The 287,518-nt window shown below is 41.5% G+C and overlaps 10 protein-coding genes and 1 long non-coding RNA gene across 18 annotated transcripts; 4 read left to right on the top strand and 7 right to left on the bottom strand.

Annotated features, from left to right (window-relative positions):
* Positions 1 to 32,218: 32,218 nt before the first annotated feature.
* On the bottom strand, positions 32,219 to 43,919 carry LOC141765649 (uncharacterized). The gene is made up of 2 exons (XR_012593540.1): positions 43,633 to 43,919; positions 32,219 to 32,693 (listed from the first exon to the last, which is right to left on the bottom strand). It is a non-coding gene; the product is annotated as an uncharacterized LOC141765649 (long non-coding RNA).
* Positions 43,920 to 68,926: 25,007 nt separating this feature from the next.
* On the bottom strand, positions 68,927 to 70,305 carry LOC141765668 (uncharacterized). The gene is made up of 3 exons (XM_074631816.1): positions 70,166 to 70,305; positions 69,382 to 70,038; positions 68,927 to 69,093 (listed from the first exon to the last, which is right to left on the bottom strand). Exons 1-3 carry the CDS (start codon positions 70,286 to 70,288, stop codon positions 68,971 to 68,973), a joined length of 903 nt encoding a protein of 300 aa, XP_074487917.1. The 5' UTR covers positions 70,289 to 70,305; the 3' UTR covers positions 68,927 to 68,970.
* Positions 70,306 to 70,726: 421 nt separating this feature from the next.
* On the bottom strand, positions 70,727 to 74,743 carry LOC141765663 (microtubule-associated serine/threonine-protein kinase 3-like). The gene is made up of 8 exons (XM_074631805.1): positions 74,555 to 74,743; positions 73,950 to 74,035; positions 73,560 to 73,759; positions 73,293 to 73,431; positions 71,874 to 72,006; positions 71,601 to 71,766; positions 71,189 to 71,290; positions 70,727 to 70,932 (listed from the first exon to the last, which is right to left on the bottom strand). The coding sequence occupies exons 1-8, from the start codon at positions 74,732 to 74,734 to the stop codon at positions 70,727 to 70,729; spliced, it is 1,212 nt and encodes a 403-aa protein (XP_074487906.1). The 5' UTR covers positions 74,735 to 74,743.
* A 3,397-nt stretch (positions 74,744 to 78,140) lies between these two features.
* parp12a (poly (ADP-ribose) polymerase family, member 12a) lies at positions 78,141 to 88,474 on the bottom strand. Its single transcript, XM_074631796.1, has 11 exons — positions 88,036 to 88,474; positions 84,568 to 84,703; positions 84,169 to 84,433; positions 83,922 to 84,071; positions 82,896 to 83,085; positions 82,559 to 82,733; positions 81,369 to 81,604; positions 81,175 to 81,262; positions 79,723 to 79,853; positions 79,137 to 79,288; positions 78,141 to 78,907 (listed from the first exon to the last, which is right to left on the bottom strand). The coding sequence occupies exons 1-11, from the start codon at positions 88,353 to 88,355 to the stop codon at positions 78,651 to 78,653; spliced, it is 2,100 nt and encodes a 699-aa protein (XP_074487897.1). The 5' UTR covers positions 88,356 to 88,474; the 3' UTR covers positions 78,141 to 78,650.
* Positions 88,475 to 88,970: 496 nt separating this feature from the next.
* Positions 88,971 to 96,256, top strand: cfap263 (cilia and flagella associated protein 263). The gene is made up of 9 exons (XM_074631808.1): positions 88,971 to 89,116; positions 91,338 to 91,476; positions 92,055 to 92,216; positions 92,305 to 92,433; positions 92,911 to 93,021; positions 93,224 to 93,322; positions 93,463 to 93,570; positions 94,800 to 94,955; positions 95,165 to 96,256. Exons 1-9 carry the CDS (start codon positions 89,019 to 89,021, stop codon positions 95,303 to 95,305), a joined length of 1,143 nt encoding a protein of 380 aa, XP_074487909.1. The 5' UTR covers positions 88,971 to 89,018; the 3' UTR covers positions 95,306 to 96,256.
* A 1,224-nt stretch (positions 96,257 to 97,480) lies between these two features.
* On the bottom strand, positions 97,481 to 200,313 carry srgap1a (SLIT-ROBO Rho GTPase activating protein 1a). Of its 6 annotated transcripts, none has more exons than XM_074631789.1 (22): positions 199,639 to 200,313; positions 164,892 to 165,087; positions 154,755 to 154,917; positions 147,278 to 147,340; positions 142,377 to 142,556; positions 140,849 to 140,977; positions 138,821 to 139,042; positions 138,172 to 138,273; positions 130,819 to 131,016; positions 130,173 to 130,257; positions 128,026 to 128,053; positions 126,491 to 126,596; positions 123,466 to 123,526; positions 122,622 to 122,699; positions 122,351 to 122,485; positions 119,496 to 119,601; positions 118,639 to 118,863; positions 116,969 to 117,048; positions 110,586 to 110,766; positions 108,413 to 108,550; positions 101,613 to 101,985; positions 97,481 to 100,158 (listed from the first exon to the last, which is right to left on the bottom strand). In XM_074631789.1, exons 1-22 carry the CDS (start codon positions 199,700 to 199,702, stop codon positions 99,739 to 99,741), a joined length of 3,333 nt encoding a protein of 1,110 aa, XP_074487890.1. In that variant the 5' UTR covers positions 199,703 to 200,313; the 3' UTR covers positions 97,481 to 99,738. The 6 variants fall into 6 exon arrangements, with proteins under 6 accessions (XP_074487890.1, XP_074487892.1, XP_074487888.1 ...); XM_074631791.1 differs by lacking the exon at positions 126,491 to 126,596 and adding an exon at positions 125,823 to 125,856 and having other exon boundaries at positions 199,639 to 200,312; XM_074631787.1 differs by having other exon boundaries at positions 101,613 to 101,988; positions 199,639 to 200,311.
* A 1,216-nt stretch (positions 200,314 to 201,529) lies between these two features.
* rxylt1 (ribitol xylosyltransferase 1) lies at positions 201,530 to 207,536 on the bottom strand. The gene is made up of 6 exons (XM_074631766.1): positions 207,293 to 207,536; positions 206,941 to 207,129; positions 205,465 to 205,567; positions 205,015 to 205,329; positions 204,704 to 204,874; positions 201,530 to 202,816 (listed from the first exon to the last, which is right to left on the bottom strand). The coding sequence occupies exons 1-6, from the start codon at positions 207,438 to 207,440 to the stop codon at positions 202,414 to 202,416; spliced, it is 1,329 nt and encodes a 442-aa protein (XP_074487867.1). The 5' UTR covers positions 207,441 to 207,536; the 3' UTR covers positions 201,530 to 202,413.
* Positions 207,537 to 208,382: 846 nt separating this feature from the next.
* LOC141765647 (cytochrome b-c1 complex subunit Rieske, mitochondrial-like) lies at positions 208,383 to 210,780 on the top strand. The gene is made up of 2 exons (XM_074631767.1): positions 208,383 to 208,606; positions 210,053 to 210,780. The coding sequence occupies exons 1-2, from the start codon at positions 208,495 to 208,497 to the stop codon at positions 210,661 to 210,663; spliced, it is 723 nt and encodes a 240-aa protein (XP_074487868.1). The 5' UTR covers positions 208,383 to 208,494; the 3' UTR covers positions 210,664 to 210,780.
* Positions 210,781 to 212,259: 1,479 nt separating this feature from the next.
* LOC141765648 (protein C19orf12 homolog) lies at positions 212,260 to 214,212 on the bottom strand. Its single transcript, XM_074631768.1, has 3 exons — positions 214,055 to 214,212; positions 213,479 to 213,639; positions 212,260 to 213,380 (listed from the first exon to the last, which is right to left on the bottom strand). Exons 2-3 carry the CDS (start codon positions 213,636 to 213,638, stop codon positions 213,115 to 213,117), a joined length of 426 nt encoding a protein of 141 aa, XP_074487869.1. The 5' UTR covers position 213,639; positions 214,055 to 214,212; the 3' UTR covers positions 212,260 to 213,114.
* Positions 214,213 to 217,617: 3,405 nt separating this feature from the next.
* uri1 (URI1 prefoldin like chaperone) lies at positions 217,618 to 229,108 on the top strand. The gene is made up of 11 exons (XM_074631802.1): positions 217,618 to 218,034; positions 219,476 to 219,510; positions 223,307 to 223,385; positions 224,911 to 225,046; positions 226,228 to 226,316; positions 226,410 to 226,473; positions 226,625 to 226,814; positions 226,906 to 227,143; positions 227,269 to 227,420; positions 227,517 to 227,757; positions 228,344 to 229,108. The coding sequence occupies exons 1-11, from the start codon at positions 217,963 to 217,965 to the stop codon at positions 228,530 to 228,532; spliced, it is 1,485 nt and encodes a 494-aa protein (XP_074487903.1). The 5' UTR covers positions 217,618 to 217,962; the 3' UTR covers positions 228,533 to 229,108.
* A 7,090-nt stretch (positions 229,109 to 236,198) lies between these two features.
* LOC141765645 (zinc finger protein 536-like) lies at positions 236,199 to 265,007 on the top strand. Of its 3 annotated transcripts, XR_012593539.1 has the most exons (6): positions 236,199 to 236,615; positions 247,629 to 249,464; positions 256,104 to 257,012; positions 257,456 to 257,496; positions 261,619 to 261,656; positions 264,546 to 264,624. XR_012593539.1 is itself a non-coding variant. In XM_074631764.1 (5 exons), the coding sequence occupies exons 2-5, from the start codon at positions 247,838 to 247,840 to the stop codon at positions 264,603 to 264,605; spliced, it is 2,634 nt and encodes an 877-aa protein (XP_074487865.1). In that variant the 5' UTR covers positions 236,201 to 236,615; positions 247,629 to 247,837; the 3' UTR covers positions 264,606 to 265,007. The 3 variants fall into 3 exon arrangements, 2 of the variants coding, with proteins under 2 accessions (XP_074487864.1, XP_074487865.1); XM_074631764.1 differs by lacking the exon at positions 257,456 to 257,496 and having other exon boundaries at positions 236,201 to 236,615; positions 264,546 to 265,007; XM_074631763.1 differs by lacking the exons at positions 257,456 to 257,496; positions 261,619 to 261,656 and having other exon boundaries at positions 236,200 to 236,615; positions 264,546 to 265,007.
* Positions 265,008 to 287,518: the final 22,511 nt, after the last annotated feature.

Raw genomic sequence — 287,518 nt, 5'->3', positions numbered from 1 at the left:
GAAAATAACACAAAACACTACGTTTCTCAAATTCCAACAGTTTTTAATTGAACATTCCTTTAGTAGAGTTTCCCTGCATGCCAACAAAAGTAGGCTATTAAACCGTTTGTTTAAGGTTCACATAAAATTCATGGTTAAATAATAAAAATGAGACTGGATGGGCCTGCATTGCCAAAGGCAAGCAACCTTCACAGTAGCTTCTGCATTGGCACTGAAAGTTGCTATTTAACATAAGTCGCTAATGCAGAGCAGTAAATGTAGGAGACAGGGCTGCTGCCTGTTTTTATGAGTACAGACAGGCTTCATACAATCAACTGGCTCATAATCAAAGAATCATTTTAGAATAATAGGGAAACCTTGAGTACTTCCTCTAATAATGGTTCCCTTTACTTTGCATTTGCGGTATTGTTTTCAGGCGCAGCTAATAGGAGACGGGAAGAGACTTACACGTGTTTACATGTTACTCATTCTCAGCTTATGGCATCATAGCATCTATTTTTATCTTGTTTCAAAACACATCTGAAAATTAAACAAGATAATATTCGTCCGTCCACTTTATCTATCGTCTATAATAATACCTTGGCTCCTGCATACACGTGAGTTCATCTGTTTGTTCAGTAAACGTGCTAAAGAGGAGGAGCTGCTGGTCTTTACAGCCTCCGTTATTATCAGGATCTCTCTTTGCTCACAAAGGGTGAAGCCCTGACAAGGGAGTCAGCAGCTTCTGCTAAGGTGTCAAAAGACTGTGTGCATCATAAAGCAACCCACTGCTTCCACCCTACACATACACATTCTCGCACACACAAAGACACGCGTGTGGATCACGGAGATAGTGGACATTAGACAGCTCTGCTGACTCGGCAGCCCCATTGACCTTCCACTCTCTACGTGCAGTTTGACTTGTGTTGTCATTGGCCGACGCCTTGAGTGCTTACTGTTTAACCAGGGCTCGTTGGATGGCTCCCATCTATCAGTGTCTAATCATGTCACCGCACACAACTCCTTCACAATTAGCCATTTCCTTGATGAGCAAATAAAGGACTAAATGTGATCAGGAAATTGAGAATCAACCATCGAAGAAGTAGGTCCTCTTCCAACTAGATGCTTTTCTAGTATCGTCAAGGTAGAAGCACATTCACTGTTTTCTTTTGACAACCTCATGGTGCACATAAATGCCGATAGCACTGATGATGTTGATCCCATTGATGCCACAGCGTGGGAGTTTCATAGATAATATCTCACTCCACAACTGCCTGATAAACCACTGGAACTATGCAACTAAAGGGTGAGGTGTTAGATTACGGCCTGCAACGTATACAGCGTACAATGTACCAGTACAGTACATTCAGATACATATACCTGTATACTGTAGGTACAAGAGAACAAGATGTTAAATAGAGCAACGGCCATGAACTAGCAAGTGGGGCGCGCTCACATGCACAAACATGCACTAAAAGGCACGCTTGGCCAGTCCGGCTTTGTAAACAAAGAGTGAGAGTGACTTCATTCTTTACTCAGGTAGACATTACTCCTCTATATCTTTACATGGCAAATAGTTGTTTGTTGATATATTACTGCTCTGGATATTGTATAGAACAGTGTTTCCCAAACTTTTTTTGGGGGGGGACCACTTTTTTAAAATGAATAGCCATCGTGACCTAATTCATAATAGGCCTTATCTATAAATTGTGAGATAAGCGAATTTGAATGTTCCATTTTTACTGCCATTTTCCGCATCAACTTATATCATCTTGAACAGGTAAACCAGCCATTTTGAAGAGATATATGTTTGATAAATCACAAAGTTGTTTTATGCATGCGTTATTGAAAACATGTACACATGTTAAATGCTTTATAAATGAGACCAAACTAACGCATTTAGGCGGAGCTAACAGGCTCTTGTTTTTTTCCTCTCATCAGTAAAACAAACAGAATGTAGGCCATCCTTTCATATCAGATTCAGTGTTATAAGTAGGCAACAATTATCAGAACAATACGAATATTCAGGCTCCCTCATGTGGCTCAAAGATATACTAGACTAGACGATGGAAGAAATTCAGCAAATTTATTTGGTGACCTTAATAAAATCTCCTGCAACCCAGCTGCAGGTCCTTGATCCAGTTGTTGGGAAAGACTGGTATAGAGCACCTTTAAAGAGAACTTACATTGTAAATATTCTAACATTTTAAAATAGGTAATTTACACTGTAAATTGGGAAGAATTATACTGTATACGTTGCTGGCTGTAATCTAAAGCGCTACCCATTTTTAGCAGTAAATACATCAAATGTTATGGGCCATACCGGTGTAGATAGATTACTTGCATCCACAGTCACACCTGATATGTTAGAATGAACAATGGGTCCTGTTAAAGTGGACCGATAAAGAACAATCTGACCTGACACAGAACAGCCCATTATCAGTTCACTCTATTTCCGTCCTTCTCTACCCCTCCCCTCTAAATATTTATCTCTTTTAAAGACATTCAGCCGTCAAAAAGATGAGACACTCAGCGCCTCCTAGCAACAGGAAGAGGGTCTGCCCCCCCTCAGAGAGCTCCTGTTAATCTCTCCCCTCGTCTCTGCCTTTACGACCACACTGACGTCAAAGGCCAGCCCGCTGTCATTGTTTCTCGAGGACTGAAGCGCCTCAGACGCGGGATTCACACCAGCGTCGTGCTTCCTGTCAGAGTCTAGAATAGCTGTCCTCTCTCTCGGATTGGCAGCGATCGTTGAAGTCACCTACAGCACTGTATGTGCCGGCTTCGTGACAAGAAACCCGGCCTCCCTGGGGGGGGGGGCCTGGCTGTAAATATCGCTGTTGTTGTTGAGGTGGATGATGCGCTCTGTGGGGAGGGAAAGCACAGTGCTGTGTGTGCATGTGTGTGTGTGTTTGTGTGTGCTTGTGGGCAAGAGCATTAGAGATGGCACAGGTAGGGGGTATGTGACTCACAGCTAGTGGAAAGGCTATGGATTAAGGGTCACATGCATCATTTGTGTTGCTATAGGAAGGTAGAAAGGCAGGCATGGCATATCCTTCTGTTCGCTCACTCAGTAGACACCTGGCTGATGACGCATTTGGTGCTTCTGTCTAACATATGACTTCATAAATCATAATCGTTCTCTTTTTCTCAAATTTGTTCCTCTCCATTCTCTCTTCTATTGTCTCTTTCTCTGTCCGCTCCTCCCTCTCTTCAATGCTTTGTCATCCGTCTTCTCTCTGTTAGAGGAAAAACATTCCCCCTCTCCTCCTGCCTCAGTGGTTCATTTCTGTCTTGTGTTGTTTGTGGAGGCTCAATGGAGCGTCACTTACTGGCCCCTCGACAGATTCCAGACTACACACTGCAGCTGCGGCTATAGAATAGACGTTGGAGCTGGCACTGCGTCGCTCCAAATTACTCTGCTCTGCTTTCAGTGTTTAAATAATGGTCTTAGCACAGAGTTAATGGCAGTGGTGGGAGGCCAAGTGATGAACACACTGTTTTCGGTGCAAAGTGTTCCAGCTAGTGCAAGCTCAGGATGGCCCGGGTCCCCGGGTTAATAGGGAGCGGGGAGCGATATGTTGTTTTAATGGAAATGAAGGCTGCTTGAGGGAGGACATTACTGCGATTCTTCCATGTGTGATGTTTTGAAGGAGTGAATGTGGCCATTATTTCCTCCCGTTGCTTTCTCTTGTTGCATCTTTGGGGGATGGGTATTAGAGTGAATGGGTTACAGTCAGCTAGTGGCCTTTTGTTAGCGGCATTAACTTACATGCAAAAGGACAAAAAGCACCGCATCGGTCAATGTGCGCATGTGTTCCTTTGTTTCTTTCACATTTTCTTTCTCCTCATTGTACATATTTGAGAGACAGAATACAGACATTCCTGTCGCTGTGCAGCCTCTTTCATTTTTTTTCCCTCTGACTTCCAGGCCTGTGTTGCGGTAAGAGATTGTTTCATTAGGGGAATATTCATGTGTGGGGAGCGCAGGCTCAGTTATTGATGCAGCTCATTGGCTTTTTGTGGGGCACAATGGGCTCTCTTGATTGATTGCGCTAGACGGCCGATGATGTGACACAGAGGAACGGCAGACATGTAGAACTATGAGCTATAGTCGGAGATAAACCCCCAACGAGGGCACACACACACACACACACACACACACACACACACACACTGGTGCACATAAGCATACTGTAAGAACATCTCTCTGTAATGAAGACAGCTCTGTGACGGTAATGAACAACATCTAGTCCTTTATGGCGAGGAGATTGGCCCTTCCTTAGACAAAACAATTAATATTAATGCTTGGCTGGCGATTGAATAATAGCTGAGATTCTCTTGCCGGTAGGTTTCGATAATAAACGGATTGGGAGCAGTGGAGGAGGTTTTTCTGGGTGAGCTGATTTTGGAACACAACTTTTACAGACAGGATAGGCCAAACTAGGCCGGTCTGTTCTGGTCCCAGTTTCCCAAAAGCTTATCAGGACTTAAATAATCTTCAATTTCTGAAGAGCGAGATCAATGTTCTGTTTAGTTTTTTGTTCATTTTTGGGAAGGATTGCAGCCTGGAGCTAACCAGATTTGGTTAGAGCGGATTCTTTTGGCTTGTGACTCTGCAGTGCCATAGCTTATTAATCAGAGGAGTGTTCTGCTCTCTCTGATAAGCCTGCGTATTGTGTATGTGTGTGTGTGTGTGTGTGTGTGTGTGTGGTGGTGTAACTGTGTGACCACCAGCCAGGATGTGGGAACCGGGCCTGAGCTAATACAGACAATGCTCCACAGTACAAACACCGACACACACACACACTCGTTCACTTGTGACAAGAAGAAGCTACGTTTCAAAGTGAGCACCAGCAGCACGGGGGCTTGTCCCTCAGCTCTCTCCCTCCTTCTCTCTTGCCCATCTGGACACATCCATTTATTCAGTGGGCCAGTGTGGGGATCTGATGCTGGCATCCTCTTGCAACTGCCTCTGCTCACTCTTCTTCCTCTGTGTGCTTGTGGATCATGTATGTTCACCATCTGGGGTGCTTTACCCGACCGCGCACAAATCAATGGTCACGTATCGATGCCGTTTTTACGAGGCACTTAACAATAAAAAAGCAATAAGCTATGACATGGATAATGCGGTGGGGCATCGCAGAAATTGCAAAGCAATTATAACAGCTCTCCTCCTCTCTGTATGATTTACAGACATGCCTGCAGTCTTAAAAAGCTCTTTGATACCAACAACATTTCCAGGAAGTGAAAGGAGGATTTATAGAACTTTTTTTTTTCCTCGCTCATCGCACGTTACCTCGTATCCATTTTCAGGGTTTTAACTGATACGGAGCTGAAGTGATATCATTAATAAATGGAGTGACTTTGCTTCTCCCTGGAGCCTGAAGTGCATTACACTCTGCCGGTGGGTGCGTAGGTGTTTTTAAATTGTCACATATCACTCTTCACAGTCCATCAAAGCAGATATACTGCATGTTCACCACTAATATTTTAAAACCCGCTGATTGCATGATTGCGTGTGGGTTGATAATATTGTTTGTGGATTTGCCCACAGCTTGCCCACCCGCCGATCATAATGCCGGATTATTCATGAAGTGAAACGGCAGAGAATTACTGTGAACTGCGTGTAATTATACAGCACCTCAAATCAGCCTTATGTGGGCGACTGAGATGCAAAACTCACATGACAGCAACAAAACTCCATTTGATTAAAACTTTTGTTTGCACAATGTTTGCTAGATCATCCGTTTTGATCACGGCATGTTGTCAATCTTCACTTTGTTTTTTTTATTGTCTCATGTATATCGTTTTTGAGTGTACTGTAGGTGTGTTTTTCATAAATTTGCAATTTATTTTATTTTAGAATGAACAAACTGAATTGATTTTTAGATTTATCCTCTGAACTGATTCATAAATCTATTTGTTGTAAATATATAGCCATTATGGATGTGGTGAGATATTTCACAATATGCCCAACTAAAGCTGGTTTTACAATAAGGTGCACTGCCACTATTGTTTTGTATGTCAAGTTCATCAATGCAAATTAATTCCGTTCCACACAGACAGTTGAACATAATTCGTTATGGCAGTATAAAGAAATATTATAAGGCTTTCACAATGTTATAAAATAAGTCAAATATTTAGCGACTCCTTTACACGAGCATTGGCTTTGAGGTTAAACACCCAAACAGTATCTGTTTAGAAGCACATACATAACTTGGCTGTATATAAGGGCTGGGCGATATGGCTAAAATCAAAACAAAAACAAAAGTTCTAACAAAAATTATATATCTCGATATAAAGGTAATTTCATATATAAATATCAATATATATATGTATTATATTTTCTGGTAATGCAAATGAATAAATAGTCTACATGAATTAACCACATGGTAAAGCCTATTTTGTATGAATTAAATACTTGACAAATGAAAAGTACTTTCTCATCTAATTAAGATCTTTAATGCAAAATGAACATGACAGTTTCATGTCAAATTATATAGAAAAAAAATAATTGGGGCCGATAACGTGTTAATGCAAATTTGTTTTAACGCCACTAATTTCTTTAACACATTAACACAATTGAGGAGGTTGTAGCAGGCTCAGTTTTAATGCTAGAGGGAAGATACTGGTATCATTTGAAACCAAAGGAATCCATTTGTACCAACCCTGTCATACTAGCATGTCTTTAAGGACGTTAAATAATGCTCAGAACCTGTGCTAAATTTTGGAAAAACTGTCATGGCCATTTTCCCTTGACCTCTGACCTCAAGATATGTGAATGAAAATGGGTTCTATGTGTACCCACGAGTCTCCCCTTTACAGACATGCCCACTTTTTAGGGCAATTCATAGTCAAGTCAGCACACTGGCACACTGACAGCTGTTGTTGCCTGTTGGGATGCAGTTTGCCATGTTATGATTTGAGCATATTTCTTTAAGCTAATGCACCTGTTAGGGTTTCTGGACAATATTTATCATTGTTTTGTGGTGTTAATTGATTTCCAATAATAAATATATGCATACATTTGCATAAAGCAAGCATATTTGCCCACTCCCATGTTGATAAGAGTATTAAATACTTGACAAATCTTCCTTTAAGAAACATTTTGAACAGATTAATAAGATTAAGATTAATTCTTAATTAATTTGCTATTGAATATTTAAATCGATTGACAGCCCTAAAAATAATAAATATTTCCAACTATACACTGACTATGTTTACATGCATGCAAACAAATACCAGTATAGTGTCAGATTAAGACAATAGTTTCATTTAACTACACTGGGGTATTTCCATAAGATGAATTTGAGTTAGTATGTGCTTGTCATTATCTATTTAGACCACAAAATTGTATATCACGATATGATTCCATTAAAAGACGATAAATTATCATATTGAATTATCGCCCAGCTTTACTGTTAATATTGTTGAAGTTTCAGTCTCTTTCTTCACATGTTCAAATGCACCGCATGAACTCTGCCAGCAGCTCAACCATCTATCACGGGAGCAAGTGAGATTTATGATCATGGCGACGCCGTGTACTCAGGGCTTGGTTAATTGGCATTAGTGATCGAAATGTGATCCTAAATTAGTGGCTGGCTTTTAGGGAGAAAATCTGGACCCATCTCCCAGCACTTCTTCCTGCAAAGATTATAGTTTCTTCCACAGGTTCTCTCACATGTCATACGCCACTGTTCAATGTTGTGCAGTACTGTGCATGCTTGTCACAGATTCGGTGTTGAAATGCATTTATCTGGGTGTGCATGCAGTCTAGTCTACTAATGTTGCATGCCCTACACAGTGTACACTATAACAGAGCCACTGACTCATTGCCTATATTTTGAGCAACGGCGTGGCTCATTTGCAACACCAGACTCCAGTGAACCGCAAAGACACATTTGGACTGCTAAACCTGAAGTGTCTGTACTAATGTTATCTTTGAATCCAAGAGCAACCAGTCGGTCACGATCTAATCTAGGAGCCCTTCACACAATCTGAGCTCCCTCATCAAGGCATGATTACTGCGATGTACAGTATATGCATAGCATCTTATATGCACGCTCTTGATTTAATTCAATTTACTGCGGTGATGATTATTGTGATTACAATTTAAAGCCATCAGACTAAAAAAACTCTCAAACTTACATGAGACTGAAGAAATAATAGTTGATTTTCATGCATTATCAAAATACTAAAATGTGGAAAGGCTTTAATTTTATGGTTCTAAAAAAGGCATCATTTTGCAATGCACATGTTCCGGGAGCTTTAGTCCAGTCTGTGGATACTCTTCATTTTTTTTATGTTTGGATAAATGTTACATCCAATCAGGCAGAAATATATTTAGAGCCCTCTTCCTATCAGACTCTATTAGACAGTATTACCAACAGCTGGCATGTCTGCATGCTTTATATAGACCCTGCATCCTGATCCCAGACTGATCAGACCTCAGCTGCAGTCTGATAAATAGAAACACTTATCAGCTATGGCTTCATCATCCAAACCCCTAAATTACCTGTGGTCAGTCCTCACACGCATCTGCCTCTGACTCAGTTGTACATGTTGTTATAACGAGCCCATTTTAAGTTGGAGTGTGTGTGTGTGTGTGTGTGTGTGTCTAAATGTGCGTATGTGGTAGATGTGACGTTTGTGGATGAACCATTGACGTCACACATTCCGTCCTCACGCATGCAACCGCGCCTCCTCATCTTTCCCTGCCTCCTCCGCTAACCTTATCTATCCTCTGTCTCCTCTATCTCTTCATTGTCAGACTTCTGCCCTCTATACTCTCTCTCTCTCCCTCTCTCCACTGTCCTCTCTGGTCCATTCTTCGCATTTGTTCTCCCTCTTTCCTTTCTTTCCGTGTGTGTATCCATAATACAGCTTCCCTGACCTTTTTATCACTTCACACACCTCCCACGTGTTATCTTATACTTCCCTTTCACTGATGTAGTATTTAAAAATAAGGAACATTGCCGTCTGATTCAGGTCAAAATTTCCCCTGTAACCTTTATGTTCTATGAGTTTTAGTCACATACAACTTTGTCTAAAGTCTTTTCTAACTAGACCTACAGGGAAGTATACTGGGGTCCAAGCGCCTGACGTAACTTTGAACTGAAGGTGCACGTCTGCATTATCTACAAACTAGAATCATGATTTGTGCAGAATGTCTTGCGATTAGGGCTGAAACGATACCTCAAGAAACTCAATTAACTTGATGACTAATAATCATCGGCTTTGTTTCAATTATTTACACAATATAATGTGTATTATTAACATGATCAATATTTCATCTCTAAATATCACAACACCCCTGGTCTAAATATGGCACAAGGATGAACTGATTCGATTTTGGTGGTCAAAGGTCAAGGTCACTGTGACCTCACAAAACATGTTTTTTGGCCATAACTCAAGAATTCATATGCTAATTATAACAATTTCACAAAAGTGTCTAATAGGATAAAATGATGAAGTGATGACATTTTGGACAGACATGAATGTAAACTGCAACTTGACCGCAAGGCGTTAATTCTAGTTATTGATTAGCTTAGATTATTAACAGGTCAGTAGGGCATGCAATAGGCCGAGCTGAATCACAAAACAAACTACATTGAATGGTCTGTTACACTTACAGACTATACATTTCTAATTCAAACAGGTCATCACAGTTCAAATATCGAAGATCTCAATACGATATTGAGAGAATTAAGATAGCATCAAACAATTAATTGTAATGAAAAGTTATATAGTGGAGTAATGTCTACCTGAGCAGAGAATGAAGTCACTCTCCTTGTGTGTTATAATCAGAGCTTTTCTGTGCTTTGTTTAAGTAACCCACTCCTGAGTAAGTACACTTCGCTCTAGGTTCGAAAGGAGCTACGTTTTGAGTGCAATAACCATAAACACGACAACACAAGTGAATTCAGTTGACTGCAACTTTAGTTTGCTTAGGTAGAGCAAAACAAATGCAACATTTACATGGATATGAAAAATAAAAACTGGGCCCTTTAAACCGAAGAAAATTGTCCTTTAAAGAAGCTTGGTTTGGTGATCATCTTTAGTCATTATGTGTATTTGTCCTTATGTGGAATTTCTCCACAGTTTCAAGTAACTTACAAGTCAGTGTCTGAGAGCCATAGGGAAAATAGGTCAAAGTCAACTGAGTTCAGATCAGATGGAGGTCTGATCTGTCACAGTGTGATGAGTCAGAGTGCACTCTCTAAGTATGTTGTATGTTTGAGTTGGTACCAGTCTAGGTGACTGGCATGATCCTACCTCAAGGCAGATCATCATCATCCGGCGGTTCCAGTGGCAAAGTAGATCCTGGTTCCTGGAAATCCGGCTGGGAGGCTCGCCATCTACTGGAGTCGTTGGATCTTCTTCACTGGATCTCCCCGCTCAATAAAGGACCGACCTGCATTAACAAACATACTGATAGTCTCCGTTCTGTTTTCCTTCATATTTCATCTTACATCATAATAAATAATAACAACATCTAAGTAAGCGATGACTAAATACAAATTCTTACCATATTGCAAATTATGTTACTCTCTGGTTCAAATTCAAAATTCTCAAATATTATAAAGGTTTTGTTCCAACAATATATGTTTAGCATATATTGACGCAATAACATTGCAAATACCAGACATAATAATAGAATCAAACTGTTTCAGCTTAGCCAATATTTGAGTAAGCAATAAAACACATATCTTACACATGAAATATTATACAAACCTTACTTTGAAGCAAAATTGTATTTTTCCAACATTCTCATCCCAACTCATAACATACCGGCGCTTTGTCACGTTGCTTGGCGATACTTTATTTTCGGCATCAAAACCACTATTGTTACCTTTGGCGTCACTTTAGCATTAGGCAACAAAACCACTATAGTTAGGTTTAGGAAAGAAATACATAGTTGGGCTTAAAACTACTACGTTTGTGCAGGGAAAATGACACTGAACATTGTGAACACCGGACACAAACAAACAGCTGATTGTAACTATTGTGAAAGTGAAACTTAACGTACGGGACACGAACAGTGGTCTCCTGGATGAAAGCCTTGTATTGGTTGGACCCTCCCGCCTCCTGTCTCTTTCACTCTTTAAACTACGTCACTACACTCCCGGCGCACTTTCTCGGATGGGTTTACATTATAGTTAACACCCGGTGCGTTTCATACCGGCGCTAAAGGGTATCGTGTGTGGCGGTACTGAATGCCGAGAAAGCTTGGTATTTGACGCCCTGGGATGAGCTGATTTTTCTGTAGAAACATTGAACCTGTTTCACCAGTTGAGTAAACACAATAATTTGGACAAATACTCTTACCAGTAACAGTAACGTTACAACTTAATTTCATAGTTCACGATCAAAACTTCTTATCAAAACTACAACTTGACAGATCACTTAATTATCTCCAGCAACATGAGGGATTAGGAACAGATTAGAAGAAATTCCTGTTTCTCTCCTTTAGTAACAACGTGAATATTACTAAGAAATTTACATTTTAAACATTCAATACATTTCCCTTTAGAAACTTGATATTCACAAACCACAGTAAAATGCTAGAATAGGCTTTACATGGAAATAACTTTGTTGCTAACAATGGTGGTGCTAGCAGTGTGAGAAACTTCACTGCAAAACCTCCTGTTAATTTTAGTAAGGGATGGGAATGGATGAAACAAAAGCTTTTAATCAACTATCACAACTGTAGTGCAATAGCTAACAGAAATCAAAGCATTAACTTAAAACTTATAGCAGTGGGTAGAATTGGAGCAAATATTATCAAAAAAAGTTATTTTTATAAAACGCTCACTATATCCTGACAGAGCCGAGCTGGAGCCTGCCGTCTCTGAGCAGCTGTCAATCACTAGCTAACTCTGATCAAACAGTCAAACTAGGCAGCGCTGATTAAATATGAATCAATATTCTGTTACTGTAATGACTATTTCTCTCCTCAAATGTTTTCAGAAACATCTTTTAGTGTACTGTTTAGCTGTAAAATGAGAAAGATTGTGACCCGGCAGCCATGCTGAGATCAGTTGAGGAAATACCAAGCACCGCCCACCAGCTGGAGCACAACCAATAGGAACGCTCTTTCTCTGAAATGACCTGTGATTGGTCAAAGTCTCCCGTCATGGGCTAGATGTCTCTAAAGTCTGAAAACAGAGCCATGAAGAGGTGCAGAGGTCTGGTTTTCTCTCAGAACACTTGAATTACAATATGCTGAAAGGTTATCATAGAGTTTTGCCCATTGATGCCAAAAACATACTGCCTACAGCAGGTTTAAGTCAATTGTTCAATTGTTTATAACTTTATTAATTTCTATTTAAACCCCTTTTGTTCAGCTGGGTTACATTTACAAAGCCACGGGCTGGCCAGCCATCGCCATGTTAAGAGCCGTGTGGAAGCCCTAAATATATACTCTGAATTTCGAATTTAGCACCTTTACATTTTTTTTCCCACATTCGAAGAAAATTTAAAATAAACACAAGACAGCCCAATTTGTGATCATGAAAACCTATGACCAGGAATTATGGCCATCCAACTGTGTCCAAACTCTATTCTAAAAAAAAAAGGTGGTTAACCTGAGTTTATGAGTTTATATGCCTGCAACCTCATCCACCCAACCCCCCCACCCCCATCCCACTCCAAGTGTATTGTATTAAAAAAGTAGATGCAGCTCCCACAGGCTTGTTCTCCATCCCTCCCTTCGTCCTTCCACCCCCACTCCTCTCCTTCTGCTTTGTGCGAGTGCAGGAGATGCATCTCCCGGAGAGGTTTGTTGTTCATCTCCCCCTCTCTCGTCTCTCTCTCCCTCCATCCCTCCCAATATTCTTCCGTCTCTCCACCCCCACCCCTGTTGCCTTGTTTTGAGGGAGAGAGAGAGAGATGCTGGCTCCCAGAGGCAGACTGCTCATCCCTCAATAACTCCAGCTGGCTCCCTGCGGTGCTGAGCCCTGTCCTCCACCACTCAATTACTCCCCTCCATAAAGACGTACAGATGGGCTGGGATGCATACGTGCACGCACACGCTCACGCGAGACTCTCACACGCACACTTAAGCAGACCAGTGCACGTAGCCATGCCAATTTACACCCATTCGCAGTGCATGCAGTCAGAAAAGCACATATCTGTCTGCACACACACACACACACACACACACACACAAACACACACATCCTGATTAACCAGCAAAGCTCCCTTCGCAGGTTGTTTGCTGCCCTTCCTCCTCTCACAGGCTCACAAATGGAGAGGAAGACAAACCTTTTCTCCTTTTCCTTATTTACAGGATTTGGAGCTAAAATCCTCCGTATTGTTTTTTTCTTTTTCTTTCCCCTGTTCTCTCTCTCTTACAGCAGCCTTCTCCTCGTCTTTTTGCCCTCCCTCACTGTGCATCCACAGGCGGTTAATGAGAACACAGCACAGATTGGCTTACCTGCCTGCCTTCCTGCCTCTTTTCAGCAGTAAACAGCTCAGAGTCGAACAATGACTCACACACAATACATCAAAATCACCAATAAAGGCTGTGAAACTTAAATACAGATGCACACACGCACATGAACACACAGGTTAATATGGGGCAGTACCACAGTTAATGGCCATTTCCACAAGTTATAATGGGACAGCAGCATAGTGTTGTTTATGCGTGACATTTCAGGAGGTATATATGAGACTTTTGTAGAGCTGCAGGTATAACGGTGTTGATGAGATGACCTGTTGCCCTCACTAGACCCTTTAATGCCACATGTAGTCTCAAAGGACTTTTTCTGTCCCTGCTTTACTTTCTTGACTTATGTTATATTTTTAAATTCCCACATTCTGCAGATAGAAAAAAAGATTAGCAGAGATTTGTCTGGTATGAATTTGAATTAGTAATGCTCATACTGAATCACAGGATTTAAAAAAATATTAAGATATTAAATTAATTAATGCAAAATTTAAATATTCACTTAAAACATGAGATGAAGGCCAATTTAGCTGGCAAATTTAAGATAATTCTGGTATCATAGTGTGCTGAAATTACATCTTTGAATGTCTCAGAAGATCGTTTTGAATTGAGAAAACAGAATATATAATGTATTTAAATAAGGCTTAAATTTAGAGGCAGTAATCAGAGAGTGCTTAACCTTAACCAACGCAGTAGTTTGTGCTGTTTGTGTGATTTTCCATGAAGAAAGTTCATGAATCCAATTCAGTTTAGTAGTCAACATAGAGTAGAGTATGTCAGAACTGCTCATAAGCACCAGTGGGCTACTTACGGGACTGAAAAGTGAAGCCAATGCTGAAGTGCCTTAAACTTGCATTCTTCTTAATAGCCAGCAGGGGGCGACTCCTCTGGTTGCAAAAAGAAGTCTGATTGTATAGAAGTCTATGAGAAAATGAGCCTACTTCTCACTTGATTTATTACCTCAGTAAACATTGTAAACATGAGTTTGTGGTCTCAATCGCTAGTTTCAAGTCTTCTTCAATACAGTATGATGTTCATTTAGTAAATTATGCTCCCATTTAGAGACTATTGGACCATAAAGCAGGGGATGCTTTAGGGCGTGACTACCTTGTGATTGACAGGTCGCTACCACAGCGTTGTCCGGTCTGGGAATTGACCGTGTTTTTGTCTTACAACTTTAGCCCTTTCACAGTGTGTTTTTAGTTCATGAAAGTTAATTGTAACATTTTGGTCGCCTAAAAATGTCTAATTCAGTGTACGGCTGTCCTTAGCTCCACCCTCTTGTGTCATTTCTAGTTGCAAAAAACCAAGATGGCGACGGCCAAAATGCCAAACTCGAGGCTTCAAAACGACAATCCACAAACCAATGGGTGACGTCACGGTGACTACGTCCACTTCTTATATACATATATAAAAGCATTAGTCATGGTTTAGAAATCGCTGAATGGTGGAATCTCGCCAAAATCGGATCAATGAATCTTTGAACCAAGGGGCCAAGGGCTCTGTCAACTGAATTTCATGCGATCCAGTTTGGAGATACTCTATCTTGCAAACACATTTGTTTGCAATTTTAAATTACCAACATCAGCCTGGAGACTCTCAAAATGCATTTCAAATACAATGTGTCTGTATACTTATCTTGACAGTTGTACAGAGTCATCGATGGTATGGATTAGTCTTAGATCTTGTCATTCAAAATCGTGCAGTGTTGGTCTTAACCACATGCTGCACACAGAGGCCTCCACTTAGACAGCCTTGACTACAACACTACCATCTGCTCTGATCAGACTGAGATACAGTCACGCACATACAAACATCCCTGCACAGGGCTCTTTTCATCACCTCGTGTCTGCTGAGTGAGCGGTGTGTGTGTGTGTGTGTGTTTGTCACAGTGCTTTGACCTATTCTGACTAGTACTTGCTGTGTGCATTAAATAATGTGTTCCAGTGTATGAGCACCGCTTGTTTCTCCACCTCTACGACTGATATTTTCATGCAAACTCAAGCTTGTTTTTTTTCCAACTGCAGCTGTTTATACGGCCTCACATTTGTTGATTTGTCTCAAATCCAAGTGAAGCGTGGCCCACGTGTACAGTTGAAATCAAGAAAACAAAGCATCTATCTCCATTTCTCTCTTTCTCTCTCTCACACACACACACACACACACACAGAGAGAGACTTCTCCACCACGGTAACAAGGGAAACAAACATCGTTTCTCACCCAGTCTGCGGCGCTTACACTCACATTAGACGCCAACCGCTGTGTCACTCAAAGCCACAGAACACAATCTATTGAACACAATAGCAGCTTAGTGTCAGACACAGAGCAACAGTAAACTGTGTTTGCAATACTATATGTGGGGCTTTACAGCTTAATAATGAGCACTCCTGCTGAGATTATTCCACACCAAATACTGTTTATATCAACACATCATTCTACAGATGTTTTTATTATACATTATTCAGGCCATTTTGTTTACTGTTTCTCACGGGGTCTGGGGTTATTTGTAGCACTCGGGTATGCCAGAGATGCCGGAAATAGAAAATACGCAGTTTTAATGTGTGTATTTTGTGATTTTGACAAATGGTAAATGGTAAAAAGGACTTGCATTTATATAGCGCCTTCCTAGTCTTCCAACTCGTCACATGCCGCCCTTGGCGTCACTTTATTTTCTGTATCAAAACCACTATAGTTACCCTTGACAGCTCTTTAGATTTAGTCAACAAAACCACTGTAGTTAGGTTTAGGAAAGAAATACATAGTTGGGCTTAAAACTACTACGCTTGTACAGCTGATTGTAAGATGACGCACGGGACACGAACAGCAAACAGCGGTCTCCTGGATGAAAGTCTTGTGTTGTTGGACCCATCCCATCCATGTTTCTCGGAGCGTTTACTGTTGCCGCGGATGGGTGTACATTACAGTCAATGGAACGTCCGGTGCGTTTCATACCGACGCTAAAGGGTGCTGTGTACGACGGTGCCGAACGCCGACGGCCGTGACAAAGCTACTGTAGTTAACGCACTGAGAATCAGAACGGGCTGAGTCTTCCCACCACTTAAAGCGCTTTACACTACATTCACACACACACTCAGACAGCGATGGCAGCAATTTGGGGTTCAGTATCTTGCCCGAGGACACTTCAACATGCGGACTGGAGGAGCCGGGGATTGAACCGCCGACCTTCCAATTGGTGGACGACCCGCTCTACCACTTGAGCTACAGCCGCTCCAAACCAAAGCCAACAAATCTTCAGGAGCACGAGAAGGAAACACTGCATCAGCATCCAACAATGTTCTGAATGGATGTAATCTGCTACCAATAGCACCTCCATCACCCTTGTCTCCATTTGCTCTCACACGCTGGCCCTTGTCTCAGTGCCAGTTAGCAGGTGAATAAGTCAATTTGTCATATTCAAGCCTATTTATAATGCAGGCAAGCTAGGCCAATGCTAGGCCAAAGCCTATATTTGACATGTGGAAGAAGAAGTAGAGGACTGTGTGTGTGTGTGTGTGTGTGTGTATGATGTATGCAGGGAGCCCTGTCTGTCAGTTCTGACACATGCAGTTATAATTATCACACTGTCATTAAAATGACTCAGTGAGAGTGCCTGGCAGGCTGCTTTATTACCGAGTTTAATCTATGACCGGTTCACATCTCATTATTAATATGGTAATGGATCTCCTTGAACAGATTAAGGGATGGAGTGGTTGGTGGTGACAGTAAAAGCTATTTTAGATTTTAGAATCAGAGAGGGCTGCTGCTGCCGCAGATGAGTACCGCGTCGTTTAATGTAGAGTGGCTTTTCTCGTTGCTGCTCCACTCTTTTTTTGTGGTTTTTAGTAAAGTCGGGATATAGTGAAAGTGCACTTGTATGTGGCTCTGTGATAAATATAATCTGATGTAACATTTCTGCTGTTGTTGCGAGTGCCTTTTTTATGTGCTTGTGTGTACACCCTTGTGTTTGTGTCTTCAGTCCAACAGCTTTATTTGCTGTCTGTAAATGCCATCAGCGCGCTGTTCCTCCCAGCCCACAGCGAGGAAACCCATCCAGTAATTGGCCTTTCATCGGTCAAGGCATCCACTGCCGCCGCCGCCACTGCTGCCCTCTTTCTTTCTCCCTCTCTGTGGAATTCCTAAGAAAGCAGCAGACACCAGACAGACGAGGCCTATTACATGACTGAATAACGTCCTGCCACATCCCATAATGCCCCTCAAACAAAGTCCTGCGCAGAAGTCCTTTGCACACGTCCAAGGACTTGCTCGTCAGCAAAAAACTGCACCGATGCACATGAATAATGCATGGCGGATGTTTTAGGAGTCTTGTGGAAGAAGGGGGGGTTACATTCCCCTGAGCAAATAAATCAGTCATGTGTCATGATGTTATGTGTTTATGTGAAGGAATGCTTATGTAGTATATCCAGGAGATTAGATGCGTTAATGGTTGGTTGGAATTTTTGCCCTTTATTGGCTTTTAGGCATCACTCGTCAGGACGCTCTTTCTTCCAGGTATTCCCTCTTTTCTTGATGTGGAATTAAAAACCGTCGCCTTTCCTTGGCAACACATCCATGTTTCGGCAGGTAGGATTAGACTAGAGGAAGGTTTGATATAATCTCTAACATCCGCTGCACATTTCCATCCAACTTTTGTCTTCTGGCTGTCTTTTCTTTTGTCTTTAGCAAAGCATTTCACCCATGTCAAAACTACTTAAGTCCTTGAGTCAAACCCACCCACACACACACACGGGCACATCACCCCCTAAGGTGAGAGAAATCTTGCTTCTAACATATTACTGCACTTCATTAGATTTGTTCATTAAAGAAGGCTCACTAGTAATGACTTTTTTGCACCATGTGACCGCCAAACAGATTACAGTATTGATAATTGCATTAGTTTTCTGATGAATATGTAAAAAGTGGGGAAAGGGGGAGTGGGCGTGTTTAATATTGCAGAATTAATAACGTTTTATTTCGTCGCAGCCTCAATTCCTCCGCGGTGGCTGCATAAAATGCCGAGATTTTTTTTTTTTTACTGGAGGGATTATCAGGAAATATGTCTCCACTGGATGAATAATAATCAATGCAGCTATGAAAGAAGACAATAACAGAGAAAGATAAACAGATGAGAAGGATGTGCACTCTTACGTCTATGCATAGATATGTTTTCATTAGAGTAAAGTGCCACGGGAATTGATGGTGTGGATGTGTCCTTGCAGAGCAAATCCTGATGTGATTCAGGGATCAATTCTTACTGGGCCAGACAAAGTGGACACGGTCCTCCTGCAGCATTTTATCCTGCTATGTCATGACACCTGAATTTTCCTTTTTGTCTCTTTCCAACAATCTATGTCCAGAAAATAAAGTAAACAGCAGTGATTATGACACAATATAAAATGATAATGTGTACCCTTTCTTTATGCCATGTTCATAAGACGTACATTCAGTCTGATGGTACAGATTCAGTCAGATCAGATTCTCCATATATGTTAATTTCATAGATATTTTATACATTACACATATTATGTCATTAAAGACAAATGTGTTATTGGTTATCTGTCTGTTTTGTCTCCTGGCAGCAGTGTACAAACTGAGCTGCCAGGGTCATAAAGCCTGTAAAAAATAAACATTAATAAATAAACTTTGATAATATTTATCTTGAGTGGACACATACTGAGAAAACCCAACCTTTTTCTTTTAAGGGAGCCCTTTTCTATCATTGAGTAAACAGACGACCCCTGACATATCTTATGGATATTTCACATTATAATCAATGCATACTAATAACAGTACAACAGCTGTACAATTAACCCAAACAGTGAATACGCAATAACTGCAGGAAGTTTGTGTAAAACGAGCGGTTTGGATGAATTCTGAGCAGATTATTTCCTGTGAATATTGCATTACAGATAAGTTTTCCCGTTATTTTGTTATTTTTAAGGACTTTTAATACAATTCTGTTTATATTATGTTTTTGTTTTGAAATGAATGAAATGTTGAGCTATAGGCCAACTGTATATTAAAAAACAGTTGTCTTACACCCCTTAAAATCAAGAAGGTCTCGCGACCCCCATGAATATTTGGCGACCCCTAGTGGGGGTTGGGACCCCCAGGTAGGGAACCAGAGGTCTAGGTGACAGTGGATACAGATATATTCCTCAGCTGGTTTCCATAATTTCATACAGTGACCTCTTTTGATCTCCAGTTTATGGGCTCTCACTCAATCTTTCAAAATTCCAGGTTCACTTAGAAGCTTTTCAATGCAAACGTGCATGCAAAATTCAGAGTTGTTTCTTATCTCTTTTCATGACATAAAATAGCCAATTGTGCACGCAGTTCATGGCCAGCGCCTTAACCCCAAGGCCACCAGGTTGCCCCATTATTTCTCTTTTGTACTGCAGCTTTAAAGGGGACTTTTTCCCATTTACTTTAGTGTGTTATATAGTTTTTTTGTGCATGTAAAAGGTCTGCAAAGTTACAAAGCCCAAAGTCCACACCAAAGGGAGTTACTCTCCCCCACAGAAACACTGCTCCTGAACTGCCTGAAACTTGACTGAAGTCCTGCCTTTTCTTCCGTAACATGGGGATGTCACCAAGTAACACATCTGGCATGCCTTCAAACAAAGCTAGTTAGAGTGGAGCTGGAGCGGAGTCTGAAGAGTTTGGTTAGGTTGACCAATCAGAGCAGACTGGTCTTTTCTGGAGGGGCGGGGCAGGAGCTCAAACAGAGCGTTTCAGACAGAGGGTGAAAAGATTTGCTGCAGTACAGCCGGTATGAGAAAAATAAAACGTTTTTTGAACATTAAAACACGTAAACGTTCTAGTAGAAACCCAAGATACAGTACAAGTATGCACCTGAAAATTAACACAATAGGTCCTCTTTAATCTTTATTCATCTTCAAATATTCTCTTGCACTTATTTTCTTTTAGTTAACAGTGTTCATACAAACACAGTCTAAATAAATCCTGTTTCTTAATATATATACTCAGGTTCTATCGGTATCTCGACCTGCGCCTGCATACACATGGAAGCTGTTTGCTTTTGTCTCTGTGACATGCCCTTGCACGGGTGCATGCAAATAGAAAAATCTAAATAAGAAGCCATGACCTGGAGTCCAGAACAAACTGGAGAAAAGGCGATGAATGGAGGAGTTGTGCTGGCAGTGGGTTTGGCAAAACACAGCAGCGGAGACCTCTCGCTGCGTGATGGCAGGGAAAGCTGCGGCTGTGACAGACTGAGGAGGTGTTACTGCTGCTCCTCTACAATTTCTAAGTCTATCACTCAGAGGGAAAAAATATATAACCCATCCGTCCGGCCTTTATGGAATGTGATTCAATTTGAGCAATCTTGGGGAAATACAGTTCAAATGCTGCTTAAAGAAGGAAGGAAAAGACCCAACTTGTAAAAATCCACTCAGACTGCCTTCCTGTGATTCATGTGACAGCGGACAACAAAACGCTCTCATTTGACTGAGGTCGGACTTGTTTCCAATGTAAATGAAGCGACGTCATCTTTATACCACAACAAGATATTGTTTCAAGGCATCAAAAACAAGCAAATTTACAAGATGTCACCCCATTTTGCAGAACAATCAGATGTTCGGACTCATTACAGGACTAAATGACTCGTTAAGATGGACTTTTTTTTTGTAGCGTGGGTTCACTCAGCCTCTTACCCGCCGCTACCACCCCCTCTGGTCCCCGAATACCCAGCAGTACATTAGCCAGAGAGCTACTATTACAGCTCCCGTTCTAGAGAGTTACAATAAGCCCCCACAGGTTGAACGGCGTGGACTTCTCTCGCCACCTCGCCAGTTCAGAGCCAGCTCTCTCCAGGAGCACCAAGGTCACATTAAAATGGAGGACACAGCAGCTTCCACGTGTGTGTTAGTGCATGTGTGTGTGTGTGTGTGTGTGTGTGCTTCTGACTACAAAGGCAGAGGAGAGTCATTAGCAGGGAAACAGCAAAAAAAAGGAGGTGAGGTTTTCTCACTCTAGCTCGCTCCCGTTTTTCTCTCCTCTCGCCCTCAATGTGGCTCAGAGCGAGGTCTCGCCATCCTCCAACAAGAATGGAAGTGTCTAATCCCCCTCGGTAAAAGAAATTCCAATAGGACAAACTTCAGATCATTCTGCGTTGCGTAGAGTCAAGAGTGCCGTATTGATCTGCTCTGTCTGTGATGAATCCACAATTAGAGCCATGGCAGGCCGCTGGGGAGTCTGTCCTCTGTTTGATTGAGCCTGCCCTCTTTGCCTTCACAGCTACAGTATGTGGATGAAACATTAAGCAGGACGGAGAGAGCTGTAAGTGCATGTGTGTGTGTGTGTGTGTGTGTGTGTGTGTGTGTGTGTGTGTGTGTGTGTGTGTGTGTGTGTGTGTGTGTGACAGCTGCGGCAGGCAGGAGCTACTTCTGGTGTGACAGCAGCAGAGAAAGAAAGAAAGGAAGGAGAAGAAATGAAGATGGAGGCGATAGATTGTCAAGATGCTCAGTGACATTACAGACAAGGAGGAGAAGGACACGGAGACATTCCTTGTGGCTGATGTAGCAGTGCTACAGTGTGAGGGGATAGTGGGGGCACACATCTCTTGGGAATCAGCAAAAGAGACCAAGGACATGGAGATAGAGAAGATTGCCAAGAGTATAGAGGGGAAACAGAGAAAGAGATTATTTTAGATAAAGTAGGTAGGGGGTACACCCCTTATGAATCATGGGTGAGGTGGTTTCAGGGTTCAGCCTGTAGGAATGCCGGTGTCAGAGCTCAACAGTGCAGAGAGAGAGAGAGAGAGAGAGAGAGAGAGTGGAGGGCGGGGGGGCATGCTGCCAACTGGGTCTGCAGCTTAATTAACTCTAAAGCAGGCGAGCTGCGGGCTGCCCCGTCGCCTTGCATATCAACGACCTGAGCGCTTTCTAAGCACCTTTAGCAGACAAGCCCTCCTTTGTGAGCCGGAGGAGTCTATTCAGCCGGGGCCGGGCAGCGGAGCCCAAGGAGCTCCTCTCTTGTCTCTCCTCCGCGTGATCGGTACTGGTTTTGCTCACATAAACATTTGAATGGAGCTGTGTGGTTCTGGGTCCGCTGAGAGTTGTTAGCTGCCTGCCCTTTTTGTGTTAAAAAACAGAGGAGAGAATCTTATTTAAAAAGCCTGTTTGTAGCCAGAAATGGAGATAAAGACATTTTGGCTTATGTGTGTGTAATAAAACAATTTTGCCTCATGTTGTCAAATCTGGGGTTATTTGATTTTTGATTGGAATCAGGACCACATCCGATTCAGTGTACGATCAGTTCTTTGGTGATCTGTTCTTATCTGTGAGAAGGTCAAACCTGTGCCTCCTCCTCCTCAGACAAAGCGTTCTGTACTGAAGCGCAGCAATTCAACACTATAGCAGCAACTCGACTAGCCGCTGACCTCTAGTGGCCTGGGATGGAATTAATCACTGGTCTAAAATTAATTAAGCCTTTTTTCTAATTAGGATGAAAATGAAGGTGATGATCAAGGGGACTCTTGATTGTCATTTATGGGGGTAGCTGTGCCCCTTTATTAAATTTACCTTTAGAAAAGCACAGAGCTCAGCATTTTCTGTTATCATTAATTTCCATGAGCAAAAGCATCGCTAAAAGAGGAGTAAGTCGTTTTATCTCCCTCTGTTAGTTGAATATATGTGTTTGTATTTCAGGGCTCCGTGCTGTTCAGTGATGGTAGATTATGTGATGCATTGTACACACACACACACACACATAATCACTTAAAAACACACACCTCTCACAGAGTAGCAGTGCAGAGGTCAGGCCTGATATATTCTGCTGAGAGCTCACCGTGATCTGTGATGAGAGCAAGTGGGATTATTAAATTTGGACCTGCTGGCTCCTTCAGGCTGGTTGGCTGGCTGACCTTGAGTCGCTGGCTGGCGGCTAGCATGATGACGGACTGGGTTTGTGGTGGTTGGCCAGTCAGCAGACTTATTGACTATACGTGCATGTCTGCAGGGAGGTCTGGCAGGCAGGCTGGCTGCCTGTTCTGCTACTTTTTCACCGACTGACATGGCTGGAAACGCTGATTGATAAGCTTCTGGTTTGTTGGTAGTTGACTGGCTGGCTGGCTGCGTAGATGGCTTTTTGCTGTATATTTCAATAGGCCATCAATTCCCTTTCAGCTCTACTGTTACACAGCTAATACTTCACACGCACACACACGCTATCGCCAACGCACCTTTAAAGGTGCCCTGCAGAGCGCCGCATGTGTCAAGTGTGCAGATGGACGGAGCAGTCTTTTGTTCAATTATATCTTATTTTGTCAAACATGTCTCACATAGAACCCTGTGGGCTCAGTGGTTCATTTACACTGAATAATATCTCAATTCTGAAGCTAAAACCGAAAAGCCTTTTAAACCTGTTAATTGCTCATTTTTTAAACTAAAAATGTTCAAAGTCTTCATTGTTTATCCAGTTTGCCAATGTGCGTTTTATATGCATATTGTCCTATCAAACAATCATAAGAAAATAATTATAATACAAATACAAATGCATTAATTAGAGACATGTGACCTGAGACATTAAACTGATTTAGTATTACATTTTTATGTAGACAAATATACTTTTTTTTTTATAAAAATACATCCACAGAGCCTTTAGAAAGGTGCTGAATAAAAGTATGGCCTTTTCCTGAAAAAATTATTATGATTGTGAATTAATCATTTTAAAAATGTTGGCGTGTCCAAAATGAATGTTTTGTTTATCTTTGTGGAAGATATCTGACGTTTGGTTCCTACTTCTAACAAGGCTTGAGAGCCAATAGTTAAATGACGTAGGTATCACGTGACATCTCTGGGTCGTCAGTTAGTGTGGCAAAAACGGATAAATGGCTGAGATTGACGGTAAGTGCCTGGCAACGACTTACGAGTTAATGCAATGGAACGGGGGAGGGAGAATGCAACATCTAGTGGCTGAATGTTATCAACAGCACCTTTAATGAATGTGTAAAAAATGAATAAGTTGTTAATTTGTTCTAGCTGAAGCTTAAAATTCCTCTGACCAGCACCTGAGATCAAAATCATTCATCATCAGTGAAGTGTTTATATTTTATCTCTATTAATTCATTAAAGCAGAAATGGAGCAAATATGATTAAAAACAGTTATTTTTATAAGACAGTCACTATATCCTAACAGTAGTGCATGAGACAGTTAACATGAAAAAAAATCATGTGCCTTTGTGTCCTCCGGTGCTCCTAATGGCATCTGCAAGATTTCACAGCCCAGCCGTCTCTGAACAGCTGTCAATCACTCGTGAACTCCGATCAAACGGTCAAACTAGGCAGCACTGATCAAATATGAATCAATATTCTGTTACTAAATGAAAATGTTTTCAGAAACATCTTGTAGTGTACTGTTAAGCTGTAAAACGAGAAAGTTTGTGGCCCGGCTGCCATGTTGAGATCTGTTGTGGAAATACCAAACACCGCCCACCATCCAGAGCACAGCCAATAGGAACGCTCTCTTTCTGAAATGACCTGTGATTGGTCAAAGTCTCCCGTCACGGGCTAGATGTTCTAAAGCCTGAAAACAGAGCCATGAGGAGGAGCAGAAGTCTAGTTTTCTCTCAGAACACTTGAATTACAATATGCTGAAAGGTTATCATGGAATTGTTGCCCAATGATGCCAAAATATTCTGCCTACTGCCACTTTAATTAATTCAGTTAGAGGGACAAATAAAAAGCATGTTTTTTAAAAATGCACTATACTCACATTTTTACATTGACAAAGCTCAAAAGACACGAGTAGGGATGTACATATAAACATACCCACAAACATAGCCGGATTAGCTTGATAAGAGTGAGGGAAAGTGAGCTGACAGTTCAGTTACAGTGCTTACAGTTGCTTCCCCTCTCCGCTCAGTATTCATACATATTGTATTATCACGTGGTGTCAAGTTTGCTGTGTGATAATATTAATAGATCACAAAATGATGTAATAAAGCCCTTATCATATCTATTGATATTGTACTTCAGTGGTTACATACTCTCAAAGTTACAACGAATCATATTACCAGAAACATGCAGTTGTGCATATCTGTGAATGTGCACAGAACACAAACAAACACTCCTCTTCATTTGTTTCTATTCCTTCTGTGGTTTCAGGTTTGGTCAGGGATCATAGTTGAGTTTCAGTGCTGCTTCTATTATTATTGTCATTATGCTGTCAGCTCCCTGTTATATGCAGCTTTTATAGAGAAACAACCTGGACCCACAAAGACATCTAATGCTGATCAATTCAGCTGCCGCCTTGTCTCATGCCTCGTATTCTACATTAAGACAATAGCCTGTGCCTAATGATGAATCTATCTCTTACAGGAAATTATTTCATATTTTTGAAACCATTCTGACACACACATCCCACTCTGTTTGATCTTGTGTTTTTATGTTGTTTTTTTCCTTTTTCAGGGTCTTGCGGTTGTTGCTCATTAACCGTATTTCCAGGGTTTATTTTCAACTCTATCGCTGAAAGACACAAGGCAGAGTGTGTGTGTGTGTGTGTGCGTAAGTAAATGAGATCTCTATACAATATCAATCTGTCGACACGCTGCCAAACACAACGTTTCATTTCTGTCACAGTCTGCGAGGTGAGAAACTGTTGCATGTCGTCAACATACAGAATCATTTAATAAACACTTTCAGTATAGAAGAAATAGCGAGACTTGTGTTCCCAATCACGTCAGGTGAGAATCTCACCTAACCTAACGAATAAGATGTGACTATATTGTATGTACATACAGCCTTGTGTTTGCTCTCAGAATACTTGTCAGGTAGCAGGATGTATCGTGAGTAGCGCCCCACCATGACAGCCTCCCAGCGGGGACACCGGTATTAAAGTGCCACACTCTCCGATGCCTCGCCTGATCAGTCTGGGTTGATAAGACGGGGCTGCTTATGAAAGGCAGATTTCTCTCTTAAGAACACATCAAAGCGACCAGGCCCGCTCACTTCCCTCCTTCCACACTCTGCCGAGGCTGAATAAAGAAAACAAGGAAGGCGGCGAGGTTGGGAGGAATAGGCGCAGCAAATTGGGTTTGCCATGGCTGGATTTGATACCAAGACCGGACGAACTAAGTCAGAATTCAGGGATATATGCCAAAAGAAATTACTACAGCTTTCAGTGAGCGTAATCCACCACTTCAGTGTGTATTTACTTTTCTTTTCACAGTGAAAGAAGCTCATGGTATCTTTATTGAACTTCTGCTGTGTAAAGTATCAGCTGTCAAAGCATGAAGCAATCAGTGATTTTGTTTTCACAACTCTTTCAAATAAAGTGTGTTTCTCTCTGAGGGATTTATAAGTGCTGAGGTGAAATTTGCTTTGATTTGAACACTATCAGTTGGTGTTGGCAGCCTCAACTATTCAACCTGTCCTCATACAACGCTTCTTATGATATCTGGTGAAAAGTTATTCCTCATTTTTTGTACATTTTCCTACAAATGTCCAGCAACACGTTTCAATTTACACTAGGGCTGTCAATCGATTAAAATATTGAATTGCGATTAATCGCAATTAAAATGAATCACATATTTTTATATGTTCAAAATGTACCTTAAAGGGAAATTTGTCAAGTATTTAATACTCTTATCAACATGGGAGTGGGCAAATACGCTTGTTTTATGCAAATGTATGTATATATTTATAACTGGAAATCAATAAACAAAACAAAATATTGTATTGTTAAATATTGTCCAGAAACCCTCACAGGTACTGCATTTAGCATAAAATGTTGCTCAGATCATAACATGGCAACAACAGCTGTCAGTGTTTCAGTGTCCTGACTTGACTATGACTTGCCCCAAACTGCATGTGATTATCATAAAGTGGGCATGTCTGTAAAGGGGAGACTCGTGGGTACCCATAAAACCCATTTTAATTCTCATATCTTGAGGTCAGAGGTCAAGGGACCCATTTGAAAATGGCCATGCCAGTTTTTCCTCGCCAAAACTTAGCAGAAGTTTGTAGCGTTATTTAGCCTCCTTTGAAGCTAGCTAGTATGACATGGTTGGTACCAATGGATTCCTTCGTTTTTCTTGTTTCACATACCAGTATCTTCAGCTTTAAAACTGAGCCCGCTACAACCTAAAAATCGCAAGTTGTGTTAATGCGTTGAAGAAATTAGTGGCATTAAAACAAATTTGTGTTAACGGGTTATTATCACGCTGTCTTTGACAGCCCTAATCCTCATACAATGCTTCGTATGATACCTTACGAAAAGTTATTCCTAATTTTTCTTGCATTTTTCTACAAATGTCCTGCAAGACTTGTCCATTTCCACTCGTTACATGCATACGTTTTCTTTTAAAATAAACTTTCACCTTCACAGGAAACAACTTGGTTAGATTAAGGCAACAGACCTACTGAGGTTTAGGAAAAGATTGTGGTTTGGGTTAAAATAATGTGAAGTACAGACGTTACGTGACAAATAAATCAACATTGACTTCTGGTTTCACACGGGGTACGAACACTGGTCTCCAGTGCGAAGGTCTGGTGTTTTTTTAATCACCCACCCATCCACCTCGTCCTTCTCCCTATGGCGTTTGTCGCTCTTTAAACTTCCTTGTTCACGTTTACGTACGACTTGATTTTGTAGGATATATATTACAGTGCATTACTTTTCGTATGTATAGCTACAAATGGTGTATGAGAACAGCCCAACTCCTCAAGCAATAAGTCAAATTTAGCCAGTCTCTGGGATAAAACAAGCTCTCCTTGAGGTTTGTCCCTGCAATTACAATATAGTATACCATTAGCTTTTGCAACATGAGCAAAAAAAGGGGGGGAATATTACTTGGAATCATAGATGGAGGCATGAAATGTTAATGACCTCATGAGGCATTTAATAAAAGGCTCAATTCCCCTTGGAAACTAATAGCTCATTATAGCCTTGCCCTTGTTCAAAAGCTGCTGACTCACAGTTAAACTCAAGGCAACTTTGTGTGCATCCGTCATGTTTTCTGTGTCCACAGGACCCGAAAGAATAACCTGTAACTGTAACATGAACGCGATGCTCAGAGAACTGTCAGTTCTCTGCAGAAGTGGAGCTTTTGATTCATAATGTGTGCGTGTGTGTGTGTGCATGTGTGTGGCCCACTAGCAGTGAGAGGGCAGCGTCTGCAGGGGGCCTGCGGATGAGCGCGGTTGTCTAAATCAGTACTGACAGCCTCGCTGCTCTTCTGTAAGTGTGAATACAAACCGCGCTCAGACAGCTGAAGATCGGCTTATAGTCTGTGAAGGATTCTTCGATGTATCCATTTCTGAGCATCTCCTCCAAACATTTTCTAAAATCTCTGGAGTAGTCACCGGGTACCGTCACACCTCGGCTATGGAAATTAAGCTTTCTTAACACCATCACGCTCAATTAATTGTTTCCCCAATTTGCCTGGAAGATTTTATATCCAATTATCACTTCTGCAATAAAAGGGTTTAAATTACAGACACATTTCATTTTTTTTTCTATTCTTACTTTCAACTCAATTTGCCATGTGAGATTGATTCTCATTTAAAAGGCCCCTGAGAGTAAAGACAGTCACGAGTTACCTTTTAACCTCCATTTTCATACTTAATACACTCTATACTCTAGGTAGATTGTTAAAATAATCATCTTTGCTGGAACAAACTGTACAATACCTTAAGATACGTAACTTTATTTTATACTCCATTGCCAAATTATATTTATTAAAAAACATAGGGAGGAATTTTCAGACTTAAGGGCTCTTTTTGTGTGTGTGCAAGTGTGTGTGTTATTTTGACAACTTTCTTCAGCTCCTCTCCCCCAGGAATCCCAGGATCCCTCATGTTCGAGCTGAGGGTGTGCCATTATCAGACCGGCTATACTAAATGAAGCACAGTGTTAGTTCATGCAGATGCTCATGTCAAAGCCATTTGCTGTCGCACCCTTTGTATTTTGTGTTGCTGATTTAACTAATATTTAAAGAGGAGCTATTATGCTTGTATTTGATGTTTTTACTCGCTAGCTACTAACTTGCTAACATGTTTCCATGCTTTAATGTTCAAAAACCACTTTACTTTTGTCATACCAGCGGTGCGGCAGCACCTCTTTTCACCCTCTGTCTGAAATGCTCTGTTTGAGCTCCAGCCCCTCCCACCCCTCCACCCGAAAAGCCCAGTCTGCTCTGATTGGTTAGCTGGCCCACTGTTGTGATTGATCAACCGAACCAAACTCTTCAGACTCTGCTCCAGCTCCACTCTAAGTAGCTTTGTTTGAGGGCGTGCCAAACTAACTGCTACGCAGGTATAGGGTGCTACTCTATTATGCAAATATGTTACTTGGTGACATCACCAAATTACTGTAGAAAAGGCGGGACTTCAAGCAAGGCATATCAGGCAGTTCAGGAGCAGTGTTTCTGTGGGGGAGAGTAACTCCCTTTGGAGTGGACTTTGGGCTTTGTAACTTTGCAGACCTTTTACTTTTTACTAACACTAAAGGAAAGGGAAAAAGCACAAAAGCATAATAGGTCCTCTTTAATGTTCATGTATGAGTTTATTAAGGGGGATTAGCTCTCTCAGCAGAATCCTTGTCGCTGCTCAGAGCCTACACAAACAGCAGAGCCTTTCCCGCCAAATCTAACCATTTGCTATAAAAAGTCAATTCCTTGACATTAGTGTCTCTGACTGAAACTACAGTACTTTTTGTGATTCATTCATGCTTGCCCTGCGTGTTTCTGTGTATGAGAACATACATAATGCACATTTATGTGTTTCTGTATGTTCCTGCAGGTCGAATCAAGACATCAGAGCTGTTTCAGAAACGTGTCACCCTGACCAGAAACAGTGAAGGCTTGAAATTCCTTGGTCATAAAATTGTCAGTTACAGAAACTGAATATCAGCAGAAAATGTCTGCTCTCAGCAGTTTCAGTATAAAAAGATTTATTCTAAAGGCAACACATAGGTCAAACCAGTGTGGGTTTCTAATGTCCTCAGATGACACTTTTTATATTTCAGGTACTATTCGGTCCAGAGACCAACAGCGTTGAGCCATGACATGCACAGACAGATACTGGTCGAGGAGTTCAGTGGTTTTCCTATCAAATTAAACGCACATACACAGCTTCTGATGTAAACAGTAGCCTTGAATAAACAAGACCAAAAGTCTACAGACAAGCTAGTGGCTCTGTGAAGCTGTATAGTGGTGTAAAACAAAAACAACAAATGAAAGTGTTTAAATGGAATGGTATCACCTCAAAAACTCTTAACTCCTCTCCTGCAATATCCGAGTAGATATTTAGTCTTTAAATGATCCATAAAGAAATATCTCATTCAACAGGATCCTAAACTAAATCCATCTGATTCAAAAACTCCTAAAAATGCATTTCTCTCAGAAATGATTTTTATTCAAAAGCCCTAAAGCCCAAAAAAAGTATAACAGCCTTATTTTCTCATATAATCCCGAATGAAACCAACTTTTTCTATCAAAGCCACACACAAGGCCGAACCCTGCCTTGTGTGTATGTGTGTGTGTGAGACCCTGTATTGTGAAAGGATGGTGTGTGTGTTTTCTGTACAAGTTCACGCTTTGTGATTTCAGAACAGTCTTTGGGGCTTTGGTGTCCTCATCCTCAGATCCCACAGCTGAACCTAATACAGGGGAGTCGCGTATGGAGGGAAGAGGGGCAGGGAACGGAGCGTGAAGGAGCAAAGCATGGCGGAGGAGAGCGGGACTGAAGAAGAGGAGAGTTTGAGTCGAGCAGAACTGAATCAATAGAGGAAAACTGAACAGAATAATATAGAATCATCTATGTGCAACATAGTGGAGAGCAGAGTAGATTACACATTAGCGAGACAGTAACAAATATATATGAAAATGCTAAAGAGGAGAGCTAGGCAGAGCAGAGGGGAGGTCAGGATGAATCTGTGTACAGCAGTATCCCAAGATGCCGCAGTCACAGCTGATGATAGGCTGAGACACGCATCAGACAGGGTTCAGAGGTCACAAGGCCATTCTGGCTTTCATCATCCTGTATATTGGCTCTGGGCTGTACAGTGTCTGTGAAATGTCAAAGGCGGATGAAGCCGGCTGGGGGAAAAATCAATGCACTTTGGAAACACTGCTTGGCTCCAGCGCTTTGTTTTCAGCGCACACACGCTCTCTCACACACACACAAACACAAAAGCATGACGCAGACTTGTTTTGACATTTTACCTGAAATAAATCGGTCTGTGTGCTTTCAGACGGTATTGTGGAAGGCATCTGCTTTAATTTGCTTTATCACTTTCCTGTAAATGAAACGCTCCCGGAGACGGGAGCTGCAGGCGTGAATTTCTTTTGAACAGTGCAGAAAATGTTGGCCATTCTTTCAATGTGTGTGGCGTGGCCATCAGAACGGAGTCTGTGTACTTGTTAAAAAAAATATTAAAGCTTCAGTAGGCAACATTTTTTCTTGGCATCATTGGGCAAACATTCCATAATAACCTTTCAGCATATTGTAATTCAAGTGTTCTGAGAAATAACTAGACTTCTGCACCTCCTCATGGCTCTGTTTTCAGGCTTTAAAAAATCTAAAAAATAGCCCATTTCAGAGAGAGAGAGCGTTCCTATTGGCTGTGCTCCAGCTGGTGGGCGTTGCTTGGTATTTGCTCAACAGATCTCAACATGGCTGCCAGGTCACAAACTTTCTCATTTTACAGTTAAACAGTACACTACAATGTAGCGCCTCTGGTACTCAGCCGATGGGAATAATGAATACGCCAACATCTACCTAGGTTCGATGAGCAGTTACCTTAAATAACTCAGGAGAGTTATAATAGATTGAACAGCTGACAATTTTATTGCACCACAACAATTCAACAACATTCAAAATGCTTCACATAGATGTCAAAGTATGGAATGAAATGTAAAAATAAATAAAAGAGAGCTCTTTCAAAGTACAAATAAAATAGAAAATTCCCCCAAAATCAGTGTCCTTCAAGATGAAATCCTCTTCCTCTAATTAAGATGATCCAAAGAGTGCAATTTCTGTCTTGGTGTGGGTGTAATGTGAATACACCACCACACTATTTCAAGTTCCAGTATTTTAGTTCCTACTACCCGGGTAGTAAAAGTGTGTTTGTGTTCTTATCTGGTATCCAAATGAATTGAGCAGTCAGATGTCCTCTGTGGAAGGTCCTACGGTTGGCCACACCGTTTCCACGACTGTCCACAGTCTCACTGGGCTTGGCTCGCCATCACTGAATCTTCCAGATTCTACTGTCGTTTAATAGAACCAAAAGAAAAACCAACCTACACGAATAGTGCAGGATAGTAAGTAATCTTGCTCATTCAGTTCTTATCTGCTTTCACAGTATCTCATCATGTATAACCAATAACTAAGGATATACTTAAAACAATCCAATGGATTACCATACAGTATCTTGTAATGCAGTTGGTATTTTAACTTACAATGAATTATTCATCCATCTTCTCCAACACTTTTAATACAGTTTTTAATATATTTAACCTTTAATTATGAACTAACTTATATTAAGCACACACATGAAATGAACTGGTGTTATCAAATGAATTACTGCTATTTAAATTAACATTTTAATAACCAAAATCTGTTGCATCACGTGCAGTTGTACTAGACCATTACTATGTGTTAGCCTCACTTAACCAGAGTGGCTTTAATGTAAACAAACCACAATACACCTTTAAACTTCACCATGCTATCCTTAAGCTACCAACCAGAGCTAGAAATTAGTTTAGCGGTTTAGTAGCCCTATATTTCATATGGGTTACAACAAGATGTTTCTGAGAACATTTAAGGCGATAAATAGGCATAACGGTAACAGAATATTGATTCATATTTGATCAGCGCTGCCTAGTTTGACCGTTTGATCGGAGTTCGCGAGTGATTGACTCGTGGCTCTCGGCAGCTGGACGGCAGACTCCAGATCAGCTCTGACTGGTTGTTTTCCTCCGGTCTGTGAAATCTGGCAGATGCCATTAGGAGCACCAGAGGACAGAGGAAAATGATTTTTTTCAGATTACCTGTCTCATGCACTACTTTCAGGATATAGTGACCGTTTTATAAAAATATGTTTTTTTAATCATATTTCCTCCATTTCTACCCACTGCAGCTTGAAATTCCCCACTGACTGACCGTGGTGTACGCAGACACTTCGAGCCAAACAACGCCGATTTAGTTAAGTCAAGTGACTGGATTCACTGTACTGTAGAAACAATATGTGCGCTTTACTTCTACAGCTGTCAAAGTCAAGTTGAGTTACACGGCCAGAGAATGTAGCTGACAGACAGCTTTATTTGATGTTGTGCTGTTGATGGCCTCTCCTGTGGATTCATTCTGTGTTTCTAAGAGAAGTTATTACAGAACCTCCTATGGTCATGTACAGTCAAGAAAAGTGTAGACATAAAGTTAGAAGTCAAACGTAATATTTCAGACTACATAGGGGTCAGTGGTTAACTCCTAGAATGTGAATTATTTACAAAAGTGTCAAAACCATAGAATTTATATAAAGATGGACGGTATGATAGCTCCCCGAGAGTAAAACCTAAATATCTCGATCGCCCCCTGTTGGCCGGTTGCAGTATAGGTCATAAATCATTATTAAGTACACATCAAATAACTTTTTCCCAAACGTGGTTTCTGTCATTTTAGGTAGTTCTTATCATGCTGATGTACTGTATGTTCAAGCGTTAATTTTTCTGATGAGTTTGGTTTTAATGAGTTATTTGATGCTATAAAAAGTGGGTGAGACGTCACGACTGCCTGCTGTGAGTCTGTCTCGCTAGCAAGCTGCAGCCGCACTCGGTCTCGTGATTGGTTTGGGCTGTGTGGGCGGGACCTTGATACTGCAGCTCTACCATCCGATCATTACTACACAGACTCTGGCTCCCTATTTTGGCTTCACTTCAGTACAGTGGGAGGAAGTGGAGACACCTCATCCATCTATACAGTCTATGGGTATATAACCAATGAATAACACAGGCCATTAAATAGAATGGGACACAACCAAACTTTGATACACTCATGTTAATTGGATTGCCATAATAACACACAAGGAGGAGTTACAAGAGAGCATGATAGCTCATTTTGCTTATACGGACCAGGGCTATTGACATGTTGATTGACAGTTAGAGAGACCAATCGGTTTGGAAACTCTCTCTTCAAAGTTATTTTCAACTTTACCTTAAGGTACTTGTCAAGGTTCTTATCAGGTTCTTATCAGTCTTGTGGCCGTATTTAGCCTTAAATGGAGTTTACCACCCGTTTTGGGCTGCATTCCTAAACAACCCGAGTGGACGGGACGCTGGCATTTCGCTGCACAAATATGTAACTGGGATACTCCAAAAAAAAAAAAAAAAAAATCATCATTATTTTACAATACAATATTTTATGGATCCATATTGAAACCAAGAGAAAACGCCAGCAGTTGCTGAAGCCTGTCAGGCAGCAGTTTAGTTTGTATTCCTCCAGAGTTCTTCTCTCCTGTTGTATTTCTGCCTTCGAGGCCCAGGGATGGAGGGATTGAGGATTTAGCAATGATCAAACTCACTGGACTGGACAGGAATAACACGACGGGACAGGCTCTCTGACTCCTCCATCTATTGTCGAGATGATTTGACCGTCTGGGGTGCTGGGGCCGTGGAATGAAATAATGACCCGGAGAATTGCCGATGGAGGATGGGGGGGGGGGAGGCAGAGGTGTGATGGGTGTGGGTGGAGGTGTCGACAGGAAGGCCGTTTTTCTATTTCTCAGGAATCTGATTCCCTTGTGTAATCTGGACGCAATTAGGAAGAGGGAGAGTGTCCCGGAGCAGCCTTATTCCGTCCTACAGGATGAAAGGGATGAGAGTGACTTCTGCCTTCCTCAGCCAGCAATGCTCCTTTTTTATTTACATCTAACCTTCACCTTTTCTCTCCACCTTTCTAACCTGCCATCCACTTTCTGTTCTTTCTTCTTACTCTCACTCAAGCCTTTTATTTCTCTCCCGTCTGAATCCTCTGTAGTCATTTCTTCCATCTGCTTCAGCTCCCCCCCTGACACCCATAAATATTCATCCATCCAGTATTTATCTTCATAATGTGATTCTTATATGCATGTCCACGTTCACATGCTCATCATATGCTCATCTTTCATGTCCATTTACATCTACAGCAGCTGTTTCTCTTCACCGTTCGTGGTTTGATTGCATCCTACTTGATGTATTGCGTCCGGATTATGAATTCAAAATTTGAGCCGTGCGGAGGTCGTCGACCCACAAGTCTCTGTCACTCTGGGTCTGGGATCTGCATTGTTGCTGCAAGACTTTAAACAATTGGAGCAATCTTGTAAACCCAGTGTTCCCAGTGGGATTTGTGTGACAATCGCATTCCCATGTTCCATCTTGGAGCATAAAACCAGAGCATACTAGATTCTTGACGTGAATCCACAAAACAGTGTCAGTGGACCAGAGCTGCAGAGTAGATTTACGGGTTGTGAATGGGCCAAAAATGGCACCTCGTCACTTCTTCATTTGTCATTTAGTTAATGCTTTTTTAAATTCCAGCCCAGGTGAACCAAAAATCACTTAATTTCTTTTGCCACTCTGTTGCGTCTCACCCTCTCTCCTCATTGCCACCGGATCACTCTCACTACCTGTCTCCTTGACCGCTGCATGTGTTGTGACACCACTGACCGAGCGCCATTTGATGAGGCTCCTTTTCAGCTGGGATAACATAACAATGAGGGTCTATTGCTTTCTGTGCCTTTTGTAGCACACGGTCTTCACCTCTTTCTTTTCTTTCTCTGCGATGGAGCGATAAGTGGCGGTGACACCACACACTTTCGCAAACTCCTTCTAACTGCTCTTTGTTTTTTTGCAGGTACAATTCACTGCACCTTTTCACTTAATATTCATGCAGCGGGAGCTCATGTTAATGTAACGTGGCGCCTAAACATGGAGCGATATTCTTTCGGCGGTCTTCCGCTGCTTGCATGAATAGGGAGGTTGTTTTCCCGACCAGTTCGCTGCACAAATGTGCGGCGCATATTGATTTTAAAGCTCATGATCACAAAGGAACATTAATGTCATGAAACAGCCTTTTAGCCTTGAAGAAGAAAAAAAAATAAAATATATATATATATATATATATATATATTTTGCCTCTATTGTTTCCAGACAGGATTATTTAGCTGTAAGATAAAAAGAGGCCAACCACAGTGCTTGGGTGAGCTGAGCTGAAGTCTATAATTACCCAAGAGATGCAGGGGAAGAGGAGAGAGAGAGAGAGAGGTGGTCATTTAGAAGGGATGTTAATTGTAATTACCGTTCTGGTGGGATGTCGCCATAGCAACCTTAGCCACCGTTGGCCTCGGCCTGACCATGAAGACTGTGTGTGCGTGTAAGTAGGAGACTCAGGTGTCCACAACACAACATCCCTTTTTTTACTCCTCCAACTCCTCCTTCCTTCATGTCATCTCTGTCCCTCATCCCGTATGTTTCATCCTCCTCTCTAGCTTTCATCTTCTCTCTTAGACCTCCTTCTCTTTCACTCATGTAGCTCCCTAACCTCCTCCTCCCATCCACTTCTTGCTTTTTTTCCTCCCGTCGTCGCTCCCCTCATCCACGCTGACCCGATGTTTTGCTTTCTGCTCCGCTGCCTCCTCCTCTCATGTCAGTCGTTAATCATACGCAAGTAGTTCGTGGACAGACTGTACTTGCCCGGTTTCTGTTTACGGCATATCAAAAGGCTCTTCTATTTTCCACATTCAGCACGTAGCGGTGTGTTTACATGTGTGTGCACCTGGGGGAGGACGGAGCTTTGGTCGGGAACTGAACTGTACCTGTGATTCATGCCGTGCAAAAAAAAACAGCTCATAAAAAGGAAACAAGGCATGCCGGGAGCTCAGCACAACACCAGGACTGTGGTCAATTCAATAAGAGTTAATCACTATTTGCATTTCTTCTTCGCACAAACATGTTTTTCTGGGGCTGCTGGTGTTGGCGGTCGGTGCATGAGTGTATGCGTTTGTGTGCAGTTGTAATGCTGCGCTGTAAGCAGGATTGTGTTATCTTTGTTCACTTTACACTCGGTCCAGCGGATTAATGAGACCACCAATTACAACTCAGTCTATGACATCAGACTCTGAGCCTGGGTCCACACACACACACACACACACACACACTTGTGCCTGCGTCTATCTGTTTTTCTCCCACGCTCACACACACACACACACACACATGATCCAAGTTTTAACATGGGAGACTGATTTCAGTGGAAATGGTCTGGTGTGTTTATAAAAAGCATCTTAAATGGACCTTACAAACCCTGGCCGAACAAACAGATTTGACTCTCACAAATGTTATCTTGTTGCCCAGCACAGTTTCCGTTTACCGTTTCATGCCTGCTTGCTGTGTTTGCGGTGCGACACGGAGCGGCCAGTGGTTGTTTGCAGCTCAAGATAGTCTGGTCTTTGAGGTTTCCATTGACACACACATTAGCTGTGTGACTCTGTGCCGGCGTATTTGTTATTATTAAACAATAAGACACAAGAGGTCAGAGTCTACAGTGGTTTTCAGACAGCTGACAAGAGGCCAAAAAGGCAAATTCAACTCAAATGTTCAAATTGCTTTGTTGTCACGGGTGTGACACCCAGTCAAATGAAATGGAGGACTACAATTATTTGTTCTATTACGTCACACAATGCCCCAAAATGCAATATTACACATTGTAAAGTTGAAAGAGGAAAGGCTATGGTGGAAGCTCAAATTACCTCCATTCGTTAGAGCAGATAAATTAAGATGACTCCCCTGGTTTACTGGATAATACGAACTGGGAAATGAACGCATCCCTGACGGACCTAACAGAGGGCCGACTGTAATCTAAATGTGTGAATGCAGGTCAGCTAACAAACAGCTACCAGGGCAGCGACCTAATACAGGCTACTAATATTTGCTAATTTTATACCTCAAGCCACATGTGATTAGTGAGTTAATCAAGTTGGGAAGTGATTAAGTAACACAGGACCAGAAAAGATCTGTTAAATGAAGGCCAAAAAGTGGTTGCTGGAAGATGAAATGCATAATAATAAATAAAAATGGGCAGTTAAAGGTAAATATATAGAATAGTAATGTCTACCTGAGCAGAGAATGAAGTCGCTCTCCCTCTGTGTTTGTTGTAATCAGAGCTTCTCCGTGTTTTGTTGACATAGCCGGGCCGGCTGGGCATGTTTTAAGTGCATGTGAGCGCGCCCCACTGGCTCATGGCCGCTGCTCCGCTCTCATATGATGTTACAACTGATGACAGCCGTCCCGACTGACGGTGCCGTTGTGGAAGTGAAACACCCACCCTCTGGTTCCCCCCGGGTTAACACCGTTAGCTCTCTCAGCAGTGTTTTGTTGTTTGCATCGTTAGCGTTGCTGGCACCTTTAGCTACGAGCATGAAAATATAAAGTAAACTGGATACAGCGTTCGAGGCGGGGTCCCATTCGTTCCTATGAAAGTTGCTCAGTGGCGCATGAAGCAAAAAAAGCTCGACATCCAATCTTCAAGGAATCTTCCGGTGATCTTCTGCATCCATTGGGCCCATAGAGCAGGCGCAGTAGCGTTTCCTTTAATCACGCCCTAGCTCCAGCCTCGGTCTGGGGCTCATTTACATGAACGGAGGAAGGAAAAGAACTCTAGATTTGGCTATTAATGCATTTTACAACTTTTAACCTAATGATTTAAATAAGGGCTATTCAATATCATACTGGACAGTTGATTTAAAAAAATTATCCACTGAGTTACAGATGTCTCTTTCCCAATGTAAGTCTATGGGAAAAAGTATTTTTGGGCCCAATGGCATCACGTGACAGGCAGCGTGCAGTACCACTGTTTGGCCACTACGGAAATTTGCTTTAAAGCCCAGCGCTCTTCCTTGGCACAAGCCGCCTGCTCAGCTGTCGCTATGTTGAGAGCCGTGCGGAGGCAATAGACATGCAATCTCGCATTCAGCACCTTTAGGGAGCAGTTTTACAATCAACACCATGCACAGTACTCCACTACCGACTTGCTTGTTACGGCTGAAGAGAATTTTGGCCACACAATATTTCAGAGGGACCAGCGGAATAAGAGAAGAGGACCAGTGTCTGGCGTCTTGAAGTCAGATGGAAGAGACTCCTTGTGTGGCCGCAGTGTTAATCCTAAATGAATGTCATTAATATTACTCAGTGGAGAGATGTTCAAGGACCAGTTTGAAACGCAGGGGAAACCAAGAACTAGTTGTAGGATGAGAGTTGGATGAGAGTGGGAAACGAGCAGAGGAAAGGCTAGCGTGAGGTCTGACCTTAAGATATTGATGCTTGGACCTGGAGGGGGCAAGACTGAGATTGGATGCAAACAGCAACTACAGAGCAACAGAAAGAAAGAAAAGAGAAGCCGTGTAGAGATCAGAATAAAACATGATTTTAATACATCTCTGGGCAGATTCAAACAGCCAGAAAAAGTCTGAAATCTAAAAGGTCAAAGACTTTTTAGTGGCCACAATATACTGCATATATAATAAAAAAATATATTAAATGTTTAATTAAACTGACTTATTCATTCTTTATTCTTTTTGTGGAGATAGAAGATGAATGCATTAGAGAGTGACACTGAGGTCGAGAGCAACAAGACATATCAGATAATCCACACTTGAAATCGGAGTGTAAAACTACCACAAAAAGAAGAATGAATCCTTCACAAAGCGAGTTTTCCTTTCACCAAAGGTTCTTCCTCACACTGCTCTTTGATTGTAGTGACACCTGTCAGCGTCATGGTTAATGAAATGATTCGTCTTTTAAAGAAAATAAGCAACATTGACTTCATTAGAAGGTCCTTGTCTGTCTTCAGAGCTGCCCATCTAAAAAAAAAGGCCACACCAATGTTCACCCACATTTTCTTCTATTTTCGTCTTTCCGTTTTAGGTCTATGTCTGGGTTTCTCGTTTTGTTTGCCAGTTGGCTATAACAATGATTGTCCATGCCAGCTCTTCTGGACACTGTGCTTTTCACCCTGAACCCAGTCTCCCAGGCAACACTGCCCCCAACAACCTCTAGTATAGGGTTACGGTCATGGTGGGATTACGGTGTATGAATCTAAGCAAAAAGATCATTGGATTTGTAAATATCCTGAGAGGAGAGTCTGTCTCAGAAACAGCAATATATGAAACAACTTAAAACTTGATGTAATGTAGCGTACATACGTAACCTACATTATATAAAAATACAGATTATTTTACTTTGACTTTTAAATTGATATATGGTTATTAAAACTTCTTAAAAAGCCACTAACTTCTTTAAATTACAGACAACGTCCTCCCAGAAAACAGACATTTTATTCCATAACGCATTGTGAAAGTCATGTAATCAGAATCTCTATCACAAAGATCCAACACAGCACCTCCAGTAAAGAACTGAACATGCACAGACTGCAACACCCAGAAGTAAATCTCACCACTAAATTCAGAATTAGATCTTATGCCAAACAAAGACCACTGATAAGGAGGAAAGCTATAAAAGCATCTGACCTGTCAGCTTGTGCCGGACCTGCTACTTTGATCTGCTGAGCTGTGCTGTCTACCGGTGAGCATCAGTGGAAAAAACAGTCGGCGAGAATGGGTTTTCAAGATATCAGTTGGACAACACAAGACAGGAAAAGGAAAAGACTCAAAAGAACAAATCCAATATTTGTTGCCTTATTTCTAGACTATTTCCTCAGGCTCATTCAAATCAAACTCAAGATGACCAAAACCCCTGAGTTACCCCAGTGATCAGCGGGCCATGAAAGTAAGATCTGAATGACAGGACAGAGCTGGGACATCAGAAAAAAAGAAAAGAGAGAAGCAGCTGGTTGGAATGGGAAGGCAGCAACTGGGAGTGGAACAAGATCCAATGAGAGACTACATGGCAGCCATGAGAAAATACTAAATGTCTGACAAGCCGGCTGAAGGCTCCAACATGGCAGATGAAATGTAAGTCAGAGTGTCAATTTAGAGGTAAGGAGGAACATCTTGCTCTTATTGGTATTTGTTTTAGGAATCATGCAATAGATTGAGGACCTTATCCAAACAAAAACAACGCGCACAAATTTCTGTTGAACAAAATACGTCTATTTGAGAGCTGAAAAAGGATCTGAGTAGCATAGGATTGTGTTTAATTGACAAAGCGAGATAAGGACACCTCTTCAGCAAAATAAAAGAGTCACTAAAGGCTGAATTGTTTACTGCTTTAACCTGCAAATTTCATCCATTTCAACAGAGATGATCAGGGATCAAGATACTGGAAATTTTAATGATGATGACTAAAATGACAGCAGCATATAAACCATATACTGTATATATAAGAAGTGGACATAGTGACCGCGACGTCACCCATTGGATTGTGGACTGGCATTTTGAAGCCTTGAGTTTGGCATTTTGCCTGTCGCCGTCTTGTTTTTTTACAACCAGAAGTGACATGAGAGGGTGAAGCTAAGTATGAACGCTGAATAAGACATTTTTAGGTGACCAAAAAGGTTATAATTAACTTTCATGAACCGGACAACGCCGAGGTAGGGACCTATCAATCACAAGATAGCCACGCCCTAAAGCATACCCTACTCTATGGTCTATTTGACTCTAAAGGGGACCATCATTTACTAAATGAACATCTGTATTGAAGAAGACTTGAAACTAGCGATTGAGACCATAAACTCATGTTTACAAAGTTTACTGAGATAATAAATCAGGTGAGAAGTAGGCTCATTTTCTCATAGACTTCTATACAATTATATATATATATTTTTGGAAACCAGGGGAGTCGCCCCCTGCTGGCTATTAGAAAGAATGCAAGTTTAACGCACTTGGCATTGGCTTCACTTTTCAGACCCACTGATTAAACAGAGGAGATATACTGCATTTAATTCTCAACCTTTGGAGATTGGTTCTCTGACCAGCTAACTTGGCTGAATTTAAGCATAAGCTTTTGTTAGCGGCTGCTGCAGGCTGAATGAAATCTTTGTATCAAGAGCTCTGGGTAAGACTTTCCACCAGCTATCTCTGTAGAGAAAAGAAAACCTGTGGGAGTTTTTTTTTTGTATATATTATGTCATTTTTTTCCTTAGTTATCAACATTTCATCAGTTCAGTATATGCCTGATTCTTTTTAGCTATGGAATTTGTGTTTATGTCCTTTGTAGCATTACTGGGAATAACTACATAAAAAAGGGATTTTTTTAGTGTGGCTGTCCAACACATTCTCATCCCAACTCGTCTTATACCGCCGCTTTGTCACACCCCTTGGTGTCACTTTAGGATTAGGCTACAAAACCACTTTAGTTAGGTTTAGTAAAGAACTACAACTACTACTTTTGTACAGTGAAAGAGACACTGAATGTTGTGAACATGGGACAGGAACAAATAGCTGATTGTAACATGACGCACAGGACACAAACAGCGGCCTCCTGGATGAAACCTTTTCACATCCATACTAATGTGCATGTGTTCAGTGTTTTCGTCTGTGTATATTTGACAATCAGCATTGCGCCGGGTAATGATTCAAGATCAAGATTCGAATTTGTAAAAAGCAAGAATTTATTATGTCATTTGTGTTTTCTTCTTTAAAAACAGCCCCTCCCTACTAGAATATAATAATGTTAATGCTATAATAATACATCCGCATGTGCATGTATACGGTCCACCAACATTTGACTGACCAGTGGCCTCTTCTAGGCCGCGAAGGTCTGCTGCCAGCTTCATGCCATATAGATTTTCATTTGGGACACTCGGCGCTGCACAGGAGGAGGACACTGCTCCTGTCACGTCCAATCAACTCGCATGTTCTTCTTCATCTAACCCCCCTTTCTGTCCGCCTCAGCCCCTGACCTGGCATCCACCCCTCCGCCCAGCTGCACTCAAGCCCCTACATCTCGGCTGATGCGGAATCAAATCCTACTTAATGTCGAGGTATTGTTTCAGATCACAGCGTTGAAAAGTCATCCTGTCGAGGACATGTCTGCGGCCTGTACGAGCTCCTAAACACCGTATCCTATCTTTCCCACCGATGTAAAGATCTCATCTTTCATTTGATCCAACATGTATTGATCGCCGGGCAGTGCGGTGTGCCAAAGTGGAGAAGAAGAGGAGATAGCGAGAGATGTTGAGGGGAGAGATGTGGATAGGTTTTAACGTTTTGTCTTCATTTCAAAAACCTACACGCAAATAGGAAAAACCACTCACCTGCAAACTTTTGGTCTCTTCTTTCTTCATCTTTCCGTCTCTCTTTTGCTTTCGAGAACCACTTATACATACACACCCGTCCTGCAGCCCAAACATCTCCAGGATGAGGAAGCAACATAGCATGTTTCTGTCATTTCCTTGGCCTCTGGTCCCCGAGCCATCTGAGAAGAGATCAATACCAAACGTTAATGTCTGCTGCTGCTCCCAATCACAGCTCCACTGGTGGGAGATGAAGCAGAGAAACACACTGTGAAGCTTCCTCTCTTGTTTTGGCCTCCTTTCCTCTGTCTTACTTGGACTCTTATTTTCACTCCTCGCCTTTCTCTGCAACCAGACTGACACCTAGTGTGTATGTGTGTGTGTGTGTGTGTGTAACCCAGCTGAAAGCAGCTGTCCTCTGTGGCGCCAGAAAAATTTTCATGTGTTTTAGTGTCCTTTGAAAAGCACTGGCAATAAGTTGCCTTTGATGTTGTGTTCACGTTTCATATTCATATTTTCCGTCTCATGTCAGTTTTGATGTTCCTGCCGAGACGCTGCACTTGATGTCTGACTCTCTCTTTCCATTTTCATTACATCGCGCTAACCACGCTTGCATGAGAGCTGCTGCGTTAATGAATAAATGAATTAATTAGATCTTGTTTGATCCACCATCATCATCAGGCGTCTCTCCCCCTTGGTAATGACCTCAATAATGGTGCTGACTTTAATGGGATTTTAATTGATTTAGCTGCTTTAGTTTTCTGCCGTGCGTGTGTGTGTGTGTGTGTGTGTGTGTCCTGCGCTCGTCAGACAGAGGTGAGCAGAGGAGCTGATCCTTAACCGCTCAAAACATTTCCTGTCGTGTCCTCTTTTTATAACATGCTTCTAAACTGTAAAACATCAAATCTAATCAAACTGACCTTTTTATATAGCACCAATCAAGCAAAACTGCACCACAAAGTAACTCTTATTTGATTGACTATATAAATGGTGGGCTGAAAAGATATTTCATCACGGTTTTATTTGAAGCTGTTGAAGCACACATCTGATGCCCTCAGGTCCTCTGGCAGGTTGACCAAAGACACTAAACCTGCCTCTCCGTAGGTCTTATTACGGGCCGGTGGAACAGTAATGGAGGGATAATCAGACACGTATTCAGGCAGCAATCCGCCAAGTGATTTGAAAACCAAGAGCATGATCTCAAAGGCTTTCAATAAAGTAAAACCTGTGCATTCATTATTTATTGTTCACTTGTGATTTTCTTCACCTCGCTCTGTGTTTCTGTGCAAAGAAATATACAATTTATGAGGCATGCAACAGGAGCACAGTCCTGAAGAAACACAACACACAATCCTGGAATGCATCCTAGAAGATAACACGCCGTACCAATCCAGTATCAAGTACTGTATGTATCCTCTCCACTTTTGTACCACCCAACAGCTAAAAATAAATATTTCTCTTGGAGAGTATGAAAGAGGTTAGTGCAAACAAGAAGTGTATTTACTCTAAATTTAACTCATGTTTTACAGAACTAACATCTTTTTACAGTAAACAAAGTCATTTAAAATGTACTACATCTCTCTGGTTGACCGACATCAGTTCCTTTTTCCAGTTAGAGTGGAAACAGTTGGCAAAACATCAGATTACTACAGTTTTCCGCCATAAAACATGAGCAACACTCAAATTTAATGTTGCGAAACTATCTGGCAAGATATAGGTCAAAGACACATTCAGTAGTTCAAATATTTGACCATTCAAAGATCCTGAATTGTGTGGATTTCTGTCGATGTGCTCCAACACTAAATAAGCTGTAAGCATGGATAAGGACTCAGAATCACCTGGAATAGAAAACTCAGTTCCTCATTATACTGGCACTCTCTCCTTTATAATTGCCTGTGACAGTTTTGTGGTTGTTGTCCACGTGTCATTAGTCCAGGCGTCTCCGCTGATAAGCTTCCGAGTGCAGATAGCTAGCAATGTTCCAGCGCCTGTCATAAATAAAGTACATACCACTGCAGCTGCACCGTAATAACCTCCTCTCTGCTGTGCTCCCCTGCTCTCATCACCCTGCTGACCACGGAGGTGAAGTGGGTTAAATGGTTGTGTGTGTAGGCGTGTGTTTGAGTGTGTGTGTGTGTGTGTGTGTGTGTGTGTGTGCCTGCATCCTCGTCTTAGAATTCAATTTGTGCAAGTAGGAAGTTAAAAGTGGAACATTACTCTATTTCTTGGTTGTGTTATCAACAAGGATTCTCATTTTCAATCAGTTTCTCTTGGCCTTTGATTTGATGTTCAGATGACTAGCTAAATGGTCATTAGATGTCATATCTGCCTCTTGAAGTACCAGAATATTTATGGTTTATCGCCAGGGTCTGAAATTAGCACCATCCACCCGCCAAATGCGGGTAAATTGTTGGCGGTGGCGGGTATTATCGACAGGCTGTCCGTCACTTTGGCAGGCAGGGAAAACGCTATGGTGGGAATAGAGAATAGCATCTCATGTCTCCATGACAATCGATTCATCTATTTTGATGCTTTCCAACAGGTACGCGTGCACAATGACGCAACAGCATATGCACGCTGTATCATGTTTCAGTTTGTTTAGGACCGGAGCCATGGCAGACATAAATAAAGCGCTCAAAAGCATGCCGCTATTACTACTTAACCTGAGGGACGAACCCTATTTTTTCCCTGATACAGCTACAGTACATTGTGAATAACAAATCTGTGTTGAAATCAGCAGGAGGAGAGTATAGGTAATGTAACCGGTTAGCAGCCGGTGGGCAGCACTGTCCTGCTTGGCAAAATAACGGAACTACTATGTTAACGGAGGTGCCATTGAGTTACATTATGATGCGTTAAAACTCTGTTCAGTAAAAAATGATTACTGGGCGAAGGTAAATTCTAACTTCATCATGATGCGTTCAAATGAAATCTCGTAAATTGTATTTTTGGCGAGAAAGTTGAATAAATCCAGTTGTTTGAGATGTTTTCAGAGCAATATAAAAAAGATATAGAGAGGGAATTATGACCTGTTTAACTTGCTAACACTAGCTCTAAGCAGCGTATAATACCTAGGCCTATAGTTAAAAAATACTGATGCCATGACTTTTTTAATCAAAGCAAATATTTAAATAATAATATCATCATTTATTTCTTAATCATTTGAATTGTGTTTTAATGCAAATAACCACTAAAGATGACAATAACAAAGTACAGTACAGTAGTGTGCACAGTACCCCACCGGAAGCAACGGTGCAATTTGAACACTGTAATTTACCGTGCATATAATGTTTCTGTGTAAAATATATCGAACATTGAATGACATCAGATCTAAAATGTTATTCCTTCATTTAGTGCATATATTTCAAAAGTGGTAGATAAAATCTCTGATAAAATACTTGCCTGTTTACATGCCTGTAATTTCATGATGTGAGTTAAACTGAAGGTGAGTTCAGCCGTCACTGTAAGGATGCAAGGAGCAGAACAGGCAGGAAGGAGCAGATTCATTGCAGATATTTTAATAGAGCAAAAGTCTCTGGGTCCAAACAGTGGGCAGGTAGAGCTGGCAGATACAGGCAAACAAAACTCCATACAACGAAAGATGAACTGACAGAGAGCTAAGGAGCTGAGTTGGTATACAGTAAATAGTGAGTGACTAACTAGGGAAGTGAGAAAAAGTGAGCAGGAGGTGAGGGGAGAGCAGGACTAATGAGGGACAGTTGAATCTGATCAGGGCAGGACAGACAATCAAAAAAAGGCGGGAAACAAACAAAGGCAGTAAGTAAAACAAGACAAGATACAAGAAGAGAGGACTTTCAAACTAAAACAGGAAACACTAAACGAATGAAATAAGGAATATAACAGAAGACCCAACAACCTAGAAACCAAAATACTCTAGACAAATCAGAGGCCACCAAAAAGATATAATGCAAGATACAGTATAAAGTCTTCACAAAAAGTCCAATGGCCTCTGGGCACAGAGCCAAACCATGACAGTCACAGAGGAGATAGCATGTTTAAAGCGATTTCCAGACACATAATCTAATCTGAAATTAGATCATATTGACGCACATCCTGTACTGCACTACTAGTGTGTCGCTGTATTTTATTGGAAAATCAAAATACTTCCAAACAGGAGAATTAAATAAACAATAGTTTTCATGAGCTCTGGTTTCATACTGATGCTATATGAGCTCGGCTAAATGGACTAGCTAACGGAGAACGACCATCACACTTTAGCTGTGTCCGAAATGACTCCCTCTTTCAAACCTTCACTACTCCTTATAATATGAAGGCCATAAATACTGTAGTTTACTCAATAGTGAGCAGTACATCAAGATTTCGTGAGTGAGTTTAAGCTCTTGATTTAGCTACATGAGCGGCTAAAGTGACTAGCATGGTTTAGCTAATAGACCGATAGTTTACTCAATAGTGAGCAGCATATCATTAATCAGTGTCATCACTGACAGGAGTGAAGTCACATAATTTGTGCATTTATAAAATGCACATTGTAGACCTATTGTGGGATTTTTAGCAAAAAGTAGTGTAGCGTACATGACATTGACACTGCGTCTTTGTTCCATTGTGGAATTTTAGAGGGCTCTATGTACAAATCGTTAAAGGGACTGTTTGTAAGAACCAGAAATGTTTGTTAACTGCGACACCTATGGCCGTTAAGTCAACGAAAGCCAGCGTCAGGCTCGCGCTTGTGCTCGCTCTAAATAGACATGAACGAGCATCGCTCAAATGGGTGAGGCGACACGCGTCAGCTAAAACCGCAATATCACTCTATATTTCACCTGCTTGGCAGTAATGTTAGCTGACCAGACGAAGGTGTCTCCGTGAATAACTGCTGATCCTAGTGTTGGCTTTTCCTGCTTCAGCCTCCCGACTGCGGTCGGAAGGAACAGGTAAGACACCGGAGCCCTGGTTGGAGACGATAATGTTTTTCGCTGCGGAGCCCCGTCACTTCACAAGACACGGGAAACCTCTTTTGGTCTGGAGGAGCTGCAGCATTTACTTCTGCTCAAACGTCCACTGTATATTTACTAGATATTCTCAGAGCTAAACTAACTTCTGCAGTGTGTAGTGTGCGCGCATGCACGTGAGGTGGAGCGAGCTGAGTGAAGGCAAGCAGGCAGGCAGAGGAGCAGAGTACAGCAGAGACTCCGTCCCTGGAGACCAAAGCTACGGTCTCAACCGCGGACTACGACCGCGGCTAACACTGTTTTGCAAGACGGGCTTCACTAGATATAACTTTGGTGCCTCCGTGTAGTTTGTGTTGGAGTCTTGTTTCAAACAGTCTCTTTAAATGGTGCCTTCAAATGGAGTCGTGTTTGACGTGTTCACGAAAAGAGTCCATATGGACGCCCCCCCCTCTTGTGGTATTCACGACCTCATAAGTGGAAAGTTTCTGAAAGTTCACGAGTTGCGACATGTTTGTTGACGTTGTCAGAAATGGCGGAGGCCATGGAAGTTAATTTTTCGGTGCATAGTAAGTTAATATATTGTAATTGTAGTTGTATATTGTTTTTCTTCGTAATATGTCTGAGGACAATGTTGATATTCCCAACGGCCTCATCTTTTTCCTCTGTCATTATGCCTTTGCAGTTACTGCATTATGTTACCCACGTGCTTGCTTGCTAAATTGTTAGCCTCTGTGGCTTCTAGACGCCAAGCATATTGTGTACACGACTTCCCATGTTGTAAACACAAGCTCACAAGTTTCATTTGAAGGCACCAACAGACACTGAAATATAATGGCAGACAGTAGGCTAAATACTAAAAGGGGTTATTTTGTGACACAGCCTTTGAAAGCTCTGGGTTAAACAGTTGAATTCATGCTTTGCATGTGTCAATTGTTCACTATAATTAGACTGTATTTGATGAAAATATTGAAATTATCTTGTTCATTGGATGTACTGAACTGAATGTCCTGTACCGACTGCTTCGGACCGAATACAAGTACTGCTGATCTTATACGTGTGTTTCTGCATGTGTGCACCTTTGGGGATATGTTCGTAGCTTATGAAAGCCATTCTGTCCTCTCCTCCATGCTAATGCCCTGACCATGGCCCTGGCTCTCTGCACTGTTCTCGGGCATCCAGCCGACCGGAGGACAGGATCAAACACAGGAGGAGGAGATCTAAGTGACTGGAGTCAGACGCTCTTTCATCTCTCCTCTGCCATGCCAGCGCGCACTCTAATGCTTAATTTTCCCCCACGCACAGGGGAGGGAGTCTCCACAAAGAGAGCTTTCCGAGTGAACTCGCTCTGTGTCGGTCTCTCTTTTTCAATTCTGCTTTAACTGATTCATCCCTGATAGAAATACAGATCAAGATAAACTTAGTTATGCGCTTCAATTTTATATGCCTCCCCTTTCCCTGATGTAGGAAAGAGTAAATATGTGTGTTTATTTCTGCTTTTCCGCTGAACAGATATTCAGAGCTCTTGCAGATTGTGTTTGCACAGTGCAAGAACCCTGGATTAGTAACATGCAAGTCAGCAAAAGAGGTGGCCCCCTTCACGGATTCGTATGATTATGCATTTACATCATATAGATTTACATCAGACTAGGTTGCAAGTAAATTCCCTGATATCAAATTGCATTGAGTAAATTCAGTCCGAGCCCACTGTTTCAGATCTGCAGACGTGCAGGACTTAATTATGCTGAATTAGCAGCCTAGAAGAAGATGTGTAAAATTTTAATAGTCTCATTAACAAAGAAATAGGAAAGGCCGCTTTCAGGAAGAGAAACTTGGCAAAGGAAATGAAAGAATAAATGATATAGTAGAGAGAAAGAGAGAGAGAACATATTTCTGGCTATGAAACAACTGCAGAGTCACCCAGCGAGCTTCATCTTACCTGTTCTGTTTAAATTATGTATTCATACCTTGTAGAGGAGAGACTGGGGACTCTCATTGATATCTCTTAAACACAAACATGACAAACTCTTTTTCCGTAATGAAACTCAATAAGCCTCCAGTGAATCTGGCGGGATGTTAAGTACCTCCCAGCACCAGTCCTTGACCTCTGACCTGTAACTGTGCTCTGGGTTTGAAAAGATGCTTCTTGTAGTTTCTTTTAGTATTCATTTCTGACATTAACTTATGAAAAGAGAGGCAACATTTACTGGAACATGTAAACTAGATGTCTGTTTGATATTATTGTGCATCCACAACAAGCCTTTGGATGAAATCTAAGAATATCTGAAAAGCGTATTAGAAAGCGTTGTTGTGACCATGGCCAGGCTGTAGATAGGTTTACTAATAATCCTTCTAAAATGGGTATTTTCTTCTGTCATTCGATAATTCATGAATAAATATTTGATTTGTTGTCCCCGTGTTTGGATGAGATGAAAGCCAGCTGGCTGACTGGTTACACTGGTGGGAGGCTGGCTACTCACAAGATGACTGATTTGTTGGCTGGCCGGCTGGTTAGTATGCTGGTATTGTCTGTTGGCTGAGTGACCGTGCATTGTGACTGTAGGCTCACAGTGCTGTATATGAAAGAGTGCAGAGGTTGGTGTAGAGGGTAGCAGAGCAGAGAACTCCCCAAGGGGTTTCCTGCAGATATCTCTGAGAAGGCGAGGCTCTTGTGATAATCTGGACAGAAGGCTGAATAAGAGCAGTACAGTGAGCCTCTAATTGTAGACCTTCAACACCGACACCCCATGACCCTGGAGCACATAATAACCTTACCCTGGTAGAGGGAAAAGACAGGCGGAAAGGGTGGAAAGCATGTTATAAAGAGGGGGACTTGGTGAGGAGACAGATGGAGGTGGAAGAGAAAAAATCCGTGGGATAAATGATCTGAGCCCTCTATTTTATAATTGGCTGAAATCTTACACATCACATTGAAAGATGACAGGATTGTGAATGGAATTATTGTAAATAGCCAGCATTGATAGAAAATGCACTTGTGTGAGTGCATTCGTGCACATGCAGACGTGACAAAAATATCCCTCCGCAGTCCCATTTCATCCCAGCGAGTGGCCTCTCCTCTCTGCTCCCCGGCGCTCACAGATGCCTGTCACGTCACCATGAAAAGACAAGGGAGAGCCTGACACAGACGCATCCCCCCTGACGGCGAGACAGGCGGATTGAGAGGTGTAGATGATCCCTGAGAAGCACTGCAGGCTTAATATCCCCTCTATATCCTGTCTTTGTGCCGGCTGGTACCATGAGGCTCGTGGGCTGACGTCAGTGTTATTTCTGTCCATCTCTTGGTCAGGGAGGGGTCATCATCTCTAATGCATTATTCACACAAGCAGCATCGACCTAGACAGATCTTATCTCGACAGGGCAAAGCAACTATCACCCCTGGCTCAGTGGATGAATAAACTGGAAAAGCATACAATAGCTGTAGCTTCACCCTTTTTGATTGACACTGCTGATCTGATTTGCATGGTTACTTGTTTGTCCTGGCATGTTATTAGTTTGAGATATCTATCTGTTCTTTGTTAAAGGTGCTAAATGCCAGATTGGGAGCATTTCTTTTGCCGCCGCACGGCTCTCAACATGGCGACAGCTGGGCCGGCGGCTCGTAGCTAAAGGCTGGCCCGCACTAAAAGATATTTCAAATCTTAACAGATTTTGAAAATGTGAGAGAGCGCACACATATCGACATGTTATGTTGAATCTAATAGTTTTCTACCTATAGTGTGTGGTGAGCAATTTGGCCAAAACAGCACATCACACACTAGCAGATTCCATTCATGAACAACAAGAGACCTGACTCAAAAAAACTGAAATCTTGCAAAATATCTCGCGATCAAACGTGACTTTGGTTTAAACAAACATGACGGAGGATGGACAGGAAGAATTAGTGATGTTAGTTTTTACACTACCTTGTACTGAAAATTCACGAAGGATGGATGGATGAAGTCATGGAGACACATTAAATAAACACTTGTGTTGTTACCACAAATCAACAAGTTGGTCCTCCATTTCTGAGGTTCATCTTACTACTACTTTATGCTTCGCATTTTGCATTAGCTCGTACATTAGCCGCGACCGCCATGACGGCGGTGATTGTCCTTCCGCTTCGGTCAGCTTGGTTCTCAATTGGCTATCGTTCTTTCCCACGTGACTGCGTCATCGGTTGTCCTCGGGGTTCCCCACACACAACAGGATATCCGATTGTAAATATGGAATATGTTTAACATTTACGATTTGTGCGGCCAGGATAGACTTCCGAGCCGATCGGGGTACATAAAAAAACACACTTCACATACCTGGAAAGATAATCTTTTGAACCACCAAAAAAATAGCTAGCCAGTGGGGCACGCTCACATGCACGAATATGCAATAAAAGCATGCATTGCCGGCCCGGCGATGCCAACAAAGCAACAGAGTACAACACAGAATGACTTCATTCTCTGCTCAGGTAGACATTGCGCCTCTATATCTTTACATAGCAAATAATTGTTTGCTGCTATATTAATGCTCTGAATATCATATAGAGCACCTTTAAAACATGTTAATGTGATCTCTCCGAGACTTTTTTTGTGGCTCCGGTGTATATATATTTTGGATTGTGTAATCTCCAATCAAATGAGGGAAAACAGAGATGAAGATGGCTCTTTCTCAAGAAGGAATTCTGCAAGAATTGAAAGAACTTGTGGGAAACACGCAGGCGCTTTAATATGCCTGTCTTGAATGGTCCTAGACATAATGGGGAGTTATTCAGAGGTGTATTTTTCGAGTGATGTTTTGAATGTCAGCAGCTGTCATGTGGCAAACATTGTTAGATAAGCCGTCTTTTCTATAGTTAACCCATGGGAAGTTGAACCACACACAAAACCCACACACACTTATTGAATACAGAATTCTCTTCCTCTCTGTTATTAAATACAATGTTCAGTTAGGGTAATAAAGGAGAGAGATCCCTAATCTCTCATTTTGTGTTTTTCCTCATGCATAGTTAATTGCGCTGAAGTTCTTGTATTATCTCTTCTCCCTGCCCCTGATGACTGCGATAGTGAGCTGCCATCCTCCACTATAAGGCTATCTGTTTTCTTCACCACAGCTATCTAACAGTTTGCACAGACAAAGACCTACTCCCGTAAAGCCTTGCGGATGAGTCAGTTATGTTGTTGATGTCTGGCATATCAGTGCTCTCAAGAAAGGAGAACAGGAATATATAGAATTAATGAAATATACCCTCATTGCTGACATAAAAACATGACATTTAGAAAAGTATGAATGCCATCATCTTTGCAAACAAAACAGGTGCTTTTATTTTGATGTCTGGATCCATGGTACGTCATTTAAAGATATCTTGGATTTATGTTTATATTGTGAGATGTTGACACAATTTGCATTCCAGCTGGAGCCTGAGATGTGGAGAGAACGAAGACCGCTCTCTTTTGTGTCAGTTTCTTGAAGCTGATGAGTTGATTTGTTCTTCCATTATGGAGGTAATAATTTTCAGCCCTACTATTATGTTTATATATTTGAATATCAGCAGGGATGGAGAACTGTGATCTACATTGGATATTTCTGGTAATCTAAATCTGCCTTTTATCCATCTATATGATCACAGTAGCAAGTTTAAGCAGTTTGTGACAAACCAGACTTTCAACTAACTCCAATGTAAACCCACCCGCGGCATTATTCGACGGTCGGAGCAAGTGATGTAGTATTAATAGCGTGAGAGTCCGTTCAGGGCGGGTGGGGGTTGTAGGTGGATGAGTCAAAAAGACTTTCAACCAGGAGACCGGCGTTTGTGTCCCGTGTCAAACTAAAAGTAACGTTGACTTATTTTGTCACATACCTTTTTAGTCAGGTGAGTCGTTGGTATCGTCAGTCCTGCGAGTCACGTTAGTTATAAGTATCGGTCACGTGAGTCGCAGTCCAGTCAGTGAAGTTAACGTCAACCACGACCGTTTCGTAACCCTACCTAAGTGGTTGTGTTGCCTAAACTTCCTGTGACACTATGCATGTAACAAGCGCATCTTGACATGACGTCCCCGGTCCGTCCAAAAGTAATGCAATAGGGGAACCCCGTGCGTCGGCCTCTGATGCCGAGGGTCACTGACTGAGTGGCGGTATTTGACGGTTTGGGAGTGAGAATGTGTTGGTTTTGTGAGATCACAATGACCTTGACCTTTGACCACAAAAATCGAATCAGTTCCTCCTTGAGTCCAAGTGGACGTTTGTGCCAAATTTGAAGACATTTCCGATATCAATATTGCGTTCACAAGAATGGGACGGACGTACGTATGGACTAACTGATGGGCAGACGGATGGACGGACGGATGGACAACCCGAAAACATAAGGTCCTGCCATGGCTGTCACCGGTGCGGAGGCATAAAAATATGACAAAAGACAACTGGGTTTTTGTTATGAATCAAGGAGCATCTTGAGGTTTGCTCAGCAGTGAATCTTTTTTCCATTCCCAGCACTGTTGTCACGCCTTGATTATTGCTCCATAAAAGCAGCTGTTCTAGCATAGTAGGACTGATATTTTGATCGTCACCTGGTCAACATCCCAGACATATTGTGATTTCATGTTGAAAAGATCAGTTAATCTTATGATAGTTCTAAATGAACTCATTTCTATCTCATGTTGGTGTCAAATATAGATTTTTTCTCTTTGAAATGATTTAGACATTAATGAGACAGCTACTCATGTGCTTCTAAAATATCTTTAAATGTCTCCGGTTCCATCTCTGTCTCCCAAAACTGATGAGAGGATCCAATTCATCTCACAAAAAAGCGTCATCATGAGCAACAGATTTGTCACTGTGTGGTGAACAGTTGGAAGACAGACACTCAAAACATGTTTGCAGACAACAGCTTACAGCCCAAGCAGTAAGGCAAAAGTCAGTGTCTTGGCAGCCTCTCCCAGCGGCTGTTGCCTGTGCACTTCTTCCCAAGTATGGCAGCCCAGATGCATCTTGTGAGCATGGACACCACCTTCTCACTGTAATGTCACCAGAACAGAATGGACAGGATATGTACAGCATGGGAATTTGTTGGAAATGAAGTCCACAGCAGCATGAACGCTCACCATATACCCCAATAGGATTATCATTATCATTACTGTTTGTATTAAACTGAGGGTGATCTCAGTCTACATTAATTGATTTTTTGGCCACTTGGCAGCAGCGCAGCACAAAACACTAACATATAAAGATCATGGGGCCAACAGTTAGCTATCTTATTTACATGTCAAGCAGAAACAGAGTTGCATTAGCATTCATTTGATGTTTGGAGTGTTTTTGGCTGATATCCACTCTCCTTTTAGCTCTGTCTTTTTTCCTCTGGCAACTCCTCTTCCTCCTAGTTGCTAACTTTGTCTGTCTGCTGTTTATGAGCTGGGTGGATAGTGTACAGTGTATTTTTAGAGTTTTTTTAGCTCAAAAGATCTTCCTGCTGTATCTAAAAATGACTCTGTTGAGAGCAGTGAAAGTGAATCCAAACAATTAAATTGTGGGCCGTAAAACAAAATAAGAAGCTAAAAAGCTAAAGATGGTGACAGATACTAAAACGATCCATAGAGCTGAGGGGAGTTGCAGAGTTGGTGATAATTATCTGTGGGTTCATCACAACGAACGACCCCGCACACATAACCTGGTCGGATATTAATATAGGTCAAAAACCATAGACTGTGACAGCTCCCCAAACGTGAAGCAAAAACATCTTGATCGCCCCCTGGTGGCTGGCTGCAGTATAAGTCATAAAGCCCGCCTCCTCCATGTTAACGGATGGGACATGGGACAAACTAAAAATAGAGTACACGTCAAATACATTTTTCCCAAAGATGGTTTCTGTCATTTCAGGTAGTTCTTATCACGCTGATGTATGTTCAAGTGTCCATTTCTCTGATAAGTTTGGTTTTAATTAGTTATTTGATGTTATAAAAACAGGGTGAGACGTCATGATTGGCAGCCTTAAGTCTTTCTCACTGACAAGCTGCGGCCGCACTCGGCTCGCGATTGGTTCGGGCGGATGACCTCAATACTGAGGCTCCAGTCCCCCGATCACTACTGCGCAGACTCTGGCTCCAAATGACGTCAAAATCTCAAGATGGCAGCTCCCGTATCCAGGATATTTTGGCTTCTCTTCTGTACAGTGGGAGGAAGTAGAGACGCGTCGTCCATCTTTATATACAGTCTGTGGTCAAAACCTAGTATATGGCTCGAGCGTGTATGTTCAATGTGCTACATTGTGGCCAAATTGTTACACGGATAATCAGCGGTAGCGTCTATAATGTGAATTCCACTGAAAGCACTGGAGAGACTTTGTTTGCTTTACTTGGGTCTTGAGGAGCTGCAGAATTTATTCAGAAACAAACTGAAACCTGCACTGTACATTCACTACCACTTGACATCTTTACTGCTAATTTCTCTTCTGCTCCAATCACCAACAGTCTGCTCTGAGCCCATCCACCGTCACAGGATTGAGCAGCAGCAACAACAACCGCATATGTATTGAGGAAGTGGATCAGATGATTAATAGCGGAGTCAAAGACTCATTCATTTTGAAAGAGTAACGGCCAATGGGGAAACTCATACACTCGACAGACCAATGGTGTAACTTCATAACTCACTCACCCTGCTTTTTTGCCTTCCAGCCAAAATTATTTATTATAGCAGCTTTAAAAAGTCCGGCTTTAGCCTCCTCTTTGCCTCTGTATAATAATAGATATGTGGCTCTACAGTACTCTCAGTATTTTTTATTCATGTACACTATAAACCACTCTTGTTTAGATGTTTGATGACCAGCTACCTGCATGTGTAGCCTACTGCTCACAACAAGACCCCCTGCTAGTCTGGCAGGGAAACCTCCCGGCTCCGGTGCTCCTACATGCTTTCATGTCACTCACAGTGGGAGTTTTTCATAGCTGTCAATAGATCAGGCCTTGTTTTTTGTTTTTTTTACATCAACTATTCCACATAATGTTTCCGTTGATATAATGAAAACAATGCTTCCCAGAGCCATCCTATGTGATATAGATATCATCCATGCCATCAGTACCATACCATCAGATACATTTATTCACACTGCTGTTGTCAGATTTTTTTGAGTAAATATATTTCTGGTTTCTGGCCCTAACATTACCATTTTGGTCCGTGTCTTGGAGCAGAACAGAAAGGACTCTTTTTTTGCCTTCAGGTAATAGTTATTCATTATCCATGTCATTTCTGCCCTCATCCTTTCCCATGATCCTCGGCTTACTGTATATAAATGTGGGGTTGAGAAGAAAGGCAGCTGGTGGATGTATACCGCAGCCATCAGCTGCCTCCGCTAACACGATAATTGAAATGGTAATTTTCTGCTACAGGATGATGACCTGCGTTCAGCCAGAAATCCCAGTCCTTGGATAATGAACAGGGAGAGAATCGTCCCATCAAACCTCATTGGTAGAATCACTCACAATTCAGTCGTAGGAGAGTTAGTTTGGTGTTTATGCAGAAGCTATGTGAAGTGTGTTTATTCTTCTGTCAGTGTGGTTTTAGCTCGCATCTTCCTCCTCTCCCCTACTCCCCATTTCTCTACTTTTTCATTCCACATCAGTAAAGACTTGGCTCTGATATGCTAATAGATTGTGAAAATTCTTTCTTTAGATACGCCTTCAAAAGCTCTTCGCTATTTTGCCATTATGAGGACAATGTGTGGGTGAGTGTGGGTGTACACATGTAGCAGTAAATGTCTATGAATGAAGTGTTCGCATAATTAATGAGTTCCACAGGAAACCTCGTCTATCCCTTTTTTATTTTTGAAATTAATTTATTTTCGCATAGCAAATCTCATCTTCTGCTCTTTGTTTCCATCTGCTTCTGTTTGGCATATGGCCTGATAGGCAAATGTGGTGTTATTTGCACTGTATGCCAGACAGGTAGCTTTGTGTTTTTGTCATTCAAATCATTATCTTAATTGCTTTGCATTGCTTTGCATTGCTTTGATAGCTTAAGGGTGGCTAGCTAGTGAACCTGAACAACCAACTCACAGTGACCGGCTCTTTTTTCAGTGTTCGTCTCTCTCTGGTCTTTTGCCAGACAGTAATACAATCACACACACACACACACACACACACACACACACACACACACACACACACACCCAAGCTCCCAACACACACATTTAGCAATTACTCAAACTAATTAACAATTTGGCCATTGAAATAATTACCTCTAGAAAGCAGAGAAGTACACTCGAGTGTTTAGTTCTATCCTTATTCTTGCTCCCGTAATTGTGACTGACTACTATTTTTCTTCAGATTGGCCAAATGTAGATTTATCCTACCTCAACACTGCAGGAGCCCTAACTCTTCATTAAACCTGCAATAACTTACTTTTGGCCACTTGGGGCAGCGGAAACAAGCTGTAAACGCAACACTGACATATTATCACCTATTGACTTGAAATGGGGAACTTATGGGAAGAAAAAGTTGCATATTTACACATCCAGCAGACACAGAGCAACATTAGAATTAACGTACTAGGCATGTTTCTGGTGATCTAGCGAATGTAAGTCAAAGATACACTCTCCTTTTAGCTCTGTTTTGGTCTCTACCAACTCCTCAGGGAAATATCTGTCTCTTTAGCTGTTAAATGTTCACCAGTAGTCAACTAACTTTGCCTGTTTGCAGTTTGGTGCTGTAAGGTAAAGTGGGTTTTTAGAGCTTTTTTGTTGTTGAAAACATATGGTGTGGCTGGTGAACAAGGTTGATGAGGGGGACAAGAGTGAACCAAAACATTAAAGCTGCAGGCTCCAAAACAATGAACTAAAAAAAAACGCTAAAATGCTTCATAGAGCTGAGGAGTAGTAACTTTGGACGGCAGCTGGATTCTCGCGATGTCACGAAATCACATGAGAATTGTGGGATCAAATGTCACACAAAAATCCATCTTGGCAGGCTTCAAGTAATGCGTTTGTGTCCGGCCAACAACGAGACCAATCAGCGTCCTGTGAGGAGCTACCGCAGCTACGGGCATGGCTTTAAGGGACTGTGTGTAACTTCTTACACGTAGAAATCAATCCGGGTCGGTGTCCCATGCGCGCTCGCGTGTGGCTACGCTGTTCAGACAAGACTCCAACACAAACTATACGGAAGCACCAAAACCGCAAAGTTGTATTTAGGGAAGCCCGTCTTGCAAAACAGTGTTTGTCGCGGTCGGAGGACGCGGGGGAGACCGTAACTTTGGTCTTCAGAGCCGGAGTCTTTGCTGTCCTCTGCTCCTCTGATTGCCTGCCTGCCTTCATTCACACACCGCGCGCATTCTCGCTCTTTCGCTCCACTCTCACGTACATGTGCACACACTACACACTGCAGAAGAGTTAGTAGCTCTGAGAATATCTATTGAATGTATAGTGGACGTTTGTGCAGAAATAACTGCTGCAGCTCCTCCAGACCAACAGAGGTTTCCCGTGTCTTGTGAAGTGACGGGGCTCCGCAGCGAGAAACGTTATCGTCTCCGACCAAAACTCAGGTGTCTCCCCTGTTCCCTCCGGCCGCGGGCGGGAGGCTGAAGCAGGAAAAGCCAACACTAGGATCAGCAGCGATTCATGGAGAGACCTTCGTCTGGTCAGCTAACATTACTGCCGAGCAGGTGAAATATAGAGTGATATTGTGGTTTTAGCTGACGTGTGTCGCCTCACTGTTTTGAGCGATGCTCGACGCTGACTTTCGTTGACTTAATGGCCGCAGGTGTCGCTGTTAACAAGCATTTCTGATTCTTACAAACAGTCCCTTTAAGGCTGGCCAACGCTAAAAGATTTTTCAAATCTTGACGAATTTTGAAAATGTGATGTTATGCCACACATAACGACATTTTATGATAAATTTAACAGATTCCATTCATGAACAAGAAGAGTCCTGACAAAAAAAACGGAAATCTCGCAAAATATCTCGCGGTCAAACGTGACTCTATTGTAAACAAACATGGCGGACAACGGACAGGAAGAATTAGTGAGTTTTTGGACTTCCGAGCCGATCGGGGGATGTAAAAAAAAAACACACCTCACACCACGCCTACAGTTAGTTCCGCATTTGTTAGTTTGATTGACAGATGGTTCATCCAATCACCTGCCAAGTATATTTTGAAAGTGCCTGCCCTGTTCCAAACAGTTTCCAATTACGGCTTCTCAGATGGTTCTGTACTGCAGAGTTGGGTGATAATTCTCAGTGGGTTTGTCACTACAAGCGACATCTTTCACATTACACACAGTCATTTTATCTAATGTTATTATAAAAACATTGATTAAAGCTGCTTTAAGCTTTTTGACATAAGCTTTTTGGCCCTATACTGTGTATTCAGGTTTGTTGTCACAGTTCTGTCTCATTGTCTAGGATCCAACATGTGACTCCATATTTCTAGGGAAAGTGGGTTTTCCCTCTGTATCTGCAATTTATTTGCATTCCAACAATTCCCCAAAGCTCTCCATTGTTTCAACATATACACACAAGTAATGGTTTCTATGGTGACCATACACGAATGCAAAGGGTGAGGAAGCTAAAGAGACCGGTGATCCTGAGAGATCCTCTGCACTGTGTGTGTCCTGCGTCTGTGTACGTCTCTACTCGTCTCTCAGAAGGCCTCATTCAAATAGGGTGTAATATAATGTAAATAAGCCGGGATGAGACTACAGCCAGCGGGAGCAGCCTGGGCCAGGAAGCCAGGCAGGCACTGACTGGAACGGGAGGCAAGACAAAGGAACACGGAGGCCCGAACACAAAGACAAATCAGGCATCAAAGGGAAGGCCACCACAACTGACATTATTTGCCCAGTAATTGGTTGGTTTTGTCTCCATCCAATGGGGCCTGTTAATGAATAGATTGGAAAATAAAATAGAAATAAGGACACTTATTTTAGGAGGCAGACCACTGATAAGAGATTGCACAGTCTGCATCACAAGCTTCTTTTTTTTTTTTAAATGCCTTCATTACTTAACCTCATTTCACAGAGGAGAGGCTAATACAAGCATGCAGAGGCTGTTTAATGTCCCGACCTGGCAACGCTGGAATGTCCCTTGAAGTTTTTTGGGATGCTCCTTTGATTACAGAAATTTTCAAGGAATTTCTGTGAATTTTTAATGCAACGTTGCATTTGAGCCGTTGAGACATTATTTGACATGTCGTACTGGTGGTTAATGTTTATTTTGAGGTAATTGCTTCTGAAGGCAGGGTAGTAGGGATTTCATTAGCTCCCTTTGCCCCTGTCTCCCAGCAAACATTTTACCTGCACTCATTAAGAATCAGACATGACACATCAGAGAGACTGTTCTGCCAGTATTCAGGCTGTTACTATGCCAAGGTCTGCCCTCTCTGAATAACCTGCTGAAAGCTGAGAGATTCTTTTCTCTTGTGTCCTAAAAAAAAATTCCTCTCCTTTTGGTGGTGCACATTTGTCTTAAACTGAGTATTTAGTGAAGGCAAAAAAACAAAAAAGTGTTTTTTCTTGCTTTGTGCAGGAATGTGCAGCAAAGTCAAAGGGCTAAAATGTATTTATCCCTCAAGAGCTTAAATTCAAACCTATTAAGAATTTCTTTTGGGCCTCTTTAATAAAGATCCAAAGGGCTGAAACTGTCTAAAATCAGATGTTCTTCTCTGTTCTGCCTGCAGGGATATTCCACCTTAAAATAGAATCCAGATGCACTACTCAAGGTCTTCAATCAGTCAGTATTTATGAACCTGAACAGCAGTGTGAGTATGCTAAAAACACACAAATAGCTCTTTCTCATGAATTATAAATTTGAGCACTCGTCGTGTTTTATATGAGCTTGGGCATACAAATTTTGTAAAAAAAAACAATCCGCTGAAGTATCAGGGTGCACAAATATTTTCTTTCATCTTTTGTAAAATGAACAATTCCATGAAATGCCTTGATTTATCATTTGTCTGTCTTGTTTAGACATTGTCTGGATTGCAAATTAACTACATTTCTATACATTTCTATACATTTCTGTTTGAGAGTGATATATAACAGCAGGCTATGATTCTATGCTGGAAGCCCTCCTGCAGGTGTTTAACCTTTTTAAAGATTGCCCTATAGACTGCGCCCTGATAGAGTCTGCAAAGATTTTGAATGGTATAAAAGGGTCTGAAGGTCTTTGAATAGGTCCACATTTCCACAGGTGGTTGGTGGCGGAGGGGTTGGGGGGGGTCACACACACAAATCAACCACCTATGTGCCTATTTGCACCACCAACTGGACATCATCTCTGCTATGTTGCTTTCAGACTGCATTCAGCCATACGTCAAAATTGACACCCAGTGGCTTTCGGCAGTCTGAGTGGTAGTATACTGAGGGGGGGAGAGGGGTTTCATTCCAGGCTCCCAGTGCCCTCTGGCGGTCCTCAGAGCAGGCGATACCCAACTCCCTATTTCTTCCTCAGCTAGTCTCTCTATTAATAGCTTAGTGCCGCTCCAGCTCCCATTGTTATTCCTGCCTGGCTGCATGCTGCGCAAAGGATGTCACATGTTTATCAGACCAGAAACATTGTGCATCTTTGCTTTGGGAGAACGAACTTTGAGAGAAAGCCTCCTCCGAATCCAGATGTCCGCCTCTTAAATTCTATAACTTTCTTTATCTTTGTGGATCTCGATGACCTTTTCTCTGGCCCTCTATAATCTCTTAGAAAAGGCCCGATCATTGAGGCCAAAGGTAAACAGCGTGCCTTTGCTTGCTCCCTTCTTGGGCCAGATCGCTGCTCAACAGATTGAACCAGTGGTGGATGAAGTACCTGATAGCCACACTCGAGTAAACGTACAGATATCTAACCATAAAATGACTTTTTTGAAAGTACAAGTAAATGCTGTTATTAAAAAAGTGAGCAAGTCAGAATTTTGAGATTTATGAATTTTAATCCTCTTAACATGTACACCACCTTAAAAATGGAGGCAACTTGAAGAAAAACAAGGTCGTCCCAACTTAAAGGATATAAAGAACAAAATCCAGTTTTCCTTTCCTCGTAGTCACAAGTAGCATTAAGCTACTGGGTGGTCTCTGCTGTTCAGCCTGGAACACTACGACCTTAATTTCATTAAATTTTACTGCATTACGTGACTACTGCAAACATTGCATTTCATTTGAAATTCAGTTTTTAATAGTTATGTTAAGACAATTGCTCTGGACAAAATGGACATCTGCAGTTACCAATCAAAACCGATAAATCACTTTTGACAAACAGGGACTTCAGGTTTTACTCGCTCATGAAAGATGTTGAGGTGTTTTTATCCCAGCGGTGCTTCATTAAAGCGGTCTGTTCTGTTGTTTAGGGGGAAGTGCTTTAACCCTGTGTTTCTATGAGACCTTTTAAAATGATAATCTTAATCTGGTAACTGTCATGTTGAGATTATCTTTATTTATTAAAAAATTGTTTTTCTTTGTTTTTTTTAAATAAAAAAAATAGTGTAAACTATCTCTCATCATCTGCTGTCTCTCCCTCTCTTCTATCTCTCCATCATCTGCTGCTGCTGTCTTTCTCTCTTCTATCTCTCCATCATCTGCTGCTGCTGTCTTTCTCTCTTCTATCTCTCCATCATCTGCTGCTGTATGTCTCCCTCTCTCCACTGTGACAGACAGAAAGTTTGTTTGCATACTTTTCATAGTAAAATGAACAAGTTGTTTACCGGTGTAGTTCGTTTGAGAGCAACATTGTAACGTAAGGTGATGTTGTGCAACGTGATGTTTGTAAAATGAAATAAAACGGCACCTACCGTCACGATGAAAAGAAATGTAGGCTACTTCTTAAAATAAAATGAACACCTGGACCTGTATGCTCTGCCATCTCTCCCCGCTGAGAGTCACTCAGCGCTGACCGTCAAACCTTGGAAACCTTGCAATAGTAACGAGTAACAAACATCCTTTGGGGGAAATGTATCGGAGTAAAAGTATTCATTTTATTTAGGAAATGTAGTGGAGTAAAGGTGTAAGTTGACAGAAATATAAAAACTCAAGTAAAGTACAGATACTCCCAAAAAATACTTAAGTGCTGTAACGTAAGTATTATGACTTTGTTACATTACACCACTGGATTGCACCAATTCAGTTACATGTGACGTGTGTATCTCTGTTGGATACTTTGGAAGCAGTTGGAAGTGTGTATTGTTAGGTGCTGAATACGAGATTGGGAGCATTTCTATTGCCTGATCTCCCAACATGGCGACACTGAGCCGCAGGGTCGTAGCTAACGCAGAATTCACAGTGAAAACAAAGTCAACGGTGCTGACAGAGCAAACAGTGTTAACCTGGTGGTGAACCGGAGGGCAGGTGCTGCGCTTCCGCAATGGCGCTGTCAGTCGGGACGCCGTTATCAGCTGTAACCGGAGTATGAGAGTAGTGTGGAGCGCCAATGGGGCACGCTCACATGCAAGAACATGCAATAAAAGCATGCGTAGCCTGCCCGGCTATGTCAACAAAGCACGGAGAAGCTCTGATTACAACACACACAGAGGGAGAGTGACTTCATTCTCTGCTCAGGTAGACATTACTCCATTATATCTTTACATAGCAAATAGTTGTTTATACAGAACCTTTAAAGAGCCGATGCGCACAAATCAGCACATAGATCTTTGCACATCCTGTACGCCGTGGCATGCCTCTCTATGCAGAAAGATGCTGATTGATTAATCACGTCACATGCACGCACCCACACACACACACAGTAAACTTTGTTTAGTCAGCTTGGTTTAACACCTCAAAGGATTTGTATAAGTTACTTTCATTGAGTCTGCATAATTAGTACACTATGTCATCTGAATTCAAATAGCCCAGTTGCCCTGGTGATCTGTAACTTTTCCTAGAAGTCAAACTCATGAGAATAGCCACTATGCACATGAGCAGTATATCACTGAAAGAGGAGCATTGCTTGTTGACTTCTTAGTCTGATATGTGGAAAAAAAACATTGTATGAAATTCACTGACTTCTTCCTCTAAGTAAAGCATTGATCTACGCTGTGGATACTTACGGAGTAGTTCACCTTTTTTCACAGTGACAATATGCCAAGTGGTTGAACAGGGAGTCATAAAGGCCACATTCACTGCAGTCAACTAAAATGATAGAATTAATAAACAGCTTGTTTAGTGCCGAGTGAACATGCTACACAGTCAATAATTAGGAAAAAAAGGGTTGTGTCATGCGCCAAATAAATATGTTTTATTACTTCTGCAGATAGGAGAAATTGAGCCATTTGTGGTCCCCACCACGGGTTGAAATCTATCAAAAACCATATAGTGTCATGTGTTAATTAGATGGTGAAAGGTTTCAACTACAGTTTTAAAAACTGTTACGATTTATATTGGAACTGGCTAGTTACTGTTATTTGAATTGATGTGTTTATATGTGGGCTCTTTTATTCTGATTGAGTGGAAACACTGTTTCTGAAGCTGTAGCCGACATTGTTACCCATGTTTGTAGACTGGTTGATCATCAGTACATAGATAATATGGTGTTTGAATGCACTCTACAGGCAATTTGAGGAACTGCAACAGGCAGCCTTTAGGTTTTATTACAGTGGCACTGAAACCCATTTGATTTCTAGAGGTCACATTTAGTTTTTTTTCCGCTGCAGGAACGACGCCTAACTTGATATGTAGCCCTTGTCATGGCTTCTTTGGACTGTTATCTTTACTTTATCCTATCTGATAGTACAGTATCACGTCCAACAACAAACAACATGCTTCAAAACCCACTTATTAAAGTTTTAATTGAACAGAAGTGCCAAACCTCTTATTTTTCAACTTTTTTAATTTTTCATCTTCATGGGCAGGCTATAAATTGACTTATAGCTACAGTGGCCACAACATCAAAGGCCAAAGCATATAGGCTACTAGGCTATTGTTTCTGATGTTTATATGTGTTTGGTAGGCTTAGCTTTGTCTAAAATCATTGTTTTATTTTGAAACTAGACTGTAATTAACTTGATTTACGGATGGATTATATATCAAATAAAGAAAAGGTTTCTTTTGCAATTATGACTCTTCGTTATTTTACCTACCTACAAACCATAAATTGCTGTGACTGAAAGTTTTTTCAGTGATTCAGTGAGTTTTTTTATTTCATTTATGAGGATTAGATCTGACAGATTATAGCCCACTCAGTCCTTTTTACCTGCTGAAATTCCTTTAAAGGACCATTACAAGCCATAAAATACTGTTTTCACCTGCCAAAAACTGATTGCAGCTCCTACCTTGTCACTGAAAGTTTTTTTCTGCCTCAGAATAGTTTGATTTCATTCATGAGGATTATATCTGACAGATCATAGCCTACTCATTCCTTTTTACCTGCTGAAATTCCTTTAAAGGGCCATTGCAGGACAGTTTTCACCTGCCAAAAACTGATTGCAGCTCCTACCTTGTGACTGAAAGTTTTTTTCTGCCTCAAAATGACTTGATCTAAATTTTAATGACAAGACCTTGTTAATGAATATTTTCAGCCATCAAACCAACTTACTTACCTCATAGCAATAATGATACTTTGTGTTCCACCTTGTTTCAGTGGACATATTTACAGTATCTCCCTACAGGTACATATAGTATAATAACAGTGTTTTCAAATCACTACATTATTAATGTAGTTCAAAATACACGATTTCTAATTCATTATATTCCGCTATTTCCCAATTGCTTTAATACTATTCCAGGAAAAGAATACAAAGTTAATTGATATGCTTTATTTCCATGTCTGCTGGTAAATAGATAATAATGAGCATATAACTTGTAACTTATAACTTGAAATTAATTTTTTTTTAAAACTCCCTGAATCATTACATTAGCTACCAATAATGGTGAGATTTGTGCCTGATCAGAAGTGTCTTCTATTAGTTATGGCCTATGGGCCCTATTTTAACCATTAAATGCTATTTTAGCATATAACTGTTAAATAATGTTTATAATAAAGTGATTTTCGATAAATTGTGAGGTAAATATTGGGGTAATTTGGCAGTGATTCCAAAGAAATTTCAGATAGGTAACTTGCTAATTATCATCTAATTACCATGAAATCTGCAGACCTGTAAAATGAAGTGTTACCTTTCATTGCAAGACCATATAAAAGCTCTAGTTATTCTTTATCCTGTATTTGGATGTCAATTAACTTACACAAAGTGGTCACTATAGTCCTCCTGGGGTCCACACAAACAAACAACAATTTTAAATCACACAGTATGAATAAAACAAGAGAGGGCACAAAGAGCAGTGAAATGACTCGAGATAGACAATCAAAGCTTACAACGAAAACAAAACAAAAAAACTAACTAACTAACTAGCCATAATCAATGTTATTAATTACACCTGTGATTATCATGCCATGACATGTCAAAATGGCTGCTGTGAAGAGGGCATATTACACCAGTATTACCATCATTGGCTACTCATCCATGTCAGATCAGACTTTAAATTGTAAATGGACACGCCCCTTCCTATCTAACTGATCTCCTTAAAAAAATAATATCATTTAAAAAATAAATAAATTAAAAAAAATAAAATCCCCAACTCTCACTGTATTTTAACAGGAAACTATGGATGGACCTAATGTTTCAAAATAAAGGTCAATTCTACCCAAATACTACTTTCTAATAACTTAAAGGTTTATTTCGGGCAAATACTTTCCGTCCACTGACTTATAGTTTAAAAGGTTTACTCTATCCAAACACTACTTTCTAGAAGTCTATTCCACATTTGCGCTTTTAGATTTCTGTATTTTCAGCAAGGCTTTGCAATTAATTTCAGCTGTCAGCACTCACACACATTTTCTGCAGAAAAAGCAGAAATAGTTTTTTAAACTATTATATTATATTGCTTCATTTAGCAGCTGTAACTGCTTATGTTCACTCAATTTGACTGTTACATTTCTAGGTTGCTTCAAGAATTCAACAATCATTGCATGATCATCATCAACACACACTAACCCTTTAATAGTTAGTCTTACTGTTATGTTCAGAAAGCTTCATTACATCCACCGTGATTTTCAATTCTGTATTTATATATTTATACATTATATATATATATATATATATATATAATTCATATACACACATATATAAACACACATTATGTTCAGAAAGCTTCATTACATCCACCGTGATTTTAAATTTAACATTTTTTATTTATATATTTATACATTATATGTATATATATATATATATACACACGTATATATATACACACACACACACACACACACACACACAAATATATATATATATCACATATATATACAGTATATCACATATATACAGTATACATGCATATGTATATTGTATATATATGTGTATATATCACATATACGTATATATATATCACATATATACGTATAGATATCACATATATACGTATATATATGGGTAAGACCCCATGAGCATTGCATAGTTGTGGTTATGCGCTGTGGCAAGGAAACACTGCCCTTTAACGGGCAGAAACCTTGAGCAGAACCGGGCTCTGGGTGGGTGGCCATCCGCCTTGACTATTTGGTTCCCTGTCCTCCTCACTGGAGACGTCCTCAACAGTGGGATTGCAGGCTTCGCCGGTCTAGATCAAACACAGGAAGGACAAAAAAGTTATGTAATAAATAAATAAATAAAATATTAAAAGTATATTAAGCTAACTAAAGGTATATCAGAAAAGCAGCCACAAGCACTGAAAAGTGAGTGCCTTGTTAATAAGATTTAAAAAGTGTGTTCAATTTTGTTAAATATTCTGTCCAATCTGATCGATGCTTGTCCAAAGTTTCCTGTTTGTTATCTGAACTTTTGACAATGTATAAACAAGTGAATCGGCTGGAAAAAAAAAAATGCCTCAAAGATGAGAAAGGCCTACCTCCTGGAGAATATCCACCAGTTGGCTGTGGAGCTCCATAAAGTAGTTGGGCCTGACCAGATCGTTCTGCAGCGTGTTGCTTAAGTCTCTGGCCAGCTCGGCCATCTGGAGCTGGATGTCCAGCAGGGACCAGGTGGCATCGAGCAGGTCCTCGCTCAGGCACTCTTCCACTGGGTCCATTTGGACTGGAGACGCGTGGTGGGGGGCAGGTGAAGGGGTGGAGTCACATTGACTTTCGTCCTGTCCACTTTGTCGGAGAGAGGCTTCACTGGAATGCTGACTGATGTCCCCCCATTCAGAATCCCTGTCAATGTATTCTAAATCCATTTGGACTGGAGCAGCGTGGTGGGGGGGAGGTGTAGGGGCGGAGTCAGATTGACTTTCGTCCCGTCCACTTTGTCGGAGACAGGGTAATCTGAAATTAAATTTGCTGTTGTCCTCTCCATCAGAATCACTGTCAAAGTAGACTGAGTCCATTTGGCCTGGAGCGGAGTGGTGGGGGGGAGGTGAAGAATTGTCAGATTTACTTTCGCCCTGTCCACTTTGTCCGAGACAGGCTTCACTGAAATCCATGTCGTCGGAGTCCTCTTCGTCAGAAAAACCTTCATCAGACGCCATCGGCGTGCAGGGGGACAGGGGCATTGGGCTGCCGTACACCTGGAGTTTTAAGAGAAAACTGCTGTCAGTTATTTACATTCAATGTGTATTCAACAGTGAGAAACAGATTTAGACAACCTCAAACAGCAGTGAGGGGTGAGGAGCTGGAGAAGAAACTGTACCCTACCTTGTTGAAGCGGAAGGCAACAGTGCAGAAGTTTGTTTGCCCCGTAGGTGGTTCGCCATAGTCATCATCAGAATCAGAGGATGTGAGGCGCAGCTTTGAAGGAGTACCTGCAACAACCAACATGCGTTAAGTCATGGGAAAGGCTGACATATTTATCCGAATTGAAATTCACACCAGACATTACTGAAAAATCAAGTCTACTCCTCATGTCAGACATGAGTCTTTGGCTGCGGTCGAAAAGTCAAAAAAGAATGTCTTTTCCTGTCCACTTTTCCTTGACCTCCATGGAAAACGTCATGAGGTCAAGGAAAGATGTGAAGGAAAATTCATGAGGACTTAGGGAAAAGACAACCGTGGTGTTAAGAGAATCCGACTGCACTTCACTCTGCGCCGTGATTATGATGCGACGGCGGCGGATGTTAGTGACGCCGGTGGTGCCGTGGTGAAACTACAATGTTCCAAAGATGGACTATAAATAGCTCCTTCAGTGAAAGAGAGATACAGCAGCTCCTTCTGCTGCTGGAACACTTTACATCAACATATAATAAAGGATTATCTGACCTAACGTGGACAACCGGTGAAAGATATCACTGCATTACCAAATTGGAATAGAAATAAAAAAGGAATATATGAGAGATAAATACATGAAAAGCCGCTGCCGTCCAGCATCTTTTTCACATCAGGGACATATGGAGGTGTCTCATAGGGGAGCTTCTTCCAGTTCACACCCTGGAAGAACGGGTGTCTTTTCACCTCACTGGCTCCTCCTGGATAAAAAGTGACACAATCAAACAGTTAGTTTGTACATCTACACATGTTGGGCCTGGCACCTGATCCAAACACTCCACACTACGTTCAAAGGTCTCTGGAGGTCTCAGGGTCTAGTCTCGCTATGGACTACATTTTCCCTTCATACAGTATGTAGCGCACCGCACCTCTAACCATGACACCAGTTAGTATTCTAATAAAAATGCAGTTTCTCTGTTTCTCATACTGTCTATCATTAGTAAAGCTGTCACTTACGTGTACCCAAACGCCTCACAGGGTCCTTTTCCAAGAGACCACTGACGAGCTGCCTGGCAAACTCTCGGCTGGGATGTCCCCCATCTGGAAAGTGGATGTCATCTGGAAAAGAAGCACATATCAGTTGATCTGATCAAGGAATTTACATTTAATTGACATCACCAAAGGGACTGAATGACATAATTCTTAGAGGAAAACATCATAAACCTAGCATAAAGAAATAAATCCCAAATTTAAAAGAAACAAGAAATGAAAGCTACTTTGTGCCAGATTTTTAAAGTTAAATCTCAAAGTGGGTGCATTTTGAATCAGTTTTAAAATACAGAAAGATTCATTCAGAACTGCTAGAATGACAAATGTGTAGAAGGTTGCATGTGATGAGAAGATAATGAATGGAGCTAAAGATTCTTACCTTCGGTCACAAGTTTAGCGACCTCTTTTCTATCCTTGCCATCGAAAGGTAGTACACCGTACAGGAGATTATAGAGAATCACTCCTGCGGCCCACCAGTCTACGGGCTTCCCATAGCCCGTCTTTAGGTACAGTTCTGGGGCCATGAAGACAGGTGTGCCGCATGTCTGTAGGAGGACATGAAAGAGGGGAGGAAACGGAAAATGAAGTACGAAAATACATATAACACAGGATTTACACAAGTTTAAATAAGTGGAGAAGAGAAGAGACTAACCTCTATGTCGGTGAACTCTCTGGCATTTCGCCGACAGTCTGCTTCAGTCATCAAGGCTGCCGTGCTGACTGACCCAATCTTGGACAGCCCGAAATCAGCCACCTTGATGTGTCCCTCTTTAGTGATCAACAGACTACAATGGAGGGAAGCAGAACATGTCTCATGTTAGACTATATGCCAGGACTATTCCACTTCAATAGCAAGCGAAATAGGAAAGTCATTGGGGGTTTCTGGGCTAGACAGAATACTTTTGTCAATTAAACAGGTACTGCATTTAGCATAAAAAATATGCCCAAATCGTAACATGTAAACTGCAGCCCAACAGGCAACAACAGCTGTCAGTGTGTCAGTGTGCTGACTTGACTTTTACTTGCCACAAACTGCATGATTATCATAAAGTGGGCTAGTCTGTAAAGAGGAGACTCGTGGGTACCCATAGAACTCATTTTCATTCACATATCTTGAGGTCAGAGGTCAAGGGAACACTTCGACCCCCTCGCCAAAATTTAGCAGAAGTTTAGCAGCAGTATTTAACCTCCTTCGCGACAAGCTATGACATTGGTACCAATGGATTCCTTAGGTTTTTCTAGTTTCATATGATACCAGTATCTTCACTGTATCTTTAAAACTGATCCCAGTACAACCTCCAGAATATCAATTGTGTTAATGCGTTAAAGAAGTTAGTGACGTTAAAGGGAATTTGCATTAACCCGTTATTATCGCGTTAACTTTGACAGCCCTATAATAGATACATTACTAGATAGAATACGGCCTAAACTAGTCACGCACATTCTGACTTAAGATTGTGTAAAAAATATAAAAAATATCAATACTGGGAGAGTTTCTGTAAATTCTGCTCCAACTTAAAAAAAGATTTGTTAAACCCCTCCCCTGAACAGCAATCGTCCAATCATAGCTAAGCAACTATATGTAGGCATGTCAGTACTGTCAGGCTTTGAGTTTCCTAAACCAAAAATATAAGAGCAAAGGAATGGCTTTAAACAGTGTTTATATCTATAAATGAAATGTATAAATTAATTATAAATAAACAGTGGAGGTCTGCACTCTCCAAGTGCCTTTCTAGCTTTAAAATGGGTCAGTTGGAAACGAAAAGTCAGCCAGAGACTGTGTTTTCCACCAACTCATGAAATAACGTCGGCTTTGTTAGCTAGCTAGCTAGCTACGGCTGATATATCTGCCAGCGATAGAGTAGCAGCTTCTAATATCCAGCCGACGACCGAGAAATTAGAAATCTCAAATGGTATATCTGCCACCGATGTTGTTGTAAACTGTACCATGCAAGAACGAAAAGCATGACGAGCGTAGTAACAGTAACTAAGGAGGGCCTAAAACCAGACATCGAAAAATAATACAAAATGTTCAAGATGTCCTCTCTTAAGAGACAGGTTGAGAACTCACTTGCTGGGTTTGAGGTCCATGTGCAGGATGCCGTAGCTGTGGATGTACTCCACAGCCAAGACAAGCTCTGCCATGTAGAAACGGGCCATGTCCATACGAAAATGCCTTTCCTTCTCCAGCAAGTCTTCAAGATCCCCACCTACAAGGTCAGAGAGAGACGTAACAGGTCAGATGCTATGTTTAGGTCTTCTTAGTGTGTGTCAGATGTGTACAGTGGATATAGTGTACATGCATGCATGCATGACCAATCCAGAAAAAACTCCTTACCTTTCACATACTCCATCGTCATGTACATTTGGCCTACTGTCTCAAACGAGCAGTACATGGGCACGACGAGGGGGTGGTCAAGGTAGGTGAGCATGTCCCGTTCCAACAGAACATCAGCTCTCTGGTTGGGGTATTTCAGTGCAATCTGCTTCATCGCAAAGATCTCCTTGGTCTTGATGTGCCACACAAGGTTTACAGTCCTGGATAAGAGGGAAAAGGAAATGTGAGCAGCTTCTATGACTGAATATCAGCTCTGATTTGAAAAGAAACTGTTCAGATGGGACAAAACAATTCTACAACACATTTCAAGTTCTTTTCTGCTTTGACTGGACTCTCTGCCCTATCCGAAGAGTCAGTCTGAACACAAAGAAAGCAGTCTGTCTTACTCACCCAAAGGCGCCACGGGAAACCTCTCTGATGATTTTGAAGTCCCTCTTCGCCGGTTTTGTTGGAGGAGGCTTGCAGGCTGCGCGGGTCTAAATCAAACGCAGGAAGGACAAAAAAGGTTGAAATACAAAATGTGTATTAAGCTAAAGGTATATCAGAAAAGCAGCCTTGTTTTGAGCTTGACAACCCAGCCTTTTTTCAGTTTATCCAATGAGACTGTGTAATACTTTAAATTTAAATACACCTTCAGTGGAATTATAAACAATAATCATATTACAACTCTATATTGCTTTGCAGTCTGTAAGTGAACAAATACAAGTACAATGATATTATTAAAAAAAAACACAATATGACCTTTTGGAATTATAATACGTTAAAGGGCATTAAAAAATAATCTGCTCAAACAGACTAAAACCAGTGACCTGACAGACCTGGCTTTATTAAGCTCACGTTTATTTAATTCAGTGGAATTCTCTTTTTGGCACTTTTAACTGATTGGCTGTTTTGCTATTACAATTACTGCCAGCACTGTATGTTGATACACTGAAATTGGTTTGATCACATGTTATAGCCTTTTAAAAAATGCCTCAAAGATGAGAAAGGCCTACCTCGTGGAGAATCTTCTCCAGTTGGGTTTCCAGCTCCACAAAGCAGTTGGGGCTGACCTGACCGTTCTTCAGCTTGTTGTCACAGTCTTTGGCCAGCTCCATCAGCTGGAGCTGGATGAACTTCAGGGCCCGGGTGGCCTGAGGCTCGTCTTTGATAGGAAACCTCCTCTTTGGTGCCATTCGCACTAGTTTCTTGAACTGAACATAAAACAGAATTTAAACATTGAACAGAATTTAAAACAATGATGATAATTATTTCTGTTTAGGCAGGAGCGTAAATTAAAGATCTGTGATGTAAAGAGGGTCCAAGTAATCAGAAACATCTTCAAATCTGTTCCCAGATCGAGCACAAGACAGTGCAACGATGTTCAAATTGAGCATAAACTGTTTCATCTACAGTCTTTGTTCTATTAAGCATTGAAACAATGAAATGCTTTACAACACACTGTAATGTAGTTGACATTTTTAAATGTATAATAAGACTTTGAACCAAGTGAAGGAGAGCAAAATGTAATTAAACAAGTAATTACAGTATAGTAGTATATACATTAACACAAATGACCTCACCTACTGTAGTATAGCCAGTAGGTGAAGTAATAAACCTGATAGGGGACACACATACTGAATTTAAAAGCTGTTAGAAAATAAATAGTAATCCCATTTTTAGAAAAGAAAGAAAACTGGTGCTCAGTAGTGTATATGTTTGATATACTTGATATACAAAACACAATAAAGCTGAACCTCTCAGTGTTTAACTAGATTATAGCAAACTAAACTGCAGAGGAAGAGCCCTGACTTTGAACTCAAAGAGTCAATACACTGTCCCAGCTTTTTTATGAGATATCAACTTAAAAAATAATAAAAATAACGTGTTAATAAAAGGAAATAAATACTTACTGGTACCATAACTACAGTCTTCTCTCAAATGCAAAGATTTGCTGTGCTGTTATGGGATGCTGCTGATAACTGTCTCTGTTACCAACTTTCTACAGACTAACAGAAAGCTGTCAGATTTCTCTACTCGTTAATGTTTCAACATAGTTCCTTTAGAGTATGGCTTTGTTACGCCATAGGTTGGAATGGCATCATCGTAGTTCCATTTAGAGTGTGGCTTTGTTACGTCATACGATGGAATGACATCATCGTATTTCATTTAGAGCGTGACATCGATGAGCGGTAATCGATGACGACATTCCATTCTACACAAACTCAACTTATGTTTCCATGGAAACTAGATTTATATGGCTTTGGTTCTTTGACTCTTTGCATGTAATAAACATGAATACAACAAAATATCAACAAAAACATGTTTTGTTTAACGGAACACTCAAAAGTCGGTCATAGTCATCTAGATATAAATAGCTTTAAGGTGTGTTATTGATGAATGGATTATGACTGTAACTTCTTCGTATGTGTGTGATATTATCATACAATCACCGCACTGAGCTCTGATTGGTCAGTAGGAGGTGTATCTCTTATCTGGAACATGACCTGATCCGGAGCAGGTAAGCTGTTCAGCATCAGTTACCATGGAGATCTACACCGGTAAGAAGTGAACCACCTTCGTAGGACGGACGTATGTATGTCTAAGTGCTACGTGTATCAGCTATCTCTTGCGTACGAAAATAGTGTGACATACTGGTTGGGGATGTGCAGTTATGTAAAGGGTACATGGAAATTGTTTACTGTTGGATTATGTTTTGTTACGCTGGCAAGTGGATATGAGTTCGTACACATGGGGTTTATTGCACTTACCCTGTTCCTGTTTAAAAACGGGGACGTTTCCTTTTGGAGGAGGGTAGGTATGTAACCTTTATCATGGAGAGGACTATTAGTGAAACACCTCAAGCTAGACTTCCTTCCTGTTGGCAAATACAAGCGAGTACTGAGCTTTTATTGTGAAGGGAAAGAGGAAGTGTAATGTGTATAACGTGATGCTACTGGGACTGGCACCGGGGATTCTGGAGATGGGAGCGAGTAAAGACGCCAGCATGTTCAAGCCGCTGTCTCATCGTGTCCTTATTCCATATAATAAATAAGTATAAACGCACATAAAAGACCGCTCGGTTACAATACTAATGTCAGAATTAACTAGAGAGATGTTGGATGTACAACTTCACAGCGACAACAGTAAACATGACTTAGAATATCAAATAAAAATGGCATAAACTACCCTCTCAACCCAATCAGGAACAAAGGAAACCTCCTCAATCAAAGGTCAAACAGTGAATGAACTCACTCAATGCACCTGTCTGTGTCAGCTGCCCAGTTAGCACACCTGTACCTGTTTCCAGGGAGCATGCTCCTGTGCTCCCCAAATCCAGCAGTCATGTGACCTCCACTTTCAACAACATATTACTGAACTTTGTCACATTTCCACATTGAAGAACACTGAAAAGCAGCAATATTTTACGTACCATGTAACCCCCAAATATGTTAATGTTAATCATTACATTTTGTTTGTTTTGTTTCATCACATTGTTCTGTACTGTGTTTTACTGAGGGGATTATACTTGTATTACTTGATCAGTATGTCCAGCCTTGGATGAATAAAGTCCATGCTGTTATCACATCTTGTTTTTTTATTGCTAAAAGAAATAGAGAGCTGAAAGAGAAACACTCCTTAGTTAAGGAGAATATGCACTACGTTTTAAAATAAAACGATTAACAGTTATGTTCCAGGTTTTTATGGTACACAGATGTGTCTCTGCACAGCAGATGCTAATGTAATTTAGTTATCAATACTCAGTTGGTCAGACAAGATGGCCATGGCCCCTGTAGCTCCGGCTACAGACCTTTATCAAGCAAGTTTCAGTATCTTGAAATGAGGCAGTAGTATCCAGAAAACCAGCAGGATTCAGTGTCTCTCCTTGAAGAGTGTTAGCTTAGATTCTAGCAGATGTATCAACAGATTTTTACATGTGGTCTATGCTCTTTATGAAAAGTGTTTTCTATACAGATAATGACAAGGTGGGCACATGTTGTCAAATTAATTTAAGAAGGCCTGACCGATGCCTACTTGGTGTTATTCCCTCTTCTACCAGCACTGGTCGACTATCCAGTGACCTCTACTGGCCTGTCAGGGTATTGATCACCACTCTCTCAATAGGAGCACTGGTTGTTGTGAATAACACATCCATAATCACTTTGCCCTTTTAAATTACAGCCCAATTTTGAATAAACATGTTCAATAGCTAAAAAAGCTAGAAAAACTGTTGCATATGCAGCTCCCACGGAGTCATACAGCTGATACTGTACAAACTGTGATTTACATTAAGACAGCAGCCCATATATCAATCTGTCTCTAAGTTAGTTATTTCAGTCTTAAGAAGAGCGTCTCTGGTGCCTTTCCGATGTTGCGGGATGTTATATTTCATCTGTTCTGTCATCTTGTTTTCTTTTCAGGGTTTTTTCAATCATTGATCTCAAAGACACATGGCAGACGACTGAATGTGCCTGTGTGAACGATGTACATTTAAAACGGGCCAAATGCCGCTTCTGTGTAATTAAATATTAACACGTGTTATAATGACATTTCTCTTTGTTGGTTTGTTCTATTGTTATATAATGACATTGACTACTTCAATGGCTGTTTGTAATATGTTTATTATGTAACAACCAGTTCATTTCATTCCATATCTGAACACCAGACTATTTGTCATCCTCAGCATCCTTCATTTAGACTGCCAGCAGACAGTCTTATCACAACAACATAGACACCAATCACAACAAAAGAATAGCGCTAGAAGAATAGCATTATGTTCTAGGTATACATTCTGCAATAAGTATTTTCTGACACATTTCATCAGGACACAATAGTTGCACAAAAAAATCCCATTGAGTACCTCTATTTTCTCCTTGGAAAATATTGTAACATTATCAGTTCATAAAATGATGGATTGTTCTTTTACTTAAGATTTTGAAAGCAGAACTTTTATTTGTATTCTTACATTGTGGTGTTGATACTTCTTCCACCACTGTAGAACTCCACAAACCTCTAACAAAGCCACTAACTGCTTCTAGTCAAAGTAAAGAGCATCCCTTAATAGAGATTTACCCCTGACCATTCGGCAAAGGAAAACAACAGCATTGTGACTTATGAGTAGTCGATGATATACTCTGGATAAATCTGTTGTTTTTCAAAGACAACATAGATGCTGGGGTCGCTCTTGCTGTCAACACAACTGTCGTAGAGGGTTGTGCCGTTTCCTTTTGGTGGGGGCCGGACGTAGCTGCTGCTTCCCTTGGTGTACTCCCCCACCAGGACCAGAGCAACAAACATGATCTTGTTCAGGTTTCTTTTGGCCCTGGCATATATGTTGGAGTAGGACGCATCTCTGGCAAAGTAACTCCCTAAAAGATGAGAGAGTGTTACTACTGACTCAGTCCAAGTGGGATAGGTTCTTTTCTACTGCCATGGTATAAGTATGCTGCTTTTTTTCCAGTTCTAAAAGCCTGACGAATCTGGAATTAGAGTTTACTGCTCCCATACCAAAATAACATTTCTTTTGTGGCTTGTGCACATTGTTTACTGTATATTCATCACGTTACTGGAATGGCTGCTGAAGCTGTTTTACTGTACCTTTGCCGTAGGCCGTGCCGTGGACACCACACATCCTCCAGTCAAAGTTTTGCTCACAGATGGCCTCAATCAGGGACTCGTCTGTCCCGTGGAACAAGTACTGCTCATTCACAGGTTTCCCTCCGTTCCTCTCCTTCATCTGCTCTTTCTGCCTGAACACAACAATACAGAAAACAAGTGTGATGACATGTGGTCTCTACCAACTCCTGAGAAAAATACCTGGCTCTTTAGCTGCTAAATGCTCCAATATGTTCATCAGCTAGGCTAAATGTGTCCGTCTACCGACTGTTGCTTTGGAGCTTTTTCCACTGAAAACAGCTGCCTGTTACAGCTGAAAACAATGCTACGCGAGTGGTGAGAGTCGGTGAACCGAAACAGTAAAGTTGTGGGCCAGAAAAACAATGAGCTGAAACTGACTATAAAGCTGAGGGGAGCTGCAGATTCGAGTGATAACTCTCTGTAGATTCATCACTACGAGACGAGCTACCCCTTTCACACTGTCTTCACATTGTCAGTTGATACATTGTTATTGTAAAAATATGGATTAAAGCTTCTTTAAGCGAAAAAAGGCAGGTCTATGATTTACCACTGAAAGACTTTCCACAGAGAGGGGTTCTGGATCCTCTGGATGTTGTTAATTTTATTCAGGGGCATGGTGCGCTTAAACAGCTTCTCAATCATATTATACTCCTTCGCAGATTTGGAGAGAGCCACGAGCTGAAAGACAAGAGGACAGTGCAGATAAACAGGTCATTAATGAAGGGCATGAATAAATATTCAATGATGTAGTAGGAAACTACAAGAAAACGTGAAAAAACAGAAATATTAAGCACAGTGTAGTGCCACCACCCCCAGGTAAAGGCAGACGAAGTTGCTTGGCACGGGAAAACTTTAAAAGTGATGCTGAAGAAAGGTGGCATTTATTAACAAAGTATTACAGTTTACTGAAACAAAGGCAAAAATGGAACCTGGGAAATTCAACAAACCTAAATTTAGCTCAAGCTAAAAGAAGGCAAAACCCATGAAAGCTGCAGTCTACAGCAAGCTGTCACCTCCTTCCTATATTTTTGAATACCATTTAAAAGTATTTGTTTTCCTTTCTGCAATATTCACTTTTCATGTTCTTCACTTCAGATAGCAGTATTAGCAGTACATATGAACGTATTGTTAGATGTAAGAAATATGCTTACCCCCATCTGGAAGGCTAGTGACTGAAAATTCTGCATTCTCTGATTTGAAGTATAATGAAGGATTTAGGCCACAGCAAGTGTAATTTTCATGATAGAAAATACCATCTTGGGCTCAAATTGAAGCTTATGAACTTGGGAAGTTTTTCCATATACAAGTGAGGCAGTGATATTTGCCACAAAGTGCTGGAATATAATCATTTTTGAAGAGAATTTGTCAAGCGGACAGTCGTTTTTTTGTCTTTTTTGGGATGTAATATTTCAAAATAAAATGGCAGCAAGCCCCAAAATCATATTTTGCTAATTTCCCTTTTGTTTCAGGATACTCCCTGCCAGATTTCATACTTATATGACTATTTACGCAATTGTAGTACCTTAATATTTGGATTTACATCATTTCGCCAGAAACATGTCCCAAAAAAGGGGTTTTGGACTACCTGAGACCAAACAACAGTTGGGAGTGAACCTGGCTCCCGGCCTATTACCCATCTTCCTTCATCTTAACAAGGCCCAGTCCCGCCCTGATAAGAGGACATAATGTACTATCTCTGATTGAACAGCTGATTTACACCAACATCCCAAGCAGAACAACAACAAAAAACATCACACACACAATAGGGTGAATCCTTTTCAACAGATTATAATGCTATGAAACAAAAATTAAAAATTAAAAATTAAAATTAAACAAGCTTGTGTTATTTCTATAACATGATTGATAATAATGAATCAAATAAAGTGAAACATTGGACTGAAATGAATAAGTAAACAGACACAGAATCTACTGTTAATTTTGTGGAATAGGGAGAAAGCAACCTTTTCACACACAGTAATAATACATGGTATAAAGATACCTTGTGGCCAAAATCCGGTTGGGCATGCTTGTCCCAGTGGGATGGGAAACTTTCAGCTGTGGAGGAGCTGGAGCTGTTTGATGATGCACTACAGAGGAGACAAACATAATAATAAGACACAGAGAAATACAAAACAACAATGTTGGAATTGCAATTTTAAAATCTACATCTACAACTAAAATAAAAAGAAATACCTCTTTAGCTTCAGCTCCACATCATGAGCAGACACAAAGTGAGGCCTCCTCCTGACCTCTCTCTTGGTTTGGTACTTCACATTCTGCTGATGCATCTGCTGTGTTCCCGGCGCACCTTTGAAGTGGAGGATATACTGATGTTTGCCAGCACCAAAAGGAATCTCTGTGTCTCTGTCTGCCAGGTACACATTCTCCAGAGTTTGAGAGGTGACAGAGGCTTGCGCGTCACCGTCACCCTGCAGAAAAATAAACAGAGCTTAAAGCAATCCATCAAAGTTTTAACGTAAGACAATCCATGCCTATGTATTGATAAATCCCCCTTTTACTGGAAAGAATGGGTGCAGAGCGGTATAGCATTGCTCGGTGACCTTTACATAGAGCAGAACATGAAATCCTTTAATGACTTACAGGCTGAATTCAAATTTCTCAAACAACAATAGACTCCAGACTCCAGATAAGCTCTGACTGGTTGTTTTCCTCTGGTCTGTGAAATCTTGCAGTTGCTATTAGGAGCACCGGAGGACACCGGAGGACACCGGAGGACACCGGAGGACACCAGAGGCAAACGATTTTTTTTCAGACTTAACCCAGGTTCTATGGTACTGCCCGAAAGTACGGGACTTTGGACATCAGTTCAATTCAGTTGCATAATCTGCTCGCCAAGGTGGCGGCATATGAATGGTTATCCTTCTCTCTGCTGGGCAGGACAGAAAGGTATCACTTGAAATGGGAAAGATTTCTTCACTACATTAACGTCCCTTAAAGACAAACTCATGGCTTAGCTCCCTCCCAGATACACATACGCACATACACATCCATGCAGTTTCTCACTTGGTCCCGACTTTAACACAGCCTCTTTTCTATTTTTATTTTAGTTGTATTTTAATGTTTCTTTTTACTGATTAATGCCTTAGTCCTCTATTCAAAGTTATTTATGGATATATTGTCCTTTACTTCTTGTTTTATGTATGTGCATATTTCTATGTCTTTGAAAGTTTAATAAAATGCCAATTGCAAAAAAAAAAGAAAAGTTTTAATGTAAGATGTGCCGTGCCGGTGATGAAATGGGGAAAATTCATTAGTAAAGAGGGGAACGTAACAAACCGAAAAACTACTTGTTCCCTCAATCAGGTAATACAAAGGACCAGAACAAAGACACATAGCTGCATTATTGGTAGTGTTTGACTGACCTGTCCAAACTCCATCCATTCCCCGGTGTCATCCTTCCAGTACCAAAGCCACTGTGTTGTAAGAATGAAGTGAGGGGGCTTTGAAACGGAGGAGGAAGTGGATAGGCGATGAACTGGAGACCCTCCATATGTCATTGTCATGAAGTCAACTGACTGCACGGCGGGGGATGCAGAGCTGAAAGCAAGCAGTGGAAGTAAATCAACAATTCCCTCAAGGGGAGTGGACATTTCTTGGACAAGACTTGAACTAATGTGAATAAAAATGGTTAAAAACCTATTTGTTGCTCTAGAATACTTTTATAAGTGTGTGTACGTCTCTGCTTCTTCATTCACGCACCTTTGAAGAGTCAGAAATCTGAAAATCCCTAAGTTTGGCGATGGTTGATCAACGCAGCTTGTGTCATGTCCCGGGTCACAGTAGGCCTTCTCAATGTCTTCCATATTAGGCAGGTCCTTCCAGGTCACACCATCACTGTCTAACACTTGCCATCTGTAAGGGAGGTGCCAGTGGACACGAGCACACTTATCTGGGAAAAAACAATGATACAGAGGCACTCATTAGACAGCGGTAGACATCACCTTCTCTTCACACGGATCTATATTTCCTCTGGAATAACCTCCCTGTAGACATCAGACGGTCTGAATCTGTGGAGGTCTTTGAATCCAAACACAAAACCCATCTTTTTCCCAGAACTTTCAATTAGTTAGCAAGTTATTTTTCTTTTTACTATTATTCGGCTTGGTCGGTCTCAGTCTCAACGTATAATTTAAGCCTAGTAGTCCTGTTGACCGACCGTTCTGGGACCTCTCTCTGCCTCTCCTGGCTGGTGGTGCCTCATTCCACATGATGGACCTGGACCTCTGTCCTCCAGGAGATTTAGCCTCTATTAATTCAGTCCAAAAGGGGCTTAACGGCATGGGAAACATACCTTTACAATACCAAGCAACCGTGAACTAAAAACAAAAATCTGGTCCTCTCTCTAGGTTCCATGGTGGAGAGGAGGTCGTGTTGCTCTGGTATCTGACTGGCTACGCCAGGAAGCTACTTGACATCCTCCTGGATCCATCTTTTCATATATGTCACATTATATGTATACATGTTTTGTCAAATGGATTGTTTATATTGTATTTTCATTGTGTTTTTACTCAGTACACACGACATCTATTGCACGTTTGTCCATCTTATCCGATGAGAGGGTTGCACTGTAAAGGACAGAGGGTGTCGTATCCTGTATGGATTGTAAAGCCCCCTGAGGCAAATTTGTGATTTGTGATGTTGGGCTATACAAATAAAATTGACTTGACTTGAATCTACACACATGTATTGAGAAGTTACTGTAGATATGACTAGTTTAAGTGTTACCTTTGAAGCTGCAGTGTCTGCGCATGAAGAAGAGGCAGATTTCGTTCCTGTCAGCATCGCTCATTGGTTTAGATGGACAAGCAGAACTAGTGGGGGATCCAGGTTTGTTGGGGGAAGGCTGCTGAATGGGGGTTCTCACCTCTGGCAGCGCTGCAGGAGACACACATACATATAAAAAAAATCGATTGTGCAGACTACTACTTACTTAAGATGATGAAGTTTTCAACTAAAAGTCCTTGTTCTTTACCGGGAACAGCAGTCGCGCGTCTCTCCTGTTGACCCATGATGATGAATTTGTTTCTGTAGATCTCAGGAAGGTTTCTAATATTCTCCTGACTGAATCCTCGGGGAATCTTCGTTCCGTTCGCGTCAACATTGTGGGGTCTCTTACACGAAGAGCCAAACTTACAGTCACCCTGGAGATAGTGCAGGCAGACGTGAAGCTTGGTGCACGAGGTGGCGAACTTGCATGAGCCGTGCACACCGTTGCCCTTGTTGTAATGTGGGCAGATCTAAAGGGATGTAACCATATCATTACGACAAAAATGTATGACACTTTCATTCAGAAATGTACATAATTTTCTACACAATAGCAAGAGATTGTGAATGTCCACCTCTGTTTCCTACTGTTACCAGTACAACCTACCTCAGGAACTAGATAAGGATCATTCTGCAGCAACAGCTGGAACAGCTGTTTCTCTGTCAAATCGTGAAGACCATGTCTTTTCAAAAGCTCTGCATTGTATGGAGTAGCCAGAGTATGGGGATTTTTGCACTTGAGTCTGAAAAAAGAATAAAATGTAATGTCAATGAAGTGGCCTGTAGAGATTTAAAAACGTACACAGTTTAGGTCTTTGTCATATTTTGTAATAATAAGAATAATTTGGGGTTGCTGTTATTGTTGGACGGTTGGGATCCTACATGTCTTACTTGTGTTTTGTTACATGGACAAAGATCAGCTCCATAAACATGCCTACATTTTGCTGTCTATGTAGTTTGTGGTTCCAACACCTCATATAAAAGACAGATGAGGTGGTTTGGCACTGGAAAACTTAAAAAAAAGGATGTTGAAGAACCAGGTTGATATGCAGGATTTGTGCAAAAGTGGTATTTATCAACAAAAAGTTCACTGAAACAAAGTGCAAAAATGAAATGCAGGAGATTCAATAAAACTACATTTAAACTGAGTCAAAAGACCAACAAACAAAAGAAATATACAGCCTTACAGCAAGCAGCCAACTCCCTTTCCCCGGTCTAGTAGGGTGAACTAGACTGAGGAAGCATCCAAATTCACACAGAATAATGAACATACCATTAATACAAGATCTCTAAGTTACTGCTGACATCTCAATCTATCTATAGACACCCATCCATACAAACGAGCACACCAAATATTACAGAATGTCCTTTACTGCAGAACTATCTTACATCTTAACAGAGCCATGCAGCCTCGCCCTGCTAAAAGGACATAATGAATCAAACCGGTTTGCACTCTCTTTACCCAACAAACATCTCAGGCAGAACAACAAGAATCCTACGGGCCCATAAAACAAACAACTATACAAGCTTGTGTCATTTATAAACCTTAGTTGATAATGTGCCAAATAAACTGAAACATTCAACTGAAATGAATGATCAAGCAGACACAAAATCACAGTTAATGTTTTTAACAAGTGAAAAGGGAGAAAGGCAACCTTTTCATGTAGTGGCCTTGTTATTTAATCAAACTTTTCCTTGAAATGTTGGCCATTTTAGTCTATAGAGGGTTATACAAGGCATAAACTACACTTTCATTGTGCACAACAGCACTCATTAGAGCTTTGTATGTAGGCTACAGTACACAGTTAGGATGCCAATTACTGCCATCTTCTGGTCCAACAAAGGACTTACAATTAACATGCATTTTTGTTGTTGATCTTACAGAAAAGCACATACGGTCTTTATCAAAGTTTGTTTTGTTTTCCACAGAAGCTGTATAATGCTTGCCATTTTCTGATTGGATTGACATCTTTCTTCAAATGTTTTGTTCTGTAGGCAAAGTTAAATAAAACTATAGACTGATACTGACTCAAAGAGCTGGATCGGATATCGGTGACAATGGGGCCGATCTATTAAATTAAATTCTATGTTTATTTACTCTATACATTATATATTGTAATTCTGATTCCTGTTTAAGTTTTGACCAATTTGTTGTTGCATTAAAAAGGTTTACACTTGAATTGTAATTCCTGTTAATTTCAGAGATTTTTTTACCCAGTTGCTGGTGTACGATTTATTGTTTTAATAATAAATAACAGTTCAGTAAATTTATATCTATGTATACATTGTTACATTTTATTTTACAAAATTAGGAAAGCAATGTTTAAGTCAAGGCTGATGTTGCCTTACACATAAAAGGAATTGATTTTTTGTTTATTTTTTTATTTAGTGAAGCAAGACAAGACAGGTGATATTTGACAAGGCAAAAAAAATACATAAATAAATAAATAAAATACATCGGGTGACATCGGGTGACATGTGGGTAGGTTGGTTTTGTTTTGTTTTTTTACACATAAAGAATGATCCCAGTCACTTCCACACAGTGAGGCATACAGCTTATTAATAATACACTGGTATCGGATCAATAATCGGTATCGGCTGATCCCCAAAGCCCAGGTATCGCTTTCAGTATCGGGCTGAAAAAGTTGGATCGGTGCATCCCTACCGGTAATATTTAAGTATAAGTAATAAGTATAGTAGAAACTTCAGAATTGTACTACTGTTGAACATGTACTGAGTTACATTCCACCATTGTTTTCAGTGAGTGAAACTATGAGGGACCAGAGCAAAGAGAAAACACAAAGTGGTTTAAGCCTAGATTTAAAAAAAATCGTGACATTTGCAGTGGGAGCTTTTATTCCAGCACAAAGGCTCAAGATTTTCTGCAGGATCGGTACTCGGTATCGGTCGATACCCAAATCCCACAGGTATTGCTAAAGTCGGATCGGTGCATCCATACCATAGACACACACACAAAGGTAAAAGGTCATAATGATGTTCACAGTTCATAAAGTACTCTACAGAATGTATGGTTGTGTCACAGCAAGTTATAGAATAGAACGTGGGGGTTCGTCGTGTGGTGGTGGATCACTCTTTAGGAGAATAAACATGCAGGATGGAGACGGATAACTTTTTAAGCAGCCACTTTACTGTTCTTTCCACTTCATCAGTTTCACAACAACAACAACACTTCCTTGTTCCTAACTCACATATCGTAGAACTAACCAATCAGAGGCCAGAATGACCTGGACTAAGGTAAATGTCAGGATGATACTCACAGGCAGATTCAAGATTATTATCATTTTAACTATTCCAAAGATGCTGCCGTAAATATTTGAACATGTAAATATGTAAACAATAATCTTGTAAACATAAATATGTAAATAATTAACTGTATAAACATTGTAAATATATATTTTTAGTAACTTAACTCAAATATATGAATTAACTTCTAAACCTTACACAATACAATGTGTTCAATTAAACCCTGCAGTCCCACATAGGTGTTTTCATTCACTCCTGCTTAGACCTCTGCTCAGGCAGGAAAAAGTGAGGGAAATGTCTACATTTTTTATTTTTATTTATTTATTTTATTTTTTTATTGAAGATAATTTATTTACAAACGTTAAGGCATTGTAATCTAAACTCAATACTTCTAACATACAAGGCACAATTGGATAGGAAAAAATAGTATAATAAAAATAAAAGAGGGTAGAAAATAATTAAAAGGAACAACAACAAAAAAATACATAAATAAATAAATAATAATCAGACTGCACTCTTCCATAGTAGCTCTAGGGGGAGAAATGTCAACTTGTGTGTACACGTCCAGAGAAAAGTTCAAATCAGGAAACAAAAGTGAAAACACCTGTGTGGGAGTGTAGGGCTTTAAAGTTTTAAATTGCTTCTGCTGATGTTATCTCAATATTTAGTCTCTGTACTGTTAGATAGCCTTCACAAATAAAGCCTGTTTAACCAGTTATTGATTGTACAGTGATACCATGGTCCTCCATATCATTGTAACTCCGATTACTGCTTGATAAAAGACAAGCACAGTTAGTTTATAGCTACTTACCCGAAGCTGCAGTCTCCGCACACGTAATACCTGCACAGGTGTAAGCCGTCACACTGTGGACACTCTCCGGGTCTCTTCTGACAGAGGCGCAGGCTGGTTTTAGCCACTATCAGACTATCCTGGCTGGTTATCTGTCTACCGACGACCTTCTGTCTGCCTTCCTGGATGGCTATTTTACCGTCGTCGTAGAGGACACTTCTCAGGACCGGCTCCGCCACAGTGAAGTTCTGTGCGAGCTTCTGGTCCAGCCGCTTGAAGTCCAGACATCCCTGGTGGTCGCACAGAGTCTGGAGGACAAACTTAGAGATGACTGAAGTCATCCTGAAGTGAGTTTAGCCAAGTCACCTTCTGGTTGTCGTTGTTAGAGAGCAGGGCGGACGAACAGCTGCTCACAGAAAGAGAGAGCTAAAGCCTTTAACAGAGAAATGAAACTGAAACTTATACAAACACAGACAAGGAAAGTGATACAACAGAACAATGGGGACTTTCTAACCTCAAAAATAATTTCTTAGCAACATGTTTCTTTCATTTTTCAAACATTCAGAGAACAATTTGTATAAATAGTAGTCAAATATAGTCCTCAAACGAATAAAAGGCGACAGAAACGCTTTCTTTTCTGTTTTCATTCTTTAATAAAAAATCTCCAGAGTTTTACGTAAGCACCTGAAGGCAACACAAGCCCTAGCGACCACTGCGGTGTACCCTAGCAGCCATGGTAACTGTCTAACCTCTAAAATGATTTCTTAGCAACATGTTTCTTTCATTTTTCAAACATTCAAAGAACAATTTGAAGGGAACACATAGGATTATTATAAATTAAATTCACATCTAATAACCACAAATATAGTCCTCAAACGAATAAAAGGCGACAGAAACGCTTTCTTTTCTGTTTTCATTCTTTAATAAAAAATCTCCAGAGGTTTACGTAAGCACCTGAAGGCAACACAGACCCTTAGCGACCACTGCAGTGTACCCTAGCAACCATGGAGGAAGAGCTGTCGCTGATGATGGAAGAAGAAAATGCCAAAGAGGTCACACGAGATCAGAAAGAACTGCTCTACAACCAAGTGGAAGAACTAAAGTAATGAGAACACATATTCAACAGCTCTCTGTAGAGCTTCTTTAGGTTTGTTAACCTAAAGAAGACTTTATTAGCTATTCTTGTTTGCAACCTGCTAACTGCTAAACTAGCTAACTGTTAGTTAGTTGTGTTATTGAGCAGTTTGGTTAGTTAGCATCATAGCAGCTCAATAGTACTAGTTAAAGCATAACTAAGATATATACAAATATATATATATATATATATATATATACATATATATCTTAGTATATATCATATATATATATACTAAGATATATACAGACGTAGGCAAAATTGTTGGTACCCTTCCGTTAAAGAGAGAAAAACCCACAATGGTCACTGAAATAACTTGAAACTGACAAAAGTAATAATAAATAAAAATTTACTGAAAATTAACTAATGAAAATCAGATATTGTTTTTGAATTATGGTTCAGCAGAATCATCTAAAAAAACAAACTAATGAAACTGGCCAGGACAAAAATGATGGTACCCTTAACTTAATATTTTGTTGCACAACCTTTTGAGGCAATCACTGCAAACAAGTGATTTCTGTAACTCTCAATGAGACTTCTGCACCTGTTGACAGGTATGTTGGCCCACTCCTCGTGCGCAAACTGCTCCAGCTGTCTCAGGTTTGAAGGGTGCCTTCTCCAGACAGCATGTTTCAGCTCCTTCCACAGATGTTCAATAGGATTTAGATCAGGGCTCATAGAAGGCCACTTCAGAATAGTCCAATGTTTTGTTCTTAGCCATTCTTGGGTGTTTTTAGATGTGTTTTGGGTCATTATCCTGTTTGAGGACCCATGACCTGCAACTGAGACCAAGCTTTCTGACACTGGGCAGCACATTTCGCTCCAGAATGACTTGATTGTGTTCAGATTTCATTGTACAGATTCAAGACACCCTGTGCCAGATGCAGCAAAGCAGCCCCATAACATAACCGAGCCTCCTCCATGTTTCACATTAGGTACAGTGTTCTTTTCTTTGGATGCTTCATTTTTGCGTCTGTGAACATAGAGCTGATGTGACTTGCCAAAAAGCTCCAGTTTTGTCTCATCTGTCCAAAGGACATTCTCCCAGAAGCTTTGTGGCTTGTCAATATGCATTTTGGAAAATTCCAGTCTCGCTTTTTTATGATTTGGTGTCCTCCTGGGTCGTCTTCCATTAAGTCCACTTTGGCTCAAACAGTGACGGATGGTGCGATCTGACACTGATGTACCTTGACCTTGGAGTTCACCTCTAATCTCTTTGGAAGTTGTTCTGGGCTCTTTGCTTACCATTCGTATTATCCGTCTCTTCAATATGTCATCAATTTTCCCCTTGCGGCCACGTCCAGGGAGGTTGGCTACAGTCCCATGGACCTTAAACTTCTGAATAATATGAGCAGCTGTAGTCACAGGAACATCAAGCTGCTTGGAGATGGTCTTATAGCCTTTACCTTTAACATGAAGGTCTATAATGTTCTTTCTGATCTCCTGAGACAACTCTCTCCTTAGCTTTCTGTGGTCCATGTTCAGTGTGGTACACACCATGATACCAAACAGCACAGTGACTACTTTTCACCCTTTAAATAGGCAGACTGACTGATTACAAGTTTGAAGATACCTGTGATGCTAATTACAGGACACACCTTAGTTTAACATGTCCCTATGGTCACATTATTTTACATCTTTTCTAGGGGTACCATCATTTTTGTCCTGGCCAGTTTCATTAGTTTGTTTTTTAAAATGATTCTGTTGAACCACAATTCAAAAACAATGTCTGATTTTCATTAGTTCATTTTCAGTGAATTTTTATTTATTATTACTTTTGTCAGTTTCAAGTTATTTCAGTGACCATTGTGGGTTTTTCTCTCTTTAACGGAACGTTACCAACAACTTTGCCTACGTCTGTATCTATATCATAGAACCATTAGCTGGCTAAGAGTAGAGGAAATAGAGTCCTACTTTAAACTAGGCTGGGTTCCATTAGGACTCACAACGTCACATGTTATAAATACTTAATCAAATATTGTGGAGGGCTTTTGCATTTTAATATACAAACTAACTGGGCTAATACATAATAATGAGCTCCTGTTTCCCCTAGAGAAATGATCCTAGGTGAGTGAATAAGTTACATTTGACAGATGGTTAGGTTTACCTGTCCTGTTTAAGCTTAGCTTCAAGCATTTTCTTTAGCTGACTTTGAAGTTGTTGTTGTTGGTATCCACTTCCACCCAAGATGTTCCAATGCAGCCCTCCTGGCAGAGATTGACATGTTTGAACGGTTCATCGGCCGCATGGATCCTGAGGACCTGGTGTCCCAAGCTGGGGTCGACTGTCCGGGGGCAGCAGGAGGAGCCTCCCAGCTGGAGGATGGGGTGAGTGCTGCTACCCAGTGACAAGACTTCTTTACTATATATATATATACAAAACTCCCACTGAAAATGAACAGACAGAGACAGGAGGACAGATTTATTTGCTCAAACTGCACAGAGAGAAATACAGTATGTAGATAAAGAGCTACACTTTTGTCAGGATTAGAGATTTATTCTTGCTCAAAGTCACAAGCCGAGCTGATCCCAGCTGACATTTGGGCAACGGCAGGGTACGCCCTGGACAGGTCTCCAGACCATCACAGGGCTGACACATAGAGACAGATGACCATTCACGCTCACATTCACACCTACGGGACATTTAGAGTCAACAATGAACCTAACCTGCATGTCTTTGGGAGGAAACCGGAGAACTCAGAGAAAACCTACACTAACACGGGGAGAACATGCAAACTCCACACATTCAAATCTGGATTCCTCTTGCTGTGAGGCGACAGTGCTAACCACTGCGCCATATTTCTCCATGTTAGCAAACATTTATGTGGTCCTGAAACAATCCTGATTCTAATTCTGCTCCTGAAAGCCCCACATCATTTTGTATGTTTGTGTGTGTTCCCTGTCAGGGTCGTGGTCGGAGGCGGAGGACCCGCATCAGCATATCAGATCGCCTCCAGCAGCTGACCATGGAACAAAAACTTTGTGTGGCACAGAGAGAAGTAACAGAGACACGACAGGATCGGGAGAACGTCAAACAGAGATATGAGAGAATTCAGGACAACTACAAGGTTACAACACACTCTCGCACCAAAAAATAAATAAACGCACAATTACAGAGCATTTTTCCTCAGTGATTCATTCTGCTCGTCTCTCTAGGCCTCTATGAAAGAAGCAGAATTGCGTCTTGCAGACATCAGGAAGGCTAAGATCGAGTTTGAACGCAGACTGCTCAAACCTATAAAGGAGCCCGAGAAGGTGCTCCAGTACATCGAAGACAAGTCAAAGGTAAAAAAAAGTAGGTGGCATCAATCTGTGCCAAGGGGCATAAGAATAGATTTTGAAACATAACTGGACTACTCATTTTAACTTAACTTACAAAACATCGGATAATGTTTGCAGCTGTTCAAAGTATAGTAAGTAATAATTTGAATTAATGTCTCATAGTTCAAACATTTCATACAATTTCAAGACATTATTTTTTCTTTGTCAACATACTGTATATCTCATTATTGTCACCCTTCCACCTTAAAATGCCATCTTAACATGATTATTATTATTATTATTCCACCCATTGTTCCTTCATACTGCAAATAACATCATAATCATATCCCTTTAATTGGGAAGCACAAAGGGCTGGGATATTGCCTGAGTACAGTATTTTTTGATTAATGTTTTCTGGCTTCTCCAGTACTGTCGCAACCGCCACCCATATATCATCATCTTCCTCCCTTTGTCGTCATTGTCTGCTCTGTTCACAAACAGGTCGCCCAGTTGGAGAACATTAATCTGAAGAACCAGGCACTGAAGGTCTACGAGAAGAAGCTCCAGCAGCAGCTTCAACAGAAAAAAGAGATGGGAAAAGCCGAGCACGAGGTAGAGAATGAAAGTGTGAGGGTGTATAATCCAGGGAGGCTAAGAAAGCTGGAAAAAGACAAAGTCTGATCGATTACGTCTCAATAGATTGTCAATTGTGTAGTTTGTCTGGATGCAAGAGAACACCGAATCAAAGTGTGCGATCAGATTTTTTTACTTGTTAGTAAAGTTAACACTGTATGGTACTGCGTGTTGTTTTTAGTACATTTTCCAGGAGTACAGCGAGCAGAGAATTGACAAAAACGTGGATGAACTTCAAGTCAACAGTGTGAAAGTACAACGTGTCCTCAGTTCACACAAGGTAACTCATTGGAAATGTGTGTGTGAGAGAGAGAAATCATTTTGTAATTAAGTGAAGATGTATGAAATCAGCTTTGCGGTATAGCTTGACATTAGCTCCAGCTTGTTAAGTATATACGTGTGTAATGTGTGTGTCAACAGGACAAGCTGCAGAGAGTGGCGTTGGAGTCCACAGAGCTGAGCAATGACATCATCAACAGGAAGCAGATGCTGGCAAAAATTGAGGAGGAGATACAGAATGCTGAGGAGGTTTGTCATTAGTCCAAAAATTAGTCAAAACTTTAAGAACCCAACTTTAAGTCCAATGTGGCCACCCAAATCAAATGTAGTAATTCCTACGTGGTTTAATCAATTGGTTACCAAAGAGTAGCAGAGTAATTTGCATTAAATTATGTAGGACAGACCAAAAGAAACGCATGAATCAGTTAATACTTTAGTTCTCTCCCTCTTTTTCTTCTTGAAACCATATTTACTTCCAGCTCTTTAACCCCCGCTGAGACCCGCACGTTCCCGACCGACTTTACTGTCTTTCAGAGACTGTAGCAGGTTCAGTGTAAAGCTATAGTGAATGTACTGATATCATATGAAACTAGAAGACCCTAAGGAATCATTTGGCTTTCCTATGTATATTAACATGAAGGGGGTTTCTGAGCAGAAGTGCTCACCATCCAATCACCAAAAAATGCAATTTCTTGCAGAAGTCTCCAAATGGCATAAAAGTTTTTGATACCAAATCACAGCATGGCTTTTTCTATGGTGTGCCTCAAGGTCTTGGTGTCTTAAAGTGGTATTTGGGAGGGATTTTTGATCATTCATTATCAATTCTCGAGTGGTAAAAACGGGTTAAATTTAGTACCAAATCTGTGTAACAAATGGTATGAAAATGGAAAAATTTCTGCAAGCATGTGAATGTGAGCATGGGAATAATCATCATATACTTCTATCATAATGTTCTAAGCCCTTATACACTTTCACTAATTATTTTAATTCATTCATTCATTCATTTCTGATTCATGACCAGAACCTGACACACAGTGCTGAGCTGCATCTCTAATTAATCTTCAGGTTCCCAGCTTTCAGATGATGTACACCACTTCTATGTGACATCTACTGTTGACCTGCTATCTCCCCCTAAAGGCCCGTGTACCCCCCTATAAAAGACAAAAACTGGTCTCAAAGGGTTAAAAAGTGTGTGACAATAAGTGGATATAACACACATCAGAGGAGTCATACAAGTTTCCCATTTGCCCAGCATGTACGATACATCATAGCATAAGGTCTTGGTGTCGCCTGCCCCCTTCCTCTACATTCAATCTAGACCACAGGGATGTTCCAGTAGCGGACCTAACAGACCTCTTCAGCTCCACTGCTCTAGAGATTGAAATACTCTGATTTCATTTCTGCTCTCACCTCTGGATCTCCATTACTCTGTCTCACTGTGTACTTCATCCCCTCTACTTCATTTTCTCTCTCTTCAGGAGCGTTTAAAAGCAAAGGCCCTCAACCAACACCTGCGCCGTCAGATGACAGATTATCATACTCTTGATATCACTGAGTACATGCAGGTCAAGGACAAACGCAAGAAGCTGCAGCAGAGCATTCACACTTGGGAGAGGAAGGTTGGGGTCGCTGAGGTAAACCATATTTTATTTCCCCCAAATACAACCAGCTCTTTCCCCGATTCTCTGTCACCTGTGTAAAAGGGATAACATTTTGAAGTGCAGTATTTTTGTTTTTTTCACTGTTATCATACCACACCAAGCCTCAGTCCAGCTGCAGAAAAAAAACACTGTTGTGTGGCAGTATTCAAAACAAAGGGCTCTCTCTTCTCTGTTTTCACCAGATGGCCTTGAAGACCAACACCAAAGCCCGGAGCACACAGAGAGCCACTCTCCCTCCTACAGACAGAGCTGAGGCTGGAGCTAGATCTGAGGAGCACCGAATCCCAGTAAAGCTCCCATACATAGCAGAACACAGCACATAGAGAAATAGAGAATTAGAAAGCTTACAAAAAGAGAATACATTAAAGGTCAGATCGGTAATGCTGAGAAACTAGCAAGAGTACTCTAGATTTTAAAAATGATTCAGCCAAAAAAAACAGCCCAGTGTTGCCAACTCTTTCCCAATGACAGTAGCTAGTAGCTTAATGAAATGATTGGACGGGCTTATTACAGTCCTGTGACAACAACAGATAGCAGATTCTTTTTTTTTGTTTTTTTTTTGTCAGAGCATTTGATTTATTGATTGCTGTCAGAATGTAAAGAGAATTTCAACTCATATAACAAAAATGTATTTGATCAGCCTTTGTGCTGGAATAAAAGCTCCCACTGCAACTGTCAACATTTTTGAAATTTAGGCTTAAAACACTTTGTGTTTTCTCTTTGCTCTGGTCCCTCATAGTTTCACTCACTGAAAACAATGGTGGAATGTAACTCAGTACATGTTCAACAGTAGAACAATTCTGAGGTTTCTACTAGACTTATAACTTATTCTTAAATATTACCGGTAGGGATGCACCGATCCAACTTTTTCAGTCCCGATACTGAAAGCGATACCTGGGCTTTGGGGATCAGCCGATACCGATTACTGATCCGATACCAGTGTATTATTAATAAGCTGTATGCCTCACTGTGTGGAAGTGACTAGGATCATTCTTTGTGTAAAAAAACAAAACAAAACCAACCTACCCACATGTCACCCGATGTATTTTATTTATTTATTTATGTATTTTTTTTGTCTTGTCAAATATCACCTGTCTTGTCTTGCTTCACTAAATAATCGGTACTCGGTATCGGCCGATACCAGTGTTTAATTAATAAGTTGTATGCCTCGCTGTGTGGGAGTGACTGGGATCATTCTTTTATGTGTAAGGCAACATCAGGCTTGACCTAAACATTGCTTTCCTAACTTTGTAAAATAAAATGTAACAAATGTATACATAGATATAAATTTACTGAACTGTTATTTATTATTAAAGTAATAAATCGTACACCAGCAACTTGGTAAAAAAAATCTTCAAAATTAACAGGAATTACAATTCAAGTGTAAACCTTTTTAATGCAGCAACAAATTGGTCAAAATGAATTAAAATGACAGTATATAATGTATATAGTAAATAAACATAGAATTGAATTGACTAGCCCCATTGTCACAGATATCCTATCCAGCCCTTTGAGTCAGTATCGGCCCGATATCTGATCCAGTATGGGTGCATCCCTATTTACCATTTTATGCTACTGTATACTTCAACTCCACCAGTGTTCAGAGGGAAATATTTTACTCCACTTCATTTATCTGACCGCTATAGTTACTTTGCAGCATTACATTTTACATACAAAACCTCCAGTCATCTAAAAAGATATTATCGATTATGGTAGATAAAATTACCCAACAATATATAAAGCAGCTGAAATGAGCCTTTTTTACAGCCATTTTGACTTGTCACAGTAGGAAAAGCACAGGTGTAAACAGTGAAATTAATAATGGCTGAATTCCATTTCAGGGTCCTGGTATAGTGCATGCTGGCTCACGGTCACTCTCACTTGGACACTTGAATACATCGTTAATGTCACAACACCTGTGCTTTTCCTACTATGACAAGTCAGAATGTGTGCTGTGAGAAAGGTTTATTATTTTCACTGACCTACAGCATTAAAGCACTGCTTCCAAATTAAAGCTGCAGTAGGCAGTATATTTTTGGCATCATTGGGCAAAAATTCCATAATAACCTTTCAGCATATTGTAATTCAAGTGTTCTGAGAGAAAACTAGACTTCTCCACCTCCTCATGGCTCTGTTTTCAGGCTTTAAAAATCTAGTGTGACGGGAGACTTTGACCAATCACAGGTCATTTCAGAGAGAGCGTTCCTATTTGCTGTGCTCCAGCTAAATAGTACACTACAAGATGTTTCTGAAAATATTTGAGGAGAGGAATAGTCATTACAGTAACAGAATATTAATTCATATTTGATCAGCGCTGCCTAGTTTGACCGTTTGATCAGAGTTTGTGAGTGATTGACAGCCGATATAAACTTAACAGGTTTTATATTGTGGTGTTCCTACTTTTATCAAAGTAAAAATGACCTGAATACTTCTTCCATCACCGAATATAGATAATCTTACTCGATATAAAAAGCAGGGTAAAAAAAAATCCACCTCAGTCTCCACAAACTATTTCCTTTATTAGAAAGAAATCCTCGGAGGTATAAGCCCTCAAAGAACTCTAAACGTTATGATGTTACATGCCATATATACAGTTATATACATGAAAGTGCAATGTCACAATGGGTTAGCTGTTTTATTTATTATTCATTCTGTCATATAACTGTTTGGGAAAATGGCATCGTTACTTATTCATGTGTCTTCTTCCTGCGCACAGCATCGGACGTGAAAATGCAACAGCACAGAATGTCTGAAGTTCCTCTAAAACATTTTCAAAGGCACTTTCACAAGTACATACTACAGATGTACATAACATCACGGAGTAGCTTAAAGCCTACAGACGGAATAACGGAGTCCTACTGTTGATGGTGACATAGTGACAAAAGCACACTTTTTTTTTTTTTTACAACTGGCTTCATACTGTATCTCTGGATATTTTATTCTACATCATTTGTTCTAAATCATTTTTTACCCAGAAACATAACAAAAATGATTACAAAAATAATGAAAGTTAGTAAGTCAGAAATTAATCATCTTTTTCGATTATTATACACACAATATCTGTCAAGTCAAAGATAGTGTAAACCTGCTGTTAGAGAGCATTGCTTATTCATCGCAAACCAAGTCTTTTCTGTGTGTTATTAAGCTTAGCCCAGGACATGCACCCAGCTCTGTTATTTCTACAGTACTGAGGTTATTTTGGAAAAAAGACATACAGTACAGGGGTGCAGTCACACAGTTGGAAGCTGTGACACGTACAGTTTTAGGTGGCTATTGCATTTGAAATTATTACTCAACCGGCACACACACACACACACGCAGGCTGTTTATCGCCGACTGTGAGACTTCTGCCACAGAAAATCCACGGAGAGAGCCTCGCTATCAGCCAGAGAACAATACGAAAACCCATTATTGACATTCTCTCCTGAACATAAAACAGACTTGGAAGGGACACCGAGCAAAGCTGCTGTTTTCAGCGAAGCATAAAAAGCTGGGCGAACAATATTAGGAGGCTTTCACACTAACAGTCATTAGGTCCATGGCTACCGGCGGCGCTCCCACAGGGCGCCGCCATGAGTCTATACACACACACGTGTCAACATCATATATGGAGGGTCAACATCCATACTTCATGTCTTTGGGTAGACAAAGCCAAGCGAGGCGTTAAAAGAAGCTATGGCGTGTGCTCCACACCGTCTAATATAGCATTATGTGTTGTATATACTGTAGGTAGGAGATGATTTGAATTTCTCACACTGCTCCCCATTTTGTTATACAGATGCAAAGGCATAAGTTATTATGAGGCATAATGCATCAAATTCAAACATAATGAAGTAGTGGTTTTATCCAATAGTCATATCTCATTCCAGGCAATATGGATATTATGTTAAAATAAAATTTTGAGTGAATCCAGCACAGAGGTGATCTTTGTACATTTCTGAGACACAACAGACGGCGTCGCCTCGCCGAAGAAAGTTGCAGAGTTTACACACTAGTGAAGAAAAGCACACCGCTATCAGTACTATTATCTATTAAACACAGTACCGTTAGTTGTTAAAGGGCTCTTCAGGCCCGTCATCATCAGTCCAACCCTTCAAACCATTTCTGTTCCAGGTAGTCACAGCACCTTTAGAATATTTTAACATGTGAAATCAGTTACATCTCAAAAGTCAATGAGGGCCTTTCGACCAGTTCACAACACCTTCAATGGCCCTCCTAGGTTAAGAGTAAAACAAGTACATTATCTAGTTCTTTGTGTGAGAATGTCGCTGCGGTTCTCATCGAGCTCTGTTTCAGGTTCAGTGGTAAACAAAAGGAGCTACATGCAGCGTGTTTTGTTCTAAGTTACACAGTTCATGAATGTCTGTAAACTAAACTAACTAGTGTACAGTTTTTCTAAAACCTTGAAGGAAGCCTTTGTGATTTGTTGTTTGTATTTCTTGAAAAACAAAAAACGTTAGATAATATTAACCTAATTGTATTAACACATAACTGAGCACATGTTATTGAGACAGATTAGATTAGTCCGACAAAATCTGTCACCCCTGTAACGCTCCTACGTGAGTCTCTCAGATCCTGTCAGAGTCTTCTTTATGCTTCAAAACACCACAAGGAAACATCTTTACCTGTCCAGGTCCATGTATTTTACACTCTCTTAGATATCATATGTGTATACAGTGGTAGCATTTTTTCAGCCCCCTCTGGAAGTTGCTAAAGAGTTTTTTGTTTTTTACACCTCTGGTTCCTGTCCCAGAGGTCACATGGTGCAGGACTTGTCCAGAGGGTCCTGAGCAGACGTAGGTGGAGGCTGCGAGGCCTGGCTGGACTTGGGCAGGACCATGGGCTTGGGCCTCAAGGCGGGGGGTTTGAGTTGCACCCCCATGCGGGGCGCTACCAGAGGCTTGAAGGTGCTCATGGTGTCGCTGGAGGAGCTGGTGCTGCGGCGGATGGGCGGCTCGGTGTTGGCGGTGGACCTCAGCATGATGCCGTGGATGGGGCTGAGGGACTCGCTGGAGCTGGCCGGCGTAGGGCCCCCGCCGCTGCCACCACCGCCGCCGCCGGAGGTCTGCCGCTGCTCCAGGGTGTCCAGCACCACGTCGGGGGCGTGCTTGGCTGAGCTCTGCCGCTCCAGCTCACGCAGCTCATTCAGAGCGGTGTTCATAGTTTCTTCTATGTCCTGCAGGAGACAGAGAGAGAGAGAGAGAGAGTGTAAGAGATGAGGGGGGGATATCGAAGGATGATGATGATGATGATGATGCGAGAGAGATGAGCGACAGACTGGAAGGTTGGGGTTAAAAATGAAAGAAAACTAAAAGAGAACGTAGGAGGGACAAATGAAAGGAGTGAGAAATAGGGGTATAAGAAAATATGAACACGGTAACACGCGATACTGTATCGATTTTTCAAAACACTGCATCCGTATCCTGTAATCTGACAGCCTGTCCGCTATTCGATCTTTCGGAGGTTGCAGTCAGGCCAGTTTTAAAGCTAGAGTGAAGTTACTGGCATCATATGAAACTAGATAACCTAATGAATCTGGTACCAAGCATGTCATACTTAGCTACATAGCTTGTTGAGAAGGAGGCTAAACAACGCTCTAAAGTAATACAACATTTTGGTGAGGAAAAACTGGCATGGCGATTTTAACAGGGGTCCCTTGACCTCTGACCTCGATATGTGAATGGAAATGGGTTCTATGGGTACCCACGAGTCTCCCCTTTACAGACATGCGCACTTTATGATAATCCCAGGCAGTTTGTTTTTTGACTATTCTAAAATGTTTTTTTTCTGGTGTGTTCTTAATACTGACAGTTTTCCTAAAATAAAATTTTAAATAAATCGCAATACACTCTGTATCATGACACGTATCATATAACCAGATTCTTGCCAATACACAGCCCTAGTGAGAAAGAAATGAGAGGTGATGTGAACAGCAAAGACGTGAGAGATGGAGAAGGTAGAGAACGACATGGTAGGAAACATAAAAAGCGGTTTTAACAAGAGGACCACAGTGACAGTTTTTCAAGAAAACACCAAGCATGCATTATACATGCAGAGAGTTAGTAGAGAGTATTACTTTGCACCGGCACCTCTCCCTCTGCATGCTAATGACTTTAGATAGCGAAGGAGATGCTGAGATGACAAGATGTGTTCATCTGAGCATGCTCCCAGTAGGCAGACAGACAGCCCGGCACACTTTAAAGTGCTCTCTGTGACCTCTGCTTTCTAATCGAGGCCCTATACAAATGTCAGTCATGGATTTACTATTATGCGTATGTATGTGACAACAAATTAGAGCTGCAGCCTTACTATCAGCGGTGATGCAAAAATGGATGTCTGCTTGAACACAAATTATTACCAGTTAGGCGTCGCTATATTTTGTAATAGTTTTTCATATTGCAGTTTCTTGGTATGCTCACAAGCAGTAATTACACTGTGATGAGTCCCAGTGTGGAGCTATGCTCCCTGCTGTCTGCCTGTGAAGCTAGTCTTTTTGCGTGTATTTAGCACACGGACACAGTTGCAGCCAGAGGAAGCAGAAGACAGGGACTGACTATGTTTTTACAGGGCGGGGCAGGGCTTTGATGGTGGAGGGAGCTGCGGTCGGGTCGCTGCTCGTCCCGCGCTGACCTGTGCGATGGTCTCCGGGTCCAGGGGCTTGCCGCCGTGGTGGTGGTGGTGGGCGTCGGTGAAGCCCGTGTACTGGCCCGACGAGGTGGAGCGGCGGATTGGGGGGCTCTCCATCTTCTTCAGCGACTCGTGGCGGCTGATGTTGGTCAGACTGCCGTGGCCGGTGCGGCGGCGGCGCTCGGGGCTGTCCATGGGCATGTGGTTGCGACTCCGCAGCATGTCACGCGGGCTGAAGTGGCCTAGGACCGGGGAGCCCATTTCTGGGGTGCCTCCGTGACCTCCGTGACCATGCTGGGAGGGATGCACCATGCAGTGGACATCGCTGGGGCGCGCGGGGGGCCGCCGAGATGGCGGGTCTGATCTTTTCTTGTGCCTGCTGGGATAGAAGAGTGGGACGGAGAGAGAAACAACAAAGCTTACTATATATTTATCACATTACAGCTTTCATCTTTTACCTCATACCCAAACATTGCACAAAAAATGCTTGACTCAGCGATTGTGCCACTTTGCATCTGCCAAATATAATAAACTTTTTAGGAACTAAAAAAAAACAGCCCTGTTTTTGGATTGACTGCGATGTCTTCAATAATTTAAATTATTGAATTTATTTAAGGGCTTCCTCTGGGTCTCACTCTGAAAACACAGTAATCCTTCAGACATAAAAATCCTACAAATTGGAAGCACAAGGTTTTCTATATTACAATACTATATGTGGGCATGCATCCTCATCACACATTTGCCACTGTGAAAAAAACAAAACAATCATCAGCGGTGTAAGATGAATCCTGATATCGGTGCGCAACAGCTCCGACCAGCTTATTTGGAGAGCAGGTAGAGTGGACCTGGCTACCAGCCAGAGGAGGGAGGCCTGTGGTTTGTCTCCCTGGGAGAAGCTACAGCTGGAAAGCTGTCCTCTATCTGAACCTGGACCAGTACGCACTTCGGCTTCATTCCAAACCACCCCCTACACCCTCTGCCTACCCACTGCCACTCCGTTTCCACGTTCACGTGGAGGGTCCGCCATATTAAGTGCCATCCGAAACCAATCAGCGAGGAGTGGGAGTGGGTTATAAAACCTTCCAACAGCGAGCCTGCATCGATGCCGACTTAACCAGCTGCCTTTACCGCTCCAATGTATTACCATGTGACTACCGGTAGAAACATTTACTGTAAACTGCTCAAACTGATAGACATTTAATTTATTCTACTTTATTGTCATAAAGACGTCAACAAACAAAGTAAATAAATTGTATTTAGGATCAAATATACCCTGGTCCAGTCTACAAAACGGTAGATATGTTCATTAGATTGTAAATTGTTGTATATAATGTATATACACACAACACATATATATTATTTTTTTACCCCCATCAGGAGCTATAACCCCATCATTTATTATATCTTCAACTATACAATACTGACTTAACAGTGCAATAATTTAGTGCAATAATTCAGCTGCGCAATAATCTGGTTTACTCCGGCATTAACACTGCATTTATTTATACAGAACATTTAAACTAATATTCTTATTTTACACTATTCTTGCATTTTTATAAATGCATGCATTTATATTATTTGCTTAGATCCCATTTTTCAACATTATTATTTGCACTGTTATACATATTTCTTCTTTATGCTTTCTTATGATTTCTCTATTTTTATATATTTATATTTATATTCTAAAACGGAACCAATTTCCCCCCAAAGATCAATAAAGTATTTCTGATTCTGATATTTCTTTCTTTGCCGGAGAGAGGGAAGTTTGTCCCGAAGTGGCTGCTGTATTGATACCCTCCACCTTAAAGAAGGGTGCTTCATTGAGCTGCGAGTGTGACTACAAACAGAGTTCACTCCACCACGGAGTGGGAGGGTGGAGAGGCCGGATTGGAATTGGGCCTTAATATGACACACACACAAACATCTAAAACATGGAGAGACAGAGCTGAACATGTGTCTGATCAGACACACACGCCTTCATACTCACGCAGAGACGCATGCTCACTGAGTTGTGCACAATGTCTCTACACAGTAACATCTCCTCCTTTGAGGCGGTTCTATTGCACCATAAAAGGCCAACAGAGCAGCTCATCCTCCTCAGTACGCCTCTAATAGGCTCTGCTCTGCATATTTACGACTACCAGCACTACAGTAGCTACACACAGCCCGAGTCAAGAGCTGTAATGTTTCATTAAAGCAGCTATCATCACTTTCAGTCTAGCAGCTAGATGACTGAGAAACATATTTGAGCACGACTGTTGGCAAAGCACTACAATTTAATAATACAGTTACCTGATATTTATTATATGACTTCTCATTTAAAAAGAGATTGTATTCTTATGCAGCCACTTTTTTAGTTGGTATAACACTTCCTGAAATGGTTGAAACATTAAAATCAATTAACATCTGAAAGCTGATACATGCCAAATTATTTGAATTCCGCATTATTGGTCCTTTGCGATGATGAACAAGCAGTGATTCTCTCATCCTTTAATCACTTCTCCGAGGCAAACGGCTCCCTTTGAGAGTTTGCGTCTGCCTAATGAACGCCGTCTCAGCTATTATCATTAAGATTTACAGGAAGCTTCATCAACAGCGCTAAAATAAAAGCAATAATGAGTGCAGGATGTGAAGGACCATGAGGGTCTCTGGGAATGTAATTGCAGCTCTTCGCAGCAGAGCGACTGTGTATATCGCATCATTTCTTCACAGAAAACTACTCGTCTACATTAACTAGAACGTCTGACGTCAATCCAAGTGTGCTTATGTAAGACTCTGAAACCCGTTTACCTGGTCACACACTGTAAAATACACTCTGGAGTGTGAACAGTATGTCTTAATGTAAACATATAAATTAAAGAATATTTAATGTTATAATATTATAAAATATTTTCTATTTTGTCAACAATGCTTTTGGCATCATTGGGCAACAATTCCATCATAACCTTTCATCATATTGTAATTCAAGAGTTCTGAGAGATAACTAGACTTCTGCACCTCCTCATGGCTCTGTTTTCAGGCTTTAGAAAATCTAGCCTAGTGACGGGAGACTGATCTCAACATGGCTGCCGGGTCATTTTACAGTTAAACAGTACACTACAAGATGTTTCTGAAAACATTTGAGGAGAGAAATAGCATTACAGTATCAGAAAATTGATTCATATCCAGCTCGGCTCTGACTGGTTGTTTTCCTCCGGTCTGTGAAATCTTGCAGATGCCGTTAGGAGCACCGGAGGAAACTGGAGGACACAGAGGAACATGATTTTTTTTTAGATTACCTTTCTCATGCACACTACTGTCAGGATATAGTGACCGTGTTATAAAAAAAATCATATTTGCTCCAATTCTACCCAGTGCTGCTTTAATGTGCACACAAACAACTTCCTGACAGCACTAATAGCCACTGATGATAGTTTTAGAAATTGAAAAATGAACTCATTGGTGGAGCGGTGCAGGCTGGTGAGAGATAAATATATATATTTTTCTGACTGCAGTGAGAAATCTGGATTAGTAAACAACTGCAGGAACCACTGACAACCAGCAGGGGGAGCAGTCTACATTCATAACACCTGTGCTCTTCAGGGACAGACAGAGTGTACAACAACACAAAGTACTGCAACTTACTCTGCACGCTGTCACCACGCTGACAGCTCAGCCTTTAATACAAATAATAATGTAAATCATTCCAGGCGTTCCTCTCCATCAAAACAGACCAATTGTAATTCTTGGTATGATCCCATAAATGTGCATCCTCTCCACTAAAAGAGGCACTTTTACTTTAACTTAACCGTCTTGTTTTAGTGACCCTCGCTGTGATCGTGATGCCAATCTCTACTAGAGGTCTCCCGTCTGGCAAGGGTAGGGCTGTCCCGAATAACATTTTTTTGGGCTTCGAAGCTTCGGTGAGAAATATTCGAAGGTATTCGAAGCTTCGCTTTGCGGCGCGATACAGAGCAGCACGCTGACATGTTCTTCTGTCTGTCTGTCTCCATCTCCCCCGTTTCAGCGCCGCTGCCGCACTACTGTACACACACGACCCCCTGCACACAACAAACAGCGATGTCCGTCTGAGAATAACTAAAAATAGTTTATGTTGAATATGAATCATGAATAATGTTGTGTGATTATTCCTTATTTCATGGGATATTTTGGGATTTCTACATTATAATTACATAATTTTGGGGGATTTATCCTATAATTATCATTACTGTCAATGTGTACTTTATTTTTATTTTTTTTATTTAAATTCATCATTTTTTAAAAACTTGTTTTTTCCCTTTTTTTAAAAATTAAATCTAACTTTGTTTTTTGCTCTTTATCCTTTTTGCATCTGCAATGAGTGAGGGTTGGATGGGAGGGTGGCTTTGGGGGAAAAATATCAAAATATGGAGGGACAATCATTTATATGTGTGCTGTATTTGTATATTTCTGTACACCTGTTGTTACTCCCAATAAATTATTACTTTAAAAGAAATGATTACATACATATATATACAAAAATAAAATAAAAGAAGCATTGGAATAGTGATTTGGGGGTCGATTATCAGGGCAACGGTCGAAGCTTCGAAGCATTTGGGTCAGCCCTAGGCAAACGTGTTGTTGATTGAGAACACCAGGAGAAGAAAAAGATCTAAATAAAGCTCAGGATATAAATGATTCAACACATGTGAGGATTGTCTGAATGGAAGAGCAGGAAAGTGAGTGGGGGGGGGTAGACAGGAGATGAAGAGAGAGGTATGTGTGTGGGGTGGGAGGGGGGGTCACCTGGGACCTGGTGACAGGTAGAAGGTGTTGTAGAGGAGCTTTATCAAGGCTGATGTGAAAAAGATGATTCATTCAGATATATTCTCCGTCCGCATACAAATACCTGCAGTGTGTATGCAGGGTGTGAATATCGCCTCTAGTATGAATCATCAACATTTCAACAGTGAAGTAGAGGGAGTGAGTGTGGCTCTGAATAAAATAGCACTTGTTCATGTGTTTGGCAAGAGCCAGTAACAGACGCTTCAAGGTCGCTTACTCCACCACCACAAATGCAGCAATGAAGAGGAGACGAAATTCTGGCTCGCCACCAGCAGACACACGCTGCCAAAAAGTCTGAAGTGTGACTGGATGTGTGTGTCTCCTCTCTGTGTGTGTGCCATCCCTTCCTATGCATACGTATATACAGTATGTTCCAGTGTGACCAGCTGATACCAGCCCGTATTTAATACTCATACTACATCATAATAAAATAGAGTGGGAGAAGTTGATTCCTCCGGTGGCAATTAGGCTGAGAGAGAGGTGAGCTGAGGACACAGAATGACAGGAGGAAGCAGCAGCAGCAGCAGCAGCAGCAGCAGCATATGTAACACGGAGGATCGACTGCATACTGTGTAGGTCTCTCCTGCTGCCTTCAGTCTTGCTCGGCAAAATCAGACACATGCTGTTAAATCGCTCTCAGCGCGAGCTTGCGTTGAGGTAAAAGGTTGAAAACGAGGATTATTTTTGGCAAAATACAGTAGTTTAAATCTCAATCTCTATAAAAAAACATTTAAAGTTGATTAATTTTCAAAGTGTCTGTAGTCTGCGTGTTGGTATTCACACCTGAAGCTATTTAAGCCTCTTAAGATGATGCAACGCTGAAGTTGTTCCAGACATGCTGCTGGACTGTCAGTCGTTATGGGATTGGCCGTCTCTCATTAGATAAAGCCAATGTGAAGTCCAAGATGTGCTGTGGTCACGCATTGGTCACTATGGTGTCAGGAGGACCGGCACTTCTTACAGCAGCAGTGGGTAGAAATGGAGCAAATATGATTTAAAAAGTAATTTTTCATAAAACAGCCACTATATCCTGACAGTAGTGCATGAGACAGGTATTCTGAAAAAAATCATGTGCCTCTGTGTCCTCCGGTGCTCCTAATGGCATCTGCAAGATTTCACAGACTGGAGGAAAACAAGCAGTCAGAGCTGACCTGAGATCTGCTGTCCATCTGCTGTCTATGAGAGCCATGAGTTAATCAACTTGCGAACTCTGATCAAACGGTCAAACCAGGCAGCGCTGATCAAATATGAATCAATATTCTGTTACTGTAATGTCTATTTCTCGCCTCAAATGTTTTCAGAATCATCTTGTAGTGTACTGTTTAGCTGTAAAGTTTGTGACCCGGCAGCCATGTTGAGATCTGTTGAGGACCTACCAAGCACCGCCCACCCAATAGCCCAAAAGGAACTTTCTCTCTGAAATGACCTTTGATTGGTCAAAGTCTTCCGTCACAGGCTAGATTTTCTAAAGCCTGAAAACAGAGCCATGAGGAGGTGCAGAAGTCTAGTTTTCTCTCAGAGCACTTGCATTACAATATGCTGAAAGGTTATTATGGGACTTTTGCCCAATGATGCCAAAAATATTTTGCCTACTGAAGCTTTAATGAGTCAAATTTTACAACTTAATGCTTCATCCACACTCTTGTCAACGTTGGAAAGCACATTGCTATTGCCAGATGAGTGACAACTTTGTTCACCTCATTTCCTGTAACCAATGTAGCATTAAAGCATCATGGAATTAGCTAACTAGCTAGTTAACTAACTAGCGGGCAGCTAACTAGTTAGCTAGTTTGCTAATTTCCCCTTCATTTCCAGGTCATTAAGTTTCTGAAGGATGGGGCTCTTTTTTGGTCAGCAGCAGTGTCTTTTGTTCAGACGTTAGTGAATTTGTATACTGAATGCAAAGAGTTTAAAATGCCAAATTCCTAATTCAGGTCCCTTGTCCCATTGTTTATTGCAGTCCAATACAGCACAGCTATACAGCCGTGGGAAAAACCAACCTGGTGATATAGGCCTCAGAGATCCTGGTGTCAGAGGGCGAGCCGATGTCTTTCCCCAAGCATTTATCCTCTCCGGCGTGGCCGCTGCTGGCCTCGCTGTCAGCCTTCTGACTCAGAGTGTCTGAGAAGCTGTCATCTCTGGGACACAGAGACAGATTGACATTGAGACATGGAAAGAGCAAGAGGAAGTGACAGTAAAACCGACAGACAACAAAAAAAAAGGAGAAATCAGCAAATCAGTCTTTCATATTTGCACCGTTCTTCGATGTTTCATATCAGTTTCCTGCGAGTCAGCATGTCTCTCTCATATCCTCCCCCGACCCACCCCTCAAGGTCCAGAGAGTCAGATGAGTCATATTCCTCGGCCTCTCCCTATTCCGGTGATATACTGTGACATGTACATGCCCACGCCCACACGCGCAGCCAGCTTTATGGGTTTCAGTGAGGTGTATGACTGGATGTTGTCAGGTGGCAGTAATCAGAGCTACTGAGCTGCACTGCTGCCTCTGATGATGTGTATTATCCCATATAAAACACAGTCGCTTCTTTAGTGCATCCACGTGTATGCGACGCAGACTGAGACAGAGCAAGGACGAGCACTTCTCCGCAGCGGAGGCGGCAGTAAACAAAATTTACAGACAGACAGGAGAAAGTTTGAGAGACACATCCTGTGCTGAAGTGGCCTCTCAGACGTCTCTCTGCATGTTTTATTCTGGGCTCTTTTATGGAACAAGTGGAGATCACAACCCTGTGTGCTCTTGCGCTCGTCAGCCTGCTCTGTTTAAGTAGAGAGCAGGACGTTACTACGCTCGGGGACAACCCGTACGGCTGTAAATTCCCCCTGCTCTTTCATTAACTAAGAGGACACCCCATCAGCAGTGCCCCTCCTGGTGAATTATTGATAGAGGCAGCAGGTGAAAGAACAGAAGAGGAAAGAGAGGAAGGCATTCTGAATGGCCGTTTTGTCGGCCAGCTACTAAGTGATTGGAGTGATTCCGTTCCCGTCTTAACGAGACAGCGAATCCAGTCCATTAGGCACCAACAGTCGCCATGGCAGAGTGTATGCTTGTTAGTGCTGAGAATGGGAGACTGTGATAGAAGCGCTGGTTCAGGACCCTGGAGATGGGGAGTACTCCACACAGCGGGGATGACAGCGGTGTTCAGGAAAAACAAGGCTGAAGGTCCTCTATGCACGACCCTACAGTCAACTGATGGTCCACGGCCTCTTATAGAGCAAAGTCAACAAAGACAAGTCTGTTGTTTAACCGCCAGGGACATCATCTGGGAGAGCTGGAGGAAGTTTTGACTTGGAGGTAAACGACAGCAATAATTACAGTACACAAATGCAATGTTAGGTGGAGGTTAGGATGTTAGTGTTTACTACTGTTGCCAGGCAGCCTACTTTCCTTTCCGGTAACACTCGTTGACTTCTTGCTTATCCATAGAATATTTTGTTTGTACGCTTCCTGGCGAGTATAAACAAAGCTTTATAGAGCAAAGTCAAATGGCAAAAGTGTGTTGTTTGTTGAGGTCTAGGCTACTTCATGCAAATCAGGGGCGTACGGTGTGACTCGCCGCCTCTGGAAACCTCCGAAAAACTATTAAACTAACCGTCGTGGATCTAAAATGAAAACAGATTCAGCAACTGCATGGCTTATTTTCTCTCCTAAAATGTTTTCAGAAACACATTTCGGTGAATTATTTCCGTTATATACAAGAAAAAATGAGCCGCCATGCTGGTTCCGGTTCGGAAGCTGGGAGCAGCAGCCCACGAGTGAAAGCGTTCATCCAATCAGGTGCCTAGTTGCAGCCCATCAAGCGTCCAATGATGGGAAGTGGGGCGTCCAAACACGCCCATGGACACGTACCATCAGACTGTTGAGTCATGCTTGCAGCTCTGTGAGACTGTACTGATGCTAATATCAGCATGCTAACATGCTCACAGTGACAATGCTAACCTGCTGATGTTTAGCAGCTATACCATGTTCACCATCTTAGCATGCTAACATGTGCCTATTAGCGCTGCATCAGCTGAGGTTGATGAGAATATAGTAATTGGTCATAAAGTGTTGGTCAAATTAGAAAATTTGACCTGATGTTGGTGTAAAGTGAAGGGATCGTCAAAGCTTGATGCATTACTCGGTTGTATCTAAACTAAATGAAAAACACTCACATGTCTTGGACCACAATATACTGGTGTGGCACCAGGCCGTCGATGCCGTTGTGCCGTCCCTCCCACCAGTCTTCTGACGCCCGCTGATACAGCAGCAGGGAGGCGCCCTTCTTGAAGGACAACTCTCGGGAAGAGCGCCCAATGTAGTCGAACTTGGCAATGGCTTCAATGGGCTCGCCCTCTGTCAACGGAGAGAGGATTAGACGGGTCAGGTATGTCAGACAGGGCAGAGACATCAAGTACAGGCGGCTATTATCGCATGTGGAGACAGTTTTAATGATTGATGTACAAGTGGCTTATGAAATCAACATCTTAATCCGGACAGACAACACATTAGCACTTAAACACATGTTGGCTCTGATGCAGGAGAGTCTAGTCGGGTCCAATACTGGCATGTTTGTGCACAAGGATGCTCATCTGTGACAGTTTGTGTACAAGTGTGCTGAGCCAGTTGGTTATTTTAGTTGTAGTCAATAGTAACCCGGCTCTACAACGTCGGGCCGGGGCAACAACAGGCCCTGAGGAGCTTTAGCAGGATATTTATAGAAGCTGCTGAGAGGAGATCTATATGACTCAGGGGCATGTCAGTCACAGCATGGATCATTAGACTGGGTTGATACCTACTCAATAACTGTACAAGTAGAGACATGGGAAATGAACAGGGGAAATACCAGGAAAAGTTATTACACAGTATTAACCAATGGTAGATGGAGCAGACACTATCAATAAATATTTGTACTGATTGCTCTCTCCAAGTCCATCATTTAATTTAAATAACTGAAAATCAGTCTTATATTGATGTCTGTCCTGAAGAAAACATCTGTGTGTTTTCAACAACAGCTACAGTCGACTCTCATATTCAAAAGGTTCCCTTTTCCGAGCCAATATGTGTGCGCTACAGCAACACGGGTCTAAAAATAGCTTCTTTATTCCTCCCTCACTCCTACCTCTGGCCTCCTCCCGTCTCATTTTAAGTCAGACAGACCCCCTGGACAGACGTAGCCTCGCCCGAAACACAGGCTCTCTACATACACTGGGAGCAGAGTAAATGGCTGAAGCTTGTATCGGCTGTGAAAAGCCATCATGGTATATCTTTCACAGGAGCTTAGAAGCGATTTCCCAGGTGAGCAGAGAGGCCACCTGAGAGAGGAAATACAGGACGGTGGTTTCTTCATTTCTCTCGGTGTCCTATTCAACCTCATATTTTTGTATCCAACCTTTAACTTGGCACCTCCCTTGCTTCACTTGGTTGTCAGGAATGACGGGGTGGATGTGACGTGGCTCCAATAAAATGTGACAAGCAGGAATTTACTGTCTGAATTAATTGGGCTGCACTGCAGCGGACGAGGCTGTTAATAAAGTTGACAGAAGCCTTATCGGTGCAGGGGATTTCTCTCCCTCTCCATTTTCTCCATCTCTTTCTCTCACTTCAATCTATCCATCTATCCCTCCTCCTCCTCCTCCTCCTCCTCCGGTCTGCAAATGTTTCTCCAAGGCACACACACACACACACCCCACAACACTGCAGTGACGTAACTGCTGCAAACAGCAGGCCATAAACTCAAATCTCGGTGTGCTAAAGGATCCCCTCTGTCATGTTGTGCAATTATAACTGAGAATCGCTTCGGACCCAACCACCCGAGGTCACACACACACACACACATACACACACACACTGCGACTGGAGTTAAAGAAATGTTGAACCGTGAGAGCTGGAGGCCTGTGGTGGTGTAAAAGATACGAACTGTCAGATGTCTTACACAAGCCAGTGGAGCAGAGTCGGGGTGGATGTTAATACATAGAAATAGGGGAGCAGAAGCCTGGTGTGAGATATGGTTAGGATCAATACAACAGGAGAGGGTATAAAACACTTCTCCTCTCCTGCTCTGTTTGTAGCAGCAATCACCTCAGATTAATATTGGTCTTCAGGGAAAAGGGAGGATGGATGGATGTACAGTATATCTATCTATTTATCTATCTATGCATCCATCCATCCATCCATCAGGGCTGCACGATTATGGCCAAAATGATAATCCCGATTATTTTTGATCAATATTGAGATCACGATTATTCATTGATTTTGGCGACAACATTTGTATTGCACTTTCACATTAGAATAAACGGAGCACTGCTTTCACTTCCATGCTGTGCTACATTCCTGCTAATGTACAAATTATGGCTACACAATGTTGGAAAGATCTGACATTGCAATATGGTTTTTTTCTGCTACATATATTGCAATATGAGAAAATACAGGAATATTCATCCTACCCCTTTGTTAGCTACATTTTAAAAGTTAAATGCTTCAATCTGGTGCACTTTGAGAGCAAAATTAGCAACATAAACAATTGTATGCTCTTGATTTAATCATAAACACATTGGTTGTATAGATAATATCTATACCCAAAAGTGAAACCAAAACATCTCGATCACCGGCTGGTGGCTGGCTGTTAGTTTAGGAAGCGCTTTGATTTGATATGGAGCAGAGTTTTCTATGAGCAGAACGCGCATTTTAAACGTCAATATCGCAGGCGATCATGTTCATTTAATTGTGGGAAGCCAAAACCGTGATTGCGATTAATATTTGATTACTTGCGCAGCCTTACTATGTATTTATCTATTTATTATTAATCTCAGGTGCATGCTGTTAGATGTGGGTCTTTATGGGGGAAAAGGATGACCGTCCCTGTACAGTAAAATATCCCGCCTGTACAGTACGCCTGGGGCACCTGACAACAAGGACATCCTGGTACAATCCTGCAAAAGTGATATATAATCAATGTACCAGTTAGTTCGCCTTTGACCTCGTAGCAAATTTACCAGCAGATAGAACATCAATGTATCGATGGTGTGCGAGAATTGTTCTCTCTAAAAACAGACAATTAATCTCCAGGCATGACAGCCAACGTCCATGAGGCTGTCATGTGTGTCAGTCCGCAGCAGGCTGGGCTGGAGACCATTTCCGGACAGCCATTTAGACCAACATGTGGAATGACTTTTACTCCTCTCTCTTGTCTGTCTTGTTTTCACTTAGTTTGGGGGCCTTGAGAAAAGAGTGAACATAAAACCAGTGTTGGAAGAAGTACTCTGATCTTTTACTTAAGTAAAAGTACCAATACCACGACGTATAAGTACTTCATTACAAGTAAAAGTCGTTAATTTAAAATCTTACTAGTATTATAGTATTATAATCCAGATGTACTATAAGTATCAAAAATAAAAGTCTTTGTTTTGCGAATTATATATTATTATATTTATATTTATATTTATATTATATATTATACAATATATCAGTAGTTTAGTTTAGTGGTTCCCGACCCTGGGGTCAGACTCTACAGGGTCACAAAATAAATCTGAGGGGTCGTGAGATGATTAATCTGGTAGACAAGAAAAAACAAACTTCTGCTACACAAATATTTATTAAAATGTTGGAATTTTTTTAATTTGAACTCTTTGGGATTCAAACAGTTATTTAAATGAAACAATATGAAAAATGTTGTGGGCCAAATGAGAACAGCCACTGGTGCAATTTTTAACAAATAGTATTTTATAAACTGATCATATATTTGTTTTTTCTAAACTAGTAACTATATCTGTCAAATACATGTAGTGGAGTAAAAAGTACAATATTTTCCTCTGAAATGTAGTGGAGTAAAAGTCTGAAGTAGCATAAAATGGAAATACTCAAGTAAAGCACACATACCTCAAAATTGTACTTCAGTACAGTACTTGAGTAAAAGTAGTTTGTTACTTTCCAACACTGCATATAACTATTACCGTCTGCAGAATCAAGTGCTGGTAAACAAAGGTTTGCTTTTGTGTCTGAAATCCAAATGAGGTCATGGGGATTTAAAAATAACTGACGACAATAAGTTGACCACAGTTCAAGACTCCGCAGGGAGGGACTCATGTCAGGGAGGACATCCTCCCAGTCCGCTCAAAGAAGCTTTTGGAACAAAACCATGGTAGCAAGGGATTTCTGGAAAACATAATCTCCATTAATTACTCAAAGAGTTGATAGCTGCCATCTGTGTTTTACAGTGGGATTCCTCACAGAGAGAAGTCTCCTTGTGTAATCACATGTCCTTTTTATTTATAAAGGACATCCAGATGATGACTTTAATTTGGAAGCAGAGTGATTAACAGCTGATGTAATGAGAAGAGATCTACCAGATTTCCCTCTATGGAGACTGATGACGAACGGTGACGGGGAGCCCCTAAAAAAACCTCTCTGGGTGTGAAAAGGAGACAGGATTGGGGCAGCTGTCACCATGGAAACAGGTTTAGGGAAGTCTGTTACTAAGGTGAGATATGAAGCCTCGGCTCGACGATAGGTGGACTCTTTTTGGCTCACACTCGCTACATCTGGTCAGCTCTCTGTCTTGGATATTTATGACTTTTGAATGAGCTGGAAGTTTTATTGTCTTTTTCTGCCTTTTTTTCCCTGGACGTTAACAGCAATGTCTGACCCCGGCTGATATTTTGGTTTCAACTAACTCGCTCGCTATTTGATTTGGACCAGACCAACTGGTATTCATTTCACTCAAACAGAGGACCACATTTATGATCACAGAAATGCACAGTATCCCACCATGTCTGAGAGAAGTCTATTGTGTCCTCCAGTGTCTACAGGAGCCTGGTGGGTTTTTTTCCTTCATATTTCTCTTGGACACATGGAAATGTAGTTAAACGTAGAGAAAACACAGACCGTATAATATTTGGAGAGCTATTAAAACCTCACACTTTTGACACACACTCCATACATTTGCTATTCTTAAAAAAAAAAATCCAAGGGGATTAAAATGTAGTATGCAGTATGCTAAAAATATGCCCAAAATACCCAGATGATATACTGATCTGAAAAAATCTTCAATATGCATCGGACCAGTCTACCTCGCCTACTGTATCCTACAATACAAAGCGCTGGAACAGTACAGCTCTATTTCATCACTAAATTCAGTTTTTTTAAATTTTTGAGGCGAGACATCAACTGCGTAAATTTTGAATATTGAAAGTTTTTCAATATTAGATGGCGAATTGAACATTTGCTCCACCGTTTTCAGAGTTTAGAAGCTCCACAAACTGCTGTGACAGATAGCTAACGCCTGCCAGAGTCGCTCCCTCGCCAGCCGGGCATTCACGCTCACAGAACCCGCTGTGAGCTGGCTGGAGCTCTCTCTAGAGACTGCTTTTATTTCCTTGTTGACGGATAGTTTGTTTAAATATCACAACACAAATGTCCATTATTAAATTAACGGGAACCTGTGTTTATCTGCCTTTTTGGAGTTGAAAAGCTCCACAAACGCCCGCGGGCGTAGCTCGCTGGAGAGCCGGCCAGCGACGCTCACAGAGCGGCTACAGAGCAGCAGAGTGGCGAGGGAAGAGGTGAGGGAAAGAGCTGCCTCTGACGGGGCAGAGAGATACCTGCTGAGACAACATGACCCTTTTCAACATTACTCTAATATCTGGAGGGAGATCAGTCCACTGTTTAGTTGCTGTAACTGAAAAAGCAGTTTGAGGAAATGTTTTGGATCAATGTTTTATATTTCCTGTCTCCCCTTGTTGATGATCCTGTTTGTGTTACTTCACTATGAGCTGTTAGAATAAATTGTTTAAACCATGCAGTATCTTATAAAGTAAACAAGCATAACATAAACAAAAAAGAAATCAACGTTGTATTCTTCGATAATATTGTAATAGTGGTACGAGTTTGCTAAGAGGTAAGAGCTGGTTTAAAGGCTAAAGCCTGGTCTAGCATACTGCAAAATAAATCACTTTAACTGTTGCATACTGTATACTACTGAGGAACGCAGTATGCAGTATATGCAGTATGTACTCTATACTGCATACTGCGTTCGTCAGTAGTATGCAGTAGGCGGTTTTGAATAGAGCCTGTGACACTTTGGAAGTGTTTCACATTTGTGAAAACAAGAATTCTCAGTTGGTGTAGACCACCCTGGAATTTGTAAAAAGGGGGGGGGGGGATGTGGAAGTGTCCCGAGGTCCAGAGGGAGAAGCAAAATCATTACAATATGAATGGCCGTCCATCACTGTGAGCCCAGTTCCCTGGCCCTTCAAGGTTACTGCATTTAACAAGCTGAAAGGCAGGATTAGCTGCAGTGAGACGCAGAGAGCTGGACTGAACCCTCGGACACAAGGGAAAGTTTCAGTATGGACATACTGATGGGAGAGTACAGCGTTGCACTTTATGAGTGAGTGTGTGTGTGTGCGCGTGATGGTTAAATTGAATTCATGTAATGTTCAATGAATGATATTGTTTGGTGGAAAACAATGCTGCAAAAAGGACAAATTTACACATATAACTGAAGTATGTGTGTCATTGTGTACTACATGCATACAAACATGTTTAAATAGTTACTCACCATCCTCGCTGGTGTGTGTCTCTGTCCCTCCCTCGTTTTCTACTTCCTCCAGGGCTCCGTGCTCACTGTAGGGGCTCTCACTGTGGGGGACAACATGCAAACTGTCAGGATCACAGCGAAGCCAGCATCAGGGGTCAAAGGGTCAGTTTCAAATAGAGATATTCCGATACCAACCTGCCTTGGCGGAGGTCTGCGCTCTCCAAGTGCACTTCTAGTAAGTTATGGTATCGGATCGGTGCATAGACAGGTGTACTCGCCGATACCCAATCCCGAATTTTGGGCAGTATTGGACACATTTCCGATACTGGTATCGGTATCGGAACAACTCTAGTTTCAAAACAGACTGGATCTTTTCCCTCACCTCTTTTTCTTTCAGGAAATGAAAGCTGTTTGAAGACACTTTATCTCCTAATTCGGTTTGAAACATAAGACTTTTGCTCAAATCCCAACAGTCAAATCTCATTTCAGTGAAGATGTTTTTACAATTAATAAGACCAAGAGGAAGTTCAAATAGCGGTCATTATTCTGTGAGAGGCTTAGATCCTCTATCTTTGGTTGGGCCTCTTATTCTAAATGGTCTTTTTCTGGCATCGTGCTGAGAGAGCTGGCGATAATGCCACACACACAAACACAAACACACACACACACACACACACACACACACACACACACACACACACACACACACACACACACACACACACACACACACACACAGATTAATGCTGCCAGGAAGTGAGTGTCTCCTCCCATGCTAGCACGTCACCAGCCACCTCCTATTCTGAAAGAAAGGGAGGCAGCCAAGACAACAAATCTCCCCGGGGCTTCATGTGTGTTGCCGGGGGAGGGGATGGGGACATGGTCATGCTGAGACGGGTGATTAGCTTCAGCCAGGGATAAATCCCTGTCAGCCTGTGGTGATGTGGGAGCATAGAAAAGCAGGAATAGGGACCGATAAAGAGAGGAAGAAACAAGTGCTAAATGCTGCTTGCAGATGTTGAGCTGGCAAAGGGCCTCAGGTTTGACTCCAGTATGTGCTGCAATTCACCTAATCATCCTTTCCCTGCCAGGTGACCTTTCTTTTTCCTCCCGTCGTGATCTAATTAAAGTGATTGTTTCAACCTGTCTCACCTAGAAAAGAGTCCACCATGTAAAGTCAGCACTGAGACACGCTCTACCTTGTCATGTTCCTTAACCACAGACGCATAATTGGTGAGCATAATTAATCATATCAACTCTACTGACATACTACTGACACAGCTGCAGCGTTGACAGCGCACGCATACCTGCATGTTGAGTGAGTCCCTAATGAAGGAGGTTTGGCTGCGTGCCTCTGTTCCATTCATGGTAAGAGAGAGAAAAAAAAAGGAAACCACCGGCGTCTGTCCGACTCTCTGCATGTCGTTCAGGAAATCTGTGCAGCTGCATGAGATGATCTCATCAGAATGCTTTCCATCTTTCCTTTTTTAATCCTGGATAACCTACATCTTGACCTTCAGACAACAGTGACAGGGCGGCTTAGCAGCCAGACAGTGCGTGTCTTGTAGCTCAAAGATCAAAAGTTGATTTGCGATTGATTCAAGTCTTGTGAACAATAAACTGAACCTGAAGAATTATGTCCCGTTTGGATAATGAATCAATGAATAGCAGCTAAATGCATCATTCCTCACCAATAGTCTCCTCCAGCCATACACTTCTCATAGTTGGGCCCATCCAGTTCTTTGGCGTCAGGAAAGATGGTCTCGTGGTGGATGATGATGGTCTTGATGATCTCGTTGACGTGGGCCTGGCAGGAGACCTGGTCAAGGCTGTCCGGTGTGGGCATGAGCGTGGGGCCGAAGCATATGGCCAGGTTGTACGGGTCCATCATGTTCTCGTCACTGTACTGGGACAGGCTGGAGAGAGGAGGGGGTGGATGGAAGGAGGTAGGAAAGGAGAGATGTAAACAAGGAGACCATGTTAAAGTGTAACTTCTGTATTTTTCAACCTGGACCCTATTTTCTGTGCTTTTCTGTCTAAGTGCCTAATGGAGACAACAGTTTTTTGAACTGGTCCAGCATGGAGGTATAACGCTGCAACCGGCAGCCTAAGCAGCGTCAATGTAGCGGCACTCGTGTTTCCACCATGGATGTATTCCACTATTCCACCGTTGTCTTCCGGCAACACGTCACCTTGCGTGATTTCAGAACAAGACTCTTTACATAAAGTGACGTAAATGACGGTGCCAGCTTGCCCCGATAGCACCATATTGCAGCCTCCGAGCAGCTGCCGTCTACAGCGCTCTCCCTCTATGCTGGACCAATTTCAGAAACTGTTGTTGCTATTAGTCAGTTAGACGCAAAAACATGGGAAAATAGAGGTTGGAAAAATACCAAAATTACCCTTTAAGGCTGACCGATATTGCACTGGCATCAGTATTTCAGATCAAATCATGACTGACAGCAGTGGTTGCTCTTAACTGCTCTGAGGGGGCAACCCTTAAGAAGTTAAATACAAGGTGGATTTACTATCTTGTCTATAAACTTACTGGTTGAGGAAGGCGAAGAGGTAGCGCATGACGATGAGGACTGATCTGGGAATGGTCAGGAGGATCTTACGGATGTACAGCGCTCTCTCATACAGGTTCTCTATTCCTAGAGCAGCAAAAAAAAAAAAGAAAGAATAGAGAGGGTATGATGTTAGTGCAGTAAAATGTTATAATACAAGAAGAAAATTAAATTAATAAAGACTGCTTTGTTTCCGTCCATTCACCTCTGCTGCACCACCTCATCTACCTGATGATGTCCACATATTGATTATCACCACACCACATCCCAGCATAGAAATTTAAGAGCACATTGAAGCTGAGCCAATTACGTATCAGAATTACTGTAAGTCTCTGGAGGACCTGCAAACATGTACTAATGCAGTGATGTGTAAAATGTGTGTGTGTGTAGAGGCCATTGGAAATGTATCAACTCTGTGGCGGTGACCTTCACCTCAGCCTGTGTTACACTGCTGACACCGAAGAGGAAGAGGAAGAGGAAGAGAAGGAAGTCAGCAATCTTCGTTATCGCCTGATGACGAGGACATTAAATAGTTTTTCCTGCTCTAAATGAAAACAGCATCTCTCTAAAACCATTTTGTCCAGTCCTCTTTCACTCTCACTCCTCTTCTTGCAGAAATACAGATATATTACCAACAAAAGAACTTTTTCTCAACACATTAATCGCAGGAACATTATCATAACTTTAAACCAAAACAAAGCATTTAACATGCTAGACTGCCGACCTTTGTGTCTTTCATTACTATCTCATTTGTTCCGCCGTGGCACTTGAAGCAGCCTATTTTATTTGGCTGAGCTGGGGGCTCTGCTGGCTGCTAAAAATAGCCCTGTCACCCTCCAGCCACTTTGTGCCATCTGGGATTTGGGCTTCCGGGATACTTGTGATGTATTTCATTTTTCATGAATTCCTAACTAGGTTTCTGCAAGGCTCCTGAGCACTTCAGAAGCTACTATTTATACATCACCTACAAACACACATGTGAAAACACCCGCACGAAACATCCCTGCTGCAAACTCCCAAATGAAAGATAGCAGTTTGCTGCAGTACGCCCGCTGTGGTGGAAAAAAACACACAGTCAACTGAGAGCAGTTAAATGGAAAAGTGATCTTGTAGCCGGTCTGAGCTGCTCCATATGGAATAAGCAGAGGGTTTTTAATATGGAGGCTGCTGGGCGTTCAGCCCACACTGCAATCACTGGCATGTTGAGCTGGGGAATGTAAACAGGGAATCCCCATCACTCATCCTGCACAAATGTGTAAAAGTACACCCAGGAAACACACACAGACACACTTCGCACACTCACGAGTACACAAAAGCCTGCACGAACATAAAAACACACATACACATGGCACACACACAAAGCTGCACGAGGCATTACAGCACACGTTGTGCCCATGTGACTCTGTGTATGTTCAATTGTTCTTTAACGGAGCCTAAAGCCCCCCTATGTAATGACTTAAAAGATCAGGAAAAAGCCACACAAAGAGCTGACTGATCTGTGCGAACTGACTCACAGCAAAAAGACAATGTGACTTTTCTTATGAGGACCTCGGTGTAGATTCAGCTCTGCAGTCAAACGCCGCTCAGTTACTGCGGACATTTAACATTCCACCGCGATCCTGTAAGCGTGGCCAGCTTTGTGCCACTTACGGACAGATAATATCCTTCTCAGTACTCGACCAAATACCACAGAGTAGTGTCAACACAAAGTGTCAGAGACGAGGAGAAGTCAGAGCCATTCTGCTGACAAAACACTGCAGACGATTAATTATACCGTTTCATCTGAGGACTGTATTTGATGGGGAATACACACTGTGTGAATGATGCTAATGATGCTAACTAATTACTAATATTACTATAGACCTACTTGCCAACCCTCCTGATTTTCCCGGGAGACTATCGTTTTTCATCGCCCTCTCCCAGTTTCTTCCCGGGGTCAAAATTGTCCCGTATTTCTCCCGATTTATGTCAAATTTTCACACTTAACCCATTCCTTGCACTTCTCTGCCCTACTGTTTACACCCAGACGACAATAGAGCTACACCAAATGTCGTTTACCAGCGTAAGAGAGCAGTCTATGCTCGCAATACAGCGCAGTTTGAGCTCACGTTTGAACTGCGCTCGCCGCTGGGTTCAGCGCACATCACAGGGTGCAGCGCCCAAAGTAGGGCTTTGCTCGACGTAACGAAAAGCCGTAGCTACATGAAATAATGGGGGTTCAGAGCGCAGTGGTGCCGTTGTGTCTGAAAGGGCTTTCAGTGAGTGAAATAGTGCTTCAACCACATAATTAAAACTATCCAGGAGAAGCATTAGCAAGCATTCACGATGCTAGAATTATCAGACATTTCAATATGAACAACTAGAGACTGTATATTCCTGCCCATAGCAAACTGTAGTCCTATACTTGTAGGTTTACAGCTTGTAGACAGGAGTTTGTGGGTACTAACTTAAGTTTTATGTTGATTATTAAAAGTGAAATTTTACTTAGTTACAATTTTATAAATGTTTTTTTCAAAGTTTCTAAGACCAGAGTAAGTTAAACATTGTATAAGGGAGTGTGTTTAAAAGACATGGAAAAGTGCATTTTGCATAATAGGTGACCTTTAAAGGACGATAGTTAAAATTGGGCTCCTAAAAACAGTTTAGGGAAATGTATTTTCATATGTGCTGTAAACTATGAGTTAATTTGACACGCGTAAAAAGACGTGAGGATCAAAATTCCATCTGAGTGAGACAGAACAACAGTGTAATAACATGGAGTTGTTATGCCAAGATCGACAACAAAGAGATGCACTCAGAATAAAACGACTGATACTAAGCAGAAATGTGTTCTTACTGATGCATGACAGCAGATCGTTGAACCTCTCTTTGGGGAAAAGAGGGTTCTCCAGGCCACGGAAGTACAGTTTGAGAACGCCAGCCACCGAATTGATGTCATGACCGTTCTCATCGTCCGTCAGGGGGTCGTTTCCTAAGACACAGACAAGTGAGCAGGTCAGCAGGACATCCTTAATTAAAAATGCACATGATTTATGTGACATAACAACTCTAAAAGCCCACTGGCAAAATGTGGTCAATATAATGTGTGATAATTAGTCATCACGCACCTCTTTCGAACGAGTTCTTGATGTCATTGACTTCCAGCTGGGATCCAGATACGCGAAATATTCCTTGATGTTGGAGGCCTGCGCAGAGACAGACGGTAAGGAAGGAGAAACAGAGGGTAAAGGACAGACACACTCCACATGCTCATGAGTCCACTCACAGGAAGAAACTCCCTCACTCAGCAAATAAAGCCTACTTTAGTTGGACCTAAAAGGCACATCCTGTTCGTTAAGCCCCTTCACTTTTCTAATTAAAGATAATTAATGAGTCGGGGAGGCCGCAATCAAGCTTTACTAAAGTGTCTTCCAGCTGGGATTAGGACTTAATAAGGGGAGAGGCCAAGGGTCAGGAGGAAGCATGATTGGTCTGCTTTTTGTCTCTCTTAGAATTGAACGTCATCAGTTGGCTGCTGGATAGAATGTAAACCACAAAATCTCACTACTGTCACATCTTAAAATGTTTACGAGTTTACATTCTTTCAGAGTGTCTTTTTCAATCTGGTTTAAAACCGATATTGTAACTCATCATCGTGCCAGGCTAAGCTGTCTGTCTCACGGTATGTTTGGGAAGCTGGGTGTAAAAAGGCTGCACCGCTGTAAACAGGATGGAATCTGCATTTTCCCATGACTGAACACAGTGAAACCCCAACATGACAAACTATGTACACACCCAAAACAATTAATGCCTGGATGGATATCACTTGAAGTGTCACTTTTCACCAAAGCCAGATAAGACATGGAAATGAAGCAGGTTGCAGTTGGTTTATGAGAAGAATTCATCAACGAAAATAGAAATACAGTCGTCCAGTTATGATTGCATAACTGAAGACAACAACAACCAACTCACCATACAAATTTATGCAGCGAATACAGCTTTCGACCACACGGGGGATAGCTTGTCCAGAGTCCTTTGAAGGCAAAGTAAACAAAAATGTCAGAATCATGTATAATTTGCCGTCAGTGTTACATGTACAAGAGCTAGAGCCTGACAGATACTGGAATTTGGAGAATGCTTTCAATACTAACAATTGAGAATATAAAAATCGAATGCAATATATTGCTTTTTTAAAAAGGGAACTACGCTTATTTTAAAAATTCATACATATTATTCCTATGGTCTAAGACAGTCTAAAAGGATTAGTAAACATGAACAACTCTCTCCCAAATCCAAAAACTAGAGCGCTAAATCTCAAACTTGTGATGTCATAGGGTATAAAGTGTGGAGCTGCTCCATAGACAATGAATGAGGAGAGATGTTTTAGATGACACTGAGAGCACCCAGGGGAATGTTCTGAGTATATGGGAACATTTTCTGTATCGCAACTGACAACACTACAAAAGAATAAAACTAATTTGGGTATAAAAAATAAAGTCAGTGTCCCATTCATTGTCTATGGAGCATCTCTGGACTTACTTATGACATCACAAGTTTGAGACTTACCTCTCTGGTTTCTGGCTTTGAGAGAGAGGAACGCGTGTTCACAAATTCTAAATCTGAAAATCTTTCCCATGGAAATAACGTACTGGAATTCTGAATTTAGGTGGTGTTCCACTTTAAAAACGTATCGGTTGGGCTCTAACAGAAACTGGTTAACGTGATGTTAAAAGTATGTAAACATGCACACCCAGTGTAAGTGAAGTTGGCAGGTTTAGATCCAAAGAGAGGGTTACCTTTTTGAGAGCTTACCGACACAGACTGAGTTGACTTCACCAGCTATTTCTTCATGCCCAGTCTCCCATAATAACTCACTGATCGTGAAATATCAGAAAATATTAGAGCTGTCAATGTTAACTCGATAATAATGTGTTAACGCATATTTGTTTTAACGTCATTAATTTCTTTAACGCAACTGGCGATTTTTAGGTTGTGGTGGGCTCAGTTAGTTTTAAAGCTAGAGTGAAGATCCTGGCATCATATGAAACTATACAACCTCAGGAATCTATTGGTATCAACCGTGTCATACTAGCATGTTGCTAAGGAGGTTAAATAACGCTCCAAATTTAAGCTAAATTTGGCGAGGAAAAACTGGCATGGCCATTTTCAAAGGGGTCCCTTCACCTCTGACCCCAAGATATGTAAATCAAAATGGGTTATCTGGGTATCCACGAGTCTCCCCTTTATAGACATGCTCACTTTATGATAATCACATACAGTTTGGGGCAAGTCATAGTCAAGTCAGCACACTGACACACTGACAGCTGTTGTTGCCTGTTGGGCTGCAGTTTGCCATGTTTGAGCATATTTTTCTGGTTTTCTGGTTTCTGGACATCATTTTGTCATAGTTTTGTGTTGTTAATTGATTTTCATGTTAATAAGAGTGTTAAATACTTTTGACCAGATAAATAATTTGTGATTAATTTGCAACAATCATGGGATTAAATATTTGAATTGATTGACAGCCATAGAAAAGATACCAAAAAATCATTACCCTACAATAACAAGCATGTACGAATCTCTTGTCCAACACATTTCAATTGGCCTCCAGTGTTGCTAAATATACTTTATATCTTGTTTTGCTCGCAATCAAGTGCACCCTGTGTTTAAATTAAGGAGCGCTTATCTAAAGAGCCACACACTCAGTATGGGAGCTCGGGGCAGGAGTGGCGGAGATGAGAGGAGCAGCGCTGTCTCCTTCAGAGAAAACACATTCCTCTCACGCACTTAAAACGTGGACGGCACTCTTGTTCTGCCTCGGTGCCAGCTGCTCCCGCGGCTCAGTGCTGGACAGGGACTCAGTACATGCTTTTAATGATACAGTGGATCTGTTTACAGTCCCCAGGGGTACACGCACGGCCCAAAACACAGCGACCATGCCAAAAATCGACTATCTATCGTTGGAGTGGAGCCGTGAGGTTTGAGGCACAGGTCTGGTGCAGCAGGATTATGTAATACTATCTCTTTGGATATGTGAGACTGGGGATGACTGCTTTATATCACATAAATTCAATAGCAATTTTCAAAGTTGGAAGTGGTTCATGCCGGGAAATACAATTGAAACTAAAGATACAATTTGCTGCAACGTCTGTGTTTAAGAGGGAAACCTTCAACTCAGTCTGTCTCAGTCGACTCACAGAAGTCAGGCAACGAATACAAGATATAGACAAACACGATATGTGGTGAAAATGTTGTTAGGGGCAGGACAGATGAAGGAAATGAGCGCAGGCAAGCAGCATGGGCCCCCCAAGATGCTTCAAGGTGTCTACCTGATGTCGAGCATGTGAGTTCCGTCGTCCGCGGCTACAGAGACGTGTCGCAGAGAAACAGAAAGAGAGAGAGAGAAAAGCAAGACCCAGATTAGGAACCACAGCAGCTGCCCACCAAAGCTTTTACTAAGAGTGCACCCTCATTCCACTCTGTGCTGGAATCAAACCCAAAAGGAAACAATGGGAAGTGGACCGGACCAGGCGGGACCGGACACGGCCACCAGTGGAGAGGCCGGAGGAGGGAGGCAGCAGCATACCTTATCAGTCTGGCATCCGCTCCCTGACTGCCATTTATCCTGCTGCTTTCACTGGCCTCTGCTCTCGCTCTGGAGGAGGAGGAGGAGAGGATATCTCTGCCAGAGCGGCTCAGTGATGCCAGGTCAGCAGTGAGTCAGGGGAGCTGACGGAGACAAACATTTATCCCTCCGACTGCCGCTCCTCTCCTCCTGCGGCCCTCCAAATCTATCAGAGCCACCCTTACATCTCACACCGCCAGAGCTCACTGAGTCATGAGGAAGGTTTCCACAATCCATGTTGTTTGTTGGTAAAAGATAAATCAAAGCTAAAGTGCTTTGGGGGAACCCACCAAAATGGCCAGAGAGCCAGAGCAAGACAGGAAATAGATAGGAGGAGGAGCGATGTCAGGCGGGCAGACTAGTGATCAGTACCTTGATAAATGACTCCAAATTGCCATTAAATAACCTAACATTAAAAACAGAGCGGGGTCTAGCCCGCCGGGTGCCGCCGAGGGTTCTGAATGCCCCGTTGGGATGTCTAGAATACAAAGAATACATTAGAATAAGCAAACAATGCAGAGCGGTTTATCTATTCTCCAATAACCTTGATGTCCTTCAAAAACTTGAACTGAACTTGAGGCTGACTAATCTTTAAAACCCTTCCGACTCAAGATGATGGACGGGTGAATGAGGGTATTTTCAGACTGTGCTGAAAACCCTGTGATTGAACTTTTTCTTTTATAATCCTGTCTTTTCTTTCTCCACACGATATCACAAGACAGTGAAATATCAGCCCCGCTGGGAGCATCGTATGTGTCAGCATCTACCTCATGACACAGACCCTGAGGGGGATTGCCTCTTTTAGTTGGTGTGTGTGATGCAATTTGGCTTCTTGTGACCTGTAGGACTGAGATTAAAAGAGTCCGGGGTATGTTCCCTTCTGTTGCTCAATCATAGTGACAGAATTATTCTGCTGGAAAAGCCTGAAGGTGTTTTAAATATCTGATCATCACAAAAGATAAATCTTTGCAATATGAATACAACTGTGTCATTAGGCATACCAACACCCAGGTACTTACTTTACTGCCATTTTACTTTACAAATACTGGTGTTAATCTCTACTCAAGAGAAGGGCTGCAATATCAATTATTTCCATCATCGATTAAATCTGTCAATCATTTTCTTGATAGATTTATTTGTCTATATAATGTTGGAAAATAGTGAAAAACAGACAAACAGAAGTTTTCACAGAGCTCAAGGTGACATCTCTGTATGTCTTGTTTTGTCTGACCAACAGTCCAAAACTAAAAGATATTCAGTTTACAAGAATATAAAACAAAGAAAAGCAACAAATCGTCACAATGGAGAAGAAGATGGAGATCTTTTTTAGTATTTTTGCTTGAAAAATTACCTAAATGATGAATTCAACTATCTAAATAGTTGCTGACTGACCATTCACTATATGCTCCATGGCTGTTTAGTTTACACTCCTCATGAAGAACTGAAAATATGGTGTTACATTTTTGTTAATAAAAATCAAATGTGAGTGAAATATGCAGCGCAATATGATGTTTTTAAAAATGCAAAAGTTAGATTCAACCGACCCATCTGTTCCTATTCACTCTTTTCTTTTCTGAAGAAAAACATCTCTTTTCCTCCTTTCTTAGGATAAAAATCCTCTACTTTAGCAACTCTTATTCTCTTTACAGGCCTGACATATCGTACGTTTGGGAATGCGAAGCACCAGGTGGGGCTTAAAAAACTTGGAGGCCGACACATCTGCCCAGTGCTTTCCGGGTTTTAGTTTCTGAGTCTAACTACGAACTCCTCTGATTTCACGGTCACATGAGAATTTCCTGAGGCGTGATGAGCTGCATCACGAATGTCTCTGTCGCTGTTGAAAGGAAAGTGCACTGGATGTGTGTCTTGAATATGCACAGGTCCTGAAGCATGTGTGTGTACTTTACCTTGTGGTCATGTAGTCAGCTCGGTGGCCTGCGGGTGAAGAGAGAAAAGAGAAGAGATGTGAGGGGAAGTTAGATGTGTGGACATGCCAGGACCTGTCTCTGAGGTCCCTGCGGTGCATTTTGCATACGGCCGGTGAAGCATTTGAAGCCTGCCATCTGTCCGCAACCGCTGGCCTCTTGAGCAGCGCAGTCAAAACCCATACACACACCTACGCACACACACACAGACTTAAACTGGCAACACTTTAGCTACATTACAATTAGAGTAAAAACAAACATTCACAAGGCACACAGTTTACAGATGACGTAGGCACGCAGACACACCAATCATTACAGAAATATACACCGAGCTACAAGTTTGGACAGGCGAAGTAAGATTAAGCGCAAAATAGCGTCCAAATGGTTTTGGAGGAGTTTCGTCTGTGTGGCCATCTGTTCCCGTGAACAGGATCTGACCCGTCTGTGTGTCTGAGTGACTCATACTGTACTCCAGCTCATTGACAACACTATGATTAAGGAGCGTGTGGGAGAAGCAGGAAGATTTTCTCGTCCTCGTTAGCACAGCGGCCCCATTACTCATTAAGTGGACAATTTGAGGGAGACCACCAGGACTGCTGGTTAGAACAATGACTGACTGACGCTCTCTGGGTTGACGGCAGATTAGACGAGGCCTCGAGGAGATCCCTCCCATGTAAGACCAAGGAGAGACCGCTGTAATGACCGCCACCCCTCTAATGCACGGCAGTCCATTAAGTTGGGAGCAAATCAATCACTAAGACGGATAATACCAGTTCACAACCTCCCTCAGCTCTGGCTCGCCTGGCTAAAACCCAGATTACCATCTAGGAGCTTTGAGTAGTGGAAAAAGCAGGCAAACAGTGGGGAAATTTGCCACGAAAAAGGCTGAAATTTGCCTTTGCACACCAAGTCCATATTGTTGCCACGTTTAAAAAATAAATACGACCTCACGTTGTGTCAATCACGTTTAAACACCAACTCCGAAACTTTTGTCTGTCATTAAAGTTTTCGGAACAGGTTTGATTTTCTGCGTTTTTTCCGCATCCGTTGAAAGGCAACAGAGGGTTGTTTGACCTTTCAGAGCCACCGGCTGTGCAAACGTCATCATCCAAAATGGCATCTGATAAACTGATTCACTTCATCTCCCAGCACAAAGCACTTTATGATAAAGAAATTAAAGAATAAAGAGATGCGGAATTTAAAGGTAGATTGTGACGATTGACAGCTTGGAATTGGGGATGATCGCAAAACAAAGGATGTACTGTAGGAAAAATTAGACAGTAGTGATTGTGCTCTGGGCAGCTTAACGATAGCTTCTTGCTATTGTCATTCATTCATTAGCCCCTTTTGGGACTAGCGCTATCCCGTTGCACCGACGTAATTAACTTAGTTTTGTCTTTTTTTTTGCAACAAATAGAACAATAAAACGCATCAAAGTCAGTGGGCAAGGTTTCTGTGTGAAAGGGTTTTTTACGGGATGACTAGGGCTGTCGAAAGGAGCCAGTTGAGGTGGTTCGGGCATCTAGCACGGATGCCTCCTGGGCGCCTCCCTTGGGAGGTGTTCCAGGCACGACCAGCTGGGAGGAGACCACGGGGAAGACCCAGGACTAGGTGGAGAGATTATATCTCTACTCTGGCCTGGGAACGCCTCGGGATCCCCCAGTCAGAGCTGGTTAATGTGGCCCGGGAAAGGGAAGTTTGGGGTCCCCTGCTGGAGCTGTTGCCCCCGCGACCCGATCCCGGATAAGCGGTTGAAGATGGATGGATGGACTAGGGCTGTTTATACATTATTATTACATATTTATTTAAAAACGAAGCATTCGGATACTGGTTTGGATGTTGAATACCATGGCAACCGTCAAAAGTTCGAAGCATTTGGGTCAGCCCTAGGGATGACGGATTAAAAAAAATGCATACGAAAAATACAGACTTGGTATGCAAAGAGCTTTAAACTGCAGAAAATAAAAAAGAAGGAAATCAATAACTAATTATTAGTTAAGTTGGCTGTTTGGACACACATTAGGGCGACGCACAAACTAAAGTGGAAGTGGATTTGACCTTGAGAGGTTCAGTACCGTGGGAGCTATAAGAGTAAAAGAGTATTAAAAGTAAAGGGATCGTGACCGTACCTTCACCAAGTGTCCTCTTCAGCAAGTCATGTTTGGCCTGCAGTTTGGAGATGAGATTACTGCCCTCCAGAAACTCCCGGAATTTCTGTGGAGAATTGAGAGTAATTACACGGCGGCCCTGAGTGCCAGCCAGAGCAGCCGCTCTTAAGACAGCAATCTACGATAAGAAAGCCAAGGGCAAAGGACACGCTGGGAGTCTTTTTAAAGCCTTTATCAGAGCATGTCCATCTCCAGACTGGAACACGATAGCAGTTAGCCTTACAACATGGGAATATTTTGGGAGAGCTACCCCTCCGCTAGTTGATCACAGATTTCTAAAAGAGCTTGTTGCATGAGATTCAGTCCAACATCATTTACATGCACAGATTAAGCTTTTTAAAGTCCAGATAAAAAGTTCATATTCTCAGATTCATTTGACACAATTTTGGATCAGATATTAAATCTATGATCAGACAAGAGAAATCATGCATTTTCACTTTTTAAAACATCTAAGTATAGAAAGCTAACCAAGGCTTCAGAGAGAGTCTATAAGAGAGATTTACTTATATTTTCATACAGAAGTAAAAAGACATCTCTGAAGTCTTTTCCCTTTGTATTTGCTCTCTCGTATCCACCAGTGTCCTCTTCTCTTAAACCACACACTCACCATGAAGTAGAACTGCTCTGTCTCCTGCTGGTTGGCCCTCCTCTTGGCGATGCTGGGCTTGCTGAGGTAAGTCTCCGACACAGTGGACTTGACCGACTCAGTGGATCGGCTGTGGTGGAAGCACTCGGACACGTCGTAGTCTTCGATGGTCACCATGTCCTGGATGGTGGTCAGGGTGGCCTCCGACGTCTTTTTGATCTGGAGACACAAGGGATGGAGGGGGAAGATGAAGAAGCGTTAAAGAACTGCAAAAACCAGCCAGCTTAAAAGCTAGATGTCATCTCTTCACCATCACGATGTTACCATCACAGCATACCTAGCGGCTTGTATCATCACACTCCCTAAAAACCTCTCTTGCTATCTCAAGACACTCTGAAAAATTCAGGTGTTTTCTGACAAGACGCAAGTTTTAAAAAAATCCTCCCGCCCCTGAACATGACTCCAAGCCAAAGCAATCAATTTGCATGCACTCAGAGGGGCCAGAGGTGGACAGCGTCTGCTGGAGATGGTGCATTCAGTCGCAGGCTTTTCCATAACCGCCTCTATCCTGTCAACAGGAGTGCTTCTGCCGGAGCTTGTAAACGTCACGACTTTGCCGAGCGTGCCCCACCACTTACTGCGAAAAATGTTCGGGCGGTGCAAGTGCTGCCATGAATGTGTGTACAGTATATGATGACATAAGATGACGGAGCATGTGGCAGACAAACGGGAGGGCAAATGAGCTTGTAATAGCTCCATTAAAGTTAAAGAGACCTGAGCATCGATTCTGCAGACTATGAATAAAGAATTAGCTGTACACAGTGATGGTACAATGGAGTATTAGGCCCCCTGTTAGGTACAACTGAGACTTCAATAAAAAAAGTCCTAATATTTGGAGAGAAAAAATTATAAAGCTATAAGAATAAGGTCATAATTTGATCCATAATAAAAGTATTATGATAATTAAATTCTACTTTTTACAACAAAAAAAGTAATTTTCTGAAAAAATTGAGAATTTTCTCAAAAAACAACAGTCCACAGCCGTGCTAGCAGCTCTGTGAGGCTTCACTTAAAGGTGCAGTGTGTAGGATCTGGCAACATCTAGCGATGAGGTTGCAGATTGCAACCAACTTAAGCTTCTCCCGTGTGGCAAGGATGTAGGAGAACTAGGGTGGCTGACACGAAAATGTGAAAACGCGAATGGCCCTATCTAGAGCCAGTGTTTGGTATGTCTGTTGGGCTACTGTAGAAACATGGCGGACGGCCGAGTGGACAGGACCCACTCCCTATGGAGATATAAACGTCTCATTCTAAGGTGACAAAAACACCACGATTCTTATTTTCAGGTGATTATATAAAACATAGGTATGATTATTATATTCTATTTCTCCCAACAGATCCCCCTAAATGTTACACTGTTCCTTAAAGCATAGTGCTACTTTGAGCTAAATGCTAACATCAGCTTGCCAACAAGCTCACAGTGATACTGAAAATGCTAACATGCTGATATTTAGCATGTATAATGTTACACACATGTTCAACATCCTAGTGTAGCAAGTTAGCATGCTAACATTTGGTAATTAGCACTAAAACGTATAGCTGAGCCTGAGCCTGATGAGGATGTCATTAGTTTTGCAGATATTTATTTAGCCATCAACCCTTTGGTTGATGGCTAAATACCAGAAATATCTTGAACAAATTAAAATTGCAACCTGATTAGGTATAACCTGATCATGAACGTCTGCACCAAATTCCATGGCAATCCATTCAATTATTGAGATATTTCAGTCTGGACCAAAGTGGTGGACTGACAAACTGACACTCTCATCCCTAGAGGCCAAAAAAGTCATTAAATGCAACTTTATTCTCAAGATTGCTGTTATTTCAGTCCAAAGTCCGGCCCTCATTCTCAATGCTATGATGGTGATCTACATAAAAAAGGTCCAATTATAAATCAAAATGGCCCGACTGTGAGGATTACACATTGCCTTCATTTACTGCAATTTCACGTAAGATCTATGACGTTGTGGAAAGACATATTAAAGCCAGGGGTCAGTCAAGGGTCAACACAGTGACCACTCTGCCTGATGTTTAACCCTTCAAATTCATTGACTAACCCAGTTTGGTCTATGAATTCACTAAAATAATATAAGTATAGGGCCATATAGGCTAAGGACGATTGCAGAATGAGGAGACGTAGCAATAGGTAGAGAGGGAGAAGAAGATAAAAGGAGACGAACAGACAAGGAGGAAGAGTCTAGAGACTGTCAGGCATGTGAGCTTGAATCACTGATGTGGAAAAGCTGCAGAAGGAAAGAGGCCATGCTGATGCAGAAACACCAACAACCACCTCTAAGGAGAAATTCAGCAAAATGCTCCAAAATGCTCTATTCAACACCGGGGAAGATAGACGTGCTATGAGGCAGCTTAATTGTGCGTGTGCACCACAGGTCAACGCCGCCCACAGTGAGACGCAGCTGGAAGTCCTCCTAATTATTCCTAATGGTCAGGAGGAGGACCCCCACTCAAAGGTAGTGACCCTGTTTCTCAGTTATTCAGTGAGTCTGACCTCAGTGCTAATGAAAGAACAAGGTGGATTCCTCCTGTAACTGGTATACACACAGAGACAACAGTGCATTAGCTCGTTTTTTTTAAGCAGCTTGACCTGTGACTCATTTGGCCTTCAGCAAAGGGAACAAAACACACCTGAAAGGCAAGGTGGACTTCGTCTCTTTCATGTGTTACACTGATGGATTACAGCATTGACACACATGCTTGGGCAACACAATGTGGATGTAGTTAAGAGCGTCATCCATCCCATCGTGAAGCAAAAACATACTGCAGGTTTGAACACGGCTAATGACAATGTAGGAAAAGGAAATAAGGGTTTTCTGCGATCGTAAAACTTTGCAAAAACATCATCCTGTCAACAGTTGGGGATTATCATTTGATGATGAAAGGAGGAGCGATTTTCGGCACGAAAATGAAAAAGTAACCCGCTGCCTTCAATAGACAGTGAAGAAATACAGAAATCTATCACTTTACATGTATGCACTGTAGTTAGGTGCCTGAAATAGGTAACTTACTACGACATAGTCATTAGTTACACGCTCTGAGTGTGATGGGCCTCTCTTTCGATGTGTCCCTGGCAGCCTCGGCCCGGCTGACCCCGTGGAGGCGAGAGGCCCAGCTGTCATCATGAAGACAGGACCCATGCATGCGAGAGAATCGCTCCCAGTGAAAAAGCTGTTGAGTTTATCCATTATTCAGCAGACGAATAGTTACCAGTGTTCACTGCTGGGCTCAATTACAACGGAGTTCTTAGAGAGACCTGGTGGACATATCCATTAGTCCCTGGAGCCACACAACGGACCTGGAGAAAAGTTCCCTGGATCGAATTAGGTTTGTTTATTTACAATAAAGAACCATGACTCGTGTGTTTCCTACGTTGCTGGCTTATTTACAGTCATCATTCTCTGGGCTGAAAACAACTTCCACGCTGTCAAAATCCAAAATAATTCCATTCACTTTAAAGTCGATGTCATTCTGCAGGGCAGCAGTACAACATCACTGACAGTTATTACAACATCTATCATCACAGCTCAAAAAGGCAGACTGCTGTCCATTAGGTTTCAACAGACTGTGTAGTAAGTGTGCAATCTGCTGATCATCCCACTCACCACACACACACAGACACACAAGCTTTGATGCGCCTCCCTGAGATTTATCTGAGGAAAACAAACACTCCCTGCAAAGGAGATGGCATTAGATTACCAGAGTTTAGTGTGAAACGTCTTGAGAATACGAAAGAGAGGAAAACAGCCCGTGTGCGCTCTGGTTCATACGGAGGCAAATTAGATCTAAATGGCCAGATTATTAAATCTGAAAACGAGATGAACCACGCTGACTGACTGACGAGCTGAATTGAACACCGTCCTCCTCGGAGAGCGGACTTTTTTTAATGAATATTTTTCAAATGCGATTTCTGCAGTGAGGCACCCAGCAGGGCTATGCTAACCCCAACCCTTTAAGTAATCCAGAGATCCAGAGTTTTCTGCCCACGTTGGCGTCGCACCCCCACCCACCACCGAAGCACAGTAAATTATTCAGCAATGTTTTCTTTCACTGTTTTACGGGATTCAAAGAGGTTTGAGGAAACAGCTGCACTTCTATTAAGCGCTGCCCTGCAGCCTTTCCTGGCCGGATAAAGACGGACTCTTTTTTTCCCCCCTCTCTTGTACATTTGACAGTCGTGCTTGCAGGTCGTCACACGGCGCTTTGAAAGTTCATTTTTCAAGGATGTATCTGGCACGCTGTGCCCGGGAAGAGAGGCCATCTGGTGATCCTAACGCAAGGCAGCAGCGCCCTCCAATTCTGACCCACCAGGACATCCGCTTCAGCGAGGCAGGCGGACAAGGACATGAAGCAACCGGGGCTTGTCATCATACCCTCACTCACACGCACACAAACACACAATCACAGGGGTGCATGTGCCCAGTTGCAGAGATACTGTACATACTGCAGGCAGTGTGAACTGTGATGACACCAGCAGGACCCTGACCAGCCCTGATGCACAGCAACGAACACACTGAGTCTGAATGATACTTAAAATGGCTGCAACTAGGGATTATCTCCATTATTAGTTCATCAGAATATTTGTTCAATTAATTGATTCATCATTAAATGTCAGAAAAATACAGTATACATATTCAATTTAGAGTGAAAAGCATCAAATCCTTAAATCTGAGAGGCTGGAACCAGCAAATATTTGGCAATTTCGCAAAATTTTGACAAATTAAAGAGGACCTATTATGCTTAATTTCAGGTGCATACTTGTATTTTGGGTTTCTACTAGAACATGTTTACATGCTTTAATGTTCAAAAAACGTTTTTCATACCAGCTGTACTGCAGCACCTCTTTTCACCCTGTCTGAAATGCTCTCCCACCCCCCTCCAAAAAAGCCCAGTCTGCTCTGATTGGTCAGCTGGCCCACTCTGCTGTGATTGGTCAACCAAACTAAACTCTTCGGACTCCGCTACAGCTCCGCTCTAGCTAGCTTTGTTTGAGGGCGTGCCAAACTAACTGTTAGGCAGGTATTATGCCCACGTGTTACTTGGTGACATCACCACGTTACGAAAGAAAAGGTGTGACTTCAATCAAGGCGTTTCAGGCAGTTCAGGAGCAGTGTTTCTGTGAGGGAGAGTTTCTCCCTTTGGCATAGACTTTAAGCTTTGTAACTTTGCAGACCTTTTATATAAACAAAAAAACTAAATAACACACAAAAGCATAATTTAAGTTTCAGTCGATTGACTAGTCAAGTACATGTTTCAGCTCTAGTAATTAGCACATGCAAATAAGCCCAAAAATGCAGCTCTCCTATACATCATCGTTCCTTCCAGTAGATGTATTTTCAGTCACTTTCACAGAGTGTCGACAATATGATCAAAAAGTATCTGAAGTCACAGAGGATGTAGAGGAAGCTGAGTGACATGCTCCTGTGTCTCTGCTAGTCTTTGTAGCGGGATAAAAGAAAGAGCACAGATGTGGAGGGAGGGAGAGACACAGAGAGGATGAAGACAGACGGCAGTGAGAGCTCATAGAGAGGAGGGGAGGCAGGTTAGAATTGATACAAAAAGCCAGCGTAATGGACAGTCATGGTATTCCTCCCCTTTTGTTTTATTTAAAAACAAATAGGCCTGTTACTCAAGCATGCTGCAGACAGATTAAAACAATACCGCCTGAGAAGCAGAGATGCACCTCCAATGTCAAAACAGAGCAGCGCAGGACAGGTTTGAGCAAATAAAAGCGAGATAGTGAATTCTACCGGTGGGAGCAAAAACGAAGGCTTCACAGAGAGGGTTTTTGATGGCTACCTGCAGGGCATGAGAGAGGAAAATACAGAGTGTGCATGTGTGTGTGTGTATATGCAACAAAAAACTTTGATTCTTCAGAGATCATCAGCAACTATTTCTCTGTCTCACCTTGGATGACTTCCGGCTAAAGTTAACTTTCTTTAGTAGCTTTAAAGCTCTGCAGCTGTCAGCATCTTGCAACCAACAAATAGCAGCGTGACGAAACTCCTGCATCTCAGGCAGACAACAACGCCGGAGCAGCAGAGAGAGAGAGTAGTTTGACATGTTTGACATATCTAAACCCCACACACCACAAATACCTGTTTAATAGAGATGCACTGATCAATCGAGCACGAAACTGGCCTGTTGTCAGCTGATCAGTCTCATATATCCAAATTTTTGCCAGTCAAATTTACACATTTACAGGCATGATGGTTTTATATCGCATACACAGCGGTACAGCCAGTAATGTTACAGCCACACAAACATCATGTTGTCGATGTGGACGTTGTTGAGCGTGCGTGAAGAAGACATTAAGCTGCAATTTGTAACACCTGCAAGTCCAACATAAGCCGTAGAGGAACAATCCTAAAAACATTTGGAATAAACTAACTGTTAGTTTTAGTCTGGTTTTAGACGACGACAACTCAAAATGTTTTAGTCACCAAAAAGTCATTCAGTTTTTTTAATTTAATCTTAGTTCTGTTTAAAGCTGAATCGGGCGAGATTGGAGCAAATATGATTTAAAAAAGTTATTTTTATAAAACGGTCGCTGTATCCTGACAGTAGTACATGAAACAGGTACGTTAATGCCTATTTCTCACCTCAAATGTTTTCAGAATCATCTTGTAGTGCACGGTTTAGCTGTAAAATGAGAAAGTTTGCGACCCGGCAGCCATGTTGAGTCCTCTAAAAGGAATGCCAAGCACCGGTCACGTGACCGGAGCACAGCCAATAGGAACACTCTCTCTCTGAAATGACCTGTGATTGGTCAAAGTCTTCCGTCACGGGCAAGATTAGATTAGATTTTAGATTGATTTTTTAAAGCCTGAAAACAGAGCCATGAGGAGGAGCAGAAGTCTAGTTTTCTCTCAGAACACTTGAATTACAATATGCTGAAAGGTTATTATGGAATTTTTTGCCCAATGATGCCACAAATATATACTGCCTACTGCCACTTTAATCATCAGATAATATTGAACATTTCTGTCATTTTAGTCAAGCTTATTTCTTTTATTATTTTATCTTATCATTATCTGATGAAAAACACAGGTAGAATGATTAAGAATGCAGCGTTGCAGTTAGTTGCGCTCCTAAATGATAAGCAGTTCAGTCGCAACCACCGGTCCATTTTGAGAGCCAAACCGCCCAACATGTAAAAATATGCGTTACTCAACCACCCGAACCCGACCAGACCCGCAAACTGCCAACTTTATGCATTATAGTAGCATAATTGTCAGGACTGAGGTGTGAGACGGAGACGGACTGAGCGCCGCCGCATTTAATTAACACTGATTTTACCTCTTCGTTCTCGATCTTCAGAGTAGCCAGGCGAGACTGTAGCTGCTGGAACCTCAGGATGAGCTCTCCGTTCACCGGTGGCTGCACTGAGATCTGACACACCTGGGGAAAAAAAGCGGATATACATAGTCAGTGATCAGGAACCTGAAATTATAACTCACTGTCAGAACAAGGAGGCCACGTAACCTCTGGTTTAAACAAGACACAGGCAGCCAAATTCTTCTTCAGTTGCAGAGCAAACCACAGTGACGTTTGCCAGCTGAATGCAGACAGCCGCACAACAACAGCTAGTAAACAGACATGATATCAGCGTCGGTAGTGCCAGCCAAACGGTAAAACTCTTAACACATGTTGAGCTACATGGCTGCAGGGGGAGAATTAACAAATGATTTGTCAAATTCAGTGCCCCATAAAAGCTGATCCGGCAGCCCAGACGCAGTAAAACGTGGCACTAAAATCAGACCTCATTAAGTCTGAGACTTCTGTTAATCAACTCCAAATTCACTTCCACGTTGTTCAGTTTATCTGCAGTGCAGCACATACAGTGGATGACTAAACATTTTAAAACATGATGAAACATGATTTTTTTACTCCAAATATAGTTCTTCAGTCCATCATCACAACTTCTATCGTGAACTGAACCATGTACCTCGTCTCCCATGTGAGACTGGAACTCAAATTTGGCCGGTGGGCAGAAGGCCGTAGGGTACATCTCCATGAACCTCTGACGATCACTTCGTGGGTCCAGACTGTCCACAGCGTTCTCTATGATGTCGAGGCCCTCGTGACGTGACGTCTCCAGGTTGTATTCGGCTGACAGGTAGGTCCGCAGGGCCCGGTTCAGACTGGCGTGGTACCCTAGATCACAGCACTGGAGGAGAGGAAAGAAGAAGGTCAAACTAACTCTCGACTAGGGCTGTAACCAACGGTTATTTTCCTTATTTTCATTCAACAAGCTGCTGATTATTTTCTCCATGAATTGTTCCGTCTGTGAACTGTAAGAAAAGTGAACCTTCCGGAGGTTGTAGCAGGCTCAGTTTCAAGTCATAGTCAAGCCAGCACACTAATAATAATATTCATTATTATAATATAATTTATTAACTATAATAAATATTTGTCATTTTTTTGTGTTGCTAATTGATTTCCAATAATAAATATACTGTAAACATACATTTGCATAAAGCAAACCTATTTGCCCACTCCCATGTTGATAAGAGTATTAAATACTTGACAAATCTCCCTTTACGGTACATTTTGAACAGATAGAAATGTGTGATTAATTTGTGATTAATCGTGATTAACTGTGGACAATCGTGCGATTAATCGCGGTAAAATATTTTAATCGATTGACAGCCCTACTTAAATTATACTGTATGTGCGAAAATACCTATAATTTACCTTATATAAAAGGTCAGATTGAGCTTTATATAAGACAAATTTCCCTCACAAACAGTCCAGCACTTTCTGAGTCAGCAGTGTTGCCTCTGTGTTACACAATGTTACCTCAATGTTAATGAATGTTACCTCCAGGAACTAATGCTGATTTTTAATAACTAGAACCTTGGCCAAGGTCTCTCCTGGGAAGACACACAGGCCCCAGGCACCCATAAACAAAACACACACACACACAGACACACACACTGTCAGTTACATGTACACACACAAAAGTGACATGGCCTGAGTGATGATAGGCAAACAATAATACCACTACCAGCCAGCTTCTACACTTTGTTTTCGACTATAAAAAATCCCCTTCATCAATAAACAAATGTGTGTGAGCCTGCACAATATAGCTCACACAGAGCGCACACACCCTGGTGCGATGTGAAGGCTTGTGAGCAAAGCAGGGAAAGGGGTAATTTCAGCTCACAGCATGCAGCTGAATAGAGGTTGCATTTGTCTTCTCCTTCAGTCCTGTCTGGAATATAAAACCCTAAAAATGTCAGCTAAAAACCCAGCTGTCTCCCATTTCCTTGGAAACGCCACAGAAAATGGCACAGTGAGTTTATTTCTCTAACAGAATAATAACAACCCAGGTGAGCCATATTATAAATAAGTCATGTTTATCGGTACGGTAGCAAAAAAGGTCAAACAAAGCAAACTGCTTGCAAGGCGTAGTAGAGAGATGTGAGTGCTGTAGTGAATGGAGTGATGACCCGAAGCTGCACATAACAACACAAATAAACCACTAGGTTTGAGGGTCCATTCAGACAGCCTGAAAGATGTGGAAAATGTCAAAACCGTGACAAAATGTCAGTAGTACTGAATATAATATGTGGGTTTTCAATAATGACATGAAGAGAAGGAAAAGAGGAAAGAATAGTTTTCATCACAAAAGTTAATAAGCCACTTTAATTCAGTCCTGCGCTGTAATTTCCATCCCACAGTCTGGTGTCCTACGATCTCTTTTATATCAAGCCCGTCTGCTAAAGTCATCAGTCTCTCCTCTGATCATGATTTTAAGTCTATTCTAAAAGTCTGTGGAAAAAAAACCCTGAATAGCAATGGGTCTTCTGCATGAGGAGCACAGAGAAACCTAATAAAATCTACCTCAGGAGACTGCTCTGTTTATGCAAGAATGTCCTCAGCAAAGACTGTTCCCAAACAAGTCTGTGCTGCTGAAGATGAAGCCGTCTCCAGAACAGGGCTGACAAAAGCAATGTGGTTTTATACTTACATCAATTAAGTCCGACAAGTCGTGGATGTAGTATTTGAAAACGGAGGAGTTTGACGCTTCCAGTGTCAGCAGGTACTCGTTCCGCGCTTTGATCGACTTCAGCTTGTTCTCGGAGTACTTGGCTTGACGCTGATGAGACAATTAGAGGCAGAGAATGAGAAACAAGACAACAACAGAGCGAACGAGGGAGGATGAATTTAATGAGTCGGAAATTGCCTTTTTGACAAGCGATTGTGCTTTTATGTCTCTGCGCGCATCTCCGAGCTGAGACTGGATTACTGGCAAAACAACAGCTCCAATAAACATTAGAGGAGAAATGAGTTACATTATGTTAAAAATAGCAAAAAAAGGAACAAGAATGAAAAAAGAAAAGCCTAAACTAAAAACAGCCTGTGTCCTTCACTTAAACTAGGATCCCTCAGTCTGAGCCATCTGTCTTTATGCTACACTTCCTCTCTACCAGATTAACACAAGGCTGGTAGTTAGTCACCATCCGCTGACCAGTGGGCTCTGACTCACACGCTTCCAGATCGTCCATATTTTAACACTTCCCAAATGCATTCCAGGACGACTCATGTTCAAAAAGCCATTGAATAATTTGTCACAGAGATTTAACAGAAAGCAGGCCTGTTCTGAGAATACAAAGCCTGCTCTTTGGCTGCAACAATGCTTTCAGTGTGTTTTCCTTTACTCAGGTCAGCGGCACTTCTGAGAAAAAGCTGAGAAGTTTTATAATCAGATATTTTGTTGTGTTGAAACTACTAAAAGAAAACAAGTAAAATAAATTGAATGGTGTGACTACTAGGGGTGGGGGAAGAAAAATCGATACAGCATAATATCGCGATATTTTGCGTGGCAATAATGTATCGATACAAATGTTGGTGAGGAAAAACTAGCATGGCTATTTTCAAAGGGTGCCCCTTGAAATCTCAATATATGTGAGTGAAAACTCTGAGATGAGCAGAGTGAAAACTGTATCTCATTAGAGAAAACAGATGTTGACAAGGTAATAAATCGCAATATATCTTATCGCAATACTCAGCATATCGCAAAATGTTTAAAATAGCAATAAGACTGTAATGTGATTTAAGTATAGTGATAATATTGTATTGTGGGGCCTCTAGTGATTCCCACCCCTAGTGACTACTTACTAAGTTTAAATGCAATAGTCATGAATTGGATTAAAATTGTTAAGGACTGTGTATTTGTGTTTATATGGTCATACTCTGCCGCTATTTATTTTATTTTTATTTATTCTATTTATTCTATCTGACTTGAATTTTTCAAATATTTTTTTTAGATGTAATTGCCGATTTGCTTTCTGTGGAATTGTGAGTCAGACACCAGTGACTCCTTTTGTTGGGCTTCTAGCTCACCGGTATTCAGGACGCCACTCTTTCCCCTTACTGTACTGTATGTCTATGTTCTTCCATGTATTGTATGCCTTGCTATAGAACCAATTGCCTTCCGGGGACAAAAATAAAGTTGAGATTGAGATTGAAGGACTGTGAATCACTAAATGTTCTACCTTCTCTTTCATCTTCTCGATCTTCTTCACAGAGCTGCGCCTCTGGTATTTGTCCTCCATTCGGATGCTGAAGACCGGCTCTCCCCTGCCGATCTGCTTCTCCTCTTGCTTCTCAGCCTCCTTCAGCTTGCTCTCGGCGGTGATGCTCTCCGAGTGGTACATGTGGTAGGTCTTCATCACCTGGGGACAAACAAAAAAGCGTCGATAAGCTGCAAAGAAAATATTTTTCAAAACCCATTTGTCATTTTCAAGATTGGAAAAGGGCACCATCCTGCAACCGTGCTGTGTTAAGTGTGAGTTTCAGGTCAGTTTCTGTGAGGTCAAAGGTCAGGATAATCCATCTTCATAGTCGCGACCGACCTTTTATAACCCACAACTAAGGCTTCCATCGGTTGACCCGCTCATTCATCACAAATCGACTCAACTCGTCTTGCAGCAGGCGGTTCGTCTCTCCCTAAACCATAAACCAAAGACAGATTCTCTCCAGCCTTTTTATATGAGTCGCTCATACGACCACAACCACCACAAATCACTGCAGCTAAATCTAACATGCTGCCTTCATTGATCTGTGTTTGGGAAAAAAACACACAGGAAGAAGATTTGGGTTCGCCCTCTGGTTTTCACATGAGGTCTATTAAGAGGGACGTTGACTACTTTATGAGTGACAATTCAGCTTGTGTCTTTGCAGTCGATGTGTCACAAGTAAATGTGATGGCCAACACACTTAAAAAGGGCGGCCGCGCGTTGTTTGCATGACCCCGTTTACATTGATCTCAAATAAAACCATAATAGCTAGAGCATTCATTCTTTTTGCAGCAGAAAGCTAAGGCTTCTGTCTTTCGCGTCATCACATTATTATTATTATATTATGACGTATTTTCCGTGATGTTATGCCCGGTACAAAACATGGTGAAACGCACGGTGGCGCCAGTGTATTGCCCCATAATGGCCGCGGGAGATCGTTGTTTGCATGATGTAAAATAAAAAACATAATAGCTAGAACATTCATTCTTTGCACAGCAGAAAGCTAAGGCTTCTGTCTTTTGCGTCATAAGTTTGTGATGATGTGATTACGTAATGTAACGAAACTCCTAAAAACTAATAAATGTGTAACATTCAAATAACTTCTGAAGTGTTAAGAAATATTTTGTTCATGTTTCTAAATTTAGAAATCTCTTGGATCAATATGTTTTGTGTGTTTATTTAGTGACATGTTATTTACTTTCTTTTTTAATCTATGACTCAATTTCAATACTTTCATCAATTAGTATAGTTTATTGACTGACATAACCTTGTAGCCTAGGTTGTACAGATTCTAGGGATATGAAGCATTTGAAGATGCTGCAAGAAATTACTTCACAATAAGCAAAAATACAAATGTACAGTAGGCACTGGCAGGCTATTTCTATTGCAGACTTCTAAGGCTTAAAGTCATTTATTTTTCTAAGTTCAGCTTAATTTTTGCACAGCAAATAAAGCGATAATGGGTCCCTACCACAAGAAGGACTTCTGGAAATAGAGGGCTAACATTTTTTTGTATTTACCATGTTATCTTTTGTATGCCTAAATCATAGGACTAGCAATAGTCCTACATTGGACCTTGCTGGTTCTAACGATTGATATTTATTTCTGTTCATCATGTAGCATATACGGTATATCTGAAATAAATATATATATTTGTGACAGCTATAATGGCAAATAAGTTCAACCCTACCACCCCTTGTGTCATCACACTGCAGCTATTTAGTACGAGGGAAATGCTTGACCTTGATGGTGAACAGCTGATTAGAACTATTTCCTAGAGTTTGAGTCATCATCAGCGTTACTCATGCATACTCCACGGACCCATTAGACAGTGACTCAATCGTTAAGTAGAGGTAAAACCACAAAACACAAACAATGAGTTCTTCAAGAGAGCTGAGCGTTTATAAAAGTCTTATGAACGCTGGCTCATGTCGTCAGGAGAACGGAGAACGGACACAAGTGTGGGGGCTCTGAGGACAGTGCAGATGAATCACTGGCTGTGGGAGAAATATCCAGTCTATGACGCCAACATCAGTAAGAGAACTCACTGACCCTCACAAGTGCATGAAAATGAACAATTAGCATTTACAGTGTTATTACTGATTTTTATATAAAGTAAGTCTACGGACGGACACCTAGACACTGCAGATAATTTTTTTCCAAAGAGAATTCTGGGTATGCAAGTTTCAAACAGCAAAAAGCAGATACACCATCAAGAGAAAACTGCATCCACCAAATGTTAAACCTCTTGGAGCTGCTGCCTTGCAAAGTGCCAACTGCAAAATACAAGCTAATCCAGCCCTTACAGAGGTCACAGGCTCATGGGTGTAGGAGGAGAGGAGAGGAGAGGAGAGGAGAGGAGAGGAGAGGAGAGGAGAGGAGAGGAGAGGAGAGGAGAGGAGAGGAGAGGAGAGGAGAGGAGAGGAGAGGAGAGGAGAGGAGAGGAGTTTGTACTTTATTCCACAGAGCTACCTTCAAATCTTTCCAAATAATTATCCTGACATTCGAAATAGATCAATTGTTAAAGTTTTTCTTTGTATGCTTGTTTAATTAATCTTTGCTTTGGAATGACATTTGTTCAAAGACAGCAAAATAAACTACATTGTGTGAATCTCTCATCAGATATTACATTTAGTCAAACTTTTTCTAACATCCTTCTGTAAAGCTACATGAGCCTGCGTTCATGGCAGCTGGCCACATGTACTGAACTGAAAACAAAGGCAGAAAATTCATTCAAACTCCCCGGAGAACGAGACAATATAGAGCACCAGTGGTTCAACCTGGAATGAACCAACTCCAACAAATTACAGCTCCACAACCTGCGTATGCAGTCCCTTGTCTGCACAAGACCTCAACTTCAGCACAAATAGAGACTCACCCATCTCAAAATCTAAACATCTCTCCCCCAAACCGAGTTATTTCTGTACGAGTGGAACAACGAAGTAAAGCCTAGATTTGTCTGGAGCCCGTTGCCTTTGGTGGGGTTTGGCCTAACTGGAACCAGTTTAGAGATGGGTGACTGACCTTGGGCCCTGTACTCCTCACTTACTGGTCTGGAGTCTGCCGCTGCTGTGTTTACTTTGGTGTTTCTTTTAGAGGGACATATTTAGAGACGGAGCAGACCTGTTATTTCATTGGCGGAGGCTGACATCAGGACTGTGGCTGTCTGATGCAACAGCTACTCATTGAGTGTGTGTGTCTTCCCACATGGGCTAAACCAGGTCAAATTTGGAGTGTGGACGACTGTGGTGAGAGTGACACACATTGAGTTCGGAGTAACACGTCTGTTGTGTTTGGAGCAGCGCGGCCATCGACTGGAAGTGTAACCACTGTACTCCTCTATAGTGAGTGACTGGAGACTGTAGGAGCAAACTGAGCTGCTTTTCATCTCCATCTCTTGGGAAGCGACAACAACTGCCTTAGCTTGTATCTCCATCTGTGTATGTCAGGTTGCCATGATGACCAATGAGGAGGCTCAACACAATGCCATCTATCCTTAGGGAGGAATGACATAATTGACTAAGAACACAAAAGCACAGACTAACAGTATGGCTCTATTGTATTTGTTTCTCTCTTTGTCATTGTTGATGCCTGTTTGTGACCTAAAGTAGCTCATATGACACTATAAGCCCATATTAGCAATCATATACAAACAACATGGCCTCAATTCCATCCAGTCTAAGAATACAATGTATTAGGGCTATAAATCAATTAAAATATTGAATTGCAATTAATCACGATAGTCCATAGTTAATCGTGATTTGAAAATGGCCTTGCCAGGTTTTCCTCACCAAAATTTAGTGTAACTTTGGAGCGTTATTTAGCTTCCTTCGCGACAAGCTGGTATGACATTGCTGGTACCAATAGATTTCTTAGGTTTCTTATGATGTCAGTATCTTCCCCCTAGCATTAAAAACTGAGCCTGCTACAACCTTAAAAATCGCAAGTTGCATTAATGTGTTAAAGAAATTAGTGGCTTTAAAACTAGCTAGCTAGCAGGCTAGCAGGGCTGATTGGGGCAATTAAGGCAGTATTTTCTATTGATTTTGATTCATGATTTAAGTACCTTTCTCCAACAAGATCAGATCTGCAACCCAGACAACTACTTACAGCAAAGGCATTGAAGAGAGGAGATGAAACGGCCTTTATAGAAACTAGACTGCAGCTATGCAGCTTGTTTGATGGTCTGGTGAAAATGTTACTAAACCCCCCTGAGAAAATGTAACCTCTGGGTTCAAAAGGTCTGCAGCCACTGCTACTATGACCATTTTGTGTTTCTATAAATACATATGGCGGGTGCCCCTGTAAGCCAGTGGTCTAAGGCGCATGCTATGTAATCGCAACATCCCTGATTCGATTCCGACTGGGGACCTTAATCTCTCTCGCTCTCTCTCCCCAGGCCTCCTATCTGTCTCTGTCAACTTTTGAATGAAGGCAACAACGCCAAAAATAAATAATCTTTTTTTTTTTAAGAAAGAAAGAAAATGGCTATTGGCTCCAACCGCCTGGTGTGGCTTTGCATGAATTTATTTTGAAGAGCAAGAAAACTAAGCTGACAAGAGCCATTAAAAACAGAGAATACAGTATGTCAAGCAAACATAATGTTGATACTTCACAGTTTGAATAGCCAGTTCATTAGGGTAAAGGAGATTGTGTTTCATGTTGGGCTGTAAAAGAGATTAGAAAGACTTTCCCTACAGTTTGAGGAATCACTTTGGTAGTTATCTATTTGTTCGAATGTTTAATAATTGATCCTCTCAGACATCTCTAAGCTCCATGGTTGAAGACTCAAAGCTGTTACAAATAGTTGGAAGTTAGTTAGCTCACTAAACACAGCAAAGACTAATGTATTAGTTCAAAAAGTCATTACTACTTACTGTGTATAGCTCGTTAAGGACCTTCATCAAGTCTTCCTGGAGCTGAAAGGCTATTTCCTTGCTCTGAAAAAAGAAACATAGGAGAACAAACAATGAGACCATTACAACAAATCAGTAAATTGAAACAATTAGACACACAAAGAGTTTTGCCAAACCAAAATTATAGTTTATACTCCAGTCAAACCAACACAGTGACACCATTCTGTCAGTACAATGGTGAATCTCCATTATAAACACTGCAGCAACCACTTTCACTGAACTGAAACTTGACAAGTCTGTTAAAAGCACACTGTTTACTGTCTATTGGGTTTTATACGAATGGTGGACAATGACCAGACATTGACCCGAGGTTTTAATGGTACAAATACAAAACAGAGCAGTGGATTTATCATCCTGTGTCAAATAGTGGGTTTCTGAGTGAAAGTGGTATCAGTGTCACGACGGCCTTTCCACTCAAATTGTCGAACGCAGCTCGGGTTTCGCCGTCCACATGCTCAACACATTATCTGGCTCGACGTGAAAAGATTTTTCCCAAATATGTTAACTCAATCAGCCGCGCCACAAGGCTGACTCAGTAATACTATCACACACACACGCCCACATTAATGCACCTCACGGTTGTGGGATACAGTTTAACGGTGATGCTGTGATGGATTTAGAGGGCCTTTCACTATTAATTTAACTGTGGAGCTCCCATATTTCCTTCACACTGACTCACATAATACTGTATCACATGTTTATGAGATTATGAGTCATGATGACAATGCATTTTTGCTCTCCCTACTACAGATGATACCACGCTCTGCTACCTGGATGATGTTACTCAGCCCACATACTCCAGGTCTTTCTCTAACCCAGTTATCCTCAGACAAATCTCATTCTGGGAGCCGCTCCCAGCTAAAGGATGTGAGAGGGTTCTGCGAGGGTATTGAGCCACCTAGTGTGGTGGGATACAGTGGTGATGTACTTCTGATCAAGAATGGGGTGCATTGCATTTTAAAAGGGCAATGATGGTCAGAAATAAACTAAAGCTACATCTACAATTGCAATCAGTCATAATTAAAAAGGTACCCTGTGGAGTTTTCAACCAATAGTGGTGCTATGGAGTAATGTTTTTATGAGTGGATTCACGTTTTGCATGCAATGCACAAGAAACGTACCAATGTGCCAACAGAGGCAAGAAAGAAGAAGACCGCAAGTTAGCAAACATGGATGAAAACGACGCAGATTTTAAAATATGAAAAAATGTTGAATGAGAAAGGAAATGTATTGAACACACTTGATAGACCTCAGGGAAACACACAATGAGTTTTAGGGAGAAATACTGAACGTAAACTTCCACCAGGTACCTTTAAGAGATGTTGTTGTACGCAAAGTGCACAATGGTTGATAGTGAGAAACTTTTTAAGTACATTGTAAAGGCCTTTACAAAACGGGTGCGTGACGAATAAACAACACAAATATGCAAAATATTCACCTGCGAACATTATATGGCTAGGGCTTTTATTGTGAAAAGTAAGAACGGAATGAGTGGATCTGGTCTGCGCTGCCTTTGTCAAGGTTGAAAGTAATGAAGTTTTTGCCGTCCTGGTTCAGACTACGGAAGCCTCCATGTTGTCGTTTCATAAATATAGGTGCAACTCAACCTGTTCCACTCAACTTGATTGGTTGATGCCATTATTTGTGGTGCGAAAGCTCAGAAAATCAACCTCGTTCTGGAAAAAAAGTATGCCGTTTTTTTGCCGTGTAATGTTCGCAATCTGTGTGAAAGTACGCATGACAAAAACAACAGTTAGAAAAAAAGATATTGATGCACGAATATGCGCAAAAACTGAATTTATGAGAATTTTCTGAGCAATACTATTATAATGGTTGCAAGTTATGACAACCAGAATGTGTGAGCAGCAGTCCATCTGCTGGTAATAGCTGCAGGGCCCAGTGCAGACACAGAGGTAAGCTAAGAAAACAAGCTAACACCATGGAGAAATAACCACAAACTCTCAAGCTCAACACATTTCTTTGTTACATTGCATGCATTTGGTTGTTCATGGCAATAATACCCTACACACTGAACAATGTATGAGATGCCCTTAAGATTAGATGAGTCACTGTTACCCTGGACACGTGTGGCCTCGTGTGGGTGTTGGCAACAGGTTAAGAGGCTCTATCGAGGTCACACACCTCATTGACCCAGGTGAGTTTAAAAGCGTGTTCGTTCTCACGCAGAGTTGCACCAATTTTCAGCTCTAAAAAGACTCTGCTGAACTGTCAACACGCAACAGACCAAGACAGAATCAACTTGTGTGCACAAACATGCAAACTTTCACTCTTGTTCTTCACAGGTGAAGCTGCACGATGTCCAAGCATATGAATAGACAGCAAAGAGGATTACCCTCTCAGTTACTGGCTGCCAGGCTGGTGTCTTAAATTAGAGTGTCGTGCTGGGTGACCCGACCGGTTGGCAACATCTTCCCAGCCACCACCTGGTCTGTCAGCTCCCTGATTTGTAGCTCTTACCTAATCAGAGTGGTAACAGCCTGTAAGCCTGGATAACCAGAGCTTTACAAACACCAAACTTGGCAAGGGTCAAACTCGGGCATGTCTGAGAACGGAGTATAGATGAGTGAGCTACGGAAAAAAGGTCTTGAGTTTTTGGTAAATTATAGGACGATCAGGTCTTTGAGTTTATCGTAGATCTGTAATTGTATCTCTCAAAACGTGACAGTGCCACATTTTAAGTAAACTGCCTATCAACTGTGAATCCTTGCATATCGTGAAGATCATAAAGACACATGCTTTCTCCTGTGGGGAAACCACATTAGCAACTGTCAGTTCAGAGGACAGAACCTTTGACTATCTGTCAGATCTAACACTCGTCAGCTCTTCTCCATTGAGAAGGCTGGGAAGTGATCCAGAGCTCAATGAAAAGCCTTCTCAGGGATCACATGAGCTGCGAGAGAGTGTGTGTGTGTGTGTGTGAGAGAAGTAAAGACAGAGATGAAAGTAAAGGGGCATTACATTCAAGACATGTTTAGAGAAGAGCTACACCTAACATAATGCTTTTAAGAACTCTGTGAAATACTCTCTCTCCTTTCAAAGTGTCGCTAAATGTAGCACGTCCACACTGTATACCTCAAATTACAAGCAATAAGGGCTGTTCACTAAATGCGGTGTTGTGCAACTGAAGTCTTTGATTTAATTTGCACAACTTACCCTCTTTCATTTTAAAGGAATCTCAGTTGCGGGGGTTTCCAATTCAGTCTAATTCATTAAAAAGATCATACCATCTGTATTCCAACCACATTAGAAAGATGAAACAACCCCAGAGAGGAGAAACGAAGTCAGCCTTTGGGGAGTGGTGGGTTTCATATTGCCACTGACATTAATCATGGTATAGAGATGGCAGTGGTATACCCTGCGGGGCCTGTGTGTGTGTGGTGCACAGCGTAGATCTGAGTGTCTTGTCACTAGAACACAGCCATACAGTAGAAACTCTGACAAGGTCTTAGCTGATGGGTTTCATAAGAACATGCTTTGACCAAATGACATAGATCCTTTCATTGAAATGTCAAAAAATAGTTTAACATTTTGGGGAATAAAACTAGTTGTTTAATCAACGAGAGTGAGATGAGAAGATCAGTCTCCTGTTTAGGCATCGAGTACAGAGCTAAGGTCCTTATGCTGCGTTACAGACCACTCGGAACTCGAAAGTTTTGGACCTCCGACTAGAAAAAGTACAGTGCCACTCAAAATCGAAGTTCCTACTTGAAAACTCGGGGCAAATCCATCTACCCCGACTAACTAAAAGGCAACCTAAAGTATATTTGCCTGTATTTAATTAAAATAATACTTATTATCAAAGTAAAACCTGTTCTACACTAAACTGATGTCAAAATATGTCGTCAGTGTTATTAGGTAGCTGGTTACAGTAAACGATCTCTGAAAGTTATCTTCCCTGCACAAAAGTTATTTGAGAAAACACTACAAATGACAACAACAAAGAAATGTGGAGGCCACACTGCTGAAAGCTCAATTGTGTCACTTGCCAAAGAAACATCTGTTTGTCACGGTCAGCCATGGTTTTTTGTTTACGCTTGGCGTCGTGCACCTGGAACGCTTGGAGGTCGGAAATTTCAACTGGGAAAAATTCCGACCTCCAAGTTGTCTGGAATGCAGCATTAGCTTAGCATAGAGACTGGAAACAGCTAGCCTGGCTTTGTCCAACGACAAACAACTCATAAGCAGCAATGTATCTTGTTTGTTTAACCCATACTTGAACATACTGTAAATGTAATATACTATAATATAAATGTGTTTTTAGGACGAATTACGTGTTTACAGTTCATTCATCTGTCAGTAGTTCTATGCAGCGTCTCTGGCTATGGTGCAGGTTGCCAGATACGGTCATTGAGGGGTGGGCAAATATGCTTGCTTTATGCAAATATATGTATATATTTATTATTGGAAATCAATTATCAACAACAAACAATGACAAATATTGTCCAGAAACCCTCACAGGTACTGCATTTAGCATAAAAAATATGCTCAAATCATAACACGGCAAACTGCAGCCCAACAGGAAACAACAGCTGTCAGTGTGTCAGTGTGCTGACTTGACTGTGACTTGCCACAAACTGCATGTGATTATCATAAAGTGGGCATGTCTGTAAAGGGGAGACTTGTGGGTACCCATAGAGTCCATTTTCAGGTCTTTGAAAATGGCCATGCCAGTCTTTCCTCGCCAAGCTAGTATGACATGGTTGGTACCAATGGATTCCTTTGGTTTTCTAGTTTCATATGATACCAGTATCTTCACTCTAGCTTTTAAACTGAGCCCGCTACAACCCAAAAATCATAAGTTGTGTTAATGCGTTAAAGAAATGAGTGGCGTTAAAACTAATTTGCGTCATCGTGTTAATTTTGAAAGCCCTAGTCTTTTGTTTTTTAAAAGAAAGGCTTATTGTAAAATAAACACTATCCAGCGCAGGCTTTGCCTGAGAAAAAGTTGAAAACTGCCTCAAGCTTTGGGATCTCCACCTTGTAGCTGCAGCCACAGAACGTGACTTCCATAAATAAAACAGGGCAGAGTAAAACAAAGAGCCGGTTGTATGAATAATGAAGACTGGATACATGTGATAAGATCTGTCCAAGCATAAAGAAAGAAAGAGAGGTCCACTATTTGGCTCCTGTATTCAAACAAAAAAAAGCCCAAAAAAGAATTTGCAGCTGTGGCTTGGTTTGGTTTAAAAAAGTGACCGCAATGCAGCACTGAAGAAATAAAATGCGTATGCCAAACGGGTCAACCGGAGGGTGTTGACGAAGACACCGTGGCTGCTCTAAGGTCCTCCTCTGCTGTTCCACCTCACAGCATGAGCCCTGAACATACAAGGAAATAAAAACACAGGTCTTTGATGTGCTGGAAGGATGACAACAGTACAGCTGTCTCCTCGAAGCCACGTAACATGGGGGGACTTCTCTGCTGTTTGTGCCTTGTTACTAAAGCGCTGCTGAGATCAAAGGCTCGGGGAAGCTTTAATTAGAGGGCGAGCAGTGTCTCGGGTCTCCTATGAACCGGGACCTCCCACCAGTCTGCACAATTTCACCTGGACCCACTGAGAAAAAATCTGCATTGCAAACTTTAAAAGGGACAACTATCACACTGCAGATTGGGAGGATTTGTCAAATTGTCTTCAGAGTTACACTAAACGTGTAAATCAGCATTGAAGGCAGTCTATCATTATGATCATCAAAGTGTGTTGAGTCAGGGGAGGCAACGAGAGTAACATATGAAACATCTGGCCTCATTAGTAGAACCATAAGCCTTTAAACACTATCAAAAGGAAATGACTGCTGCAGCTTCCTGTTTGTGTGTCGGGGGTTCGGGTGAGTATTTAAAGACCACGCCCCCATACAATCAGATGAAACCACAACCATCAGGAGACTTGAATTACTTTAAAAGGATCCTCACTTTTACTTCTTGAATCTGGAGGGTCGATGGTCAGGGTTTGCAATAGAGTGAAGCAAAGAAAAAAAGAGAGAGGAGGAGCAGAGATAGAAAAAGTCGCACAAGCTTAACTGACACAAAGGCGCTCCTCTGAAGAAAAAGCCACTTTGTAATTTAGGCCTGTGGTGAGTTCATGTGACTCCTGCGAGCGTAGGAGCTCATAATCTTTTAGGGAGTTGTCGTCTTTGTGGTGGAAAAGGCAGCAGAGGCCCGGTTTCAGCCATGAAGCCGCAGTCTTCAGACGGGAGAGTGAAGGCATACTGATCTGCAACTGTGGTGCAACCAAGGTTCCTCTGCATTACTCCAATTCACAAAACTAAACCACAGGAGCCCAGCAGAGTTTCATCCTCAATATGTGCCGTATATGTCCTGCATATCATGAAACTAAATATACTTTGTTGTGAAATGTATGGGTTAATTGAAAGTGAAAGACCGTTTGTAACACACGAGTGACTGGAGACACCGCTGCCTGACCTGACCGCCGTGAAAAATCTGGATTGCGTTAGTGGTGGGTTCAAACTTCTGTTTTGTTGATCAAAGAAAAGTCACATCTGACCTCCTCTAGTAGAGGTCACACAGCAGTACAGTAGAAAGTAAAAAAAGAAAGAGTGAGTGAGGGCGGTTGAAGCAGATAAAAAAGAGACTGCTGGATATGCTGGATATGAATAATGCTGTGGGATTATTCCTTATTTCAGGGGTTATTTTGGGATTTGTACATTATTATTACATACTTAAATATAAAGATACAATTTTTTTTTTTTAAAACGATGCATTTGAATAGTGATTTGGGGGTCGATTACCATGGCAGCAGTCGAAGCTTTGAAGCATTCGGGTCAGCCCTCGTCAACGAACACTCATATGATTTTGTCGACTAACTGATTATTTGATTTAATCGACAGATCTGTGAAACTGAGTTTCTCATACACAGGCAAATCTTGTATTTACCAGAGATGTGCTCATGGAAATAAATCATTCAGCATGTAAAAAGCATAAAAAAAACGACTAATCGACTAAAGAAATCTTAGTCGTTTAAGACCAAAACGGCCGATTAGTCAACTAATCGACTGCGAGCGGGCAGCCCTAATGTAATATCAAATATTGTTGGATTTCTTTTCAGTTAATTGTTTTTGGATTCCCTGCCAGCCCAAACACATAAAATCAATGTTTTTTAAACTTCTCCAACCACAAAGCATCTCTATCTTTGACCATGTTGGAAAATAACTTGAAGACCTGAAAGATTACATAATATCTTTTGTGACATTACAAGCCGTCCATTGTGGTTCTAGTGGTCACAGGGAAATAGAAAGAATCCCCATTAAAACAAAGTAGTTGGGTCAATTGTAGAGGACAGCTGTCACTCTATTTTATGACCAAAATGTGGGTCAAGTGTGTATAAGCACTCCCTTTAGAAGCGCTAAGCTTAGCTTAGCATTGGTGTGATGATAGCCTACAGTATGTGTTGTCCTCCCTCACCTTCTTGAGTAGCCGTGTGGAGTCCTCGCTGATCTGCATGAACCTCATGATGACGTTGTTGAGGTAGATGTCGCTCAGTGTGGCGTGGTCCTTACTCTCCCTCCTCACCTGGTTCAGCAGCAGGTACCAACAGTTGACTGGGGACAGCAGGTTCTGGTCTTTCCTGAATAAACCAGGGAAACAGGCAGGTGTCAGATTGGCTGGCAAAATGAAAGGCAGGGATTGGTAAAGATTTAAGATATATTTTTTGTTATGTTAGTTGAAATTCTCATCACATCCCGACAGAAATCAATAAATCAAATGCTCTGACAAAAAAAGAAAAAGAAAATAATCCGGTATCTATGGCTGTCGCAGGACTGTAAAAACCTGTACAATTAATTCATTTAATTCGGCCCAAATGTAAGGATTGGATGGGCTACCTGTCTGCCTACCTGCCAGCATGCACTCTGCCCGTGCACTCATTGTGTCCCGGAGTCTTCCACAAGCTGCTAGCTTGACAGCTGTGAGTACTAACAACAGCAATGTTCGCCGTTCACATTCATTATGATATGTTGTATGTTGTTGATATGTTGTTTAAGATAATTTTGGGGGAGTGGCTTTGGAGGGAGGCCTAAAGTAACGGACAGTCAGTGTTGCCAACTTTCTCTCTAGATTCAGGGACTTTTGGAGCCAGTTAGCAGCTGATGCTGCTAGCTTCTTTCATCGGAAAAGAGTTGGCAACACTGAGCTTGTTTCTCCAGCTGGATCCTTTTTAAAATCTAGTGTACTCTAGTGCTAGTGTCTCAAGATCCCCCACCCTGCCTTTAATATCCCGGTGTCATCGATTTACTTCATGTTACTAATATGAATTAGAAAGAGGAAGGGGCAGTGGATAGGAAAGAATTGGTTATCTAGGATGTTTTGATGACTCAGCATTTTCTTGTCCATTAAGTCACATGTGTGATGCATTAATGAACAAGAACACACATTGTCACAGACTGAAACCCCCCCTCCACAGTTAAGCAGTATAACTGAGCAAGCAGGCAAGTACAAGTTAGAGGTGTAAGAAAATATCGGAAATATCGAGTATCGCGATATTATGTTTTGTGATACTGTATTGATTCTCAAAAACACAATATCGGTATTTAATTAATAGTTACATGCAAAGACTCTTGGCAGACAGTGGCTCAGATTGCACAAAAAGTCCTGCTATGATGTTGGATGTTACAGGGACTGTGATTCATGCAAATGCAGATCCCACTGTTCTGATTGCATAAAAAAAGTAAGCTTTTTTTTACTCAGATTTTATGAATACAGTGGTGTCTCTATACTATGACAGTTGTTCCTAAAAATTGGATTGAAAAATTGCAATATATCGCTGTGCTTACAGTATCGCAATATATCACAATATATTGAATCTTAACCCCTTTATCATGATACGTATCGTATCGCCAAATTCTTGCCAATACACAGCCCTTGTATAAGTACCTATATGTGTTTATGGTTTGTGTCAGTGCATTTCAACAGTTTCCTGTGTTGTCTGTATCCATGTCAATGTCTCAGCCCAAATTACTTTAGATAATATTTGTCATTTTCACAAGGAGATAGTGTCAGTTTCTCAACTGGCAGGACGTGACTACCAGCACCTCAAGTGCAGCAGGGCCTGTTACAAAAGCAGAAGCGAGATGCGTCATAGGCCTCCCTTGGTGTTAAATGTCCCATATACCGCTGGTTCTGGGCCTAAAAAGCTCTCCATATATTACAAGGACTACGCCGTTACATTGGAAATACTTTGTATCAGTGACATTTCTGGGGCAGAGCTCTTGCAATGCTCTGAGCCAAGCTGACTTCCTACAACCGGGGAAGAGCCACAGGCTTTAAATACACTTAGTGGAATTGAGTTGGAGAAGCCATGGATGCATTTCAAGTGAAGATGAAAAGTAGAATTACGTATGAACTGTGACAGCAGACGACTGACATGCAAAGCGAGGGAAGTGAAGTCACAGCAAAGGGAAAAGATAGAGATCTGAGTGCAAAAAAAAAAAGCAAAAGAGTGAAATAGTGGAGCCTGAGAGCTGTTTCCTGTGCTGTGTGCCGGCTGCTTACAGGCTAACTGTAGGACATTGTCCAGGCCGGAGCAAGCTGGGGGCCCTGCATAAGCACTGGCCTGCAGGCTGACTTCCTCTGAGTTAACCTATAACATTCCTCCTGCCTGCTAAGAGCAGCGCAGAATATGAGTGTGTGTTTGTGTGTATTAGGGAGAGGTTTTAAGGTTGGGGTCTGGGGACAGGTCTTGCAGGAACCATATGTAGACTCGCCTCTGCTCTCCCCTCACATAGTTAGTTTGCATAGACAGGCAGCTCTTGTCAACACAACAGGTGAAACTCCGCACTCACTGGCAAGTGACCCAGCCCTGAACTAGTACTCGGCCCTGGCACAACATCTGCTGCAAGAGCAAAAAATGAAACGAAGCATTTCTCCAAATGAATAACTGATACAAACATTCCAGCCGGCTGAAATGTTCCCGGAGACTCTGCGAAAACAGGAAGCAAACTACATTTGATAAAGGCAGAGCCAAACACGCTGACATGAAAAACATCCGAGGGCGCAGTCATTTTTCAAAGACACCAGGAAGATGGTGAATGAAAAAACTTGATTTAGCTACAAGCTGAGTGGTGCACTGATGCCACATGCCCGGGCTATGGGACACGTGCAAAAAGGAAGAGAAAGCTAGAAAGAGAGAAAATAAGTGAAGCGGTCCCAGAGCTACAGCAGCAGGACTGTTGGACAGCATCACACATCCCACTTTCAAAGAGTAATTACCATAAATCCTTACTGCATTATGTATCAGCAATACTTCCATTCTATGGCACCGAATCTAGATATGTGAAGACAGCATGTGTGTGTGCATATGTGTTTATTAATTCATGCTCACTTTTGCATGTGCAGATGCATAATGTCCAAGCGGCCACTGACATGAAGCTGGACATACAGCAAATCATGAGCCTCTGCAAAAGCGTATAAAATAACCTCCTAGATTTCCAAAGCATATGTTTTTGTCCACCTGTGATTATTTTGTTGCAGTTGTGAAAAGATAAAGATGATTTGATTGGGGATGCGACACAGCTCAAGTGAAAGCCAGAGAATTTTCAGTCAGGACTTGAATTGCCTCCTCCTCTTTGCTTCAATCCACCTTGCTGCTCAAAGCACAGCGGGACTCCTCGCTGTGAACAGTTTGACCTAATTTAGCACCGGTACATGCAAAGGTCTTATAAAAATCCAGAAAGTCGCACAATAGACAGTCAACAAAAGCAGCGCCATTCCTTCACATGAAGTCCATTTTTTAAAATGAAAGGCTACGTCAAACACAGGAATGACCCAGAATTCAAAGAATAAAATAAAGCAAAATTGTGCCCCAAATGAGAGAACTCTGGGGGAAGTTATTGAAGTACCCAAGAGTTCCCACGTCACACATGGACAGTTCTTAAAGTACCTTGTATGTTTGTTATCGGGCTGACCTACTAAATCAGACTTGGAGGCCTGCAGTGTAAAGAGGACAGAACGAGAAAACAAGGGGAGGGGGGACTGACACAGGCCGTGACGTCAAAATAACCTCTGGGAGTTGCTTACCCCCGCATAATGGCAGGAAAATCTCTCAATGTCATCATTTCCCCCTCAGCCGGGGCAGGAACTGGGTCAGACAGACTCACAGACAGACAGGCGCGACCCCGAGGGGCTAAAACACAGGCATGAAACTAAAGTCCAGGACAAGACAGGGAGAGTAAAAAAAAGTACTTATTAGCAACTTACTGGCTCCTATCAATGTGTGTTTATGTCTTTGTTCTTTCCATTCACGCAGTCTAAATGCAGCAGTCACAGAATCAACGTCAACATACTTGCACTCTTGTACAGTAGCAGGATGCCGACAGTGAAAGATAATCACCACTTCAGTATGCACGGTATTGAAACAGGAGCCCTTATCAGCATCAGAGGCAAAATGGCAAAGTCCTCTAGTGCCCAACTGATAACATCTTTCATTAATGAACTGCGGTGGCGGCCTTTATAGCTGCAGCACAGTGACAGGCGCTCACCTGCAACGTAGGCGTGCAGCTGCTACCACAGCAAAGTTATCACAAAAGGAAGGTTCAAGCTTGAAATTTAAAAGGCATGCAACAGGGTGCCAAACCCTAATTAATCATTCCAGTCAAGTCGTTCTGTGAATAACAAATGGTTGTTAAACTTTATTCAACTTTATTCTTTGGCACTCGAGTTGAATGCGCTTAAGATGGTAATGTCTATACAGTATACAGCCCCAGCATGTTCTACACCTTCTTTTTTATCCTCGCAGACAAAGAGAGGAAGTCCCTTAACCAGATGCTTAATTCTGGATAAAAGCTGCCTATTTAAGTTGATCCCAGCTGTGGCTTTGGCAATATAAATAATTCAATGATTCCTCTGCTCGCCATCTCCATGTCCCTCCCTGAACAAACTTTGCATAATACAGTACAGTATCTGGCTGTGTGCATGTGTGTGTGTTTAAGAAAGAGTGAGAGAGACAGAGGAGAATGTTTGCTCATATATATGTGTGTGTGTGTGTGTGTGTGTGTGTGTGTGTGTGTGTGTGTGTGTGTGTGTGTGTGTGTGTGTGTGTGTGGGTGTGTGTGTGTGTGTTCTGCAAAGGTAGGCAGGAATGAATGGCTCTCCCACAGACTGCCGCTGTAGGCTGGACACTGCGTTGTGGGTCTGTTGTTTTGTTTTCTCACAGGAAGGAAAAAAGGAAGACACTAGTGGAATTGAACTTTTTCCTTACTGTCATTAACACACATTTATGTCCAAACCCATAGATGCATCTGCAGCATTGCCTGACATCCTGGATGCTATAAGCTCTGACTGTTTTCAAAGAGCCAGTATCGACAGCTCACAGAGACCAACATAATGCACCGTGTTGAACAGCATGTGTTCTGTAGAGTTTCCTGACTCAACTTTCAAACACCTAATCATCATTAGAAGTTTAACTGGGACTCTTTGAGGTTTTTTTTCCATTGCTGCACAATGCATCTTCCTCTGGTGGTAATGAAGAGGAAACACAAAACACACAAAGGTCTCTTCATGTTTAATTCTGAAGCCAAAGAACAAATTTTGATGTAATTGTAGTTAATGTAGTATCACACTCACACCAGTAAAAAAAATAATAGAAGCAAATACGTGTTACTTAAAAGGAAGGAGTGTTTTAGTCAAGGAAGCTGGATGACTTTGCATGACTATGATTTTCAGCATGTACAGCAAACCTGCAGCTGAATGTGGCAAGGACACTAGCCTGTATAGATTGCATTATTGCCTATGATTATATTCACAAACAGGAAAAGAAAAAAACCTTCTGCATTGTTACCTTTTATGGCATAATGAACTATTCCGCTTATTATGTATCCCTGTGAAAAAATAAGTATTCTTACAGACAAACATCTAATAGAGCTACACTCAGCATCCATAAACAAGCACTATTATTATTAAAAAAAAGACTTATTTGACTTATTTCTCAGTAGGTGTTTTTCACAGGTCATCACTCTAAATAGGAATTTGTTTGTTAATCTTCTTTCAATTTCTCCCTATAATAGGTGCTCAATACAAGATTGGGAGTGTAACTATTGCCTCTGGCTCTCAACATGGTGATGGCTGAGCCGACCATGGATGTATTAAGAGAACTGGATACAGCATTGTAGACGGGCTCACGTTCATTCCTATGAGAGTTGCTCAGTGGCGCATGAATGATGCCAAAATGGCTTGACTGCTGAGAGATAAAGTACCCGGATCATTGGGCCCATAGAGCAGAAGCAGTAGCGTTTCCTTTAACTCCGCCCGAGTACCATTGTTTGGCCACTACGAAAATTTGCTTCACAGCTAGGCGCAGCAACACTGCTGACAGAGATAACAGTGTTAACCTGAGGGGGTAACCAGAGGTAGGCGCTACGCTTTAGAAGCGTCGGTTGGGACGGCGTTATCAGCTGTAACCATCATATGAAAGCAGTGCCGGGCAGTGATTATGAGCTAGCCAGTAGGGCATGCTGACATACACGAGCATGCCCAAAAAGCATGTACGGCCGGCCCTGCTACATCAACAAAGCAAGGAGAAGCTCAGATTACACACACAGAGGGACAGCAACTTCACTCTCATTACTTTTCTATATCTTTACACTGCAAATAGTTGTTTGCCGATATAATAATGCTCTGGATATCGTATATAGTACCTTTAATCTGCTCTTAATTGCTCCCTTTAAACAAGTGTAATAAAATAAAAATACGAATATGTGTCTTTAAAAACATCCATCTTTACTTTAGAGATGGCATCGTCCATCTTCCTCTGCTGTCTTGCCACCAGTTTTGTCAGACTCCAAGACAGAAGTACAGCTCGACACAGGGCACCTCCCCTGAAGCAAGATGGATTCCTCTCCAGAAGTGGGCTGATGCAATACTCCCACAGGTGGCTGAAAGTTAACTTTATCTCACTCCTGTAGGGGATTCTGAGCTGAACTCCTGCTGCGCCAAAACCTTTCCCTAAATCCCTTTCCTGAAAGGCAAAAAGGGTTTTCCGTACATATTGGTGGTGCAATGAAAAAATATTTCCCCTCCACCAGCAGAGGCCAAGCTTTGATCTCCAGCTGCGAAACCTCCAGCTTGGTCATGAATACCAACAAACACAAATGGTAATGTTTGAAGCATGGTGGGAAGCCAGTGTGGGATCATGTCTGGGTACCTTCATTAGCAACATGGCCTGTATGAAGGGAGGTGGCACCATGGAGTGATAGCATCTACCTCCGCTGCTACATGGATGACGTATTTCTGTAGGCCAAACAGGAAGTTAGCATCGCCCGGGATCCCTCAACAAAAAGCCAATGGGATTTTTCTAATGTAATTTGGATTATTGCCAAAAATAAGCTATGTGGCAAACAAACGTTTTATGATGCTTACACATTTTATTCAGCAAGATAATCTTCACAAATGAACACCTCTTTTAGGATTTTTGAGGGGTAAATGTAATCGCCAATGCTAACGTTAGGCTATAAACAAACTACACCACTGTCGTATGACTTCAAGTCACCGCCACTAAGCTTAAGGTGGACTAGCGTTCGGCTTGATGACGTTTAGTAGTCTCATTTAGCCACTTGTTAGCAACCGCCTTTTTAAAGACACCTAAAAGCTTAAAAGAATCACGAGTGGGGTATTTCTGGACGTATTTTATGTCGTAGAACAAAACGTTAAAATCTCTTAAGTTTATTTCAGACATCTTACTAAAAACTTATTTAAAAAACCCATCGACTTCAAGATGAGGGAACCATAAGTAAAAAAAACAAAACTAATTTCTGGGTTTCAGAACTCACTCTATTGGTGAAGATTCTTAGCTAAAACACATACTCGCTGTGTATCGAGAGGAGGCATGTGGCTGTCTACAGAGGAGCTGTCTTCTAAACACATCACACATGCAGAAGTGGATATTAATGCACTCTTGACTGTTAGAGTGACATCTTGTCAACTTGCCTCAACATCAGTTATGTAAACCAGATCAAACAATGCAGCTCCACTGACAGCTGCAGCAGTGGCCCCTTCAGAATGCAGCTTGTCTAGACTAATTAGCCACAGATTTCACTGCTCATTTTAAAGCTACTTTAGCATTTTGTAGCTCCGCCAAGCTGACCTGTCACATGAATACTGGCTTAAAGGCTGCAGACAGAATGAAAACGCATTTTTTTCACACCACAGACAAGTCCGTCCAATGAAAACAACCCGGAGACTATGGAGAGCACAGAGGCCTTACTGTACGTGTGTTGTTTATGTGAATACAAAAATACAGGCCAAATGATTTAAAACCCACAGGAAGGTTTTTAATGTTATTCAGACGTCTCGTATTTACTTAAAAAATATGCTCCTATCCACTTGCCAAATGTTTACCCTGTGGATGAAGTGACCGGGCTGTACACATCACGCGATGAAAACCACAGAGCGCCATACCAGAGTCCCTCCGCCAGCTACACACATGGGCACACACAGCTGCTAGAGCCATTGGAGCTTCAGACAGAGCGCAGGGGCTATTTGCAGATGGCGAGGGCAAACATACATTTTATTTTCATTCCCACCACAAGCTCAAACAATATGCTAATGTCTGCTTTTTCCACAAGCAGACTCCTACAGTGTAATAAGGCCAAAAACTACAGCACGCTTAACTGTGTCAAGATCCTCAAAAAGGCTCAGAGTCTAACTGTGATGCACCATGAAGATAGAGAGACACACTTCCTCTAAACAGTTTGATAAAGAACCTCATATCATCTGATCTTTTTTCATGTGCACTCCTCAGCCAATTTAACTCTCTATGAGACACAGACCAAATTAAATTCAAAGTTTAGTTTCTTTTCCCACTTCTCTTATACGTTTTCATAACGACACAGTGACACTGTTCTATTCTCAGTGAGCATGTACAAGTAGAGCGGGGTATCAAAACTAAATACTCTTTCAGTATCGACCCAAATATGTCCGAAGAATAAAGTATCAACATTTACTTTGTCCAAAGTTAAATCACGATTGATCGCACATTTGTCATCTGTTCAAAATGAACCTTAAAGGGAGATTTGTCAAGTATTTAATACTCCTATCATCATGTGAGTGGACAAATATGCTTCCTTTATGTAAATGTATGTATAAATACATTATTGGAAATCAATTAGCAACACGAAACCCTCACAGGTTCTGCATTTAGCATAAAAAATATGCTCAAATCATAACATGGCAAACTGAAGCCCAACAGGCAACAACAGGTGTCAGTGTGTCAGTGTGCTGACTTGACTATGACTTGCCCCAAACTGCATGTGATTATCATAAAGTGGGCATGTCTGTAAAGGGGAGACTCGTGGGTACCCATAGAAACCATTTTCATTCACATATCTTGAGGTCAGAGGTCAAGGGTCCCCTTTGAAAATGGCCATGCCAGTTTTTCGTGAAAAATTTAGCGTAAGTTTGGAGCGTTATTTAGCCTAGTTCACGCCAAGCTAGTATGACATGGTTGGTACCAAGGGGTTCCTTAGGTTTTCTAGTTTCATATGATGCCAGTATCTTCAATCTAGCTTTAATACTAAGCCGGGCTTCAACTAACAATTATTTTCATTGTCCATTAATTTGTCTGAAAATTGTTAAAAATATTGATCAGTGTTTCCCAAAGCCCAAGATGAAATGTTGTGATCAAATGTCGTGTTTTGTCCACAAATCAAATGTATTCAGTTTAGTTCAGTCATAGAGGAGTAAAGAAACAAGAACATATTCACATTCAAGAAGCTGGAATCAGGGAACTTTGACTTTTTTTTCTTGCAAAATCAATCAAACAGATTATCAAAACAGTTGGCGATTAATTTAATAGTTGACAACTAATCATTTCATCGATTAATTGTCGCAGCTCCAATTGCATATTTTGTTAATCTTCAAAAAAGGTGTTGTTTTGGTATTGAAACTTTTCAATAGACATCAGAGAGATGCCAAAAAGAAAGCGTAAATTCTCCCCATAAAATGTCTACGGCACTGTGAACAATACAGTACTGTATTGATGTGGCACATGAAACTAAACAAAAAGTCAAGACGGATTTTTTATAAAGCTCCCCAGCTATGTTAGTGTGACATAATAGGCTAAAACCACACGCGTTAACGTAAACATTGCATAAAGTGAAACAAAGCAATAGTTTTGTATATGAGTTTCCTATGTTGGAGAGGTAAAGATAGCAGTAAGAAAAGGAAAGCAGTCCAGCACTATCAGAGGGAGGGCATAATATTTGCAATAAAGACATTTGAGAATGATTGAAAGATAAATGACAGAAACAAAAACAAAATGTCACCACCAAGCTGCTTTTCTGTCTTCATCTGACTGGCTTAGGATATGATATGAAGACTGATACAGCTCATCAGCACAATAATCCCATCAGAACACAGAGATCCAATCAACATTATATTGAAATCCAGTAAGACTTCCATCTGGCCGCCACAATAAAATAACTTTAGAAAATTTAGAAGTGAATTAGACCAGCAGACTAAGATGACAATCCTCATTGTGATTCACAAAGAGTATTCTCAAGCCCATAAATGAACCCAGGTGACATCCCAAACACTAAGACAGCATCTCCTCACTTGTACTGCTGGTGATCCTTGGTGCTGCGAGTCTTAGCCATGAAGCGTTCGGCCAGCTTCTCCAGGTTCCTGGAGTACTCCATCTCAATCTCGGCCTTCTTCCTGAAGAAGTCTTGGAGGTCCTGCAGCAGCTGGACCCTCATCTCCGTCTGCTGGTCCAGACATTTCTGCTGCTCCACCAACTGGGCCCGGATCTCTGAGGAGACCAAGGAAGAGAACAAATAGATTAGGGTGGAAAGCCAGAACCTGGAGGCTGAGAAATTAGAGTTTTGTTTTGCAAGGAAACCATCTTTGACTGAGCATAAGTACTGTAGTGAAGAGCACACAAAGCCAGACAACGGGACAAATCACTGTTCTTGAACTCTGAAAATTACACTCTTAAAAACTATTAAGGTGCACAACCCAGATTTACAAATCAGCATGCAAACATGAGGGATGTGTATTGGCAAAAATCTGTCAATACGATACGTATCATGATACAGGAGTTACAATTCAATATATCACGATATATAGCGATACTGTAAGCAAGGCAATATATTTAAATTTTTTAAAATCTAATTTTAAGAACATTTTCATAGTATAAAGTGAAAAAAGAGTTTGGGATCTGCATTTACATTTTTCACAGTCCCTGTAACATCCAGCATCATAGCACTACTTTAAGAGGTCACATAAACTGAGAGGGTGCATCTGTTTGCAAATGAAATAAAATATTGACAGAGTTAATCTTTGCATGTAAAATATTAATAAAAAATTGATAAAGTGTTTCTGAGAATCGATACAATATCACTAAACATAATATCACGATACTCGTTTTTTTTTTTACATTTTCTTACACCCCTAGCAAACATTATACATCTAAAAATCGAGAAAAATCAGCAAGACGTGTATTTACAGTACAGTATACTGTATGTACACATCATCAGTACTACAGAACAGCCCAATGCAGCTTATTATCCTTTAGTTATAGGTCTTCTCAATGCCTGTCGAGATGTGAGGTTGGCAAAACTGGTCTCAGGTGTTTCATTAAGGTTAAAAATATCTCCAAGATGCATGAACCTGATTCCCAACACACCCAGTCTCACACACCCTCATCAGTGCCTGTGACTGAAAACCCAAGCCACTTATGAAAGCAGAGGAGCGACAGCAGGCCTCACTTAAACAAGTTGTATATGCAGGTAAATTACACTCTGAGGTCCTTTCTGAAAAATCACGCCTGTCAGAGCGCCCCTCATTTAAATTTACATCCTTAACATGACAACTTGGATCGAACACACACACACACACACATACACACAAATACATACACACAGCCACAACCACAAATTGTTTCCTCTGTGTGTCCTCTCTGGCCAGGGCCATGTATAATGGATTTCTCCTAATGGAAGGCAGCCTGGGCCAGACATCTTCAGCAGAGGAAACGGATTAATGAGGTGATTTAGAGCCACGCGGACACCAATAGAGAGGGGCACAGAGAGATCCCTCATATTAGAGGCAAAAAACACTAAGGCTGCAACATGCCTTCACACATTATTAGTACATCTCACTCGACTGGGTGCTATTATAAAAAGGTAAAAAGCTTTGAAGAACTTACTGGCCGTTTCTTGGCACCACAACAAAATATGGAAAATAACCGGAATAAGATCAGCTGAACAGACGAGGATAACTGTTTCAGGGCAGTTTTGCAGTTGTGCATTGTATTGTCCCCACTTACAGTTGATGTGGTATTGATAATGCAAACACTAAAATGTAAAGATCAAGTACTCAATAGAGGGTATTAGCACCCTTAGCAGACTCAAACCTCAATGAAGTGTTCTGAATTATGCATATATGCGCATTGATCACCTTTCATAAGGGATAAAACCCAGTGCAGCGCAGAAATATTACGTGTAATAACGTATTCAATGGAGGTATAACCAAAGATGTTCTATAACAAAGATGACACATTGGTTTGAAATGGTATACACTTCCTGTCTCCTAAGTGGTTGTGGTCATGGCATGTTTGAATTCTCCCCCCCATAGCCCCACCTCGTTTGGAAGTGTTGTGAACGTCGTGTGGATGGATGAAATCAGATTGGGTTATATATATGCATAATATATTTATTTTCTTTTGCTGACAGTAGATATTTACACAGCTAACAGCCCTATTTAGCATCACGAAAATGAGTTAGCCAGGGAGTTAGCGAACGTTAGTTGCCAGATCTCGCAAGAATGTGTTGCTGAGAAAGAGAAAGGTCTCGAACAGAGTTCATTTTCTCCTGATTGGTTTGTCTGAAAAATGTAATTTTATTGTCAGAAGAATGCTCAAAAGAGCATATACATATAGCCACATATAGTGGCTTGTGAAAAAGTGGGTCCACTATTTACTTTTGTGACTATGGGGCGAAAGAATCATTCATAATCTGTGTTCATATATACTTCTCCCATTGGAGTTAATAGACTCAGGACATGCTGCTAGTCTCCTAAAGGGGTGTGGCAATGGCAAAACCCACATGACACAGATACAGGAAACTGACTCCCAGTGTGCCGTCTCCTTTCTGAACTGTCTCCGGTACAACCCTGTCTTCTTATGTCACACAGTCTTCCGGCTCCTGAATAAGCAGCTCTGCACAATTACCAGCTTTCTGAAAGTTACAATGTTATCAGTTTTACTTTTTGTTAGTCATCGCTTGTCCTGTTGAGTGTCCTCATTCCCTGGCAGGGTGGTTCGACTGGCCACATAAAATAGTTTGGTTGTTTTTGTGGCTAACAGACTCTAATTTGGGCACTATTTTTCCTCCTTTGATGACTGTGAGATCTGTGTCACTGCTGACACATGCTGCTTCCAACATACGCTTTCCAACTTAGTGTATGTGATCTGCCTGTGTAGTAGTCTCTCTGTAATTGTGATTTATTGAAGTTATTAAGTTGTTTTTTTCATGTGCAGTTGTTCTTATAATTGTCTACCTTTTTTATTTATGGCAATAGCACCCAAACTGACCACCTGATTTCTGCAACAGTGAAAACACACGCTTGGCCAAGAATCTGGCCAACCTGCTGCTTAATGAATACTCTCATTAATATGGAAGTAAAGTGGACTGAAACGAAGATAAGTATTTGACGAGACAATTAGACAGCAACAAATGCCTTTATGCCAAAAGATCCCAGAGAGCCTTCATGGGATACTATCAATAGTTCAATACGTCAAGCAACTTAATGGCCAATCAACTGCTGACTCAATTAGAAAGCTTCCAGTCAAAGAGGGGTGAGAGTTGCATCTGTGTGTATGTGTGCGAGTGCATGGGCACATATCCTTAATACAGTAATCAAATTACCAAAAGGCTCCGCTACATTCATCAGTATTAGGTCTTCTCACAGTCTTGATGAATTAACAATTTACGTCGGGCTTATTAGAAACTGTTGATTGTTTTTTGCATTTCCAAGTAGCAGCTCTTTCCTTCTGGCACTCACGAGGAAATAAACCACTTAGACAGAGACAGACAGAGCACAAGGGAGGCGTTTCAGCAATACTAAATTTGAATGAATGCTTATCACAGCAGTTAAGACTTAAACAAACAGTGAACCACGAAAATCATTAATGTGGACGATGGGACTTCAACAGCAAAGCAGAGGTTCAAGAACTCAAAACTTTAACATCAAGTACACCAGGCCACTTGCAAAACTGGGAGACCACCACTGAGCACTAAGAGGGAGGTACGTTTTAAATGGGACTACATTAAAGTCCACCAGGCCTCCTTATTTGATGAATGGGTAAAGCTTCCAATTGCTTCCATCTCCAGAGGATGTGGGGATTAAAACAAAGCTACCGTGGCACTGACACAAAGGAGCGTACTGGATCATTTAACACAATTACATTCATGACTGCACACGGAAACTCATTAAATCATTCATTTTCCGAGTCAAACACTGGCCATTGAAGCTGTAGCACCAAGTTGAAGCATGGAAGAATTAATGTTAAGGAGCAACCACCTGTCAGAGAAAATTACAGCTTTTGTACTTCCTGACACTAGGATGCGTGAAAAGTCACTTTTTAGTTTAAGGAAATTCAGCTGTGACAACAGACTCAAAACAGGGTTATGAGCCAGAGGAGGGCAGATTTGAAAATGCATCTATTTCTCTCTATTTTTGCCTTCCTTCCACACTAAGATGGTGTTTTTCAACGCAAAATCAATGCTTTTCAAAACTGCTTTCCATTTGCCTGTTAAGATAGTGACTTTCTGTCGCCTACAACCCTCCGTGATAGCTGATTTTGAATTTCAACATAGCGAATCATACAACACAGCTGTTGTCATTAATCAGTTTTCTGTTTGATTGATCTACAATAGGGATTTAATCAACGGTTACATTACAGCCGCTCAGAAATTACTGATCATCGTGGTTAACAGGTGGCATTTATAAGTAATCAAATCACAACGTATACTTGTTCAGTTCCAGATACTGAAAAATAGTGTGTCAAAGACTATAGTAAAAGACAATAATAGTATCAGTGATCAAGAGTGGAGGTTTAACCTGCAGAGACAAAACAGAGTGAAAGCTAGAATAATGCTTTACCAGAAATATACATAAGCGTCTCTGCAAACCTACACAAAGAGGGGTGTTATGGGTAACTGTAGGTCACAGAACAGCTGACGCGTACACCTCCCAAATCTCAACGGTGTGTCATGTGGAAATGCGTATCAAGCAAGCTGATTGGTTGATCCAACTCCTTGTGGGAGGTGGGTTTGAAACAGAGAACACTGTTGCATAATGTTGTTTGCCAACCCAAAAGAGAGTAAAACAATCTAAAACAAACACAAAAACATCCAAAAAAGTGTGGACAAAGTCATTAGCACATGTAAAAAGCGTTGTCAGGTCTATCCGGCTTAGTGTGGACATGACGTTAGTAGGACTGTCCTCGAGCAAAGCAAATTCTTAGTCGACTAACACTACTAACACGACTAACAATTTCGGGGACTAATCGATTAGTTGATTTAATCAGTCTGTGAAAAGTTTCTCCACAAAGAATCACACAAAAGCACCACTTTAAATCTTGTGTTTACCAGAGATGTGCTCAAGTTTCTTGGAAATAAGTCATTCACCATGAAAAAGGTATAAAAAAAGAGACTTAATCGACTAAAGAAATCTTCATTGTCTAAGACCAAAACAATCGATTAGTCGACTAATCGACAGAGCGGGCAGCCATAGACCTTAGATTATGGTCTGACAATTACATAAGAGAAGTTATCTATTCCCATAGAGGCAAATATTTGAAATCAATAACTAAGTTCCCTTTGATCATACTGATGCTTCATATGAATCCCCTGCTGCAGGCAACATTAGCTGTCTGACTGGTTTCTCACAGAATTAACACGACCAGACTGGCACACAGGACCTTTCTACAAAAATCTAACCACTGTAATCCAAAAGTTTTTCCAAAGTTGGATCTATCTCACTGTCATAGCAAGTGTTGCTCTACTATTACATGGTGCATTCCTGTCGTTCTTAGGTCATCTGTATGGTAAACACGTGTGGAGGCCTCTGTGCCGAGGGATTTGGGTATGAGGAGAGAGAGTGTGTGGTTGTGTGTGTGTAGGGGTGGCATCAAAGCCCTCTGTGATCCCTTTCAAACTGGGGCGCTGAGGGGAGATGAGAGCACCTGTGCACCTACTGTGTTGAGAAATGACACTACGGAATACAGAAAGAGGCAATAGTGCAGTGTTACCGAAAAATAATAACTGACTGTCACTCCATTTGAAGCAAACAATCTGCCAAAGCTCCACAGGCTTTTATATCCATACTCAGGTACATGTTGACATGAGTGGATAGCGGCGAATTAAAGCAGGGTTATTATAAAGTTGTCAGCAACAATTCCAGCTGACCGATGGACATCCAGTCAATGTGGCCCCGAATGCACATGGTGTCGATATAGACAATGAGAGAGCGCTGTTTGGCTCTTTGTGGTGATCGGTTTGGACCAAAGCCCTTTTGTTTCTGAATTGGATGATATCCAATTGCTCCTTTGGAGGCCACATCGCATACTTCCCATAACCCCATTCATGGTGACAAATATGTCCAAAGCTGCAGTTCAGAGTGGCTTTTGATTTGCCAGATAGGCCTGTTCTATTGTCAAGGAAACTGCCCCGTAAGCAGGATGGGTACTGACCCACAATGCTGACCTCCAGAGAGAGAAACTGGGCTTCAGTAAAAAACAACTCAGACTGTCAGAGGGCCACAGAGATTTTTCTTTCTCTCTTGAACCCAACAACATGCTCTCTCCTGATGCTCCCAATTAACCTTGTTATGAATCAATCTGTCTAAATAAGCATCTGTTACTTTTGCTGAGTGCACATATTCCTCAATGGAATACCATAAAATACAGACAAACAAAGTTTCAGAGTTTCTACACTTTCTCCTAGTTGATTACAGTCTCCACCAACAGCTATCTGGGACATGGCGTACCACATCAGTCCCAGGGCTGCATTTCCACGTGCAGTGTGGCTCAGCAGCAGCAGCACCTGAAATAGCAGCTGAGGCCTGGGGAGGGACGATGCAGGGGGGTGCCCTGCCCCACCATCTGCTTCAGATCTTGGGTTTGGGACTACGGGGAGTTGTCCGTGCCTCTTCTGGAGGCTGGATACAAGACAGGATAAATACCATCAAAGGTAATTACGAAATGGCCGATCAGTTTTTAACGGAGCACAAGCTTTCAATTACAGCTGGAGCGGGATCACATGCCAGAAGGAGCTGAGAATCTACAGTACGTCTTCTGATAATCCAACAAGGCTCTACTGCCATACTTAATTACAGCGGGGCATTAATTTCTTGTTCTTGCTTCTTTGATAAATGCATGCCATATGGCAAAAATTATACGAAAAAAGTAGTTTCATCCAAGCGACTGGACGGGTTAAAGATGGGCCTACCACGTTGTTAATTTCCATTGAGCATGACTCACTGCGCAGTGAGTTGTTGGTTTTTATGTATGAGTCTTGTGGTGACCAGGGATCTATTGTGTGTCTCTAATGTCTGTACACATTTTGTTAGAAGCTTTTCAAACAATAGAATATACGCTAATTTGCATTCCTGCCTGTGAAGAATCCCCTCTTCTTATTAATACATTAATGTGCCAGCACAAAAGAAGATCCCGGCTTTGAATATACAATGTTCAGATGAGATATGAAGGAGAAGAAACATGCAGGAAGGATCGTAAAGAGGAATGTGGGAGATATTATGTTGGACTCATGCCTATGGCAGCACGTGGCACACACCTGTGCCAATGAAGCTACCAGCACAATCCATGCAGTCACAGAGTTCAAGAGATCGATGAAAGGTGATGAGGCTCGTTCCTCAGCATTCCCAGATGTAAAATACACCACTGTAAGCACTCTGCACCTCCATCTCGTCTTCTCTCGCCACCTGAAACTCTCTCGGCCTTCTCTCTCCACTCTGTTAACGAGAGGCAGATGGATGTGAGCTAAAGGCCCGCAGGGTGACTGACTCTTCACCAGCGCTGTTCCACTAGGCTGTCATGGAGCATTTTATCACCGACGCATGGCGTGCCAGGCCCTGGACCTGATGGGGAGACACTTGGGGAACTGCTACGACATGTACTTACAAGTGTCTTGTTACCGATAGAGGTAGACATTGGCTTTTAGGTAAGCTACATGTACTGTGAATGTTGTAAAAAGAGATTTGACCAAACAGAAACATCAGAGGACGACAACACATCTGCTCTGGAAAAATACATAAATGTAACAAAATGTACTAGAAGCACACGGAGCTGTCAACAAATGATTGCATTGTGTACCCTCAAGTAATGGCCCTAAGCCTTTCTCGGGTTGTACAAGTGGGTTCAAGAACGACATTTGTAAGAAAATAATAAGTCCAATATTCTATCCTCTGTTTTATCATGTATTAGTATTACATTTTTGTTGCTTAGTGACAATAATAATGGAGGTGCAGACCAAGCACAATGGTATTGTAGTAAAAATGGACAGCAATCGTAATTTTTTAATAATTATTTTAAACAAACGGAAATATTTAGCAACTGTTTATGAGCCAACACCTTCAGCCAATGGTGGCCTTTAACAGTATAGAGAGGCAAAGTTGCTCCCCTTCTGGTGGACAAACATGTATGGTAAGTAACGGCGAGAGACAAATAATTTTATCCCGTTTGAATTATGCCAAGAATCACACATACGCGTCTTGCTCGATCTTTCGCTTCCCGGCTGAAAAAGAGACCAGGAGTCACTGGATAAAACACATGAAGTAAGATGACATTTCATTTGTGGATGGAACATAGCTAAGTTAGCTAGCTAGATAGCTAGTGTTGGTGACATACTGTATGTTGTGTGGGACGAGAGATGTAGTTCACTGAGCGGTTATACACAAAACTAGATGATATTACGACAAACTGGGACTTTCTTGACTTGCAAAATTGTCCTCTAAATTGATAAATATCATGTGTGTGATTCATGGCACAATTCAAACAGAATCGAAGGATTATTTGTCCCCGTTCATTGACTACCGTATATATTTATTCCTAAATAAGGTCCCATGGGGTCCACCGGAAGGGGACTTCGCCTCACTATATTAGTAGCTCACCAGCACTAGTGTTGGCTAGGCTACAGCCACTGGTCACTTGACCAATATCATGCCTGCTGTATAGCATCCTCAGAGTCTCCCAGATGAGAGACGTTTCTGCATTTGACATCCTGACTCACTATGACCAATAAGTGACGTGACTTCCAAAACACATTGTGCCGTGACTAAAGCTATAGAAGTCACACGGTATCATTGTGAAGGAAGACTTGTGTAATGACTACATTGGTCGGACCAGTAAGAAATTCATCATGTGCTTGGTATGTCAGACACTGTTGGACCCTACCAGCCTCCTCTGCCTTACATCTGGGCATGACTGTTGGAATGTGTCACTGATTCCTGTGTGGTTTCTATCTGAGATTACATCACTGCTGAGAATAATAGCCAGGTCTCCTATTTACAAACATGTGTCATGCCTGCTGTCTGTGATAAAACATACTGAGAAGGCGACAACCCCCTGTTTTTGGTTGAAATAAAGCTTTCAGGGACACAGTTATGACTTGAGGAATAGCCAGGTCCGTCTGAAGTATTACAGACTTGCCAACAAGGCTGAACAGATTCCTCTCCGATCACATAAAGCACAGCCAAACTACACACAGTATACTGCCAGCTTTACAGTAAAGCATTTTATCTCAAAGTATTACAGAACTGGCAATGTGGTCCCCATTACGACATCTGACTGACATGTTAGCGGCTTCCAAAACCGCAGAGAGAGAGAGAGCACCAATGGACTGTAGGCTACTGTGATCCAGAGAACGACTGTTAAATCAGAGTGGAAAAGAGCCTGGCCCATAATCCTCTGCTTCTTCCAAACACTGCGAGCTGAACCAACGTCCTTTGGGATATTTTATGATCCAATAGGAGTGTGGTGCTACTCATGTGAAGTGACTTACAAGAGGTGCGTTTCACAGCAGCTTATCGGCACTGGCAGCTTTGTTTGTTGGTTGGTCACTGCTGCCACATCCACACTGTGAGGATAGGAAGACTATGAGCTGCTATTAGCTCACGTAAATTATGATTTCCTTTGACATGGACACACATACGTAAGAGCTACTACTCTCAACAATTCCAAAACACACACAGGAAATGCAGTAGTGGCGGTGATTTGACTTCTTGTATTTTCTCTGGAGCCTGGGAGCATTGTGGGCGGCAGACCCGAAGAGCTCAGGTTCCTTCCTGCGCTCTGGTTTTTATAGTCTGATTCAGAAACAGCTCAGCCACGGTGGCTAACTTCGCTTACTGTTCAAACACAATACCAGCAGTCAAAAAAAACAGATGTTAGACTTGTGACTGGGGCAAAATAAACACTTAAATCCACGTCAGTTCCATTCACCGAGGATATATTTAAATGTGTAATTTCAATAAGTGAAATGTAATAATCTCAATCGCCAATTAGATTCAGCTCCGCCAAATGACACATGAGCCAAAAAGCCACGGTTGCTAAGGCAACGCCCCCGCAGACGAGAGGCCTGCAGCGAGCAGGAGAGAGATCAATCAGCGCTGACATTACGGTGGCCTGCGAGGACCATGGTTTTGATCCAAACTAAATAGAGTGAGGAGCTGAATGCTGGGAGAAGTAAGCACACTTTAGAGGCAGAGCTGTTTGTTCAGCTGCTGGTTAACATCGAGACGTTCTGTTTGATCTGGACACCAGACTGGTGTGAGTTTGGTCTGTCGGATGGACCGCTCCAGATTGGTGTGGTTGGATGTGTGTTTGCGTTAGTCTGTTTGAGTATGTTTGCTTGTGTGTGTTCATGCATTCATACAGTACATGCATGTAAATGTGTTTACACTCTTAAAGGAATGCTTCACCTGTAGGCTTGTCATCATAACTTTTATCTAACTAGGAAGTCACATTGAGATTAAAACCTCTTTTAAAGTGAGACCTAGCCAAGAAAGGGTCAAATAGCAGCATCCATCACATAACAAGACAACAATGAATCACGACAGCAACAATAGGTACTATAAAATATAATTCCATCATCATAGAGTGCAACAGGGCAGCATGTTGGTCATGAGTTTGCTATTTAATTGAAACAACTGCAGCTAGCAGTGACCACTTCCTTTATTCTATGTTTAAGGTACCGTCGGCTCTAGTCTGCCTCTGTCAGAGGTTTTTCGGCCGATTCAGCATGTTGAATCGGCAGCGGAGCACATCGGTGATTGACTGTTCTGCTTAAGCGAATCAGTGCATGAGAAGAGTTAAGAAAGCACAAATTTACTAAAGATCACTAAAGTTGAATTCAACATAAAATAATTTGTGAAAACGTAATTTGCCCTTACAAGCGAATCCACTGACTTGCAGCAATTCACAAAATGTTGTCTTTTCAAATACTGGTGTGACAAGGCACCTTTATACAACAGAAGCAGTTTGAAGAGATTTCTATGGGCAATTTGCTGCTTCTTCTTTCTTTTCTTTTTTTCGCTGTAACTCTGGGTCACCAGTGGAATCCTTTTGTAACTGCTGTGAATCAAAGCAGACCACAGCTGCTGTCCTCTGCAAAGATGCAAGCTGCAAACTTTTCAGAGAGCCTGCAGAGAGATTTTGAGACTTAAAAAAATATATTTTCGGCAGAATATCCCAGAAGCAAGGTGATAAAAATGTGGACAAGTAATGCTACGGACGGGAAGTGGTTACATCTGTGTGGCTCAACATCAGAGGAAAAGAGGATCTGGGAGAAATTCATTGATCTTTTTCAGTTTTCCGGCCAGACCTCACCTACTTTCCTCATTCATCTCTAGACCATACCCAGCTGCTCTGTCTACTGCCCTAAAGGGACCAGTGTGGGTGCTCGTTCGTGAAAGAAAGAAAAAGACACGTAGATATAATCTGTATACTGAACACCAAAGGCCATCTTGTTTTAATTTAAAAGGGCAGTCCATATACTGAAGATTAGAAAACTATAAGAGACATGCAGTGTTTACACCTGAGACTTTTTCTGTTTTTTCAAAATGAAAAATGACACCTCGCCTTGTATCTGGCCTGCCTTTGTCCCTTTGTTTGGGGATATTAGTGATGGGAGAGATAAAGGGGCTAAAGCTCATATGTCAAAGCAGCCAGTCAGCCTCTCATTCTGAACAAAGCTAAACCTCAGGCAAAAGACTTGGCCGGGCAGGCCCACAGCTCTTACAGTTGGGATGTTTGTTTGGGGTAACAATACTATGAAAATCCTGCGGTCGGACAGCTGAAGCGATAAATGCCTTTAAAGAGGGTGTCGCACGAGAAACATCTGGAACGGAGGAGCACAAGCTTTCATCTATAGGGATATTTACTTCCCCTCACAGTAAACAAATGGAAACTGAAGCATGCTGGCAGAGACTTGAATAATACAAACTCTGAAAGGTGAACCTAAAGAATGGCAGAGCAGTTATGTGGCCTGCGGTGATGAGCGTTTGAAGGTGGGGTTGTTTCTAAGACACCGCGGAGGTATTCCCTCCTCATGGGCCCCAAGGAGGCGGGGAAGGAGAGAAAGAGCATATAAATGAATAGTCACACAATGTGGCTCCTCACCCACGCACCTGCGTACACTCTCAACACACACATATAACATGTAGAGGGGGCAGTGTGTGCACCTGTGTGGGGGTTGAGTGCATTACATTGCAGGTATGCAGACCAGACTTCTGAGACGTTTCCAGTGGGGGAGATGAATCTATTTGACAGCTCTGTCACCGACAAGCTCCCTGCCCTCAGTTCCCGACTCTCTCGTGTATCTCCTGACCTCTGCTCTCACACCCGTCTCCCTCCGCTGCACACGGGACAGCTTGGTCTCAGGTCAGGTTCGTCAACGGCCTCTGATGGTGCTCAGAGCTGCCAAGGTCTGCCCTCAAATTCCGCTGCTTATTACAGTGCATTTACCTCGGTGTTAATTCAGATCCAAAACCCCAAATTGATGCAAAAAAGAGAAAACCAGCAAATCCCCACATTGGAGAAGTTGAAAGCAGTGAATGTTTGGCATTTTTGCTTGAAAAATAATAAACCCATTACCAAACTGTTGAAGTATTATTTAGTTGACCGACTAAACAATTAATAAACGCATAATTTATTTGATAGTATCGCGCTATTTTACGTGGTAATATTGTATTGATGCACAGACATCAAGTATCAATCTCTTATTATATAAACTATTAATATTGCAAATAAAATGTAGTCTCTAATACAAACAGTTCAGTTTGTCAGGTGCATGATGCAACGTTTATGTTTTTATGACAGTGTTGGTCAGTCTGTCTGCTTGACTTGAAAATGAAATGAAGATCCAATTTTGCTGCAAAAAAAGATTATTGAAGAGAGATGAACACAGTGAAAAAGGTATTTTATTAGATAAAAACAAATGTTGACAAACTGCATAATTTACAGTTGAAAAAAAGGTAATAAATCGCAGTTTATCGCAATATATCTTATCCAAATCGCAAATCGCAAACGATCTGTAAGATCTGTATGAGTGACTTAAGTATCGTGATAATATCTTAATGTGGGACCTCTGGTGATTCCCACTCCTAAATTTACCATTACAAATTATGCTCACTTATGATTGCAGTCAGTGTTTAAACATTAACGAACAAAAAAACTTTTCAAACGTATTTTTTGTCATTTAATATAGGACTTTGTTACGCAAATAAACCAAATCTGGATGGGTTGATGCTCTGATACATCCCTGATTGTATGAATGTTTGTCTTCACTCTGTCAGTCTGTTGGCCTACCTGCCTCTATTGTCCATCCATCTGTCTGTCTGTGTCTAACCGGACCATCTACATAGCTGCCTTCCTATGCCATCTGTCAGTCTGTCTGTCTCTCTGTCCAGCTGTCTATTCCCCCGATGTGTTTGTACATCTGCCTTCCCTCACAGTATGTACACCTCTATTTTAAAAAGGCCTGTCTCTTTTGTCTGTCTTCCCACACAGCAGCAGCGTGGAGACACCAGGATCCGTGGCCCGGAGCCAGCTGGAGCCGTTGCCAGCTCGGGTTGACAACGTGTTCCCACAGTCGGGACACTGTGGCACCGATGGGCCAGAGGAAAGTATAGGGGGGCGGGGAGAGGAGATGACTGTACACGGCTACAGCTGAGGTGTCACTGACAAAGCAGGACCTCCCAGCCAACATACAACCGAAGAAGAAAAAGAATGCACTTGGTAACTCAATCATATTTAAGTAACCACTTAATTTGATGCGGCAAACATTTATTTTTGTTGCCATACGCAACAATTGTTTATTGTTTTTATACAGCAGTGTTATGAGTGCATTCAACTTATTATGAACTTTGACCTAATGAAAACTGCATCCCATCATTCACTGCCAAGGAGCTTCCTTCAGTTACAAGTTCTATGTTTTGTCTGCCAGCCTGCTGGCTCAGGAGCTTAGAGACACTAGCTCTAGTCTCTGTTAAAGCCTCCCAGTCCCAGTATTACACACTCCATCTCCATAAACACCTTCCTCGATGTGCCCCTTCAGACTCTTCAGAAACTCTCTGAAATGAATTCTACATATTACCGCAGCGAAGAAAGGGGAAACACACCCGGGGGCTATTTTTCGTTCTCCTTCTCATGCTCAAATATTTCATCTTTCGACTTAATGAAAACAAATACCAGCAAAAAGACTGGCCCATGATTAGCTTAATCCGTCTTTTAATGACTCCAAGAAAAGATCAGTCGATGAAGGGAGGCTGTGAACTTCAAAAATATGTTAATGCAGGAGCAGGTTCAAACCTGAACACAAACAGAAACACAAAACAACACCAGACAGCAAGAAAGTAACAATCAAGCTCCTCGTGGTTTGAGCTTTAATAACGGCTTGGGCTGCAGTCAGCCTGCTGTCTAAAACGGGGGTCACCTGGATGAAAACAGTATTTCCAAATGGTTCAAGGCTAGTGCTGAAATTCCACAATCTCCCTTTAAGATTTGTCAGCTACAGGTATTGAATAAAGCAGACTGCTGAGTGGCAGTAATAATTAGTCAACCTCGTAGTTTTGCTAGAGTAAAAAAGTCACCATTGTCACAAGAATATATTGTTTAGGAACCACAAATGTCCATATCAACTTCTGTGCCAAAAAAATGGCGTTTTAAAATGAAAACGATCTCCGTCCAGACGAGCATTTTAGGGCCGTTTCAGAATTAATGTCTGTCCATACTACCACGCCTGAAAACACATCATCATATGACCATTCACGTACACTGGGCATGCGAGTGCTGGTGTAAACAAGTGGCAGCGCAGTTGGTTTTTCAGTTGCAGAGAATACTACGAAGGAAGAACAGCAATGGCGAAAAGTAAGACCAGATATTTCTTTGCTTGGACCAAGTACCACCGGGCATGAGGCATTCAACGCGGCGGAAAACACAACAGATGTCGTTTGTTTTATTCCGGAAAAGGTTAACATGATAGGAACGTGACGAATCGGGGAAGGAAACGTCATGACTGATAAGACCCAATCAAGAAGCGAACATGGGTGTCTGCGTTATTGTTTTTAAAAAGGTCTCCGTTTCTGCACGTCCAAACTCAAACTGAAGCCTTGCGTTTTAAAACTAAAAAAAGGTCAGCAGCGTTTTCAAATGTCTCTGTTTTAGGGGCTTGAAAACAAGAAAAAGTTATGCATTTTAAGACGAAAACATATTATTGTGGATGTAGGCTTAGTCCACAATGCAACTTTACCTCTTCTGCTTTAAAAGGATACATGCAGGACAGTTCCTGATAACAAAATGTTAACATATGGAGCATATCTCTTCCAAAAGGTCACAAGCCCACAACAGGCACTGTATAGCAAATGAAAAATAAATCAGATTGTGTATGTGGTAGTCAATGTCCTACGGTAGGGAGGGAAAAGATTTATCTCTACTGATGTGCTGTTTGATTCCTCCTCATTTCTTTCTGTGGTTGAGGCTGTGTCAGTAATTGATGAAACCTTCCGGACAGCAGACGGCCAGCCAGCATGTGTGTGCCAGAGACAGAAAAGAACGACGGCCAACCTCAAACTTGCAAAGCGGAGTTCATTAGGGCCGACATCAGGGGGGCGCACAAATACCCTGAATTCAGAGCAAAACCCCACATGGGAAACATCAGCCATTTTCTTCATGATTTGTACTTTATCCACTAAACAGTAAAGAAAAACATCATCCTCCACTCGTGTTTTTTTCTCTTCCTTCTCGTTCCTGACCACCCCTCGCTGCGCCCCTCCCCTCACCCCGCCACAAAAAACAGCACCTCGCAGGATGTGTGGTTTCTGGGCCTTTGATAGGGTTAAACCAGCAGAGAAGAAGCAGGAGGGACCGAGGAGGAACAACCCTACTATTCAGGACCAGAGCCTGTAATTCCAGAGGCAAGGACATGTGCTGCAAGACCGCTGGGGAGAAACAGGGAGATGAGGCAGAAATGGTTACTAGCTGAAAAGGAGTTTGAGGACTGAGGGCGCTAGTAAATTCTCAGACAAAACGGAGTTGCAGACTGTATGGATGAATCCGGCAACCGTTTTGTGTGTTCCTGCCATATAGCGGTGCCTCCATTACTGTGGCAGCAAGTCGTAGTGACAATACGGTCTGCTAACCGTGTTAACTGATGACTTTCAGCCGAAATCATCCGTGGTTGTTCGAAGCAACTTACGTGAATGGTCGGCGTAGATATAAACACAGATGAGTATGCATTTAAAAATGTAATGCTTTTACGAGGACACAGCTGCCGTCACTATGAGCAACCACGACGCATTCGGCTGAGAGTCATTTAACACAGTTAGCAGACACTTTATATGTGTTCCGTTTGTGGTGCCGACCGAATTATATTCACTTTGTGGTCATTAGCGTGCCCTAGTTAGAGCGTTATGTTTCACAATAACGCCACTGTTAGTTGTTTGAGTTAATGTATTCTGTGGGACCACCGCAGCCCCTGGACGGTGTCTACGGCCCACTAGCATTAGCTAACGCTAGGTAAACAGTGGTAACTTAGCTGACGTTACTTGTTTCACCATGTTAGGCTAACGTCAGGCTGCTGAGTACTGCTCAGGTTCTTCCCGAACTCTGAGACATTGTTGTCAAAAGAAACGTTACATAGAAAATTAAGGTAAAAGCAGAAAATTGTACACTTCTTTTAGGACTGACTGCATTCAAATGGGCGCATATTGTAGGGAGACGCCACCGCAGTAATGGCAACTTGTCTACTTCCAATATTCCCCCGGATTCATGTATAATTCTTTCTGACAAGAGAAATGTCACCGAAAGACTAACTCTAAGGGGATTTCTTTCATTTATTATAAATTAACTGACTCAAATATCTGGAACTACAATTGTTCCAGAAGGATCAGGACAGAGAAATACGAAGATACCTTCGAAGGCACTTTATTGATTTTGCACAGACCCTTACAAACTGTGCAACAACAATAAAGACAATGCAAATAGACTGATACAGCATGCAGAGAAGTTCTCATTGTACAAATAGTTTCATTGGTGGGGAACTAGTTCAATAGAAAGTTAGTAGGACTGCACATGTCTATGTTCACTTTCCACAACAAACAATTTGGTCTTTTCTGGATTGTACACAAAAGCTTCCATCTGTTGCTCTCTTTTAGCTAATCAGTAAATCTGAGAAATCAGAGAATTGCTTTACTATACTTTCTTGTCCCTCTTTTCCTTGTCCCTTTCTTTTCATCTTGCTTATCTCCCACTTTAACCAACATTTTTTGGAAAAAAAATGTCCCCAAATTCAATTTAAGCCATACATTTTCTAACAAAGAGCCTCTGGGAAAAAAAACACAAAGACGGATCCCATGAAGAAGACTTTCAAACTTGTTATCAGCCCCAGCCGAGTTTAAAAAGACAAGGCTACTTTCAAGGTCAAAAAAGATTATAAAAAAATAGTAATAATATATATATATATATATATATATATATATATATATATATATATATATATATATATATATATATATATATATATATATATATATATATATATATATATATATATTTTATCTGCAAAAGGAGCAGCTGGCCGAGACAAAGCACAGCTGAAAGTTTGTCCTATCATGCGTGACTCTGTACACACCACGCACAGACACACATTCAGCCTTCTCTAAAAATACTTTTACAAACCCCACTGTGTCCACACACAGGCAGTATTGATTACTAGGGTAATGCCTTTAAATTAGACTCTAAGTAGCACACAGCGTCCTTGTGTGACAGCGCTGCGAGTGTTAATAGGATGTATTAATGTTTGTTTAGGGATGTGCTGTGTGTGTGTGTGTGACTCATTTGTCTGTCTTCTTCTCTGTCTGTACACACCCATCTGTCATCTTCTCCATTTTTCTGTGTGAATAAATGATGGGACATTTTGACCGAAAAGGATTTGAAGGTCATGAAGAAGAAGTTCTAAAGCAGTGGAGCGGAGTATGCACTCGTTACATAACGATGCAGAAAAATACAGTACCGTGAAATCAACTGAGCCAAAAATTAAGTAAACTGTTGAACTTCCAAATGTATTTTATAGCTGGTCATAAAGTTTATTACAAATAGATGGTATAACGATAAAACTAGGGGTGTAAATCACCCATTTCATCACAATACGATATATCGATTCAATGGACAACAATACGGTATTTGCTGATATCACAGAGTCTGCCACGATACCATTTCAATTCTTATCAATTCAGGGGCCTTTGATCGATATGAGAGGATGTCATATGCCTATTTAACACGATCAGTTACATTTATATCAACTCACAAAAAGCAACTCAAATATGATTTCACAATTTTATTACTGGGCTCTTTAGGAAGGAGTTCTGCTTGGATGGAAATTGTGACATTGAAGTGTCATGGGAATTTCAAAATAAAGGTGTATCTTGAAGATGAGGATACGTATCGATGTTTTCACTTTGCATCGATTATATTGGAACGTTGATCATTGAACCTATATATCAATCCAGATCGATGTATCGTTACACCCCTCGATAAAAACCATATCCAGCTACCAGCTCTGGTTTAGCTATGAGTGGTAACAGGGACAGGGGAAACTATCGCTCCAGCATTAACAACCAAGAGGTATTTATCCTTCTATTCTAAACTTGTCTGTAGTGCGGATGGGCTGAAAACATTGTACAAGAAGCAGAAACTTCCCCCAAACTCTTCTGAGACGAAACAGTTCATCTTTTCCCACCTGGTGCTCTGAGTTGTGACAGCAGAAATAATCCACTCTTCAGCCTCATGTAAACATATTCACTTTGGGGAATGTGGAGTCTGATGATCTCTGGCAAGAAGGATAGAGTGATATAAGAATTGTCTCTCAACTGCACTAAAATATACAGCCTTCATTAAACTCCTGAGTGTTTGAGATGTCTGATTGAGACTAAATGCTGTTAGAGATTATAATGAAGCAAGCTGCAATAGCAGTATTAGTACACTGAGAGCATTAACAGATGTGTCAAGATGTACTTCTTTAAATCTCAACAGAGCCTCAAGGTTAGAGTCTGTCTGTCTACTAGATGTTGTAAAATGTCAATGTCAACACCTGCTGAATACCAGAATATCAGCCACAAGGAACAAGCTTAACTAACTGAACTGAAAACTATTCCTACAGTGGTTCCCAGTGAGGCTTCCTAAGTCATGCATTATGTGGTCATCTCTATGCACAGTGGATGACTTCAACTCAGTGGGACATGGGGATCAGAGTGAAAGCAGATCACACCTGACGTATCTGGACAGCTGCCGTCCCATGAGGAGAACGGGAGAGCTGGAGCCGACTGAGTCAGATGAAGTCTGCCTCCTACTTTCTCTGTTTAGCTGTCTTTCTCCCGCACTTGTGCGTATGTTTAGCTATGACACCGTACCCAGTGGTGTAGTGGAGGGTATAGGCAAGTATATGGAGTAGACCAACCTCTTTTTCAGGTGGTTAACAGTATATCCACCTATCAGCCAAAAAGCCATTGGAATATATAGAAGAGTATACCCACTCCCCTCCTCGGCTACCATCTACCTAGTACATCCACCTCATCAAAGACCACCACAGACTGTAAATCTGTTTGATTAAAAGAGGGAAAATATACTTTACACTGTGATTGTGTTATTAAATTTGCCATGCCAAAAATTAGTTTGGTCTGTTTGTTTGTTCTTAGGGAACCTCAGAGTTGGAGCAACCATAGATGAGTAGCACAGTTCGTTGAGAGGCTTCTTTACTGTCGTACTAAAACCACAAACACAGTAAGGGACACTTAGGTATAGTGTCATTGTTAATTTTCCAATTGGTAGGCACATATTTGCAGCATTTTATGGAGCGAACCATCGTCATATGTCCACAGAGAAAATGTTTTGATTTTCAGAACACTTCAAGAAGTGTCAAGTCCTGACCAGCTGCTCCATCCAAACCAAATCAGGCCTGATCACAGGCTAAAGAGACTCATGTGTGACACCTATACAATAATGACCGGGTCCGCTGACACCTCAACTTGGTCTGAATGTAAGGGGAAGAGCATCAGTATGACTTTGGCCTTCAGTGTGGCTGGTCACAGGCTGGGGATTGAGGGCACAGGGGTTGAGACTAAGAGGGGCTAGGTTGGGGGTCGGAGTAATGATGTGCATGGATGGGTGAGCTAAAGCTGGGATTGAAGATTGAGGGTAGAGAATTAAGGGCAGGTGGAGGATAGTGGCGGGGGCTTTGCCTAAGAGCTGGGGGTTTAAGACTCCTTTCACAAACACAAGAGGAAAGAACTCCCCCTGCAGTGAATCCACTCGTGAACAAAGACAAATCTGATTAACTGATCTGAATAATGATATTGTGGACAAATGGATACATAACACTGGTTCACAAGAAAATGAAGAGATATTTTGTTGTCTGAGTCGATGTTGACATTAAAACGAAAACCGAGAAATCAAATGTATATCCAAGTTGATTTCCACCAACGCAGACATTTGTGGAGGGTCTTTTTACGACAGCCGCGGGAAAACGCCGCGGAAATTTTGCTAAGAGCCAAACTTCAAAGCATAATCTAAAATCAAAGAGATATAATTATGCTGATATGATACACTTCAGAGTTTCAACCAAATATGCACACGTGCATTTTTAATGGCTGTTTAAAGGCTGTGAATGAATCATCAGAGCTCAAGAAAGAGGGACCATCTAAAGCCTACAATCATTATCATTTTATTATCATGCAAGTTTCAAACGTTCCCAGAATCAAACTAAATATTAAGTAGAACCCAGTGTTTCTTGAGCTGCGACTAACCAAAGTGACAGCTCAAAGCAAACTTTAAAAGAAAGAGGGAATTTAATGCTGTACTGGAGGATTTGATTTTTGATTTTTTTTTGCTCTCAGTCTGATGCAACAACATGTGTAAGGCCAAAGCCGCACTGCGAGGGCATAATAATGAGGCTGCCTTGATCGAGACAGCTCACTGCAGTGCAGTCGAGTTTGGTGGTTTAAACTGAAGAAAGGATAAATATTTGCTCCAGTCCTCTTCTCAGACCTTAAGATCAACCTTAGAGATCCTCACCTGACAACGGAGGGGGAGCAAAACAGGCAGGATAATTACATGCTTATGTCAGATTGAGGATTGCACCCTAAAACACGTAAGCAACAAAGCAAATTTCTCAAGAAAAACTCACAGTTGTGCCAACATTTAATAAAATGGAGGTTTCGCTTGTTTCCCCCTGAAACTTAAATGTGTGCTTGCAACTTCCCTGTGCACTGGGAGTGGCTGAATTCATACCAAAATACATTTTAGCCCTGCTAGTAACGTGGCTATAGGGACGGAAAAGTTGGTCAGTTGGTCTGAACCATGTTTCTGAAACTGCTTTGTTTTCCAGGCCTGAGTAAATTACAGAATATCCCAAATAATCACATCAAATCACTGACCATTATAAGCATAATGTGTAGGGGTGGGGGAAAAATTTATACAGCATGTATCGCGATATTTTGCGTGGCAATATTGTTTCGATACACGGACCTGAAGTATCGATCTTTTATTACATAAACTATTAAGCTCTTAACAATCCAACGGCCTGCCAGCGGGCACGGCCGCTATTTTTTCTTTCAGAAAACTTTTGTAGAGGGCTCAGTCTTAAAGCTAGTGAGTGAAGATACTTCATATGAAACTATACAACCTAAGGAATCGATTAGTACCAACCATGTCATGTTAGCTTGTCGGCAAGAACACTAAACAATGCTCCAAAGTTACTTTAGGGGTACCTTGACCTCTGACCTCCAGATATTTGAATGAAAACTCTGAGAAGAACAGAGTAAAAACTGTATCTTATTAAATAAAACAGATGTAGACAAACTGCATTATATGCAGTTGTAAAAAGATAATAAATTGCAATATACTGTATCTTATTGCGATACTCAAATAAGATCATTTTGTGACTTAAGCATCGTGCATATCGTGGGGCCTCTGATGATTCCCACCCGTAATAATGTGTGTAGTTTGATCATTTATAGATCTTTTCTCTGTGGCCATCATTGCTGAAAAAGACAAAGCTCAAATCACATCCTGATCTTTCCCATTGCTCGGGTTTCACAGTGAGCGCCCTCAACGTGTCCCGCTCTGCAGCCTGAGGTCCAATCAGTCCCCCTTGTCACAGTCGCAGTCGCAGCCAGCAGGGATTGATTTCTCACAATGCATCTGCAGTGAAAGCCAAGCCGTGGAGAATGAGGAAGTCCAGTGACATCCCCCATAGCTCCCCTTCCTCACAGGGCACCAGAGGCCAAGACAGGCTAACATGATCAGCTCCAACACACATGGAGAGAATGAGGAGGCTTCACAAAGACCTCATTTCCAGATAATTATAGTGGAAGCCAATACGGAGGAAGTGACAGAGAGTTAGGTGCTGTTATCTCCTCCGACCTACCCTCAGGGAGGCTTTAACTGACAATCCTCTCCAACTTTTCTAAGTACTAGTGGCTGACTCTGAGAGCAGGCTCTCAGTCTGGCTCTCAGGCACTGAGATGACATGTCTCCCACTGAAAAAATGTCTGTCACAAATATCTCATTAAAAGCTTTTATCATCGACGCCCTCCCTGCGTGAACACAAAGTTGACAAGACCGGACAGGTGAAATTCGATGCCAGATTTGCCTGCAGGGGGCAACGACGCACGGATCATCCCAATGCTTTCGGATTACCACGAGATCTGAGCCGAGCGCAGCGGCCGGAGAATGTGACCGACCTAAGGGCAGCTGCTCAGAGTGCGAGAGCGAGGGACAAAGAGGGAGAAAGAAGAAAAGAACACACAGATCAGCTTTCACTGCTCTTTGTTTCTCTACACTATGGTGAGCAAGACTGGGGCTTTCTCTTTTCTGTCCCCCACAGAGCCGCGAGATAGAGGCCATGCTTTCCTGAGTGTGTGTGTGTGTGTGTGAGAGACCACAGTCCAGTCATGCATGTGCCACGCACACCCAGCCAGGTTGCCATGCATCACACCCCCTGTGACACGCCATTAAACAGGACAAATCACAGGACCCCAAGGGAGACTGTAGCTTCCTCCCACACTGCCTGATTAAAAAGTAAGATATATGAGGAGGCATGCCCACAGCCTGTGTCCATGCTGGACAGCTGACTGAGCAAGTGCATGCACACACGCACACAAACTGTGCAGACATTTTTTGAATTGTTCTAAACAATCTTATTCTCCCTGTTATAATAGTGCTTCAGCAATTTCTGTCATCCTGCTCCAAGAACAGATCACAATCTATAATTAAGGAGGAGATAAAAAAGAGTGTCCTGTACTATTTTCTTGGTGACCGTTTATGTCAGATAGGCTTTGCTCTACTTAGGGTTATGAGAAAAAAGGGGCAGACCAGGACAGCGTCACGCTCGTTCTATTTCCAGACCAGTCTGATCTAAAAAAACTAACTTTGCTTTGCAGCCCATACTGCTCCTATTAAACTATAGCAAAATGGGCGGTCAAGAGTCTGCAGGGACTTCTTGCAGAGAGCAATGCACTCCACTTCATCTTAACCTTAAAAAGAATCCACCAGAGCAAAAAAAAAAAGATATAACACAACAAAGATTTCCAAGAACGGATTAGCAACAACTTGCGGTGCCACCGGCCAGTGCCAGGCCGGTTCATTCATAGGATTTCCTCATATAGACAACAGATAGTAGATGGATGATCCACCTCTGTCCTTCTTGTTTCATACCTCAATCCTGACAATTATGCTACCATAATGCATAAAGTTGTCAATTTGTGGGTCGGGTTGGGTTCAGGTGGTTGAGTAATGCATATTTGACATGTTGGTGGGCAGATTGATAATGGACCGGTGGGTGCGGCTCAACATCATTAACGAGTGCAGTCAGGAGGACTCCGACTAACTGCAAAAAAGCTGCATTCTTCTTCAAGCTTCATTCTGAGGCTCCATATTTCCGGGGACAACTTGGTCAAAAAAGAGCAATAATTTCCAGGAGCGGGTTACCGCTTACTTTGCAGTTACGGTACACATAGGAATATAAATCTCTAACTGAAACACCAACCTCTATCCATGCGACATGATAACATGGGATTAAAAAACATAAATTATTCGTTTGAATGGCCAACGGGCATCCGCGATCCCAGCTGTCAGCGCGACGGGCACACCCATCTAATTGAACAGAGTTGGCAGAGCCGTGGGCCGAAGATTTAGGTCAAGGGGCAGAGGTCAGTGGTTTCTTGACCAGAGGGTCAAGTTGTCCTGGACAGAGGGCCGCCAGCAGGGGGGTCAGTGAGAGGACAGGGACAAAGGACGGGACTGACAGAAATCGAATACCAGATAAGTTACATGTCAGTAGTCTTTTTATGTATCAACTTCTAATATGAATTAGTCTGCTGTATGTGTAAATGTGCTAGAACTAGTTGATGACTCAGTTGGATTCCTCGTCTTTCATCTGTAAACCACGTGCAAGATGAAGATACAAAGAGAGCTATTACATGTATTGCATAATAACCGCATGACATGAGGTCTCATGACAATAAAATAATTGTGTTATTTATAGAAATGGGTGACCAACGTTGCATAGCAGCTTGGACATTTCAGGGAATGTAAAAGCTTCACAAATGCTTCAAAAGATTAAAAACACCCTACAAAACACATCATCCCTCACCTTTAGTTTATTTTACTGTTTAACATGAGCTGTTAGCCATGGAGAAACTCTCTGAAGCTTAAAACTGAGCGAGTGAGACGGGACATAACACAGCCAAAGGAAGACTCGCTCCATGTGTGACCACTGAGCAGTGGGACACAATGAACAGTGAAGGAACACGCCTGACAGATCTTTATCCGTAAATGGCTCTTTTTTTCATATTTCCAAGCACCCCACATATCCGTGGCTGGAACCGCAAGCTATGGCTCCAGTTTCCATGTCGGGGAGGAGGGTGGAGGAGGAGAGTTCAGACCTGCTCAGGGCTGCTCACACACCAGCCGTGGCTGCACACTCAGCTTGGGTCTCCTCCTGCTGCAACCCACAATGAGCCTTTATTGTGAGGCTGATAAGCTGAGACCATGGGAAACTCTTTCCAGCTCCTCTCAGCGCTACTAAAAACAGACCGAGTGCATTGAGGGAACCAGAGACAGAGGGAGAAGTTACCACATGAAACGGTGCAGACATTTTGGGATGTCCGCAGCAGCGAGACTGCATTATATGTTCAAATAAAAGACAGGGTTGGCTTCTTGGCTTTAAGCTATAATCAATCAGGCTGACACACACAAAAGGGGATGCAGCCTTTAGTTGACATTTCATTGACCGCTTCTTTTTATAAAATATTTCCCCCCTCAAACTTCTCCTCAGGGCAACGGCCCAACATGGCAGCCGTGCCTCAAGGGGTGGTCTCTCTGGCTATTGATTAGGAGGGCAGCCAGCTCAAAGCCTGCTACCCTTGGGTCATGAGGTCAAGGTAGAAGAAAGGAAAACGGGGGAGGGGACCAGGAGGAGTCGCGTGATCAGTAAATTAAACTTCTGTTCGTCAGTGTTAAGGGTGGATGGGAGAGAGCGTTTATGACAGAGGGCGGAGGGAGGAATTGTTTTGGAGAAACACTGTGTGAAACTTTACACTTTGTGTAAATCACATTTTATGCCTCTCATTTATCTAGAATCTTTAAGGTTTTCTGGTATGTGTCTGATTATTGAGGTCAGAAAGGAATGACTTTACAGCAGCATTTAAAAATGTGATGCACTTTGCAAGAAAGTGGATAGTGTTAAAATGTAAAAGGAGCTCGTTGTTGGGTTATACACTGCCTGGACTTAAGGTCTGCCTCAGAAGACAAGTCGGTAAAGAAGTTGAACTGTTGACATCAAGCTTTGATTTAGTTTGACCGGGGGTCATTACGGGGGTCAGAATTGGAATATTTATGCAGAAAATAACACTGAATGGAAATTGCAAACTACAGTATATATAATTACTGCATGTATGTATCTATATACATTTACTATACTAACTTAAGAATACTGTGGGAATGATACAAGAACATTTATTTTTTTCTACAACACAACAAGTCGCTAATGTAATTTGGCCTGTCTTTGTCAGGTGCAGGAAATATGACTAGCCATTTGATGAACGCAGACAAGGCTTGACTTGTCAGCACAATGAAAGCTGCTTAGTTGTCATTCCTGCCAAACATTTGATTGTTTTGAATTGCATTATTTCAGGAAAGCTGGGAAGGCCGCCAACAGTCGAATGTAGAGAGATATACAGGCTCCGGGATCAGATAAGGTGAATACAGCACTTTAGTTGTTACTAAGAGACTGCTGTACATCTTTTAGTTTTTAAAGTAAGGCCTTTCTTATCACTTTTGGATTTTGGATTGTTTATGTCTCACTGCTCTAATGAAGTCAAAATATTACACAAAACCTTGTCTCACTAAGAGGTGGGACAAAGGGGAAACGTTCTCAGTGTGGCACTAAACTGAGCCTGTTTCTTAGAAGAAAACTAAAGCTGGGTTTTATGTTCATAGTTTTTGCCATTGGTTCTATCGGTTATGATACTCATCTAAGTGATAGCCAGGTCATACCATTTTGTCGATTACTTGATTAGTTAATTTAATCGACAGATCTGTGAAACTGAGTTTCTCCACAAAGAATCACTCAAAAGCACCACTTTAAATCTTGTGTTTACTAAAGATGTGCTCTTAAGTTTCTTGGAAGTAAGTCATTCAGCATAAAAAAGTATAAAAAAAGGACTAATCGACTTAAGAAATCTTAGTTGACTAAGATCAAACTAAGTCAGGACTAAGTAATAGCTGAAATCTAGTAATGAAGCAACCAGCAATAAACTGTAGTTTTACTTTATGAATGTATCCTATCCCTGCATTGCATGCACACAAATAGGTACTGTACACAGATTATAGTCGTAGTTCAAATAAGCCTTTGACATTTTTCACAGTCATTACCCGGCAAGCAGTCTTTATAAATTGTTCTGGTAGTGAGATTAATGGTTCCCTTTGGAGCTTTTGACCTCTAGTAGTGCTATGGAGCTGCGCACACGGCGATGATCTACAGGTGGCAGTAATGTGCCAAAATATGCAGCACTGCTCCTACAAAGGCAGGGAAGAAGAAGACTGCTGGCTAATAAACTTGAAAGTAAGCAATGCTGGATTTAAATTACTCAAAAACAAACGTCTTCGCAAATGTTCAAAACTTCTGTTAGATCTCAAAAACACGATCAATGAGTTTTGGTGAGTAATGGTGAATGTAAACATTCAAAACAAGAAAACTCCACTGGGCACCTTTAATATCTGGAGGGTTGTGTGGTAACAGGAAATAGGAATATGACAACTTGTGGTCTTGTTTAGCTGATTCCCCAAAAATATTGGGTGGTTCCATTATTCCACCACTGCTAGCCATTCAGCCATGCCGCCGTTTCTTCAAATCCAGAGCTCTGTACCCACGTTATGTCATAAACTCAGATTATGCTGTACACGTGCCAATAGTAATTCAAAGGACTGATAGGTAAGCCAGTATAGTAATCTAGTTGCACTTACTACAATTACAAACTTAAATGTGAGTAGGATAATGTGATTAAAGTGTTAACATGCCTGTTGCAATAATTTAGAGAAGTGCCTTACTTGGGTCATAATCAAATTAGTTGAGTGGATGTAAAAGCAGTGTGACATCCACTTATGAAACTCCTCTCTGAGCACATCAGTGGTTGATCTGATGACTTCATGACTCACTAGTATACATCACTCACTAGTATACATCACATAGAAATGAAGCTCTATACAATGCATGACAGCTTATTGAGAGTTCCAGAGAAAAATTATTCACCTATCCATAAATCCAAAGTAACTGTAACCAGGAGCAGCCCCATATGGAGTTGAGGTTACATCTTGAGCATAGTGAGGCTTTGACAGTGGGAGTGGATGGAGGGCGTGGGACCCTATAAAGCTCAGCTTTAGTTCCCAGTAGGTTCCCAGACTGGGATACCTGAGTCGAGCACCAAACCACAGCTTGTGAACAGATTGCCGTGGTCAGTCAAAGCTTTGACACAGAAAAGAGGAAGCCAAAGTGGCAGATGTCACATTGTTTAAGTGAACGCAGGAAACAAGAGCCTGCGAGAAGACTTCACTTATAGCATGTTTGTACTCATCTTAAAAAGCTTCCGCCACCACTAAACACATAAACGGCTTAGATTTGGGCAGATGAATGGGCTGAACACACTCAGACGCAGATTAAAACAAGTCAACCAAGTCGGAGCTTATGACCACCGCCTTCACTTATTCCTGCACTGGCCTCATACCACCGCTTCCCCATCCCCCATTCTCCTTCCCCTTTAATCCAGCCCTACTGGGTGGCAGACAGCAGCATGGCCTGATGGTCAAACTGTGTCTGTCTGCCTTCCTTTCTGTCCATCTGCTGGGCTCCAGCAGTGGTTCAAAGGAATTAAAAGTTGTCCAGAAAGTTGCCAGAAGTCTCTCCAAATCCCCCTTCAACCCTCCCTTTTATTTCCCCCCTCAGTTTTAATTCCTCTGTTTTACTTTCTCTAAGCGCGGTCCAATTCCATTAACACCCTGTACCTCCTATTAGCTAATGTAGCACAGCTCTGCACTGAATCTCATCCAGCTCATTACCAGGCACTCTAGCTTCACACAGGGATTCTTCTCTATGCCCAAACATCACCAACAGAGAAAAGGGAATATGGCGTGTGCAGCAACTTAGTAAAAAAAAAAAAAAAACGGTTCTCAGTCTGTATGATTCATACACAGGTAGAACAGGCTCAGTCTGCGTCACGCTACAGTGGGTTTGATTTGATCCCTTCTTTGAAGAAATTGAATAAACCAGTGTGTGTTACAACTGAAGACAATTACACCAGGCTTCTTGTTTTGTCTTCATCTGCAAGGGTGCCACTTCACTTGCAGCCTTTTTTGTTTGGTTTAGGGATACGGGGGCATGGATAGGGGTTGGTGTGAATTTTGGTGAGGGGGAGGTGAAGGGTCAGGAGGTGGGGAGGGGTGGGGGGCAGTAGTAATGTCCTGGTGGCCTTTATGGCTACAATGAAAAGCACAGCAGGGAAAGTGAAGCCTTGCTCGTGGTCAGCAGTTTATTAAAATCGCAAAAAGGTTGAGTGGCCACAGATGGTGCCGTCAATAACCATTCACCCACCCATGCAAATGCACAAAATCACACCAATGCCACACCCCATGCCATTCCACCGGGTGGAAACACACACACAGTTATAGAAGGAGGGCTAGTAAAAACAGATGGTAAGTGTGTGGATGGGTGTGTGATGTTGTCGAGATCCAGGGGGGCGTTGGGATTCCATTAGTCTCTCAACCTCTAACCTCCATCAACACCTCTGAGAAGCTGTTAAGACGCGGCATCTCGTAGATCCACTAGCATCCACAGTGGAGTATTCGTCACAACTGAACTTCTGCAGGAAGTGTAAAATCATTTGTTTCAGTGCCAAACATGGCAACATCTGCTACATGAAATAGCATATTAAGGCTATTTAGATGAAATAAATACCAGGAAGAGAAGACAGTAAGAAAAGTCCAATATCACGTGCAATTTTCAATGGCTTACAATAGCAATAAATTGCCATACACCTTCAGATATCTCCTTTTCCCAACAGATTTCTGCATGACTCTACATGCAGAGAGAGGCACTTCATCACATGGCTCCAGCATGGCGTTAATGGGACAAAATTTGACCGTCACCAAAGGTCACGTCGTGGTGACAGCTGCGTTCAGACCTGCTCACGCTCCCAAACTCCCAATTGATAACATTTACAAATCAAGAGGCTAAAGGTGACATAAGGACACCGGAGTCTGACAGCTGTTCTAATTCCCAGGATCATTATATTCTCAAAGTGAAGTCATGAAGATGGACTCGTACAAAGCAAAGACGGTTACAAAGCATCGGTTAGTACAATCAACCATTAGTTCATCAATCTATAAGTCAATGGATTACAAATAATTGATTACAGTTTAAGCTACTTATTAAGTAAAAAGAGCTGGTTCCAGCTTCTAAAATATGCTTCTTTTCTCTGTTTTATATCATTCAAAATTTAATACCTTAACAAGAAATTTGAGGACACCAAATTGGACTCGGGGAGCTTGTGATGTAATGCGCATTTATATTTTTAAAAGGTACGGTGTGTAGGATCTGGCGGCATCTAGCGTCATGTGAGGAGATTGCAACCAATTAAAATGTCTCCCTTATGCCAAGCACGTAGAAGAGCTACGCGGGCCAATGCAAAAATGTGAAAGGCCCTCTCAGGAGCCAGTTGTTATAAGTGTAGCCTTGGTCATTTAGAGCAGAGCCAGTGTGTAGAGTGTGTGTGTACTTGGAAAATGAGTGGTGAAACAAGAGAGAGAGAGAGCGGCAGTGACGGGAGCGAGTAACGTTATCGACTCCGACCCAAGCAGGAAAAGATAAAGTTTGGTTTGTCCGTTCTGGGCTGCTGTAGAAATATGGCAGAGCAACACGGCAGGTTCTGTGAAGAGGACCTGCTCCCTATGTAGATATAAAGGGCTCATTTTAAGGTAACGAAAACACAACGATTCTTATTATCAGGTGATTATACACTAAAGAAAACATAGTTATTAATATTATATTCCATTTCTGCTTATAGATCCCCTAATTGTTACACACCGGTCCTTTAAGTTATTGATTACATAATTAATTCAAACAAATAAGCGGTAAAATAATCAATACTAAAAACAAAACATGAAAAAAATAATACCAAGAGAGGTACCAGTGGTGAACATCAAGATATTATACCTTTACTAAGAACTGTGAAATGACTATTGGCTGTTGTATTTTGTTGTATGCATAAAATACTTACTTTAATGTTGCTGTGAATAAAAGAAAAAGTGTAACGAGGACATGTTTTCTGTGAAAGCACTCTGCTTTAAGTGACTGTTTGTATTTATTACCCTGAAGAGACTATTTGCTGAAGTACTCGAAAGTATTCACAGTTTATAATCTACTATAGTTTTTTTCCAGCCTGGAGAAGCTTATTAAATAAAGAGAAGGCAGCTTCAGTACACCACACTCTCCACATCATCACATGCTGAAGTCTGGTGACACGCTGGATCCATTTCACTGAAAAACCATGAAAGACAGATTTAAAGCAAAATTACAGTGTTGAATCTGCATGGTCATACACAATCCAGATGTCACATGTGCGTGACATCTGGACTGCGTAATGGATAGTGATCAATACTATATCATCATCCTCCGCCACGCAGTTTGGACACTGTTGATTCCCACTATTACAAATGTAAATAAACTAATGGTTTTTAACCACAAGACAAATCCTGTTAACTTGAAAGATAACTAAGACCGTACCACCTCAGAGCAGCTTCCTGCCTTTAATCCCCCTGCATACAAACACGAGCAGACCACTCTCCTTGAGTATGCAGAGGGGCAGGGCTCTGATTTCAAACAGGTCAAAAGGGGCAGCCTTTATGATGATACGCGAGGACCCCTGACAGAGGGCTCAAGGGGTCCAGCCATCAGAGTCACGACCCCCCGGGCCACAAACAGCAAGCGGCAGTGTGACATCAAACCAACACTCAGCCCAAGAGAAAACACAGCAGTGTTGCTATGCTCCTGATCCACCAGTCCACAGAAACAGAGGCCCACAGAGAATACCAATGTACCCGCAACCTTCCCCCTAGTCTGCTTTAAATGACTTAAATTGACTGCAACCGATGTGCGCCATAAAGCACAAACAAATTCCACTGTCTTAACCCAATCTTCTTAATGTTTTTGTTTTTCCAAACCAAGCTGAGTCTTGATGTAGATGCCGATTTTAGCAATTAGCAAAAATTAAATCCCCATGCTGCAGAGCTTTTTCAATAAAAGGATAATTTCCTTGAATTTCCACAATGACATCCATTTCCAATTCATCTGTGAGAGGGTAAAAAAAAAAGGAGATTTGGAGGTACTTAAGAAGTGAATGTCAGCTGAATGACAAGTCGGGCCTGAAAACAGTAGCGTCAGCCATCGTAGGGAGGCTTTCAGACAGAAAACTACATTAAATACATCACATCTACTGCCTTGAACAACAATGCCACGCTGCACACTGCTGCTGTCATGACATAATCATCATAAAAATGATGATTCTCAAAGAAAGAGGAGATTGTTGGTGTAAATCTGAATAACTGCTGGATAACTGACGACCAGTGTCATGTGTCAAAATCGGGACAGACTGCAGATCAAAGTGGTTATGTAAGATGAGCCAAAACTGGCCGCCAGATATTTGTCGAAAAATATTGTGAGAATTAAAAAAAAATTTCAAACTGCGAGACAGAGAGGATGCGGGCCAAAAGATCAAACATCGGCTCTGGCTTTTTTCTGGGCCGCTTGTTGTTCTACTTCTTGAGCAATCAATGTCTGTTCACCAGAATCTGCCTCTGGCTATCACAGCTACACTGCAGATGTGATCCCACTCATTATCACTGCAAACTCTTAACTCGTAAAAACGCTTTACAGCTGCGAAATCAGGAGCTGCTCTAAAACGGAATACTTAATGTTGACTGAATGCATTTTCTTCCACTCACATCCCGACAAGCCTGGCAGCTATTTTCCCAGAACAAACAGGGTCTGCATTTGCAGGAGTCATCTGACCTACTAAAGACTCTCATTGTTATGCTTGACAACAAGCATGAGAACATATACATTTTTTTAGAGATGTTACAGTATGTGTGAGTATGATGGATATGAAAACATGTGTCAACATAATGTCTCTCCATGGTTAGTGTTTGTCCAAAAAATAAATTTGAATAAGAAAAAAAGCAACTCTGAAATTGAACAGCCGCAAGCTATTTGCAATGCAAAAAGAACAAGTACAGTACATTATGCAAATAGCTAGGCACTACCTGTGAGGATAAAAAAAATATCCTCACAGGAATATTTACAATGCATGACAAGCCTCGGTGCATTACCCTCTGAATTGAATTCTGCATCTTCAACAAAACAATAAACCTCAACATTGATTTACTGAGGCTCCGGTGGTCCCGTCTAGCACCAGCTATTCTCAGCAGCAGCATCAGGTTGTTGTTATTACCCGCTGGGTTCTGCATGACAATTGTGAGGCTTCGTCATCTCTCGTTCAGCATCCCCTATGACTGTGCATCATCCTCTATTATAGGCTGAAAGCCCTTAGTCATCCTCACAGGGAGAAGAAAGGGTGCTGAACATTCCTTGCAAATGAGAGCTTGTGCTCAACCATCTGCAATCTTGTAATTCCTCAAGCAGCACTGGTCCCTCTTTACCCCCACTTCCCGACCCCCGCTAACCTTCCCCCCCTTTTCTCTCGATTTAAGGTTGTATACGGGGACATGAATAGGTGGTATTTCAGCATGCTAACATGGCACTGAAGAGCAGAGCTGGTTGGCTGGGGGCCAAATCCCCATGGTTACCCTGGAGCAGCAACTGCCTCTTTTTCCTGTGCTGGTCTGTCTGGGAATAAACTAAACTCTGCTCTGCATGCATGGAAGGACTTGAAGGAGACAGAGGAGACAAGATAAGTTAGGGTGGCATCATCACAGCGTCTTGCAAAGCTCTAAATCAGGGCACAAAACAAACACCCTAGCACAAGTACCCAGCTCTTCTGAAGTGCCCCTGAGCAACATACTGAATCTTAACACAGGTGTGCTGTCTGGACATGTGCTCTTCCTGTCCTAAATTGCATTATCATGCTTTTAATGCTGCCTGTGGGAACTGTGCAGCAACTACAGTCTCACACCACAACTCTGATAGTAACAGGTTGTTAAACACGTCGACATAATAAAATGCACCAGACCAAGAAGTAGTAGAAGTAGTAAAATGTGACTCAGGCAGCAGATTATAACCTGATTGGACATACAAGTTGAACATAACCACATTGCTTGGCTATCTATATCTGTGAAAGATAGTGATCTCTTCTGTGGGCTGAGCACTTTCATTGGCTTTCACAAGCAAAACAAAAAGACTACTCCAGAAATCAATTACCAATCTTTTTTACTTTGCTAATTAAGCTAGCACCCTACTAGTGATTCTCACATCAATACCATTACATTTGGTGTGTGTTTTTTTTTTGTTCTTATTCTTTGAGGTATTTATTTATTTTGTCTTATCTTTTATTTTCTTTGTTAGATATGTCAAAATACATGAAATGTCATGTCTCTCTTTCTTTGAAATTCTGACTAAACATTTCATTGTATAATTTAATGTATTAATATTTTTAGTCTGTCTATATATATATATATATATATATATATATATATATATGTAAAAACATCTCCTTGCTGAACAACTATCTGTGTCTGCTGATATTTAGCTAACATCAAATCATAAAAGGCTTAATGTTGGATAAATACAAAGTTTGCTTTTGATGTTGTGGTCACTATTTAATGTGATTGTAATGTGATTGTGTACTGAAATGTACAATGAATGAATAAATGTAGCGTGTAACGAGAGTTCAAAGTGATTTAAGTGGACGCCAGGAAGAATAGCTGGGCTTCAGCCACAGCTAATAGAGATCCGAATAAAAGATAAAGATAAAGATGTAAAACTCAATAAAAATATTGTTTAAAACAAAAAAAATCTTAAAAGATTGCATGTTCTGGTAAAAAAACATGTGATTGTTTGCCTTTGAAACAAAACACCAATAATAGCTCATATTTTGCCAACTTTTTTTGTAATTTAACACAGCACGCTCCTGGCTATAGCTATGACTCATATTCAGGTGATTTAGCGGTGAACTAACCATAGCCTGGTCCCAATTAATCCTCCAAACATTCACTCTCCCTTACCTTTCACTTGACTCTCGTAATCCGCGATGATCTCTTTATCCTTTTTGAACCTCGGCGTGGACATTTTCTGTCTTCTTGCTGTAAACTTCTTGTAAAAAAAACAAACTGTTTGTCAACAAGCGGTCTCCTACAGCAGCCGCCGCTTCATCCCACACAGGACGAGGAGGAGAAGAAGAGGCGCGACACAAAATGACACTGGATTTAACTCAAGCTCGACTTGGGAGCAAGAAGAAAACGTTCAGTTCTTCATTTCCCCTCTCTTCCCTCTGGATAAGAAGCGGTGGATATACACAGCGGGGCTCACTGCGCAATGCTGCTCCAACCAGTGAATCCAAGTAGCTGTATGAGAGCAGCAGTCAGTCGGCGTCGAGGCGCAACAGCACTGCTGCTGCTGCTACCACAGAAGAAGAAGAAGAGAAAACATTCACGCATAAGTTTGAGGGTCTCCGCGGCAGAACCTCTCTGGAAAAAGTAGTGCCAACAAACCAGTCCGTCCGGAGGGCTTTAAAGTCGACCTGTGTGTGCTTGTATGGTAGTGGTTTCCAGTTTGGGACCCGCACACACACACTAACCCCCCACTATGTTCCTATGTTCGCTCTCCCTCGACGGTTTCTCCCCCCAGCAACTCCCAGCAGGCTCAGAGGCAGACAGACACACACACACACACAGCAGCTGGAGTCACCAGCCACAGGCAGGGAGAGAGGGAGGGATCTGCACACACACATCGTACAGCTAGTGGACACACAGTGGACTGACACTCATGCTCCCACAAATGAAGGCTTTTTTTTTTTTATTATTATTATTTGTCCATACAGCTGTTGGAACAGAATATAACATTCAGTATAACCAAAGGCTTCTGCAATCTATATATAATAGATAGATAGATAGATAGATAGATAGATAGATAGATAGTAACTGTATTGTTCCTGAGGGAAATTCAAGTTTCCAGCATCACAGTTCCATAGTGCAAAACATGTTTGTAAAAAGGCAGTAAAAAAGTTAGTAGTAGTAAAAAAAGTTAGTAGTGCAGTAAGTAGAATTGGAGTATGATTTTAAAAAGTTATTACTATATCCTGACAGTGCATGAGACAGGTAATCTGTGGGGGGGGGGGAAATCATGTGCCTCTGGTGTCCTCCAGTGCTCCTAATGGCATCTGCAAGATTTCACAGACCGGAGGAAAACAACCAATCAGAGCCGAGCTGGAGCCTTGCCGTCTCTGAGCAGCTGTCAATCACTCACAAACTCCGATCAAATGGTCAAACCAGGCAGCGCTGATTCAATATATATCAATATTCTGTTACTGTAATGTCTATTTCTCGACTCAAATGTTTTCAGAAACATCTTGTAGTGTACTGTTTAGCTGTAAAATGAGAAAGTTTGCTCCGGCTGCCTAGTTTGACCGTTTGATCGGAGTTTGTGAGCGATTGACAGCTGCCTCCATTGAATGAACAGCCAATACGAACGCTCTCTCTCTCTCTCTCTGAGATGACCTGTGATTGGCCAAAGTCTCCTGTCATGATAGATTTTCTAAAGTCTGAAAACAGAGCCATGAGGAGGTACAGAAGTCTAGTTTTCTCTCAGAACACTTGAATCACAATATGCTGAAAGGTTATCATGGAATTTTTGCCCAATGATGCCAAAAATATTCTGCCTACTGCAGGTTTAAATGTGGCATTTCAACTAAATTCACAAGGATTTGCAATTACTTTTACTTTTGCCCTCATTTAATCCAAAGAAATATCCCATACACAGGATATCCAGCATTATATAGGGACCCACAGCTGCAGAGGGCCCATAAAAGGTCCAGTTAAAATACACTCAGGGGCCCCATATTTTCTAGATACACCAATGCACTCATACACAAGTAAGCTAATATAGGTAATGAAGGTATTATATTATACATGTATTTTATTGTCAAGTGTTTCATTGAATATTCCAAAAAGACAATAAATAAGAAAATACATAGTAAACACATTAATTTAACAAACTTTGAAGATACCACCATGATTTTGCTCCTTAATTTATGCCCAACTTCAAAAAACTTTCGCCTTATTACGTTTCAACTGAAATCATTAGCCATAGCCACTGAAAACTAACTGGTCCACAGCGCCATCTGCAGTGCAGAGAAAATAAAAGCACAGGACTAGCACATCCATTCATTTCTCCTCAGGACAACACTCCAATTTATTTTCTTGCACTGTCTTGTACCAAAAATAAAAAATCCATGCAGCACACCACTGAAATAAATAGAAGAAAGAAAAAAATATTTTGTAAAAGTGACACATGCCACAGCAACAACATCCATTTTCAAGTCGCTCACGATAGAAAATAATAGCTCTAAGTATCATTTTCAAACGCGGCCTAAAAACACATTATCATCTCATTTTACTCTTAATGTTTAGTGTTTCCTAAAAATCACAATATTAAGTGCGTACAAACAGATATAAAACATGGTTGAAATGATATCTGGATTTCAAAATCAAAGGCAGTTTATCATTTAGTATTTCCAAACGCCGGGACGTTCGACCATTGTAAACATTAACATGATAAATATACAGTAATGTCATGGGGCCCTTTACTGACCAGTAATGGCAGCTTAAAAACACACAAAGATGGTTTTATAATAACCCGCACAGGAATATTACACTGGACATCACCAGGCTCACAACACCAGTAGTATGTCACATTTCTCCACAAACCACAAAATAATTTAAACCAATATTGAACGTCTACCCCTGTATATCTTTTAAGTGTTTGTTGATTCAGCATCGCGGTCAGCCGCCTTTGAAGAAATTGTCCTCAATGACCTCGGTGAACCTCTCCTTCATCTGCTGACGGAAGCCGGCGTGCCACTCCAGCAGCCTCCTCCTCCTGTCCACCCGCTGCTCCTGGCTCATCCCTCTCTCCCGCTCCAAGATGGCCGGCAGCTCTTTCCAGTCACTGATGAAAATGAAGGGTGCTCCTGCAGCTTTGAGCAGACGCAGCGGGGAGCTGGACCCGGCCGCGCAGGTCCCAGGTGTCAGCACGTCTTCCACCACGGGCACCGAGCCGTAGGAGCAGGCCTCGTAGATGCGGTAGCACTCGGTGTTGATTCCGACCGGGCAGAGAGTGAGTTCGCTCTGGGCCAGAGCTGTCTGATAGCGTCTCAGACTGTCTGCTGTCTCCTGAGGGAGCCACCTGAGATGGGAATACATGTCATAAATATGCAAGCTATATCGATCTGTTCCAATGAGACAATCAATGTTGTGGATATCTCACCTCAACTCCATTTATAATTTAATAAGTATAAAACAACACACAAATTCTACATTTCAAATGTCAAAACACAGCACAACAATGCAGCTATCGATAACACTAGGGTTCCGTTACAACATTATTTACCAAGAAAAACTCATCTCAAACTGCATTACGTATCAAATACAGTAGTGAAACCTTGTCAAAGAAATAAATTAACCACAGCCCTCTGTGTGAGCAGAAGCCCTAAAATGTACTACTACTACTAGGGCTGCACGATAATGATCAAAATGATAATCAAAATTAATTTGTTCAATATTGAGATCCCGATTATTTATCTCGATTAGAGCTGCAACGATTAATTGATTGTCAGCTATTAAATTAATCGCCAACTATTTTGAAAATCAATTAATCAGTTTGAGTAATTTTCTAAGGGAAAAAAAGTAAAAATTCTCTGATTGACAATGAAAACAATCGTTAGTCGCTGCTCTAATCACGATTATTCATTGATTTTAGGGACAAAATATTTTTATAGCACTTTCACATTTAAATAAACAGAGCACTGCTTTCACTTCCATGTTGTTCTTCATTCCTACTAATGTACAAATCTTTCCACTTAAAATAATAAATGTGTAATTAATAAACTGGCGGGCTGATAGTTTAGGGAGCGCAGCAGAGTTTCCTATGCGCTTACCATGCATTTTAAACATCAATATTGCAGTCGATCATGTTCATTTAATTGTGGGAAGTCAAAATCTTGATCGCGATTAATTAATTGTGCAGCCCTAACTAATACTAAAGCATATAGCACAATTCCAATATAAGTGATGGGGAAAAAATCCACAGTCCTCTTTATGTGCAAAAGTGCACTGTAAGTTCAGTTTAATAATATAAGGTCTAACCCAGGCCTATTCAACTGGTGGCCCTTGGGCCGAATTCGTCCCTTTAATGATCTCAATCCAGCCCTTTAATCATTTATAAATAGGAAAAAAATATTTTTTTAAATAATAATAATTTCTTCCAATAAGAAAAATGATTTCCGTTCATCATCAACGTTACCACTCACGCTATTGACGCTGTTACGGACTGTTGAAACAACATCATTGTGTTTTTATATAAAATAACCTGCTAACATTGTCAGTTTATGGGTGTTTACATTGTTTGATAATTAGAAGATCATAATTTTATTAGTGGGATAATTAGCCCATTCATTAGTTATGTCTTGTTAAACTCAGAAATACTTTTTTAATGCAGGCAGTTTACGCAGAGGGAATTTAGGAGAGTCAAACTGAATAATAAAAAAAGATGTTTAACGCGACATTGTGTTTATTAAAACAACAACCTCCTAAGATTAAAAAGGTATATCGTTTTCACATTTAAATTCCCAGCTTTTGCAGATCATACATAAGACATGTCCGACCCCTTAGCACTTAACTGTTTTTCAAATCTGGCCCTCCTGAAAAAAGTAATTGCATAAACCTGGTCTAATCTCTTCAGCCTCCCTCTGTGATGTCGGATTTTAACTAATGTCATGTCATTGAATTTCACCACACAAGACCTTGAAAATAAGTTGAAAGCCCTTGAATTAGATTTTTTTTCAGTAAATGTGAGAACACCAATGACTGTCAACAAAATAGTTTTTATCATAAATAATCTAAATTATTTTTGATTTGATGTTAAAAAAAAAGATATAATAGGAACGTCTCAGTGAAAAGTTCTTGTTAATAATATTCTCAATATCAGTCTTTTTAAAACAAGACAATATACAAGCAATACAGTCATTAAAACAAAATAGAAACTCTTCCATATTAGTGCTAAACAATGACTTACTTCTCCCTGGCAGTGGTGATGCATTCCTTATCCAGAACTGATTGTTTCAGCACCTGCATGAGAGTTTCTCTGGAGGAATTTTTGTAAACGGTTCCTAGGAAATTGCAGAGGTATGGCCTGTTGGAGGTAATCAGTTGGGCGTTAGGCCTGATCATAGGAAACTGCCTGTATCTGCACAGAGACGAGCAAAACAGAGCAACATGTTAGACCTTATTCATTTTAAAAAGACAACACACAGTTTAATGTACTGATATTGAGCACTAATGATGTACACATACACACAGACGTAGGACTCGTAAGAAATGACATACGTGGCGACGCCAAGAGGCCACTGGAAGACGTCCTTGTCGTTGACCCATGGGCTGTCGTACACTACAAACAGCAGGTCCACGAAGCCACCATTCCTCTTTAAGTAAGGGCCAATGAAGTCGTTGTTGCAGTGCTCATTGCCCAGCAGGACCACGGCCACATGTGACACTGTGTGAGACTGAACCAGAGCTTGTACGTGCTCCAGCCACCGTGAGGAGTAAGCGACCTTCTGCTGCTCGCGGCCGTTCAGAACCAGAACCAGGCTGTTCATATCCAGAGGGACATGACCCTGGACCACAGCAGGACCTGTGTAGAAACTAACGATGGAGAACAAGTCAATTTGATAGTTCTGTCTCATTAAGTGGTTATTACACGATGTGGTGTAAGTCCCAAAAGCAGACTACTTGCTTGGGTTTGGACGTTTTTTAAGTATCAAATCTTTGACTTGTTACCTGAAATCAATCTTTCCTGACTGCAGCTCTCCCTCTCTCCATTGTGCGACCTTGTCAGTGGGGTTGAGGGGTCCCTCTAAAATATGTTCCCAAAGGTAAATCCCTGAGGAGAAAAGAAGGGCTCAATGCAATTTGCTACCGGAGTTAAAATGTCAACATGTGCAGTGCCATTATGTTGTGCCATTGACAGGGTTCCGCAGCAGAGCATAAATCTGTTTTATGTAGTTTGTATCTGTGGACACTCCTGGAGTTATGAGGTGTATATACAGTAGTTACTAAGCCCATGTAAAAAAAAAAGTATGCAGCAAAGTGGAGGAAAATTATTATTCTAAATGATAAATAGAATGGTGTAATTTTCTCACAGGGACCATCACAAATGAATCTCTCTCTCTCTAATGCAAGAATTTTTTTTTCAAGTAAGGAAGAATTATGAGCTAGAGAGATTTTTTTTAAACCCTTCAAAACATATTTGATCATTTGGTTTTTGTACCTCTGATATTTGCTCTATTAATCTGGTTGATTTTGTTTTATTTACACTCTGAGCTACACCAATATCATTAACCTACTATATCTACTTTACTTTTGGACTACAAAAAGAATTGCGGAAAAACCTTTTTGAATCTGGACATTAAGTCACTCAAGATTTTTTATATATATCTCATATCAACATTAATTCCTTTTTTTGTTATTTCAAAAGATATGTTTGAAGCACATAAAATACACGTAAAACACAAAATTTAAAAAACACTGTTCACCTTCATCACCAAAGTATCTTCCGGCCTTCTGCAATTACATTGCAACTGTTGTATTAATAATAATAATAATAATAACAACAACACCCAGATCCTCAGATATTTAATACATTAAAATGTAAATGTAATTATGAGTTTAATATATTTCAATGTGTATTATTTTGAATGTATATTCAACTTCTCCACATTATATACAGTATATATCATTATAATTATATATGAATAAACGACAATAACTTGAAATACTATACTATAAAGGTATATTGTTTAAAGACTTGAAAAACAACGTTTTCAGATATTTTTTTTAATTCAATATAAGAGAAAACTATTTTTATAATGCTCTGTACTATATATATGTATATATAAATAGATTTAATTTTATTGTTTTTAATTTATTTATTTTTTTAATTGTGTATATTCTTTTTACTTATTTATCTATTTTTTTTTAAATGTAATATTTTTGTCCTGTATCTATTCTGGCTTATTTTATATTAATATTGGTTTTTTTAAGTTTCTTTGTACCGAGAATGTTATTATTGGGGACGTTTGTGAATGTTTGTTCTGTTGTTTCAAACGAACAAAAAAACAATAAATATAATATTGAAGAAAAAAATGCTCTGTACTTGTGAATGCACTCATGCCACTGTAAGGTCACACTAATGTCATTTCAACGCCCAAATCACAACACAGATTGATGACATCTCATAATAATACCGTGATTTACCTATGGCAGCTTTCCCCCAGATTTGCACCTTGTATCTTTTGGGTTTGTTCTTGTCAACTCGACCCAGGTACTGTTTGAAGGCCTCCCTCTTCTTTGTCAGAGCAGAGTTGTAGTCCACCTGTTCATCCTCCCACGGGTTCCAGTCACCTGCTAAGAATGGAGCAACAGCACCGCCGTCTCTGACACCACCTGCAAACAACAACACACCAGATCGCCATTCAGTTTATAGGCACTTAATCTATAATAACAATAAATGAGTTCCTATCTGTGAATTTATGAACATTGTAGGCAGTTTATGTGCCATCGTGGCTATCGTTAGATATAGATATGTGGACGTGCTGAGTGAGATTACCGGAGAGAGCTCCCGACTCTTTCTTCACCACCCGGTGAACCCGGGAGATTACTTTGGTGCTGAAGAACACATTGTACGCAGCATAGAGGGAAAAAGCCACATACGCAAAAATAATCAGAAGGAACAGTTTTCTTTTTGGTATTTTCATTTTTATTTCCTTTCTTCTTGTTAAATCAGGTCACCATTGTGTAGCTGCTCTCCATCGTTTAGTGGGAGGACCCTTGTTTACATCACGAGGACCCCTGGATACAGCTGACTTAGAAAAATGCCTGTACCAAAATTTGCTTGTTATTTTAAATAAATATATGGTTTCTACTATTTTGGATGAAACTATCGTAATATTTCGACAGTAAATATATAACGTGTAATTCTGGTATTAATTAATAATCATAAAAAATATTAATAACATGATAGTTTAGAAAAAACGAAAGGGACACTTCGTTCCGACCAGTGATGGGAATTACGGCTCTTTTCAGTGAGCCAGATCATTTGGCTCAGCTCACCAAGAGGAGCCGGCTCTTTCGGCTCCCAAACGGCTCTTCGTTTTACCACTTCTTACCTTACCTTTTATAGTTCAGCCAAATTTAGCGCAGTTTTGACCTATGATTAGTATGTGTGTACATATATCACTTAAATTATTCAATATAATTATACTAAACCTTATAATTTCCAGGATACCATAATTTTACATGCTGTTTCGTTTCCGACTGTCACTCATCTTGTCTGCTATTCGCTCCTCTCTCTCTTTCTCTCCTCCTCTTCCTTATGCTCTGTACATGTAGACCGTCAGCGCGCCGCGCACCCCCCCCCCCCCTCCCTGCTTGATGGTATGATCCTTGTGTTTCATCACCTGATTGGTCGCACGGACGTCATTAACACAACATTCAGTCACAGTCAGTGCATGGAGTGCCCGTGGCGCGGAGAATATCGTTCTAAAATTCTGCCTTGAATAAAGTAAAGAAAAAGAAAAAATAAACGGCTCTCGGACGGGAGCCGGCTCTTATCGTTCACTTAAAAGAGCCGGCTCAAAGAGCCGACTCGTTCGTGACCAACACATCACTAGTTCGGACTGTACGTAATGCGGAACGTTGTGAAGGCGGAGCTTGTTTCTTGTAACGCAGATCACAGAGGTGCACGTCAGATTTGCACAAGCAAGGTCGCGTCCCCAGCTGCAGTGTTGAGGTCTCTTATTTTGGACAAAGATGATGTCCATGGCCGCTCGTTCCGGGGCTTTGTCCCCGTACCTGCAGGCGACAAAACACGGAGTGAAGAGCCTGGTGTCCTCTGGAGCTCAGGAGCTGCTGCCTGCTGCTGGTAAGGCCGAGCGACTGGACGTGTTGCTAGTGGAGCTACTGCGTTGAGATGAACTGCGTGATGTCACGATAACATTTAACATACTGACTTTTTATTTATCAGTCAACATGTTAATGTTAGACAAACCTGTAAATATGGCGTATCTTTACTTCTACTGTTCTTGTCTGCTAACAAATAACAACTTGCTCTGGCTGGCAGGAAGTAGCCGAGGTGTCGTCACTGAAATCTGAGACCTGACAGAGAGGGTCAACAAAGGATACAAAGTCTGCAGTTATATCTATTGAGATGTAAATATCTCAACACAGAAACACTGCTGCTATGACATCAAGCTTAATGTGTGAGCCTAGAAGTGTTTGTGTTTTGCTTCGACATGTCAATACAGGTGAAATGTCCACTTGGGTCCAACAATACCTGTATTACTGGTTATTGTGCAGAAGAAAATACAAAAATAAAGACAGCAAGACAGACAAGCTATAATAATAATAATAATAAAAACCTTTATATGTCCCACAGCGGGGGAAAAAGGGACAGTGCAAACAACAAGGCGTCAGTAAAAAACAGAACGAGATATAATAAATAGTTAGTAAACAATAAAGATATAATAATAAGTAAACGGTAAAAAAGCTAAATAGAAAACAAATATAAAATATATACAAATATGCTAGTAAAATATATTGTAGTACACAGACATTATTGCATTGCATTGAAATGTTGATATGGGTATTGTTCTCTAGGTTAAATTGGTTAATTGTTGACTCTAAATTGCCCGTTTGTGAGCGTGACTGGTTGTCTGTCTCTATGTGTCAGCCCTGTGATGTCTGGTGACCTGTCCGGGGTGTACCCCGCCTTCAGCCAGTGTCAGCTGGGATGGGCTCCCGACTATGACTTGCCCCGCATGTGATTATCATAAAGTGGGCATGTCTGTAAAGGGGAGACTCGTGGGTACCCATAGAATCAATTTTCGTTCACATATCTTGAGGTCAGAGGTCAAGGGACCCCTTTGAATTTGGCCACGACAGTTTTTCCTCACCAAAATTTAGCACAAGTTTGGAGCGTTATTTAACCTCCTTCATGACAAGCTAGTATGACATGGTTGATCAATGGCGTTGGTGCATTAAAGTAATTAGTGACATTAAAACGAATTTGCGTTAACACGTTATTATCGCATTAACTTTGACAGCCCTGTTATGGATACAAAATATAAATCTGTATTGTATTGTATTTTAAAAAAATTCTTCACCACGTTAAAAGAGAAGTCCCGGTCACATGATTGCCCCAGAAATCATTTCTTCTGTATTTTTAATCATTATTAGATCTACTATTAATTATTCCTTGAATATGAGGACGCACTTTTAAATGTTTTTGTAAGATACTGAATAGTTTGCAGTCCACTTGCACATCTGCTGCTCTTGTCTTTAAAAACGGTGTGTTGTGTCTCATTTCCAGCTCCTGCGGGGATCCGTCTTGCCCACACAGATATCAAGATCCCTGACTTCACGGACTACCGTCGCCCCGAGGTCACCGACCCCAACAAGTCCTCCCAGGGAAGCAGTGAGGGAAGAAGGGTGTTCTCTTACCTTGTCACCGGAGCGTCCACCGTGGTGGGTGTGTACACAGCCAAGACGGTGGTCACCCAGTTCGTCTCCTCCATGAGCGCATCAGCAGACGTCCTGGCCTTATCCAAGATCGAGATCAAGCTCAGCGACATCCCCGAAGGCAAAAACATGACCTTCAAGTGGAGAGGAAAGCCCCTGTTCGTCCGTCACCGCACGGAGAAGGAGATCGCCACAGAGGAGAGTGTGAATCTCGGGGAGCTGCGTGACCCCCAGCACGACAAGGAACGAGTGATCAACCCCAAGTGGATCATCGTCCTCGGTGTGTGCACCCATCTGGGCTGCGTGCCCATCGCCAACGCCGGAGAATGGGGAGGCTACTACTGTCCGTGCCATGGCTCCCACTACGATGCTTCAGGAAGAATAAGAAAGGGACCCGCTCCTCTCAACCTGGAGGTTCCCTTCTATGAATTCCCCGATGACGACACAGTCATTGTGGGATAAATACTGGAGCTCTGTCTCTGTTCCTCTCTGTAAAATATATATTTTAGGTGGCTCTGTGTAAGATGAGGGTGGCATAAAGTGTGCGTATTTACTAATAAAGACATATTTCCAACTCAATCTATTGCGTCTTTTGACTCATACAGTAAAGTGAGTTTTTTTTTACTTCCATTGTTCTGCATCATTTAGCTTGATGTCTTTGAGTCATTGTGATTACATATTCAGATTAACAACGTACTTTATCCCTAGAGATTTCTCATATTCCACACTACTTTTAGCATGTAGTGTTTTGCAAATAACATTATGTAACAAAAAGTTTATAAATTACAGAGTGCTTCACAGGAAAAACAATAGAAAAAATGTCAGACAAAGTTTGAGGGCAGGTAATGCTGAAAACAGGACAAAGCAGAACAAATCTGCAACAGGTGAATAAAATTAGATTTTAAAAAGCTAGCATATACTGTAGGTAATTGATTTCTTAGTTGAAAAAGGAATAAAAGCAAGGATTGCATTGTTTTGATCGGCTAGATTGGACGGTAACTTTCTGTTTTTCCACCCTTTTTTCAAGCAGTGGCTGTGGCCTGCTTCATGGTTACATAAAGTGGAGCTGTTGTGAGTGCTCATACACATACAGTAGGAACTACAAGAAGCCCAGGAACCCAGAGGAGCTAAATAATTTGGATAAGATGATCCAGAAAGGCAACTGGCACTCTCAAAAAGTATTGAAGATGAAGATGTAAACAGATTCAGGGAAGTGTCGTTGTGTTAACCCTCTTTTTTAGGGGGGTACAGCGGGTCTTTAGGGGGAGATAGCAGGTCAACAGTAGATGTCACATAAAAGTGTACATCATCTGAAAGCTGAGAACCTGAAAAATAATTTGAGATGCAGCTCAGCACTGTGTGTCAACTTATTCTAGTCATAAATCAGAAATATTAATTCATTAAAATAAATTGTGAAAGTGTATAGGGGCTAAGAACATTAAGTATATGATGGCCACCCCCCATGCTCTATTATGTCTCTTAAGTGTTGCAGCAATTTTGGGGTTGATACCATTTGTTACACAGATTTGGTGCTCAATTTACCTTTTTTTTTACCACTCAAGAATTGATCAAAATTATCAATAATCCCTCCAAAATACCACATTAAGACACCAAGACCTTGAGGAACACCATAGAAAAAGACATGCTGTGATTTGGTATCAAAAACTTTCTGCAAGAATTGCATTTTTTGGTTATTGGATTGCAAGCACTTCAGTTGTGTAAAACTGCTCAGAAACCCCCTTATTCCAGTTTCATATATCAGTACCTTCACTCTAGCTCTAAAACTGAACCTGCTACAGCCTCTGAAAGACAGTAAAGTTCGGCCTCAGGGGGTTAAACAACATGAAGGAACTAAATTCATATCAATGGCCCCATTATGTTACTCTAAAGAATTTGTAGCTTACTTGTTCTAAGGACTCTTTTATCCCTTTAATGAGTTTGTGTCAGACAAGATGACAATTCTATACCAGTAATGGCAGCAGCGAAGAGCGTGAACCGCCAAGTAAAATCATTTTTTTTTAATCCTGACGTGCTACGTTAAACTATGAACCAGTGAAATACACAAACCTTTTTGTTTTTATTGATGAAATCATTTAAATACAATATACTGTGCACAGATGCTGGTAAATTCATAGTCTTAAACTTAATAAATTACCATCAAATCAAAAATATTTCACACTGTCCAGTTGGCACTCATTCAGTAGTCCTCTATAATAATCCTTTGTATTTCCATATTGGAATCAGTGATTATCAGTGCCATTAAAGGCTTAATGAATAAATAATTCCTTCAAATGATGAGTATACTTCCCACTAGGGCTGAGCAATATATCAATATTATCTCGATATCATGACATGAGAATGGATATTGTCTTAAATTTAAGATATTGTAATATGGCAAAAGTGTTGTCTTTTCCTGGTTTTAAAGGCTGCATTACATTACAGTGATGGGATTTTCTGAATTTACCAGACTGGTCTTGCTGTTCTGTTATTTGCCTTTACCTACTTAGTCATTATATCCACATTATTGATAGTTATTTATCAATAATCTCATTGTGTAAATATTTTGTAAAGCACCAATGGTCAACCCTACAATATTGTCGCAATATCGTTATCGAGGTATTTGGTCAAAGATATCCCGATATTTGATTTTCTCCATATTGCCCAGCCCTACTTCCTATAATAAATTAATCCAGTTATACCGCTGTTTTCACAATAGTTTGTTAACCTCATATTACCCAGTGTAACCTGTTACCACGACTGTGGTACCTGTGCAACTTTACAATATGATTTCACATTTGATAAAGAGTCTCCAGCTTCATTAAAAAACAGTTCACATTCTTTCCAAAGATTCCTGCTGCTCCTCTTGAGCATGTGCAGCCTCAGAGTCAGGGTATCCCAGTTTTTCCACAGACACTAATCCACGTAGTGCACATCCGCCTGGAGCTCCTTGGAGATGTAGCCGAGGAGGGCGGCTGTGACCTGCTGCTTCAGGGCGGCGTTGCCCATCACTAGAGCAGTCAGTTGAGCCACGTCTGTCCACTGAATGTCTCCCAGGACGCCCATGAGACCATCGTAAAGCTGCTGCTGCTGCAGAGGACTGAGCTCCATGATGATCTGAGGCAGCGGTTTGAACTGTCCACTGGTCAGCCAGCAGCCCAGAAGGCCTCCGACAGCACCGCCTATACAGGGGAAACAACATGGTGTGAAATTACTATTGTAAGTTACAATATGTTTCTACAACTTAAAGGAACTATTGCATTTTTTTTCCCCCACTTACCCACTGCAATACCAAGAGGACCCCCGACTAACCCTCCAGCGAAGGCCAGTCCTCCAGCGGCTGCTGCTCCCTTCCCTGAGCCTTTCACTGTGGTCTGGATCTGCTGATTGGCAGATAACTCACAGCACAGCTTCATGACATCATCAAGCCGATGACACATACTGTGGATCAGATTTATTATTTTAGGAGACATGACAGAAATTATAACTGTAAGATAGGCAACTTATCAGTCTAACAATAAGCACATGGGAATAAGGAAAATACTGTTAGTTAAAATAGTTGAAAAAAAGCATACAAGTATTCACAAATCAACACTTTATATAATCCCATCAGACACTGACATACACTAAGCAATACAAAAGACAGAAGACTAAACATGTTCCTGTATATATTGAATATTGTGGCACACAGTAATTTTCTATGCAATCATGTACAGATAGCAGTGTAGCTCTGATTGCATCAGAAAGCATCATAAGGCAAAGGTTAGTTACAGGGTAGCATCTATAGTCCCTTTCAACCAGATATCAGCCAAATATAAGCCTGTTGTAATAACCACAATAAACAGTATTAACATACCTTGCTGTGTTATGAAATCCTCATCAATATTTGTTGCTCTTCTTATTTTTATAATGTTACTATTATGATATGAAGTATGTTCTGATCAGCCGGTTACACTCATGGATGATGTCTGAGTTTGCGTGACTGTGCCGCAATGCCTGATGGGAACAGCGAAAGTGGTGCGTTCATGGCCAATCGCGAATTTCCTGCTTTTTGGTCGGAAAACAAACATTAGGGTGCATAATGTTTTAGGTTAGTGCTATCTTGTGACAGTAAGTCACTTGAAAATGATCATCACATATTAAAAGATTTTTAAAAACATATCTTCTCTTTTTGGTTTGTAGGAAATTGAGAGGAAGTAGAGAATAAAATGATGGTATTATTTTAGTAGTAGCAGAAGCAGGAAATTAAATCTACTTTTTATGTTAAAGGTGTTTCCTTCTTTTCTTTTAGTTTTTTTTTGCTGATGAACATACTTACCTGCTTGTGGGGCAAATTAAGAATTAATTAAGGAGGACCCTTAAACCATTAATAATATTTTAAAATAATAATTAAGGATACATTTGTTAATTAAAGGCTTTATGAATTGAGGGGGTTGTAAGGGTTTAGTATTTACCTTGTATAACAACACCTTAAATTAACAATGAAAATGTAGCTCTATCTGTCAAATATCTCGGATTATTGTGTTGGAAGAGGCACACACAGCCTACCCCTTAAATTCGTCTTAATTTGTTTACAGATTTTTAAGTAGTGTGCTTTTTCAAATTAGAGGGCAAATTAAGGGACCTCTGGCTACCATACCAGACATAAAAGGTAAATTGTGGATTATTAGGTTTTTTAAAGGAATTCTTCATTCTTGTTTCACGGTGCATAATTTGCCTTTGCTATTATAAATATATTATATATATTATATACAGTATATATACACATTTATGTATATATACTGCATATTTGTTTTATCAACTTGTCCTACCATTTTACCACTTCTATTATTATTGATATGTTCTGTGATGTTCTGTTTTAGCAGTTACCATATCTTTTACTTTATTTATCTGCTTGTATTGTCTTGTGAAGCACTTTGTAACATCTGTTTTGAGAAGTGCTGAATAATAATAATAATAATAATTATTATGATTATATTATATATTATATTATATTATTATTATAACTGGTACAACTAATATTTCCGACAGCATTTAAAGACAACATAAACAGCCAATGAGCGTCTAGGAAGAAGGGGGCTGGACCCAAGGGGGATTATATTAATACTGTTTATCACAATTGACCTGTTTGAGCTAATCTATATGTACTGATAGCTATGTGGGCTATGATATGGATATGTGAGTGTTTAGATATTATCTGTAACTATGATGTCTGTGCAGCTACAGGCAGATCCAGTCTGCTTTATGGCGAGGAAACACACTGCTACTGTTATAACAGATACATGGATGACACTGAGTGGTTGTGGCTGTCATTATGATACTGTTCCTGTGAGCTGGTCAGAGAAGCAGGATTATATCTCTCTACTGTATATTGACTGTTTACATTTGTGCATTCATCCACATTTACCCAGAGTGCTCCGGGAGACATAGTCAAGGTCGCGTCATGTGGTTGAAACATGGAAAATGCATGGTTTTCTCTTCAAAATAAAAGTATGTAAAGGGACTGAACAAGGAAGGGAGCGAATTTTGAGATGCTTGTTCTTGAATGTTTCTATCTTATGCTACTTTATTCTTGAAATGCTATACATTTTATACCACTGTATTTATTTGACAACTGTACCGGTTATGCTGCATAATAACAATTTGGACATAAAAAGTGGGATCAGCTTATTAAACATAACCCATTGTTATAGATTAAACTACCCAAGAGTATATTAATTAATTTGACTTAACTCCACCAACTACAAAATCAAAATGCTGCTTACACACACAACAATACAATTTAAAACACAATACAATAATAACATAATAATACAGCATTAATTTAACACTGGCCATGTGTATGGTGAGCACTTTTACTTTTGACATTTTTAGTACATTTTGCTGAAAATATAAGGGTTGCACAACTGTCCTCAGACCCCTGGGGGGCCCCGAAAGCCCCGAGCTCACTGTGTGGCAACTCTTATGTGTTATTTGCTAAATTTGTGGGAATATAGGGGTTTATGTTGGGTCCTGCTTCATTACCTGATCTTGAGGTCTTTTCTTTAAGAGGGGCCCTGTGTCCAAATCTAGTTTTTAAGATAAAAATGTGATATGGTAGCACATCTCAGATTTGAAAAATCAGGGAGGACAAAATACTAACATTTCACTTGTTTAATTGGCTCACATTATGTATGCTTACACATTTCGGCACAGAGCCTTCTTCAGAGCGTTTGAAGTCTGAAATCTGAGATTTGCTACCCTGTCACTCTGTCCCTGTTTTTATGCTTATTGGACTTTGGGTCTAGCACTCCACCGTTAATCACATTTTTTTAAGCACAACCTCCTTTACCAAAATATAAACTAGTTTTTAAGATATTTATTAACTGCAGTCCTTAATTAATTATTGTTTAATCACACAGCAAACATGGGTCTGTGTAATATTCCAGCATAGGAGTATACATGTTGCACGTAGAGGGGGAGGAACAGGAGTTAACTGTAAGCTGCTTCTCCCCAAGTGCTCCACAGACAGACTCAGGAAGTCCTTTGTCCCCCGAGCCATCAAACTGTACAACACCTCTCTAGGGACAAAGGAGGACGGTCTGCAGGACAGATAATAATGCACACAGTGCACTTTCATAGACGTTCTAAGCTACTGGACTTACCCTGCACTATACTCATTTTTAACAGTCTCTTCTGCACTATATTCACTTTTTTAATAGTCCTGTATCACACAGCTGTTACCCTGCACTATATTCAGTTTTAAGAGTTTTCTTCATATCCTTGTATTTTTATATCTGGTATATTTTTTTGTACTTTGCACTACTAACTTTTTACTTTCTAATCTATCTATCTATCTATCTAATAGGGGCTCAGCAGCCCATTTAGGTCCTGGGGGTCCCCATGCTTTAACATTTTTAATTCAGAAGTTTTAGATAGATAGATAGATAGATAGATAGATAGATAGATAGATAGATAGTAACTTTATTAATCCCGATGGAAATTCAAGTTTCCAGCATCACAGTTCCATAGTGCAAAACATGTTAGTAAAAAGGCAGTAAAAAAGTTAGTAGTGCAAAGTACAAAAAAATATGCCAGATATAACAAAACAAGGAGATGAAGAAAACTGTTAAAACTGAATATAGTGCAGGGTAACAGCTGTGATACACGACTATTAAAAAAATAGTGAATATAGTGAAAATGAATATAGTGCAGAAGAGACTGTTAAAAATGAGTATAGTGCATAGTGCATTATTATCTGTATTTTACATGTAATGGAGTAATTTTACAGTGTGATTTTTTTTTCGGATTTTACCAATTTAACTACAGGTTAACCTCTCACACCTGGGTGCTTTCATTTTATTTTATTTTTTTATTATACTGACAAGCGACGTACCAATAAAAAGGATCTTTTATTTTGAATCCTTCAACCGGAAGTTCCGGTGTTCCTCCTGGTTGTCTTGACAGTGGACCGACCTGCACGTCGCAGCGAGAGTGACGAGGACTATTTTGCACATCTTTGGGATATTAAAAACCGTGGATATTTTTGGAAGATCATGCAGAAATCTTTGAAATAATGCGAGTGTGAAATGGTACCACTTCCGGAAGTGAGGATAATACTTATCACTGCCCCTTTGATGAATACGAGCAGGACGGGTCTGAGGAAGAACTGCGGCTGCATTCATAAACACTTCTTTAGGACTCACAACAACCCCTGAGCTCTGCTGCTTTACGGGCTCACAAAACACACACACCACATTTCCCTGTTGTGCACGTGGGTTGACAATGGCTGAAAAAGGTAAAATGAATGTAGAGCATCTCGGCGGAGCTGTCAGGCTCCGAGAGGAACACCAGAAGGTAATTTAACCATGTTGACACCAACAACACCTACTAACGTGTTAGCCAAAACCCACAGTCCGCTGCTGGCCACGCGGTGCACCAGGCTGTGAACAACCAGTGGATCTACTAAAGGGCTTCTTACATTAACTATATAGACGTGTATGCACCCATTGCCCTGACCTATATGCCCCATGAAGTTGTCCTTTTCCAGAAGCTTCCTCTCTCTCTTGCAGCAGCTCACATGGTCACGGTCTTGTTACGCAAATGTGTCCAGCAGGAGGGAGGTGTTGTGTTTAGTTTCGTTTCTTTGCACTTTATGTGCTCGTACTGCTAGTTTTGTGGGGTTGTGGTGGCCTCCAGACTTAACATTTGTATGAACTTTCGACCAGCTAGCTGTTAGCTAACGGTTTATTTAGTAAATACCAGGCTACACGTCCCCTTCCTCCAACCCCCCACCAAGATACTCAGCCAGGAAGTACCAGATGTCCCACAACACAATCTGACAAGTTTCACTTTTTGATTAGTAAAAAGTGACAGTGAGAAAGTTTAGCAAAGCAACAAACTAGTTTGGAAACTTTTGGTTCACCATATAGGGGTGATGGTGAGGGGTGTTTGTGCAGATGTCCTGACCCTTTGAATGTAGTTTTGACAGCTGTGTTTGTCTTCCTCTCCTGCTTCCTTCATCTTATTGGCTTTTTTTGCCTGTTTTACTGAATGTTGTGATTCTTTAAAGGTCCCATATTATAAATAGTGAGATTTTCATGTCTTTTATATTATAAAGCAGGTTTAAGTGCTTTATAAATACTGTGAAAGTATCGAAGCGCTCAATATACAGAGAAATACACACAGCTCGTACTCAGAAATTGTGCATTTGAAACAAGCTGTCAGGATTTCTGTCCATTTGTGATGTCACAAATGTACAATATTTAGACCCTTGACACAATTTAAATGTAAACATTCCAAATGTGTCCCCGTTTATTCCTGGTTGCAGTGTATGTGAATGTCATCAGCTGACAGGAAGTACACATGGACCCAAACTGTTTTACTAGCGACGCAATTCTGTTGCAATTCCGTCAAAATGCTCTAAAACGGAGCGTTTCAGACAGCGGGTAAATACAGGTATATTCAGGCTGACAGTATGAGGAAAATATATATTTTTTTAACATTACAGCATGTAAACGTGTTCTAGTATAAACACAAAATACAAGTATGAACCTGAAAATGAGCATAATATGGGACCTTTAATTTATATATTCACAAGTCGTGTGTTAGCATAGTTACCAGTGAAAGTACTGATCCAGCAAATGTTTAGGAATTGTGAAATCTGCTTGGGGTCAATAATCACAGTTGCCATTTTACCATAATTCCTTTAGGCTATTAAAGCCTCAACACAAGACTGTGTGTGAGTTACATAGATGTTCACCGTGATTTATATTGACATTATCTGTCCTAAAAACAGGTGGTGAAAGACTGTGAAAGTCGGATTCAGCACTGGTAAGCATTAAGAAAGTCCCATGTATTATTTCAACAGTTGCATAATGATTCTTCAGTTTTTTTTGCTTGCTTTTTTTGTACAGTATAAAAAATATTAATATCTCACAAAGTAGCAAAAAGCAGCTGGTCAATACAGTTTCTTTTCCTTAGAGAAAGAAAGAAAATACGTTCAAAAGCTCGGTATTATTCTTAGAATTTACTGAGCAAATGTTAAAGGAAAGTCCTATTCTGCACAACTCTTGATATATTATAAAACAAATTGGTCACAGACAAATTTTGTAGGGCTCTGCACTAGGGCTGAATGATTATGGCCAAAATGATAATCACGATTATTTTGATCAATATTGATATCACGATTATTCATTGATTTTAGCGACAACATATTTTTATTACACTTTCACATAAAAATAAACAGAGCCCCATTTTCGCTTCCATGCTGTGCTACATTCCTGCTAATGTACAAATTATGGCTGCACAATGTTGGAAAAAACTGACATTGCAATATTTTTTTCTGCTATATTTATTTTGCAATATGAAAAAATACAGGGATATTCACCCTGTTAGCTACATTTTAAAGTTAAATGCTTCAATATGGTGCACTTCGAGAGCAAAATTAGCAACAATAAGAGGATAGATAAACAATCTTATGCTCTTAATTTAATCATAAACACATTGGTTGTATAGATAATATCTATACTAAGAAGTGAAGCCAAAACATCTCGCTCACTGGCTGTTGGCTGGCTGTTAGTTTAGGAATTGCTTGATTTGATATGCTGCAGCGTTTTTATGAACAGAATGTGCATTTTAAACGTCAATACGGCAGGCAATCAAAATTGTGATCGCAATTAATATTTGATTAATGAAGCCCTACTCTGCACTTGATTGTCTCTGAGAGATCAATTTCTATGAATACAACCAATCTGAAAATTAAATGAATGGATAGTTCACCCCAAAATTGAGCTTCTGACATTATCCACTAATCGCTTTCAGTGAAGTTTGTGTTAAGTCGAGACACAGTTGGTGTAGCTCCGCGTTAGAACGGCATCATTTATTGTCCAATGACTTTGGCTTCCTCAATTAATCAAGCGTGATTCTGTGCAATATTGATGCTTTGCGTTTAAGAGTGCCTGCTCTTGTCAAAATCAACAAATTAGACACTCCCTGACCAATCAGAGGCTTTTGTTCCAAGTGCGCCGTAATTAGCCCGTTTATTCCTGATTCAGACAGACAATTCCTAAGCACACAGTTGCAGTAGCAAGAAGGAACATGTTCAGTACACAGGCAACCTTAAAGGCCCTGTACACCCACACAGTGGTTTGCAGTTATTCTGTCTGGTTGTCTAGTGAGCTGCCAGATGGGCCAAAGACAGTTTTCCACCTTTATGGACAATTGCAAGTTGTATTCATCTCCTCCATTAGAACCTCTGCTCAAGATGAAGTTGGGACCAGAGACCTCAATGTACCAACAGGCCTTTTTCACAGAAGCCATTTTTACATGTCAAAATAGGAAAAGCATGGCTGAATTCCATTTAGATATCAGGTTCATGGTGTCGTGCATGCTGGCTCACTGTCACTCTCACTGGAACACTTGAATAGAACAGAGGGCAGCTGTAGCTCAGAGGGTAGAGCGAGTCGTCCTGTAACCGCAAGGTTGGCGGTTCGATTTCCAAATCCTACTGTCTGCATGCCGAAGTGTCCTTGCGCGAGACACTGAGCCCCAAGTTGCTCCCCGGGCGGTTTACAGCAGCCCACTGCTCCTAAATACTTAGGATGGGTTACATGTAGAGGTCAAATTTCATGTCGGTACCTGTATGTATATGATAAGTGTAATAAAGGTTTAAGAACCATCGTTGGCGATATTAGTAACTTTTCTTACAATGACAAGTCAAAATGTGTGCTGTGAGAAAGGCCCATGGCTCTGTTATATTTAAGTGTCCCGGTAAGCTGTGACAGTGAGCCAGCATGCACAATACCAGGATCCTTAAGCTGAAGCAGCTAAATTGAATTCAACCATCATTAGTTATATTATTTTCACCTACTGTGACATGCAAAAATGTCCTCCCTGAAACAGGCTCATTTGAATGATAAAGGTAGTTAGTTTTCCTACCCAAACAGATGCAACAAAGCTAATGAGAGTGAATGAGATGTCAACAAAGCACAGTGCGCAACACAGACCTGAGAAGAGCTCTAATCAGGTAGAGTAAGTGGAAACACCTGTGTGAGCGGACCATGACTGTGTAGGGACTTCACTATTACAGTGAATTCATTTCTATTGATGTAAGCAGTGGGTAGTATTCTAGTACTACTGATTACAGATACAGTTAGTAGTAGCAAAGCAGCAGTTGGGTCTTAGATTGGCTCTGATTCCATGTGAAGAATGAAAGATTTGTAGATGAAATGAAGGCTGCTGCCCATCAGTTTAAGGACAACAAAACACTTCTAAGTAAAAAAATATCTCAATGTTGAGCAACACAGTGTCATTGTAATCACATTTGGGCAGCCTTACTGTCAGTCTTGAAAGGCCCTTGCCAACCACGGTACACCCACACTGGTGATTTCACTTATTTGGCTGATTAGAGCTCTTCTCAGGACTATGTGGCAGACGGTGCTTGACATCTCTCTACGCTGTTTTAAAATGAAAACGTTATTAGTGTGGCTGTAGCCTCACTCTGCTGTTGATTTTGTTGGACCTGTTCACCCGGGACAAAGTCCAGCATTCACCTGTAATTACAGGTGGAGCACACTCAGTCAAACCAAATGGTTGAAACAAGTGGAAAAGTCTATTTTTCATAATAAAAATGTTATCTTCTTCCTTCTACTGTAACGCTGTGCTAGTTAGGGAATGTAGGCTAATGGTAACTGTCTTCAAAAAACAGTTTTTGTTTTAGCGTCCATTTTCTTTTTTGACTAAAAACTACTTAGATATATGGTAAATTCTAATTTAGGGCTGCTACTGACGATTATTTTCATTGTAGATTAATCTGTCGATTATTTTCTCAATTAGTTGTTTGGTCTATAAAATGTCCGAAAAAGGTGAAAAATGTGGATCAGTGGTTCCCAAAGCCCAAGACGACGTCCTCAAATGTCTTGTTTTGTCCACAACTCAAAAGATATTCAGTTTACTGTCATAGAGGTGTAAAGAAAAATGACTCGAACCGATTTATCGATTATCAAAATAGTTGCAGATTATTTTAATAGTTGAAAACTAATCAATGAATCGTTTCAGCTCTATTTTAATTAAGGTTGAGGTTTGAGTTTACAGGGAACGCTATTCAGCAAATTGCAACAGATAAAGTCAATAATAAGGGCTTTTGGAAGCCCATTGCTGTCGTCTTTGTTTATCGTGCAAAGGGAATCACATAACTTCCTGGCTGTGTTACATTTTTATATTGTTGAAGACTTCTTTAAACTTTTAGAGTTCCTATATATTTCTGTGTTCTTTATCTGCATGGAAGAAAGCATCATAGTATAGTGCTAGCTGCTTTTTGTCACTCTGTTGTCATGATCTTCTCTTAAGTTTAACATACAAATGAATAGCAGCGACATCTTGAGGCCTCTTGGGTTACGCCAAATCTCTCCTCTTCCCTGAAGGGGGGGGAAACAGACACTTCCTCATTACTCCATAGATACCGTTTGCTCCCCATTGTTCTGTTTAACATCCCGAACTGAGTCAAACAAACCAATTTGAATTTTGAACAATGGCTTCAGAGGAGAGCTGTGGCTTCAAATGAAAAGAAATAACTCATTAATTTGAATAGCTGTTGGCCTAACACCATTGTAAATCCATGCTTTTGCAGGAAGAAGGTGTCGGGTGACTACGAAGCCCTGAGTGACCGCCTTCAAACACTTCCAGATCAGCTGTCTTATGACATCATGGTGAGTGCATTGTGGGTTGGTTTTAAGATGAATACCTGTTGCAAATGGCAAGTTAACCATTTACCAGCATCATAATCTTATTCTTTTTTTTTTTTTTCAACAATAGTTTTTTATTATGCTTTTAAACACAAATACAGACAAAACCAACAATACACCAACACACAGTAGCCACAAGAACTAAACATCGGATCCCTAACACGTGATATACATGGCACATAATATAGTCAAAGAGATGATTGTACACAATCACATAAATATGTAGTGAAAAATTGCATAGCATCTATGTATGTATGTATAAAGATAAGGAGGCGCTCAGTCCATCCCAGTTGATTACAATCAACAGTGATGCAACAACATTTTTTTTTAAGAAAAATAAATAAAAGTCAGTAAATAAATATCTCGCCTTAAGACCCAAAAATACCACTTTGCTAATTTTCAATATTGCAATCTATCAGACTCTTTAGTATAATATTTGTAAGTCTTTTACCAGCATATTTAAAGAAGGATGTCCAAGTCTTAAAGAAATCACCCACTTTACATTTAAATCTGTATGTTAGATATTCCATTGGTATTAGCTCAAACATCAGTTTATGCCACCCCACAATTGTTGGTGGTTTATCATCGATCCGTCTAAGCAATATATTTTTCCGGGCAGCAAGTGTAAGAATACGGAACAGCCTTCTTTAATGAAAGCCTTTAATACGAGAACTGGGTAAACTGAGAAGCAACACCTGAGGTTCAGTGTCAAGGTGGACATTAAGTTAAGTTTACCAACAATTTGACCCCAGTACTTCTCAATATTGATGCATGACCACATAGAGTGCCTATAACTTCCCACCTCCACTTGACATTTTGAGCACATTTCTGTCATACTTGGATTCATCCTGTGCCTAAGCTGGGGAGTGATCTGTAAACGATGCAATATCCTAAATTGAGTCTCTCTGTTTCTATTACATATGGAAATTTCCTTCGCTAATTGCCATATTTTTCTACCCATGTTTTGTTAATTGTGAGATCGAAGTCATTATTCCATATGTGTTGTAAATATTCTGAAGTCATGTTACTAAGTATACCGAAGAACTGATTTCTTGCCTCTGCTGAGGATTAAACACTCTATCTGCGAAGTCTGACAGTCAAAGAAGTAACTGGTTTGATCCTCAATCAAACTATGAATTTGTAAATATTTGAAGAAATTAACTTCTAGGGAGACCATATTTCGGTTGGATTTGTTCAAATGTAAGCATAACTCCTTTATCAAATAAATGCCCCAGAGTTAAGATCCCCCCTCTCTCTCCAGATGTTAACTCCTCCATCTGAACAAGCTGGAACAAAATCGATGTTACCCACGATCTTATTCTTAACTTTTCTGCATATTTTTACTACTGTTGTTACTGAGTTTTATTTCTTCTTTTCTGCTACTTTCATGTCCACATTCTGCCACCTGCTTTATTAACAGTTTCTCTTTCGTTCTGCTCTTTTTCCGTCCCCCGTCCCCGTCCCTCCCCCATCCCCGTGCTATAAACAGGTGCCCTTTGGCCCTTTGGCCTTCATGCCCGGGAAGCTGGTGCACACAAACGAGGTCACAGCGTTGCTCGGCGACAACTGGTTCGCCAAGTGCTCTGCCAAGCAGGCGCAGAAAATTGTGGATCACAGGATGAAATGTGAGTCTGCTTTTTGAAGAGGCTGCTCTCTGTCCTCTCTCGAAAAAGACAGCCATTGTTTAATTTGAATGTAACTGCTCACAACACTGCTCTTCTTCGTCCAGCAGAGGGCGTCGCTGCATCAAGCTCTCCTCTGAAGAATCACTGAAGTGACAAACTTGCTTTCAGCTGAGCCTTTAGTTACCACAAGATTTTTTGGGGGAAACTTTTGAGATACTATGTTTTAAGGATTTGTTTAGTGAACTGTAATGCTGCTTCTAATAACTGTACTGAAATCTTGGGAGCATGAATGATTTTTGACTTATGCGGGGTACTTCATTTCACATGTGGTTAAAGGGCTGCACCCTGCGAGGCACATTTGCAGCACTCATTTGCTGTGCTGCTCTTGCACTCGTGTGTTACATGTTGCCGTTGTCAATACCTCTGTTGTAAATTTTTCCTCTCCTGTGGTAGAATCAAGTCCTGTAAATCCAACATGGATGTTCTATCGAGTGCAAGGAGTCTTTGAAGGAAAAAACAACGTGTTTATTCTAACATGAGTTATGCGCGGCCATGTTTCCTCCCGCTGCTCATTCTAGGTCTGAAAATCTCATATCCAGTCAAATGGGCCCGAGTAACGATCTCTGATGTGAACATTATTAGAGTGTTTAGTGAAGCAGAAACATGCTGCCACAGCCCATCCGCAGCCGTCTGTCCCCCCCTCCCCTACCCCCTTCCTCCTATCTCCTGACCCTGCCCACCCCGCTATTACAGAGCTAAGTGCTGTAATACAAACATAGCTGGCTGAAATGTGTCAGACAGCGGCTGAGTTGTCAGGCCTTCTGTGTTTGACCTTTCCTCACTTCCAGTTGATGCGCTGACTGGAGGGGCTCCCGATCGCCATGGAAACAAGGGCCCTCTGCTGCTATTAGTAAAAGGGCTTAATTGTTGTCAAGATTTAATGATCCGGAGTAGTATTCAGGGCAGAAGATATTATGAACTGTTTGTGTCATCATTTTTCAATTTTTTTCCTTCCCCCCCAACTAGTTTTGGATTTTAACTCTTTAGCAGCTGATTGTTACATTTAAATGTTTAATTTAAACCTCTATTAGTCCCCAGCTTTTGCACATTGGGTTTTGTCAGTCTGCTTCCAACTCTCTGAATGCACATTTTGATGATAATGTGTCTTGTTTTTTCTGCAGATGTGAAGAGCGAACTCGATGATCTGTCGAAGACGGCGAAAAACTTTGAAGCCAGAGTTGAGGTCGTGAAGGATTTGGAAAGGATCTCCGTATGTTGCGTTACTACAAGTCGTCTCACAGATGAGATATTCCATAAGAAATAAATGGGGACAATTATTTTGACTTTTCTTCTTCTTCTTTAGAATAAAGGAGACTACGTTGAGATTAGAGAAGATGCCGGAAACAATGGCGCTGCTGTCACCAAAGGTATCGTTCTCAGCCTTTCTTCTGCGTCTCATTTTACTTGTACATGCCTTGTGAAAAAAAGCAAAGAAAGCTGAATTCTATATCAAACTCAGATTGACATTTAGGCAAAAAAAGTTCAGGATTTTCTTTCCCATGTTGCCTGCTTTAACAGGAAAGCAAAGAATGGCTCTCAAACCAAATTCTAAACCCAAGTTGGATGCCGTGTTTGATCTAAAAGAGGAGGATGAGGAGAATGAGGAGAGTGAAGGAAGGAGCCGAAAAGGCACCACGACTGAGGAGGAGTTGTGGGCCAGATTGGATGAACTGGAGAAACTGGAGGAGCGACAAGATGAGCGGGACAGGTAGCTGAACGCACTCCTAGTAGCTTTAATAATTGCACATTTTCCAACCTTGGGCAAAATAAAAATATCTCTCGCAAATGTTTTTCTCCAGATTATCTTACAATGCGGATACGAATGGGGAGGACACGTCGTCCTTTTCCTCAGAAGAGGAGAAAGAGGGAGATGTGGCACCCCCGGTAAACGGACTGAGTCCAAAGCCGAAATGGACCTCCAGGCCTCACAGTAAAGCGCCGCCGAGCTCAGACGGGAAAGCGGACGAAGACGACGAGGAAGAGGAAGGCAGCCGTTTGCCTACCATCTTCTTCTCCCACACAATCGAACCCAAGAAGGTCAGAGTGATAAAAAAAACTTCTAACAATAACTTGTTGTTTAAGAAGACTTTTCTTTTAATTCTGCAGTTTAATCCTGTTTTGTCGACGTTCTCTTTACCCGCTGTCTCATTCTTTTGCTTCAGGTGAGGATAAACACGGGAAAAAACACCATGTTGAAGTTCAGTGAAAGGAAAGAGCAGAAGGAACACTCAAAGAGGAAAAAGAAAAACGGACACAGTAACGGACACTCCCATCACGAGCTGCACAAAATCACAACACCGGTGGACATTTACAGGTAAAAACACCACATAGACATATCACAATAAAAAAAACTAATTTAAATGAGATTCCTCTCCTCTGATTGGTGAAACTGTCCTGCTGTCTTTGTCAGGTTGTTTGTGGACGTGAAGAACGGGGAACCCATCCCCAGAAAGTCCATCCTGAAGTCTCGCAGCCGAGAAAACAGCGTGTGCAGCGACACGAGCGAGAGCAGCGCGGCCGACTTCGATGAGCGCCGCATGATCGGACGCAGCTTCAGCCACGACGAGGCGACGCACAGCGACACCAGCGACGGCATCACGGAGGAGGACAGTCCCACGGCGGTCCCGCTGCACCCCACCAGCCGATTTGAGGTAAACGACACGCGGCTGTGTTTTAGTTTTAGTTCTCGCAGTCTTTTTTTTTTTTGTCTGAACAGATGTGTCAAGTTTCTTTGTATAGTCTTTAATCTCAGTTACAGTGTGAAGGAATCTGCAATATGCATATATTATGAGACGCTTTATGAAAATTGCACCTTTGAGCCTCGGATCCCTTAATGAGAACATAACAAAACTCCCACAGAAGCCTCTTTAAGTTAAAATGGGAGCTGCATGTGGTCGAACAATCATTAAATGTTAGTCACAAGAGGTTATATGAACGAGAAAATAATACATTATGAACCCTTTTGTGACCCTGAACCTTCAACCATCAGTCACACAAAACAACATTAAAGCAGCAGTGGGTAGAATTTAAGCAAATATGATTTAAAAAAAAGTGATCTAGTTGTTCTAAAGCCTGAAAACAGAGCCATGAGGAGGTGTAGAAGTCTCGTTTTCTCTCAGAACACTTGAATTACAATATGCTGAAAGGTTATTATGGATTTTTTGCCCAATGACGCCAAAAATATTCTGCTTTATGAAGCTTTTACACAGGTTTCTCACTATGATTTCTCTTCTCCAGGCCTTTTCAGGCACAGTAGTAGAAAAGGACCCGATGCCCTCTGCTGTCCCCCATTTGACCATCGCTCCACCAGCTCTGCCGACCATACTGGAGAGGAAACAGGAGGAGGTGGCGCCCGACGTCGCCCCGCCGCAGCAAGCCCCAAAAAGGGTGTCAAAGTTTAAAGCTGCCAGGTTGCAGCAGAAGTGACTGTTAACGAGCAAACATCCATATTTCTCAATAACTTCTTGTTTGTTTGTTTTTTAAAAAAAAGCCTTTTGTTTCTTCTCTAAACTGACACAAACCATCTTCTCCTCTGCGGTCTTTCACTTCTATCCATACAGGGTTTCTGTCATTGACTGTTCAGGGGGCAAAAGTACAGTAGCATAGCCTTGTGTGTGTAACATTGCTTTTTAACAAGCTCCAAACACTAGTAAATGCAGTCTCTTTTACTTATCCACTCCTACAGTATAAATGACACTTGTGGGGCTTGTTTAAACCGATTGCTGTCTTTCATATGTTTTTTACCTGTCTTCTGCTTTTCTGTTGATCAAACCTATTGCCAGTTTAGATAAGACTCTAGGCTACATTTAGAATCAGTTGCCTAGTTTTGTGTCTTCTTCCAAGTATTGATCATTAAACAGAATCACATGCCCACTAGCTCTCATTTTACCTTCTCTTGACCTACCTAATGAATGTATGTATTCCTTTGTGACGAGCTTTATGTAAAGACAAAAAAAGAATATCGATGGCAACTAAAAGGTAAATAAATGATTTTGGCTACAAGTCTCGCTTCCTCTTTCTTCCCTGAAAGAAAATATGACCTTGTTCTGGCTTTCATTTCTGTTCTGCTGACAGGCCTTTATTCTGTATCTGACTATCAGTTTGGAAATATTTTCTCACACTGCATAGTAATGGTGTGTAATAATGACACATTTTTGCTCCTGATACCTAGTGCAAATTGTTTTGATCCTTTAAACAGCTATTACCAGACACTGACTGAGCTAATGTGGTCTCTTGTGAGTTATTGTTACTCCTAGGGAATTTCCTGTTGTGCATTAAAATTTGAAGAGCCAAGTAAAGCGCCATGCCTGCGCCATATTGCAGCCAAACTTTGCAAGTGAGCAATAACATTTCATCAAAGCTATACAGCAAAGTGAACACGAAATGCCTGTTACAGTTAGCAAAAGTACAATCAAAGTGCAGCCGTAATGAGAGGGACAACAAATTATGTTTAGCGTGGGCCCAAAAACAAAACGTAACTGCAGTTCATGGTTTCAGTTAGTGAACAGGATGTAAAACTGCTGTATGATTTGGCATGTGTATGACAGGAAGTATTCAGATCCTTAACTTAGACGTAGGCAAAGTTGTTGGTACCCTTCCGTTAAAGAAAGAAAAACCCACAATGGTCACTGAAATAACTTGAAACTGACAAAAGTAATAATAAATAAAAATTTACTGAAAATGAACTAATGAAAATCAGACATTGTTTTTGAATTGTGGTTCAACAGAATCATTTTAAAAAACAAACTAATGAAACTGACCTGGACAAAAATGATGGTAGCCCTAGAAAAGATGTAAAATAATGTGACCATAGGGACATGTTAAACTAAGGTGTGTCCTGTAATCAGCACCACAGGTATCTTCAAACTTGTAATCAGTCAGTCTGCCTATTTAAAGGGTGAAAAGTAGTCACTGTGCTGTTTGGTATCATGGTGTGTACCACACTGAACATGGACCACAGAAAGCTAAGGAGAGAGTTGTCTCAGGAGATCAGAAAGAACATTATAGACCTTCATGTTAAAGGTAAAGGCTATAAGACCATCTCCAAGCAGCTTGATGTTCCTGTGACTACAGCTGCTCATATTATTCAGAAGTTTAAGGTCCATGGGACTGTAGCCTACCTCCCTGGACGTGGCCGCAAGGGGAAAATTGATGACATATTGAAGAGACGGATAATACGAATGGTAACCAAAGAGCCCAGAACAACTTCCAAAGAGATTAGAGGTGAACTCCAAGGTCAAGGTACATCAGTGTCAGATCGCACCATCCGTCACTGTTTGAGCCAAAGTGGACTTAATGGAAGACAACCGAGGAGGACACCAAATCATAAAAAAGCGAGACTGGAATTTTCCAAAATGCATATTGACAAGCCACAAAGCTTCTGGGAGAATGTCCTTTGGACAGATGAGACAAAACTGGAGCTTTTTGGCAAGTCACATCAGCTCTATGTTCACAGACGAAGAGATGAAGCATCCAAAGAAAAGAACACTGTACCTAATGTGAAACATGGAGGAGGCTCGGTTATGTTATGGGGCTGCTTTGTTGCATCTGGCACAGGGTGTCTTGAATCTGTGCAGGGTACAATGAAATCTCAAGACTATCAAGGCATTCTGGAGCGAAATGTGCTGCCCAGTGTCAGAAAGCTTGGTCTCAGTTGCAGGTCATGGGTCCTCAAACAGGATAATGACCCAAAACACAGCTAAAAACACCCAAGAATGGCTAAGAACAAAACATTGGACTATTCTGAAGTGGCCTTCTATGAGCCCTGATCTAAATCCTATTGAACATCTGTGGAAGGAGCTGAAACATGCAGTCTGGAGAAGGCACCCTTCAAACCTGAGACAGCTGGAGCAGTTTGCTCACGAGGAGTGGGCCAACATACCTGTGGACAGGTGCAGAAGTCTCATTGAGAGTTACAGAAATCACTTGTTTGCAGTGATTGCCTCAAAAGGTTGTGCAACAAAATATTAAGTTAAGGGTACCATCATTTTTGTCTAGGCCAGTTTCATTAGTTTTTTTTTTTAAATGATTCTGCTGAACCACAATTCAAAAACAATATCTGATTTTCATTAGTTAATTTACAGTGAATTTTTATTTATTATTACTTTTGTCAGTTTCAAGTTATTTCAGTGACCTTTGTGGGTTTTTCTTTCTTTAACGGAAGGGTACCAACGATTTTGCCTACGTCTGTAAGTACAAGCACCACAACAATATATTACATTACAAGTAAATGTCCTGAATTTTAACTCCTACTTCAGTAAAAGTACACAAGTATCAACAGCAAAATGGAGCCTATTCAAAAAATAAAAAAGTGTGTGACTTAAATATATTACATTATTATATTCCAAACACATCAATGTATGATTCAGATCCTTTACCTAAGTACAAGTACCACAACAATATATTCCATAACAACTCAATGTCCTGAATTCAAACTCCTACTTCAGTAAAAGTACATCAACAGCAAAATGTAGCATATTTAAAAAGTAAAAAAGTGTGTGACTTTAATTATTTTATACACCGTTGGGTAGTGTAGTCCAGCGGGGTTGGGCCCCTCCAAAAGGTCACACATAAATCTGAGGGATCAGGAGATGATTAAGGGGGAAGGAAAGAAAAAAATATGTATTTTTGCCTTCTTGTTAAAGCTAGGTAATTAATAATAATTATAATAATACTAATAATCATAAACTTTATTCATAGAGCACTTATCAAGACAAAGTACAAAGTGCTTCACAAAAAGAAAATTACATAAAATACCAAAGTGAAAGATAAAGTACATGACTAGCAAGATTAAAATAATAAACAATAAATTATAAAATCAATAAAATAAACTTAAACTGGCAGCTCAGAGAAAATCAGCATGTGCTTTCCAATAATAACAAACAAGTATGTTTTTAGAAGAAACTAGACAATGACTTCCAGAGCCTCGGTGTTTTTCAGGTAGCCTACATTTTTGTTATATTTGTTGAAATTCTCATTATAGCCCAACAGCAATCAATAGATCTGGTGGAACTGGCTGCTACAACTCATAGACACCTGAAACATCGCAAGACACCTGAAACATGACAAAGGACCCAACCAGACACAGTCTTGTTTGTGGGTTCATGAGACACTTTAATTTTTAACAATGTGCCATATTTTAGAAGCTTATCATATATATTTTGCATGTGAAATATTAATCTGAAAAGTATAGCTGTCAAATAAATGCAGTCGAGTAAAAATGTAAAAAGCAGCAATATAGTAAAGTACGCCAAAATTGTACTTAAGTGCAGTACTTGTGTAAATGTACTTGTTTCCTGTTGTTGATTACTTTGTGGCTATCGGTATTGGAATTATGATCATTAAATCTTAAACAGAAAAACAATAATTCAGTAGGGATGCACCAATTCGACTTTTTCAGTCCCGAACTGATAGCGATACCTGGGCTTGGAGTATCGGCCGATACCGAGTACCGATCTGATACCAGTGTTTAATTAATAAGCTGTATGCCTCACTGTGTGTAAGTGACTGGGATCATTCCTCTATGTGTAAGGCGACATCAGGTTTGACTTAAACATGGCTTATAACAAATTAATACAGAGATATAAATGTATTGAAATGTTAATTATTATTAAAATGATAAATTGTACACCAGCAACTTGGTAAAAAAATCTTCAAAATTAACAGGAATTACATTTCAGGTGTAAACTGTTTTAATGCAGCAACAAAATGGTCAAAATTTAAATAGGAATTCAAATTCCAGTATATCATATACAGTATATAGTATAAAAACGTAGAATTGAATTTAATAGATCAGCCCCATTGTTACAGTATCGGCCCGATATCCAATCCGGTATCGGTATCAATGCATCCCTATTATTAAGGAAAATCCAATTTTTTTATTTAAATTCCCTCAAACTTGGGTGTTTATCATTTATACATTGATATAGTTTAAATAGTTACTCATTATTTATGGCTACAGAAAGTTTGGTATGTTCTGTGTAGTTTAGGATATTAGGGGATTTTTTGTTTCTTCTTTAATAGTTAACTTGAAAATCACTCTGGACTGAGCTGTGTTGTTTGATGTGATTTAGATTTTCTTTAGCGGGGCAACTCATACACACCACTGTACTTCATCTCCCCCACAAGCCGCTTTAATTAAAGCTGTGGCTTGTGAGTTGAAAGGCTATCACTCCCCTTTTAGTTAAATGGTGGGAGTGCAGGTCTCTGATAAGAAGCTTTTAAACAGGTCCTGAGGTGACTCTGCCCCCCCGCACCCCCACCCTCCACTTCATCAGGATTATTTCTCCAATATGAAAATCCAGGTAGCATGAGACAGATTAGGCAATGCTTAACATACTGGAGTTGTATTGGTGAGACACGGATCAATGGATTTATGTAGGTTAAGCTGTGAAGGTATATGCTGGAACATAGCAGAACTACATTAGGCTACAAAGAAATCCAGCATGCTAACAGGGCTGCAACACACACAAGATCTACACTTCAGGGATTAAGAGGGATTTTAAGAGTTGTGTGATGAAGGATTCAAGTAGGTATTGTTGTCCAGACAGGTGCTCGGGCCTAAGAGAGGAGGGGGGGAGAGGAAGAGTTGCACTTAGCTCCAAATGTCAGAAGAAATGGATTTAAAACAGCAGCCAGCGTATACCTGCTTCACTGCTGTTTGAACGTACGATATTATTTAGTGCGTGCAGCCACAAAGTGTCTCGTAGCCACGTCATTTACACTCTAAACTGGTGGAAATCACAGGGAAGAAACAAATGTTCAGGTGATCCGTGGTGATGTCACAGCTCCTCAGCTTTCATGACACTTTGATTCTCGCATGCTGCTGTTTCAGAGTTCACCTCAAACTAAACAAAAACCAAAGTATCACTTTGGTTTTTGTTTTAGCTCTTTCTTATCTTTGGATAGTGAAAACTCAAAAAATAACTTAGATGTTTGGACAATAAATATATCAAATGAAACAATTAGTCGATTGGCAGAAAATTAAGGCAACTTTTTTTGATAATTTATCAATCGTTTTTAAGTAATTTTACAAGCAAACATGTCAAACATTGTGTGGTTTCAGCTTCTCAAATGTGAGGATTTGCTGCCTTTACTACTGTCAATGTGGAGATATCATTTTGGGCTCTGGGAACTTGTGATGGCCTTTTTTTCCTCACATTTTTCTGATATTTTATGGACCAAACAATTATTTGATTAATTGAGAAATGTGTGAAATAACCATTACTTGTAGCTTTAATCATTACATAACTAGTAGCCTATACCTTTGAAAATGTATGGACCATGCTTAACAACCTGTAGAAGCCTATAAGTGCTTTAAATTCCAATACACGATAATAACCCTTTAACACCAAATATCCACTACTGATGTTATAGATTAGTCAGTCGTTAATGCACATTTTTGCATATTTTTAGATTGTAATTTACAGTCAACAGTGCACATTTTTACACATTTTTAGATTATAATATACAGTCTTTAATGCACATTTTTTTCATACATATTGTAATATGTACATACCGGTCACTATAAATGAATCCTACTCACTGTACATACAGTATATAGATATCTCCACATGTACATACTGTACATAATCATCCAGTCCATGTATCCAGTCCAGTATTTATTTCCTTGCACTATTTGTATTGTTTACAACTTCCATACTTGCTTATAGACATTTTACTTTTATTTTTATTATTGTATTCTTTTATTCTGTTATTTATTTTCTGTGTAAGTACATTGCGAGAGCTGCATAAAACCAGAGTAACATTGCATGTATGTATGCACTTGGGGACATAAATCTGATTTTGAACCACAACATCACAACCAAGGACCTGTTGCTGTCTTGAACGTCCTTTATGTTGTTTTTATGTTGCTTTAATTCTGATTATATATGTGTTTTCTGAGATGAATATGTTTGGAATGCATTCACTTACTTAAAGAAAGAAAAACTCTTCCTCACTTTGTTGGAGGAGAATCTACAGTGAAGGTCAGCAGGATGTTAGAAATGTGATAGATGTTACAAGCATCCAATTAAGCTCCCTTAATGGAGCCATTTACCAACTAAAAAAATGCTGAATCACCAAGGTTTAGTCATCCTTTCTGCCCTGACACACTATGCCAAACAAACAGCTTGAAGATGCAACACACAGAAATCAGCAATGTGTGTAAAAAATCTGCATCATATTTATATCTACACTGTAAACAACTGCTGTTAATTTACGGCAGGATTTCAACAGTATTAACCTGTTATTGCTAAAAACAGTACTTTACTGTTAATACAAAAGAAAACCTGTTAAATTACGCTCATAGGCCGTTTTTTAACTGAACTATAATGCATTCTTAAAAAAAACGCACTTTACTGCTGATCAACTGTCTAAAGTATCATCAGTAACAGTTTCATGCAGTATTTTTTTAATTCTGGGACCTGATCTGCACATGTGAGGCTTGTACATTGTACATGATTGGAAAATCAGTGAATTAGCTCTGTTCTTCACTCACATGTGTTATGGTTTGCATTTTGTGCTTGTAGCCAGATATAGACAGACATTTTGGGAAAAGTGTCAACAAGTCTATTATAGCCTTTTTCCTAACAAGTGCCTTTAATTGTATTTAGTGTGACTATTCCTATGTCTGTAACCTGCTGAGTCTATTCATCTATGCAAAAAATAATGTTTATTAAAACAAATCAGTAAGATCATGTAAAAGAAAGGTGGAAAACAGCTATATAATGTATCTTTAAACAGTAAATTAACTGTAAAATACTGTGAAATTAATACAAAAAAAACAGTTCAAACTGTATATTTCATTAACAGTACAAAGCTGTAAATTTCAGTGACAGTATAATGATGTTAATTTTACAGTAACATAAGGCAACCCTGCTGCCAGTTCTTACTGTTATTTTACTGGGAAATTGTTAACAGTGATAAGTTTAAAGATCATAACCAGGCGGATCCATCATAAAGCTTTTCACAGAAGTTTTTCAAAGAATGTGAAACTCTTGCAGGTAATCCCCCTTTACCAAATCTGACACGCATAATAACACCACGTAATACTTACTCAAGTGCACACATGTGATCTCATGATCTCAGTCAGAGGAAGGATTGATGCGGTAGCTGCGTCCTGGAGACGGTTAGAGCACATTTTTACGCACGGTGCCAGTCTGTTACACTTACACACCGGCGGCCAGATGAGGGAGACATACGGCTTCGGGACATGTCGAAGTATCCCGAGTAATCTTTATAAGATTTCATTAGCTCTTTTCTTCAAACTGGAAATAGTACAGGAGCAAAAGCGCACTGTCGCCTTTCGTCTTGGTGAGAAGAGGTTTAAAGGTTTCTGTTGTTGTTGTTTTTAGAGAGGAAGCGGAGTGTGTGCTGCTGGGCGTTCATGATAAAGCGTGTGAAGCTTATATACAGTCCGTCAGTCAGTCAGTCATCCAGCTCAACATCACTCTCCACTCAACTCCAGCTGTCACCTCGTGTCCTCCTCCTCCTTTAAGCCTCCGGACAGGTAAGACAAATCACCGATTCACATTTTTACTCAAGTATTCGTGAAAAAGTGAGTGAGTTTTAAGTTTCTGACGTGTCGGATTGTGATGGACACGCGTTTCCCCAGACCTGCTGCTGACACTGTTGGCTTTTTTTTGGGGGGGGGGAGGGGGGTGAAAAAGTAAGTAAAGATCGAAGGCTAAAAAGGCGAATTCAGTTCGATACGTTCGATAATTCGAATGCAGAAAACAGCTAATGTGTGTGTTTCCTGATTGTTCATTTGTGCATGTTGTGTGTGTGTGTACAACATAGACCGTGAGCATGTTCCTTACAATGTTTTTAATACGACCTTTTATGGTATCATATTAAGCCATGATTTTAATTTCATAATAATGTGTCATTATAGGCTCATTTAGAACCATAAATGCCAAAATAAAAAAAAAATGTAAAGATACACCAGACTTTATTCAAATTATGGGCTAATGAAGTTGTGTGTGTGACTGAGAATAATGATGCAAGGTGTCTGCACATTGCTGCCTAAAATTAATCTCACTATTCACATTTTTTTTTTAAAGTTGCACCTTTAAAGTGGCCATGCTTTTTTTTTTTTTTATTGTAACCTTTTTTTTTTTACTGTCACCTGTACAGAGTGGTACAGCTACTTTCAAAGCTCACCCTCACCCTCTGCCCCCCCTCCTTCCTCCTGTTTCCAAATGCTCTCCTTTGAAGCGATGATGCCCCATCTGTCATATGTGAGCAAAGAGAGAGCATGCTCTGCTCTTCTCAATTACTGAATTCTCCTCATGCCAGCTCCGGTGGGACAGGAGGAGGAGCAGGTGGGTGGCAGTCAGTTCGATCAATCAACATGAAATATTCAGCTTTGAATATACACATCATTTACTGCTGCTGCTGCATGTCCTTGTTAGAAACACCCCCAAAAAGAGTTGAGGCGTTTGTCTGAAGCGTTTTCTAACTGGGACCATGTGTGCACCGTGACACAGTTCCTGATGAAAAATGGGGGGCCTGCATGTGTATGTTCAGGTGACACCAGCTTTCTTTTTTTTCTCAGCTTGTATGGATACTGGAAGGGTATCTGAACATTATTATCATCAGAGGAAATTAGAGAGAGGGAGGGCGAGCGGATGAAACTGTATTAAATGTAGCGCCACAGCCGTTTTCTCATTATGCTGCAGTAAATTCATACAGCTTACATGACAAAGCTCTGCTTGGCAACTTTCTCCCCTGATAGAGGCACTTGTTTGAACATGAGGCTCATGATTTGAATATCTGTAATCCACGCTGAAATCAACAGGCCAGATGAACTTTTTGGCACCCTCTTACCACCACATTGAGTAGGATTTATTTTTCTCACCCCCCCAAAAATGCCTAAGCTAACCTAGACTTAGGCTTAAAATCTCTTGAAAGGAGAGGAAAAAAGAGGCAAAAGTTATTTGATTTGTCTTTCCCATGAAACCCTGGATCTTATCAGAGAAAAATCGGAACCTTTCCAATCACCGAGAACTCTTCAGGAAACTTTTAATCTCCTAAGTGTCTCGCCTTGTGATAATAATATCTCGTGTGATGTTGCCTCATGAAATTTGCCCGAGTACCATGGCCCTAAGTATTTGAGCTATGAGGCAATACGGTGAAAAGCATAGCCCCCTCATATGAGAACACAACAGTGAATAATTAATAACCTTGCTCCCAATTCCAGGAAAACAATAGCATATTGTAGGAACAGTGCACTAATTTAACTAGAGGAGAAAGAAAAAAAAAAACCAGTCGACAACTTCGACAAAATGTGGAATGCATCGCCATTGTTATAAAGAATGTCTGCATGAGTTTTACTCTAGTCACTCTTTTTTTTGTTGTTGCATACTGTACTGTAGTGTTGCATGCTGTATGATATTGTAGTGTGATGTTGTTTGCCTTTTAGATTAATCAGAAGCCATTAAATACCCCTCTCTCACCTGCTGGCAGTATGCGAGGTTGGAAGTGCACATGCAGGAAGCTATTTTCCACAGGCCTCCTCTCTTGGCTGTCAGCTCCCATTAAGGGGGAAGGTGTCATATCTGTAACACAGCTGAGTGCAGATGGCAGAGTGGAGGGGATGGCTCACCGATTTAAACAATGATTAATGAACAGAGATGGAAAACAAATTACATTGGACTATTGGAGGCAGGGAATTGTTTTTATGAAAATGTTAATTGTGTCTGCCAGGCTGATACCGGGAGTGGGGGAAGGGTGGAGTGAGGGCAAGGCAGAGGAGGCAAACCAAGGGGCTACTGATAGGACGTCTACTGCTCCCCTGGCTCAGATTATCGGCATGTCTCAGCATGCCATGTTTAATACCGTACCTTGGCTTTAAGACCTCTAATGTGCCATAACTTCCGAGGTTTGGCTTTTTACGATGAACCCCATGAAGAATTGTCGCCCACCACCGCACCAATTAGCGTTATCTTTAATAATAAGTGGTAGTAAGTGACGAGAGAAGGCGCCCTGTTCTAGTTGTAATTATTGCAGGCGGGTGCAGCTGCACTACTTAGGGAGATGATGATAATTATTTTTCTTTTTTTTTTTTTTCATTGCGGGTTGATTATTTAAGAGCATCATACACTCATCAGAGTAATCAGGAGAGAGTGATTAGTGAAAATCCACGAGGCTAACAGCTGCCACATTAAACACTTTGCCTCTGTTGCCAACACACAGAGAGTCAGAGCCCTCTTCCGCAGGACAGAGACGAAACGAAAGCACTTCACCTTCAACTCCGCAGACCACATGTGTTTGTTAGAGAGTCGAGGCTCGGGGCACGCGGAGAATTAGAGTAAACAGAGTGGCCCCCGTGAAAAGGCGCGTTGTTGTGTGCAAACCAAGGTCAATCTTCAATGCTTCAATTCACAAGTGCAGGAGCGAGCGGAGGGGGAGTACAAGCTTGATATGGCGTTTTCGGGAAATAGTGTGGGAAATAGAGATAGTTACAGTGACCTTGCCCTCCCCCTGAATAGTGTCCTGTTGTATTAAAACGAGTGAATGCTCGTTTGATAAGGCCTGTGCGATCTAACACCCAATCTGACGCACCATCCAAAAAAACTGTCTCAATTAGAGACGTGTGCCACGGCCATGTCCGGTGTTCGTGCTGCGCCGCTTGCCACTGTGTAAGGCCTGCTAAACTAAGGGCTAATTCTCTTAGCCCAGATGTTGCCTGAGCACAGTCCTGGGATCCCACTGGGTTGATGAGCTCAATCAGTGAAATGATGAAAAGATGATTTTGTCCCTGTAATTACAGTGTGTAAACTACTTAGCTAGGATTGCAAAGGAAGTCATTTTCTAATTACGCTGGTACCCCGTTGTCTAATGGTGGATGTTTTGTTGTTTTAGAGAGCGCGAGAGAGAGAGAGAGAGAGAGAGAGAGAGGGATCGAGAGGATGAATATATACGTGTGTGTGTGTGAGAGACAGAGAGAGAGAGGGGTGAGAGAGAGAGAGGAACTTCACGAGGGGTCTGTGCTCTGCTGCTGCGGCTGAAAAAAAAAAGACCATCATAAGGGCAAGATGGCTGCCAAATGAGAGTTCATTGAATTATCAGCCCAGTTAATGTGCCTTGGATTATGCTCTTTGTTTGTCAGTTTTTTTTTTCCTGTAGATGCCATAGCTTAATGAGATACTGTAAGTGGCATTACCAGACTCCTGCTGTGATTTTGTGATGACTCGTTTAATGACTTTTTGTTTTTAGTGCCTCCAAGTGCTTTTGCAACTGAAAGTAGACACATCTCCTCCGTTTTTGCCATCTCTTTGCAGTTTTGCAAATACACGAGAAAAGACGAGGTGAAGACAAAATTATCTATGTCTCTTTAAATGATATAGTGACAAGAGTTTGCATTGGCAAGGCTGCTTTCATGCACCGTGGAGTGGAGGAGGAGGGGGGGGGGTTGTACACTTCAAGAAAGCAAAACATGTCAGTATGTTGCGGACTGAAGAAGCCTCCATTCTTTGCGATCTGTGTGAGTTCTGTTGGAGCTGGCTGCCGTCCTGCAGGGCCCAACCATCTGATGCAGCCTACACCATGTGGATAGGCTTCTCTTGTGCAAGGCATCCCCTACGCACCCCACACTGTTAACACACCCCGTCGTACGCCAAAAGCTTTGTTTGTGTCCAGAAAGAACAGGTGGTCTGTGCAAACAAGAGCAACTGTTTACACATTAGTGATTTAAAATACATTCTATATGCACGTGCCTGCGTGCACGCGTGTGTGTGTGTGTGTGGGAGAGAGAGAGACAGCATGTGACAGTGGGTGTCTTTGCGTGTACGTGAGGAGGACGAGTTTAGGATGTTGATATTTCCTTGAGCACCATTGAAAGCATCAGAGGAAGCTCATGAATGCAAAGTTTATGTATGACACACACACACACACACACACACACACACACACACACACACACACACACACACACGCACACACACTAATGAGGTTATGATACAATACACTCATGTAGACTTAGTCATTTTCATATCTTTGTCATCTTTGTCGCCAATTAGGAGCAATGTTTTCCACCAACTCATACAGGTACAAACTAGGGCTGCACAATTGATCGAATATTAATCGTGATCATGATTTTGGCTCCCCACAATTAAATGAACAAGATCACCTGCGATATTGATGTTTATAATGCATCCTCCGCTCATAGAAAACTTCGCTGCATATCAAATCAAGCGCTTCCTAAACTAACAGCCAAGCCACCTGGGAGCCCGTCTTATTTACCGTGCTTTGTGGGTGTGACTTTTTTGCCATGTCATCACCGTTCATATCTGTACAACCAATGTCTATGATTAAATTGAGTACAAATTAAAAAGAGTACAAAGTTCTTCATATATCTTAAGTTGGCTCTCAAAGTGCAACAGATTGATGTATTTAACTTTAAAATGTAGTTTAGGGTGAATATTGCTGTATTTCTTTCATATCGCAATATATGTCACTGAAATTTTTTTAATTTTTTTTCCAACATTGTGCAGCCCTTATTTGTACAGTAGCATTAGCATGAATGTAGTACAACGTGGAAGCGAAAGCAGTGCTCTGTTCATTCAAATGTGAAAGTGCAATAAAAATATTTTGTCGCTAAAATCAATGAATTATCGTGATAAATAATCCTGATCTCAATATTGATCAAAAAAAATTGTGATTATAATTTTGGCCATAATCGCGCAGCCCTAGTAGAAACACAGCTGGTCGCCACTAAACAGACCTGCTGCCGTCAGTCTGACTTGCAGTTTCTACACCGTGTAGCTTTTAGTATGTCGCCAGAGGAACTTATTTTCCCCCTGTTGCATTCAATGCCTCTAATCTGCATTAGTGAATAATACAAACAAAATGAATCGAAAGCCTCCTCTCACTGAACATGTGAAATAGCTGACTCCCAAATAACATCACATCACCGCTGCACCACCACATGCACGCCAGATTTATTTTTACAGGGCACAAGCCAGATTTTTTGATAGTTGTAAAAGGAGTGGCATAGATTTACTGCATCCACAACAAATGTGTATGTATTCCTTTATGAGTTCTTTAGCTATTACTCACAAGGAGCTAGTTTGTCAGTGCTGTGTGTGCTCTTTCTGTGCTCTGTACTCCTGCAGTAATGAATGGTGCTGGTTAGACTATTCTGTCTCCGTCAGGCTTTTGGGGGGGCCTACAGAGAAGCTCCTATAGGGTTTCATTAATCTGGCTGTCAGAAAGTATATGGGTGCTATCTTTTGTACAGGTCATGGTGGGCAGCTGTGTTACCACTGCCCTCTTCCTTGTACTGGCTCTTCATCCCCCTGACAGGGCAGTCCACCGGATGGTTGGCTGGCTTGATTTGGTGGGTGGGCGGGTAGTTGAAGTGAGACACAGAGGGCATAATGCATGGCATGGGGGCTTTTACTGTCTGCACATAAGCCTGCTCTGTAATAATGAATACAACTGTTGTTATATGCAAACTGGGACAGTCAGGGAATTCCAGGAATTCTCAGGAAATCTCTTGTTATGTGATTTAGAAGTAGGCACAAACACATTACAATGAATCTGGGACATCAACAGATATGTGTAACATCTATCATTAGTGAGTGTATATGAGGTATAGATATGTGTGTATCATTAGATGTGTATTTCATGAGAATATCATCACATATCACTTAATCTTTAATTGTATGAATGAATGACATTTTTATTAGTGTGTCATTCATACAATGATGCAGAAAATCTGAATAAATACTAGTTGAATAACCTATCTTTCCTTTTTAGCTAGCAAACTAGCTAAATTGTTAAACTTTAAATGTGCTCTATACGATATCCAGAGCATTAATATAGCAACAAACAATGATTTGCTATGTAAAGATAAGGGCTGTCAATCGATTTAAATATTTAATCACTATTAATTACATCATTGTCCATTATTAATCTCAAATTCATCGCACATTTTTTTATCTGTTCAAAATGTACCTTAAAGGGAGATCTGTCAAGTATTTAATACTCTCATCAACATGGGAGTGGGCAAATATGCTTGCTTTATGTAAATATATGTATAATGTTTGTTATTGGAAATCAATTATCAAAAAAAACAAAAAACAAAACAATGACAGATATTGTCCAGAAACCCTCACAGGTACTGCATTTAGCATAAAAAATATGATCAAATCATAACATGACAAACTGCAGCCCAACAGACAACAACAGCTGTCAGTGTGTCAGTGTGCTAACTTAACTATGAGTTGCCCCCAAAACTGCATGTGATTATCATAAAGTGGGCATGTCTGTAAAGGGGAGACTCATGGGTACGCATAGAACCCATTTTAATTCACATATCTTGAGGTCAGAGGTCAAGGGGCCCCTTGCACTGCTGTCATAAGGCAGTTACAGCTGATAACAACATCCCCACCGTGGGCGTCGTCGCTGAAGTGTAGCATCCACCCTCCGGTTCCCCCTCAGGTAAATACTGTTAGCTCTGTCAGCACTTCCACCGTTGTTTGCAGTGTTCGCGCTGTTAGCACCGTTAGCCGCGAGCCGCCAGCTCTCCATCATCATGTTGAGAGCCGTAGAGAGGCAATAGAAATGCTCCCAGTCCCGTATTCAGCACCTTTAACATATCACTTAATCTGTAATTGTTTGAATTAATTAAATTTTTATTAGTGTGTAATGCATAAAACGATGCATGAAGAGAGAAATCAGAATAAATACTAGATGAATAACCCATCTTTCCTTCTTAGCTAGCAAACTAGGTAAATTAGCAAATACAACACATCAAAATTAAACAGCCATTCTGATACTTGATCACTTGTACACCCGAATATTTCAGGATTTTGTTGAGCCATTACATGGAAAATTGACACTCTTAAATCATCCTATTATGTACAATACAAATACAAAATAATATTAAATAAACATTTTTATATTATTTAATTATAATATTTTTTTTGAATATATATGTTTAAGACTATTTTATCAGTCAGTGTTTACCATCTGACTATCGTCAGATATGTAGTTTATATGATCACACTGCCTGCTAGTTGTTCCACCACTACTCTCCTATAGATAATCTTTATTTTAGGTTGCATTAGATAGGTTACTGCAGCTGTTGGTTGCAGGCTCATGTAGCAGTTTGTGGTGCATTCATTGCAGCTCTCAGCTCAACCATCCACATAAATTATTAATGCTTTTTAACTGCTGTTAAAAAGAAATATGAAATATGCACTTCTGATCTATAAATTTCATTCCAGTGTCACCGCTCCATGGATTTACAATATTGCCCATCCATCCTAGCTGACAATATGCTGCAACCACAAAGTAAAAAGATTATACTTCCTCCCTCCTGTAGATTAAACACAGAAATACAGAATCCTTAGTCTGACTGCAGTAAAAATAACTCTAACGATGTTTGATATTGTCAGATCCCAAATCATCCAGAATGCACAGCTCCCATGGCTGGTTTAATTGTGTATGTGTCACTTTTTTTTCCTTCTTTTATCGGCTGTGCTAAATCACACCTGCTCCTTGCTCGTCTACGCGCGGCCACACCTAAGAGGCGCTACTGTGACACGATGCTTAATAACAATCAAGCACTCTCTCAATCTGCACCAAAACGAGCCTAATCCACTCTGACAGAGGAACACCTGATGGCCCTGCATAGCGCTCCAACAATTCCTACACAACCTAGCACACACACACACACACACACACACACACACACACACACACACACACACACACACACACACACACACACCTACACAAGTGCTGAAGGTTTTATGCCTCCTTCTTATGCTTAGTTAATCAGAGGAATACCACTTTAACAAATATGAAGTGGATCTAGTGTATGCTAATATCATTCGCTCACTTTCTCCCTGTCAGATATGATTAGGTCAGGTCCGTATCCTTACATTGATCTCAGTGCAGAGCAGACAGGCTGCTCACAGCAGACGGGCTGCTCACAGCAGCCACGGCTCTTTATCTGTGTGGTTTTGTGTACAACATTTTCATGACTGACTGAGGTTGCTATGGACCATAGGCAGCAGTAGCAGCAGGTGGCTCAGACTCAGACATTTCATTTGGAAGGCCTTTATTTCCATTAAATCTAGTCTCTTGATTTTTGAATAAGGTTGCATTTAGTTTGGGTTGCTCTTTTATTACTGGCCTCACTCATGCTTTCAGCTAGCTAGCTGTGACAGACAGGTGAGATTGCTTAAAGAGGACCTATTATGCTTTTGTACTTTTTCCCTTTCCTTTAGTGTGTTATATAGTTGTTTTGTGCATGTAAACGGTCTACAAAGTTACAAAGCATAAAGTCCACTCCAAAAGGGAGTTACTCTCCCCCACTGAAACACTGCTCCTGGACTGCCTGAAACGCCTTGAACGTGGTGATGTCACCAAGTAACACATTTGTGCACAAAACACATAATATCTGCCTAGTGGCTAGTTTTGCACGCCCTCAAACAAAGCTAATTAGAGCGGAGCTGGAGCGGAGTCCGAAGAGTTTGGTTCGGTTGACCAATCAGAGCAGACTGGGCTTTTTGGGGAGGGGGCGGGGCAGGAGCTCAAACAGAGCGTTTCAGACAGAGGGTGAAAAGAGGTGCTGCAGCACAGCCGGTGTGAAAAAAGTAAAGCATTTCAACATTGAAGCATGTAAACATGTCTCTAGTAGAAACACAAAATACAAGTATGCACCTGAAATTAAGTATAACAGGCCCTCTTTAATAGTTCAGTTTAGTTTATTACTTTATTTGACAGGGACAGTGCAGATTAATATCATTTCTGAAAATATGCCAGAAAGTTAGCCAGAAAGGCTAATTTTCATCTGTAGTTTCCGGGCAGGCAATCGTTAAAAAACACTGACGTTAGGAATAAAAGCATTGAAAATACAAGCAAAGATAATATCTGCAAATACAAACAGAGCCTGCACTAACATAGAGACAAGAGAGACAGATCTTATAACAGATAGCATGACAACACAATGTTAGGCCTGGTGAAGTGTGGATATTATGTATAGTGACTATGATAAGCAGCAGCAGCTCTTACACTAAACATAATAATGATGAGACAACAAACAACACCTCACTGTTCTAGTGTCCACAAGTTACATTTCTAATAAACCAGGCTCTTAATGTTGCGGAGAAGGAATGGTAGTTGTCAAAGTTTATTATGTTGCCTCAAGTTGTCTTATGTTACTGTAATAAAAGAGAAAAATGCACACACATTTATACTGTAGTCAAAGAAGTTATTCGATGCTGCAGACGCATACCCATTTGAAGTTGATCAATCATTATTGATTGGGCGCAGACTTCAAATTGGATACACTGTACAATATTACACATCCAAGGCTGCAGTACAGTAATGACATTAATAGAGGCAAATGCGATAATAGCTCAGATGACCGTAATCCTTGAAAGTGGGTGGGAGGTGGGAGGAAACATCCTCTGCAACCCCCCTTCTGTTTTTTTGCTGAGGACTACCAGGTTAAGAAATATGAAGTGGAACTACTATATTATAATAACATTTACTCACTTTTTTTCCCCTGACAGATATGATTAGGTCAGTACCATATGGTTACATTGATTTCTACAGCTCAGAGCAGACACGCTGCTCACACCAACTATACTGCTGCCAGCCTGCCAGCTTTTTATCTGTGTGGTTTTGTGTACATCATTTTCATGAGACTGACTGAGGTTGCAGTCCAGGATGATGTAAGCCTGTGTTAATTCAGTGTGGACAGTGCAGGCTTTGTTCTGTGCCCTTTGGTGCCGCACCAGAGCTGTGCAGGGCTCGCTTATGTGACCTCTACCATTGTAGCGCGATGTGAATTTGAAGCTTTGTTTTGCTGCTGCAGTTGAATAAAAAAAAAAAAAAAGGAAGCTGTGCAGGGGAGGAGTGAAGCATATTTTAGCTTTCCATTTGGATATTCTTCCTTTAACTTTAGCTTCCATTTTTTTGCATCATCAAGTTGTTTATTTCCCTTCCTGTGACATAATTATTCTGGTTAAGGTTTTATTCAAATATGTGTTAGACCTGCTGAAAACTCTTTTACTTTAATCTTTTTTTTTTTAAGTGCACATTTGTGAAATGCAAAGGAAGGGCAAGTAGAAGCAGACGGTCTTTGATGTTTGTGCTGCCTTAGTATTGTGTGTCAGTGCGAAATGAGATCAAGACAAAGATTTTCAGCTTACCCTTTAGTAAAGATGAGATATTTGTTGAGGAAGCCTTTGTGGTTAGACTTAATCAGCGTTTTCACGGTCTCCAACAATAATCTAAAACCACAGGTATACATTAACACAGGATGACGAGAGTCAGAACCTACTTTGCTCTATTTCCTGACCTATTTGTGGTGCATCGCTGGCATTATACAGCAGCTGCAAAAGTACAGATTTACACCCTTAATTGACAGCTCAGAGCCCCACTTACATTATACTCACCTGTTCTCAGGCTTTACGAGCTGGAAATGAATGTATTTGAATAATTTATTTGTTTTGGCAGAATTAGAATGCACTTAATGTTCCTTTTGTTTTCTCTTTAGGTCTGAGCTACAACAAACAAGACGTTTCATCTGAACAGCATGAATCCACATCCTGTTTCGACTGAATGAGTGCAAACAGTCAGCACACAGTTCACTGCTAAGCTTTCCAACCGTCCCACACAGACACCCCTGACCACCATACTGTAACACCAGCCAGTCCCTGAAAGGACAGCTTCATTACCCCGTCCACCCACCCAATTAGGAGCCAGATGGCGCTTCTGGCCAATCAAATCATGGACGCGAGGATCCTCAGCAGCATGAACGGGAGAGCAGAGCTTTCACAGTTCTTGAGAGTCGCCAATCAAAGCATCGTCTCCCAGGTAAATTCCACCCAGGACGACGGCCGCAAGAACAGGAAGTACCCCTGCCCGTTGTGTGGAAAGCGCTTCCGCTTCAACAGCATCCTCTCCCTTCACATGCGCACGCACACTGGCGAGAAGCCCTTCAAGTGCCCGTACTGCGACCACAGGGCCGCGCAGAAGGGCAACCTGAAGATACACCTCCGTACTCACAAGCAAGGCATTCTGGGTAAAGGCCGCGGGCGAATTAGGGAGGAGAATAGATTGCTTCATGAGCTTGAGGAAAGGGCGATTATAAGGGACAGGCAGACGCGAGCCGGTCATGTTAGCAATCAGCAAACATCGAATATAAATCAACTTCAAAAGCCCCAACTGTTACAGACTGTCCCGACACAACCCTTGTTCTTAACCAGCTCTGGCGCCGCAGAGAGCCAGCCACACACATCCTTATCTCCTAAGGTGACCCCCATCCCTGACGATCCCATCCAGCCCCAACCCACCGGCTTCCGCTGCTCATTCTGTAAGGGAAAGTTCAGGAAGCAGCAGGAGCTCGAGCGCCACATCAGGATCCTACACAAACCCTACAAATGCACTTTGTGCGAGTTTGCGGCCTCGCAGGAGGAAGAGCTCATCGGCCACGTCGAGACGACGCATATAACTGCCGAATCGGGCTCGGGGCAGAGGCCCGCGGCGGGGTCAGGTGACAAGAAGAAGCCAGGCGGTGAATTCCCCTGCGAGGTGTGTGGCCAGACCTTCAGCCAGGCCTGGTTCCTGAAGGGTCACATGAGGAAACACAAGGACTCTTTTGAGCACTGCTGTCAAATTTGTGGCCGTCGTTTCAAAGAGCCCTGGTTTCTCAAGAACCACATGAAGGTTCACCTCAATAAGCTGGCTGCTAAGCGTAATCTCCCCGCCGAGCATGACACTTCTGTTAACATGAATAACCTAACGCAAGACCACCAGAGCAACCTCTACTCGCAGTACATCACCCGCATTCACAACAGGTTCCTCACAGCCGAGAGAGCCGACCATCAAGACTACAACCAGATGCTAGCCACGGCAGGCGTCGACATGAAGGTTAGGGAGATGTTAGGGAGGATGATTTCCTCAGGTCCAGGCCCTCTGACAGATGCAGAGAGCTCCTCATTACTGGGTTTAAATCATCTCCACTCTCCATTGAGCTCCACTAGCATGGAATATCTGCAGAAGGTCATGTCTAACAGAGATACACTCAACAGCAGCAGCAGCAGCAGCTACCCAGGCTGGCAGATCATGACACCAGGGCTGCCTGTTGAACAGCAAATGTTTGGTGCTAAAGACCAGCAGCAGTGCTCCTCCTACCTGCCTGAGAGATGTCTCCCTGTAGGAGAGGATGGGAAAGTGTGTCTTGGCGACCCAGAGACCAAGGCCATCAGCAGACCCGGCAGCCCAGGCAGCGCGAGCCGTCACGGGCCGACAGAGATCATCACAGAGACGGGGAGCTCCCATTCTGGCAGTGGCCTCGACCATCGACTACAGTCTTCTTCTCCAGCTGCAGGTAATTCAGACAAGGAAAGCTGTTTCTTTTTCTGAAGCCTATTTTAAAATCTTAAAGAGGCGATTAAATGTGAAGATAGCAGGATTATATTATGTCTTTTGTTGCTCAGGAGGGAGCTTTCCAAAGTGTGACACCAATAACCCTGATGATGTCATCAGGGTCTAATGAATGACACTATCCAGTTACATTATGGGAACAGAAGGATCCAGTGTTTAGGGATCTTGACCCATACTAGGAATTAAAAGTCAGAATATCTCAGCCTCTGCTGTTTCGATTTTGACCATTCTTTTTTTTTAACATATGGTGGAGATACACCAAAATACGACGGATCCTATTCCTTCTCTATGGAGATCAGGAGATCCAGCCGTGCGTTGAATGATGGATCAGGCACGGCGAGTTGACTGACCAGTCGCCGTTTTTGAATTTGCACAATCGTGGCTTGACCTCAACTTTATGCAAATGAGGTCTGTCCATCGCAAGGCAGCAGGCTCGTGAAAAGTCCAATCAAACAGTCAAACTAGGCAGTGCTGATCAAATATGAATCAACATTCTGTTACTGTAATGCCTATTTCTTGCCTAAAATGTTTTCAGAAACATCTTTGAGCTTTTTCCAAAATTGCATACTATGCTCTACATACCCAATATGTGTACTATCGTTCAACATACTTTTGTGTGAATAAACAATAGTATGTATCTTTTCGGACTCACTTAGCAGTAATTTACGTTGTCACTTCCTGAGAGCCTCCTTGCCGGTTGGAGACGTGTAACCATGGTAACCCGTACCAACCTCATGTGACCAAAACGACGGTTTGTGAGAATCAAAGTCTGAATTAATTTAAAATATATATTACGCCTAGCAAAGTGGAATCTTAAACCTACATTTAAATTGAAGTGTTATTGATGTTACAGAGCTGCCCGCCGACGTCCGTTATGAACGTTGTCATCACTAACCGCATTGCATTGTGGGATATTTGTGTCGCTGTAGTGTCCAGCGTTGCATGCTGTAATATTTCACCAGAAATATTGTGCCATTTGCGTAGTATTGGTTTCATACTAAGGTTTCAGACATACCAAAAAATCTCACATACCGTTTTAGCGTACTAAATAGGATGTTAGTATGGAATTTCGAATGCAACCTAATTGTATTAAAAAAATTTGAAAGTTTGTGACCCGGCCCAATGTTTGAAACAGTCAAGCTGAAAATCAAGCACTGCCTACCGGCCGGAGCAAACACACACTATGGCTCACCAAACTCAGATCAAACAGTCAAACTAGGCAGCATGGATCAAATATGAATCAATATTCTGAGATGACTATTTCTCACCTCAAATGTTTTCAGAATTTTAGTGTACTGTTTAGGTGTAAAATGAGAAGGTTTTTCACCCGGCTGCCGTTTCGAAACCACAGTCGAACCAACACCAAGCACCGGCCACTGGCCGGACCGTTTTGGACTCTGTCACGTTTTTCCGTTTGTTGTCCGGATTTGGTGTATCTGCACCATTATTCTTACGTTGAAGTTGTTTTGGTTTGTTTTGCCTTTAATTGACAGTAGACAGATCAGGCAGACAGGAAATGCAGCGAGGGAGACCTGGATTCGAACCAGAAACCTTGCGGTTTGCATGGTTTAATCTGTCTCTTGCAAGTCCCCCAACTTTATGGAAGTGACATACTGAAGTTGGAGTCACTGGAGTTCCCCTTTAATACTTTGTCAGTTTTTTTCATGTTCCTATTCTGAGAATTGATATGAGGTAAAACGACATACCTCATTACAGTGAAATCAGTTTAGAATATTACAACAAAGGATCACATTTCTGCATCTCATAATCTTTTCTATATGTTTTTTTTTTAATATATATATATATTTATAAAGTGGCTAAGTGGCCACTGTGGCCTTATCTTTCTTCCCACTTAGTGTAGGTGGACATGACGCTGCAGGGTCAGCAACACCACCACAGATATTACTGTCATCCACAAGGACTTAGTCTTCCTTTAAAAGATAATGGCATCATGTTGAATTGTAGGGATAATTAGTACCCTCTATTTTATATCCGTCACATCCCCACCCCTTGCCTACGGGGGCACAAGATGTTAATGCATGCCATCTGGTGTTTTTAATGATTTGATATATACCACCCAGTGATTTTTATGATTTGATCTACCACCTGGTATTTTTATTGATAGTCTTCTGTTCCACCTGGTGATTTGGATGATTCGGCTCTCTGGGTAAATGTCTTTCTTGTCATGGCATCCTGCTAACATGTTATCATGAGCCTAAATTACTGCTATAACAGCGTTGTTGTTAAGAGAAGAAAAATAAATCCAAACTTTTTGTTCTGTTCTTTCCTTGCTCACGACTATGCTAATATTTTTTCCGTTGGAGTGCTGCTGTTATGTACGTCCAAGTCTGATGCGCTCTAGTGGGATTTCATCCAGCATCCTCTGAAATGATGGCCGTATAGCAGAGATAAATGGATCAGGTTTAATCTCATTAGATGTTTTGTTGCCATATTGTACACACATACTGGTATCTGCATTATTTACATGTAAATGCTCGCCGTTTATGGCCAAATCCCTCTCTGGTTGCTCTTTAAGAAACATATTCAAGCTCTGTTGTTTTTACTTTCCCTCTCCTCCCCTATCTCCGAGACCATACGGTGTCACTTCCAGAAACATTTATGATCGCTGGCTAGCTGAGGATTTGAGTGCACGCAGTTCTGGGATGGCACATTCAGTATCAGACTCTAATTTCAGTCAATATTAAGCATGGAAACTAATTCATTGTAAAGGTCAGGCGTCATTGCTTTAGTCAATGATGGATCCGGCAGGCTCTCTCCCCCCCCCTCTCCTCTCCTCCTCTCTTCTCTGTTCTTAGTCTTGTGTAATGGTAGACTCACTCTGGGGGCTTAGCACCGCATTGTTTAGCTCTGACAATATATCCCAGAGACCTCTGCAGCTGCTCCCTGCGCTCACAATGACAGATTAATTAACACAATCACACGCTGCTGGCCCTGGCTCAACACACAGGTCTGCTGCGGGACAGATAGGTAAATCCTACACATATGGAGAACACGCACCACTTGATGAGGGTTTAATAACAGGGATAAGTTTTTTCGGAGGTGGGGGGGTTGTAACTGATCAAGTCTGTCTGTCTCGACGGTTTGGACGTGGAGGAAGAGAGAGGGGGAGCGAGAGAGAGCGAGTGTTTTCTAATTCAGGAGAGCAGAGATGCCGAGGAAGAATTACCACTGCCAGATGTTCAGCTTGAGGAACATTGATTAGTCCAGAATTACTGGCTGCATTATTCATAGTCAGCCTATGGTGGTCATGAAGTTATTGATGTTCTCAATATGGATAGCAAATATAGTACAGTCATGGCTGTCAGGGTGAGAGACGGCTGCTTTTGCTCGATACATTCCAGATACAGTGCTGGATTTAGATTTTTAACTACAAATATCTTAAATTAGAAATCACGCTTTGGATTTCAATGGAAGGCGTGTGTCACGAATTACTTCTCTCAATATCTCATCACTTTGACTTTAATTATAATCTGAGATTAAGACTAACGACTCTTCTTAAAATGATAAACTAATGAAGGGTGCATGCTTCGGGCCTCTGACCTACATAGGGCCCAGCTCAGAATAAAAACATGCCTAACAAACATAAAATGCTCTGACAGTTATTAATTAGGCCCATTCAATACTCTTAACCTCGAGGTCAGCGAGCAGACACCATGTAATGATGTTGTCCCCACATGTGTTTTGTCCCCTTATTTCCTGCTTTTACACTTCTTTCACTGTAAGCGCGTCACAGCTAAGAGAGTCTGAAATGATAAGCGTCTGTAAAACTCTGAATGGTAATATGAGCAACGGTTTACCCAGAAACACAGATAAAGCAAACTGCTGTGCAGAGTATCACTTTCCATTTGGCTTGTTCCAGTTACATCAGTCTATTCTTTGTGATTGCTGACAGTAAAAGCATCTTTTAAGCGAACTGGGTCCTTATCTAACTCTGCCCTATGTCTGGTTTAACAGATTCAGAGATCACACTCCGTCTGACTGGTTTGTCTAAACTGATTACCTGTTGGCTTTTCCGTCTCCCTCTCACTTCTGTCTTTTAATCCTCTTTTTAATTATTATTGCAGATATGAGGCTCAAATTAAGCTCAAAATGCTTGTTTTCCTAGCATGCAGATAAAAAGATTTACCCAGGGAGTTCTGAACACCTGCCTTGAAATATTGTTCCACCGTCTCCTGAATGCCATTTGGCTTAATTGACTTGGAAACGTCCCAAATGCGTCATTGACTATGTGGTCTAATTAATATTAATAATATATGCTATTATAAACATCAAAGAACATCTGGTGCCCCTGTTTTTCTCACTAGTCTTGTGTGCGACTCTCTCTCTCTCTCTCTCTCTCACTCTGTTTCATCTTAAACCAAACCAGCAACCATGTATCTCTGTTTTGCATTTCAGGTGCTTGATTGCATATATAAAAAGAGCCAAAAGCTCACTGTATATATACAGTTTGATATCTACAATATAACTGCCAAATGCCTATGTAAGCATATAGTATGTGAGCCCGTGATTGCATTGACGGTGATGTATGGTTGTAAATCTTAAAAGCTTATTTCCATATGAAATGAATCACTCGTCCAAGCCCAGCTGCATGCTTTTTCCATAGACACGGCTCACTTGAGGCATTTATTTATTTATTTATTTACCTTTTTTCTCCTCCGCCTTGCACATCCAGTAAGGGCGGATAACTCACACGCATCACTTCATTAGATGCTCTGTGTTAGGTGAGAGAGGCTGGGGTTCGTAATGATGCAGTAATTGGAGTTTTGGTTGATAAATCTAAGCTCTAAAATTACTCCCCTCACATAATGTGAGCCTCGGCAGTGTAAGTAAATCTTAAACTGATTAAGTTAGCATGAACCAGGCAATCACAAAGATGGCACCCGTCCAAAGGAAGAGGGGGAAAAAAGAGGCAGAGTCTTCATTCTTTGTATTGTTTTACAGCTCTCGTGTAGGCTGGCAAATGGGTTCAGGAAGGTCCACGCTGAAAGATGAGGTCAGATATGTGTGTGTTTTTCTGCATTTGGAGCCGGCCGGTAATGTCATCGTAATTTAAGCCACAGAATAATTGAGATATATGGCGTGTCTGAAAGAGTTCCATTAAGCTTGTTTGGATTTTTTTTTGTCTGTTACTGGAGACAAGGGTGTGGCACCGTTGAAGTGTCTTTCCCGCTCTTGCACGCCCACACGCGTTCAATGTACGCAGACATTAAATCGAACATACTGTGTACACACATATACAGTACAAACAGGGGTGACTGCCTTCGGTTCAGGGGCACGGATTTGCCATTTCAGCAGTGATTTTTCAATTCCATTAGCCTCAGCTCTATTTAGGTAATATGTGGGTGCTATTTTATGGCTTTGTACATTTGAAAAGTCAAACACGGCCCTCCTTTTACTCCAATTCACCTCACAAAGGTGGGTTTTTCTATTAAAGTTGGAAACAAAGTAAAGTAACAACTACAGATCATTAGATTCAGATTTACCTCAGAGAATTACCTCAGGGTCAGATCTTGAGGTGTATGAAATTGATATTTCTCTGGCGGGGATGAATCGCTGTTGTAACTCAGATATTAGTCCATTAAAGAAGAACAATAAGGCATCACTATGCATAGAATTAAATTAATGGTGGTGGGTTTATCTCCTCATCCCAGACGCATCCCTAAAAGACACAGTATAATGTATGACCTGACCTTCAAATGCCAGGAGAGTGTTGGGCAATAAACTGCCAATATTTGTGGCTTAATGGCGTCGGATGACTTTTACTGTAATTGGAATGGCAGCGAAACAGCTGGGCTGTTTAAAGACAGTGCAAGGCTGAGGTCTCAGACAATCACTAACTCAAAATGGTCACAGGGAGTGTGTTTAACCCTAGAGGGAGTTTCTGTGATAGCTGTAATGATTAAACTGTAGGTAAACAGAGGGAAGAAGACATTTAAATTACCTTTAATTAAAAGTTATGGTGAGCCGGATCAAATCTTGTTTCCAGATGGATATTTTTCATTGGCTAAAAGGAGAAAAATCACCCTTTGTCATTCCCCACAATAATACACTTTGTACTTTTTGAATTATGGTTCCAACATGCCATTCTTCAAGTGTGAAGCAAAAATAAACTCAGCCATAGTGCACGGAGCGGTTAATCAGAACTGCTCACATGTTGGACTTCGTTATTTCTGACTGGGGAACCCACTTACTGGTTTTGATGGAATGGGGTTCTCGTCTGCGACATCTGCCTTGTTCTAGTTGCTTTTGAATTTGACTGTTTATTATTTCTGGAAGAATCTTGTTTGGTGTTAACATCTTTGGGTGTATTTATTGCACATGGTGGTGGCGTCCATACTGTAAAATGATGGATCACTGGAGCTGAAAGCTGATTACAAGCTTGATTTACTGCAGGGCAGCGCTTAAATCATTCAACTCAGCCTGGTGTGGGATTGCAACATTTTTCATGTTTAGACAACGGTTGTTGGTACATACTTTTCTCAGAACAGAGTGCTCAGTATGCCTCATATACACATAGTTTCCTAATTTGATTTTGTGTCTGTGCTGTTCTTGTCTGTGTTAGGTGAGAAAGTCTACAGGTGTCCACTCTCCGGTGACTATGCCGCCGCACAGACAGCCTCCCTCGGCTTCCATCTGGATCGCTACCACTTCCCCCACTGGCAAAACAGCAGGGATCTCTCCTCTCCACTGCAGCCCACCAGCAGCAGCAGCTCCAGCCCCAACCCCAACCACAAGCTCAGACCCAGATCCAGGGAGGACTGGAGCCCAGCCCACTACCTTGGTCTGGAGAGCCACGGTGAAAACGCCCTGCTCATCAACAAGCAGCCCGACCTCACTGACAAAGACGCAGGTGCAGACGGCTCTTTATCTGCCCAAACCAGGAAGTCCCAGTACGAGCCTTTAGATTTGTCTGTCAGGCCGGAGTCTGTCATGTCTCATTCAGGCATGTCTCCGGCCGTACTGGTACAGATGTCTGGCGTTTTTAGTAACGGACTCTCCTCCTCCATCGCCCGCCGGCTACAAAATTACTCTAACGCAGCAGCTGAACTCGGCGTGAAACCTGCATATCAGTGTGACCTTTTGGTGCAGGGAACAAAAGAGGAGATGAACGCGCAGAATGCGGGTCACGACGGTGAAGGTGAATTTGAGAAATCTGAGCAAGGGTGGGAGGACGAAAATGCTGCCAAGTGGAAGATGCTGAAAAATAATATCCTGGAGCCAGAGGAGCTGGGGCAGCAGGCCGATTTCCAAAGTCCCGGCGAGAAGAAGCCGGGACCTTGGGGCAGAGCGGTGGCCGAATCTCCCATCTCATCTCTGGAGAACTTGACTCCAGGACAGGCGGATCAACTCCAGCACCAGGGCGGCCTGCTCTCCTTCCTCAGATCCCAGGGGAACCTGGGCAGCACACCTGCCAGCGCACACAAAGCGGGTCTGAGCGATGGGGGGAACATGGAGAAAGATGTTGCAGCAGGTGAGCATCAGCTTATATATCATGTATGTTAAATGCAGCTGTCACAGTTATCAAGATGAAGCCAGGGCTGCCTTCACATATGAAAGTATCTACTGCCACCTAGTGGACAAAGACTGGTCCTTTCCCCCATCTTGTTATCTCCTTTCAAATGCTTCGTACCACCCCATCTGAATTTGATAGACCACTGCATATGGCCATATAACAATATTACAATTGGTTAACTTCTAAATATAAGTGGCTGACTAGCATGTGTGACATTGTGAGCCTCAAGGTTGCTGCTGTAGAAATCAAAAAAAAGTTTTTGGCAGTATCTCCACCCTCATCACCTGACAGAGGAAGTGTGAAGAGCGAGTGTGAGCGTGTGAATAAATCATGCCAATTACAAACAACACGCTTCCTTTATACTTATAGCACTTTAGTTTTTTTTTTTTTCTTCTTCCCAGATCTTATCTCTGATCTCGAATGAGGGCTAAAGAAGACACAGGTGTGTGCCACTGATTACCCCTACACTTTAAAGGATGATATAATCTCCTCGTCTGATAGGTTACAAATCACCCAAGCCAATGGAAGCCCACTGATGGAGAGGCTTAAACTCTTGTGCTGGTGTGATACGCTCGCCGAGTGCAGATTTAATAATGCTGTCTCTCAAGAGAGGGAATCCAACAGCTGGGGTCTTTGATATGCATGTATTATGAGTGCAACATGATACACCTTCCCTCTGATCCCCCTCTTATTCAGAAACTCAATATGTTCATGTGAAAGACAGGAAAGTGCCTGTCAACTCCATTAGGGATTAACATCTGTTCCCTTTCTTTATGATTCTAACAGCAAGATGTAGTTTTCTATTTGATTGTACAGATGGTTATTATAATATGCCGAAAAGCAGCCCTCTCCTTCAACTCCTGTCATGGCCATCGCGCTGTTCCTGTTTCTTTTCTTGCTTTTATTGCGTATAAAGCCGTTTGAAATGACAAAAATAGATTGCATTTAGAAAAGCTGGTCGTCTCTGAAGCAAACCTCACGTTTTAAATTCCTTTTAACAATCTAAGAACAATTGGCATTTGAACCGTTTTTTTACCTCAACTTATTATACTGTGACTGTTAGTTGTGTTTCTCAGCAGTCTGATCAATGTATTTGTCTACTGCGCAGATTATTTCAAGGGTTTCAAGCAACCCTTTTGCCTTTTGTTTGCCTCAGATTGATCCTCCATATTTGTCCCTCTCCCCGAGGAGGTAGACATCACAGACACAATAAACACCTGTCAGTCAAACTGGACATTGAGACGAGTAGCTGACATTGAGAGTCCATCGAGTGTCCTCTAAAACTGAACCAAGCAGGTGGCCCGGCAGCCTGTCCTGTCTGCAGCGCTGACCAGGTGGCTTTGTCATGGGGCTGTCTCCTGTTGCCCCCCATCCTCTCCATACTGTATGGCACGTCGAGTGGCATGGTGACATATTGCCGGGCAGTTTGGACATGGAGTGATGTGTTTGTGATGACAGTTCAGGTCGGCTCCAATGTGCCAGCAGTGGTAATTGGCCAGATGGTGACCTCTGGTTGAACCTGTCTGCATGCTCATTAGTCTCACTGAGTCCCTCCCTTGTGTTTTTAACTGAAACTCTCATCTCTGCACTGCTTTGACTACACCACAAGATGGCAACATTTACCACCCTATCAGTTCATCTGTGATAAAGCCTCTGGATATTTCTGCACCAGGTATTATGGCATGCATTCATTTTTCACAGGCACAATTAGGACAACTATTTTTGAGATGTGGCGCCATGGATGCGCCTTGAGGTTTAGAGTATTATCTAACTTTAAAAAACAGTTAACCAGTTAACTAAACCAGCCGTGTCTTCTGCGAGGCCTCCTAGACGCATGAGAACAAGTGAATATGAGAAGATCGATAAAGAAAGGATTAAGAATGAAAGAACAACGGAGGACAGAGAGAAAGAAAGGGCCCTGATTTGAAAGGTTGAAAGGGGTGAGTCATTATCTCATTGTCTGACCTCTGTATACCCTCCGCGGAGAGGGTGACAGAGAAAGGAGAGAGAAAAGGAGCGAGAAAGATCACCATAGATGGAGATAGATGGAGCGACAGCGAGGTGAAAGAGGAGCGGTAGTGCGGCTGTCTCCATGAGCAGATGTCGTTTGAGGGCAGCGAGAGGGCAGCGCGGCCTGCCTTTGTGCCGCGCTTCTCCCCATAGAGATAATGAAGGGTGGAGCACTGGGAAGGATGTGCAGTCATCACTCACTGTCTGTGTGCCATCAGAGCTCAGCCCTGTGTCATCCGTCACCATTCAGCTCCTCTGGCCCCCGTCGGCCCCGCCACTGTCATCATGGTCATTATCTCAGCCTGTGACACACAACACACTCTCACCGCACACACACACACACACACACACACGGGAATACATGCGTGCAGGTGCAAACATATGCATGTGTACAAACTCACGCAAATATGCACTTAGGTAGAGCAGGGTTTGGTTTGACATGTTTGATATTAGTGACCACAATATCTGAGTTTCAATACCAAAATCAATGATAAAAGAATTATACCTTTCTTTGACACAAAAGAAGCCAAAGTTCTCAAATGTTAAATGTTGGTTACACACAACCCATACAACAACTTAGCATGAATTGCAAAATTATTATTTGAATCAGTAAATATCTGTTTAAAGCAGAGGCTTTCAAAGTCTGAGACTGTGGGCCTCCGCTCAGACAAAGCTTGGAAAAAGGTGCCACCCTCATTCCCCCTTAGTTTTGCTCAGTTCCTGTATGCTTATGAGATCATGATTATGTTATTTGATCCCATAGACACTCAACAATTGAGCTGAGATAGCCTAATATTGCTGTTTGACATACAGTAACTTCAGACTATACCAAATCCATCAAAGTTTTTAGTTTCTGACTCTGGCAAACTGGGAAAACAGTGAAATTCCCCAAAACTACTCTGAACTATCTCTTTAACCAAATCACACACATTCTATGTGGTCTTTTGATAACTAATGTAATATTTTTTCACTTCCATTCACTGAGCTTCCCATCGCTGAAACTGTTTGGAGCCCCCCTGGGGAGGCCCGCCTCACTCTCTGAAAACCTCTGATTAAAGAATACAGAAAGAAGAAAACAAATCTGCCCATAAGTTTACCCACAACAGACTCTCCTACTGACACATTTTGTTTTAGTACCGCAATAATACTACTATAGTCACAGCCCTACAAACCTATATTTAAAGGAATAGTTTGACATTTTGGAAAATACAGTTTACGCTCTCTTGCTGAGAGTTAGATGAGAAGAAGACACCATTCCCCAGCGTTGCCAGAGGTACGATAATTATCGTATTTGTACGATAATGTTGCCCTCTGTACAATCAATAATGCCAAAAGTACCACAATGTAGCTACGATAATTTGACCATTTTGTGAGGCTTACAATTAGTAGTTGGTTTGAGTCTGTGTCGTCTCATTTGAATTCATTCCCGGATAGTTTCTACGTCTGTGTTTACACATCTCTTCTCACGTGACCTCTTTCCAGCCAATCATGCTTGACGTAGGCTATGATGTTGATGAACGTGACTCGCGAGCACGGCTGTCGTTCTCTCTCCTGCTGCTTGACGCTCATTTGAGACTTTGCACGAGAGATGGTTTTGAATGCATCAGTATGCCCAGTTATTATTATTTAGTTAGCTATATCTTATGGCCTTAACTGTTTTCAAGCAGAATATGAACAGGCATCCAGTCGTGCTGTCTTGTAATTTAATTTTGTAATAGTAGGCGATTACAAAAATTGTCAGACTGATGGACTTATGGATGCTTAACCTCTTCAACGCATCGTAGCTATGTCAGCTTCCTTTAAAAAAACAAAACGATATGGGTAGATTTGCAGGTGTGTCAAAAGGTCAATTAAATATGCATTTTGTAAAATTACACATTTATGTCTATTTGTTCTTGTGGTTATGACTCACGTACAGGAATTTTCCTCAAAATATGATAATTTTAAGCCTCTGGTATGATAGTTAAACATTTCCGATCTGGCAAAGCTGCCACTCTCATATTTATCCATTAAATATGGAGCTACAGACAGGAGAGACAGGAAACAGGGAAACAGCCAGCCTGGCTCTGTCTGAAGTTAAAGAATCTGCCTACCAGCAGCTCTAAAGCTCATTAATAAACACGTTATATCTTGTTTGTTAAATTTGTACATAAACCTGAGAATACGACACATTATGGTTTTACAGAGAGTTCCGTGCTGGACTCTTTCATGGCGGGTGTAAGTGACTTTGCTAAAATGAAGTCTGAGGAGGCAAGAAACACAAGTGGTCAAACGATCATACAGCTTTTAAACAAACTCCCAGGTTGGCTTAACTTTTTTTTTGAAAGACAAAGTATAAGGTGAACGATAGAATTACTACCCAAACTGTCCATTGTAAACATCCATCACAGTTTATAGATTGACCTCCTGGTTCATCTTTGACCCAAGCATAAATGCCAGATGCTATAGAAGTTTCCTGTGATTTTCCTTGGATAATCTGGCTGCATACTGTTAGTTTGTTTACTATCTGTCTGACTGTCTGACTGCTCGTGTTTCTTGTCTGACTTCGTTATAGTGATGTCGCCGTGTTCCCAGATCTCAGCAATTACTTTGGTGAGTATAATGTTATCATAACGATGCAAATAATGCCCAAAATTGCCCAAAAGGCCCAAGTTGTAATAAACCAGAACTGTCCTTTAATCCAGTCCAATGTCAGTATTATCCAGAGTCAAAGTCGACAATCACTCATACTGTTCTTCTTCCTTCACTCTTTCTCTCAACACCACACAATCCCACCCCTCTCATTTCCTGTCTATTTGTGTATCCGGGTGTGTGTACATGTATGTGCGTGTGTATGTGTGTGTTTGTGCGTGGCTGGTCTGAAGCTGTGGCTCGAGCAGCCTATGAATGGAGGATCATGTGGTGAAGAGATGGATGGCTCCAAGCCCACTGCTGTCTCCTCTAATTGTAAAATATTAGTTACATTAGACTGGCCTGTGATTAATGGAACTTATTTGGAGGTTGCCCTCTCTTGGACCTCCCCTCTCCTCTGGTGGGAGGGAAGGAAGAACAGCAGACCCAGGGAGACGAGGAGGGAGGGAAGGAGGGAGGCGAAGAAAGGCGATAGAGGCAGCCAGCGAGGGGGGGGGGAGACAAGCAGGGCAACAAGGCGACTGATGTAGACGCGAGACCTTTTGGCTTATTATTAACTGACTTTATGGAAGCGTAATGGGCTCCGGGATTGTTCACATCGTCTGAGTGCATTTACAAGACTTTAACAAGATTGAGGGAAATCTCTCAAGTTACAATGGATGTGTAAAATTGGGGAAAGTGGGGATTTTTCAGTCCCCCACAGCAATTTAATAAGTGAGATTAAGAGATGCACAGAATTAGAGATGTTTCTTTTTTTTGCTGTCCAGCCCTATTTCCTGTTTTTCTGCTTGAGGCTTGGAGAAGTTTAAGTAAGACAGGTGGAGTTTAACACCACAAACTGCTCCGTACCTGGATTTTGACAGAGCTTTTCTTTTACTATTGTTCCTCCCAGACAACTCCCCCTCCCTCCCTCAATAAGACTACTCTCTCTCTCTCTCACACACACACACACACACACACACACACACACACGCACACACACACCCTCTGTGCCATCCTGATGATATTCAGATGTGTCAGGCCTTATCCTCTCTCTCTCTCCGACTGGTGTGTGAATGCCTGTGTGTGTCCTTTACGGCCATCAGGTTATTATACACCAACAGATGGAGCATTACCTTTTATTGCTCGCACCGTCTGTGAGTTTTCCCACTTTTCCCCCCCAAAAACACCTTTTTTATGTAGATGTGAAAGCGAGTGTTCAGCTGCGTGCAGCTGTCTCGGCTCTGATGAGGAGCATGATAGAGAGGAAGAGGCGAGGGCGGGGTGAAAAGGCTGAGACAGCCCTCAGTTTTTGGGAAGTGATGTCAAATGACATCAGCACATAATGGTTTACTGTAACCATGAATCACAGAAAAACACATTAAAGCGTTAGACAGAGGGGGGAAAGAAAAAGTCATTATATGAAGTAACATCTCAAAAATAGCACAGCAGTGAGCAAGGACACATGGCTGTCTAGGTAGACAGGTAAATGAGTCATCCGGCACAGTTTTGGTTTTGATCTTATAGCTACACCTTCGGGCATTGGTGTTATACTGATTTTTATTGAGGTCAGATAAACTTCTGGAAGCTATTAACAGTTTGCTTTGTTGTTTGTATCTTAAAGGTACACTCTGTGCTCTGTCATGGAGGTTCTCATTATTTGTAGTGGAGTTATGTAGCGGGCGCTAAAGAGGGGGACAGACAGGAAGTTTTGGCATGCCTTGCCTCCCAGCTGCAGACGTCTGTCATTCCTCAACTCAACACTTGTGTGTGTTTATTTGTCTGTGTGTGTGTGTGTGTGAGGCTGTGTTTGTGTTGTGAGCAGGAAATATGTTACAATGAATCAGAACTTGCTGGCCTTTTTATAAAACCCTGTCAGCCCATGAAGTGTCACAGTGTTGTGTTAAAGCCGAAGCGTTAGAAAGTGCAAATTGTTATTATGAGGCCACAGTTTTAGACTGTTATTTTGACATTTCTCTACAAAACCACAGTGACTTTAGCAACACTAGAACTAACAGGAACCCATCGAAACTTCATTGTACGTGTGGTTTTGTGACTTCTCACCTGCTGACATCTGGTCTAGAATACTGGAAAAAATTATCTGCTAAAAAATTATATTTAAAGAGGACCTATTGTGCTTATTTTTCAGGTGCATACTTATATTTTGGGTTTCTACTAGAAAATGTTACATGCTTTAAAGTTCAAAAAACACTTTACTTTTCTCATACTCTTTTCACCCTCTGTCTGAAACCCTCTGTCCCCCTTCAGAAAAGCCCAGCTCGGATTGGTCAGCTGGCCCACTCTGTTGTGATTGGTCAACTGAGCCAAACTCTTCTTCTCTTTTGAGGGCGTGCCAAACTAGCCGCTAGGCGGGTATTATGCAAATGCATGCACCCTCTGTCTGAAACGCTCTGTTTGAGCTAGCCACTAGGCAGATATTATGTGTTTTGCATACAAATGTGTTACTTGGTGACATCATCACGTTACAGAAGAAAAGGCAGGACTTCGAGCAAGGTGTTTCAGGCAGTTCAGGAGCAGTGTTTCTGTCTCTTTTTGGCATGGACTTTGGGCTTTGTAACTTTGCAGACATTTTACATGCACAAAAAACTATATAACACACTAAAGGAAAAAGGAATAAGCACAAAAGCATAATAAGTCCTCTTTAATATCCAGAATTATAAACATACATTTTTCACAGAACTCAATCTCACCCTGCTCATTTTCACAAACATTCAGTGAAGTTTTGTTTAGAGCCAGAGCTGTTGGTCTGTTTTAATTTGACTGGCTCACAGTGATCAGCTGGGACTAGGTTGGAGTACTGTGTCAGTATTAAGTCTGTTTTCTCTGTGTCCCTTCTTTGTCTTTGTCCAGCTCGGAAGCCATTCCAGTGCAGGTACTGCCCCTACAGCGCCTCCCAGAAGGGCAACCTGAAGACCCACGTCCTCTGTGTCCACCGCAAGCCCTTTGACAACAGCCTCTACCCGGACCGCCGCCTCCGACGCTCGCACGCACCCCAGAGGCCCTCCAGATTTCCTCAGAGCATCACGAGAGATAACCGTGCGCCAGGAACAGACCAGATCGGCATTACATCACTCTGTGGGACTTGATGTTGTCATGGCAACAGCAGATACAGACAGTTATGATTATTGTTTTAGCTTCACCTCGGAGGGGTTAGGATGATTGAAATTGTTTAAAAAAAAAAAAAAAAGAAGTTAACAACCAACCTTGATGTACATTCCAGTGTTTACTTGAAGAGCCACAGTACGTATTTATCTGTAGCAAAGAAAAAGCTGCCTATAATAATAATAAAGTCCGTTGTGATGTGAAAGTGTAGCCAGGGTATTTAGTGCCGTTCATTTTGTCAAAAGTGTCCAAAACGATTTACTTGTGTTTACATGCATCTATCAGCTCAACACTTGTCTGATAGGGAGAATGTACCGTGCCTGCCCAAAGCACTTGTTCTTTCATCCAGTAAATACCCTGTGTTACATTTTTTGTAAATATCGCTCGATTTCCCTTCCAGTCCAGAAGTCTTGTCTATCTGTCAGGATATGGTGCCAGATGTTCGGGCTTTAATCGCGGCAGATGTAATGAAGTAGAATGTTGCACATCGGAGCTTCCATTTGTTCTGGATTCCACTCCAGGGAGAAAGCCTCTCTCACATATAATTATTGCCCATTAACTCCTATGCTTCATGCCCTCGTGCTGGAACAATGCTCAATTAAGGGGAACCAAGGAAATGGAAAAACTGCAGAGATGCATTGATAGTACATTCAAATCCTTTTTTTTCCCTACTTTTTTTTGTAAATGAGTGGTTCCACCCATGTGTGTGTGTACCAGATCTGCCCACTAGTATGAAATAGGCCCAATCAACACGGCTATTGTATGCTTCCGCTACCACGTGTGGTGATTTTAGCATGATCTGAGCTGCCTCCGCCTCCCGTGCCAAAAGCCTGCCTGTACGCCCAGAGATCACCTTGGGCAGCTGTGTGCCTGTTCAGCCGGGGCCTCGTAGCCACAGCGATGTGACTTTGACTGACAGTCGGCCTGACAACTCCATTCATGCGCCACCTGCTAGCTGTCAATCAGGGTGGCCATCCCGGGGCTATTGACGGAGCTGTCAGCCTGTGTGAGATGTGTCTGTCAAAGCCCACCCACTCTGCCACTCTGTCTCCCTGCCCGGGCAGTCTGACATTCGTTTACTGTCCACCTTCCATCTCTCTCTCTTTCTTCCACTCCCTGTCCGTCCGTCTCCTGCCTGTTTCCCTTCAGAGACACTCCAGCCCCCTTAATCCCCGATCCAATCACAGATTCTTTGGGTACACATTTGTCATCCTCAAACCCTCTGGTTTTTGTAATGGACTGCTTCGCAAACACTTCTGCAGGTGACTCGTGCCTGATATACATGTGGTTTTTATCGCTGCTCCTTGTATTTGTGGTGTACCCCGTCAGCGCTGTACGCCACTGTCGCCAATTCTTTCTCTCCTCTCTTTTTTCACCTTAAATTTCTCTCTTCCTCCTCCTCCTCCTCTTCTGCTCACTCACCCTTCATCTCTCTGCCTGACAGGTGACAAGGTCTGGGCCTCCAGCTGACTGGCTAATCGGAGACCTGTCATACCTGTCAATAGTTTTTCAGAGCCATGCCAAGCCAGATCAGGCCAGACCACACCAGCTTGTGTGAGTTGACCAAGGGCACAGAGTTTTGTGGCGAGTGGAGGAAATGCTCCAAAAAACTCACAGTGTTGTGGAAATTCTGTCACTTGTACCCCTCCAACAGCCCTCTGGATATGGATCATCCCTAAAGCCTCATCCTGTCAAAGCTCCTAATTAAGCGCAGTTTCCCTTAAAGCAGGGCCCTTTAATTAATGCAGAGGAAGTTTGTTAATTACTCCTAACGGTGATGAATGTTTTAGTTAACGTCTCACAACCATAGTCAATGTCATACTCAGGCTTTTTTGCTGCTCTGTGAGGGCTCATCTTTCCAGTTTATACAGCCCTGTTTTGTTTTTTCATCGCTCCCAGTGTTGTTGTATGTTTGAACTCATCGCGTCATCGCTTCATCTAAAAAGGCAGTTTGCAGGTTATCAGGTTCTGTCATGCCTCCACAGCCTGATTGGCTTGACAGACAAGTGAAATACATAGGTTCAAGTATTTTTATCCACATAAGCTTAGGCTCACCTTGACCTTTTTGCTGAGAAAGACATCCTGTTTACCTGCAGTAAATCAATCTTCATTCTCTGACACCTATAAATAACCCTTCTCTGGAGAAAAGGCGGACATGCCATCTCATAGGATGTCTGATATGACTGTCGGCGTGGGGGTTTATCTATCAACCCAAGATCAGATGTCATTTTTAATTGATATTTAAGAGGACCCATTATGCTTATTTTCAGGTTCATACAAGTAGTAGTGTATTTGGGGCTTCTACTAGAACATGTTTAAATGCTTTAATGTTCAAAAAACGCTTTATTTTTCACCCTGTGTCTGAAACGCTCTGTTTGAGCTCCCGCCCCGCCCTATCGAAAAACCCAGTCTGCTCTGATTGGTCAGCTGGCCCACTGTTGTGATTGGTCAACTGAACCAAACTCTTCGGACTCCGCTCCAGCTCTGCTCTAACTAGCTTTAATACACGGCTTTGTTGAATACTCAATTCTGATTGGTCAATCATGACGTTCTATGGTCTGTTATTTTTTTTTAAAGCAGACCGTTGCTATGGGTGCAGTTCTGATGTTGGACTACCATTTTTGTGTCAAATTATTGATTGCTTAAGTAAGTAGCCATGTAATAACCGTGATAATGTACAGCTGGTGGGTTATTTTTGTCCATTTTATCCCTTACTTGTTTGAGGGCATGCCAAACTAGTCGCTAGGCAAAATGTGTTACTTGGTGACATCACCACGTTACGGAGGAAAAGGCGGGACTTCAATCAAGGCGTTTCAGGCAGAGTAATTCCCTTTGGCGTGGACTTTGGGCTTTGTGACTTTGCGGACCTTTTACATGCACAAAAACACTATATAACACACTAAAGGAAAGGGGATAATCACAAAAGCATAATAGGTCCCCTTTAACGGGAAATGATGTGAATGTTAAAGTTTGTTTCCATCATGACAATGATCACCATAATCCTCTGTTTTCTTCTTGTTTTCCTTTTCTTCATCATTATCCCTCTCTTCATTATCACTATTTACAGTTGCTTATCTGCCGACCACGTTTGAGGTCTCTTTCTCAGCCTCATTGAGAGAGGCGGGCCATGTACGGCTAATCAGCCTGAATAAGTAAAGGAAACAGTTTGACAGGCCAGGTAATGAGAAGTAATGAATCACTAATCACAGTCTCTTACAACCCTTGGAGCACAGATGAAAAATTAAAGGTAATTAGCTTGCACAGTTGTGAAAACAATATTTAAGACTGTTGGCATCACATGGCACAGACTTAACAGATTTTCTCCGCCGACGACATACATCAACGCGGCGCTGAAGTCCTAATATCAAGCTGTTATTGGAAAAGCTTTCTCGATGTAATTTTAGTGACTGATCTGATCAGGGTATACAAGTCTCTCTTTTTTTCTCTCTCGCAGGCAATCTTGCCAAAACGCAAGCGTGAAAAATGTTTCACTTAGTTTTTTCCCTTTGGATTTTCTCTACTGAGGAAAAGCAGCAACATGCCAGCGACATGCTTTGGTACCACTGAGGAACAGCGGAATGGGAGATAATATTCATTCTCTACTTCACAGTCATACAGTATATGGGTAAGGTAATTCGGAGACGTGTGGTCAGAGCTGCGAACCCTCTGCAGCTCTCCGTGCCTCCTGTGCTTGACAGCAGAGTGAGGGATGCTTTGATGGGGCCCGTGTTTGACAAGTCTGCGCGAGACTCAAAGTACAGGATCCAGACACGGGCTGTCAGTCAAAGCCGGGTGCATCTCCCAGCTGAGATGTGCCAGTTTAGTCACAGTTACAAAGGAACTAATATGCGTTAACTGGAGCAAGGCACACATATGGGCCTGGTAGAGCCCCGTGTCCCGAGGCTGGGATTGAACGGATGCCAAAGAACATAAGCCCAAGATATAAAAAGAATTACAAGGGGACAAATAAAACATGGGGATTATGTCAGTGTGAGAAATGGAGGTGTTGTAATTCTGCATGTGTGCTCGGCTCGCCTCTCCCGTTTCGGCATCCAGGGCCTGTGGGCTGTAGCCCCGCAGTCCTGCACCTGTGCTCCGAGGATCCAGGAGCTTTAGAGGCAGCATGGAGAGGAGGAGGCTGTTGTACTGTACGCGTCAGGGGGGGAAGAGAGAGGGAGGGTTGGAAGAGAAAAGTGGGACAGGACAGACTGATTGGGGGTGTTGGAGACAGCAATCAGGCCCCAGAATCCTGTATCTGCCAAATCATGATGCCAGCACCCATGTTTTGAGTTTTCGGCTTACGTGTAGGACAGCAACCCCCCCCAACTCTCATACACATGTTCAGTTAAATACCAGTGACAGGAAGTGACTAGATTTAAGCCAGCTACTCCGCTGCTCAGCCGTTCATGTCGTGTTATCGCCCCAAAGTTCATTTGAGTTTCAAGCCTCCTCTCTCTCTCTCTCTTTGCTTTCCGCTGAAAAAGACCTGTCTCGCATAACAAACAATTGCACCAAACTCCATTAAAATCACTTCATGGGGATGTGATAGTGCCTCAAGTTAAAGGCTGTAATTGAAAAGCATTTGACAAACCACGCACCGCAAAGCGACAATAGACAAGCTGTGATTCTCACTTGAGTTATTCAGTGGAAATGATTATCATCATTTCATTCTGCGCCCCGCACAACTCGCTTGAACAGTGCGTCTGGAAAACAGTGATTCTCGGATTTGTTCATGCTAACGATCTTCAGACGGATAGACGGCCAGATAATGACTTTCTTTCTCACCAGTCAGTATATAACAGCTGCTATAGTATTACTAAAATAAAAAGCTCAAATGAGCTACTTTTGGATTATTTTTTCTTCGTTGATCTGATGACACCTAAGCGGGGCTCCCTGGATGCCACTTTGACAACTCACTGTTCTCCAACCTGCACTGAAGCGCAGTGTAACCAGTCAAACCCTCAGAAGTGGAAAGCCTCCCTGGGAAGATGCCGCCGTCCATTGATTTGAAGTGACAGCCACATCCTTGACAAACACACCTGTCACTGTTCAAGTCACATCACATTTTCAGTTTCATAGACAGAAGACAGTAGAGGTGTGCAGCTGTGTGTGTGTGTGTGTGTGTGTGTGTTTATGCACATGTGAGTGCCCATAAGAAAGTTTCTTCATCCTTTTTCTTTTGTTTTGCGGATAGATACTTCCACTCTGCTCCAGCTGTTGTTCAGGAACAACGCCAAATTCTTTCATTGGCTTCTTCAGCCGATGTTTATGAAACAAGACATCTGGTATATTTATCTTCAAACACGCGTGTCAGAAATGGATTTAATGTGCCAGAACCTGCTGACCATCACTCTGTGTGCATAAGTTAGTGTCGCTGAGCTGGTCAGAGAATCTCCTCTCTCTCTCTCTCTGTGTGTCTCTGCAGTGGCGTGGCAAGTTTTGGTTGGGGGAGGGGCTGGTTACGGGGACTGCATGGGGAGGGGGAGGAGGTTGGGGGGGGACGGTGATGAGCTGCTGCAATAATAAGCAGATTTTAATGATTTACTATAAATCAGCAGCCGAGGCCTCTGCTTGGGGAGACTGAGGGGGATGACAGCTCCTGACTCACACACCTCGCAAATGCCTCGCTGATGATGTGTGTGCGCTTCAGATCATCAATCACCGAGCACACACACACACGCGTGCAGACATCCCACTTTTACAAAAACATGCTTTCAACACACGTACACAGGTGCTCACACACACACACACACACACACACACACACACACATGTGAAGCTACACACATGTTCCTTGTCTCTAATGTCTCCTCTGCTGTGGCAGGGGACAAATCAATCACGGGTACAGAAGTTCAAGGGGGTAAGAGATTGTCTGGTCCGTTTTTCCCTATGCTATTGATCCCATTTTACTGGCATCATCGCCAAGCTGTCTCGCAAAACCCCGGGACGGCGATGGATTGAAAGTGGATGATTGAGAGAGGAGGTAGGGTGACATTCACTGTAATCTCAACGCCCCCCCCACCACCTCCACCCACACTCCTACCCCCAACCCCGCCCTTCCCCTAACACACAGGCAAATCCAATGACATTGAAAGTTAGCGTTGTACCTGGAGGTACCTTTTGTTTGGGGAGCAGATAGAATCAGCTTAAAGCAGTAGAAATAGAGCAAAAATTATTATAAAAAGTTATTTTTATAAAATGCACTATATCCTGACAGTAGTGCATGAGACAGGTAATCTGAAAAAAAATCATATGCCTCTGTGTCTTCCGGTGCTCCTAATGGCATCTGCAAGATTTCACAGACTGAAGGAAAACAACCAATCAGAGCCGAGCTGGAGTCTGCCGTCTATGAGAACCGGCTGTCAATCACTCACAAACTCCGATCAAACGGTCAAACTAGGCAGCGCTGATCAAATATGAATCAATATTCTGTTACTGTAATGCCTATTTCTTTCGTAAAATGTTTTCAGAAACATCTTGTAGTGTACTGTTTAGCTGTAAAATTAGAAAGTTTGTGACCCAGCAGCCATCAGTTGAGGAAATACCAAGCACCGCCCACCAGCTGGAGCACAGCCAATAGGAACACTCTGAAATGACCTCTCCCGGTCAAGGGCTAGATTTTCAAAAGCCTGAAAACAGAGCCATGAGGAGGTGCAGAAGTCTAGTTTTCTATCAGAACACTTGAATTACAATATGCTGAAAGGTTATTATGGAATTTTTTGCCCAATGATGCCAAAGACATTCTGCCTACTGTAGCTTTAAATCTCGCAGTGAAGGAAACACACTTGGCAGAGATTAACAGTGTTTTTTTTTTTGTTTTCCTGTCTCTTTGCATTCCTTCTCCAGCCGTCATATTGCACGTCTGACTGTCTGAAGGTGTTGTGCCATCTCCCATTCCTTGAATTTGATGACATTGGAGAGAAGAGTACACCTCCTGACAGCACACCAAAGTGTGTGGGAGATGAAAAAAGCAGAGTGACACAGAGCATTTCTCTACAAATTTCAAAATGAGGCTCATGTGGAAAATATTGATGCATATTGAAGTGTTCACAGTGTTTCTTGCGTAGAAACAAATGAGGGACTTTTCCCAGTAAGTGATTGAGAGTTCGCAGTGAAAGCAATACTGTTGAAGGCGTCCGAGGGAATCACAAGATTAACATGTTGCAAGCACATTTTCAAAGAGATAATCATTTCTGCCGAATCCTGGGAAGATTTTATGACGCTGTCTTCCACTGAAGTGTTGATCCCCACTGGTCAGATGATGCAGTCAGATGATTAAACAAACATTTTTAAAAGAAAAACAGGACATGGACCAGATATTTAAATATTTCAAATTTGATATCCTTACTGATTTCAGAAGAATTAAGGACATGGGAATCCTAGTTATATCATATTTATAGGAGCTGTTTAAGTCGTTATAAGCACCATAGATGTGGGTCATCATGGGCCTACTACGCCTACTACGTTGTACAAGTGAAAAGCAAAACTTATAAGCAACACGTCCTAACATGTTGTAAAACTGAAGGAAATGTCACGTTTTGACCACAAACAAAAAGGCTTTTTTAGGTTTAGGCAGCAAAACTACAACTTCTTTAGGTTTAGACAAAAAACAACAACACATAGTTTAGGGAAAAATACTGTGCTTTGGGTTAAAATAACTACGAACACAAAGACAACTACATATTGTTGGTTTCCCACAGGATGCAAACTCCGGTCTCCTGGGTGAAAAACCTGTATTTTGTGTCCCATCCATCATCCCTGACCTCCACCTCTTATGGAGTTTCACTCCGTCTATACTACAGCACCGGACTTCTGCTTCTGCTCCTGTCATAATAACTGCAGTCGCTAGAGGTCACTGTCGTGTTCTTTTATACCTTCTTTCGGTGATCTACCATGTGATTAGATGATGAAACCTACTAGTGGATGTAGTAGGCCCCTATTGACCCATATCTATGGGGCTTATAATGACTGATAATGTCTATTTAGCAGCCTGACAACAGTCTAATCGGCTGTTTGCTTGGGCTTCATCAGAAAGTTCATTTTGTGTCGATAATCAAACTCACCCACTCTGCTACACTAAATTATATCTAACATATACAGTAGTTTGTATCCTTCAGCACCGCGTTTCACAATGTAAACCCATAACGCCAATATAGCTCAAATTATTTACCTTCAGTATCACAATGCACACCTCAAGCGATGATGAAGCTCAAATCACTCGCTGCACTATTAGTATCAGTATATCACCGTCAGGCTGTTTATCACATTATATCTACATTATGATGATGCACAGGTTTAATTGCAGATGGATGGATGCTTCATTCGTCTTCCCCGTTGCTGACGTCTTGATTAAAAATGTTTAAAGGATTATCTATGGGACTCCTATTTGTGTCCTTGTGTTTGTCTTTTCAACTTTCATCCACTCGCCTGATTTATTCCCCCTGTCTATAAATAAGTAGACAGGGGTGCATGTGATGGATTAGTCTGTTGACATTGTACCAACTGCAGGTAAACAATTACTATTCATGCTTCATCGTTGCAGAATCTATACCAGGATACTGCCACTTAGCCAGGGACAAAAGGTTAGGCTGCGAGCTATTGTTCTGCGTTTGGTCAAATGTCATTCATTTCATAATCCGCAGAAAATTTGGAGTTTCAGGAGGTGTTAAGGATTGAACTGATGTCGTCTAAGGCCCTTTATGTGAAAACATCTATTTTCTGGATTCAGAGGAGTCTTACAATAACCAGCAGGGCTGTTTTTAAAGAAGCAGTAGGCAGATTGGAGCAAATATGATTAAAAAAAGTATTTTTTTATAAAACGGTCACTATATCCTGACAGCAGTTCATGAGACAGGTAATCTGAAAAAATCATGGGCCTCTGTGTCCTCCGGTGCTCCTAATAGCATCTGCAAGATTTTACAGACCGGAGGAAAACAACCAATCAGAGCCGAGCTGGAGCCTTGCCGTCTCTGAGCAGCTGTCAATCACTCGCAAACTCCGATCAAGCAGTCAAACTAGGCTGCGCTGATCAAATATGAATAAATATTATGTTACTGTAATGCCTATTTCTTGCCTCAAATGTTTTCAGAATCATCTTGTAGTGTACTGTTTAGCTGTAAAATGAGAAAGTTTGTGACCCGGCAGCCATGTTGAGATCAGTTGAGGAAATACCAAGCACCGCCCACCAGCCGGAAAAAACTTTCTCATTTTACAGCTAAACAGTACACTACAAGATGTTTCTGAAAACATTTGAGGCGTGAAATAGGCATTACAGTAACATAATATTTATTTATATTTGATCAGTGCTGCCTAGTTTGACCATTTGATCGGAGATTGTGAGTGATTGAGTGCTGCCTCCATTGAATGAGGAGCCAATAGGATAGTTATTATGGAATTTTTGGCCAATGATGCCAAAAATGATTCTGTCTACTGCAGCTTTAAATCAGTGCAGTATGGCCAGTGTCTGTGGACTATGAGTATCCTTTTACGTTGTGAAACGCACACTAGTTTACGGCCACATCCAGCCCCTCCTCGCACGTCATTCATTGTTTATTCAGAACCCAGTGTTGCTCCAACCCTCAGCCCCTGTGGGCTGGATCAGTCTGCGGTCATTATGCTGATATGAGCAGTGAGTCACTGGGAAAAGAGAGAGAGGGGGTTAAATGTGTGTGTGTGTGCGTGTGTGTGTGTGTGTGTGTGTGTGTGTGTGTGTGTGTGTGAGTGTGTGTGTGTGTGTGTGTAGTAGGCCTACATCTGTCAGAGTGTGATTACAGTGTTAGGAGTTTATGAAACAGCCTCTGTATCAACAATTATTCATGTCCCTTAGGCCACAGAGTGAAAGGCCTTTTTCAGACTAGACTGTGGAAAAGAGGATTAGGCAGAATACTACGAAGATGTGTGGCAGAGGAAAACATGTTGTACAATGCCAGCATTCAAATGTTGCTCAACTAGTCTTTTCCTCTGAAAGATGATTTGTTCGCGTAATCAGATTTGACTAGGGTGCTATTGTTTCCTTTTGTTTTAGCTGCACAATTCAATGGAAAATGTTGTTGCTCATAGTCAAGCCAATGAGAATGTCAAAGACTGTCGCGAGTCAGAGATCAGACGACTTTATTTGGTCATATTCTGACACTGGCTATTGTGGGTGTGTGAGTGGTCAAGCAAACACAATAAAACCAGTTTATGATTTACAGGAAGACCACCAACATATGACTGTCCTTAAAGGAGAATTCCGGCTAATTACAACTTGAGTGTAATTGTCATAGTTTTGGCCTTTGTATCTATGATATGAGCAAAGTCAGACAGAGCAAGAAACATGAGACAGTCTGTAAACAAACACATTTTCATGTTGTAGTTGGTGAAACTGAAATAAATTCTATTAAGTTATATTGTTGGTATAGTTTAATCTATAACAATACATAATATTTTGCAGATTGATCCAAGGCTTTGTATGTAATACCTGAATCTGCAATGTGACTAGTAACTATTACTGTCAGATAAATTAAGTGGCGTTAAAATGTACAATACTTCTCTCTGAAATGTAGTAAAGTATAAAGTAGCATCAAATTGAAGTAAAGTATAAGTAGGGATACCTTAAAGGGGACACATCATGCTAATTTTCAGGTTCATACTTGTATTTTGGGTTTCTACTAAAACATGTTTACATGCTTTATTGTTCAAAAACACGTTATTTATCTGTCTCGTTAAGTCTCTTTCACTCTCCTGAAAAAGCCCAGTCTGATCTGATTGGCTTCTAAGAAAAATATGGTGCACCTTTGCAAAGGTAGTTCTCAAGCTGTGGGCAGTATATTCTGATGAGTCTGAATGTGACATAGGAAGGGGAGCCAGATCTGAATAGCTTGTTGAATCACAGGTTTTCTGATCTAGACAACCTACAAAAAAATGACTGGGTTGTCTTATTTCACAGTTTGTGGGTTGGGTTCCAGATACCCAAAGAGATGTGTACATGATATGTCCCCCTTTAAAATTAAATTGTATAAATGTAGTCACATTCCACTACTGGAGCACAATGTTATTGTTACCAATAGGAATGGTGTCACAAATGGCATAGACTATGAAAATACGACTAAAGTTGTATTTAACTGGAATTATTGTTTAAAATGTACTATTTATATTGAGACATCTAAAATACATAGTCTTCCTCCGGATTTGTTGGCTTTAAAATGTGTTTTGTTCACTTCCTACATATACCCACAACAATACCATATGGTCTCATTAACGCTGACCACCAGCACCATAATCAAAGCCCAAAGCGAGCCGAAACAAAGCGATAACGATAACGGGTCACATGAAAGTGAAGCATTGACGCGGTTAAGGCAGGTGTTTATGTGGAGACACATTAACAGACAGTGACAGCGGCAGGCTGCTGTTTGGACTCAGCTGTGATGGAGGGACAAAGCTGCGGCCCCCGGTTCATCGGCTGAGACATTACTGGGCCATTTCTGTCTGTGGCAGGCGTGATGTCTTGTCACCTGACACTGGGCTGCTTTGACAGGCAGTAGCACCTTAGCTGAAGTGTTCTGAAGACCTTGTGTACACACACCATCAGTTCCTCTTACTCATGTTTTCTCGAGGAGGTGCCTCATGAGTGTGTCTCCATGGTGGTGTGTTAGCCTACAATTTCTTATGAGTCCTAAGATTTTGTTTCATTTTTTAAACTCATGAAGAAAGGATAGACAAAATAAGAAACACCTGATAATATACAGTGAAAATAAGAGATGGTGGTGTAGTATTAAATTGAGCCATATTATTGGCTGCTTTTGTAATTTGTCTACCTCTGTGTAGCTCTATTGAGAATCAATGAGAGATATGGAAATGGTGACCAAGGGTCTCTGCTCTTAAAGATTTAACCTTTTTCCACGTAGCTAGCACTAAACTAAATCTTCCACATACTGCTAGTGCTATGAAAAACATGAATGTGAGTTATTTGTATTGATACATTAGACTATCGTCTTTATGATAATTGTTTTGGTAATTTAGAAAAAAATAACACCCTGTCGTGAAATGAATGGATAAGGAACAGTGTGTAACATTTAGGGGGATCTATTGGCAGAAATGAAATATAATATTTGTTCAGAACTGACAAACCAAACACGGGCTCTATATAGGGCCATTTTTCATGTTTTTGCGTCAGCCACCATAGTTCTCTAGACGCTTGGCACACAGGAGAAGTCAGCTGGTTGCAATCCGCAACCTCACCGCTAGATGCTGCCTTACACACTGCACCTTTAAGGGAACAGTACAACATTTTGAGAAATAGATTTCTTGCCGAAAGTTAGATGGAAAGATCAATACCACTCCCATATTTGTCCAATAAATATGAAGCTACGGCCTGGAGACTGTTTGCTTAGCTTAGCTTAAAAACTGGGAGCAGGGGGAAACAGCTAGCCTTTCCAAAGCTAAAAAAGAAAATCCACCTACCAGTAATACATTATAGGTTGCTTGTTTAATTTGTATAACACCTGAAGTGTTAAAATGACAAGTTGTGGTTTTTACGAGAGGTTATGTGTGGTGAGACAATTAGGAAATCACTCTGCCCAGCAAAGAAGGAGCAGGCTAGCTGTTTCCCCCAGTTTCCAGTCTTTATGCTAAGCTAACCATCTTGGGGCTGTATCTTTAGCCCTTTATAGAGTGCTACAGGAAGGAGTCCTGAAACCCGGAAATGAGTAAGCATTTTGGCACTTCCAGTTCCCTCGTCTGGAAGTCAATGTTTTCTTTAATGGGTTTTTAGTTAGATGCCTGAAATAAGATCTGTGGTTAACACAGACGTTTTGTTCTACAATATAACATATGTCAGTAAATATCCCACTCGTGAATTTTGAAGCCTTTATGTGTCTTAAAAAAGGCGGTTGATAACAAGTGGTTAAATGAGACTACTATACGTCATCACGCCGACTTGTCCTCTGTTACAGCCTCGTTGTTTATTCTCACGTTCATAAGACCGTGGTGTAGTTCGGTCCACACTTCAAAAATCATAAAAGTGGTGTTCATTTGTAGAGATTATCTTGCTGAACAAAACGTATACGTATCATAAACATTTGTTTGCCACAGAGCTTATTTTCTGCAATAAATCCAATGGAAAAAATCCCATTGTTTTTTTATCGAGGGAACCATGTGCGATGCTAACTTTCAGGTCGGGCCAACAAAAACCCATCATCCCAGCAGCACTCAATTGGTGTGCTTTAGAGGTGTTGGTATACAGTATATGGATTTTGTTACTCGACCTTTGAACAGAGCTAGGCTAGCTGATCACCCCAGTTTGTCTTTATGCTAAACTAACCATTTTCTAGCTGTAGCTTTAGACTATATCTGACAGACAGATTAGAGAGTTGTGTCAATTTTCTCATCTAACCCTTGGCAAGAAAGAGATGAAGTGTATTTCCCAAAAACAATGTTCATTTGGTGTAAAACCTCCCTGTAGCTCTTTTAGCTCTCTCTCTCTTCCTCATTGTACAGAAGGAGTACAACTTGTTTGTTGTACAGTTTGACAGTCAGGATAGCATGAAAGGTCAGAAAAAGGATTTGGGAGACAGCTGCTCATGTTGTAACTATTGATTGAACTGTAGTAGGCCATAGGGAAAACATGCCAATTGTTAAAGTGAGCTGTAAAGCCCTCTACACATTAACCTGTAACTGCCTGCAGCAGCATGCATATAGTTTGGTGCTTCCAGGTATTGTACATCTGTTTCCTTTCTTAATGAAAGATGAATTACAAGATTTTACTGTAACTCTATTGTTTCATGTTGTGAGCTGATGAATTCTCTGTTTGTTTTTGTGTGTATGAATGTGTGTGTGTGTATCGACACATGTCTATAAAGACAATACATTGTCCGGTAAGTCTCAGGAGGGACCAGTTTCATGTCCCCTCCTCTTCCTCCTCCTCCTCTCAGGAATGGAAGACATTTCTTGTGAGAACAAACCTTTAATTGTCTGCCGTGTCGACATGTAAGGGAAATGATGCGTTATATTATATCATCACTCTCCCTGACGTCCCCTGAATGACCCCAGAATCAACGATTCAGCTAAATGGACCTATTGTTGCTCCCATTTTTAATCTTAACCTTTCTGTCATCTGATGAAATATGTAGTTTACTTAAAAGGAAAACAAACAATGTCTGTTTAAATCACTTCCTGTGTCCATTTAAGTGACATCACAGATATCTGATCAGGATTGACACAGCGGCTCCAGCAGCAGCAGCAGCAGTCGACTCCTAAGGGCCACGGTCGATGGAGAACATCCACCATCCTGTTCGAGCCTTAAACTGTCTGACTGCTCTATCTCTTTTGTTCTTCCTTCTTTGCGGCAGCACCAGAGGGGAGAGCCGAAGAGGGACTGCAGCTGAGTGGCAACACTGACTGAATTACCCTTCACCCCCGTCAGGGTGCAAGTTTGGGTCAGTTACTATCGACAAGCTTCTGCTGAGCTCTGGAGTAGCTGGAGGGAAGAAGGGAGGTATTGTTGTCCTTTTTTGTGGTGCTATTACCGGAGTAAATGTTACTGCACTTAGACAAAACACACACAGCAACTCAGTGCCAAAGAAAGTAAAGTGAGCATACAAATTTCCCCCCAACACAATGTCCGCATTAGCCTATTCTCCAGTGGTGGTGGGGGGCACACATTCTTTCCAGTGACTGACAACTAAATAAGCTGTGGAATTACAATGCTATTTCTCCCTTTGTACATGTTGCCTTACACAAGCTGAGCCCCCGTATTGGATAACTAATTAGGCAAAGAAAGTAAAGTGCGAAATCCTGCATCGCTGAAAGGTTTGAGAGGGGAAAAGCGGCAATGCATTCTCAGACAAGCGACTGTTTGGTGGACCTTATTGATTCCGAGGCAGAGGCAGAGATCAATGAAAAGAAACAGACTGAGACAAAGAGTGGCATTTAAGGGTGGAAAGAGCTGACATTTTCTCCATCACTGTCACAGCCGCGGCCATAAAGCAGCCGCAAATATTAAAACATTTCTCATCTGCGCGGGAGTATTGGCAGCAGAAATTGTTTTCTCCGCGGTGTGATACTCAGGCTGAACTCCCAGTAGAATCCCCGGGGACTGCAGATTGGTGCCTGTGACATATCGGCACCAGCATTTACACACACCTGCCACTCACTCCCAAACAGCCCAGGAGCAGGGCTGTAGAGGGCAGATAGCAGCCGAGGAGGCTGTTGGTTGGACTGCTGTCAAGGTGGGTAGGTGTGGTGGAATTCATCACTGATAACGCGCTTATGTTTGCAGGCCGCACAGAGTGCTTCTATTAGTCAGCAATGCCCGCGACGGTGTATGCTGGTTATGCATATGTAATGAGCATGTGTGTATATGTGTGTGAATGGCGCTCCTTATCTGTGTGTCTATTTCATGCCCTAGCACAGGCATGCATGTAAAATGTAATGTAGTGTTTATGCGTGCGCTATAACCACATTGTGTGTAATTATGAGTCCTGTCCTTCGAGTGCACTCCCCGAGTCCTGAACTCTGAGTGACACGGGCACTGCAGGGTCATATGTCTATTTGTGGGATAAATGATATTATGCTACACTAAGAGAATTACAAAGAGGATGTCCCTTGGAGTCACCAGGCTCGGCGATCAGTCATAGTTACTTTGTGTGTCTCTTAAGCCCCTCTATCTGTACTCATCCACTGGTCTGGAACGGGTGTTAAATGGATCCTAGACCACATCCCGTCATTACGAGCTTATGATTTGAGCCTTATGACTGTGAGAGAAGGAGAGGGGGAGAGCAACGCCGAGGGTAATTAAGAATAAGAGATCATTGAAATAATACAGCACATTCATTTTTAGTGCTCCGTCCTTCTGCGCCTCCTTCTTTTTCACCCCCTCTGTTTGTAGGATCCCTCCCTCATCCTCATCTCATCTTTTCTTTATCCATCCCTCCTTATTTGTCCCCTCTCTTGCTCTTTCTTCATTAAACCTATACTCTCCCTCCCTGCTCCCTGGCTGGCTTGCAACTTTTCCTTCACCCCCCCTCCCGTCCCTTTGCTCCTTCCTTCCCTCCTTCGCTCTCCCTAGGTGGTATTTGATAGCAGTAAAGCAGGAAGCAGGAGAGCAAACAGCAGGTGAACCCACTCTAATACTCAGCTGTGCCATCTGCTGCGGTCACATGACTGAGCTGCAAGCCCGCTCTAACGCCATGATGCCCCATCATACCTGACACATCGATCAATCATAACCAAAGAGCAAAAGAGAGACGGAGCGCGAGAGAGGAAGAATGAAAAGAAACCACGGCAACATTAAACACTATGAATGACACCCAGCCAATTATGACTCAATATTTTACCTTGTTTTGACTTGTAGTTTTGGCATCTCATCTGGACTGTTTAGTATAACTAAAACAGGTTGTATCTGCAGAAAAGGATTGCATAATTAGTCAAAAGGGTGTCAAATTCTGATCAGTAGTTTCTGGGGAAAAAAAACAAAAAAAACATGGAAAATTTAAAAAATAATGTTCCATCCTTGATTAGAGCGATGGTAGGCAGAATATTTTTGGCATCATTGGGCAAAAAATTCCATAATAACCTCTTCAGTTTGTAATTCAAGTGCTCTGAGAGAAAACTAGACTTCTGATCCTCCTCATGTCTCTGTTTTCAGGCTTTAAAAAATCTAGCCTGTGACGGAAGTCTTTGACCAATCACAGGTCATTTCATTGAGAGAGAGCGTTCCTATTGGCTGCTCTTTCAACGGAAGCAGCTCTCAATCAAACAGTCAAACTAGGCAGCGCTGATCAAGTATGAATCAATATTATGTTACTGTATTTCTCGCCTCAAATGTTTTCAGAATCATCTTGTAGTGTACTGTTCAGCTGTTAAATGCGAAAGTATGCTCCGGCTGGTGGGCGGTGCTTGGTATTTCCTCAACTGATCTCAACATGACTGCCGGGTCACAAACTTCCTCGTTTTACAGCTAATCAGTACACTACTAGATGTTTCTGAACACATTTGAGGCAAGAAATAGGCATTACAGTAACAGAATATTGATTCATATTTGATAAGCGCTGCCTAGTTTGACCGTTGATCGGAGTTTGCGAGTGATTGACAGCTGCTCAGAGACGGCAAGGCTCCAGCTCGGCTCTGATTAGTTGTTTTCTTCCGGTCTGTGAAATCTTGCAGATGCCATTAGGAGCTTTTTTTAATCATATTTGCTCCAATTCTACCTACTGCTGCTTTAAGTAGTGTAATTGTATGTCACATAACCTAAACATCAATCAAAATCTGATCACGGAAGTCGGATTGCTGTGTGCACATGCAACAAATCAGACATAAACACAACAAAAACCATAAGAATGAGAAAACCAATTAAGGGAAAACCAACAAACCTTCTGTCAAAACCCAAAGGTCTCGGATTGGGTGTGAAGAACACATTCAATTACAGCAACAGTGGCCACAGGAAATGATTTCAGTCAAAACTGTCCCTACCACAATTAAGCCGTGTTAATTATGTATTTCATTAAGTAAGTGGATTAGAAGCAGTGCTGATGAAATCATAACTGGGTTTGCCGGAGGCCAGACTGCAGAGAACAGACAGGAAACGACTGATATCTCTCCCTCTTACTTGCACTTCTCTGTTCTACCCTGAAATAACCCTATAAATACTTAACACCTTTACCGGCCTATCTGGGCTGTCTTCTTCATTCGCACACAATCACCTGGTCTCTGTATCTGCATACCGCTTTTTGTGTAGGATCATATAGTGTAATTGCACCATAGATACTGTTGGCATCCACTTGCTGTTTTGCAAGTCCTCTGCAAACGATGAAGTCTCTCCATTTCATCTAAGCCAGTTCATTACCATTCAGGTGCAAAAAGGAGATAAAGCAAAATGCAGATCGCTCTTTCTGTCTCCCCCTCTTTCACACCCATACTCTCTCACTCACTCACATGCACTCTTTCATTCTATCTCCCTCTCCCGTCCTCTGTGTTCTCTGATGTTTTATTTGATATCCCACAATAAAGCCTCTCTTTGAACTGCCATCAATTGTGTATGGATTTTTCCTCTGAGGAGAAACAGAGAGCTGTCTGAAAGGGCTCCAGTCCCGCAGGCTGCCTTCATATTGATGCAGAGGAGTATTGCCATCTTCATTGCTGGATCAATCACTCACGTCACTGTTGTTTTATGGCTGGGGCCACTTCACAGAAAGAAGCCTGACAACATCACCGCAGAGGTTTGCAAAACGATACAGCTCTGATAGTTGAGGAGGGTGGAAAGGGGGGCGGTGGAGGGGCTGTGGGAGGCTTTCGGAGGCAGGAGGGGATGAATTTTGATTCTGCAACTGTCCCACACGTGCGCTTGCATGTATCTCTCTCCCTCTACAGCTGTGGGAGCCTCTGGTTCATCGCTTGGTGTTGTTGAGTCAAACAGAAAGCATTAAGAAGACCACGGGATGTCGTCAAAGGCTGCTGATGGTGATCTGTGTCACCCTGTGGATGCAAAAACCTTTGTGATGTCCCTCCACTTCCACTTCTTGTCTGTGTGCTCGCTTACAGTTTTGTGGGTGGTGATGAACTTTCCAAAGACTTAACTTACAAACATAGTAAAGCTCACTAAAAGTAGTGTACTAATCAGCTATTTGATCTCTACATATTATGTATTTATTACTATCCTATCTAAATTCCAAGATTTTCTCTTATTTTTCAAATATTTTCCTCCAAACATTTTATGATTTCACCACCACCTAAAGATTTGTGAAATACGGACTCACTCGGGTGTGCAAGCCACTTACAGCTTATTAGAAATCATTCCAAACTGTCAGTTTGGTATGATTTCTCCCAACTCCAGCAGCTGTAGATTTCAGGTTGAGGTGTTTTTAATCTGAGTTGGCGAAGGTAGTCAATCCTTTAAAATGTTTGCCACATACACAATAGTCCTATTCACATTGCTGTCAATTTGTAGAGTCATTAGCCACAACTACAGTCTCACTTTAGCAAATAGTTGCAGTAGATCAAATCGGCATTGTGTGTACCTGCCTTGTCTGTAATTTCCATCTTCCTGTGTTCACTGCTACGTATCTAACATGCACACAAGTAACATGGAAAGCGTGTATACTCTTTTGTATATGAGTATTATTGTAAATCAATTAACAACACACAACAATGACAAATATTGTCCAGAAACCCTCACAGGTACTACATTTAGCATAAAACAATATGCTTAAATCATAACATGGCAAACTCAAGGCAACAGCAGCTGTCAGTGTGTCAGTGTGCTGACTTGACTATGACTTGCCCCAAACTGCATGTGATTATCATAAAGTGGGCATGTCTGTAAAGGGGAGACTCGTGGGTCCCATAGAACCCATTTTCATTCACATATCTGGAGGTCAGAGGTCAAGGGACCCCTTTGAAAATGGCCCTTTTTCCTTGCCAAAATTTGGCGTCAGTTTAGAGCGTTATTTAGCCTCCTTCGCAACAAGCTAACATGACATGGTTGGTAATAATGGATTTCTTAGGTTTTCTAGTTTTGTATGATACAAGCATCTTCTAGCTTTAAAACTGAGCCAGCTGCAACCTCCGAAAGATCAACTGGGCCTGACGGCGGCCCGTCGGATTTTTAAGAGGTTAATTAAAAATCACAAGTTGCGTTAATGCGTTAAAAAAATGAGTGGCGTTAAAACAAATTTATATTAACACGTTATTATCGTGTTAACTTTGACAGCCCTAATCAAATCCGATTGTTAGCTGTTGTTTTAGCTTCCTCATCCATGCTCAGTATCATGCATCATCTGTTTGGCTACCAGCTGACTACTAACGTCCAATCACATTCATTCAAGTGTACTACCTGGGCTCACAACTAGTCTGCTGATTCACTCATGCAACTCTGCTGCAACCTCCTCCACCACAGTCTAAATGTTCATGTAGACTTACGGCTATGTCTGATTGTGTATCATTAAGTGTTGGGGTGTGTATTTCCCCCATTAGAATCCTTGTTGCTGCTTGAATTCTTTGAGAGCTTCCTCAAAGAGCAGAGCCTCTTCTTCTACCAAATACAACTGTGCAGCCATTTGCCGTAAGTGGTCAACTCATTGACACATGAAGCTCACACCAACAGGTGTATGGATTTCTATAGGACTTCTTTCTGTTTACTTTCAGTTGGACACAAAGATTTCTATTAAATTGGCGTGTTTTGGACAACTGTAGGAACAACATCTTTGTGTTTTTGTCAGAGGGTTTCCACAAATCTCTGCAACATAGTTAATGAATAAAATGTTATGTACAAAATATAAGAATAAGACCAAAGTTGACAAATAGCAAGATTTCTCTTTAAAGGGGCACTCCGGGGATTTAGTATGGAACTTCTTGTGATTTCTTGGAGGACTCACAAGAGACAGATTAAAAAAGAATGGTCAAAATCAAAGCAGTAGAGGTCGAGATATCCTGACATTTAGTCTGGGTCAAGCTAAAACAAAACAAAAAAAAAATACTTAATTTTTCTAACTTTAGAAAGCTCCCCCCAGAGCCACAGAGAACAATATACAACTGTTTTAAGGAGGCTGAATAGTACTCCTTGTGACGAGGAAATGGAACTTCACATGTGTGAAATTGGTGGAGTGTCCCTTTAAGCAAAATTTCCACGGTCAATTTCTCATGAGCCATTTCTTGAGACAGAACTTCAGTTTAGAAAAATGTTACCTCTTCAGCTGGAGACAGTATGAAAGCTGACTGACTTTTGATTCTCAGCATCTTCCAGAAGTTCAACTTTTTTTTTTTTACAGCTGACAAACTCGCTGATGGCCAGAACTTTTTTGTGTTGCTGTCTTGGCAGAGAAAGAACAGGCTCTCCGTGAGTTGTTGATCCAGTTAATGGCAGACAGTCTGAACGCACTGTGACTTGAGATCAGCCCTGGCTGTCCTTGGTCCCGTCCCAGCTCGGCCCGGCCTGTTCCTAGTGAGTGAAGCCTGGTCTTTGAGGTGGAGCATGCAGACACCAGAGTCCCTCTACAACCATCAGTCATCGCTCTCACTCTGAACTCTGTATGACCTTCCCCTCTGCTCTGGAAGACTAGTTGGCTGTGTGCACCCTGGCATCTCCATACTCACCTTAAAGAGACAGAACCTGCCTTTCCTGAATGAACCTCAATGGGACGTTTCCTCTTTCAGCACCTATTAGGTATCAGAGCTGACCTAAAAGGAGTAAGAGCATGTGGTGAGAGGGCCTGGGCGGAAAGAAGTGGAAGTCTTCATGTCTGGTGAATGGCCCTTTAATTCCCTCTCCTGACAGAAGGCAATGGCAGCCTGGAGGAGGGTCAGGACACCAGTTGGCATGAATAGACACATTTTTGTCTCATCTCCAACTTCTCTCTGCTCTGTGCCTCCACTGACTGTAACATCTCATTTTTTCCCCCAAGCTGGAAGTCTCAACAGCCATTCTCTTGTCATTGGAAGGCGGGCAGGCAGCTCTCTGTCTCTTCACTCACAGATGAATAGAAAACATTGTGCCAAAAGCATCGGGATCGCCAAGCTGTTTTCGATTGCATATAAAACACAGATTTTGAGAACATGTTTGAAAATGACAGGCTGATTGGCTGTGGTCATTTCAGGCTGTGTGGGCCTCATTTTTTCCTGTGTTTCATCAGTGGGTGCATTCATCCATTCAGGATAGATTGAAGCAGTAGCCTTTAATAAAGTCACTAGGCTTGAAAATATATGAATAAAATGACATCCACTGCCTTGGATGGATCAAATTGACTTATCCTGGTAATAGCCCAAGGATAATGTGTGCGCGAGTGAGAGAGTGTGTGCCTGTGTGGAGAGAGAGACCGGGAAAAAAAGGGAGAAAAGAGCAGAAACAAAGATGGATATAGTGGCGAGACAAAGGCATGAAAGACAAGAATATCAGAGAAATAAAACAAACTTGACCTAAGGGGACAGAATTCAATGAAAACCTGCAGCTGGACACATGACTTTGAATCTTATTTGTATTGGTGAAAGTGACCCATCTCAGGCGAAAGCATTATTAGGGATGCTGGGAAGGAGAAAAACAAAGCCATTAAAGGAGAGAGCAGAAGAGGGAGAGTGACAAAGATCCTAACAAAGTTAAAGGGTTATTCAACACAAAACATCAAAATTATGAGACCAATTTCTCCAATTCCGCGGCAATTTGATCGCGCTGAGCCACCGAGGACTCCCAAATCCAATGATGCACCAGAGGAGGCATAAAGAGTTGAACAAAGGGAGCAATGATGACAAAGAAAGTTTTATATTTCAGTCGATTACAAGAAAAAAACAACACACAAACTCATATCTTGACCCATTATACTGTTTTCCTTCCATTTCCCCCATTTTGCCGTCCTCGTTTCGCAGATGGGTGTTGGACTGTGACGTTGACGGAGTGGTCGTGAACCACAATAATGACAGTCAGAAGCGATGCCGTACAAGGAGACACATGTCTGTTCTCTGCTCTTCAAACGTCCAGCTTAAACTCCTGCTATGTGTGAATAAAGAGGACAGGAAGTGGCAGTTTGGCAGCTCCAACCAGGAGTGTCACTCTCAATTGCGTCCCCTGCCAGCTCCAGACACATCGCACGGCCGAAGAGGTCACGGGTCTGACTCCTCTTTCTCTCTCTCTCTCTCCCCCCTCTCTCTCCTTCTCTCCCCTCTTTCGTCTGTTTTACAGGACATTCCATTTCAATGCCACCTACGCAATGCATAACAGTCAAGGAGAAGACAGAATGATGTACGGAAGACACGAGCCA

This window comes from Sebastes fasciatus, chromosome 4 (genome assembly GCF_043250625.1).
Source record: "Sebastes fasciatus isolate fSebFas1 chromosome 4, fSebFas1.pri, whole genome shotgun sequence".
NCBI lineage: Eukaryota > Metazoa > Chordata > Actinopteri > Perciformes > Sebastidae > Sebastes > Sebastes fasciatus.
The sequence above is the reverse complement of the archived record's forward strand: the minus strand, read 5'-3'. Positions and strand labels throughout refer to the sequence as shown.

Bases quoted from the DNA above. Each gene is read 5' to 3' on its own strand.
- LOC141765668 (XM_074631816.1), bottom strand. From the start codon at position 70,288: ATGTTGGTTGTTGCAGGTACTCCTTCAAAGCTGCGCCTCACATCCTCT. The intron at 70,039-70,165 runs GTAGGGTACAGT...TTAAAACTCCAG, and splicing joins TTGCCTTCCGCTTCAACAAG to GTGTACGGCAGCCCAATGCC. The intron at 69,094-69,381 runs GTAGGCCTTTCT...TGTTTGATCTAG, and splicing joins TGGTGGATATTCTCCAGGAG to ACCGGCGAAGCCTGCAATCC.
- LOC141765663 (XM_074631805.1), bottom strand. From the start codon at position 74,734: ATGGCACCAAAGAGGAGGTTTCCTATCAAAGACGAGCCTCAGGCCACC. The intron at 71,767-71,873 runs GTTAGTCTCTTC...GTCCTCCTACAG, and splicing joins GAGAGTTCACCGACATAGAG to ACATGCGGCACACCTGTCTT. The intron at 71,291-71,600 runs GTAAGAATCTTT...CTTCTTTTCCAG, and splicing joins CGCTAAACTTGTGACCGAAG to ATGACATCCACTTTCCAGAT.
- parp12a (XM_074631796.1), bottom strand. From the start codon at position 88,355: ATGACTTCAGTCATCTCTAAGTTTGTCCTCCAGACTCTGTGCGACCAC. The intron at 84,434-84,567 runs GTAGGTTGTACT...ACATCCCTTTAG, and splicing joins ATCCTTATCTAGTTCCTGAG to ATCTGCCCACATTACAACAA. The intron at 82,734-82,895 runs GTGCGTGAATGA...GCTTGCTTTCAG, and splicing joins AGATTTCTGACTCTTCAAAG to CTCTGCATCCCCCGCCGTGC.
- cfap263 (XM_074631808.1), top strand. From the start codon at position 89,019: ATGGAGGAAGAGCTGTCGCTGATGATGGAAGAAGAAAATGCCAAAGAG. The intron at 92,434-92,910 runs GTAAAAAAAAGT...GTTCACAAACAG, and splicing joins ACATCGAAGACAAGTCAAAG to GTCGCCCAGTTGGAGAACAT. The intron at 94,956-95,164 runs GTAAACCATATT...TGTTTTCACCAG, and splicing joins GGAAGGTTGGGGTCGCTGAG to ATGGCCTTGAAGACCAACAC.
- srgap1a (XM_074631787.1), bottom strand. From the start codon at position 199,702: ATGTCCACGCCGAGGTTCAAAAAGGATAAAGAGATCATCGCGGATTAC. The intron at 126,597-128,025 runs GTAAAGTACACA...TTTGTATTCTAG, and splicing joins GCTGACTACATGACCACAAG to ACATCCCAACGGGGCATTCA. The intron at 101,989-108,412 runs GTTGGTTTTTCC...CTTCTATCCCAG, and splicing joins TCTGAGGCCTATATCACCAG to CAGGCACAAGAAAAGATCAG.
- rxylt1 (XM_074631766.1), bottom strand. From the start codon at position 207,440: ATGAAAATACCAAAAAGAAAACTGTTCCTTCTGATTATTTTTGCGTAT. The intron at 207,130-207,292 runs GTAATCTCACTC...TGTTGTTTGCAG, and splicing joins AGAGTCGGGAGCTCTCTCCG to GTGGTGTCAGAGACGGCGGT. The intron at 204,875-205,014 runs GTATGTCATTTC...GTCTCTGTGCAG, and splicing joins TGGCCTCTTGGCGTCGCCAC to ATACAGGCAGTTTCCTATGA.
- LOC141765647 (XM_074631767.1), top strand. From the start codon at position 208,495: ATGATGTCCATGGCCGCTCGTTCCGGGGCTTTGTCCCCGTACCTGCAG. The intron at 208,607-210,052 runs GTAAGGCCGAGC...TCTCATTTCCAG, and splicing joins GGAGCTGCTGCCTGCTGCTG to CTCCTGCGGGGATCCGTCTT.
- LOC141765648 (XM_074631768.1), bottom strand. From the start codon at position 213,638: ATGTGTCATCGGCTTGATGATGTCATGAAGCTGTGCTGTGAGTTATCT. The intron at 213,381-213,478 runs GTAAGTGGGGGA...TCCCCTGTATAG, and splicing joins TCCTCTTGGTATTGCAGTGG to GCGGTGCTGTCGGAGGCCTT.
- uri1 (XM_074631802.1), top strand. From the start codon at position 217,963: ATGGCTGAAAAAGGTAAAATGAATGTAGAGCATCTCGGCGGAGCTGTC. The intron at 223,386-224,910 runs GTGAGTGCATTG...TGCTATAAACAG, and splicing joins AGCTGTCTTATGACATCATG to GTGCCCTTTGGCCCTTTGGC. The intron at 226,317-226,409 runs GTATGTTGCGTT...CTTCTTCTTTAG, and splicing joins AGGATTTGGAAAGGATCTCC to AATAAAGGAGACTACGTTGA.
- LOC141765645 (XM_074631763.1), top strand. From the start codon at position 247,838: ATGGCGCTTCTGGCCAATCAAATCATGGACGCGAGGATCCTCAGCAGC. The intron at 249,465-256,103 runs GTAATTCAGACA...TGTCTGTGTTAG, and splicing joins GTCTTCTTCTCCAGCTGCAG to GTGAGAAAGTCTACAGGTGT. The intron at 257,013-264,545 runs GTGAGCATCAGC...GTCTTTGTCCAG, and splicing joins GGAGAAAGATGTTGCAGCAG to CTCGGAAGCCATTCCAGTGC.